Source organism: Liolophura sinensis, chromosome 10 (assembly GCF_032854445.1).
Source record: "Liolophura sinensis isolate JHLJ2023 chromosome 10, CUHK_Ljap_v2, whole genome shotgun sequence".
Classification (NCBI taxonomy): Eukaryota; Metazoa; Mollusca; class Polyplacophora; order Chitonida; family Chitonidae; genus Liolophura; species Liolophura sinensis.
Genome location: NC_088304.1, coordinates 29,746,340 through 30,034,697, shown reverse-complemented (window position 1 = coordinate 30,034,697; position 288,358 = coordinate 29,746,340). Strand labels below are relative to the sequence as shown.

General features: G+C 39.6%; 9 protein-coding genes and 1 non-coding gene across 13 annotated transcripts; 3 read left to right on the top strand and 7 right to left on the bottom strand.

The window, feature by feature from the left end:
* Positions 1 to 568: 568 nt before the first annotated feature.
* LOC135477294 (U1 spliceosomal RNA) lies at positions 569 to 730 on the bottom strand. The gene has a single exon (XR_010445181.1). It is a non-coding gene; the product is annotated as a U1 spliceosomal RNA (small nuclear RNA).
* Positions 731 to 1,172: 442 nt separating this feature from the next.
* Positions 1,173 to 20,692, bottom strand: LOC135476149 (acyl-CoA dehydrogenase family member 11-like). 2 transcript variants are annotated; one of them, XM_064756070.1, is made up of 13 exons: positions 20,277 to 20,692; positions 18,937 to 19,169; positions 17,003 to 17,102; positions 16,186 to 16,303; positions 14,610 to 14,752; positions 13,937 to 14,086; positions 9,259 to 9,353; positions 8,975 to 9,074; positions 6,843 to 6,983; positions 6,140 to 6,232; positions 4,846 to 5,113; positions 3,571 to 3,637; positions 1,173 to 3,212 (listed from the first exon to the last, which is right to left on the bottom strand). In XM_064756070.1, exons 1-13 carry the CDS (start codon positions 20,613 to 20,615, stop codon positions 3,089 to 3,091), a joined length of 1,971 nt encoding a protein of 656 aa, XP_064612140.1. In that variant the 5' UTR covers positions 20,616 to 20,692; the 3' UTR covers positions 1,173 to 3,088. The 2 variants fall into 2 exon arrangements, with proteins under 2 accessions (XP_064612140.1, XP_064612141.1); XM_064756071.1 differs by lacking the exon at positions 3,571 to 3,637.
* Positions 20,693 to 20,798: 106 nt separating this feature from the next.
* On the top strand, positions 20,799 to 63,414 carry LOC135476121 (transcription elongation factor SPT6-like). Its single transcript, XM_064756027.1, has 38 exons — positions 20,799 to 20,855; positions 23,247 to 23,457; positions 24,077 to 24,255; positions 25,325 to 25,532; positions 26,401 to 26,485; positions 26,693 to 26,801; positions 27,455 to 27,547; positions 28,250 to 28,336; positions 29,070 to 29,171; positions 29,596 to 29,715; positions 31,690 to 31,779; positions 32,325 to 32,464; positions 32,911 to 33,131; positions 34,397 to 34,526; positions 35,026 to 35,176; positions 36,452 to 36,547; positions 37,164 to 37,262; positions 38,018 to 38,161; positions 38,653 to 38,783; positions 39,671 to 39,791; positions 42,729 to 42,805; positions 44,973 to 45,108; positions 47,074 to 47,211; positions 47,867 to 48,034; positions 48,437 to 48,564; positions 48,755 to 48,962; positions 51,477 to 51,624; positions 53,205 to 53,353; positions 53,757 to 53,897; positions 55,001 to 55,107; positions 56,129 to 56,217; positions 56,491 to 56,606; positions 57,808 to 57,930; positions 58,675 to 58,835; positions 60,539 to 60,729; positions 61,253 to 61,414; positions 61,795 to 61,943; positions 62,590 to 63,414. Exons 2-38 carry the CDS (start codon positions 23,295 to 23,297, stop codon positions 62,944 to 62,946), a joined length of 5,217 nt encoding a protein of 1,738 aa, XP_064612097.1. The 5' UTR covers positions 20,799 to 20,855; positions 23,247 to 23,294; the 3' UTR covers positions 62,947 to 63,414.
* A 7,451-nt stretch (positions 63,415 to 70,865) lies between these two features.
* LOC135477090 (ubiquitin carboxyl-terminal hydrolase 32-like) lies at positions 70,866 to 126,241 on the bottom strand. Its single transcript, XM_064757244.1, has 34 exons — positions 126,094 to 126,241; positions 119,843 to 119,970; positions 117,460 to 117,565; positions 105,611 to 105,729; positions 104,929 to 105,088; positions 103,442 to 103,573; positions 102,722 to 102,829; positions 101,973 to 102,088; positions 101,286 to 101,360; positions 100,463 to 100,546; positions 99,658 to 99,719; positions 98,705 to 98,810; positions 97,923 to 98,318; positions 97,572 to 97,712; positions 96,962 to 97,112; positions 96,086 to 96,243; positions 95,669 to 95,750; positions 94,930 to 95,007; positions 94,498 to 94,636; positions 93,407 to 93,512; positions 92,320 to 92,423; positions 91,963 to 92,032; positions 91,333 to 91,507; positions 90,615 to 90,766; positions 82,316 to 82,490; positions 81,762 to 82,039; positions 81,228 to 81,418; positions 80,466 to 80,552; positions 79,887 to 80,007; positions 75,885 to 76,076; positions 75,258 to 75,501; positions 74,675 to 74,820; positions 73,509 to 73,601; positions 70,866 to 72,615 (listed from the first exon to the last, which is right to left on the bottom strand). The coding sequence occupies exons 1-34, from the start codon at positions 126,149 to 126,151 to the stop codon at positions 72,445 to 72,447; spliced, it is 4,704 nt and encodes a 1,567-aa protein (XP_064613314.1). The 5' UTR covers positions 126,152 to 126,241; the 3' UTR covers positions 70,866 to 72,444.
* Positions 126,242 to 135,350: 9,109 nt separating this feature from the next.
* On the bottom strand, positions 135,351 to 144,968 carry LOC135476515 (coiled-coil domain-containing protein 92-like). Its single transcript, XM_064756557.1, has 4 exons — positions 144,799 to 144,968; positions 139,031 to 139,265; positions 138,548 to 138,592; positions 135,351 to 137,414 (listed from the first exon to the last, which is right to left on the bottom strand). The coding sequence occupies exons 2-4, from the start codon at positions 139,155 to 139,157 to the stop codon at positions 136,657 to 136,659; spliced, it is 930 nt and encodes a 309-aa protein (XP_064612627.1). The 5' UTR covers positions 139,158 to 139,265; positions 144,799 to 144,968; the 3' UTR covers positions 135,351 to 136,656.
* Positions 144,969 to 145,209: 241 nt separating this feature from the next.
* Positions 145,210 to 165,351, top strand: LOC135476185 (E3 ubiquitin-protein ligase DTX1-like). The gene is given in 10 exon segments (XM_064756118.1): positions 145,210 to 145,431; positions 146,620 to 146,720; positions 146,722 to 147,314; positions 155,202 to 155,266; positions 156,033 to 156,224; positions 159,146 to 159,210; positions 162,043 to 162,186; positions 163,009 to 163,170; positions 163,597 to 163,688; positions 164,478 to 165,351. Coding segments are annotated over 10 exon segments (1,800 nt in total). The 5' UTR covers positions 145,210 to 145,268; the 3' UTR covers positions 164,701 to 165,351.
* Positions 165,352 to 172,153: 6,802 nt separating this feature from the next.
* LOC135476366 (peroxisomal sarcosine oxidase-like) lies at positions 172,154 to 186,292 on the top strand. The gene is made up of 8 exons (XM_064756365.1): positions 172,154 to 172,532; positions 173,554 to 173,702; positions 174,421 to 174,634; positions 178,466 to 178,648; positions 180,526 to 180,684; positions 182,130 to 182,282; positions 182,590 to 182,665; positions 185,399 to 186,292. Exons 1-8 carry the CDS (start codon positions 172,425 to 172,427, stop codon positions 185,524 to 185,526), a joined length of 1,170 nt encoding a protein of 389 aa, XP_064612435.1. The 5' UTR covers positions 172,154 to 172,424; the 3' UTR covers positions 185,527 to 186,292.
* A 2,207-nt stretch (positions 186,293 to 188,499) lies between these two features.
* LOC135476632 (orexin receptor type 2-like) lies at positions 188,500 to 208,157 on the bottom strand. Its single transcript, XM_064756721.1, has 2 exons — positions 207,834 to 208,157; positions 188,500 to 191,035 (listed from the first exon to the last, which is right to left on the bottom strand). Exon 2 carries the CDS (start codon positions 190,181 to 190,183, stop codon positions 188,999 to 189,001), a length of 1,185 nt encoding a protein of 394 aa, XP_064612791.1. The 5' UTR covers positions 190,184 to 191,035; positions 207,834 to 208,157; the 3' UTR covers positions 188,500 to 188,998.
* Positions 208,158 to 218,738: 10,581 nt separating this feature from the next.
* Positions 218,739 to 237,662, bottom strand: LOC135476383 (orexin receptor type 2-like). 3 transcript variants are annotated; one of them, XM_064756387.1, is made up of 2 exons: positions 237,489 to 237,662; positions 218,739 to 222,018 (listed from the first exon to the last, which is right to left on the bottom strand). In XM_064756387.1, exon 2 carries the CDS (start codon positions 221,687 to 221,689, stop codon positions 220,559 to 220,561), a length of 1,131 nt encoding a protein of 376 aa, XP_064612457.1. In that variant the 5' UTR covers positions 221,690 to 222,018; positions 237,489 to 237,662; the 3' UTR covers positions 218,739 to 220,558. The 3 variants fall into 3 exon arrangements, 2 of the variants coding, with proteins under 2 accessions (XP_064612457.1, XP_064612458.1); XM_064756388.1 differs by lacking the exon at positions 237,489 to 237,662 and adding an exon at positions 233,432 to 233,771; XR_010445115.1 differs by lacking the exon at positions 218,739 to 222,018 and adding an exon at positions 236,312 to 236,778.
* A 13,613-nt stretch (positions 237,663 to 251,275) lies between these two features.
* LOC135476610 (apelin receptor A-like) lies at positions 251,276 to 269,500 on the bottom strand. Its single transcript, XM_064756692.1, has 2 exons — positions 269,325 to 269,500; positions 251,276 to 253,610 (listed from the first exon to the last, which is right to left on the bottom strand). The coding sequence occupies exon 2, from the start codon at positions 253,475 to 253,477 to the stop codon at positions 252,206 to 252,208; it is 1,272 nt and encodes a 423-aa protein (XP_064612762.1). The 5' UTR covers positions 253,478 to 253,610; positions 269,325 to 269,500; the 3' UTR covers positions 251,276 to 252,205.
* Positions 269,501 to 288,358: the final 18,858 nt, after the last annotated feature.

Sequence of the window (288,358 nt, the reverse complement as noted above, 5' to 3'; positions counted from 1 at the left end):
GTTTCTCAAATTTGTTTCATTGTTAAGCAAAACACGTGCATTTATAACTTTTCAAACATCCTGAGATGTTTAAGTTAAAATTTGTATTTTTTAAAAACCTAATTAAAGTCCGAAACCAACCCTTTGGTTGGCTTATCTCGTTTATGTGTTGGTGTAAAGTAAATGTCCGAAGTCACCACCTCCTGTGGGGGGGGGGGAATTCGGACAACTTTCAAACAAAAAAAAATCGCAGACTCTTATACATTTAAGACTTGTACTAATGCTGGCTGAACCCATATATTAAATGCAAACTGATAAGAAGAAAAAGTCCTTATTATATCAGATATTCTGAAGCACAGAAAGAAAAGACTACAAAAATCGTCCCAATTCACCCCAGCTTACGGTACGTGCAGAAAACTTGCCTTGGATGCCGCTGTCACATGCATGCCAAACGTCTGCGACCAACCCTACACGAAGTGCGCACGTGCCTGTACACAGCAGTGCAGTGGTGGCTGTCTAATCCAGATGCGCATCTCCGACTAAGGACAAGTGTTGATGTTTGTATTCTGTTTTTCACTTAGGTTCATGAAAGGGGATAGCGCGAACGCAGTCCCCCTGAGTAAAAATTACGCACCCGAGTCGCCCACATTTGGGGCGATCGCAGGGGTCAGCCCACCGAAGTGCAATGGGAAGGCCTCGCCCTGGGGGCACCGCCTGATTGATCACGGTAGCCCCTGTGCCAAGTAAGTATGATTTAATCTGCCTCACCACTCAAACTGGTGTAAGACGGCCCGTGTCCGGCTTGGGCGAACTGCAAATGGCTGGCCACCTACGCATTGTATACAATGGCGCAAAGCATTCTGGGTAATCGCATTGAATTTGGCGTGACCTTTTAGCGCGCAATGATCCGTTTAGTATTTTATGATAAATACTAAGTCCAAGGATTGGTCAAAATATTTACATCCTCGGACTGAAACGTGAATGTAGGATAGATAGAGGAATGTACAAACTTATTTTGGTCAATGTACGATTGCAGTAAAGGCGGAGAAGCCTACATTCCCGCGGCTTAGCTCCGCAGGCTTTATGATGCTCAGCGATTCGGCAATAGTACAGAAATACCCGACTTTTTGGACTTAGTACTGTACCCTTAATGTAGAAAGAAGCGAAGGCCACATGTAAAAAAATCTGTGGTGTTTATACTTTCTTTTTACTCGTGAACTCGTTACTCTTTCGTGAATATATAATTACCAATAACATAAAGAAGACATAGGGCTGTATCGAGATGTGGGTTTCCGCTGGGCTGTGTTATGCACGTAGCTGAAACTGCGCACGCTTCGGTAGAGCGGCAAGACATGCCTGGATTTGAGACTCTCAGAGACACAAGACTAATTTTACAAGCATATTTTCATCATTGTGCGACATTAGGCTGTACATACGCCCTACATCTGATCCTGTATCTTTTTTAAAAATAGAGTTCACGCATAGACCCTGAATACGTGTACAATTTACTCTTGGAAAAAACCTAGGCCAATACACATATCATACTACAGCGGAACATGCTTGATCACAGTTAGTACAAGGTAAGCTGTTTATAACAGATTGATGAGATTTATGTAACAAAACCTAATTTTTTTCAATTATGATCATGCAACTTACTAGTTCTGAAGTTCTATTTTGACAATATACATTGAAGAGCTTATCAAGCAGAAGTTTGTTTTCTGAAACTGGGGCCCGCTCTGCAGACCTGCTCAAGACAAATTTACCCTGACCATAAATGTCATCCATGACTAAGCAGCCCATTTTATCCTGTTTCTGAGAATTTTGATTTCAGAAAGGTGTTTTGGGGTTTGCTTGTAACAAGAGATGGTATTCTACTGGGAAATTGTAGCTTTCAGCACCAGAAGTATTCTTTTGTGACATTTATTTGCCTGTAAAAATGTACTTTTTGGGCGAAATTTTAGGTCGTTAAGGGTAATTTGAGTTGAGCTGATCTTGTCATCGGGGTATACAGCACGAGTGATCAATCACAATGACAAAGCAAAAGGGCATGGTAACCATGATAACGAACCTAGGTCTGTTGTACCCATCAGCACTACGGTCACCTTGGTATAAATGCATTTAACATGACATTACGACAGCTTTGTCAACTGAATCCTTTATATACATATATATGTGAGAACCAATGCTGCTTTCAGAATATAAGATTATCATGATGTTTTCCATCATCAGGACAGAGCACAACATTGCATTATCTTTATTTTGTTTTTATCAAGGTAAAACTTACACAAATACGCACAGTATAGATGTGAACACACTTATTAAAAAAAGCCGTTCATTCTTAATCAGGCAACTATACATCAAAAATACAATGATTTTTTTTTACCTCAAATTAAGATGTAATGACATACATGCTCCTTCACGGTATGAATCCTATATATACATAACACAGACAATAAACCAAATTCTTCTAATTTTTGGGACACCTGATCTTTTTACCCAACATATATGCAATTGTAGGGCAATTATTTAGTTTCATTTTTTTTTCACAAGGTCTGTCAGTCTAATAAAGAACATATTCGTATCTTTACTTCTCACAAAAACTAAGACAAATGTAATTCTTTGCTTTCAGCACTACTAATATCCCTAATCTGCCCCAAAAATGAGAAGAATTAGGGCACATTCATACCTGAAGTTAAAGTGGTTATCCCTGAGCAAATGTTGATTATCAGATTTACAGGTGTAACCAACATGTTCTTTTTCACGTCAAAGCCATAAAAACACCTGCTTTATTTACATTAGTACATGAATACCTAGATATATTTATTAATTGTCAACAGCATGTAGCACTGAGCTGTACACCATGTCATTACCAACTACAGTAAAACACCACCAGCAAAATGTACCAGTCATTTGTACAAATGGTACGCAGACCGTTCCCAAGTACATTTGCAGATGACTAAACAAGTGATAAGTCACTTTGTAAGTATAAACACTATATCCATCAATCAATCTGTTGATCTTTAGCCCCTTAATCCATACTTTAATCCATGTGTTCATATTTGGTACTATACTCCTGTATATTACTCCACTGTAATCTGCTGAGGAAAGATCAAAGTCTGCTCGGTTGGTGGTAACCATCAAAGACAAGAGCCAAGTTAGCTTGTGCAGTAGCCTCGCTGTAGTTATCTCCCCTTACTCCAGTTAGGACAGGAGCCAAGTCCTGCTGGCACCATCTGCAGAAGGGAAACACCATGTGATCATGAACAGGTTACATACTTTGTTTAGTCCACACTAAACGTTTCTCATGATTCTGAGTTCTTTTTATCTTAGAAAGGTGTTTTGGCTTTTTCTTTTTTCCTAAATAGTCCAATCATATACTCCTGGCAAAAAATTTTCTACAAAAAGTAATATATTATTATTACTTAGAGCAAATACATAATTATACTTGTATTCAACTTGAATTCACATTTTTCGCAGTAGTTTACTGAGTTTTGTTTCTGTATTTCTGGTCATTTTGACATCTAAAGGACTGCCTCACCTAAACACCACACTGAAGCCACCAATAATGAAACAAATACACATAAGACTCACTGCTTGGCCGTGAAGACATCCTGAGGGGTAGCTCCGTACCAACTGGCATGCTCTATCAGTAAAGCACCTGCGAGTACAGTATGTGTGCATGCAAATTTGTAGACCAGTGACTATAAACATGTCATTTTTTTTAAATACATTACATGAATAAGTCACTCCAGAATACCATGACTGGATATCAGTGAGTTTGAAACCCACGTTACAATGCTGCTGTCTTCATAATTAAGAATAAATCTTTGTATGTGGCTCAATTCAACAAAGAGAAATGCCAATAAGTCCATGTCTGCCCATGAATCATCATCCTAACACAATGGAATCAAATCTGTATTAAAAATTTGATACATGTAAGTAAGAAACAAAATGTATGTTAAGACCCATTCTGTTTCTTTTGTCTGACATGGTTGTGGATGTTTACAGATGCACAGTCCATGAGCTTATTCTATGAGCCAATTCTTATAAGAAAATTCATTTCAATTATGATGTTGAACTCAGATGTGTGGCAAGCTGAAATTCTGAACATTGATCTGAACATTATGCTTTGTAGCAGTTCTTTATCTTAATTTCCTGGGGTTCACCTTACCATACAATCACAACAAATGTCTGGCATAGCATCCATGGCTACGTATAGTGAAGAGATATGTCACCATCGTAAATGCAATAAGCTGAGTTGGCATATCAGGAGTCCTGTGAGTTCACACAGATATGGGCGAGACAGGGTGGGGTCTCTGACAAACTAACACAGCTATAAGGCCAGATTTCATGGTACTTGCTAGATTGAATATACATCTCGCACAGCTGGTTCTCAGCCCGGTGACACAGTTGGCAGCTACTGTAAAATCCTGCCTTTTATCCGTGTTAGTTTGTGCGAGCCTCCACCTTGTCTTGTCTAAACCTGCGTGAACTTTCCAGATTCCTGAAATGCCGACTCGGCCTATTGAAGCAGCATTGCAACAGCCTTGTAAAACGAGCCCCTGGATTTTAAATTACATTTTTAGGCCAGTCAACAATGCTTTCGTGGAACTGACGCCAGTAAAGTGAAAGAAAACTAGATACTAACACGTGCTAGCTTCCAATGAATGTCGTTCTGATACCTACTATACCACTGGCTGTATCTCTCCTGTAGACGAATGAGTGAGCCTCTAATAAATTGTGAGCTGTGTACAACAATGCTATGGCATCAAATCTAATCAGCAAATGATACAATGCTATTTTCATATTTTTAGATGGTATTGCTACATAAGGGTATACATTTAGGTATTGTTCATTTTGACCTACCCATATAAGTCCTTGAGAGACTATAGGCAAAGTCTCTGGCAGCCATTTCCATGCTGTCCTGTTGAGTCTGGGCAAACTTCAGAATGTCTCCGGAGGCCTGCTTGATACGAGCACTACTATCTGCCAGGTCCTGATTTCCTCCAGACCCTGCCAGTTTATGGTCTATGCTGATTCCGAACTGTTGTAATGTGTCTCCTCCTGACTTCATGATGGCTCTGAGCACATCCAGAGACAAGATGTTTGTAGTTCCCTCCCAAATAGACAGCACCTACAGGCAGTCAATGATTAAGGAGTAATGCAGACATCTCATATAGACAGTGACTACAGGCTGTCAAAGAATTGAGAGCAACATAAGACGTCACAGATAGACACCCACAGGCAGCCAAACATGTTGAGATTAACATACATGTCACAGACAGACGAACTGAGAGCAATACAGACGTCACAGATAGACAACACCTACAGGCTGTCAACGAACTGAGAGTTATATAGACGTCACAGAGAGACAGCACCTACAGGCAGTCAATGAATTGATTTTTTTTTTTTTTTTGATTGGTGTTTTACGCCGTACTCAAGAATATTTCACTTATACGACGGCGGCCAGCATTATGGTGGGTGGAAACCGGGCACAGCCCGGGGGAAAACCACGACCATCCGCAGGTTGCTGGCAGACCTTCCCACATACGGCCGGAGAGGAAGCCAGCATGAGCTGGACTTGAACTCACAGCGACCGCATTGGTGAGAGGCTCCTGGGTCATTACGCTGCGCTAGCGCGCTAACCGACTGAGCCACGGAGGCCCCTCAATGAATTGAGAGTAATATACATGTCACAGCTAGACAGCACCTATGGGCAGTCAACGAACTGAGAGTAATATAGACGTTACAGAGAAGTCATTAGGTATATTGCACGGTGAGTCCTTGCCACCAAAATGCTCCCACCACTGAAGTATCATGCAAAGAACACCAGACATCACACCACAACCTGTCACATTATAATGACACTGGGCCAAGCAGTCCTGTTTCCTCAAACCTCTCTGCGCTAAGTGCCAAGCGAGGCAGCAACTAGTTTGATCTGTGGCCTAACCATTAAGCCACGGATGCGGTCACTGTAAAATAATATATTGTCTTGTCATTGTAACAGCAGTGTTCTAGCGCTTATAATATCAGTAGATAGCAGCAACTTCCCTTTAGCTCAGATGGTTATGAGCTGGATTTTGAAGGTGGAGATCAAAGTTCAAATCCTGGTATGACCCCACAGAGAAAATTTCAACTTGTGTATAATTAATTTACATACCTGGCCATCTCTCAGTAAAACAGGTAAACCTGTGTCCTCGATGTATCCTTGACCTCCGAAAGACTCCAACCCTTCTGACAACACAGACATGGCCTGCAGAGTTGAACAAAGATGAGGAGTTAACAGTAATATATATGCCTCTCTAAAGATTAATAAAATAAATAAATGTAATACTGTTCTATCACTTTTGTATATATATGTCAACTTGTTAATGCTTTTCGTGGGTTAGGCCACATCACTTTAAATTATTGTTGTGTAAAGCTATATGTAAGGATATAACAACTACAAAATAAAAATCCTCTAATATACGGGAAATGTGAATTTTTAAACTGTAAAATGATCGAAAACCTTTGAAAAACAAGTAAATCATACAAATTTCAAGGTCAGACAAAATAAAATGGTAAATTTTCAGACTTAACTTTTATTCTATTTTTGGACTACAGTATCAGCTTGCCCGTTAAACAGAGAATAAAAGTGGTGTCCTCTCAATGCTTTCTTTGTCATTTTACATGTAGCAATTTCGTCTTGCACGTATCATTTTACCTATCAATATCGTCTTCCCTATAAGCCTGTCGTATGAACTGTTAAGAAGATAGGAAACCAACAGTTTGATTAACCAGCAGACCATCCCCAGAGAGTTATTAGAGCTGCATTTTCATGGTTATAAATCTTTATCTATCCATGCCCAATTTTACCGACGAACCTGTTTCCCTGTGTACAGTTTGACTAAGGGTGTCAGCAGACGTAACATCGTCTTCTCGTGATCTGTGGCCACGTTCATGTCCTCACGACCGAGAAGTCGAGATACCTCCAGAACAAACAGAGTTGCGGCCCTTGTTTCTACCTGGAATAAATAGTCATTTTTCATAATACAGATGAACACACACTATGTTTGTTGATATATTTGTCCTGTATTGTAATTATCACTTCTCCTACTGCCACCACTGCTAATAATTATATAATTACAAAGATTGTTTATATATTTGAGTGCAAATATGCTAAAGTGTTATTTTATACTGATGTCTCTTTGTTTTATTATATGTGGGATCCACCTGTTTTCTGATTCAGTGGCTAGTTTAACACGTAAAGGTATAACATGTACATTTGGATGCAATCCTTCACTTTTAAATATTAAAAAATGTGTTATATATGTTCAGAACTTCTATCTTCACAAAGGGATTTTGTAACATGCCAGGTGTCACCATTTACAATGGTCTGTATTTATTTTAAATAAATTTGAAGAGAGATCTATTCACTGTAAGTCCTAAGTAAAGAGAATAAATGAATAAATAAAAGGGGCATTAAAATCCTCTAGATATAAAAACACATGTACTTTGAAGTTTACCTTTGCATATGTTAATCTGTCTGTCAAAAACAAGGTTAACCTTCACACAATTTCTTTATTTTTCATGCAAGCCAGCAGAGATCCAGTATCATCATTTCATTTTGGAAGCAGGCTTATTCAAACTGTAAACTCAATTTGTAAGTGGCATTGATTCGTAACGAATTTATTATCATTTCAAAAGAAGCCTTAAAGTGTCTATCAAAATATATGGTACTTAAGACAGCAGTCTTTTTATATCTCCTGTGCTCCGAGGGCAAAGCTTCATTTATGAATTTCATGATAACTGATTGATCTTTTCCGTTAAATTCTATGAAAGGTATGTATTCTTGCTATTACTTTGTCAGTTTCATACAAAAATAAAAGAGTTGAACAACTGACATATGTGTTACATATTTATAATACATAAGCTTATTTTCAGTCATTTCAAAAATTCATCTGCTTCATGATAATCATTTTTGTTGATTCTCGTTCTCGCCAGAGATCTGAAAATAGCTTAATATACCAAATGTCTATTTCAGGACACCTATGTTCATGTTCTTCCCATTCAAAATGGAAGAAATTCTTCCTATGCCTATTACCAATAACAACTACTATAATTCTTCAACGCTTTTGCTTGATTGCAAGGTGTTTATTCAAGCAAACTGGCCAATCCAACCAATGTATTTATTTATTTATTTAATTGGTGTTTTACACCGTACCCAAGAATATTTCACTTACATGACCACGACCAGCATTATGGTGGGACGAAACCGGGCAGAGCCCGAGGGAAACCCACAACCATCCGCAGGTTGCTGACTGACTTCCCACGTACGTACAGAGAGGAAGCCAGCATGAGCTGGATTTGAACTTACAGTGACAGCATTGGTGAGAGGCTCCTGTGTCATTACGCTGTGCTAGCATGTTAACCAATTGAGCCACGGAGGCCCCTCCAACCAATGTAGTTTTGTCTCAAAAATTAAATTAAAAATATGCATAAACTGCACTGAAATCTGCTCTCTCATGTGCGAAAATGTTGAGGAATTGGGATATTGTTCATGCAGTTTTTCTTACAGTTGCTTTATTACACATGCGCATATTCATGTATATTAAAATGTCTTTAAAACAAAAACTAGGGACCAGACTGATTTAACAGAGTGTATACTTACATCTTGGCATTTTCTCCATTAAATATTTAGATACATATAAGTTTTGAGGTTTTCTCTTTTGAAATCATTGTCCTTTGACCCCAAATCTGCATTAAAAAGGGCATTTTTCAAACAAAGTAAAGGTCGTATAGTTTTACGTCTTGTACTGATACCTACATTGATGACGCAGGATATCATGCTATTTTCCAAAAACCAATACAGTACGGTAGGTCATATATCATTATATCTGACTGCACAGTTAACAGGAATGCCCATGTGTCCAACTGTACAACATGAGCAATGACAATCAAAAAGGTTGTGAAATTTCACAAAACTGTGACCTTCAGGCCTGAGACAGTACTTTACCTCCATTCTGGCCAGGTTCTGAACATGTAAAGGGTAGTCTTTAATAATTTTCCCAAATGCCTGTCTCCTTGTGGCGTAATCCCTGGAGAAGTTCACCATTCTGAAAAATAAGGTACAGTAACATGTAACATATCCACTTCTTTCCCTCTGTCCCTCACACCCCCTCCCGCCAACAAAAACACTTTTTCACTTGTCTGCAAATGTGGATTTTGACAACACAATAAGTGCTTAGCCAAATTTTGCACAACAAAAATTTTGTGCATCTGCTTGGCAATCAAACATACCTTCTCATGGAGGCAGCAGCACAGAGACTGTTGTGTATTCTTGTGAGCGTCAGCATGTTGGCAATCCCTGCCACTCCACGACCATGCTCTGACACCTACAAAACAACATCATTGTCACAATGGATCCCTGCGCATTTATTTGATTGCTGTTTTTACACCGTAATTAAGAAGTTTTCTGTTCCATGATGGCGATCAGTTTTAGGGGTGAGACAAACTGGAGTGGCCACAGTAATTTCCTGGGGCCAGTTTCGTGAAGCTCACTTAGCTAAGCAAGCCCCTAACTACCATGACAACATATGTTGTAGAGATATTAAGTGCACTTATGTGCAACTTAGCACTAAGTAAGCTTTATGAAACCAACCCCCGACCTTTAGTAAATTACTGACCGACCTTGCCAAGTGTGAGTATAAAGGTGATATCCGTGGGACATGTAGACATATGGATTAAGCAATTGTTAGCCAGACCAAACGAACATATGAGTGTCGTCAATTGCTTATTGTTCATCACGCCCCGCCTGATTTTAAGAGTATGTATTTATCTGCTTGGTGTTTTATGCTGTACTCAAGAATATTTCACTTAAACGACGGCTGCCAGCATTATGGTGGGAAGAAACCGGGCACAGGGGGGGCAAACCCACGACTATCAGCAGGTTGCTGGCAGCCCTTCCCACGTACGGCCGGAGAGGAAGCCAGCATGGATTGTGAGATTTGGGGAATCCCCTGTAAAATGCTGAGACTGATCCCACATCCATAGCAACTGAAAGATTGGCATTTTCACCATGAAGCACTTTCTTGTGTATGCAAACCATCAAAATGATAAAGATGGTCAAATTAGATACTGGTCAGGATTAATCCATCGAAACGATAGCGATGGTCTCATTAGATACTGGTCAGGCTAGCTCCATCAAAATGATAATGATGGTCCCATTAGATACTGGTCAGGTTAGCTCCATCAAAATGATAATAATGCTCCCATTAGATACTGGTCAGGTTAGCTCCATCAAAATGATAATGATGGTCCCATTAGATACTGCTCAGGTTAGCTCCATCAAAATGATAACGATGGTCCCATTGGATACTGGTCAGGTTAGCTCCATCAAAATGATAACGATGGTCCCATTAGATACTGGTCAGGATAGCTCCATCAAAATGATAATGATGGTCCCATTAGACACTGGTCAGGTTAGCTCCACCAAAATGATAACGATGGTCCCATTAGATACTGGTCAGGTTAGCTCCATCAAAATGATAATGATGGTCCCATTAGATACTGGTCAGGTTAGCTCCATCAAAATGATAATGATGGTCCCATTAGATACTGGTCAGGATTAATCCATCAAAATGATAATGATAGTCCCATTAGATACTGGTCAGGTTAGCTCCATCAAAATGATAATGATGCTCCCATTGGATACTGGTCAGGTTAGCTCCATCAAAATGATAATGATGGTCCCATTAGATACTTGTCAGGATTAATCCATCGAAACGATAGCGATGGTCCCATTAGATACTGGTCAGGTTGGCTCCATCAAAATGATAATGATGGTCCCATTAGATACTGGTCAGGATTAATCCATCAAAATGACAACGATGGTCCCACTAGATACTGGTCAGGTTAGCTCCATCAAAATGATAACGATGGTCCGATTAGATACTGGTCAGGTTAGCTCCATCAAAATGATAATGATGGTCCCATTACATACTGGTCAGGATTAATCCATCAAAATGATAATGATGGTCCCATTAGATACTGGTCAGGATTAATCCATCAAAACGATAGCAATGGTTCCATTAGATACTGGTCAGGCTAGCTCCATCAAAATGATAATGATGGTCCCATTAGACATTGGTCAGGTTAGCTCCATCAAAATGATAATGATGGTCCCATTAGATACTGGTCAGTTTAGCTCCATCAAAATGATAACAATGGTCCCATTAGATACTGGTCAGGTTAGCTTCATCGAAATGATAATGATGGTCCCATTAGATACTGGTCAGGATTAATCATTCAAAATGATAACGATGGTCCCATTAGACACTGGTCAGGTTAGCTTCATCAAAATGATAGCGATGGTCCCATTAGATACTGGTCCGGTTAGCTCCATCAAAATGATAATGATGGTCCCATTAGATACTGGTCAGGTTAGCTCCATCAAAATGATAGCGATGGTCCCATTAGATACTGGTCAGGTTAGCTTCATCGAAATGATAATGATGGTCCCATTAGATACTGGTCAGGATTAATCATTCAAAATGATAACGATGGTCCCATTAGACACTGGTCAGGTTAGCTCCATCAAAATGATAATGATGGTCCCATTAGATACTGGTCAGGTTAGCTCCATCAAAATGACAACGATGGTCCCATTAGATACTGATCAGGATTAATCAATCAAAATGATAACGATGGTCCCATTAGATACTGGTCAGGTTAGCTCCATCAAAATGACAACGATGGTCCCATTAGATACTGGTCAGGTTAGCTCCACCAAAATGATAACGATGGTCCCATTAGATACTGTCAGGTTAGCTCCATCAAAATGATAATGATGGTCACATTACATACTGGTCAGGATTAATCCATCAAAACGATAGCGATGGTTTCATTAGATACTGGTCAGGTTAGCTCCATCAAAATGATAATGATGGTCCCATTAGACATTGGTCAGGCTAGCTCCATCAAAATGATAATGATGGTCCCATTAGATACTGGTCAGTTTAGCTCCATCAAAATGATAACGATGGTCCCATTAGATACTGGTCAGGTTAGCTCCACCAAAATGATAACAATGGTCCCATTAGATACTGGTCAGGTTAGCTCCATCAAAATGATAACGATGGTCCCATTAGATACTGGTCAGGTTAGCTCCATCAAAATGATAATGATGGTCCCATTAGATACTGGTCAGGATTAATCCATGAAAATGATAATGATGGTCCCATTAGATACTGGTCAGGAATAATCCATCAAAATGATAACAATGGTCCCATTAGATACTGGTCAGGTTAGCTCCATCAAAAGGATAACGATGGTCCCATTAGATACTGTTCAGGCTAGCTCCATCAAAATGATAATGATGGTCCCATTAGATACTGGTCAGGATTAATCCATCAATATGATAACGATGGTCCCATTAGATACTGGTCAGGTTAGCTCCATCAAAATGATAATGATGGTCCCATTAGATACTGGTCAGGTTAGCTCCATCAAAATGATAATGATGGTCCCATTAGATACTGGTCAGGATTAATCCATCAAAATGACAACGATGGTCCCATTAGATACTGGTCAGGTTAGCTCCATCAAAATGATAACGATGGTCCCATTAGATACTGGTCAGGATTAATCCATCAAAATGATAATGATAGTCCCATTAGATACTGGTCAGGTTAGCTTCATCAAAATGATAGCGATGGTCCCATTAGATACTGGTCCGGTTAGCTCCATCAAAATGATAATGATGGTCCCATTAGATATTGGTCAGGATTAATCCATCAAAATGATAATGATAGTCCCATTAGATACTGGTCAGGATTAATCCATCAACATGATAATGATGCTCCCATTGAATACTGGTCAGGTTAGCTCCATCAAAATGATAATGATGGTCCACATCAGATACTGGTCAGGATTAATCCATCGAAACGATAGCGATGGTCCCATTAGATACTGGTCAGGATTAATCCATCAAAATGACAACGATGGTCCCATTAGATACTGGTCAGGTTAGCTCCATCAAAATGATAACGATGGTCCCATTAGATACTGGTCAGGATTAATCCATCAAAATGATAATGATAGTCCCATTAGATACTGGTCAGGTTAGCTTCATCAAAATGATAGCGATGGTCCCATTAGATACTGGTCCGGTTAGCTCCATCAAAATGATAATGATGGTTCCCATTAGATATTGGTCAGGATTAATCCATCAAAATGATAATGATAGTCCCATTAGATACTGGTCAGGATTAATCCATCAACATGATAATGATGCTCCCATTGAATACTGGTCAGGTTAGCTCCATCAAAATGATAATGATGGTCACATCAGATACTGGTCAGGATTAATCCATCGAAACGATAGCGATGGTCCCATTAGATACTGGTCAGGATTAATCCATCATGAGGCTCTGCATAGGTTTCGATATCCACACTGAAAACCTGCCCATTTTATGGTGTAAGTAACATTACCTTCAGCACTTGAGTTTCATTTAAACAAAGAATTCATTTCAGGCAGACATTCTTTTGCACAAAACAAAGAACACGCACAAATTCACAATACACAAGAAGTTCATGTGTTTCTGTTGAGTTTGTCTTTCCTTATAAAGTGAATGGCCAAAGTTATAAGGTTAGGATGTCAAAATTTTGGCCTGCAGTACTGACAGGTACAATGTACAAATGCAGACAGGGAAAATATTCTCAAGAATATTTCACTTATGCTGATGACGGTCAGCATTATGGTGGGGAACCATCCGCAGGTTGCTGGCAGACTTTCCCAAGTATGCCTGGAGAGGAAGCCAGCATGAGCTGGACTTGAACTCACACTAACCGCATTGGTGAGAGGCTCCTGGGTCATTGTGCCGCGCTGGCTTGCTAACCCCCTCGGCAACAAGAAGTTATAGACATACAGAGCAGCCAAAATCATTACACAAAGCCAGAGGCACGTCATTTCACTCACCTTATGAGCAACTACACCATCCAGTAAGAGCTCTGCAGTTGGCACTTGTCTCGTTCCCAGCTTGTTCTTCAGTTTCTGTACGCGGATGTTGTTCAGTTTGCCATCTGCCAATCGGGTCTCCAAATAAAACAGGGACAAACCACCTGTGCCCTGAAACAGTCACAAATTGTACACATGCTATTGCAAGTGCAAAGTTACACATGCTATAGTAAGTGCAATGTAAACTAATTTAAGGGAATGGCACATCATATAAAGTGACGACTTACAAAAGTGTAAAACTGCACAATTTTTAGATCTGACATGATAAAGTTTGTCTGGGGTTTTTGGAGGCCTGCACAAGTATCACATACAACATCAAACAAACACAATAAACAAACACATATACATGTATATCTGGCATCACAAGTTTTATCTCACGTTTTCAGGCAAGCAAATTATAACCAATCAAAAAATGAAATGAAACTGAAAATCCAACTTTTTATTTTCCTGTTTTTCTAGTCTTTCTGATATTGTAAATATATCTTCAACAGGAAATACTGACAGGATAATAAACATTGTCCATAAATTAGATGACTTTTATATATTTTTTATACCCTCCTCCAACGTTGAAAAAATGTTTATTCTAAAACAGGAATTAAAACTGATGTGCGTTTTTGACAATTAATCATGTTACCTGTGTGACCTGTCCATCTGCGTCCATGACCCTTGCCAAGGTGAAGGTCATGTCAGAATCTGTGGCTGAGGAGAACCACTTGTAGCCGTATAGTTTGAACGTGCCGTCTGGCTGAGGCTGGGCTAATGTCTCTGTCCCACGGGCTGAAAGAAATATATGTGGAAGTGAAACGACAATGTGTGAAAACAATACATATGGCACACACTGTGATGTGTAAAGTAGAGGAATAGAATGGCTGAATGCAGAAACATCTGACACACTGTTTAGACTACTAACTGTCACATTTCATTTAATGAGAAATTTACTGGTGTTAAGACATACTACTCTCAGTTTCATAGTTGGAGGAAACCAGAGTACACCGAGTAAGTCAACAGTCTTTGGTTAACAGACGAGCTTTCCCACACCGAGTGCACAGATTTTCTCCCATAGTGCGAGTTCAACATCTACATGTACACCAAGTTCAACATCTACACATACAACAAGTTCAACATCTACATGTACACCAAGTTCAACATCTACATGTACACCAAGTTCAACATTTACATGTACACCAAGTTCAACATCTACATGTACACCAAGCTCAACATCTACACATACAACAAGTTCAACATCTACATGTACACCAAGTTCAACATCTACATGTACACCAAGCTCAACATCTACATGTACACCAAGTTCAACATCTACATCTACACCAAGCTCAACATTTACATGTACACCAAGCTCAACATTTACATGTACACCAAGCTCAACATCTACATGTACACCAAGCTCAACATTTACATGTACACCAAGCTCAACATCTACATGTACACCAAGTTCAACATCTACATGTACACCAAGCTCAACATTTACATGTACACCAAGCTCAACATCTACATGTACACCAAGCTCAACATTTACATGTACACCAAGCTCAACATTTACATGTACACCAAGTTCAACATCTACATGTACACCAAGCTCAACTTCTACATGTACACCAAGTTCAACATCTACATGCACACCAAGCTCAACATTTACCTGTACACCAAGCTCAACATCTACATGTACACCAAGCTCAACATCTCCATGTACACCACGCTCAACATTTATGTGTACACCAAGCTCAACATTTACATGTACACCAAGCTCAACATCTAAATGTACACCAAGCTCAACATTTACATGTACACCATATTGAAGTCCAGCTCATCTGGGTTCCTCTCTGTTCCTATGTGGGCAGGTTTGTCAGCTGTCTGCGGATGGTAGCTAGATTCCCCAGACCACCATACTGCCAGCCACCTTTATGTAAGTGAAATGTCTGACATGAAAGGCCTTTTAACACTCTTCAGGACAAAACACATTCATCAATCTATACATGCATTTTTGAATGAGGAAATCTAGCAATCTACATATGTTAGATCACTGGTCTCAATATGGTCAGAAAAGGCCACTGCAGAATCAGAAGCATTCAGTTTAAAAAGATTCTAGCAAAAAAAAAAATTGTCCAGACAGTGTTTATTGGTCTTTCATCTGACATATTCTTCACCTTCGTGTTTTCTTTGCCTTTAAACAAGTCACTGTGTTGACTCACCGACATCAGAACCTCCACGTCTCTCTGTCATCCACTGACCCGATGTCCAAAATTCCCTGGGGTTGCGAGAGGTCAGCCGACGATAAGCCACCTCAAGCTCTGATGGTCGACCCAAGCTCTACAAGCAGGAAATTCAAAGTTACTGTTTATTCTCCATTGTCTATCACACTATCAGAGACATTCTTGCCTTTGTATTCTCCGTTGTCCTGCTATCATACCCTGTCAGTTACATTCTTTCCTGTGTATTCTCCATTGTCCTGATATCACACCTAGTCAGTTACATTCTTGCCTGTGTATTCTCCATTGTCCTGATATCACACCTAGTCACTTACATTCTTGCCTGTGTACTCTCCATTATCACATCCTGTCAATTACAGTCTTGCCTGTGTATTCTCAACTGCCAAGCTATCACACCTTGTCAGCAAAATTCTTGCCTGTGTATTCTCCACTGTCCACCTATCAAACCCTCTCAGTTACATTCTTTCTTGTGTATTCTCCAATGTCCAGCTATCACATCCTGTCAGTTATCATCTTTCTATTTCTCCTTCAATGTCTATAACCCAATGTCCATTGTCTTGTATGGTTGTATGGCTTGAAATACAGTGTGGCACACAATCTTACACACCCTTTACCATTTCTGCCGAAGTTTACAATTTTCAACAGAGGCATCAGAAAATTGATAAACTGTGAATTCATAAGCTGTGGTTATCCTGTTTTTAACAGCGTATTTAGATTTTGTTTTTGGCTAGTTAAAGGGGATGTGGGCAGTGCTCCTCTGTCAGGTTGATGGGTTACTATGTGTTATAAAAGCTCTCACTTCTATGATTTTGGCAGCTCCATCTGTCATGGCCAAAGGGCAGCTGTAGAGACCCGAGGATGGTAAATACAGATAAAACTTCACAGCAGCATACAGTCGACTGTAAACAGACAAACAGACCAGAGGATGGTAAATACTGGTACAACATCACTGCAGCATACAGTCGACTGTAAACAGACAAACAGACCAGAGGATGGTAAATACTGGTACAACGTCACTGCAGCATACAGTCGACTGTAAACAGACTTACACACCAGAGGATGGTAAATACTGGTACGTCACTGCTGCACACAACTGACTGTAAACAGGCATACAGACCAGAGAAAGGTAAATACTGGTACAACGTCACTGCAGCATACAGTCGACTGTAAACAGACATACAGACCAGAGAAAGGTAAATACTGGTACAACATCACTGCAGCATACAGTCGACTGTAAACAGACTTACAGACCAGAGAAAGGTAAATACTGGTATGTCACTGCTGCACACAACTGACTGTAAACAGACATACAGACCAGAGGATGGTAAACACTGGTACAACGTCACTGCTGCACACAACTGACTGTAAACAGACATACAGACCAGAGAAAGGTAAATACTGGTACAACGTCACTGCAGCATACAGTCGACTGTAATCAGACATACAGACCAGAGGATGGTAAACACTGGTGCAACATCACTGCAGCAAACAGTCGACTGTTAACAGACATACAGACCAGAGGGCGGTAAACACTGGTGCAACGTCACTGCAGCATACAGTCGACTGTAAAGAGACTTACAGACTAGAGGATGGTAAACACTGGTACAACATCACTGCAGCATACAGTTGACTGTAAACAGACTTACAGACCATAGGATGGTAAATACTGGTACAACATCACTGCAGCATACAGTCGACTGTAATCAGACATACAGACCAGAGGATGGTAAATACTGGTACAATGTCACTGTGGCATACAGTCGACTGTAATCAGACATACAGACCAGAGTATGGTAAATACTGGTACAACGTCACTGCAGCATACAGTCGACTGCAAACAGACATACACACCAGAGGATGGTAAATACTGGTACAATGTCACTGCAGCATACAGTTGACTGTAAAGAGACATACAGACCAGAGGATGGTAAACATTGGTACAACGTCACTGCAGCATACAGTCGACTGTAATCAGACATACAGACCAGAGGATGGTAAACACTGGTACAACGTCACTGCAGCATACAGTCGACTGTAATCAGACATACAGACCAGAGGATGGTAAACACTGGTACAACATCACTGCAGCATACAGTCGACTGTAATCAGACATACAGACCAGAGGATGGTAAACACTGGTGCAACATCACTGCAGCAAACAGTCGACTTTTAACAGACATACAGACCAGAGGGCGGTAAACACAGGTGCAACAGCATACAGTCGACTGTAATCAGACCTACAGACCAGGGGACGGTAAACACTGGTACAACGTCACTGCAGCATACAGTTGATTGTAAACAGACTTACAGACCAGAGGATGGTAAACACTGGTACAACGTCACTGCAGCATACAGTCGACTGTAAACAGACATACAGACCAGAGGATGGTAAACACTGGTACAACATCACTGCAGCATACAGTCGACTGTAAACAGACATACAGACCAGAGGATGGTAAACACTGGTACAACATCACTGCAGCATACAGTCGACTGTAAACAGACATACAGACCAGAGGATGGTAAATACTGGTACAACGTCACTGCAGCATACAGTCGACTGTAAACAGACATTTCAATGTTCAAGTCAACTGACGTCAAAACAAGTCATAATAAATAACACAACTGCCAAACGAAGCTATGTGCCTATCACGAGCTCTTGGATGTCATTCAGTCATTGAAAAAGAAAAAAATAATTCTGACACATGGCAATGTTGCTTGTTGTGAACACACCTCCACTCTGCCTGGTTTCTCTCGTAGGGTATGGCCACTAGCCCCTCCTCTGCTGCGATGTCGTGCATCATCTTCCAGCCTGTACACGTGATTATCCTATCTACCCTGTTCCCCCAGGCATCGGTCCTCTCTAGTCTCGGCAGGTCGCGGTCACACTCAAGGTGGTACTGATAAATGTCTTCCGTCACACGCTGACCAAACCTTTTCAGGTCAGAATCTATGGTGGACAAAATCTGCACAGGTACAAGAACAGATAGATACTGAGTGACAAACAGAAATGGTGCCTAAATTGATTGTTTTGGCTGGTTATACTCAATAATGTTTCACTTATATGACGGCTGTCTGGTTTATGAGTGGAGGAAACTGGACAGCCCTTAATTTAGTAAACCAACACCCTTCTTCAGGTACCTGACGAATTTCCTGACATAACCTCGCTGTAAAACCAGCAAGAACTATATGCTCTGAACGGCCAGCATTTTACTGACCCAGAAATGGTGAGGAGTTACTGCCTTCAAGACAGCAAAGCTAACATGTTACACAGCCTTCATGTTTCCTTAAGGAAGTCTACAATTCATAGGATATCACTGTTATTCGATCTCCTTAGAGAAGCTCTGATTCCTATGGGCTTTTTTGTTATTTTTTTTTTTTTGCGGTATGCAATGACAGGTGACATCAGTCTCATTCCATGTGATATCAGTTTCATTCCATATTTGTCATGGACTGGTTCATAGATTGTTGTGTAGGGTCTCATTCCATCTGATATGACTGTCATTCAATATTTGTAATGAACTGGCTCATAGAGTGTTGTGTTGGGTCTCATTCCATCAGATATCAGTCTCATTCAATATTTGTCATGGACTGGTTCATAGAGAGTTGTGTAGGGTGGAATGACAGGTGATATCAGTCTTGTTCCATCTGATATCAGTCCCATTCCACATTCATAATGGACTGGTTCATAGAGTGTTGTATAGGGTGGAACGATAGGTGATATCAGTGTAATTCTTAGTTTTGCAGTGATTATAATAGCTGCTCTTGGTCAATCACCAGCACTCGTTTGTCTGTTGGCTGTTAAATCCACTCCCAAACTGTGGTGCATGTTCTCCAAAGTGCCTTACAGAATGAACCTATCATGTTTCTCAATTCAACGATTAAACGTTGAGGCAGGCAAATACCAGAAATTATGGAAAATAGATGTTTATTTTAATTGAACTATATATAAATACAGTGTTGTCATTCATATAAATTATGCTTTCATCTTTCATTCGGATTTTGGACTCTCATGATTAATGCGATGCATATACATATCACAATATGGAAATCAGCTAATAAATGTTCTGTACCTCTGGTGGGACATGGCGCTTCAGATATGCCTGAATTGTGACATCTTCTAGATACTGGTTACCCAAAATGGGTTGTGCTTGGAAAAAACTCCCAATTTTCTCAGTGGCAAACGGGAAAGATGCGCTCCCTGGTATATTTAACTCTTGAAAGTCACTTTGTGAAAAGTTCTGCATAGTTGGCTGCGTGCTTTCATAACGTCGATCTATCACAGATTTTGGACTCTGAGTGATGCCCGCGGCGGTAGTCGAATTTGAAGCACTCGTAATGCAACGGGCCAAAAAGTTTTTGGACCTTGGGTGTACTGTCCTGGAGCATCCGCTAAGCAGAAACCTCTGCATCTTATCGAGTCAATCTTTCAGCCCGTCACTTGCGACATAAATCTAGGATACTTGAAGTTGCTACCCCTATCCTTCGCTGTCAGCGAGAAGTTAGGTGGCCTTGACATTCCTTAAATAGGTCACAAGGGAGAGAAACGATTTTCAACCAATGAAAAACGTGGAAATAATTTGGACCTGAACATTACATGACTGCCGGAAGCAGCGAGACCAAAATAATATTCCGCTTGTTTGAAAGAATTGGTAAGTTGTAACGCTTGTTTTGCGTCTATTTTGTATGGTTGTACTTAGTTTTGATTTTTAAGTATCATTAGTTCACCTATGTGGGTATACACAGAGATAAAATTTACCAAAGACCTGAAACTACACTGTAACAGAATCAACACTGTTGGATGTTGTTTACAACTCCGTTCTTCATAAGGTCAGTGTTACAACATCAGCGACATAAGTGATACAACAATTTATCAATTTTGTAGGAAGGATTTGGCAGTGTTCTATTGCCCATATAAGACATATTGTCTGACTTTATGAGAATCTCTTAAAGCTTTGCGTATGGATCTTGTTTCTTCAATTTTTACAAGACCTATAATCATAGGCCTATGGCTCGATCACGCTGCTCCTACAGTAGTCAATCAAAATGGACTCTGTGTGCTATTTTAATATTCAGACATTCATCGTAACACGAAACCCATCACATGTTTTCAAGCAAATTGCCGGACATCTGCACACTCCAGCTCATTGGAAGGATTTCAGTGAAGTTGGTGCTCACGGTACTTAAACTTACCTAATGTGAATGAAGTGAAGGATACCCTATGGAACAGATCTAATGCCACAGTTAAAAATATTTATGGTGAATAACTCTATTTAACCCTTAGAAATGATAAGTAGTAAAAAAAACAAAATCGTCATCAGTTTCCGTAACATTTTCCTATTGTGACGTAACAGTATTCCTCATGTGACTATGAACCAAGCAGATATGACGTCAAGTAAGGCAGTAATGTTGGAATGACATCATATGGATTTGAAAGTGTGACATTTTCACGATGGGTGATGCCAAGTGTCACACCATGACATCACCCCAGGCAAAACTGGAATTGACAGAGCACTATTGTTATGGCATTTTTTTCCGAAACTGCCAACAGTGGTTTTAATATATGGGCCTATGAACATTTAGTAAAGCAGTTTAGACCATCTCGATTGTTATCATTTAACCCTGCATCAGAGACATTGAGTCCTTGACACTGAAGTAGCTCTTCATGAAATTAGGCCTGCTATTCAATCTAAATTGAAACATAGATGATGTAAAGAAAACTTTTTTTTCTGTGCTGCCAGTTTTATAGTTAACAGTGATCATGAATGAACAGATAATAAAGGTAAAACAAAAGTAATGTTTATATACTATGATTGTCTTATTCTGAGATAGCTCAGACTTTGAAATTTGCATAAGCCACTTTCACATTTCTGACAGCCGCCATTTTTTCAACAGAAATGTCACAAGATCTTGCAATACATGGGAGCTGAAAGCTAATTTTCACTCAACACCCTATGCTTTAACCAGGCAGCGGCATACTTACTACATTAAATATCTGTTTCATTTAAATTCGGCATTGAAAACTGGGCCCCCATGCACGTTAACTTATGGTAAAAATGTCAAAAGACCTGTCTGGTGGCCTACTGTGGGGCAATGCAATTTGACTTTCAGGGTGACTGACCATGTCCTAGAAACATGCTGAATGTGGCCTATGCGCTGCCTATTCAATATGACTAAGTGTTTTAAATTCCTGGTCTTTTGCAATTGCGCTAAAACTACCTACCTCTCAGCAATGACTGCCCATGCCCAAGATATCACCCAGACCACCAAAAATTTGGTGCACAGTACAAATAAATAACTGAATTATAATCACATGCCTAGGGCATCGGTCCCTGTGAGTAAAAATTCAACCCAGTGTTTTGATACAGCCAACTCTGCGATGGAACATTTATACATTTCATTCATTGTGGTACAAGATGACTATAGTATCATACGAGGGGACTATGACACAAGGAAATTGATTAAATTTCCAGACTTTACATTTCAAATACGTCACATGCAAGTGGGTAAGATGGTCAAATGTCCACTACATACATGGTGCAGAGTTTCAGCGAAATCAAGTATTGGATCGCAGTTAACCTGGACCAAGGAGGAAAAACTATTGAGATAACATCCTTGTATTCCTACGTCAAAAAAGTCCGGTTCAAGGAAGTGAAAGGAAATATTAAAACCATGTTACATTACTCTTTGTGTTTCTTTTGTTTTTGATTTTTATTCCTGACATGCCCGGTGAAGAGTTTGCAGATGGAGAGAAATACAAGGCATCTCTTTTTTGTAACTCTGTGTCATTAGCGTGTGAGCTTAAGACTCAGGTAGCTTATAAATGATGTCCAATCCAACAGTTTAACTTATAGTGTATTAACTTACAATGTATCAAATGAACAGTAACAGATTTTCTTTAAAATGTTCTGGACAATCAGGATATTTAAACAACTCCTCAGAAATGAAATTCTGGCAGTTACAATTACGGTTCAATTAGGGATAACTCGATTGCTACAAATGTTGTGTGAATGATCTGGGTATTTTGTTCATAATTTCCTCAGGGCAGTGTTAGAAGCTGGTAGTGTGCCTAGCCATCCTTTAAACTGAGGATGGATTTCATGGAGGATGAGGCTGAGGTCTCTTCTGGAGGAGACATCTCAGACATGGATGAGGACGATGAAATGAATGTGAAGAAGTCCAAGAAAGAGAAAAAGAAGAAGAAGCACAGGATAAGTGATGATGATGATGATGATGACGAGGAAGAGGAGGATGGTAGGTGGAATCTTTGATGTCTTAGGTTGAAGGGTAAAAATGTTTGCTCATTTTTAAGAGCTCAAAATAATAATGATGACCTCAGATTGAGCCGTGGTCATCAATTAATGATGTATCACGCAGATATAATTTCCGAAACGTAAATGACTGTTGTTTGACAATCATGTAAATGGAATCTAACTCATTTAGAACCTTTAACTCATATTGGTTGACCTAGATTTTTATCTAGGTCATAACTCTGAAGAGCTCAAAGTTTTGAACATTTTGACCCTTCGGATTGGGAATAGGGGTGAGGGCATCTACCCAGGGGAAAGTAAAGCTATTAATGGTGTCACAGCATCTTGGCTCAGAGAGGCCTTGTCTTAATGGTGTTACATCATGTAATACTTTGTGATATATTTTTGTATTGAAGAGGCTATTATGAAAATTTTTGGAAAAAAAAATTATACAAAAAGTATAAAAAGAGAAGACAAAGTGTACCAGCACATTAGTTGAATTAAAGAATTTTCAGTCAGACTGGTACTAAATATGACTATGCTAGGCAGAGTAAAGCTGTTTAGCTGTTTAGTGTTGGGTTTGCCCCCATTTTGTCGGTCGTGTTCTGTTTATTTCCGACCAGATGAAGAGTTGCTGCGAGAGGAGATGAAGGACTTGATCAATGACGATGTGGAGGAGGAAGAAGAAGAAGAGGAGGAGGATAACAAACGAAAACACGAGTCAGATGAGGAAGACGATGTCATGGACGATGAGGACTATGACCTGATTGAGGAGAATCTCGGTATCAAAGTACAGAGGAAGGTGAGAGAAGATTTGCAGTCAGATAGCTTTTGTAAGGCCATAGAAATTGATTTTGTTGTGAACCGTACACACTTGAAGTGCAGGCTATTGTCATACACGAGCGTCTGCACCAAGGTCCAATAACAGGCAAAGCAATGTTAAAGTAAATGTTAGGCATGGTATCTTCACAAGCTCTTCACAAGGTTTTGCATACAAGCAAAGCATAATGGCACAAAGGGGGAAGGGGGAACCATTGTTGATGCACTTCGTAAATATTAGTCACAGTACATGACAAAATTCATATGCTCTTTGTGCATGTTATTTGTCATATAAGTTGCCAAACGTTATGTGTAGGGCTGTTTGGCATGTTTGGTGGCCTTGCTACCAAAACTAAGTGGGTTAGTACAGGTGCTAATGGTAAAACTGATTAAAGGTACTTGCTTTATAAAGATTGAACATGTAACAACTTTATGGGAAGTGGGTCCAGATCTGTGTAATTGAGCAGGTTTCTTGTAAAGTTAACAGCAAGATGTAGGTTCTAACTCTTGTTTTGTTTCACAAAGTTTGACACACAGTTATACACTAAAGATAAATCATTTGTGGTTGTCTGGTTTTGGTGAGGAAAGAAGCACAAATTGTAAGCTTTATAACATCTGGAAAAGTTTCACTCAGATACAGTTGATGGAATCGTGATTAATGTGTGGACAACGATATAAACCTCACAGTCAGCACAAAACACCTCTGCAGGAATTTCAGCCAATTGGAAGTTCTCTCTTTTTGCTGCTGTGCTGTTTAAAGTAGCATCTCTTGTACTTTTTCGCTGTCTTCTGGAGGCAATGGGTAGGAAAGAGTAAGGTTTCATTTACAGTGTATTCTCAAGTTGACCAGTTGTTTGTAAATTATGTCAAGGAATCTGGAATATGGAGCACATTCTTTGTTTAGCATGCCTCACAATTGTCTTTTATTGTGGAAAAATTATAAAGGACAATAATTATGATAGTAAGAAATTGACCATGAGAATGGTGTATCACTGTGTATGTTTCCCAGCACACACTAATCATTTTTGTAAATTACCAAATTTATTTTCCAGGAGAAGAAAAGAAAGAGAATTAAGAAGATCATAGCATCTGACGATGAAGACAGTGATAAGGAAGGAGGTCAACACTCGCCCACTGATGACCGTGATGTGATTGCTAACGAGCTGTTTGATGACGAGGAGGAGGCTCAGGAGAGGCCACAACCGAAAGAGGACGATGAGACACATGACCTTGACCTTGAAGCTTCAGAGGAAGAGTCTGGTAAGATGGGTTGAGCTGTCTGCCCTTTAAGTATTGATTCTACAAGAGATAAATTTGTGCGCATTCATGCCAAATTTTCATTTTTTTAAAATGATTATTAGTGGAATGCTTTGATTCAGGTGCTAATTCTTAATATTTTCACGTGTGTATATGGGGTCAGATGAATTTATATCTTCAGATAGGCAGTTATAATGCATTTGATAAGGCCAGTATAGTTTTTTAAATCTAATGTGTAAGATTGTGCCCAAGGCACGGCTATGAAAGGCACTGTATTGCATTGAAATAAGGGTTAACCAGTGGATGATCGTGACTTTTCCCCCAGGCTCTGCCATGTTCCTTCTCACCATACCACTGGCCTCCAACATATTATCAGTAAAATATTCGTGAAATATTCAGCGATCACCGGTCAAATAAATAAGTTAGGGCACCAAAAAGTCATTTTTTTTTATAAAGAATTTATTTGTTGTGTGTAACGTACACTGTGAATCCACTTTGTCAGTTACATGCATCAGTGTACTGGTTTTTACACATTAAACTTTCAGTCCTGGGTCAAGTCACACCTAAGACTATTAAAAGAGGAAGTTGTGACTTCCTCGCTTGGCGTTCAGCATAATCAGTATAATGGCTAGGGAGGTGCAGCTTACTTGTCTTCGGTAAGTCGTCTCAGTGAAGCAGCACTAGGTAAAAGAGCAGTGGAAATCCGTCCTGAAACAAGGAGGTACATTACATACACCTTAAGGATTCCTTCATCGTCATTTGACTGAAAAATTGTTGAGCACAACGTTAAACCCCAAGTACTCACTTACTCACATGTTAAAATTGGAAGGGTATGAATCTAGAAACATTGCAATATTTTGTTTCTTCTCAGATGTAGATGATTTTATTGTGGATGAGGAAGGTCAACCAATCAGCAAGAAGGCAAAGAAAAAGAAACACATCATACACAGTGATTCGTAAGTCGTTAATTCATTAAGATAAATATTCAGCGTTGATCTCTGATTAAATTATGTGAATTCCTTCTAATGTGTTGTCTTTTATTTCATCTTTGATTATTTGTAGTCCTTGTCAGCTGTTCACATTTTGACGTGAGTTAAGATGACTGGATATTTGCTGATTATTGATAACTTTGCTTAATTCTGTTTTGCTTTTCACCTTTGTAGTGCACTGCAGGAAGCTCAGGATATTTTTGGAGTTGACTTTGACTTTGATGAATTTGCCACATATGGAGAGGAAGAAGGGGAGGAAGAGGAAGAGGACTATGAGGATGAGGTAAGTATGGGACGTCAGTGGGGACATGGGATTGAGGTAAAGGGAGGTGTTACCTGACTAAATATCTGTATTATGAATATTAGCTATGTATATTCTGATCATGTTTCACTTAACCCATTGTCAGTAAAGGACATGGTCTACTCGTCTCTATATTTTGCTTTTTAAATTTTTGAAAGATAATTACTTGTATAAGAATAAGACTTATGTTCATTATTTAATTGTTTGGAATAGATTTATGTTTTCCATGTGCTTCGTTTCCCACACTGAATGATTGCAACCAGTATTTAAAATCACATTTGTACATCTTCTCTGACCTGGTAACTGAATAATGTGTGATTGGGAGAATTTGTGATTGAGGAAATGTGTACGTGGGTGTTAATACCAGGAAATCTGCCAATGAAGATGGAGTGTTGTAAATAACGCAAAATTTTAAAGGTAAATAAATGTCATAAAATGTTACTTTTGGTGCTAAAACTTACATAATTCCAGTAGGACATAACTTAACCTTCCAAACAAACTTCAAAACTTCTGTTTGAGACAAGCAAAACTCTTAGTCAAGCAAAATGTACATCTTAGTCATAGGTGATTCGTTTAACGTAGTGTTTTGAAAAGAGAATGGTCAGTTAATGGATTGTCACCTCTTATTTCTTCAGTACATAGATGAAGAGGCTGAAGGGGAAGGAGCCGTTTCAAGACGAAAGTCGAAGAAATCTCACAAGAAACAGACCAAGAAAAGTATATTTGATGTAAGTAGTCTGTTATCTGGTCTGGAATTTGCTGGAGACCATATGGGATTCTGATCTGGGCTGTGGCTGGATGCTTTATAAGATTCTTGTCTTTTCAACTGCTAGGACAGACAAAATGCATGTTCAGTCCTGACTTTAGACATTTCTCTATGTTCCCTTGATCTCGTTGTTTGTGAGTCTTTAGCGATAATGATCAGCGCGCAGCACACTTGTGGTCAATTCACTGTCTTACATTTTGTTGAAGAATCGTCTTCCACCAATATGAAGTGTAAATCTGTATGGGGAAAGTTTGTCAGTAACTTTTCAAAGGTCTTCTCATCTTTAGATTCCTTTTCCTAAAGAAAATTCTTGAAGAGCTTTAAACAAATCAAATGATTGTAGACTAAAGAATGAATACGATGTGCTGAGTTATTTCATAAAACTAAGCCATATGACTTCAAAATGGAACAGCAGTGGGGAAAAATGAAGGAATTTAAAAGTCAAGATACCATTGAAAAAAAATGTTTTCCTTCATGTTGAGGCTGGTGATTTTGGCCAAGTAGTTATTGTATAAGCGCAGAAAGTTGACTCAGGAGCCTCTAACCAGTGTGGTTGCTAGCAGTTCGAGTCCAGCTAATGCTGAAATGAAATAAATAAGTAAAACCCTGATCGGGTTTGCATATTATTGTCACACTTGAACGTGTACATTTTACTGGTATGTAGGTGTTTGAGCCTAGCGAGCTGGAGAGAGGTCACCTGACTGATGTGGATAATGAGATTCGTATAGCAGACATGCCAGAGAGGTTCCAGGTAAGTCATTCAACTAAACGAACACACAGCTCCACCAATATGATGTACATATTGAGCTCATTTTGCAGGTGGATATTTGTGCATCACGTGTGGAAATATTTGACAGTTGACAGGCTGCTGGTTTATTTTAAGCATTCTTGTTGCCTTCACTTCATAAAACTGATTGCCAGGCCTTTCCTCAGTTCAATAAACCCCAATCGAATAGACAACATAAATAAATTGCTCATGCTATGTCAGCTTTTAAGGGCATTAAGAATATATCCAAAACTTGTTGCTTCTGAAATGTGCTACATTTTTCAGTTAATTTTTAATCTCAGTTGACATGTTTAATATCCACAAGCTATCAAAAAAATTTGGATTAGTCGCATTCTTTAACTAACATTTACAGGAGATATCTACCGTCTGACTTGCTGTATTTTTAAAGCAGCAGCCTTGGTTTTGTTTGTGGTTATATGTACATGGTATATTTTACCTAAAGTTCAGCATTTTTAAAATGACTAATTTTCCTTGATTCTGAATGATTCTTCTACATAATAGTGTGAGTTCTTTGTGATGTTTGATTAATCTCAGAAAGTGTATCTTTACATTCCTAACTTTAGGTGAGACATAGTAATAAAACAATCCAGAAGAATTCTCACCTTGGTACATGTCACTGAATTGCTTCTGATCACATGACTGCTTGGATAGGCTGGTTAAACAGAACACTTTAGACGTGTACGGTTTGTGTGTTTAGCTGCGGTCCACTCCAGTTCAACCTACAGAAGAAGGAGAGTTAGAGAAGGAAGCTGAGTGGATTTACAAACAAGCTTTCATGACCATGCCTACTTCCAGACAGGTAAGTGTAGGGAGATGAACTCTTGGGGACCTCAGTGAGAGTAGAGATCTCAGTGAGATTAGGGATGAGGTGTTGATGAAACTGATTCGCCTGATAAAGTGCCTGTGCTTCATTGGGGATTTCATGTCCTGAAACTTTTCTGGAAGTATCTGAGCTACAGTGCTTTGATTTCTTCACAAAAATACCTGACTATCATCAAATATTATAACTAATATTGAGAATGTGATGAAAAGCAAATAAAATATTTGTATAATTGAAAAACTGTAGCTTTATAAGCCCAGTTTGTGGCAAAAGGCACAATCTGAAACCATGTACGTGAAATTCAGGTAAAAAAATGGATGTTTCATGGGGGAATTGGCAGTACATGCACGTGCGTTTGAAATACTTTGGTGTGATCCATTTGTCCATGGCTGTTCTGTTGCAGAACACGTTTGACCAGATTGATGCTCATGGGGCACAGTACAACTATTACAAGAGGAAGGGACCCAATACTGTCAACAAGATCAAAGATGCCATCAACTTCATGAGGAACCAGCAGTTTGAGGTGCAGACCGTCACAAGTTTGTTTACTCAACAAATCCCCAAAATCACAAAGTTTCTGTACTCCAAAAATAAATTATATTTCTCTCAGTATTAAATATAATGTCAACTCAAAAATTAGGGTAAGTATTCATTATCAGTTGTGGCTTCAATTTCCACGAGATTTTCACATTTTAGGGCAATTATCCAGGAGCTATGGCAGTGTGAACACAGTAGTTGATTACCACAGTTTACAACACTCAGTATTAGCGAATTTTTAAAAACCCAGTGTTATGACCAGTTCATCTCTGTCGACTTGGAGGTATATTTTGGTAGCATATGAGACCAATATTTACCTCGGGTATTTGGAGACACCACTACAGAAGTATGGATTTACTTTCAATTCTCCAATCTTTTATTCAATGCTGTTATTGTATTTATAACACCAAATACATTCCCCGTCTGTATTATTCCAGAATAACTCTTGGAGGAAAACTCAGTCTTATGACTTATTTCAGTGAATCAGCAAGGACAGCGTAATAGACGATGAGAAGATTTGTTTTCAGTTTGAACACTAAACTGTGCAAGCCAGTTGTTCACATATATACAGTCATATCATCAAATATTCCATCAGAATCAGCAATTCCGTTTGTGAGAGAGAGAGAGAGAGTTTCAGGGGGAATAACTCTGGCCGGCCCGTTGACATGACTGTAGACGGTGAACAGTCTTTAGCAATGTAAAAATATTACAGCAGGTATATGTGCTAGAATTTCTACCTAAATGTAATCTTCCGGTACAGTTTAATACAAGAGAAGTAACTCTTTAACTCATATAATCACATTCCCTTCAGTACAACACTAAATCCTTCCTGCATAATATACTGGAGATTGCTGATCTCCTGCCAGATAGGGCAAATCTCTCGCAGGACCTAATACACTAGCTCTGCCCGCTGTTCAGATCGGCTCATCTTGGAAGATCCACAATCACATACCTTTCTCAAAATAACCCCATGAAGCTCTTCTTATATATGTTAACAAGAAAATGTTAGACATGCATAAGACATGTAGGAAGACTCGCGGTTTATTGTCCAAAAAGAGTCTCTAGGTGTAATGTTTGATAATGGTGATAGCTTGTCTCAGACTCGAACAGCCGATACGAAAGTTACTTTCAATGTCCACTCAGTAATAGCAGTGTTATAGAATGACATTTATTTACTAATATTTTGCGCCATTTTTGTATTGTCGCTGTTGTAAGGATCTGCTCTTGTACAGATTATGTATTTCATGTAAAATACTCAGTACATTCCAGTAATCACAACTACACTTCCATTGTAATATCAGACAACCAGATTACTTTCGGGTAACACCAGTCAGTCTGACATGAATATGAAATCCACGAGCTTTCATTACAGGGTCCAGTGTGTTCACTGTTAACATCATGAAGAGGGTGAACTTTGATCAGCGACCACTCTATTTCACATTGCCTTAGCTCCCAGGTTATAGCCCTAATATGTGAAAATCAGGTGGAAATTGAAGCCACAATTGATAATGAATACTTACCCTAGTTAATGAGTTAACACGTTATTTAATACTGAGAGAAAACAATAAAATTGCTGTGTGCTTTTTTTTTTTTTTTTTTTAGCATAGAAGCTTTGTGTTGTTCGGATTTTTGCCTTATATCTGAGTCAGAAATACAATCAGTTATGCTTTTTTGTCTTTGTGTTAATAATATAGTTGAGAATGGATTTCTAAGTCGTATTCATGGAGTTTGTGAAAATTTGAACTATTCAGATTTCGGAGTACAGTTCAGGTAATGTGGAGTCCGGTTATTCAGTGTGAATTTAGTTCAATGTGATAAGAGTGAGAGATGGACTTGAGTCTATCTGATATCCCACAAAGCTTGCTAAAGCATGTTTTGGACTTACATGTGTTCTATGCCCTGATTGGATAGTCCTCCTCTGTGAGTGTGTCACCTTGGGGCATTGGTTGTGGTGTTTCAGGTGCCATTTATAGCGTTCTACAGGAAGGAGTATGTAGAGCCTGAGCTGACAATCAATGACCTATGGAAGGTCTGGTACTGGGATGAGAAGGTCAGTATCACACTCAGAGAAATGCATTGAAAACAAAAATAGAAGTGCAGAACAGCAAAACCTATTTTACCAGAAACATTGGGGGAACTCGTAAAACTCCTTCCCGTCTGTATCAAGATGCTCCAGATGTGAATTCGTTTGTTATTTCCTTTACTACGTCACAATCATTGGTATATGTATGCTCATAAAACGTGTATGAATTACACCTGGACTGCAACGTCTCAGAAGAAAATGATGTGATCTACTGTCATTTGGACCTTCTGTGTAGCTCGTTCTCGAATCTCCCATTCTGTGAAGAAATTTAAAAAAAAAAACAATTAAACTTTCTAGCCTTGTTGATTTCTTTCTCGTTGTGACATAGTACGATTATGCCTAAAATCACCCATAGTTCCATCAGATTTTTCACCTACTGCCTTCTTGCTGTACTTGGTGAGAAATCCTGTGATGTTTGGTGAGCCCTAGTAATTTGTAAATAATGGTCACTGTCTCATGTTTTCGCTGGATGTAACTTGTAAATGATTGGTTTGCTGTCTGGTGTTTCTTAGTGGACACAGCTGGAGACCAGGAAGAAGAATATGGTGCGTCTGTTTGAAAAAATGCAGAACTACCAGTTTGACCAGAACTCTGATCCAGAGAAAGTCCTGGAGACAAACTTCAGAGCTTTGACGGAAGATGATATCGACAGGTATGATAGCATAACGCAGTGGCATCAAACCGAAAACAGATGAACCAATTTGGACATGGGGCATTCAGTATTCAAATCAAGTGGGTTTGACCTTAGTGCCGAAATCAGGAACCTGTTGATTTGACCAATAGTTCAGAAGATTGGAAATGGAAACATTAAAAGTGACCAAAAATAAGACATCAACCAAGACACCTGTCTTGTATACATCTACATGTTCATAGCCATATTTCAAATTGCCACAATATGGCTGAAATATTGCTGACATGGCGTTAAGCCACAATCATTCATTATTTCTAAAGCTGGTTTTTTGCCTTTATTGCTCGTCATATGGACACCCTGTTTTGTACGACATAAAATGTTTTTTTTTTTTTGTACATACTCAAAATCCTGGAGGTGCCTTTTCCTTTAATGTCCCCTAAAGTCCTTATCAATGATTGACACTTCAGAGTGAAGGGTATCCAGACCCAGGAGGAACTGAGGGATGTCTATCAGCACTTCCTGCTCTACTATGGAGCAGACATAGCCAACATGCACAATGCCGAGAAACTCAAACAAAGGCAGACGGTCGAGGAAAGGGGAGAGAACTCTGAACAAGCACCTGAGCAGGAAATCATCAAACAGCCCGCCAGGAAAAGTGGATATACCATCTGTGCCGAGGCCAAGCTAGGTACCTGTGTGCTTCTATTTATGGATCAACAGGATTTCTGCACACTTCTGTTTTCTTTTTTTTTAGCAACATAAAATCACAATTTTGAATGCAACATTTGGATTAGTATTGTTTTAATGTTGACATAAATGCCTTTCTTTTTTGCAGCTTTGTAATTTATAGTTATGTGCATGCAATTACAGTTAATATGGGTGTGACCAGTGTAATTGTGCTACATGAAGATCCTCACGCATTGTATGTGGGAAATAACTTGTGGATAGTCATGGGAAGGTCTGACAGCAACCTGCGGATGGTTGTGGGTTTCCCCCCAGACTCTGCCCATTTTCCTCCCACCATAATGTGACCAACGTCATATAAGTAAAATACTCTTGAGTACAGCATAAAGTACCATTCGAATAAATAGTAAAGTAAATAAATACATTATGATTTTAGGAGTGAAGCCATAAAGGCAAGACATTTTGATATTTCCTAATTTTTATGCACATTTAAAACAATTTATACGACTGTTTATTGGCAGATTTTGAAATGTGGCGCTGTGTACGCTGTAGCCACTGTGTATTGTAAGAATGCATGCACTGTGCATTCTGAGAATATGAAGGCTTATGATGCCAGTGGGAGTGTCTAGTTAAACCTTTAGTTCTTGCTGTCTTGTCGGCCATAGGCATAGTTACATGTATGCCAAAAAGTGAATCAAAAGCTCGTTTCACAAAGCAGGAAATTCAATTGTTTATAAATGAATCTTGGACTGATTGTATAGCTCGTTGATTTGATTATAAACAAATCTTGGGCTGATTGCGTAGCTCATTGATTTGATTATAAATGAATCTTGGGCTGATTGCATAACTGAGTGATTTGATTATAAACGAATCTTGGGCTGATTTGCATAGCTCAGCGATTTGGGACTTCACATACATTACCATGACAACCATTTGACATACTTGTCTTTCGGTCGCTGTGAGTTCAAGTCCAGCACATGCTGGCTTCCTCTCCGGCCGTAAGTGGGAAGGTCTGCCAGCAACCTGCGGATGGTCGTGGGTTTCCCCCGGGCTGTGCCCGGTTTCCACCCACCATAATGCTGGCCGCCGTCGTATAAGTGAAATATTCTTGAGTACGGTGTAAAACACCAATCAAATAAATAAATCAAATAAATAAATACTTGTCTTTCAAGTTAGTACATTTTTGCTGGCATAAAATACGTTGGTTAAGCAAGCATATGAATCAATGAGTAAATAAGTAAGTTCATGGATATGTTTTCCAACCTTCAGGTGATATAGCAGAAAAGTTTGGTCTGAAGCCGGAGCAGTTTGGGGAGAACCTGAGAGACAACTACACTCGTCACGACATAGAACAGTGTCCCATAGAGCCCCTAGAGCTGGCCAAGGACTATGTCTGCAGGTAAAGCCATGTTGGGGAAGGATGTTTTTACTCGCCCTTTCAAATCCGAACGGGACATGTTGATATGCACTTGTCCATGAACATGATATCATGAACACACCAGAACAAAATGGAAATCATTCTTGACAAGAATAACACCAAGTAAGGAGTTCCTACCTTCTATGACCACTGATTTGGGTGTGTGCTATCTACCTGTGTATGCCATCTCTACCTGTGTATGCCATCTCTACCTATATATGCCATCTCTACCTGTATATGCCATCTCTACCTGTGTATGCCATCTCTACCTTGTAGCCTATGGGATGAGACTCTTTATTTTGATTATGCTGTTCTATACTTAGACATATTGTTTAAATACAAATAGGTTTGAAAACAAATGTGGTTAAATGTACTATAAAATCTGGCTCTAGGCCTGACTAGCCTGCCTTAGGGTTGGTAATTTTGCTGATCAGTGGAAAGATTTATTGATTTTTTTTCACTAATTTGTCTTGTGTTTCAGTCAATTCCCGACAGCAGACGACGTATTGAAAGGAGCACGTCACATGGTGGCTATGCAGATTGCCCATGAGCCCCTCGTCAGACAGTGTCTCAGGGAGACTTACTATGAGCGGGCCAAGCTCAAGGTCACACCCACTAAGAAGGGCATTAAGGTGAGTGGTTACAGAAAACTAATGTAGAACTAGTGACGAATGAGTGAACCACAGCAGAGGTACCAAAGCATCTAGTGTGTTCATCTGAAGCATGGGTTGGGTTTAAATACAATTGGGTCTTTCTTGTCTATACCTTTCTGCTATTTAGTGTTTTCAAATATTAGTTTATTTTGTTATTCATTTCATTGGGGTTTAATTCTGAAGTAAGCTTTTTTACTTACACGACGCCGTGTTAGTTTATGCGTGGAGGGAACTATATGACCATCCCATAGCCTTGCTAGTGAAAGGTGGATGTGAGTCTGCAACTTCATTGTTTGAGAAATCAGCATGGACAAAAAGAATGCTTTTAAATCGTCCAGTGGGTCTGCAATGACCTCTGTCCTCCAACTGTTATCACCAGCCTGGATAGCACAGTTGGTAGAGCGTCCGCTTCGGGACCGGTAGATCCAGGATCAATCCTTGATCGAGTCACACCTAAGACTTTAAAAGAGGAAGTTGTAACTTCCTCTTTTCTTCAGCATGAAGGGGATAATGCAACGACTGGTTGACCCGTATCAGTATAATGGCTCGGGCGGGGCAACTTACTTGCCTTCGGTAAGTCGTCTCAGTGAAGCAGCACTAAATAAAAGAGCGGTGGAAATCCGTCCTGCAACAAGGAGGCACATTACACGTACATGCACCCTAATGATTCCTTCATCGTCATATGACTGAAAAATTGTTGAGTACGACGTTAAACCCCAAGCACTCACTCACTCCAACTGCTATCAACTGTGACTCAACATTGAATATCGAGGTTCACTTGCAAGAACCCGTTAATGTTAAGAGCTTGTAACTACCATGGCAGCCAACATTACTTTGCCGTGATAGTTACGTGCTCTTTAAGAAGGTTTCATGCAAGTGGGCCCTGGCCTGAAAATCTTCTAAGCTGTCTTTGACTTAGACAACTTTTAGTCTGGAAAAAAGATTTCCTCGGTTAAGTCTTTTTTGTGATTATGGGACCAGGTTAACAAATATGTATGGCATGACCTGTAAGACTACAACAATTGTTAATCAGTGCAAAGAACAACAGAAAAAAAGTTGGGCTTTTTAGTTACTGGTACAGTACAAAGTCGCCTTTGTCCTGAGTTTTATATATCTATTATCATTCAACTTATCTCTGTCTATAAAATGTACCTTGCTCTTGCCGTTTGTACGAGAATGGTTAAGTAGACTAAGCTAAAGCTAAAAGATGTGTATAACATGTGTGATTGATGTTTTGTTTTTTGTTGTTGACAGGAAATTGATGAGAACCATGGGTGTTACGGGATGAAGTACTTGAAAAACAAACCAGTAAAAGATCTAAAGGATGATGATTTCCTCAAACTCTCCATGGTTGGTCCTCTCTTTTATTTTTGCACACATTTTGTACATTAATCCCCATTGTACTTTGTAAAGCGTTATTTTAGAGACTAAATTGCTCCTTGGAAAAGGTCAGTCAGTGAATCAATCAGTTAGCGTCTGAACTGTTCGTACCATGGAATTTCAGAGTGTTTCCGGCCGTACGTGAGAAGGTCTGACAGCAACCTGCGGATGGTTGTGGGTTTCCCCCGGGCTCTACCCGGTTTCCACCCACCATAATGCTGGCTGCCGTTGTATAAGTGAAATATTCTTGAGTACGGCGTAAAACACCAGTCAAATGAAATTTCAGAGTGTTTAGCATGGGAGCACTTTTATGAAGTCTAAGGACTGATGCAACAGTGTTAAGAGCTTTGAGTTTACTATAGATACATGTATTTTGGCAACAGGTACATGTTCACTGAGCCTGCCTAATAAATACAATTGTAACTTTGTTAATAATGCGAATAGCGGGAAGATGTCCTGCACCGGAATTTAAAAATGATTATTAGGCTTGTACATGTGCTCTCTACCACTCCCTTGTCGTTGTTTTGCCTTGGCTTGTTGTCTGCGTTCGCTACTCTGAACCGATTGTTATGCTGTGTTTTATTAGGCAGAAGATGACCACCTGCTAACACTGACACTGATGATAGACGGAGAGGACATGGGAACTCAGTCTTACTTTGAGGAGATCAAACAGCTGTATTATAGAGTAAGGAGTCCAAACCTCTTTCTAAGATGAAGGACTTCCTTGCCTTGCTTCACAGTGGTTACATGGGCTACGTTCTTCCCTGTTCTAACCACTGTGCTTAATAGGAATGCAGGCTGGGATCAAACCTGTCTTCACTTACTTGATGATGGACAAATTTGGCCAGTGATGGCAGCTCTTATGACAAGGTTGTCAACATTTGAACAGATCGGGTACAAAAGTTGGTGGGATGTAACTTTTTAGAATGTGAAGAAAAGTTTTTAAGACTGTTTATATGTAGGCAGAATCAGAAGTCAATTGAAAGTACATGTATTAGTATCAATATGGTAAGCTTGATTTCACCTGTACCAACCACACAACACTTTGCCATGAAGCACTGTTGGTTGAGCATGAAAATGGACTCCATTGATCAATTTTTGCAATCAGTCTAATGTCTGAAAGTCAGAACAAATTCTCTTTTGCTTTTGAGCGGTAAATAAATTCTTACGGCAATTTTAGAATGTTCAAGGGATTTTTCTATGTTTGTGGTTTTCCACCCACCACAACACTGGCCTTTGTCGTATAAGTGAAATATTCTTGAGTACAGTGTAAAACAACAGTAAAATAAATAAATAAATACAAGAAAAATGTAAGTTTGATCACCAAAAGTAATATTTTATGACATTTATGTAGTTCTGAAAATGCACAGATTGGGACAGTTTTAGATCATTTACCTTATCTCACAGTGCTGATAACTGACTGTTCCTTTCTTCGTGTAGGATGAATTCAGTCACCTAGTAGAGCAGTGGAATGAGCAGAGAACTCAGGCTCTGGAGCGAGCCCTCAAGCAGATTCTGTACCCACAGATGCAGAAGGAGATCCGTGCCCGGCTCTTACAGGAGGCGAAGGAGGGCGTTGTTAAGGTCAGGACATACCCATTTTCAATGCAGTTGATGCACATATTTAATTTGATTTCGGAAACAAAACTACATTGGTTGGAATGGCCAATTTGAGGGCTTCACAGAAATTGTAATTTTGTCACTGTATACACAATGATGTCTTCAGAACAAAATTAGATCAGCATTTTGCAAACCTGAGAAAAGATCGTAGAATTACACTAGTATGATATCTCCAGAATAGTTTATCCAAAGCTCACCAAACGTACACCAGATATGTACTTTGTCATGAGGAAGAACTCCTGAGGCAGCATTGTAAATATGTTTGGAAATGGCCTACTTCAAAGAAGTGCAATGTGACTGATATGATAAAAGCAATGTTAAACTCCAAGCAAACATACAGATAACTGCATGTGCAGATGATTTAGCCATTAACCTGTATCACCCTGACCAACGTATGTTTTCGAACACTCATACATATATAAATACTAACGTCTGTCTGTGGATGTGCTTGTCAGGCATGTTGTCGTAAGCTGTACAACTGGCTAAAGGTGGCTCCGTACCAGGTTGACCAACAGCTGGACGATGATGATGACGAAGATAGTAGTCGTGGACTGAGGGTCATGGGACTGGCATTTGTACAACAGAGGTACACCACTGGACTGGAACTTCAGTACCTTCACCCTGATTGTTTAATATAGTTCTGTATCTTTTAGGGACACGTCTTAGTAAGTAGTTACTACAATGTTACATCATGCACAGTTGCTATTGTGACATCTGCCTTCAGTATATGTTGGCATGGAAATCACACCAGGCGCATGCTACTACAGCTTTGTAAAACGGGCCCTAAGACATTGTTCCACTGGCGCACGCTACTGCAGCTTTGTAAAACGGGCCCTGGGACATTACGCCAAGGGCACGGTACTACAGCTTTGTAAAATGGGCTCTAGAACATTACACCAGGGTATGCTTCAGCAGCTTTGCAAAACGGGCCCTAGGACATTACTCAACAGGTGCATTCTACTACAGCTTTGTAAAACAAGCCCTAGGGCATTACACCAGGGACTATTACACCAGGCGCACACTACTACGGCTTTGTAAAACGGGCCCTAAGACATTACACCAGGGGCTACTACAACTTTGTAAAACAAGTCCTGGGGGATAACATGAGGGCATGCTACTACAGTTTGCAAAAAGAGCCCAATTACATTAAATTTGATTTCTCCAAAATGATTACCCACATTTACATAAAATTGTCATATTCAAAGTATGACTGTTGATTTATTAATGTTTTGGCTTCTTGGTGATGAAAATAAAAACAGATATCCATTGTGATCTAAAATTGCATTAATACTGTATTTTACATTTACATATGGGACAGAAGGAAACCTTGCATTGATTACTGGTCTGTTAATGCATAGCTAAGTTTACTGGCAATGGAAATTAATTTAGGTTTTTACCTTATGTATAAGAATTACACAAATAGATCAAGCCATAGATGATTTAGATTGTTGTATGCTGTGCTTTTCTTCACAGGGACACAGCTGCGTTCTGCGCTATGATAGACGGTGATGGAGAGGTGACAGATTACCTGCGCCTGGAGTACATGCTAACGCGCCGTAATGCCTGGGGTCGGGAACTGGACATCAAGGGCAAGGTACATGTACATGTAATACAGTCATGGAGTAACTATCAGTTGTATAATGTATAAAAGGTCCACGGCCAGGTGTTTAAGGTACTTGTTTCACAATCACCTGGCAATGGTCTCACGAGAAGTGGTCTCATTCATGTTGTAGAAGAGGGAAGTAACCTTCTTGATTCTCCTTATTTCATTGTTGTTGGGTCATTTTAGCAATAAGCAGTGGATGGTGCTATCTTGTGTTGTCTTACATGAAGCTGTGTCCGCACTATTCTCCTTCCACCAATATGGAAGGTACATGAAGCTGTCTGAACACTATTCTCCTTCCACCAATATGGAAGGTACATGAAGCTGTCTGAACACTCTTCTCCTTCCAACATTATGGAAGGTACATGAAGCTGTCTGAACACTTTTCTCCTTCCACCAATATGGAAGGTACATGAAGCAGTCTGAACACTCTTCTCCTTCCACCAATATGGAAGGTACATGAAGCTGTCTGAACACTCTTCTCCTTCCACCAATATGGATGGTACATGAAGCTGTCTGAACACTCTTCTCCTTCCACCAATACGGATGGTACATGAAGCTGTCTGAACATTATTCTCCTTCCACCAATATGGATGATACATGAAGCTGTCTGAACACTCTTCTCCTTCCACCAATATGGAAGGTACATGAAGCTGTCTGAACACTATTCTCCTTCCACCAATATGGAAGGTACATGAAGCAGTCTGAACACTATTCTCCTTCCACCAATATGGAAGGTACATGAAGCAGTCTGAACACTATTCTCCTTCCACCAATATGGATGATACATGAAGCTGTCTGAACACTCTTCTCCTTCCACCAATATGGAAGGTACATGAAGCTGTCTGAACACTATTCTCCTTCCACCAATATGGATGGTACATGAAGCTGTCTGAACACTCTTCTCCTTCCAACATTATGGAAGGTACATGAAGCTGTCTGAACATTATTCTCCTTCCACCAATATGAAAGGTTCATGAAGCTGTCTGAACACTCTTCTCCTTCCACCAATATGGATGGTACATGAAGCTGTCTGAACACTTTTCTCCTTCCACCAATATGGAAGGTACATGAAGCAGTCTGAACACTATTCTCCTTCCACCAATATGGAAGGTACATGAAGCTGTCTGAACACTCTCCTCCTTCCACCAATATGGATGGTACATGAAGCTGTCTGAACACTCTTCTCCTTCCAACATTATGGAAGGTACATGAAGCTGTCTGAACATTATTCTCCTTCCACCAATATGAAAGGTTCATGAAGCTGTCTGAACACTCTTCTCCTTCCACCAATATGGATGGTACATGAAGCTGTCTGAACACTTTTCTCCTTCCACCAATATGGAAGGTACATGAAGCAGTCTGAACACTATTCTCCTTCCACCAATATGGAAGGTACATGAAGCTGTCTGAACACTCTCCTCCTTCCACCAATATGGATGGTACATGAAGCTGTCTGAACACTCTTCTCCTTCCACCAATATGGATGGTACATGAAGCTGTCTGAACACTCTTCTCCTTCCAACATTATGGAAGGTACATGAAGCAGTCTGAACACTATTCTCCTTCCACCAATATGAAAGGTTCATGAAGCTGTCTGAACACTCTTCTCCTTCCACCAATATGGAAGGTACATGAAGCTGTCTGAACACTATTCTCCTTCCACCAATATGGAAGGTACATGAAGCAGTCTGAACACTCTTCTCCTTCCACCAATATGGATGGTACATGAAGCTGTCTGAACACTCTTCTCCTTCCACCAATATGGATGGTACATGAAGCTGTCTGAACACTCTTCTCCTTCCAACATTATGGAAGGTACATGAAGCTGTCTGAACATTATTCTCCTTCCACCAATATGAAAGGTTCATGAAGCTGTCTGAGCACTCTTCTCCTTCCACCAATATGGAAGGTACATGAAGCTGTCTGAACACTTTTCTCCTTCCACCAATATGGAAGGTACATGAAGCAGTCTGAACACTCTTCTCCTTCCACCAATATGGATGGTACATGAAGCTGTCTGAACACTCTTCTCCTTCCACCAATATGGATGGTACATGAAGCTGTCTGAACACTCTTCTCCTTCCAACATTATGGAAGGTACATGAAGCTGTCTGAACATTATTCTCCTTCCACCAATATGAAAGGTTCATGAAGCTGTCTGAACACTCTTCTCCTTCCACCAATATGGATGGTACATGAAGCTGTCTGAACACTTTTCTCCTTCCACCAATATGGAAGGTACATGAAGCAGTCTGAACACTATTCTCCTTCCACCAATATGGAAGGTACATGAAGCTGTCTGAACACTCTCCTCCTTCCACCAATACGGATGGTACATGAAGCTGTCTGAACATTATTCTCCTTCCACCAATATGGATGGTACATGAAGCTGTCTGAACACTCTTCTCCTTCCACCAATATGGATGGTACATGAAGCTGTCTGAACACTATTCTCCTTCCACCAATATGGATGGTACATGAAGCTGTCTGAACACTCTTCTCCTTCCAGCAATATGGATGGTACATGAAGCTGTCTGAACACTATTCTCCTTCCACCAATACGGATGGTACATGAAGCTGTCTGAACACTCTTCTCCTTCCACCAATATGGATGGTACATGAAGCTGTCTGAACACTATTCTCCTTCCACCAATATGGAAGGTACATGAAGCAGTCTGAACACTATTCTCCTTCCACCAATATGGATGGTACATGAAGCTGTCTGAACACTGACTCAAATAGGTGCTATCTCAAAGCTCTCCTTAGGATATCATGGTAAATATTGATGTGTCTACACTGTATGTGTTACTAAGTAGTGTAGCACTCAGGGGAACTTCTTCATGTTTTTTTACTGTGTGCCCAGTCATTGTTATACATATACCTTGTACTAAATCCACATCCACCTGTATTTGTCTATTCATTCAGAAACGTGACTTAGAGAAGTTAAAAGAGTTCATTGCTTCTAAGAAACCTCATGTTGTTGCTGTCACCGCAGAATCCAGGTGAGTAGCTGTTTACAAAGGATTTCATATGACTGAAAAATTTTACTTCATTATAATGCTGATTGCCAGTGTATAAATGAAATATTCTAGAATGCGGTGTAAAACGTCTAGCAAAGAAATGCATTACCTGTCAAGGTTTATGAACTTTGTCTTCCCTGCTCCAGGGGTGGGGGATGAAGATATCAATTTTCTTAGCCAGCAGTAAATGACCTAAAGTTTCGCCCTGGGACTTGGAAAGTGTATCCCATGATTCATTACGTTGATTGTCGTTTTTATCAACTGGGCACCGCAGGAGAGCATCGGGGGTGGTCAGCGGGTTATACTGACAGTTCAAGAATCTTATAAACAAGCTCACTCTTTGCTGAGCAGTTAGTCTATGTTCCTACCACCAATAGTTCTTCTCTCCCTCAGTTTTAATCAAAACAATTTTAGTTATCGTTATTTTGTGATAAATGGGAATTTAGGAGAAAACTCTGTGGAGATTAAGCATGACTACCGAGTATCTTTATGCATGTGGAGTGTGATGTCAAATGTCTGTTTTTGAACTCCAGGGCTCTCTGAATACAAAGCTGTCAGAGAATTTAGCACACTGTGAATCCATACTTGCAAACTATAGGTCTTCCAGCAGACAAGATGAAGATGTTAAAATTGCGATTAAAGCGACATCTACACACGTACGTTTGCACCGCTGCAGCTAAACATCTCTTGTTCATTCTGGCATAATTTGAAAGACTGTCAACTTTCACCCATATTTCATAAACATGAATACTTAAAATACTTAATATTTAATAGAACCTCCTCGGATGAAATTTTAGTCATAAAGATTTTTTTGATCTATAAGTGGATACAAGCCACTTACAATCACCGGACTAGAAATTTCCATGTGTGTCCCCATCAATCGCGTGATTTTTGCTTGCGAAAGGCAAAGCAATACTGTTATCTGTTGTTGGTGACACGTAAACCACGTCTGGACAAAACTGTATGCAGGAAATCATAACACATTTTGTTTATAAAGCCAGTGAAGGTGTTGTTCAAACTCCTAATGTGATAACAACTCAAACAAATCCAGTCTCCTGATATGCCAGACTTGCACACAGTGCTACCGAAAAGGTGTTAAAGTGAATTGTGGTAGTTTTCAAAATCCTCGTGTCGAGTATGTGTTCTTTGTTGAAGGGAGGTTTCCGATGTAAAAACACGGGATGAGGAACTTTTCTGCAATAGGAGGACAGTTCTAAACTGTTAAGAAACAAAATGTGCGTTTAAACCGATGTACTAAATTGGAATTGCATGGACACGGGAAGCTGATGACAGATATTTCTCAGTGAAATTCGTTTCTAGCTAAAAGACAGTTGTAGGCATTCGTTGCATAATGAGGACTCTCAGCAGACCACCGTTCAGCAGGTAGCGGTGTGAGGTGACTTCCAAGTAGGCCTAACCCGAATAATCTCTTCGTCTGCAGGGTAAATTGTGCATGTACAGTCCTTGTTTGGGGTGGTCATGCTTTCAGACAGTGTTTGAAAGTTAAAGGTTTGTAATAGACATCGTCTGTCTTAATACTTTCTTGGATTCCATTCGTGGGTATATTTAGAGATGTTCATGGAGGCCTCCTAGTCAGGAGACCTGCACACCTCACTATTAGTGATTTGATCCCATGTGGCGAAGATTACATGTAGCAACCTGAGCGGCTAAGTGCCATGCAGGGTGATGAAACAGGGAGGGGGTGCGGGGGTGCTAATCACTCTCTTCTGTCGTCTTGTCGCCATTTCAGATTGTGGGAAAGTAAACGACAGTAACTCACATGCGAAACTTTAGGTCATTTGCCGTGTTCACTCTAAAACAGGATGAACGTATGAAACCGAATCAGCTAAGTCATAGTCCATATTAAAGTTTTTGTATGTTTCCAATTTGACAATTCCGGATGTCAGACTTGCATAGGCATAGCCCAAATACAATAGTTGCCATTCATCCAAGCAAAAACAGCATATTTCATTCTGCTGGAGCTGTTTTCATTCGATGATGTTCTTTTGGTATTCTAAAAAACATCTGAGTGGCACTTTAATTCCATAATTCACCATTAAGGTACGAAATAACACAGATTTTTAATTAATAGGGGCTATTCTGTGAAAACGTTCTGTACAGCATTTGCTCTGTGACTTGTGTATTACAGAGATGCGACAATGATCATGGAGGATGTGAAGGAGGTGATAGCTGAGTTAGAGCAGGAGGATCAGATGTCCCCGATCAGTGTGGAGTTAGTGGACAACGAGGTGGCCCAGGTGTTCCAGGCCTCCAACAGGGCAGAGGTCAGTCTCCAGCTGAGGTTAAGCGAATCAGGACGCTTTCCTCATTAACCTGTCCTCAGTTGTGTACTGTCATTATTATGCTCTAAAACAACGGTGCTTGTGTACTCGTCCTGCGTTTCTCACGGGATCACAGACAGGGGGAAACATGTATTTTCAGAATTTTTAGTGAGGTCGTAAGGTCGGTAGATTTCTGATGGTGAAATCTGTGATGTTTTAGCTAGAGTTTGGATAAGAAAGTCCGGTAAAAGTGCCAGTAAAAGTGAAAGAAAAGTAGATAAAAACATGTTCTGGTTTCTAGTGAATGTCACTATGGTACAGGCTATCCCGCTGGCTGTGTCTCTCCTATGGACCAGTGAGTGAGCTTCAAACAAATTGTCTGAAATGCCACCTGTTTACAACAAGGCAGTGGCCGTTTGGCAGGTACAGTAGTGGTAGCAGTTCTGACCATCTAGAGAGGACAATTAAAACGGAAACATGTCTAAAACAAATCGGAAGATTGCAATGAATTGAACATGGAGCTATGAAAAGGGGTGAACACATTTTTGTAAAAATATTTCGTTTGCTATTAAGGAGCGATGAAACACCAGAAGGGACGGGAATCGAAACGACTTTGAACAGTTTGCTTTTACATTTGTTTGCATCTACACTGGAGTTTTGGAACTAAAGGAAAGATTTTATTGTGACATGCTTCTGTCAAATGTCACAGCAATGTAGCAAATCCATTACAAATGTCAGCAACTGAGACAGATACAGCTGACTTCTGAAGCTGAAAGCTTTGGTTTAAGTATGGTTTATATTTTACTAATAGGGCCTGTGTGAAGATTGCTGGCCCCTCAACATCTAACCCAGTACTAAAAGTTTACAGCAGATTTCTTGGTGTCAAACCTCTAGCACCTGAACTTCTTTAAAAAAACATTGTTCATGTGATCAGTAACCATTGATCAACATTGTTCATGTGATCAGTAACCATTGATCAACATTGTTCATGTGATCAGTAACCATTGATCAACATTGTTCATGTGATCAGTAACCATTGATCATGTAATTCTTTGAACAAAGATAATAATACACAATATACATTAGAATGACCCACAATATTAAACTTTATTGGCGTGGTGCTTTATTTATGTCATGAAAGCATGGCCTTTATCAAATTGGGCAAGGGCCTATTGATTTCCAAGTCAACTGGCCCTGCTGGCCTTTTGATTTGTGGGACTTATTTCTACCCCTGTATAGTGATATTTATGTCACCCAGAATGTGATTTTACATTACCATGTATTAAAACTTTGAGTAATAGCATACTTTGTGGTACTAGATTTGACCTAGATTCTGATGGATTCCTGCAAAGCAGACCTATGGGAATCCATTTAGATTCTGGTGAAGAATTCCGAAAATAAAGGCCTGGGGATATGCTGACAGGAAAGTATGAAAGAGTACACACCTTGTACTAAGACATTTAGGAGTTTTATGTATGGGTGTGTACTTCATTGCAGGAACATTTGCTCAATTTTTTGTGACAAAAAGCCAGTAGAAACAATGGTTTGTTCCATTCATAGATATTCTGATGATTACAGATGGTAAACTTTATAGGTGAATTGGTACTTAAAAAAAAGAAATTCACATCTTGATGTAACACATTGAAAACTTGATGCTAAAATATCATGTTTCATTGACACCCATACATGTTACGCAACAGAAGGAAGATGCTATACCGAAATGTCAAACTTTTTTATTTGAGTTATTCTGATTGTTGTACATTTGATTTTTTGTAATAGACCTTGTATTGAACACTGACAGTTTGTTCCTTTGTACCAGCTGTGAATAACATGCAACCAGGGCAACTAAAATCACGGATTTGAAATGTAAGCGAAAATGTCAAATATTGAAACAATTATTGCATATGAAATATTATGTGTCTCGTATAGTTATACATCTGCTTTCTCTCTGCTTGTCGCTGCCCACAGGCTGATTTCCGGGAGTACCCGCCTGTTCTCCGTCATGCTGTGTCAATAGCCCGCAGGTTACAGGACCCCCTGATAGAGTTTGCCCAGCTGTGTAACCCTGATGAGGATATTCTCTGTCTCCGTTATCACTCACTGCAGGTACAGTTTTCATTTCACTGAAAGTACTTTCACCGTCGAGCGCACCCGGAGACTGGAGGCAAGTTAGCTTCTTAAAGGCGAGCATCATGAAGTGTATGTCAGATGTTAGCATTAACCATTAAGAGATAGAAAACGATAACAAGCGATAACAAATATTCAAAGCGTCAATGACACAGGAGCCATACAGATACATAGTGCGGTCGCTGTGAGTTCAAGTCCAGCTCATGCTGGCTTCCTCTCCGTCTAGACGTGGGAAGGGCTGCCAGCTTCCTGTGGATGGTCATGGGTTTCCCCTGGGCTCTGCCCAGTTTCCTCCCACCATAATGCTGGCCGCTTTAAAAAAAGTGAAATATTCTTGAATTCAGGGTAAAACACCAATCAAATAAATAAATAAATAGAATAAATAAATGTTGAAAAAAAAATAGTGTTTTATAAAATTTCCTCTTTTTGTTATTTATCACTGAGAAGAATGACTTTGTATTTCTTATACATGAATGTGTATTTTGTAGCCAAGGTGATAGTCAGATGTTGTTTGATTATGGTAGTACGGTTATCTTGTCACATTCATCTGCTCCTCAGCATTTACTGCAACTGTTGAATAAATTGGTAGCCGGAACAACACTGAAGCTCACCAGAGTATCTGTGTCTTTTCCAGGATCATGTGAGCAAAGAAGAACTGATCAACGGTCTCTACCTTGAGTTTGTGAACCGTGTGAACGAGGTGGGGGTTGACGTTAATAGAGCTATAGAACACCCCCACATGGCCCCGCTGGTGCAGTTTATCTGTGGTCTGGGGCCCAGGAAAGGCTCACACATGGTCAAGGTGAGGACATGTGTCTTGACGTAAATGTCCTAATTACGCTGACTGATAAATCTGACTGACAACCTTGTATCAGTCATATCAGTGTATAGGTTTCAAAGGCATCTTTGATACAATGAATGTTGAGATAAAGAAGAAAAAAGCATTTCATGTAAGCCTGAAACTATTAGTGGTCTTTTTCTTTTGATTTAGCAGGGTAAATTTTTAACCTTGATTGGCATAACAAGGCAATGAGCCCTGATGGTGTTTAAATGAGTTCAACATTCCTGGTCCCTGTCCGTGAATGTCACTGTATTACATCACATGAGTTGCCTGTCCCAGCCAGCTCAACAGCCACTCATTGTCAGTCAGTTCCCAATTGCATGAGAATCAGGGTTTGTATTGTCTACTTCTGCTACGTTTCAGATCCTGAAGCAGGGTAACACCCTCCTGGAGAACCGATCTCAGCTGGTCACCACCTGCCACATGGGGCCAAAGGTCTTCCTCAACTGTGCAGGCTTCATCAAGATAGACACAAACTCATTAGGCAACAGGTGAGCTGGTCATCAGGTACACAAGACATCGCAAATTGTTGTCGTAAGTTAAGATTACCATAAATATCATGCTTATACAGCAGGCTTCATGAAGATAGATTTAAATTTGTGATGATCATCACGACTATTAGACATAACATACATGTAGGTGGAGAATGTGTCATTCTTGTGTTGTTGTTGTTGTGATCAGCACGGAGGTGTATGTGGAGGTGCTGGATGGGTCCAGGGTCCACCCGGAGACATACGAATGGGCGCGGAAGATGGCTGTGGATGCCCTGGAGTATGATGACACGGCTGAAGATGCTAATCCTGCGGGAGCACTGGAGGAAATCCTGGAGAGTCCTGAGAGGCTGAAGGATCTGGATCTGGATGCTTTTGCTGAGGAGTTAGAGAGACAGGTATGGAGTTAGAGAGACAGGTATGGGTTGGAGAGAAAGGTATGGAGTGAGAGAGACAGGTATGGAGTTAGAGTGACTGGTATGGGTTGGAGAGAAAGGTATGGAGTGAGAGAGACAGGTATGGAGTTAGAGATACAGGTATGGGTTGGAGAGACAGGTATGGAGTTATAGTGACATTTATCGTACACAGGGGGCCAATGGCGGTTAGCACTGTGCTATGACCCAGGGCCTCCCACCAAAGGGATCGCTGTGAGTTCAAGTCTGCGGTCAACCTGCGTATGGTCACGGGTTTTGCTAGTTTCCTCCCCCAAAATGCTGGCCACCATCATATAAGTGAAATATCCTTGAGTACGGTGTAAAACACCAATCAAATAAATAAATCATGCATGGCTGCACACATGTGTACCTTTACATGTTGACCTAATGAACGTCTGTCAACAAGCTGTGTAGAAAACACCAATCTCAGCTGTTACACTGCAGCACCTATGGACTATCTCTTTGCCTCACCAGCACAACTATACAGAAGCATTAACTTGCTAATACAGAAAAGTGCAACAGAGGGCACAGCTTGGATCAACTTGTCCTGGGCAGGCAGTGCTTACTATTCAGGAATTTGCTCTTATTTGGTGACTTCAAGTTTAAACTTGGTCTGGCCGCGATATGACTACAATATTGCTGAGGTGCTGAGGTTAAGTCATAATGATTCAATTTTTTTTTTTTTTCAATTTTTTATTTTTAGCAAACTGATATTGCTTGTGCTTTGTGAATTTTCTGGTTTTTAATTCTGCATCTTAAAATGAAAGAGGACGGCGTAAAACACCAATCAAATAAATAAATAAATAAAATGAAAGACAACAACACCTGGATAATGGTTACGCCCACTGAAAGACTACCATTCAAAGTATCTTAAACAAGCATTAAATATTTTTTGAGATTTTTTTGGACCAAGTAAAATTCAGTGAAACTTCGCCTTGATACATCTTCAGCACGTGTTCATTATCAAGAGCAAGGTGACGTCACGTTTACTCTAGCTCTCTGACATCGAGGGTATTTTCCGTATAATAATCTAAGCAGTAGACTGTGGCAGACAAAAGTTGTGGACTTAATGATGAAGGCCCAAGTGATAAATAACTTTCTTGGAAATGGTACATACCGTATCTTAAGATATTTCTTCCACTGCTTGAACTGTTAATACAGTAGGCCTATCATATCATTTACAAGGAACTTCAGCGACCCTGTTTAAATAGCCCGGTATTCGTGGTTCGGGTCGTAGCCTCTGGAGGGGTTAGCTGGGGAATTTGGGCCCTATTAAATGTTTACAAAACTACATGTACAATAAGATTGCTGTACAACCACATTCATGATCTGTTCTGAAACAAATGGAAATAATTCTAAGTACTACTGAGGATGTATGATCTAGGCATTTGACTGTCGTTGGATTGTATGCTTCAGTTTTGTAGTGGTGGCTTCTAAGATGAGAGCAGTGCTGACCTAGTTACCGGGGGCGACAGAGATAGCACCTCGGCTTGAGTTTCAATAATTCTATTGTATTTTATAAAAGAAAATATCTGTTGTATGCGAGAAAGACAGAGGAATAAAATTTACATTCTTCAGAGAAAAAAAAAATATAAGGTTTGATTAATCTTTAGCGTTGTCAGGTGAGGTATCATCGTCTTTTCCCCACAAACTTTCGGCATACCTGATGGATTTAGCAGTGTCTCTGATTTTTGTTATTTAGAAACTGTTGACTGTATGCCAAAAGGAAAGACAAAAAATGTATTTGTATAATTTGAACAGCATGACTAAGTAGGCCAAGGGTCTACTGGAGAGATGAATGTAGTTTGGGCCGAGACGGTATGCTAGTGCCTGACATTATTTGTGATATTGTAGTTGAATATTACATGGCTTGTATATCAACTGATTTTATGTCTTTTGTGGTCCGTAAATGATACAGACCTGTCCCACAATTATCACTTTGAGGAATGACCCTTCGACTACACATAACTAAATCGTTGCAAAATTATCTCTTATGCAGTTATCATATGTCACTTGAATGAGGGAATGGGTAAAGGCTACGTCACAGCTTAGGCCACACAATCTGATAGCAACGCGTTTGATTGGATAAAATTCTCAAGATGTCTGCTGCAGTTCACATTGGCCATTTGTGCCGTATTGCCATTTTGTTCTACATGTTATTCGGTGAAATCTCATTGAAATAGTTAAATAAAGCATGATACTTTTTAGGAAGCTTCAGTAGCCTGTTTTCGTTTGAAATATGAAAATAGCCAAGTACTGTCTTGTCCTCTAACGTACATGTGACAGTTAGCTCAGGGTCAACTGAATAAAACTGGTTTGAAAACATAAACAAGTAACAAAAAAGTTCTGGAAGACTTAAGCTCTCATGACGGTGAGATTTCAAGCATGTGCAGTGGCTTTAATAAAATGCTGAAAGATGTAAAATTCAGGTGAATGGATTTTAATGGATGCTCTCTCTTTCTCTTTCATTTTCCACAGGGCTATGGAAATCGGCACATCACACTCTACGATATCCGTGCAGAACTGAATCACCGTTACAAAGACCTGCGAACTCCTTACAGATCACCGACAAATGAAGAGAAGTTCCACATGTTGACAAAAGAAACCCCTCAAACGTTCTACATAGGTGAGTGTTAGTTCCACGTGTTGACATAAGAAACCCCTCAAACGTTCTACATAGTTGAGTGTTAGTTCCACGTGTTGACATAAGAAACCCCTCAAACGTTCTACATAGGTGAGTGTTAGTTCCACGTGTTGACATAAGAAACCCCTCAAACGTTCTACATAGGTGAGTGTTAGTTCCACGTGTTGACATAAGAAACCCCTCAAATGTTCTACATAGGTGAGTGTTAGTTCCACGTGTTGACATAAGAAACCCCTCAAATGTTCTACATAGGTGAGTGTTAGTTCCACGTGTTGACAAAAGAAACCCCTCAAATGTTCTACATAGGTGAGTTTTTGTTCCCCGTGTTAACAGAAGAAACCCCTCAAACCTTCTACATAGTTGAGTGTTAGTTCCACGTGTTGACATAAGAAACCCCTCAAACATTCTACATAGGTGAGTGTTAGTTCCACATGTTGACAGAAGAAACCCCTCAAACCTTCTACATAGGTGAGTGTTAGTTCCACATGTTGACAGAAGAAACCCCCCAAACGTTCTACATACATGTAGGTGAGTGTTAGTTCCACGTGTTGACAGAAGAACCCCCCAAACGTTCTACATACATGTAGGTGAGTGTTAGTTCCACATGTTGACAGAAGAACCCCCCAAACGTTCTACATACATGTAGGTGAGTGTTAGTTCCACATGTTGACAGAAGAAACCCCCCAAACGTTCTACATACATGTAGGTGAGTGTTAGTTCCACATGTTGACAGAAGAAACCCCCCAAACGTTCTACATACATGTAGGTGAGTGTTAGTTCCACATGTTGACAGAAGAACCCCCCAAACGTTCTACATACATGTAGGTGAGTGTTAGTTCCACATGTTGACAGAAGAACCCCCCAAACGTTCTACATACATGTAGGTGAGTGTTAGTTCCCCATGTTGACAGAAGAACCCCCCAAACGTTCTACATACATGTAGGTGAGTGTTAGTTCCACATGTTGACAGAAGAACCCCCCAAACGTTCTACATAGGTGAGTGTTAGTTCCACATGTTGACAGAAGAAACCCCCCAAACGTTCTACATACATGTAGGTGAGTGTTAGTTCCACATGTTGACAGAAGAAACCCCCCAAATGTTCTACATACATGTAGGTGAGTGTTAGTTCCACATGTTAACAGAAGATACCCCCCAAACGTTCTACATACATGTAGGTGAGTGTTAGTTCCACGTGTTGACAAAAGATACATACATAACTCTAACCCTCAGTCAGCCATCTCAGTGTTTAGGTGTATTAATGACCACAGGAACATTTATTTGTATGACACAAGCTTTAGGGTAGATTTTGCTCACACACTAGCACTCCTTCACTCCGTTACAAAAGTTAGGTGTGAGAAGCTGATCAGCTGATTTGAGGTGATAATGGGCCATGATCTAATCGTTTTATTAGTGGAGCTCAGCCAGTGGAAGAAATATCAGCTGATTTTGATGCAAAAGATTTTCTTCCCTGAGTTCTGATAGAAGAAATATTTTGAGCATGTGACAATTAGATATTACACACGTGAAATATTACAACGTTTAACCTGGTCTTTGTTTGCAGGTAAGCTGGTGCTGGGCCGAGTGGTGGGGATTGCCCACAAACGCCCCCAGGGGGATCAGTTGGACAGGGCAGACCCTGTTAGGGATGAGGACACAGGACTGTGGCAGTGCCCCTTCTGTAGGAGAAATGACCTGCCAGAACTCAGTGATGTAAGTTTGTACCATACCAAAGTGGCTTTATGAAAACTGACTGATAAAAGCTTAGTGATATGTTACTTACTAACATCCTTCATTTAAGTGAAAAATTATAATGTATGATTTTAAACAATAGTTACATAAACATAAGTAAATAAACAGGAGGTGTAACTGTAATGTGTAATTTTTGATATTCTTTGGAAGGGTAATTTGGAACTTCAGTCAGATTTGACTGAGAAAATTTCTTTGATCTTCCTTGCAGTGTTAACACTGTGAACAATTGTTGAATGCTGCTGAGGCTCTAATGTTTCATTACTTGTATTTGAAGGAAGGGAGGTACCCCTGTTGGTGGTGAACATTGTGATGGACAAATCAAAATTTGGTTTAACTGTCTTAACTTTAACAGTTATGGTTGTAGGTATGGAGTCACTTTGACTCTGGCAGCTGTCCAGGATCGGCCATCGGAGTCCGTGTACGGCTGGATAATGGCATCTCTGGATTCCTGCATGTCAAAAAGATCAGTGATAAACATGTCGCCAATCCCGAGGAAAGGGTTAAGGTCAGTCTTAGCAGTGGGATTTTGCACCAGTCCTAACTCTACACTTGGTATGCATGTAATTTTGCCACCTAGTCAAATGTTGATGTCATACGTGTATGTGTGTGCTTTTAGGAGTACTGTAAAGCCTTGGTTTTTGTCAGTTTATTACAGTGGAAATTCTTTAAAACGACAGTACCGCGGGCTTGACAGGAATGATGGTTTTAGACAGATTGTCGGCTTATTAACACGATAGGTCAATGTGATGGTTTATGTACAACAACAATAACAATGACATAAAAGTGCATTGCATGTTAATACAGTGTTTAATTATGCTTGTAGAACAGCTCAGTGAAAAAAATAACACGTGAAATGTCTTGTAAGCTTAAATATAAACTTAAACATGATGTGTGATTGCGACAGTCAAATGTTGGTTGAAGACTACTGCCTTGATCTGTCAGATGTGAAAAAGTTCATCAGTAAATTTTCAAATGATCTGTCAGACAAGATTCTTCCTCCCAGAAAGACTCTCTGCCTGCTTTTTAAGTATGTAAATAAATCATCACGTTATGTAACAGATAAGGAGCCATATTTTTTTCCCTTTTCCCGTAAAATATGAGTCTGATATATTGTGTAAAATTAAATTTAAATCACAAACAAGAGCTACTCTAATTCCTAAACTTTTCAGGTATTAACGAGCAACTTTCAGTGGTTGTTACATTGGTTGGATTGTCCAGTTTCAGGGCTTCACAAAAAGTGTAATTTTGACAGTCTACACAGAATAATAACTTCAGAATATGCTTGAATAAACCCCTTGAAAACATGCGAAAAGGTTGAAAAATTACAGTAGCTATCTTCATGACTTATTGTTTCATCCAATCAAAGTACATATGGACATAATGTAACCTTGACCTGAACAAAACCCACACCTCCAACTACGCTGTAGTCTGATAAAAAGTGCTATAAAACCCCCAAAGAATCAACAACCTAGCTTTATAGATGAGTTTTACAAAGCTTAATATAAAGGTGATACCAGAGAAAGGTAAAAAAAACTGAACAAGCCAGCATGTCCTTCACTATTTGAAATGGAGCATGTTTTATATAGCACTGTTGTCGTTGTTTCACAGGTGGGTCAGACGCTACACTGCCGTATTACAAAGATTGACACAGATCGTTTCAGTGTGGATTTGACCTCCAGGAGCTCTGACCTCATTGACAAAGAATTACAGTGGAAGTAAGTCTGATCCTCTCACTGATTAGTCAAAATTATGAACATATTCACTGTTTCATGTAGACATGTTCCATACAATACTTGAAATTATTCTTTTCATTTCAGGAAGTTACAAAATATATTTAGAACTGTACAGTTTTGGTTTACCAAGACTGTATCTGGTTTTTCCATCCATAAAGCTGATGGGTGCAAATATATTTTTCTTCCATACATAATAATAATGAGAGTGGAAATAACATGTTCGTGAACATTTGCTGGTTGATCTGACCAACTGACCTGATAATTATTAAACAAATGTTGTTGCACAGCAATACAGTTGGAAAAGGGTTACCTTTTCAGATCTTTTCATTAACAGATGCAGTTTCTTTCTCGACTAGATTTATAGTTTGACATATATCACACTTCAGAGGTCTCGATGGTAGTTCCTGTCAATGTTTTAATGGGACCATTTTCTCATTTTATCTCCATGATATAGTGCCAGCATTAAATCCCATTAATCTATTCTGTTCCATTTTAATCACAATTTTTGTGGTCTTGTACAGTCACCTAAAATGATTTAATAACGTGTTGTGAAGAACAGAGCAAGGCATTGTATATTTGTTGTGTTGCATCAGATTGCCATGTTGGGTATATGAACAATCATAATCAAAGCGCAACTGAGATATTTTCATAATCAACAGCCTATAATCCAGCATGTTACATGCCCATGCTTTGGATACTAATTTTATTCATTCACCTAGACATCCCTTGCATCTTCTCAGCATCATTACAAACTGTTGACTGCTTCTCTGTATGAATTCGTCTTGATTTTGTACTTTATATACCTTGGTGGTTTGTGTCGAACATTGTTTTGTTATTTGGACTTGGGATTATTGAGCTGGAACCTCCATTGTGGGTGACGGTTGGCTGACAAATGTCTGGTTTGATGCCTAGTTTTATAATTTTTAACTGTTTCTCGCATTTTCGGACATTTGTGGGACACATCCGCTGGTTGTAACACACGTGTTGTTGTTGTTGATTTCAGGCCTCCCAGAGATGATTACTATGACGCAGATCTGGAGATGAGTCAGATTCAGCATGAAGAGGAGAAGAAGAAACAACAGGCCAGACAGAGTGAGTGCTGTTCATTAGATATGGGAATGGTAGTGCGGGTCTGTTTCTAAACTAGAAGTACATATAATTACATGTACTCCTGCCTTTACATATACAGGCATTTGTGAAGGAAGTCCAAGATCATAACCCTTCTACAACAATATCTCCTGTTTATTCAACGTGAGCCATTAATGAAAGCAGCAGGGTGTATTTGAAGACAATAGTTCACCCGTCCCTCTGGTGACACTTATTAGCTAATGTGCTATGAGTGACATGGTATGTTTCCTGTTACAGCGTACGTGAAGAGAGTGATAGCTCACCCCTCATTTCACAACATAGCGTACAAGGACTGTGAGAAGCTAATGGCCGACATGGAGCAGGGGGATGTGATCATCAGGCCTAGCAGCAAGGTACACACAGCACTGGAGCCTAAACTGTTCATGCTTTCATTTTCACTGGGCAAACATGGTAACTTGTGAAGTATGACCATTATGGTAACTTGTGAAGTATGACCATTATGGCAGCTTGTGAAGTATGACCATTATGGCAGCTTGTGAAGTATGACCGTTATGGGAGCTTGTGAAGTATGACCATTATGGCAGCTTGTGAAGTATGACCATTATGGTAACTTGTGAAGTATGACCATTATGGCAGCTTGTGAAGTATGACCATTATGGCAGCTTGTGAAGTACGACCATTATGGTAACTTGTGAAGTATGACCATTATGGTAACTTGTGAAGTACGACCATTATAGTAACTTGTGAAGTATGACCATTATGGTAACTTGTGAAGTATGACCATTATGGTAACTTGTGAAGTATGACCATTATGGCAACATGCGTAAAATTTTGGCACCAAAGACTGCTTTGTTAGAGGGAGAAAAGGTCATAAAATATTATTTTTTGTGCAATTTAAATATACTCAACAAAAAGATAAACACACTAAGCAAGTTTATATTGTTTTCTTTAAGTATTAAATCAAGTGTTAACTCAACAATTAGCGTAAGTATTCATTATCACTTGTGGCTTAAATATTCACAAGATTTTCACATTTTAGGACAATAATCCAGGAGCTATGGCAGCATGAAAACAGAGTGGTCAGTAATTCATAGTTAGAATTCTAACTTCCAAAGAAAACTCTCAGATTGCTGCAAAATGTGGAGGCATGGGCAAGATTTTAGGTCATAATACCATAATTGCATACACTAAGGATCACAATTTTTTTCGTTTGAAATGTAATTTCTAGAGTGCATCACTTCAACATTTTCGAATATTTTAAATATTACATTTCACCAAAATTTTATCCTGTGAAAATACACTTTCAAAAACACATAAAGATCTTGATACTTTTGAAGCTAACACTTAAGTTTTTGTGATAAGAAATTAATCAAATTTAACCAAAATACTGTTACGAGGTCCTAAAAGGTGGATGAATGAGGACGGATGTATCACTTGAAAAATGATGATTGTTAGGTAGAATACAGTGTATCTACCTGTATACACACTTTGGTTGTAAATATTCATTGGCCCTATACATTGATGGTTTCATGGAGTGCCCAGGACAATGGATGACAGTCTTTGTTGATAATTTTATGACTATGCATGTTCCAGGGCTCTGATCATCTGACAGTCACATGGAAGGTCACAGACAACGTATTACAGCACATAGATGTGAAAGAAGAGAAAAAGGAGAATGCCTTCAGTCTTGGCCAGTCCCTGTGGATTAATAAAGAGGTGAGAGAGTCATGTTTTCTATGCCCATAAGACTGACCTCCATTATGCAATTGAAAGTGTTAAAACTCAATGAAGAAGAAAAAAACCCAAAAATTAGAAAATGCATATTCAAGTCCAAAAGAAAAAGGGGAGGGAGGGGGAAATGACTTAAACTGGACTTCATTTTTGTGCTCCTCTTGAACTTCAAATCTGTATATGGACTCAGACTATACTCATCACCTGAATGATTCTATCAAGCACGGATTATAGATCCCATGTAGAAGGTTTTGTTGCTATTTCTGTGTGAATACCTCACTCTTCTTGTAAGGTCTGTACGAATACCTCACTATTTTTGTGAGGTCTGTGTGAGTACCTCATTATTTTTGTGAGGTCTGTGTGAATACCTCACGATTTTTGTGCGGCCTGTGTGAATACTTCACTATTCTTGTAATGTCTGTGAATACCTCACTATTTTTGTGAGGTCTGTGTGAGTACCTCACGATTTTTGTGCGGTCTGTGTGAATACTTCACTATTCTTGTAATGTCTGTGTGAATACCTCACGATTTTTGTGAGGTCTGTGTGAATACCTCATTATTTTTGTGAGGTCTGTGTGAATACCTCACTATTTTTGTGAGGTCTGTGTGAATACCTCACTATTTTTACTTCTGTCTAGCATGCAGTGTGTGCATGAAGCACATATGTATTAATTTATGTGTGTCCAGATAGCACATTTCCAAATTTTGCACTTATTTATTGTTTTACAGGAGTTTGAGGATCTTGACGAGATCATAGCTCGTCACATCCAGCCCATGGCTGCCTTTGCCAGGGATATCCTCTATTTCAAGTACTTCAAGGACTCTGAAGGCGGAAAGAGGGAAATCCTCGATAAAGTTCTCATTGACGAGAAGAAAAAGGCTCCTTCAAGGTGTGTCATCAAGGATGCTTTGTGTGTCTGAGAATTATTGTTTCACTGTTTGCTTTATTGCATCACTAAATGATAGTGACAGTGCAGAGATTTAGTGTACCCACCACACCATCTGTCTCTAAAGACATAACTTAAATCCTCAAGAAATTCCACAAGTAAAGTATATTTCAAAATTGCTATTATGGAAACACGATTCATTTGGAAGACTGTAAAGATTTTAAGGACTAAAACACATTGTTCAGGTAGAGCCACATATGGAATTCACAGAAGTGATAAAATAACATGTCTAGTTGAGATATCATTTGTATATGATATGGCATGACGTTTGTGTTTGAGGAGGAATTTGTCCAATTGATATATCATGCGTATATGATATGGCACGACATGTCTTTGTCTGAGGTTAAATTTGTCCATTTGAGATAACATTCATATATGATATGGCATGACATGTCTGTGTCTGAGGAAGAATTTCTCAGTATGATATGGCATGACATGTCTATGTCTGAGGGAGAATTTCTCAGTATGATATGGCATGACATGTCTGTGTCTGAGGGAGAATTTCTCAGTATGATATGGCATGACATGTCTGTGTCTGAGGGAGAATTTCTCGGTATGATATGGCATGACATGTCTGTGTCTGAGGGAGAATTTCTCAGTATGATATGGCATGACATGTCTGTGTCTGAGGGAGAATTTCTCAGTATGATATGGCATGACATGTCTGTGTCTGAGGAAGAATTTCTCAGTATGATATGGCATGACATGTCTGTGTCTGAGGGAGAATTTCTCAGTATGATATGGCATGACATGTCTATGTCTGAGGAAGAATTTCTCAGTATGATATGGCATGACATGTCTGTGTCTGAGGGAGAATTTCTCAGTATGATATGGCATGACATGTCTATGTCTGAGGGAGAATTTCTCAGTATGATATGGCATGACATGTCTGTGTCTGAGGGAGAATTTCTCAGTATGATATGGCATGACGTGTCTATGTCTGAGGGAGAATTTCTCAGTATGATATGGCATGACATGTCTGTGTCTGAGGGAGAATTTCTCAGTATGATATGGCATGACGTGTCTGTGTCTGAGGAAGAATTTCTCAGTATGATATGGCATGACGTGTCTGTGTCTGAGGAAGAATCTGTCAGGGATTTTAGGGTACTGATGTTAGTCGTAGATTGCTAACTGTTGTCTAGTTTGATGGTTAAAAATGTAATGGACATGGTGAAACGGTAAGTTCTCTCATAACCACCGTTTGTCTGTCCAAAGTTAGCATCACGATAAGTGCGATCTGTCTTGACAGTTATTACCGATGACTGTTTTCCCGCATAGCTCCTTGAGTATTGCCCTAAAATATGAAAATCTGGTGGAATTTGAAACCACAATTGATAATGAATACTTACGTGTTTATTGTTGATTAATCATGTTATTTAATACTGAGAGTTAACAATATAAAATTGCTTCGTGTGCTTATATTTTTGTTGAGTTTAATTTGAGTTCATTCTGACCCAGGGCCAGGTTTCAGAAAATCCCCGCAAGTTTAGAAAAGTCCTAATTTGTTTACGATTTGTCAAGATTTTTGCTTTCAACCAAGCTCTGCTGTTGAAATCGTCAATATTCACAAAGTGATATTAGGTAAACTTTGCTGTGTTTCCACATGCCACTGCCTCACTAACAGTTTGCATCTCTTGTTTTGTCAGGATACCATATGTGTTCAGCAGTTGTAAGCAATTTCCTGGAAAGTTTTTGTTGGGTTACCTGCCACGTAAGAAGCCCCACTACGAGTACGTCACAGTCAACCCCGAGGGGATCAGATACAGAAGCCAGAACTTCCACTCTATAGGCTCCCTCATTCGCTGGTTTAAAGAGCATTTCAGGGACCCTGTGCCAAGTAAGTTTCATGATTCAGGTGATGGCACACTGTACATGTATATTGTTGATTGTTCAATGGATGTTGCAAACCAAGGTACTGAAAGAGTGTTTTCATGTCTTTTGAAAGTGATGACTATACTTCTTCAGTTGCAATCATCGTCTGGGAATACATCAAATAGATATGATTTCAAACTGTTTCAGTCAAGATTAGCGTAAGTTATACTGCCTGGGAAGAAATTCAAACTCCTGACTCAGTGTACCTACCTCATTACCAACTGAACTACATGTATCAACGTTTTCATGCAGTGTATGTGACAGATGATTCATTGTTTTGAAAGCCAGTTGCAGTTGTCATGGAGTGTGGTATATTGGATAGTGCGTTTTGAATATGTTAAAGTTTCAGTCTCGTAACATTCAGTGACTTGAGACTCCTGCAGGGTTTTGCATGAGATGGTTTGAAAAATCCTAAATGGGAGTGAAACTTAGTGTTTTAATTCAAGTACATTTATGGAATTATTTCACCATGTTTTTGTTGTTTTTAGTGAGCGGAACTCCTTCCAGAACTCCAATGATGGGTAGAACACCTGGGGCCCGCACCCCCAACCCAAGAACACCCATGCCTGGAACTGGCCGCACACCGGGCACATCCAGAACACCCATGACAAGCGGGAGAACTCCTCAAGTAGGGGGGATAAATCTGCAGAGTAAGTCATCCTGTCTTGTTAAGTTTCAGGAAATGTCTGCATTTGTGGAGCGGGAAAGTGAAACTACTGCTTTGTAATATACAATGACACAATGTAGCTGGGGAGTAATCTACGGAGTATTTAGTAAATGTACTTGTTTTTCTGTGATGCCTTATTCACAGCAAAGGTTTTGTGATGTCATTTTAAGTCTCTTGAATGGTCAAGAATATGAAGGAAAGGGGCTTAGACTTAACTCTCCTGGCCCTAAACTGCTCAATAGTATCTGTTTCAAATTAACAGGCCATGTCTTTAACTGTATCATTATGTTTCTAACATATTTTATAACATGTTTGTGTATGTGGGAGTTTTAAGTGTATAACTCGTAACCTTTGACCTTTCAGCTGTTGACCCAGCAACCATTCAGCGAGCTGCAGCAGGTCTCCCTAGCAACATTTACAACACGTTAGCACAAGTGGCTGGAGCGACGCCTCAGCAGTTCGGCAACTCCTCGAACTTCGCAGGCGGTTACAGCGGTGGTTACAGCTATAGGGTAAGAGTATATAGGGTGGCAAGACTACCTGTGTTACTTCTGTTGTTGGCTCATTCATGCTGGCCTACAAGGGTCTCTTCTGAGAAAATAGAAAGATACATGTATTGTTTGCACCGTATGTTTAAACTGTTCAGAGAAGTTTTGTTTACATTGGAACTGTGTATGTTCATTCATGATCATTACAGCTGGAAATTGCCATTAATATGTGGAGCCCCCATTGACCAAAATTATGGATACACTTTTTAATCATTTATTTGCTTGGTGTTGAAATGCAAGAATCCAGATGTTTTCCTTTAGGTGTTGATGGTAAGACTTTTAGGTGGAGAAATTCAGACAGAGGCTGAGAGAAACCACTGCCCTTCGACAAGCACATAACAATATTCCTGATGTAACACCATAGTTGAGCTGGGTTTGAACACACACCACTTCATTAATCAAGAGATAATTAATCCTAGCCAGTCGACGAACTTACATTAGGTTCTGGCTGCCGAGGGCTAGTGTTCAAATCCATGTATGGCTGGCTCAAGCATGGGTTTTGGATTCAGATATGTGTCAGGTTTATTAGGATCGCTTTCCGAATCCAAGTAAATGGTCTGGGAAATATGTATAGAAGTATAAGCTATCGTACCATGTTGTGTGTTTACAGCCCGCCTCCACTCCTATGATGACACCCTTGATGACCCCGTCTTACCACACCAGTCAGAATGTGCAAGGCACTCCCGCCCACCAGATGGCCGCCACGCCTTCCTACCAGCCCACCCCTCGCTCTGGCTGGCCTGGGGCAACACCCAGGACACCAGCGGCCCAGACCCCACGCCAGCACCCAAGCCAGCAGACCTCCACTGCTGGCACCGACTGGGCAAAGGCAGCTGCTCAATGGGCCAAACATCGTGCCAGGAAACCTGCCACCCCTCGGTCTGGACAGAGTCCACGTGCTCACCCTTCTGCCAGCCCAATGGACTCGCCCAGAGGGGATGCGACCCCACTGATTGATGAGCGGTGAGGGATATCACTCAGAACAGAATTACCTCCCATCCCTTTGTTTGTGTACAGCCAACTGCTGTCTTTCGTGGCCTTAGCTGCCTGAATACATGTAAAAGATCATGTAATATCAGGCCTAATCATAAAGGCTCAAAAAACTGGAAAAACCTGTACATGTGATATCATTCTCTAATGATTATTCATAGATGAGATTGGAAATCACCATCAGCTGTGAAGTATGTCGATCTTTATGTCATATTACGTGTTTTGTTCATAACAAATTAGCTCCGCGTACTATGACATGCTTTTTCCAGCTCCACAATCATGACCTGGCATTTTGGCAGAAGCACGCGAGTTCTGTGTGGGACAGTTAAACACAAGTGAATATATTGGCAGGTGCTAAATTTTAGTTTTTGAAAGAGGCCTTGATTCTTTATGGATGTCAAAACTTCAACAGAGCCGACTTAAATATATGGTATCAGAAAGCATGACTGCTTGACTGCTGCATTGTGAATGTTCACGTAAAGATTCTGATACGTCATATTGTTACCGAACAGTAGTCACATACATGTACACGAATCTGCATGGTAATACGCTGAAGGAAATCCTTTGTACCTTTGTCATCCTCTGTTTCGTACGAGAACTCGACCAGTGTCTGTGCGTTCCTCCGAGTTGATTAATTCTCTCATTAAAACTACAACTCCAAAACTTTTTTATATATAAGTACACGTATGCGATTCTTAAGTTATTTTCAATTTATGAAGAAGAAAAAAAAATGTGTAATGTACATTTCTCCTGAATTTGAAGAGGTTCTCTTCGTCAAAGGTTTTGGAAAAGCTACCATACAGTTTAAGTGGTTGATTGTGGCTGCAAATGTAAGTGCAGTGTATCTGGCATTTGTTGTCAAGGAAATAGCAATGTTTCATGGCAGTTCTTACACCCTGGGAGCTGTCGGTTCATGGAAGGCTTAAAGAATGTATAGAGTTGCATTCTCATCGATCATGCTGTTCAAATATTTTTTTTTGTAAATGTGACTGTAAATATCAAAATGCCAATAAACTGTTGGTGAAAATCGTCTTCGTGATTCCCTGAAGTTTCTGTCATGTCTTTCCATCTCCTGTATGACCTTCGGGACCGGTAGATCCAGGATCAATCCTTGATCGAGTCACACCTAAGACTTTAAAAGAGGAAGTTGTAACTTCCTCGCTTGGCGTTCAGCATGAAGGGGATAGTGCAACGACTAGTTGACCCATATCAGTATAATGGCTCGGGCGGAGCGGGCTTACTTGCCATCAGTAAGGCGTCCCAGTGAAGCAGCACTAAATAAAAGAGCGGTGGAAATCCGTCCTGCAACAAGGAGGCACATTACAAGTACATGCACCCTAAAGATTCCTTCGTTGTCATATGACTGAAAAATTGTTGAGTACGAGGTTAAACCCCCAAGCACTTAATCGCTCACTCTTGTATGCACTCCAAATGTAAATCACCGACATCCTTAAATAAGCCATCATGTAAGAAAAATGTTGCTGTAAATGGCCTGAAACATCAGTTAAACCTTACTTTCAACATTATTTCATTCTCATGTATGTGTTTTTCATGTAACACTCAATGGCATGGTGTAGTGCAGTACAAACACATGGAAGACTTCAGACACAAAGCAGCGTCAATGGCATGGTGTAGTGCACTAAAAATGCTCGGAAGACTTCAGTCACAAAGCAGCGTACATCATTTTTTTTTATCGTACGTTGTTGTACAATATTTTGTACAATTGCTCCATACCATTGTCCTATATGTGTGATTATCATACACGTAGGACATCTTTGTCAGACTGGGACCTGGCTGACGGACCTGACCGCCTGCCCAGGCACCTGGCTAACAGTATAGTAATGATAAAAAGACAGTACATGTAAAATGCTTTTAAGATTTATCATTCCTGAAAAACACTGGTATTTTCCTGCAAGAACATGTAACAGGACAGTCTAATTGTGAAGTTACATGGATTTAGTGTGTTGTGTTGCCTCACTGGAATACCCTGTTAGGTACATCAATGCACGACTGAGTCACAGCATATACATGTATATCATTAAGAGTTTCACAGCACCTGGGTATAGCCCAGAGGGTTGCTGTATTGGCCTCAATGCCAAATAATAATTGACTGTGAAGGTTATCAAGAACATCAGGAACATAAGAATGGCTACATTTATGCTAGGCTACATCTTAACAACTCGCTCCGGAGATGCCAAATCGTCTAGGCCAACACCACTCTGGTGACCAATCAATTAACGATGTTTAAAGTACAGTCATGATTGCTGGTTTCAATTAATAATCATCAAATTATATAAACATGTACAACAGGACAGTTATATTCAAATTCTTAGAAAATTTATTGGATTTATTTGGAGTTTCAGATTAGCCTTCGTTACTGTCATGTTACCAACAATGTAAACATGTGCCAAACTGACGCACAAGTGACACGTACTTTCAATTCAATCATGCAGTTAACTGTACATACAACAACCACAACACTGTTTCTGGTTACAGAACACACAAGCCTACCGGTGCACATAGCTGGATTAGAGTACTGTACGAGTGGGAGGGTGATCAAGATTAAATGTCAAGGGAACAGGGGAGGATGAGGTGGATGTCTTATTAGGGCAGGTGGTTACTTTTAAACGGACACGGGTAACTATAAGGCTGACTAGCCTATAGCTAACAGCTACAGCGTCATCTATAACAGAATGGCAACTTACTGACATGTTAATAACGTACATGTAGAGTGGACTTTCTGTTTCCAAATCCAGTTTTAATCACACATCATAAAAAAGGAGGAGTTTTTACAGACTATATTTGTCTTTAAGACCCGCATTCGTGGTCCATGAAGTCTAAGGCATGCTGTATAAGAGATATACTGACACATGTATTAGTGTCAGTCCAGACACATCACCTGCACATACACACTATACTTTGTACACAATTCAAAAAAAAAAGTATACATCCTCAACATCATCTTAATTTTATTTCAACGTTGTACCAAACTGGGGGAATGTTTGAGAGGCAGCCAACGAAAATCTGAGTACAGTACACAATATTTATATCCTTTGCAGAAGCATTCTAAAGTCAGGTGCTATAGCTGTTGTACTCTACTGATGTGCAGTATGTTGTAACTTTTACTTATTCTGTATATCTAATGAACTTTCAATCTACAAGCTTTTTCAAACAATCATGGTGGTCTACCAGTTTCTGACACTGCATGGGTAAGAGAACTATATTTATCCCATAATTTCCCATGTCAATGATACAACAGTAATGTACATTTTCAACATTCCACACGTTATGTAAATAAAGCGTAATTTTGATTGGTCACCTTTCACTGACAAGCTTATCCAGGGAAAAAAAACTGCATACTGGACTACTTCTATTGTCTGATGCCATGAAAAAAAAAAGCCAGGGTACTGATCACTTATTGTCCTGACACGCGTTTTCGTAGTACTCTACTCTATAGCACATGTATGTTGCGCAATAATTTTTTCTATGAAACGTGTCGCTTCTCATGCTGGAAGTCTTAATGCCATGAAAACCCATTAACCGATGCTTCTACACCGTGACACAGGATTCTTTGTACCAAACACCTCACTTTTTTGGACACTGGATAGGCATAAAATTCATGAAATGTGAACAATAGCAAAGATAGCAATTTTGGAGCCAAATGTTTTGACAAATAAGCTGTTATTAATACTGATATTTTCAAAAAAAATGCAAGCTTGTCATCTTATCGAAACTGATGGGATGTGATATGTCTTCTAAACACAGAAATCACAGATTTCTTCAATGTTTTCGAAAACTATATTCAGTGAAATGTGTGAAGCGCTTTCAGACATTTCACATGTATTCATATCAGCATGCATCTCATTTACATACTTGTCAAAACAAACAGACATTGTCTACACTATTAACCACCTACGTTCGTTCAAAATAAATTGTGGGATAAATAGGATATATACAATTTGTGACCCAGTACATCAAATTCATTAATTTGGCAAGGAACAAATGAAAATTACACCACTCGTTTAATTGATGTAGTGGGTGCCTGCGCACAGACACATGAATCACCCCATCAACAGACTTTGCTCTCGATAATTATATAATTATCATCAAGGCAGCCACATTACCTCTTCAGACCTTTACAGTATGTCCTGGTGTGTTAGTCTGACGTCACATGCAACAACATAACAATCTTTGCAAAGTTATGTCTGGCCATGATAGCATAATAGCCTTTTGCATTTACAGGACTTCACGCCACAGTATTTCAAACGTCACAAATTATAACATTATAATCACAGAATGTACATCAAGGGCCCATTTTCGAGTCGTATTTTGTGCCTGATGCTGCATCTTGCATCACCTTGGTAAATAGTCATGACCTAACCTAATGACATTCTACAAGATTTCACATCAAGTTCCTGTGTGTGAAGCACTGTCATGACCTGCACGGTTCTACACAAAACAGATGATTCAAGTTACTTTTGATGCAACGGTACAGAAAACTGTACACGGTAAATTCTTTCAAAGGGATTCTTAATTACTGATTATATAGTACTTGCAGTATGAAGTTGTCAGCTTTAGTCTACAGTAACCAGCTGTACTTCCAACATCTGCTATAGAGAGCATTACTTGACCTCCAGCTGTATGGACCCACTTTTAAACCATATCTGTTTTGCCATATTGACTCTAGAGGAAGATTTGCTTGGTGGTGAACGCTTTTCCCTTACTACATCAATCATGTTTATGGGTTGAGCAAGACAGCTGATTGGGGCAATGTTTCCAGCAGTTTACATGCTGCATAAATTTCTCTCATTAGTGTAGATGTTGCAGCTTCCATCGACACCCAATTCAACCAGAACATTACTTATGCTCAACCGCACAAAATAACAATCCACAGTTGCTGCGGATCATTGCTAGAAATTTATAAGTGTGCAGTTATCTCCCTTTAAATGTAATCAGTTTACAGAATGATGCCCATTGCCTGGGCAGGTTCATGGCAAATGATAAATTATGGACAAGATAAAAAAACACAAATGACTTAAAAAAAAATCATACACACAAAACAAGAACTACACGGAAAGTATAAAACCAAATGATATTGATACTGATTTACCTGACTGAACTATACACATATGTACAAAAATACCTCAAAACTGTTTTTAACTGCACAAAATGTAATAATACAAAAAGAAAAAAGAAATGTCTATACAAAGGAAACACTGATAGAGAAAATGAAGAAAACTTAGATGACCACGGCAAAATCTTCTGAAATTGGGAGTCCTCGGCACTCTTGAATAATAGCACATCACTGATATTATGTCAAATGTATTAGGTCAAACTGTTACATGAATCTTTAGATCTAATTTCCAGGAGACGGCTAAACCTATAATACGACGTCTAGCGGCACTAGTGATAAAACTTTAATTAAGTTACGATATGTCCAAGTTCGGTTAAAAGCATATGGGGGAGCCAAAACAACATCAGGATTGGATACCGAATTACATGTAACAATGACAGCGACATCGTGCCTATAAACTACATTGTCCAACAATGGTCAAGAATTGTGTACTGTCCCGTGCTAGAGGATGTCAATTCATTGAAGAGATTACTTTTCACTAGCTATGAACATCTTACTAGCAGCACTAGACACAGCACCCGATTCTTCATTTTTCCCTTTCTTAAAGGCAAAGAAAACACTGAAATAAAGTATATATCAGACGAAAGACCATTAAACACAATCCAGGAAAATAGATTTTTTAAAATTTTTTTTTCTAACCGACTAAAATGCACTTAAAACATAGGATTCTATGGTGGTCTGTTGGGACCCAGAGGGTATCAGTGACAAAACACAGGATTCTATGGTGGTCTGTTGGGACCCAGAGGGTATCAGTGACAAAACACAGGATTATATGGTGGTCTGTTGGGACCCAGAGGGTATCAGTGACAAAACACAGGATTATATGGTGGTCTGTTGGGACCCAGAGGGTATTAGTGACAAAACACAGGATTCTATGGTGGTCTGTTGGGACCCAGAGGGTATCAGTGACAAAACACAGGATTCTATGGTGGTCTGTTGGGACCCAGAGGGTATCAGTGACAAAACACAGGATTCTATGGTGGTCTGTTGGGACCCAGAGGGTATCAGTGACAAAACACAGGATTCTATGGTGGTCTGTTGGGACCCAGAGGGTATCAGTGACAAAACATAGGATTCTATGGTGGTCTGTTGGGACCCAGAGGGTATCAGTGACAAAACACAGGATTCTATGGTGGTCTGTTGGGACCCAGAGGGTATCAGTGACAAAACACAGGATTCTATGGTGGTCTGTTGGGACCCAGAGGGTATCAGTGACAAAACACAGGATTCTATGGTGGTCTGTTGGAACCCAGAGGGCATTGGTGATGTCACAGCAATGTGTTTGGCTTGAAATAGTTTGTTTTAAGGTACATTGGTTGAATGCGTTCATAGCTCTAAATGATGATGAATTTTGAATGATGAAATATAGCAGTCTATGTGTGTCAAGTGGCAAAACATGAAGTGACATCACTGGTCCCAATATGGCAAGAAAAGGCCACAGTAGAATCCAAAATTGTAAATGTATTTTACCAGGTCAAAAAATATTCTAAAAAGAAATAAATCAAACTATTTTCCTGGACAATATTTCATGGTCCATCTGACATGTACTTCATGCTAGTGTGTTCTTTGCTTTTAATGTCAAATCTTGCCAAGACACATGGCAACACTGTGCACAATTGACAATTTACCCACCAGTGTGCCAGACTTCAGGCTTGCCTAGAACTGAGGACTGTTAAAGGAAGCATAAGGCCTACAAAACTTTGTAAGCAACAGCATGACCGTTCATCCTCAAGACCTCCGGCCCCTGGATCATGACCTTTCATTCGCAAAACCTCCAGCCCCAGGATGATGACCATTCATCCTTAAGACCTCCGGCCCCTGGATCATGACCTTTCATCCTCAAGACCTCAAGCCCCAGGATCATGACCGTTCATCCTCAAGACCTCCAGCCCCAGGATCATGACCATTCATCCTCAAGACCTCAAGCCCCAGAATCATGATCATTCATTCTCAAGACCTCCAGCCCCAGAATCATGACCTTTCATCCTCAAGACCTCAAGCCCCAGGATCATGACCGTTCATTCTCAAGACCTCCAGCCCCAGGATTATGACCGTTCAGGATCATGACCGTTCATCCTCAAGATCTCAAGCCCCAGGATCATGACCCTTTCATCCTCAAGACCTCCAGCCCCAAGACCATGACCGTTCATCCTCAAGACCTCCAGCCCCAGGATCATGACCGTTCAGGATCATGGTCGTTCATCCTCAAGACCTCCAGCCCCAAGATCATGACCGTTCATCCTCAAGTTCTCCAGCCCCAGGATCATGACCATTCAGGATCATGACTGTTCATCCTCAAGACCTCCAGCCTCAGGATCATGACCGTTCATCCTCAAGACCTCCAGCCCCAGGATCATGACCGTTCATCCTCAAGTCCTCCAGCCCCAGGATCATGACCATTCATCTTATGACCTCCAGCTGTCTTAAGATTTTACTACACTTCGCTCTTAGCTTCACAGCAGTTTACTGCGCTTAAACTGGGAATTTACCATAGACATTTTCACTACAATACTGAGAATTACCTTAGCTCTTCAGGACAAAATTGAAAATAATCGTTTAAGTACAAGACTAAGTTCAGGAATATCCTGCAAGTCTGAGACAACTTCTTGATCCTGGGCCCGTCTTAACGTCATTAGCCAAAAATTCAACCACAGCTGCAATGAAAATGTTTTGCTCTAGGAAGTTTAAACTTTGTACACCAATTCTTTACTGCATAGCAAGGCACCATACACTTCTTTCCTGTTCTGAGTTTGACTTTTTAAACACTTTAAGCTTGACAAATAGGACCCCTGGAGTCTGGAGTGGATGAAGTGGCTTTTGCTCAAAACACGGGATTATATTATTTCATAGACTCAAGTTAATACATGAAAGTAAGATATGTGACAGATATGTAGGCCAGACACATGTATCTGTACTGCTAACCTAAATATAACATAAGAAGAACTTCATTTTCCATGATTCTGCGAGTTCTGCTGATTTTAGAAAGGTGCTTTAAACTTTGTTTGGAAGGTAGGATAATATGTCACTAGGAAAATGTAGGTTTCAGCATTAAAGATGACATTCACCTGCCTTTGAAAATGTACATTTGTGGATGAAATTTTAGAACCATTTGGGTAGGTCAGATATTTGTACACAGTTCACATATCGTGTATGTATCTGGCAGATACAGGTCAGATATTTGTACACAGTTCACATATCGTGTATGTATCTGGCAGATACAGGTCAGATATTTGTACACAGTTCACATATCGTGTATGTATCTGGCAGATACAAGTCAGATATTTGTACACAGTTCACATATCGTGTATGTATCTGGCAGATACAAGTCAGATATTTGTACACAGTTCACATATCGTGGATGTATCTGGCAGATACAAGTCAGATATTTGTACACAGTTCACATATCGTGGATGTATCTGGCAGATACAAGTCAGATATTTGTACACAGTTCACATACGGTGGGTGTGTCTAGCAGATATGTGTACATGTAAGTCTGATACAAGCACCACGCTAATACATGTACAATTTACCTCAAACCTAGAAAGACAGAGAGCATCTAGTTACTGAGATGCCTGTAAACCCTTCACACACTCTCTCCCCACAGGTGGAAATTCTGCCTCATGTCAAATTCCCCCTAAGGAATTGGCCCATGACAAGAATGCCTCAAACAAAAGATAGAATGCACAGCTCTCATACACGTAAGTGTACTGTAAGAGTGAAACTGTTGGTCTCTTGCCAATCTTGTCAACCTGCTAAACATGTGAAATGCCTTATACATTTATAAAAGGGGTGTATAAACTGAGTATGCAGGGCACAATTTTAATTTTCACTCAACACCGATTATTTAACTCTTGACCTACAAGGATATTTACCTGTAAATACACATCTATCACTGGCTAAAACTGACAGCTCTTAAACCTGATACCACACTACATGTAGGTAGAGATTAAAATGTCACACTACATAACGGTATAAAATAAGAATACCTTAACTCTGTACAGTCCAACCTGGTTAGTATAGAAGTAACAAAAAGACATCAACAGTCTGCAGTCTCATGAGAACAAGGTGCAGTTATCACAGAATGTACATATGGGAATAGTGTAAACTGTCTGGTTATCTCCCCTGGTACTGATCACAACACACTACATATAAACATGTATGTGCATGTCACATTCTTCAATATCATCCTTCGGCAAATATGTACCAGCCAATCACAGGTAAATAAAATCATACATGAGCACAGACTTTTCACGGCTAGCTATACAAATGTACAACAACAACAACAAGTTTACACTTCCATAATTACACAGATTTCTACACAAGTTCGAGGGAGTGCTCCCCTCATTGTATCACGCACATCTTCTTGAATTCTGTCTCAAATTCATCGTCTATTTCCTGCATGTCAGGCTCCTTCCCACGAATATCTGGGTAAAATTTATTGTAGTTCATGTCAGCACGTTCGTAAAACAGGATGTAGGCGGCATTCATGTCCATCTGGTCCACAGCAACTTCCTGCAAAGAAGAGAAGCAAAAACACATATACAAAGGGAGACAACTGGTGACAATCTTCATTATTCCTCTTGTGGATACATTTTCGCCCATTTACATCTCTCTTTTTCTTTGCCATTTATGTTCAACCAGTATTATTTGTTTAATACTTTCACAGAAAATCTGGGTCATGAGTTTCAGCAGTAAACCCAAAATTGTTGGGGAAAAACAAGATAGAGTTCTACATGTCACCGTTCTGTTAAAAATATTTTCAACCTAAAATTCTTAAAATGTCAAAAAAAGGTTTGGAACCATTAAGGTTTGAAGTAGTGCTTACACTTTAATATGCACTGTACATTTATCAGCAGATATGTGTACATGTAGGTAACGCCAAGCTGATACAGGTACACTTGTGGTACTGGAGCAACATGAAAGCTGACCACAAAACACATGCAGTCTATGTACTCAACTTGTATTCCTTAAAGAATGTGTCTACAAACCAAATCATTCATATAATGGCAATGGTCATTTGACTGTTGTTTAAACCAATACTCAAGAATTTTTCACTTCTAAGTCAGCAACCAGTTGATCTTTGATCATTGATCTTTGACGAGTTACTGGCAAACTTTCCCACGTGGGAAACAGCAAACTTTATGCAAGACCACATGAAGTTACACTGCCGACTGCTTATTGCCACCAATGCCCCGAGAACAAATGAAGAAAAAGAATTCCGCATTCCTTGGAAGTTACCTGTCCGAGAATGGGTCTAAACCCATGTCTTTGGTGACCTGGCGATTGAAAGGAAAGCCTCTTTAACCACTCAGCCACGGGCCTGATGCTAGATAGTAACAGAAGTTTTTTTTGTTTTTTTGATGAGTATATCGCAAAGTGCATACATGCAGCTGTTATCTCCTTACCTTGCAGGAACTGTCGTTATAGCAGTACCATTTATCGTTGGGATTTTTAGCATAGGCCACATAATGACCTCCTCCCAGAATACCTGTGTGACACTGAAAATACAACAACATAAGTAGCCTTGATTATAGTTTTATGTTTTCATCTGGTAGTCATTAGCGGCTTTATGAAAGAGACAATTCTGAATTGAGACGAATGGTTGCAAATACAAGTTAAGAACAGAGAAGAAAAACTTTGCTTATCCACAATTTTGTGCTTCAACACTATTCTGTGCTTCTACACACCTGTGTGCCTCCACACAATTCTGTGCTTCCACACAACTGTGTGCCTCCATAGGCCTACTATTCTGTGCTTCCACACAACTCTGTGCCTCCACACTATTCTGTGATTCCACACAACTGCGTGCCTTCACACTATTCTGTGCTTCCACACAACTATGTGCCTCCTCACTATTCTGTGATTCCACACAACTATGTGCCTCCACACTATTATGAGTTCCACACTATTCTGTGCCTCCACAATGCTGTGTGCCTACACACACAACACTCCCATTACAAAACCTGCTGTATTATTTGATCTACAGACTAATAATTCATATAATGTAATTCTTGTGATAGTCAACAATGTCAACATAAGACGACGGTGAAAAGTGCTGTATTTTTTTCTTTGCCAAAATACCATGTGAGGATGTGAGGATGTAAGGACAAACAAGATGTTACACTTGTGAATGTAACCTAGAAAGTGGTTTAAGTCACAGTATTTTCTTTATCTGGGACACACAGCTAATGGTAGTACCAAATAAGCTAATTGTATATCATGAATGAATGCTTGGGGTTTAATGTCCTTTCGTTCAAGGAATCCATGCCACCAAAGTGATGCCGCTACTGAAATATCAGGCAGACACCAGACACTCAGACACATTATACTGACACTGGGCCAACCAGTCCTGTTTCCTTGCTGTGACCTCTCACTGCTGAGCACCAAGTCAGGCTGCAAGAACTAACATTTTTTGAGGTCTTTGTTAAGACCCATTCCAGGTTTGATTCTGGGTCTCCTGACTTAGAGGTGGACCCTCCAACTATTAAGCCACCAAAGCGATCTGTTAATATTGAAAGACTCCTCAAAGAGTTCAGTGAGTACATGCACATGTATTCTCTGCAGAACTTACTGATAAGGCGTAGAGGTTATAGCGGACCCCGTTGTAGTCTCCACTCTCAGAATGAGGTCGTCCAGTCCTCATGGAGATGCCCACAGGATCTGGACATGGTTTACTCGATACTTTAGTTTTGCTGGAGTCGTCTCCCCTAGCAGCTTCTAAAAGAATCAAAATAGAAAATTACAACAAGGCAGCATAAGAAAATTATGAATGCAGAGAGGCTGTATACCTCCTAACAAATGACAACATGCATGAAAAAAGGAATCTGCTCCAGAAGAATCGGAAATTGAACTACGGCAAATTCTTCAACATTTTCATTTTCATGTTTGCAAGATGTTTTATTCAAGCATATTCTGAGAGCACTGTTTTGTCCAGGCAGATGAAGTCATTTAGGTGAAGCCTTGAAATTGGCCCACCAGGACTGATGCACTCATATGGCACATTCCTGGCTCATAATAATCATCTTTAGCAGACTTCAAAAGTTAGATCATCTTTTTCATCTCTCTTCCTAAATAATTCGAGGTATCTTATTTACCATCTTTTCTTTGAAGGAAATCCCAGGACCCCATCTCTCTCACTATCCACACACACTCACCTTTACTCATGTTACTTGCTCGCTTGTCAGCTACCTGAGATGATGTGGCTGAGTTTTGATTAGATTGCATACAGCTCCCATTCATGTCATGTGACTCAGGGTAGCCATTGGATAGTTTGCCTTCAGCAGGGCAGCGGGGTGCCAGGTACTGGGTGGGGTCAAAGTCCTCGGTGGGGAACTTGACGATCTTGTGAGACTTGACCCAGCGGCCTGCCACAAACTGGAATCTCTTCAGGTTGATGATCTACAACAGGGAAACAAAACACTGTAACACTTAGAAAGTCCAGACATTAAAAACTGACATGCAATGCAACACTGTAACACTTAGAAAGTCCAAAGACTAAAAAGCACTATATTAAAAGTAAAATGACACAAAATGCAAAACTTTAAGACTTAAAAAGTTCAGAAATGTACAAAGTATCACATGTATAGCTTTCACCTGATTTTCAATCAAACTATTCACTCTTCTGAATTACTCTTGGTGAAAAAATTCCATGAAATTTTCGATTTACTGCTTATCACATATAATTTTACGTGCTTTTTTACAAACCTATTTACAGCAATTTGATCAATTAGTGAAAAACTCAAAGAAAGCTGAAATCTGAGGTTATACTTATGAAGTCTGACCAGTATGGGTGGGAGTCTCCAGATGTCAAGTTTCTTTGCGGCACGGCAGTGTTTCTTACACTTGGAGCAGTAGTACAGCTCTTCTTCCTCTAGCTCCTCTTCCTTGGTGAATGCGTGCAGACAAGTGTCCAGGTCAATCGGCTCTGACTGTAACCGTCGACTCTCTTCAACACTGCCGTGCTCCTCAAAAAACTGACAGAGGAAAGGTTTAAGTTAAATAGGATCTCAACAACAGGACTGAATCGGAAACAGCCTAACACAAGTCAGTCCTGGCTGTTTAATCTTTCGCTCATTCCCTAGTTGATGTTTTCTGTTCTGACACTGTTTTTGTATAGCTGTTTTCATAAAATAAAGAGGCAGTTCAACAGCATTGTGGGATACCAGGAGAGAATTTTTGCACAAATCGAAACAACTTAAATGTAAAGGCAGACAATTTTCCTCACTGTTTAGCTATTGGATCATGTTCATTGGAAAACTTATTATGCATGCTAGGCCTTCAATTACACAGAGTCATACAAGTTAGATTCTCAGATGAACTAAAAATCTGCATTTAGGACTGTGGGGATGGTAAAACATTCAGTCAACACCAATTCAGACCAAGCCCAGTGGCTGCATGTGTAGCCCAACTTCATATACATGTACACGTGCACTGGAATGTCCATGCTTGCGGGAGGTGGTTCGGGAGTTTATTCTTAGGAATTACGGAGTCGTGAATGATCTTTTAAATAAAGCACTATATTCATTGGGGGTCATTTAATGATCTGCCAAACCATGGAAATTTAAATCAATGCCTGAGTTTTTTGCCTCACAGAAGACATTGACTGCCTGGAGCACTTTTCTGGGATAAATGTTTCCAAGATGAAGATAGGGCTGATTTGCAGCAGAACACTTGGCTACTGACCCTTATCAGGGCTAAATCTTTGTTATATAACACAAGGGTCAAGGGTAGGGACTGGTTATGTACTGAGGTAGTCCCTCGTTTTCAGTCTGGGGCTTCAAATCTATGTACAAAGCTATGTAGGTCAAAGCAACTGTCTGACAGTCCGGCTAGGCTATATGTTGGAGGCTTACATCCTCTAATATAGGTAGATTCAAGAAATAATTTATATTAAGTGTTTCCTATTTTTCATCATGTCGATCTATCTCTACTGTCCTTTAGAGTTTATGTTTAGGCTTTAATGTGAGTTTGTGTCATCCCAGAAGACCAGGCAAATTTCTTGCCTATTCACAGCAATGCAGAAATAAAAAAATGCATGATAAAATTAATGAATATGAAAGTATTTTAACAGTTACTTAAGTGCTCACAAAGACTGGATTTTACCATTTATTTTGTAGTTATTGTTAACAAAAACAGATGTACACTGTAATGTAGAGAAAAAAGTAATAATTCGGAACCATCCACTGATGTGATGTTGGACAATTAATCAGTACATGGAAAAAATAAATACATAAAGCCACAAAATCCTTCACAACTGACCAATATAAAAAAGCAGAAGTATCAAACTTTATCAAATCCTCAATGCTATAGACATGTACACTCAGACATGCCGTGTTCTCAGCAGCTGTGTGCAGGCCACTGTACTGGGTATGAAGATACATCTTTTGGGGGTACTGGAGGGGTGTTTGGGAGTGGCGAGGAGTGCCTTACAAACCATCATGGTATTTCCACATGGCCGGTAATGAACGGCAATGTTTGTAGTTTGGACACACTAACTTGTCTAAAGGCTTCTTCACGCTCACCAGTCATGGCCTACATATATACTTGAAATTATCATTTAAATTTCAAGGACGCGGTGTTGGCCCCTGTAGCAGATTTGAGTTTTAACCATAAGGGACTGATCTGTTTTGGTCTCCAATCGATGTCATGGTCACAGGAAACTTCATACATAAAGGATGTGTTTATATATGGATTTGTGTGGGTTCCTAGCAGTTTTAGCCAAGCAAATTAGCTGATCACTCTCATTTCTGTATTACACAGTCCTCTCTTCTTTCAAGAACTATGTCAAAAAACCTGTGAACATGTGTACTGAATTATGTTCCCCTATTTAAGCCCCACTGGGCCCCATGCAGAGTAACTGATTCATTTTTTTGGCTACTTCTTGTTTTCCTTTGAAGGCAGAACAGATTCGGCATCATTTCTGGACTTCTCTTTTCGGTCAAAATTGATGACACGTGCACTCTGTAAATTTCATTTGTTTATACAGCCCTATGCCCTGCTCAGATTATACAGCCCTACGCCCTGCTCAGATTATACAGCCCTACGCCCTGCTCAGAATATACAGCCCTACGCCTTGCTCAGATTATACAGCCCTATGCCCTGTTCAGATTATACAGCCCTATGCCCTGCTCAGATTATACAGCCCTACGCCCTGCTCAGATTATACAGCCCTATGCCCTGCTCAGATTATACAGTCCTATGCCCTGCTCAGATTATACAGCCTTATGCCCTGCTCAGATTATACAACCCTATGCCCTGCTCAGATTATACAGCCCTATGCCCTGCTCAGATTATACAGCCTTATGCCCTGCTCAGATTATACAGCCTTATGCCCTGCTCAGATTATACAGCCCTACGCCCCGCTCAGATTATACAGCCCTATGCCCTGCTCAGATTATACAGTCCTATGCCCTGCTCAGATTATACAGCCCTATGCCCTGCTCAGATTATACAGCCCTATGCCCTGCTCAGATTATACAGTCCTATGCCCTGCTCAGATTATACAGCCCTATTCCCTGCTCAGATTATACAGCCCTATGCCCTGCTCAGATTATACGGCCCTATTCCCTGCTCAGATTATACGGCCCTATGCCCTGCTCAGATTATACGGCCCTATGCCCTGCTCAGATTATACGGCCCTATGCCCTGCTCAGATTATACGGCCCTATGCCCTGCTCAGATTATACGGCCCTATGCCCTGCTCAGATTATACGGCCCTATGCCCTGCTCAGATTATACAGCCCTATGTCCTGCTCAGATTGTATCGAAGAAGACTAAACAATTTTATGAACACTGCTCCTAATCCGATATCTGTGACATGTGTACTACCAAATTAATGTAAATTCTGAGGATGTTTTGGAGCAAACGCAGTTAGAATATGAATAGAATATTCAGCATATGAATGAAACAGGCAGTGGGTCTATGGCTTGACTGACATACACCTGGCTGGGAGAATCAGACCTCATCTGTATCATTTCTGTAGTAGGCCTACAAACCAAGGATTCGTGTACACCGATGTCTGTCTAAAGTAACGTAGGAATTTATAATATGAAATCCTTGAAACCGAGGGATTAAAGCAGATTTAACACTCGAACAAATGAATGCTATCATTTCTGTCAGGATTTAAAAAGCTCATGATTGAGAGGCACTCTTGTAAATGTGTGCCAGTCGCCACCTTCTTAAAGCCTCGGGTCTGAGCTGTGAAAATAACGGTCTACATTCTGTAGAGCTGTTAAATGGTGATCATTACATCGACAAGCATTACAATTTTAAACTTTACCGTAAGTTCTTCACTGGCAAGCTATTTTACTACTTTCACCCTTGCTTCTTTTATGACTCCTTTACAAGTGCTGTCACGTCATGGCATACACAGTGAAAGTTGACATTTTCGATCAATATTCTCTTCCGTAATACCAATTTTTCAATTATTTTCCGCTAGATTCATGTGTATAGTTCAAATATATCCCTGTAATTCTTATGGCATCTTGTGTGACTGCTGATCCTGTGATCCTACATGAAGGATCACACTTGAATGCATGAACTTTCATACAGTCCTCTTGTCTCACAGCAATCTTGACTGGCAAGACTTCAGGAACTCGCCAGCTATCCGGGTCCTGCCATTAAGCGCTCCAAACTTGCTCCCTTACTTTGCAGTCTTATCAACATCCCATTCACATCAACGCAATCAAACAACTTGAAGTACCAGCAAAATATTGTTTTGCCTTTCACAAAAATCCTACACATCCTCTGTCTCTCAGTTGTTACAACCCAGCTTCCTGTCTTACCCTCTCATGTGAGGTCTGGTAACGCAGATGGAGTGCTGTGGGTTCCCAGTCTATGGCCAGGAAGGAGCTTCCAAACTGAAATGGGGTGTTGTTACAGTCTATTTTACATCCTCTGCAAAATCTGAAACACAAAGTGAAATTTAAAGAATGCAGGGTAAGATTTCAGCATGTTCTATTTTAACTGACATACAGAAAGTGTTATCCAATGACTTACAAAAATTTTCTGGTACACAGAGTAAAGTTCATCTGACCCTTGTGTTTTTTTGTTTTTGTTCTTTTTTTGCCTTAAGGCATGGAAAGGGAATGAATGGACATTTAAAACTCACTCCTTAATGAAGAACAAAATGCTTGTCACCAGCATTGGTCATTTACCATTCACAATATCTACACATTTCAAACCGAAATACATGTTTACTTATTTAATCAAAATTACTTCTCAAAATACACTGCAGGCATAAATTGCCGCTTAACCATCTCCTTGGCTATAAAATAAATCAGCATCACACAACTAAATGAAAGTACAAGTTATACATACGATGTAGAGGAAAAGTTACACACACGATGTAGAAGAGAACTTACTTATACCAGGGGCACCAGGCACATGTGTAGCCATCCTTCTGTACCACTTTCAGCGTGAACGGGTACTCATAACCCAGGCTGTCATCGCTGTATAAGCACAAACATTAAAGTCATATCACCTGCTTTCACACTAACCAGACATAGCTATAGATACAGAATATCTCACACATAGTTGCATCCCATATTATTAACAGATCTAGAGTGGCTTTAGAACTTCTGGCACTTTCTCCGTAAGCCTGTCATATATTCTACAAAAAGCAACCTTTAACAATTTCAGCTGGGAACAAACAAATAAATAAAATGTAAATATTAATATATGGTTTCATTTCACTGCAGAAGCAAAGTACAAACAATATAGATAAGCTTCTTCACAATCTGTAGTTTTACCCAAAACACCAAATCACTTATTTAATATCTTCTTATCATAGTCGTGAATTTTTTTATTTATTTATTCATTGGATTGGTGTTTTACACCGTGCTCAAGAATATTTCACCTATACGATGACGGCCAGCATAATGGTGGGAGGAAACCGGGCAGGCCTGGAGGAAACCCATAATCATTCAGCAGGTTGCTGAATTTAAATCCCATAAATCCCACTCCGGCAGTACAACATTTATAATAATATCAAGGCAAGTGAAGTCGTGGAAAACATAAATTTCTGAACCGAGGAACAAGCTCCTGTGAAAACCACCATTTTGTCAAGCCTTTTAGCTGCCATATTACATGTACGGTGAGAGCAAATCTTAAAGCCTGCGACATACCAGTCCTGGGCATGGTTGGTGGTCTTACTCTCTGATGGGGGAAGGGGGCTGACTAGTCTAGCAACCTGTGTCCACACAAACTGATACAGGTCCTGATTGGATGTCTTGTCGTGACACGGCAGGATGATTGGTGTCCCGAACAGGCTGGGTCGAGACTTCTGGGAGGACAGGAAGTAGACGTCCAGGTGTATCTGAGGACGAGGAACTTGAGTGTACTATAAAGGACAGCTATAAAGGTGATCAGAATAACACAGGAGAGAACTGCACAAAGGGAGGTACATCCTTTGTACACCTGAGTATTCAAATGAAGTGAATAAACGGATAAAAGTGATAAAATTTACCTCTAGGTGAAAGCATTAACTCATTAAAGATTAAAGATTTGTCAGTGTACACAATCCACTGTTCACATATTCAATCAAAATTACTTCTTGCACTTAGTCCAGACAAAGTTTCCATTTCATTGCGTTCAATGTGACAAGCACAATGAATAATAAAACATCCATTTCTTTGCAATTTCGCCCTTTTACCACGTACCATCTTGCGATGCACCCCTATGACAAATCCATTAAAGATGTCTCCGACAGTGCGGGGGAGGCTTTCTGTGGAGGCACCGTTGGTGCTGGCCGAGCTGGGGTTGCGGCTGTGCCCTGGGCTGGTGGGTATGGAGGAGCCATTAACAGGGCTATTTGTTAAGGATAGTAAGGTGCCCATGGTCTGTGCAGGGTCTAGCTGATGTGGATGGCCGTTAAGCTGATCCCCTGGGCCCTCACCATTCACCAGCTCAGCTCCACAGGGAGTACAACTGGCCTTTTCTGAAGACATAACAGTTATGGTAGAATAATGCACAAAGCTTCTCTTCAGCAAGTCAATTTGACGTTTTATTGCTGAAACCTAAAATACACTATTAACATTAGTCAGTTAACTCTGAAAACTGAAAAAGACAGACACTGGTTTTCTTTTTTTTTCTACAACTTTCAACAAAGCCTAAGAAAGCTATATACCTAGCAATTTATATCTGGAACACTGTCCACAAACACGTAATGATTTTCATCAGTATAACAAAGATCAGGCAGTGTAAATGTACATACTGCAGCAGGTGTGTTTTCCCCTCTGAATCTCATTAAGCCCCACACTCTCTGCAACTGTCCCAGCCTTCTCTTCCTCCTCAGTCATGGGGTCAATGTCAGGGGGTGGGGGCAGCTCGTATGCATACAGAGTTCCCCCTAACAGAGTACGGATCTTCTGGTTGTCCTGGGGTAATGTCTGCAACATATAAATGGACAAAGTTAGGAGATTTAATGGTCAGACCATTTTTCTTTTCATTCTTTCCTCAACACTAAATGTCTGTAATGGGTAATTCTGGTACATGAAAAGGTAATACTTCATGTCACAGGGGGGCCTCCGTGGCTCAGTCGGTCAGCGCGCTAGCGCAGCGCAATAACCCTGGAGTCTCTCACCAATGTGGTCGCTTTGAGTTCAAGTCCAGCTCATGCTGGCTTCCTCTCCGGCCGTACATGGGAAGGTCTGCCAGCAATCTGCGGATGGTTGTGGGTTTCCCCCGGGCTGTGCCCGGTTTCCACCCACCATAATGCTGGCCCCCGTCATATAAGTGAAATATTCTTGAGTACGGCGTAAAACACCAATCAAATAAATAAATAAATAAATCATGTCACAGGTTTTGAAAAGTTTGTTACATGAAATGAAATATTTTTTATGTTCGCTCGTTTTTTTTCCTTTATTCATTTTACCCTCAGAAATCAAACTACATGTACATACTGTTCTAGGAAAACTGACTGTAAATCTTCAACCTTTTCAACCAGTAGAGCACCTTTTTCAGTGGAAATTATACATACAATTATGGTGAAAATGATGATAAAAATAATTCATAAAACCGTGCAAATTATTTCTGTACACCACATAGTTCTGTCAGAATGTTTCAAAATATTGGTTGCAGTGGTGATTGAAAAGGTTGAAGAATTGGGGTAAGCCTAGATACAGATGACATTCTTTCCTGAAACGTTGGAACGTGACCCTATATATCTGGAGCTTTATTATTGTGTTGCTCCTGTAAGTTACAGATTACAAGTGTACAACAGCATTCATATGATGTACCTGTAACAGCTGAGAACAATTCCGATAGGTATTAAGCTGCAGGTCACAAGCAGCATAGTAATCTTGATGTTCACCGATCTTCCCCCATTATACGTAATCAATACTTTGAAATTTATTTATTTATTTATTTATTTATTTGATTGGCGTTTTACGCCGTACTCAAGAATATTTCACTTATACGACGGCGGCCAGCATTATGGTGGGAGGAAACCGGGCACAGCCCGGGAGAAACCCACAACCATCTGCAGGTTGTTGGCAGACCTTCCCACGTACGGCCAGAGAGGAAGTCCAGGTGCTGGACTTGAACTCACAACGACCGCATTGGGTGTTTCTTGTTAAGATTTAGTCAGTGGACAAGTCTGTTTGGCAAGGGGCTTTTTAATATTGAATAGATTGGATTTTATGGAGATTAGAAAGTGTATTAAATACTTCAGCATGTGTCTAGCTTTAGCAAGTTGTGCCTGAGTTGGAGACTTAACACAAAAAGAAATGCTTTTTCTTCTTTTACAAGGAAGTATGAAAAAACATCAAAGCAGTTAGCTACACTGTACATGCCAAAAATTGAGCTATAAACATAAAATGGCCATAAAACTAGGAGTGTCTATCAACAAAATAACAAGGAAATATGAAACACCGGACGACCTTGAATATACCTCATGACCTTGAATGCTGCTGCCAGATGTAAAAAGAGCTGCACCATGGGTACTTTAATAAAGACTGCGTGTGTAATCAATAGATCCAAGTACAAACAGGAAACACTTGTCAGAATAGTCAACACAAAACCCAGCTCGTCATCAGCCTGGGAAAAACACAACAAAAGCTCAGGGCCTGCCATAAAACACCCCATAGTTTTACTGCTGGGAAGACAAACATGTCTGGTAGCCATAAAACAAACTGTCCTCTTTGGAATTAACCATTAATTCTAAATTACAGATTCTGTAAAGTGGAATGTCAACAAAAGTCCAACATGGAGAATATGATCACTTGAATAGTTTAAATAAATTCGCATATGAGACGTGATGTGCAGGAAATCCCTCTACAGTTCTGCGCCATATGGCGAATATCTGAGGCACCAGCCAACTTTAGCACAGACGTCATGAGATCGTGTGGAGGGGGTGGGCGGTGGGGACAATTGTCAGAACCACCAAGGAGCAATTAAGTCCTCAAAATGCAGCTCTCAGTGCTAGATCTAGATTTATTAGGCAACAAAAATATTTGCACTTTCATTAGAGGTACTATTTATGCTGTCACTTGTGACACAGTTCTTTTTTAGCCAATCGGGTGAGATGACAAACTGTCGGTAGGAAATCCATTTTCCGCCCATGACAGTGAGTCTCCCCAGAAGCTTTACAGGTGCCGTTACAATAAGTAAGAGAGAGTATAATACTTCCACAGCTATTCAGGTAAGTACAAAAATAAGTTTATGGGCCCTTCCTGGTTCAGATATGTAAAGTACTGGCTTGCTGTGACTATCAGGTCATTGATAATGCAATGAAGTTGCATGTTCGAATCCAGCTCTCCTCAATATTAGAGTATAAAGTACTGTAGAATGGCAGCACCAGGCTCTGTGAAGTGTATATGTGTTTTAAGGTAGTAAATTTAAGACATTTAATGGTTAATTTATTAACCATTATTTCTACATGTACAACAAAACTGTCAGCACTGCTACACATTTTCAGGAGTCACAATGAAATGAGTCAGTCCCTGCTGATGTATTGGGGTGTGGTGTTCCTGGCACGTATCAAAACAGTGTCTCTCCTGATGTATTTGGATATGGTATTATTTTCTGGCCCATATCAAAACAGTGTCTCTCCTGATGTACTGGGGTTTTCTGGCCTGTATGAAAACAGTGTCCCTCCTGATGTACTGGGATATGGCATTTTCTGGCCCATGTCAAACAGTCTTTCCTGATGTAATGGGGAGTGGTGTTTCTGGCCCATATAAAAACAGTGTCTCTCCTGATGTACTTGGGTGTGGTGTTTCTGGCACGTATCAAAACAGTGTCTCTCCTGATGTATTTGCATATGGTATTTTCTAGCCCATATCAAAACGGTGTATCTCCTGATGTACTGGGGTTTTCTGGCCTGTATGAAAACAGTGTCCCTCCTGATGTCATGGGATATGGTATTTTCTGGCCCATGTCAAAACAGTGTCTCTCCTGATGTACTGGGGTCTGGTGTTTCTGGCTCATATCAAAACAGTGTCTATCCTGATGTACTGGGATATGGTATTTTCTGGCCCACATCAAAACAGAGTCTTTCCTGATGTACTGGGGAGTGGTGTTTCTGGCCCATATCAAAACAGTGTCTCTCCTGATGTACTGGTGTGTGGTTTTTACTGGCCCATATCAAAACAGTGTCTCTCCTGATGTATTGGGGTGTGGTGTTTCTGGCCCACATCAAAACAGTGTCCCTCCTGATGTATTGGGATATGGTATTTTCTGGCCCATAACAAAACAGTGTCCCTCCTGATGTATTGGGGTGAGGTGTTTCTGGCCTAAATCAAAACACTGTCTCTCCTGATGTACTGGGGTGTGGAGTTTCTGGCCATATCAAAAAGAGTGGCTCTTCTGATGTACTGGGATGTGGTGTTTCTGGCCCACATCAAAGCACTGTCCCTCCTGATGTATTGGGGTATGGAGTTTCTGGCATATATCAAAACAGTGTCTCTCCTGATGGAGTGTGGTGTTTCCGGCCCATATCAAAACTGTCTTCTGATGTATTAAGATGTGGTGTCTTCTGATGTATTAAGATGTGGTGTCTTCTGATGTATTAAAATGTGGTGCTTTCTGATGTATTAAAATGTGGTGTCTTCTGGTGTATTAAGATAAGGTGCCTTCTGATGTATTAAAATGCAGTGCCTTCTGATGTATTAAGATGTGGTGCCTACTGGTGTATTAAGATGTGGTGCCTTCTGATGTATTAAGATGTGGTGCCTTCTGATGTATTCTGATGCTTCCCCTAACAATTTACATGTAACTGTACATGTACAATTTACTGTTGCAGGGTTTTACACTGGCAGGCTTTAAAGCACATTCACCAATATCAGCATAGGATGTCTTTTTACCCTGTGAATATTTCCTATGCCAACCCTGGCAACTACTGCAGGGATGGTGGCTGCGACTTCAACATGAACAGCGTCTACGACAGGCTTCGAGAGGATGACTTTCAGAACATACTAATCATCACCATTTTGCTTGGGATCCTGAGCTGTGTGGGTTCTCTTGGGAACCTCTGCGTCCTGATTGTGTTTTCACTGAGGTTCCAGCAAAGAACCTCGACCTACTTCATCCTCAGTCTGGCCACCATTGACTTCATCATCTGTGTGTTCGTCATCCCCGGACTCATCGTGAAGACCTGGTATCACCAGTTTTATTTTGATTGGCTGTGCAAGCTGTGGGAAATGTTCAGAATGTACTCTCTGCCCACCTCGGCATTCCTCCTTGTCGCCATTGCCAGCGACCGATACTTCCTGATCTGTATGGCTACAAACAAAATCATGACAAAGAGACGAGCAAAGCTTATCATTTTCACCATAGCAATCCTGGGTGTGGGGCTAAGTATCCCACCCTTACTGGCTGTTGGAGTGTATGAAATCGATGATGATGGCTCGCAGATGTACCGCGGAATCTGCATTGAGAACTACTGGCTGATAAGTGTCCAAGGGCTTCACAGCTACTGGATATTTGTCACCACGCTGTTCTGTATCATGATGCTGCTCATCGCTGTCCTCTACACAAAGATTTTCATGACCGTCTACAGACAGGACCACAGATGGCGACGACGAAATCAGCGCAACAAAGTTTTTCCTCCCAGCCAAAACAGGGGAGACACCACAGATCAAACTCAGACGGCTGAATTTCAGAAAACAGAGATGGATTCCGTTAGTTTTCCAGCAGGTACAAGGAGGCTGCAAACTAACGATACCTCTGTAACAGGAGTGCACGTAGATCGAGTGATTCACACAGACATTTCAAAGATCCCTTGTGCTGACATCCATGTCACAGGTGACAGAGCAGTGCACTTCACAGACAAGACAAAACCAAACCACACCAAAAGGAACAACTGGATGACTGACAAGAAGCAGTCTAGTACCAAGCTGTTTAAGTGCAACAACTCACGTGGTTTCCAACCGCAAAATATGGATGACACAATACAGAATGTAATACCAGATCCTACCAAAGACTACAAACAGCTGTTAGTGACAGCAAGCCAAGGCCTGCAGTCAAATGAAGATTTCAGAGCAGATAGTTCTGCTTCCAGCCAATGTGAAGAAAATGATCAGAACGTCACAAACAGGCCGTCTCCTTCGGGTAGCCTTCTGACTATGGGGCCTTCATCTTTACCAGAAACACCTCAATCAACCTCTGCAGCCAATGGGAAGATCAGCTCTCCATGTTTCCCAGCTGCCTTAACACCTGGTCTCACCTGTGACTCCTGTCACACCAGCCCTATCCTACCTTGTGTCGCAGACCAAGGCTCTACGGACTCTCCAACACGTCAAAGTGGATCTCTTTCAACTGGTCCCACAACTAAAACTACAATACCTACGGATGGCTTACAAAGTTCCATAAGGCAATCAGAAGACAGATGTCCTCAAAACCTGCAAAATGACCACAATGGTTACATGTTATCATATCATCAGTGCACCTGTCCCATTCAATTGTATGGATCTACAGAAAACAAGCTGCAAGTTCCCGAAGTCTCCTCTATGTCATGTTTCCGACTTGAATGGCATCTCAAAAACTCATGTTCAGTTTGCAATGACCTTGATGAGCAGAGGAGCTATTTGCCAGGCTCAATCATGTCCAATGAGTTGACGTGTTCATGCATTCCACCTAGGGTTTTTTTCAGACCTTACCGACAGGCAGGTTCTTCCACATCTTCAACACAAATCAGCGAAGACCCTTTGCCAAAGGCCTCTGTGAATGAACAGGGATACAACTGTGAAGCAATTACCACCTTATCTGTGGAGAATTTAACTGATCTATCTGATCGACGTGCTGGATTAGTGAAATACCCCGATACTGATCAGGGTACGCCTGAGCATGTGCAGGCTAAACCATCCCATGCTTCTGTTAGTCACAGTGCTACAAACAAACCAAATAGTGCCCGGTCCCCGTCCCAGCATAACGCTCACATCAAGATGGCTAGGGTTGTATTCATGGTGACTCTGGTCTATGTTGTGTCATTCTTACCCACGTTTCTCGTTTCTTATCAGGTCATTGAAAACGAAGCCATCTTTTACGTGTACTTTATCAACAATGCGGCAAATCCTATCATATATTCCTTCATGAACAGAAAGTTTCGTGCAGAGGTCAAAGGACTGTTGAAAGGATTCTTCTCCAAATTCAAAAATCACTGTTCGTGGAAAAATTAAATCTGTACACATTGGGAATGCTGAGAGTGTGAGGAAGTGGCCATGTTCACATGTTCTATATTGCTTAGTGTCGAGTCGAGTCATACCTATCTGCTCACATATATAAAAACATTTGTGTGTCCTTAATATGAGAAACCTTAATATGACAAATAATAAACAGGAGCCAAAAATGGCAAAGTTGTTTGTCTATAACAGCCAAATTACTTCCTTATTACCTTTTTATACCTGTTCACCTCATCATTCTTATCAACATTTAACTGTTTAACTGATTTAGGCATAAAATTGTTCTTCGATTAGCCAAACCATCGAGAATCACAACTGAAGCAAATTTCCTGGTTCAAACATTTATACTACATGTACTTTTATAGTGAGTGTTTCTGCCATTCTGGCATGAGAGGTGTACAAAATAAAGCCATGTTTCCATCAATTGCTGACTAAAACGAAACCAGGGACAGGTTTCCATCAAGTGCTGACTACAATGAAACCAGGGACAGGTTTCCATCAAGTGCTGACTAAAATAAAACCAGGCACATGTTTCCATCAAGTGCTGACCTAAAATGAAACCAGGAACATGTTTCTATCAAGTGCTGACCTAAAATGAAACCACAGACAGGTTTCCATCATGTGCTGACTAAAATGAAGCCAGGCGCATGTTTCCATCAAGTGCTGATTAAAATGAAACCAGGGACATGTTTAAATCAAGTGCTGACTAAAATGACACGAGGGAAATGTTTTCCATCAAGTGCTGACTAAAATGAAACCAGGGACATGTTTCCATCAAGTGCTGACTAAAATAAAACCAGGGACACGTTTCCATCAAGTGCTGACCTAAAATGAAACCAGGCACATGTTTCCATCAAGTGCTGACCTAAAATGAAACCAGGAACATGTTTCTATCAAGTGCTGAGTAAAATGAAACCACGGACAGGTTTCCATCATGTGCTGACTACAATGAAACCCGGGACAGGTTTCCATCAAGTACTGACTAAAATGAAACCATGGACATGTTTCCATCAAGTGCAGACTAAAATGTAACCAGGGACATGTTTCCATCAAGTTCTGATCTAAAATGAAACCAGGCACATGTTTCCATCAAGTGCTAACTAAAATGAAACCAGCGTCATGTTTCCAACAAGTGCTGATCTAAAATGAAACCAGGGACATGTTTCCATAAAGCGTTGACTAAAATGAAACCACAGAATTGTTTCCCTCAAGTGCTGACTAAAATGAAACCAGGCACATGTTTCCATCAAGTGCTGAGTAAAATGAAACCAGGCACATGTTTCCATCAAGTGCTGAATAAAATGACATGATGGACATGTTTTCCTCAAGTGCTGACTAAAATGAAACCAGGAACATGTTTCCATCAAGTTCTGATCTAAATGAAACCAGGGACATGTTTCCATCAAGTGCTGATCTAAAATGAAACCAGGGACATGTTTCCATCAAGTGCTGATCTAAAATGAAACCAGGGACATGTTTCCATCAAGTGCTGACTACAATGAAACCAAGGACATGTTTCCATCAAGTGCTGATCTAAAATGAAACCAGGGACATGTTTCCATCAAGTGCTGACTAAAATGAAACCAGGAACAGGTTTCCATCATGTGCTGATTAAATTTAACCAGAATTACACCAGAGTCATGGTTCAATGTGTTAAAAGAATTGGCCCACGCTGGCTGTACGTGGAAGGTATATCAGCAACCTGTAGACGGCCCTGTGCTTCCCTCTGGCTCTACCTGGATTCCCCTCACCACAATGCCAGCCGTCATCGTATAAGTTAAATATTCTTGAGTACAGTGTAAAACACCAATGAAATAAATAAATAATACATGTTTTCTCTGGATACAGTAACATTCATACTTCATTATCCATTCACCAGAAGCAGACACTGACCTTGACGATAGGTCCTAAGACCTCCACGAGGAGCAACTGATTGGCTGGAATGGCAGACAGACTGGAGAGCTCCTTCTTCAGGGTGCGATATTTCTCATCCATGTTTAACCTCATGCCGTACCGCAAGGGAACACTCCCATCTGACCTTATTACTGCGAACAACATAAACAAACTTAGCATTACATATAAAACATAAAACCTCAGAAAGAAGTTTATTAAGATGGAGATTTACAAGTTTACTATACATGTATTTAGCAGGTCTACATGGCCTAGTGGTTAGCAAGCCAGCGTCGGAAAATGAGCTGGAAGCCTCTCTCAATGCCAGCTTATGCTTCCTTCCTGTCCGGTCATACTTCAGAAGGTCTTCCAGCAACCTGCAGATGGTCATGGTTTTCCAATAAGCTCTGTCCGCTTTCCTCCCACCATAACCCCTTAAAACATAACGTAATATTGGTGTTGCCTAAAGATATATTTAAAATGTGACAGGACAATGCTATGTGACAGGACAATGCTGTGTGACAGGACAATGCTATGTGTGCTGCCCAAAGCAAAACAACATCCCATGCCATGTACATGATAAATCTTTCAACTCAAAGTTGTTGAATTGAAATTCGAACATAAAGTACGATTTCAGTGGTTAAGGGTCAGATGTAGTGGTCCCTTATTTTAACAGCTGAACCAATGATTGTACCTGAATGAACCTGATGAGCTAACTGACCTGTAATCTCCAGATGTATACAGCTGTCCATGGGCAGGGGGAGGGACAGGTAGTTGAAGGGGTCAAATCGCACGCTCACTGCCCCACACTCTTTACAGCTGACCTGAGACTTGAGCTGACCATGAAATAGGTCCACGATGATCGACTGGTTCCTCAGCAGGTGGTTGTCCCAGGCCTAACATCAACAACAACATGTACGACACATAACTTTTACATGTAGTGGACACCATTTAGGGCTTTAAAAAGACACATAACAAGTGTGGTTTATATTTCTTAATATTCAGTTTCAATGGCATTTGTCTTCTTGTAGAAAAGTACAATAAAGCATCGCAGTATTGTTCTTGAGGCTAAAAATGGTTTAAAATTACAGTCCTATAAAGGCTGCAGCAGTCAGCCCAGAAATAATGCAGCGTGCAGTCAAGCATGTAAAAATGCCAATGAAGACAGCTGTCTGAACTATTCTGTGGGTACAAGAGTGGGACTGGTAGAGCATTTAATTAATTGGTCTGTGATCAGAGTAAGCTTACTGTTTATGTCTCTGCCGAAGATATCGGACCAATAGTCCTTAGTTCCCACATAAACATAAATCTTTTAATATTTAATCACTTATAGGCTTTGTACAAGACCTACCTCCTTAGCGACTTCTGCGTCAGGTCTGCCATCACTGTCCTTCAGCTCTACATATGGCTTGTCATGAACTCTGTAAATGGATCAAAAGAATGCAGTCAAAACTGCTGTATTTATATAATTTTTTACGTGTATAAAGAAGAACTGGCTTCATGACAATATACATATAGGAATGCATTCAGTGATCTCCTTGCATATTTTAATGTTCTATATATCAAGACATTTTTGTACTTTACAAATTAGAAAAGAGCTTAACACAGATGCATGATGGTCTCTCATATGTTGAGTGTTCAAAAACTGATCATCTGTCTATTGCATAAGAAAAAGCTGTAGAAGACGGGAGATAGCTGTGGCAGTCACCTGTTGAGATCTTCATGCAAGCCATCCAGCAGGAAGCTGAGAAGCTCCTGTGAGTCATGTTGCTGGAAGCCATTGAAACGTGGAGCGTACTTCCCTATGGTCCACTGAAAACAACAACAGCCAGTTTCATTTTCTCCAATATACTGTATCAATGAAACAAAAGTCTGTGCACATGTATACCAGTACAGAATTCTTAAAAGTAAAAAGTTATCCACTGTACAGACTCAAAAACCTCTTCAGTACCCGTATACAGATTCAAAATCCTGTTTCTTCAAAATTTTTGAACAAAATAGTAGACAGACCCTTCTTGTAAAACCAACTCACCATCAACTGACTGTGATATTGTGTGATGTGTGGTAAAGCCAAGGTCAGTACTTCACACGTTCACTAGTCACGATATATCTGTGATATTACTGATGTAGAGTTCAGTAATGATTCAATCACATAAATACCTTACCAGTGTATTTATTTATCTTTTTGATTAGTGTGTTATGCCGTACTCAAGAATATTTTACTTATACGACGGCGGCCAGCATTACGGTGAGGGGGGTGGGGTCGTGGTGGGATGCAGAGCCGTCAAGAAACCCATGACCATCCACAGATGGCTGGCAGATACCAGTATATGGCAACACCACACTAACATGTATGTCCATGTCTACCGGTGAAATTATATTTACATGTATACTCACATTCAAACACAAACATATAAATATAACGCTGTACTCAAGAATATTTCACTTATATGACGGCTGCAAATGTCATGATGAGAGAAAAATCAGGCACAGCCCTGGGGGAAACCCACAAAAATCTACAGGTTACTGGGATCCTTTCCCACATATGACCAGAGAGGGAGCCAGCATCAACTGGACTTGAACTCACAGCAGCTGGACTGTCGCAAGGTTCCCGGGTCATTCTACTGCTCTGGAATGAGAATCCCCTCGGCCACGGAGGAAACCCAAATACAAACATAACCAAATTTATTGCAAAGCACAGTTTGCACTCCCTCTGAGCTTCAGAGCGGTCAACACACCTCAGGTCATATTGTTACAGAAGACCATATTTATTGAAGGACCAGGTCAGTACTCACTCTGAGCTTGAGAGGAGCTATAGTCTTGGTGGTTCCACTCCAGATGTCCTTGACCAGGTCACCATACCTCTGAGCTATGTGACCCTTCATGCCCAATGGATTGGTTCTGAAATTCCACAGATGAAACGTATAAGTACCACAATGAACAGCATGCAATAAATGCACATTTTCAATGTTTCAATGTACACATGTTAAATGCGACAACACCACACCATTTTGAGCCCCTCAACACCACTGGCAACTAATACTTGCAATTAATATCACTGCATTTTCTTTTCACATAACTGTGTTTAAACCGGAGTGCTAGCGAGCATGTAAATTTGCTACTATTTAATCAATTACATATAAACCAGTTAGAATAAAACCCAAACTGAGGTAAACTGACATGAGGCACTATTTCCCCGGTTATGTGTGACTAGTCGTTGCTCCCCTACTCCATGACACCAAAGTGCTGCCACCACTCAGCCTTCTTGGGTTCATATGGGCAATTTAAGGGTATCTAAATTTTTCCCTGTTAAAGTCATTTATCCCCAGGATAATCAAGCTAAGATAAGTTCTTGCTTGTTTGTTTGCATCTTTAAATTAGATGGGTCATTGAATTTATTGAGTATCTGGCACAGAACGGTGGTTTACATGTACTTCTGCCATTCCTAGTTCCTCCACCTGTGAAGACAATCACACTTTGTAGTAAGACTTATCTGGCTATGTGACACCTAGGTGGAGCTCTTCCCATCTAGATTTCCAGTAGCTAGCTTACTGGCTTCAACAGTAGGGCTTGTTACCCTAAGTCATGGGTTCAAATCGCACCCAAGGCAATACGTTTACTGTAAATTTTCATCCTTTTCAGACACTAAACCACTTTTACATTGGTATGAATGCGTAAAATTATTGAAAACTGATTTGCTTGTGTCATTAAAGATACAAGCTTCATGAAACCGTGCAACTTACTTATCTCCCTCAGATAGATTGAAAATATTGCCTAGCCAGTTGAAAAATTAGGGTACTTGTCTTCAGGTATTAGTATCTAAACAGTGTCACCCTACGGGGCCCTCGTTAAATGTTACTGTTATGGTAACAACACTATGACTGACCTGTTCAGCTCGTAGAGGTGAAGCCCCCCTGTAAAGTACTGCGTGAGAGGCCATGTGTTTGACACACACTGGACAGCCGCATTCATAAAACACGTGTTTCCTAAGTTACTCAAGCCTGTGGCACCTTTGTCTGTCGGAGCTGAAAAAGAACACATCATTACTCGTTAAATGTCCCCTCATTTTACAGCTGCAAAAATTTGTTATACATGTACAGTAGGGTCACATGGAATTGAAAACATCACTTTAAAATGTTTCAAAAGTTGAAATTTATCAATATATCCATGCTTTCAGTTTTAAGAGAATCAAATATCTGGAATTCTAGATACTAAACAAACCATCTGTTACACTTTTTTTACCAGGTATATATAATCACTGGTTAATCATGCATGAAGAAAATTCCACACCACCGGAAAACTTCAAGATTTTACATACTTTGATCTTTCTTGTTTAAATTTTTGTTTTTCGCCAACTGTGACATCTCTTCAGGCCAAGTGAGATCTTTGTTCCGAACTGAAACAAGTAGAAATCAATCATATATTCTTCAAAGCTCATACATTTTAACAAAAAAAAACAAAAGGTAAAACTATATGTAATGTTCATTTATTTAATTGCTTGGTGATTATGGTCAAAATGTAAACTTTTTCACCTACTCTAAATGACCATAAATTTGGTTCATAACTTGCTTTTTTTTCCTGATTTTGAGACTTTTTGTTTTAAGAAAGGTTTGCTTGAAACATGGGATAATATTCTACTGGAAAATTGAAGATTTCAACACCAACAATAATAATTTGTGACATTTATTTTCCTCTAAAAATGCACTTTTGTGGGTGAAATTTTAAGTCATTTAGGGTATATTTTGGCAATCAGGCTTATGGGTGGAGAGAACAAACGCAAGCAGAGTACAGTATTTCACCTAAAGATTGGCATTTTTCGAGTGACACATTTTGCTTGATTCTGATTGATTTATTCACCTTATGGGGTCACTTAAGAGTCTTTTGTAGAGTTTGATTAATTTCTCATCAGAAAAACTTGACTTCTGAAAGTGTACTTTTACACACTGAGCTTAGGTGAAACAAAGTAAACTACTGCCTTCAGCCTGGTCCCTGAATAGGGCATATGGGTGAGGGACAGAACAGCCTTGTAACCAGTGAAGGCTCCCACTCGGTTTTACCCTCTATTATGAGTTGTGTGTTCTCCTCTATTCCTACATCCTCCACTGTTAGCCCTTCATCATCCAACAATGTCATATTATGCTGGAACAGAACAAAACAAAACTTTTATTTATTTACTGATTGATTTATTTGGTGTTTTACACCATAAATATTTCATTTATATTACTGCAGCCAGCATTATGGTCAGAAGAAACACCATGTACAGGTTTTTAACCTGACTGTGCTGATGCATGTTGAGATATCTTTAATATCTAAATGAAACTGATTATAAGCACAGGTAGCTAGGGGATATACAAACACGTTGCTCTATATACTACATATGTATGAGTACATGTAGTTCAAAAGGCCATTCAGATATCAAGAATTTATCTCATTATGCCACACCACCGATCACAACCATTTGTAGCATCCCTTACCTCATCTTTAAATTTCCACAAGCGAATATCCTCTCGGCAGAACCGCAACCGAGAACACAGGAAGTCATAGATTTGTTGCAACGTGTGACGTCGACTGAATGCAGCAGTGTAAGCTAAGTAGCGCCGAGGGGTGCTGGACGAGACAAAGTTGGGACCATCTGAAACAGACAAGAACAGGTGAGACGAATCAAACAGGCGATATAGGTGTGGCATTTGCTTCACGCATGTTCGAGTAACAACAAACACACTCACTCGATTTCTGATCATCCCAGCATCTGCCAGCAAAGCATCCACATTTAAGAACTTGTATTGTTTTTTCAAAACAAATCTTTTGACCTTTATAAATAGAAAAGTTGAAAAATTGCGCGCACTGGATACAACTGGCCATTAATATTCAACTTAACACATTGAACAGGCTATACTCATAGCCTGAGAATTTCTTGGCTGCAGCCAACTGTTTCTTTTTGCACCAGTCCTTACTCGTATCCCATCTAATGTTTGTATGCCAGGAGTGTCATGTCGTACTGAACAATATTTCATATACTGTGTCTTCTTGTGGCAGGGCAAGTCCATGCCACCAACCCAGTTACATTATACTGACGCCGAACCAACCAGTCCTGTTTTCTGGCTCTTACCTTCAAGTACTAAGCACCAAATGAGGCAACATCTATTTTTAAAGTCTTTGATGTGACCTGAGTTTTGGACACTCTAACCATTAGGCCACCGAAATTCACGAGAGATTATCAGGGTTAGCCCTTTGCTGACTGGTACACACTAATATTGATGAGGGAGGTCAGTGAATATGGTGACTGCTCAAATAAAACCTTATTTTGATCCAAGAGCGAATGGTTAAATAACACCTCCTGGGAAACTTACTGAAGGAGATGCCTCCTATTCCGGCCATCATACCAGTGAATGTGGTGGCAGGGGCTGGCCGCTGGACTGGAGCCTGGTGTCGCAGCAGACGCACATTGATTGGATACAGTTCTAACTCTGGGGGACAGTCACCACTGCCAGGGGAGATAACCTATAATCAAACCACACCGTTAGGATCATATTAATTTCTAGCAGTCAGTGTAAACAGCACGGCTCTAGTTTGTGTGGTATTCATTCCACAGTTAAGGGAAGTTTGCATTATTAGAGAAACATTTCTGATATTCTTGCCTAGTTTGCATCTTTTCCATTCCAACTTCCTAATTTTTCAAATTCATAAATACAATTTTTTGAATACATCACGAAAGTGAGAAATCGAACGGATGAACGGTCATGGAGAAAAGCGACTGACACACAGAATTTCTTCCTTTATAGTTAGATTAGGATTTACAACTGTCAAAACATCTGTGCATCATCTTAATTTATAGTTTAACTGATTCCACATATTTAAATGATTACCACATACCAGTGATTTCCAGTTTTAAATATTTTCAAAGTTAACAATGCATACTGTTCTATATTTCAATGGACAGTGAGAGAGAAGCAGGCTTACATTCCTAGGTAGAGCTGGAGATCCACCATACCAGCCAGACAATGCTCTCCACACTGGCTCTGGGACTAATTCAAAGTCACGACCACTGGCCAGAGTTGTGTCTCTTTTCAGTTTCCCACCTTCATTTGTTAATGTAGGTTGCTGCAAGGTAGAATAAAAAAAATATGAAACCTTCAAAATATTACACGTGTATGTGTGATTTATGGTTTTTTGAATTCGGAGAGAAAATTTATTTATTTTTCTTAAATTCCTCTGAATTTCTTGCTAAGAAATATGCTTCTTTTCCCTTAGGATTCTGGAAGACTTGTGTATTACATTGCTAGGTAGGAGGCAAGCACAAAGTCAGCTTACCTTCTGACTACTCTGCACAATCAGTGGAGTGTTATCAATAGCTCCTGGTTTCTGAGGTACAGATGAGGTAAGAGTTTTCTTCTTCATCTTCGGTGAGGGGCTGGGGCTATGAGGTGAGTAACCCACCAGTCCGTCCGTATGTCCGGCCGTTAAACTGTTCCTCATCGTGCTGCCTGATGAACTACTATTAAAGTTTCTATCCTGATTGACAGGTGTGCCCGCCAATCGGCTTTCGCCAGTGGGAGTTACTTTTGTGACCACAACAAAGGCGTCGTCCTCCGTAGGGACTGGTTGTGCCCCTTTGACCTTGGCAATCTTTGCTCTGCTGGGGGACTGGTTAAGACCTTTAGCAGCGTCTTCTCCCAAGGCTATGTGGCCGTTAACTACAACTTCCACCTGATCAGAGAGATCAAAGGAAAAGATTGATAAGTGCAATTACCAACTGATTTTGGGATTAAGAGGACAGAAAGCAGGAAACAATATGGGACAACTTTCACAAACCAAACACACCCGAACAAAGGGTGATAACCCAATCAACAGACACACTGATTGCAGAATACGGGGGAATACACTCCCTAACATGATAGTTGCTGCGCAATGAAAATGAGAGAATTTTGTCTAATGCCGCATAAAATAAAAAACAAGTTTGCAGAACTGTTCCCCTCCCCTCGTGACATTATAACATTTTAACATCTCTAACATGAAACAGTGCAAGCATGGTGAACTTATACCCCCACTGTGTCTGTAAACAGCTGTAGATATAAAGCAGAGATGTAACTCACATCATGATTGACATAATCTCTCCAGGCATTCCACCACTGTATGGCTACCAGGTACCAGGCCTGGCCCACCTGTAAGGGTTTACGGGATTCCCGATCCAACCAGCCCCTGCACAAGACGAGACACGCAATACTTTAATGCCTGGTGACAACTCGTCAATGCAATAGGCAAGGTAACCATATTCCATCATAATAATAATAACAATAATAACAACCTTTATTTACTTAGGGTTATACACACCCTTCCTATGACTATGACTCTCTCACTCACACATTTACCCCTCTCCCTGATAATACATCAATAGTTCTCTTTCTACATATAAGCAGTTTCTATACAAATTGTAAAAAAAGTACAAGTATGTATGTGTGTCATGATACATAAGAACATTCTATGAAAGAGCAAGATTTTATTTCAATCATCTGACACTTGTCAAGTCTGGCAGAAAAAAACAGGCTTGTGAACAGCAAGTAGTGTCTTCTATAGAATCATAGAACACAATATCCCTGTTGGGTATTTTATAATTTACCTCTTTTATCCTTCACAATACAATCTTTGATGCTGTACATTAGACATGTATAACGGTGATATTGGGGTGAGTGGTTTCTACTATGATCCTATAGACAACGAAGGCAGGAAGGTAATGAGTTCCACTACTATGAGATACACATCTGCCTACATGTACACGTGCATCTGCTGTAGATGCAAGGATATGTGCATCAAAAGGGCTATCACAGTCTGAGTAGTCTCTACCGTGACCTTGAACCATTTAGTCAAGTGTTAGGTACACAGGCTTTCTGCATGTACCACAACACAAAGTCTCTACCATGACCTTAAAAGATTTAGCCAAGAAGCATATTCTACGATGATACATTGTACCGTGCTTTACTTTAATAATTTTGATTTCCCAGGTCTCAATTTTTGGTCTTGACACCTTTGACAGTATTGTATTACTCACTGCACAATTTTTCTCTCCTCATCTTTGGTTTGTGGGCGTAAGCCCAGCACTATATGACATATCTGTGGAGTAAAGGCAGAAAAATGTGATCAATGCAACAACGTGAGTGGCCTCCATTATTAAAACACCTACTGAGGAATGGTGGAGAATTCTGATGGTCATAGCTGACCCTAAGTCATCACAAAAAATTTGATTCATTTTCAGAAAGTATATACAAGTATCAAAGCAAACAAAAACATAGCATTCTTACATAAAAATAAATGAAATGAAATGCCCAACATTCTGGAATACTACAAATATCCATGGACGTATTGCCACTTTTAAAGACAACCAGAGAAGTTCATAAAATTTACATACATGCATGCTCTACACGTACATCACTATTCTTTGAACCACTGAAGATGGACCATGAAGAAAATGCACGGATATACCCTAATTCCTCAACCTTCTCGCATATGAAAGAGCAACTTTCAGTGCAATTTATGCACATTTTTAATTTGATTTTGGAGACAAAACTACATTGGTTCACTAAATCACAAAAAGTATAATTTATCAGTCAACACAGAATAATGTCTTCAGGATACATCTGAATAAACACCTTGCAAACATCTGAAAAGGTTGAAGAACTACAGTATTTACCCCACAAACTTTCCACACAACAGGTAAAACATCACCTATAGATTATTTCTGAGGTAATTTATTTCTCGTGAGTGTCGTCTCGCTATGGCTGAAAATATTCTCAATATCACATTAAGTCTCAAAAATTCACTCAACTATTTGTTCTCTCAGGCTTGATGGTGCATACCTGACTTAGAAGGTTAAGGAAGTCCTCAGAGAGTGTGTTATTCACTGTCCATACCAAATACTCCTCCATGGTGATGCAGCCATCCTGATACAGACAGGAAATATTAAAATACAGAATAAAGGGAGATAGCTATTTATTTATATGTTTCATTGGTGTTTCGTGCTGTGAAAATATTTCACTTTAATATATGACTGTGGCCAGTATTATTGTGGAAGGGAACTGAGCAGGAGTAGTATGACTGTGGCCAGCATTATGGTGGAAGGGAACTGAGCAGGAGCCATATGACTGTGGCCAGCATAATGGTGGAAGGGAACTGAGCAGGAGCCATATGACTGTGGCCAGCATTATGGTGGAAGGGAACTGAGCAGGAGTCATATGACTGTGGCCAGCATTATGGTTGAAGGGAACTGAGCAGGAGTCGTATGACTGTGGCCAGCATTATGGTGGAAGGGAACTGAGCAGGAGTCATATGATTGCGGCCAGCATTATGGTGGAAGGGAACAAGCCTTTAATTGAATTGCCTTGATAGCAATTCTCCTCCTAACACAGAAGACTTCAGGGCTAGTTCTTAGGCAAAATGGTGTTGCCCATGGGGGATTTTGGCACTGACTTTATTTACAATTTATCAACTTGAGGTACATAACAGAATTTTTTTATGGCATGCACCTGCAAGGAAATGCACACTCTTTCCAATGGTATTTGATTGATATTTAAATTTTCTTCTCCTTCAAGTTACATCTGGCCTAATTTATATGGTGCCAATTAACAACATCCCCGTCACATTACACATGGATGTATTGTCTGTCCATCTGTGAACACATACCTTGTCTGAATCATGCGAGGAGAGAATCTCATTAGTAACAGTTTCTGCGTCTAACTTGTGGAAGATGTCACTTTCCTGGAAGAGACAGACAAACACACCTTAAAGTCGTGTAAGGAATAAAATTGTTCTCTAGAACAATTATAAAGGTCACGGCAAAAATACAAGCCCCTCCCCCCCCCCCTCATTTTTATCAGTTTATTTATCAAACATACTTCAGTCAAAAAATTTCACTATATATAGGATGATGATCAATCAGAGGGGTTGTGGAAATAGAACAAAAAAATGGGGTGCAGAAGGGAGGATAAGACATAAACATTCCCTAAATGCCTATAAACCAAGGATGAGCGATTGTACTGTACATGTAGCTTAAAACACAAAACCTTATCAGCCACAGCCGGTCAAATAGTTATGCAGACAATTTCCATGACCCACTCAACCAGTGATGAATGTGAAGTAGAAGAAACCTTTTAGCCCTAAGATCACAAAGGTGTCTGACAAACTTTATAGTCTTAAATTGAGATATTATTCATGAACTTTCAGGCTTGAATATGTTTTGCCATGAAAGTCTAAGAAAACTCTCAGTATTAAAATAAGTCATAAATTTGGCACAGTAAACTGGTTCGAAGCTAAGATCAAACCTGAAACCTGAAAGTTATGTGATCCCGCAGCCTGACCATGCTGGCTTACCAGTTCCTGAGGGGGTTTGTTCTCTTTCCGTACCAACATGAGACTCTCCAACATGCACTTCAGCTCACTGTGATCCAACTTCCCGTCATGGTTAGAGTCAAATACTTTGAAACAGACTGCAATGAGAAGCAAGAAACCACCAACACATTAGTCAGTAGAATTCTATACTTTCTTCACAATACAAGGCATCAAGATCCAAAAGGGCGTTTATTCTTTTTAGGCCACACCAGTTTTAATTTTTGTTTTATAAGCAAACGAAATCTTCTGTCAATGCCAGAGGAGAAGATATAAAAAAGTAAATAAAACTGGAATAACATGTATTATCTTAAAAATGTGGACCATCTTTGGTAATTTTTCCTGACCATGACATGCTTACAAGATCTGAAGCATAAAACCTTGGGAAGCATAAAAATCATAAAAACGTCAAAATAAAAAGGAAGATTTTCATTTTTTGACATTTTAGTGTTGTCTCACCCGTGAAAGCTAAAATAACTGCCTATTCTGGCAGCTTAATTGACTCCTTTCTTGTTCTCACAAAGACACTCAACTTGGCAATTTTAACACAACAAGAAAACTCATACAACAAACTTCTTTGAGAATGGGTGAAAAATTCGTGGCAGTCTGTAGTTTGAAAACGGAGAGTTGTAAGGTTCAGCCCTCGCGCTCTCACTGCCCAAGGAGCTGGAAACCTGGCCACCCATGTCATCTGGATCATGCACAGCTGCTGATAACAAAGACATTTCCCTCACACTTTTGCCTTTCTGTGACAGGGCCACGACAGCAGGCTGATATCCCACAAGCCATTTCTTTGAAGTCAATATGGTTGTCTCGGTTCTCATCAAAGGCGGCAAATAAACCTGAAACAGAATGATAAGCATGTGGTAATACAAATAACATCTGAAACAGATTAACAAAAGAATATAATATAATAACTACATTTTTCAAAGGTGCTAAAGCATGGTCCACATATCACTGATCTTTGCTGAAGCACTACACATCAAAGAAAAACTGACAATTACACTACATATATAGAGCATTAACACCTAATCAACACTCCTCAAAGTCACAAATTGGCCGTTTTTAATCCAAGTAATCATTGTGCGCAATTTGCAACTTTGTTGTTATTTAGTCTGTGCAATCTGCAGACAAGGAGTGGCCATCAATTTAATTCTGTTCCAAATAAAAATTTGACCCTTTGCATATTGGCTGAGGGCTAGCCTAGAAAGACTTGGCAAATTTCATGACAATGACAGAATGGCTTTCTAACTGAAACGTCACCACATATGTAAATAAATCCATGTATCCACATGCACCTACATGTAGGTCTCGTAGCTCCAAGAGCTATTTTAAAACAACCAACCACACCAGACCACACTCGGTCTGTCAAATTCCTATGGTCGAGCCTTATGCCTTTGTACACAATAGCAGCCAATCCAAACCTACACACGTTCACATCTTCAGATAGTTACCTTCAGACAGCACCTCTGGCACAGGTGGGCAGATCAATGGTTTGAAAGTCTCAAAGTCAAACCTGCCTGAGCGTGACTGCGCCTTTAGCACCCAGTACCTCTTCTCCAGCTCGTTGATATCTGTCTCCTCCACTGGTCAAACCAAATACAACATATTCATTTAACTCTGATGCTTTTGAATACACAGAAAAAGAAACCTCAGCTAACACATTTATGGTCTGGAGTGAAGCCGGTATATACTTGTTCAAACCAGTGAACAGAAAGTACTGTATTTCACCTACAGGTTAGCATTCCTCAAATGACACCCTTTGTTTGATCCTGATCAATACGTCCACCTTATAGAGACACATAAAACTACTTTTTGATGTTTGATTAAATTGCTTCAGTGAGCAACAAAGTATTATACTAAGGCATTTATGTGCTTCTGAAAGAGAATATTTAAAAAATATCAAAAAATGTACTTCTTAAATTATTTATTTAATCATTTACTTGATTGGTGTTTTATGCCCTAATAAAGAATTTATCACTTATAAGCTGGTGGCCAGCATTATGGTGGGAGGAAACTGGCAGAGCCTTGGAGAAACCCAAGACAATCCTCATTATGTATTTATTTGACTGGTGCTTTACATGTACTCAAGAATATTTTGCCTGTATGATGGCAGCCAGCATTATGGTGGAGGGAAGCCGGACTGAACCGGGAAACCCAAGATCTGGGCTTGAACTCACGGCGACTGCATTGCTGAGAGGCTACTGGGTCATAGTGCTGCGCTGGGTCATTGTGCTGCGCTGGCACGTTAACTGCCTTAGCTACAGAGCCCCCCTTCCCATTATGTAGGCTCACTACATGAATGTGTTCACGCTGTACAGTAGTGAATTAATGAAGCCTCTCTGTCTGAACTGGAGTATACCCTGACTACAGAACACAGATGAACTATCCTTAATCCTCATCAAATTCCACAAGTGAAATATAAAAGATGTGATTTAAAACCAATAATTCCTAAGATTTTGATAACTAATATGTATTGTTCAGGTACAGTGTATATGAACTTCAAACACTTCTCTGATATGCCAAAACATACTCTATGTCTCCGGTCAACTTGAAATGGGGTTCTACAGCCATCCACAAAGGGAAGTAAATCTTGTAACTTACAAAGCAGCAATGCCCTCACCTACAAGAATAAGACTGCCGCCTATAACCACTTGCTGTGTGTTGATATAGAAATCACTGCTATTGTTATTTATATAGGTTGCATGTGCTGTTGTTTCATGAGTTGTAAGATTTGCTTCCCTTTGCATAGGGCAAGAGAAGCCACATTTGTTTGGGATTTAGTGTAGGTAACTAAAACTTACTCATCAACCATCTAAAATCTCTGCTGCTATACCAGGTATACTTCAAAAAAATGTTACAGTGTAGTTTCTAGCCAGGCTTTCACTTTACACTAAACTTGACTCTGAGCTATGTTAAGTGCTTGAAGAGTGCTGCTCACAGTGTGTCACGCCGGCCAGGGTCTGGTAAAAGGTGGGCGTCTCTGTCTCGTTGGATAGGGACAGACTGGAAGGTTCTGCCAACAGCCATTTAGAGACAATCGTGGCCTCCGAATGGCGTAACACCCATGCCTTAAAATGTTCATAGTCCACCTGATCATTCTGAAAAGCAAATGGAATAAATTAGATTTGGTAGAAAAGCTCACCTGTAGGAGATAACTGAATAAAACAACGTTATGAGTTTTATAATTTACAGTACTGTAATTAACATGCAGATGGTGCATCAACTATGGAACACTCCTCTTGTATGATTCTGCTCTACATGTACATGTGTGCAAAACCTGACCTCATTACATGCTGTACTTTTTAATGTACCACCCTGAACATTTACTTTAACATTTCTTTCCCTCTGTATGGAGGCTGACGCTCAGAGTATGACAGACATGTCAGCTACATGTGCACCTGTACGAGCTAACAAAATGACACGCAAACAGATGAGCATATATGTACCAACAGACCAACGCAATCTGATAACCAATCTGTAAATAGTGTCCATTTTTCACCCCAATATGGCTGCAATGTGGGCATTTAACTATGATCTTTCATTCAAAGCTGAACACTGGATATCACTAAAGTTAAACCTACACATTCAAACAGTGTAGTACACATGTATAAATATCTGACCTCTCTAAAAAGGGCTGACAGGGCATGGGACACCTGACCCTCCGTCTCCAGCACCCGCCGGTCCATCTCCTCCTTCTGAACATAGCTGTATGTGTCGTCAGCATACATCCCAAATATAACTGCAGCACAAAACAGTAGAGACATCAACATCAACTGTTTCCTCTGATTCTACCCACCCAAAAACTGACTGCATAAGGCATTAAACCACTACCAAATAAAATTATCAAGTGCCATGTTGAGCTTTAATTAAATTACAAAATATATGTTCATATCAAAGGAAGTTTTCAAAGAATACATGTAATTCCAAAATACGGTCAGTTCTAGCTTTGTAACCAAACAAATCTCATCACAGTGCAGAAGCATACATACATGTACATATTTATGTATGCAATGGTGCAAAGGAAATAGTTATATAGTGCATCTCTTGCCATGTCTAATGCCATATATGTGTACGTTGACAAATACAGCAGCAAAGACACATCGCAAAGTTATCTCTTTTGATATGCTTGCACAATCTGGAAACTTGCATCTTACATGTACATGTTACTATAGCTTGATCAATGTTATGACGTACAGGAACGTTTATTAAAGTCAAATGTGGGAAAGGTTTGCCAGCAACCTGCAGATGGTTGTGGGTTTCTCTTGGGCTCTGCTCGGCTTCCTCCAGCCATAAAGTGAAATATTCTTCAGTATGGCATAAAACACCAAACAAATTAACAAATAAATAAATAAATAAAGCCAAATGATTTGAAGAATCAAGGTAGCAGTAATGCTATAAACCACTCAAAAGCAGATGGCCTCTCCAGAGCTGAAAATCTAGAATGTGTCAGTTCAGATGACCAAAGATGAAATACAGCGCCTGGCGTTTGGTTTGCTACACAAATCTGGGTTTAGTGAAACAAAACAAAATTCTTTAACCAGTAACTTACATGTAACTCTGAAATATATTGACAATGGCGGTACAGCAAAATCAATAAATCAAACAAATACACTAACATGAATTTCAGAAAAATATTAATCAAATGTAAATTGGCAAAGGCTCATTTCCACATACTTTGTTTTAAAAACAAATGACATGTACAATAAAACTCCAAGGCCCTATATTGTAAAGAGAATGATAACCATATTGACGCGCTTTACACGTGGGTGTATCACTACTGGAATGCTAGGATATTTATTTCTGGATGTAAGGTCAATGAAAATCAATAAAATGTTGGAAATGTTGATGTAAATATAGGCTCCCATCCTCCCACAGCATAACACCAGGACACATGCCACAAATCAGACAATGAAATTGGTTACTTCAATACAACAATTTTACCACTTCATTATTGTGTCTTCACAAATTCAAAAGAAAATTCTACATGTACACATCCCTCAAAGAGTCCTTGAAATATTCCTGGCTATGATGTAAAACATCAATCAAATAAATAAATAGAATTATTCAACATGACCACAAATTTAGTCCGTGACTAACTGGCCTATACTTCCTAATTCTGAGAGCTCTATAGATTGTAGAAAGGTCTTTTGAGGTTTGCTTGGAACATACATGTAGGGTGACATTCTACTCGAAAACTGTATGCTTCAGCACCCAAAATAATATTTTGTGACAATTATTGCCTCTAAAAATGCACTTTTGTGGGCGAAATTTTAGGTTTTTTTTAGGGTAAATGTGCATACATGTAAAGATGTGACTGTGTCCACTGACTGATTTTATTATCTTCATGTAACTATCCCTCTTGAAATTCTTCATCAAGAGTAACATAACTAGAACTTCAGCTTGAGGCTATCTGCAGTCAAATGACAATTGGTCCCATATAACCTGACCAACAACCATGCATGCACATTCACATGTTTCAAACATCAACGAAATCTGTCCTCAAACATGAACTACTGAAACCAGAAGCTATCAAGGTAAATATTTATTTATATACACGTACAGTGTATTTGATCAGTGTTTCAAGCTATATTCAATAATATTTCAGCTATGTGACCGCATTCAGCGTTATAGTGGGAGGAATTCCTCAAAGTTTTCGCATATGAAACAGCAACTTTCAGTATAATTTGTGCACATTTTTAATTTTGATTGCTGAGCCCAAACTACATTGTTTGGATTAGCCAATTTCAGGTCTTCACAAAAAGTTATAATTTTATCTAATATTAGTCTACAATGAATATTACCTTCAGAATATGCTTGAATGAACGTCTTGCAAACGTGCGAAAAGGTTCAAGAATTACAGTAACTGCATTTATAGTAAGTGTCTCCACAAATCTGTATATTTTATATTACTTTGATCTTACTGTGGATGCCCTACATGTACATGTAAGTGTCAAGGTTGAGGAAAACAAGCCAAACATGTACACGTACGTGCCCACAGTTAGGTTAATGAGGACCAGTTTAAGGACAGCAGGTCAGCAAGCCATACATGTACACATACCTGCCCACAGTTGGGTTAATGAGGACCAGGTGCCTGGGGGGAAGTGATTTTATCAGCCATACACATGTACTACCTGTCTGTGTACAAACAGATAAGTGAAGCAGAACCAATCTGACTTTCACACCCCGTACTCACAAGAGAGGTATAGGTGTATAATCTGAGGACATCAGCATACATGTACTTTCTACAGCTCTGCATGTGCACAGACAAATTTATTGAAGTCAACCTGGACAGAGATCTCAGAGATGCACCAGTGCATGCCCACACACTGGGTTCAGAGGTCATTCATGAGTCAAACTCAAAACATACCTACCCTATTACTTATACACTGGGGTTCATCAAAGTTTTACATCATTGTTCATGGTTCATGACTAACAATAACATTAAAAGCTTCGGTCATGTCAGTACATTATGCGTTAAATATTGTCTACTGTAAACAGCCTACATGTATATGGAAATTTTTACTAACTAATGAGCCTGCTGATTGGTTCGTGAAAAATTTTGTAAAGTTATATGCACGTATGCCATTTACATGCACTGTTTAATAAGCACACAAAATTTCAAGGGAATGTATTCTTACCTGTATAAGCATTATGATTTAACGCCCAATTAACTACCTAACCAAAAGATGATAGGTTTTAATCCAGCTGTAACTGGCACGCATGTACGATCATGATTATACACATGCAGTAAAAACTGCTTTACAGTACACCAGGAAAACAAATCAGAACATCTATTTTTAAGGTAATAAAATGGCATCTACTAAAGCGATAAGCACTTGGGCATACAAAGTAATAAGTGGAGATAGGAAGCTCTCTGTGGCTTGTTGACAAGCCAACTGCCACCCACTTCCACCACCCCCTACCCCTTCCTCCGATGTAATCAGAGAAAATCATACATGTACTGGATCTGACCAAGACACATATACATACATGTGTATTTCATCAGAATATCCCCCCATTTATTGTCTTTTGAAGGAGTTCAGAAGATACATGTATTACATGCATGCACAGCAGATATGTCATATATGCGAGACACGCACTGTACTTGTCAGTACAAGTAGAACATTCATGTCACTTTGACCCGTTTCTCTCTCATCCATCATTTTAATAAAACAAACAAATTTACATGCACATGCCAGAAAATACATACATGTATATTATGTGGACTGCTGTTTTGGATGTGGAATGCAGCTATGGATGTGAAGTGTTGTTTTGGATGTGGACTGTTGGCTTGAGTGTGTGGACTGTTGGCTTGACTGTGGACTGTTGGTTTAGATGTGGACTTTTGGTTTGGATGTGAACTTACGCTTTAGATGTGGACTGTTGGGTTGTGAGTGGACTGTTGGCTTGACTATGGAGTGTTGGTTTGGATGTAGACTTTTGGTTGGGATGTAGACTTTTGGCTTGGTTGTGGACTGTTGGCTTGACTGTGGACTGTTGGCTTGACTGTGGACTGTTGGCTTGACTATGGAGTGTTGGTTTGGATGTGGACTTTTGGCTTGGTTGTGGACTGTTGGCTTGACTGTGGACTTTTGGTTTGGATGTGGACTTTTGGCTTGGGTGTGGACTGTTGGCTTGGGTTTGGACTTTTGCCTTGGGTGTGAGCTGTTGCCTTGGATGTGGATTGTTGGTCTGTTGGCTTGGGTCTGGGCTGTTTGTTTGGCTTCAGGTTGTTGCCTGGGGAGTGGACTGTTGGTTTTTATCTGGACTGCTGATAAGGATATTTGTGGACTGTTGGTTTAGATTTGGACTACTGGTTTAGCTGTGGACTGTTGGTTTGGTTGAGTGAACTACTGGTTTAGATGTGGACTGCTGGTTTGGATATGTGTGGACTTGGTTTGGATGTGTGTGGACTGCTGGTTTGCATGTGGACTACTGGTTTGGATGTGAGTAGACTACTGGTTTGGATGTGTGTGGAATGCTGGGTTGGATGTGGATGACTGGTTTGGATGTGTGTGGATATGGTTTGGATGTGTGTGGACTGTCTGGAACAAACCTATCCTGTCACTACCATGTCTACTGAGAAATACGAGTAGGCGCCAATTCAACAATTCATGAATCCAGTCAGAAATAAGGACAACAGAGGAAGGAACACATGCATGTGCATAGACTGTGCAGCAGAAGAGCTCTTAAGTTTGTGGTGCCCATCAATCATTGTCCAGGTCCAGGCTTTGAAGAATGCTGAGCACTAAGTCATCTCAACTCTAAAGACATATGTGCAGATCATGAGGCTTACAGGTTTAGAAAAATCATACTGTAAACTACAGGTAGAGCTATCAAGTGAAAGTGAGCTTTCTCTCATGGGCTAGTGTACACAACAAATCAGCAATACCTGGGTTTCAACTCAGGATAACAAAAAACAGGCAGTACTGCTTGAACTATACATGCACTGGCTCTAACAAACCTAGGTCTGCATGTCAGATGTAATTCTTAAAAATCAAAACAAAACAACAGGCATCAAGAGTACTGGATAACAAGAATCAGATATCTGGAAAACACGTTTTCAATAGCTTTCATTTTGGTTTGATGCAGGTCCAATCACATGATTTAATGTGTTGTTTTATTCACAAATGCTGCCTGCTGAGCTTTACAGAGATGTCAGTGAATTAGAAAGATTCCAGTAAATCCCATGCTGTGTACAGAGATTGCGACTTGCAGAATATTGTGTTCTGTATGCGCTGACACAATCATAGTTAATACTGCTGCAATTATGCAGATCAGGCTAGAAATCATCCCTCCCTGAAACATCCAATTAACCAGTAAAATATTTATGAAATATCCCACAGCATTTGTGAATTTAAGATATGGATCTTATTCAATTTGTTCCACAAATATCATAAAAACCACATCTTTACAACAAAATAATTTATAAGGCTATCATCACTAAACATGTCAAGAATGGAGAGAGCTTGTTCATTTTTCCATATTTCTTTATGATTGCATGTGTTGCTTGACGCAAATATAACGTTTTCAATGTCTCTAGGGGCTATTACTGCTGGGTTATCACAAAACCCAGGCCTGAAATTTACGGCCACTGACATAATGTTTCTTTCAGAACCTCTCTTCAAACTTCCAGGTTACCTTTGCTCCCTTCACATTGCATGTACTTTTACGATAGGGAAAGTCCTTACTACATGATTAAGGTAAAAAAGCCCGACATATACTGTCAAATTTGCAGACATGATACACATGTCATCCCAGAATTTGTTTGATCTTAGAATCAGTATAAGATACCAAATGCACACCCCTGCAGTACACATGAGTTACACTTAAGAACATATATTTTTTGAAAATAATGACTTCTCTAAAATGTTTATTCAAAATGCTGCCTGCTTGCTGACTTCCAGATCACTGCCTGGGCCATTTTACAGTTTATAGTACTGAATACACTGTGAATGTTAATCTGATTTAAGAGATTACATGTCCTTGTACTTCATACTTGCCTGATTCTTTAAACCATGGCAAAGTAAATGTCACCTTATACATGTCTATGTCCGTGTCCATTTCTGTGTCCAGGTCCATGAAGCTACATGAACAAGTCCATGTCCATGAAGCTACATGACCAAATCTATGCCCGTGTCCGTGAAGCTAGGTGTCCATGTCTGTGTCCATGTCCGTGCCCGTGCCCCTGTCCATGTGCGAGCCCATGTCCATGTCCGAGTAGCTACATGACCAGATCTGTGTCCATGTTGGAGTCTGTGTCTATGTACGTGTCCATGAAGCTACATAACCAAGTCCGTGTCCATGAAGCTACATGACCAAATCTATGCCCGTGTCCGTGAAGCTAGGTGTCCATGTCTGTGTCCATGTCCGTGCCCCTGTCCATGTCCGAGCCCATGTCCATGTAGCTACATGACCAGATCTGTGTCCATGTTAGAGTCTGTGTCCATGTCTGTGTCCGTGTACCTACATGACCAAATCCGTGTCCATGTCCGAGTCTGTGTAGCTACGTGACCAAATCTGTGTCCATGTCCATGTCCGTGAAGTAACATGACCAAATCCATGTCCATGTCCATGCAGTGTCCACATCTGTGTAGCTACATGACCAAATCCGTGTCCACGTCCATGTCCGTGAAGTTACATGACCAAATCGATGCCCATGTCTGTGTCCATGTCCCTGCAGCTACATGACCAAACCCGTGTCCGTGTTCATGTCTGCATTCGTGTCAATGTCCGTGTACCTACATGACCGAACCCGTGTCTGTGTTCATGTCCCTGTACGTGTCCATGTCCTTGTAGCTACATGACCAAACCCGTGTCTGTGTTCATGTCCATGCAGTGACATGACAAAAGGCAGGTTAATACACCCACATGGATTAAGCTGGACACATATGCTGATCAATTCATTTGGGTTTAGGAAAGTACTGTATAAAGTACAGGGGAAGTCTCAGCCAACAGTACGAGATGAGGCATCAAGAAAACAATCATTAAAGTGTTTTAACAAACTGTGAACGTTAAATGCGATTTTGCAATATTACCCGAGCTACACATGACGAATGAGTGTATGACCAAACATTTTGACATCTGTCTGATGTCATTGGAGAAAATATTTATCAGTTTCACATAATGATAATGAATAATAATGAATAATGTGGGTTTCCCCTGCGCTCTGCCCGGTTTCCTCCCACCATAATGCTGGCCGTCGTCGTATAAGTGAAATATTCTTGAGTACGGTGTAAAACACCAATCAAATAAATAAATAAATAAATAATGAATAATACAAAGGAGATGATTTTTACATCAGCATCATGTGAATGAGGAGAGATTCATACATTTAATGTGTCTATGTGTTTGTGTGCATGGCTGAACTGATTCATTTTATTTATTTTTGATTGTGATTGTGATCCTGATTGTGGCGTTTTACACCTTACTCCAGATCATTTCATCCGTAATTTTTATGTCTGGTACATGAAGTGTACATGATGATTGAGACATAAAGTAATATGTACACAGACATACAGTCCTGTTACATCTCACATGTCACACCAGCCCAACACAACCATAATACAGTCAGAAATTGGCACAGCATCAAACAGTAGCTAATCCCAATGAAATAAATTCTATAAATCATCAACCGGAACCAATTTTGTTATCAGGGTGGGTCTTCCAAAAGCATCTCTCCAGCTATATAAGCTGATGAAGTAAAGAGGCTTACATACATGTTCAGTTTGACCATACTAATGAGCTGGGTTCTATGCGTAAATGTGCATGTAATATTCAGCTCTTGACCTGTAGGTCACTGATACATGTATAAAGCCTGTACTACATGTATACCTGTCAATATAACAATAACACATGTACAAGTCATATATCACTGCCTGACAGCCAGACAATTCCCTACTCAATGTACCCTGTATGTAGTACATAGGTAGGATACTCTCCATTCAGGTACCAAATACAAGTACCTGTATACATTATGTACTGTAGGTTCATATTGCCTGCTGAGGGTAGTAAACAATACAAAGTGGGGCTTCCAAGGGCGAAATGCAAACGTACATGTAAACAAGTTTTTCAAAACAACCCAAATAAATCAATTGTACGTTCAGTAATAACGTTCTTCATGTTCCTTTTCTCTACTACAGCGTAATATTTATTCATTTTTCCATATTCCTACATGTACATGCATATTTCAGTCAAATTGCAAAATGTTTCTGATCCTCTCTTTTGCCCTCTCAAAGCAGTCCTCAGACATTTTTGGCACATGTAAAAGCTACTAATCCAGTCCTCTTGGATTTTCATGGACAAACTTATCACTGAACACTGATATGAACTTATCTCTACGTGTTTATAACTGTATAAAATGTAAGGATATGGAAATCACTGTATTATAAGAGTGTCAGGGTCAAATTATGGGACAAATATGTGAGAATATTTACATGTAAATAATTATACAGGCTAGCTGGTCACCATACTGACAGCTACAGGCACATTACATGTACATGTACACAACTGTACAGGCGAGCTGGTCACCATACTGACAGCTACAGGCATATTACACGTACATAAGTGTACAGGCGAGCTGGTCACCATACTGACAGTTACAGGCATATTACATGTAAATAAGTGTACAGGCGAGCTGGTCACCATACTGACAGCTACAGGCATATTACACGTACATATGTGTACAGGCGAGCTGGTCACCATACTGACAGCTACAGGCATATTACACGTACATAAGTGTACAGGCGAGCTGGTCACCATACTGACAGCTACAGGCATATTACACGTACATAAGTGTACAGGCGAGCTGGTCACCATACTGAAAGTTACAGGCATATTACATGTAAATGTACATAATTGTACAGGCAAGCTGGTCACCATACTGACAGCTATAGGCATATTACATGCAACTCATCCACTATGCAGAAGACAAGAACTTGTGCACATAATCTATCAATTCATCAAAACTGAAAACAGCTTTATTATATTTGATAATAAAAACCAAGAGAGATAACACTTTTGACTCTTTTGCAGAGTTCACGTACATGCATGTGATTTTGGCTATACGTGTATATGTGCAAATGTATGGATGGATTTTGGTCATAAACATTTAATCTAATAAACCAGAAAATCCCCTGTTGCTGTCAAGTTCAAAAGTACTCTGTTCTCTGTTCAAGTGAATGCTGCATTCATGTATCTCACAAACTTTGTTTTAAATTTATCACAAATTACTTTTCAACAGGTACATGTTAAAATATGAATCTAATCAAGATCCTGCTTGGGACAAGACAAACTATCCGACAGGTAGTTGGTAACAGTACATGTACATCTCTCCTCCTAACTGTATGCACTCATACATATTTCTGAATGCACTCATACATATTTCTGAATGCACTCATACATATTTCTGTATGCATTAATACATATTTCAGTATGCATTAATACATATTTCTGTATGCACTAATACATATTTCAGTTCACAATACTTTTCAAGCCTGGAAACAATTTTTCACTTGGGCCGGACACATACCATAGAACTGGCAAATTTTCTAGCTACATGTACATGTACATTTTTTGAAAAAATGTTGAATGTATTTATTTATTTATTTATTTGATTGGTGTTTTACACCATACTCAAGAATATTTCACTTATACGAGGGCAGTCAGTATTATGGTGGGAGGAAATCGGGCGAAGCGCGGAGGAAACCCACAACTATCTGCAGGTTGCTGACAGACCTTCCCACTTACGGCCGGAAAGGAAGACGTTCAATGTAGTTTACAGGTACATGTACATGGTAGTTTTGTTCTCTACCAAGCAGTTGGCCTATGTAAAATTACAACTGGTAGCAAGACAATGTCTTTGTCCTGCAGCTTTGCATTTCCAGGATTACATGTACATGTAACTGCATATTTATACTCAGGCCCTCTATTAGGATAGATCTGCAAAGTCTACATGTATACATGTACACAGAATAAGCATTGTACACTACAGAATTTTGACTTTCACTGCACACCAGTTGCTGCATGAAGGCAGCATACAGGACCTGAGTCATGGTCAAACTTTCAGCTAGCTTGATCACTAAATGGGTCAATACTGACCAGACAGCCAGGACTGCTGTGCAAGCCAAGCCCAAGCTGTCATGGCTGTGGGGTAATCCGGCCATATGACAGATGTCGGCCTACTGTACTTAATGGTAGTAACCACTAATTTGGCTCCTAATATGCATCACAGTTTACATGATGATGCGTACATGTACACAAGTGTAAAATCAAATGTCTACAGTATTGCAAATGCAGAAGTAAATACATTCAAGTAAATACTACATGTAACAGTGTATGAGTGCTTGGGGTTTAACGTCATGCTTGACTACTACATGTAACAGTGAGTGCTTGGGGTTTAACGTCGCTTGGGGCTTTAACGTCGCTTGGGGTTGCTTGGGGTTTAATGTTGCTTGGGGTTGCTTGGGGTTTAACGTCGTACTTGACTACTACATGTAACAATGAGTGAGTGCTTGGGGGTTTAACATCGCTTGGGGTTGCTTGAGGTTTAACGTCGCACTTGACTACTGCATGTAACAGTGAGTGAGTGCTTGGGGTTTAACGTCGTGCTTGACTACTACATGTAACAGTGAGTGAGTGCATGGGGTTTAGCGTCGTACTTGACTACTACATGTAACTGAGTGAGTGCTTGGGGTTTAACGTCGTACTTAACTACTACATGTACATGTAACAGTGGGTGAGTGCTTGGGGTTTAATGTTGTGCTTGACTACTATATGTAACAGTGAGTGAGTGCTTGGGGTTTAACGTCGTGCTTGACTACTACATGTAACAGTTAGTGAGTGCTTGGTGTTTAACGTCGTACTTGACTACTATATTGACAGGGATATCTGAGACTTACTTTCAATGGAATATGTGTCTTTTAAATTATACAACAAAATAATGCAATAACAAAAAATACTGAAAGATACTTGTCATTATGCATGTCCAGCGTATCTTAAGGCATACTTAAAAACCAGCTCTCCCGACTTTTTATGTTTTTAACAATTACATGTAGTTGTATCAAATGACAATAATGTGTTGAATCTGAGAATAAACTGATGAATGGATGACTTTTAGCTTTAAAAAAATGGGTAGAGGGACAACTGGATAACAAACATGAGAAATGTTACAATGGACAACTGGATGATACACTTGAGAAATGTTACAACAGAAAACTGATGATAAACTGGGGGAATGAGAATGCAAAACTGGTTGATCCACTTGAGGGGTAAACAACTGGGTGATAAACATGAGAAATGAAGTTAGCCAGCCATTCAAGTATATAAAATTAATCTCAGAGCCATCATTAAAAAAAAAAAACTGCCTTTCTGGAGTCTTAAGATGGTAGAACACATTTCCCATACTAGAGTAGTCCACATCTCTATATTACTGGTTATACACTTCCGAGATGTTGATCAGCTTATCTTTATTACATCTTTGAGAACAAAACCATCTTGAAACTTCTTGGCTGGACTGCCAATGTCTCATGGGGATATTTTATTCCCAAGACCACCATGAAGAGTATTAAAATCAAGTTAAATTTCATGCCATTTCTCACAGATCAGGTGATTGCCTTGCTCTATGAACTGAGGTACAGGTGAGTGATTACTTGAAGAAAAACCTGTAACAGAAGGCTGACCAAATTCCCTGAAATTTATACATGTAGGTGATTTACTGTAAAACGTCTGTTAAGGGTACCCATGAACGCATCATCTTGGTGAAATAAAGCACCTATTAAGTTCCCAATGCCTGCCTTGATGGCCAGGTATATAAGGGCAGGTAATGCACATGTACAGGTGTGCAGAAAGCCACCCAGGTACAGAATCCCTAATTAGGCACCTGAGCCTTGTGGATGAGTTGACTCCTGATACTTAATCAATAGGCCTATCTGTGTGACAAGTACGGGGACAGCTAGCACAAGCCACTTACACTTGATCTTCTCCTCCAGCCTGCCTTGTGTGAGCACCACCATTCCACACAACAGGTCTTTGAATGTCAACCCCTTCTGACTGCCACCAAACGCCTGGTAGATTAGCTGTGGTCAAAGTGAAGAAGAGAGTATATTATCAGTTCAGCATGTTATCGTGGTGTCACAAGATAGGAAATCAATGTGGCATGGTCAGGATATTAAAAGTTACATCCAATGTATGGTTTTTACTTCTTAATACATAGTACATGATGTGGCCTAACAAATAAAACTAGAACAAACCTCATCTGTTGTATAAAATGGATTTAAACTAGTTTTAATATAGCTGTCATGACAACTTTGTTGGGAGACTATAGGGGAATTATTAGGAAAAATAAGATCTGCCTCAAAGATGAAATTTCTCATTTTATTTTGCACATCTTTTTTCATGTCATAAAACAATATTCTTTGTTATGTAATACATGTGCCTTTTCATGTATCCTTTACATGCAATACAGGCGTAAGAATCAAATCATATTGCAACCTAACATCTGATAAACAGTGACAGTATTTTAATAGTCATTCATGTTCATGTATTAATTCATGACTGTTGTTTACAGCTACAGTTCAGAAGTCATGCAAGTTAACGTCTTATGTAACAATTTTTCAGTCATAAGACGAAGAAGTCCTCCTTATGTGCATGTAATGTGCCTCCTTGTTGCAGGACGGATTTCCACCGCTCTTTTATCTAGTGCTGCTTCACTGAGATGATTTACCGAAGGCAAGTAAGATGGCCCGAGCCATCACTCTGATACGGGTCAACCAGTCGGTGCACTATCCCCTTCAGGCTAAACACCAAGCGAGGAAGTTACAACTTCCTCCTTTCTTAAGGTGTTAAGTGTGACCCGACCCAGTATTGACCCTGGATCTACGCCCCCCTACCCCCCCACCCCCACCCAAGCAAACGCTCTACCAACTCTGCTATCTGGAGTGAACAACCACACCACCAGGTACACGTACATGACAAACCTCCTGACTACAAGCCATAAAAAGCAGGCTGGCCTGGATATAAGCATGCAGCCTTGTTGGTCAAGGGCCAGATAGTCACAGAAAGCCAGCACTTTTGCTGTCTGGGATAGCACTTTTGCTGTCTGGGATAGCTTTTTTGTTGTCTGGGACAGCATAGCCCATTCTAGGTCATGTAAAATGTTAGTGAAACTAAATGGCTGTATTATAATGCAGATTATTGCAATGTCAGGGTCATAAAAAACGCTCAACAAATAAACACAAATCATAAATAATATATATATATATATATATATATATATATATATATATATATATATAAATCTAAAATATTTTTAGTGTATACAGTGGTAATTCTTCTTTGAATCAAACTCACTTAAAACCTGACATTAAAACTGTCACTACTGTGTAGTGCACATCATATAGTACACTACAGCATTCGATATACGTAATTCCAACAGAAATTTACTGATGAATAATGCATTTATGTATTAATTTAACACAATTTTTATCAAATAGCACAACATTATGTCTCCGGTCAACACTGTACATACATGTACAAATGTTCTCTCCCCTTCTGTCAACACTTCATGTACAAAGTTTGTCCCTCCTGTCAACACTACATGCACCAAGTTTGTCCCTCCTGTCAACACCTCATGTGCAAAGTTTGTCCCTTCTGTCAACACTACATATACAAAGTTTGTCCCCCTGTCAACACTACATGCACAAAGTTTTCTTGTCAACATTTCAAGTTTGTCCCTCCTATCAACAGTACATGCACAATGTTTGTCCCTCCTATCAACACTACATGCACAATGTTTGTCCCTCCTGTCAACACCACTTGCACAAAGTTTGTCCCTCCTGCCAACACTACGTGCACAAAGTTTTTCCCTCCTGTCAACATTACATGCCCCACGTTTGTCCCTCTGTCCCTCTTGTCAACATTACATGCATAAAGACTGCGTCTCATTTCAACACTACATGTACAAAGATTGCGCCTCCTTTCAACACTATATGCTCATGTATGTCTGTCCCTCCTGTCAACAGTACATGCACAAAGTTTGCCCTTCTTGTCAACATTACATGTATCATGTTTGTTCCTCCTGTCAACACTACTTGCACAAAGTTTGTCCCTCCTGTCAACAACACATGCACAAAGTACCAAGTTTGTCCCTCCTGTCAACAATACGTGCACCAAGTTTGTCCATCCTGTCAACACTACATGCACCAAGTTTGTCCCTCCTGTTAACAATACATACCCTGTACGTTTGTACATGAAGTTGTTCCTATATAATGTTTGTCCCTCCCTGTCAGCATTATATGCACGGCATTTTGTCCCCCCTAAAACACTATACTTCCATGTAACAAGATCATTCACACCTGTGCTAGCTTGGCAGGTACTCCATCCCACAACACCTCCCTCACAAACTGGTTCTCTGTCATCAAGCCATTCAGAGTGGACGCTCGCTTGAAAGCCTCTTTCAACCGCTTGAACTCTGCCTCCGTCACTGAAACACAAGAACAAATGGTTAGCTATACTGTTTACTGTTTATATACACCCTGCTTGGGTCCAGTTTATTACTTTTTTTTTACTGTTATTAAATGCCATACACCATACTTGTGTCAGTGAAGGAAACCACATTGCATGCAGTAAACCACCAACGTTTTACAAGTTAATGGTGAACTGTGAGATTTTGGGGGTTTATGGCCAGAGGTCTGCAGCTGACGACCATCTCAGACAACACAAGAGAGCAGTGTCAATCACTTAAAAAAAAGGAAATCCGATCATTTTGGGAAGAGCAGCGTAGTTCACCACACATGCAGCAATACAGTCACATGATTTAAAAATGGCAGTTTGTACAAAGTTCAGATGCTGTTCAAAAGTGCATGTGTCGATTAAATAAATTTACATTATTTGTGACCACATTATTATTATTCACAGGTAACAAGGTGCTCCATCAGCTCAAGTTAAGCGGAGGCTGGCCTGGCCACCAGGTGTCGCCTGTCTCTATAGTTTAGGGGAATCTCCGCAGTTGCCATGAGTTATTAAATCAAAAAGCAATTTGCCTAACCCGCCGTCAGTTTGCCACCACAGCACCAGGAATAATACATGAGCATACCTCTTTCGTTGTGATTGTCATTTCAGTGAAACAACAACATCCAAAGTTCACAACATTGCATACTTAGGCTAAATGTACGCAGAATATACATGTAGGATCAAATGGATTTGCGAAATTATTTTTAGTTGATGGAACATGGTAAATTCATACAGCGAACATACAAAAGTATGGCACACGTACATAACCCAGCAGCAGCCATTTAGCGAAGTGTGTATCATTCAATGGGAGTAACTCGTCTATTTAATTGTTATAACAAACAGAACCATGGGTCTATTTTCTTTCAATTTTGCTGAGCAGAATCTGACATAATTATGCCTTCAGCTTTTGCATACCACTAGAGAACTGTTTAAATATTATGAAATGATCAGTTGATAATGGGAATAATCAAGGATATAATAACTATGGAAATTTCAAAACCAACGATTTCAAAATTTTCTAAAATTTCTAAATTAATTAAATTTTTAGGAATGCAAACAGGATTCTATTTTCTGTCGACACATCAAACGAGAAGACTCACAGAAGTTCTCTTCTGCGTGGATATATTTCTGATAGGCTAATTTCCACCATCTTGTGTACATTTGTGAAAATACAAAATGCAGAAAAATTAAAGATAGTCTTGGTTACCATGGCAACCGTCAATGTGAACAAAGCGTGCTGGTCAGGCTTATCTCATATCACTACTACTAACTTTTTACTACAGGTACACAAATACATGTACATGTATATGTACTTGCACATTTCTTTTACAAATTTCTGCGTTAAAAGATCTTATCAGGGGGCGGGCATCTGTAAAACAATGATCCAGTACAAAATTGTATGGGTGAATGTGGATGTACAGGTAACATTTATAAGACCCAAAGATTAAAAAAACAGAATTGGAAATCAGGCCATATCTTTTCCAATTTTCCCTATCTCTGCTATATCACTTAATATATTTGTCAGAATAGGGCGTCTCAAAAACAATGACACACTTTCCTATCTAAATGTATTTGAGAAACCATTTCTTGATTAACCATGGACAAAGCAGAGGTAATTCTTTGTCAGAACAGTTCGTGATTATTAAAGCATAGTCACATTTTAGCTTCTGTAACTGAGTGACAAATTCTACATTTTGTGAAAACATGAACCTCATCAATCATAACTTTACTGAACCTGTTCCCATGCCCACAATCAAATTGGTTCAATTAGTATGCAGTATATTTTGTTTAAACACGTCAATTCTGCCTCATATATTATGTTGTCAATCACCTCCCTTGAGGATCAGTGTTGTAACAAAGTTAACCTGTATGTACGTACATTTTAATAGCCGATAACATGCAGTATGCCACAGAAATGTGTATCCTGAGACACCCACGCAGTTCTGAAAATGTATCTGATGACATCAACTGGGAGGCAGATGAATAGCTCATTCATTCAACATTCCCATTGTCATTCAACTACTTGTAAGTGAAGTTTATTTCGTTTGCATATCAACTTTACTGAGGTACTATACACAGTAATACCGTTGATTATATTTCTTTAATTTCCTCAACAAAGGATGCCTGTTGTCTGAATCAATAAAGACTGCATGTTTAGAAATATTTCCGAAAAAAATTGTCATCTGCTATCATGCCTTTGTAACACCTCTTCTTTTGACATGCTCAAAAATACTGTCCTAAAATTGGTACATATATACATGTTCTATACCGGTACTGTAATTGGCAAAACATCTACATAAGCTCATATCAGAGTATTTTCAAACTGGCGGCAAAAATAACAGCTACACTTTGCAAAATTTTTGTCCTCCCTCGTTTGATACTTAGTGACACAACGACACCTTGCCTGGGAGCATCCACTGCTGAGGAATCACATTAAAGCAGAACCCCAGCGTTTGGCCTTTCAAACTGCAAATAGATGCTTTCACGCTCCCTGAATTGATTCTGATCGTTTTGAACGTGGGACATGGAACAAAAACAGTAGAACTTAGTGATCCAACGGCCAGAAGATCAACTCCACTACAATCCAGCCACCGCTGACCTTGTGACCTCACAGCGGTACATTTCTGAGGCGTCTCTGTGTACAACACAGGGTGCTTGAGACAATCGCTACACTTTTGCAATTAATTTCAAGATTTTCATGCCCAAGTGTGGCTTTACGACTGCAGTAACTGAGCGCAGTGTACTGTAAAGTGCATACATGAACTAAAAATGCCACAGATTGAGAAAATATGGACCAGATCACATCAAAAACACTCTTTAATTATGAAAGGACTCGATCACAGTCGTATGAGACTTGCTAATTCAGCCATGCTTCCTAAAATAAAAGGTTGATGTGTACATCTCCTCCCCCCACCTCCCCCCACAAAAAAAAGCCAAATGGAAAAGAAAAGAAGTCCAGATTTTCCCTCCTGGAATGCAGAAGATGTTTAAATACTAGCTTGCTTGAAACCGCAGGCTGTGACATGAACTGTAGGGAGCATCCAGCCTTTGCTCCACAACAGCCATGAGGATAAAGGGGAGCCAACCTCAAGTACAGACCACTGTGCGCACGTGATAGGCTACATCCCAGCATGCCATACCTTGAAGCCCATAATGGGAACGCAGACAAAATTTTAATTGGCATTTCTACGTGTACCTATTGCTGTTTCCATTCAATATAATTCAAGCCTTATTTATTTTGGACGGTGATACTTTTTTAAACCATAACAGATTAGCTTGATTGTTACTTTCACTGGTGTGGAACGTCAGACCGTTCTCGTCGCTGCAACTCTCAATCAGCTGGCCCAACTGCCATGTGTCGCAGCTGGTAGTCACACGATAACTTCGGGAAAAACACACAGTGGGTAGGCCTAATGCATGGACTTGTCAATGCTTTGCAGGGCTTTTCAATAAATAATCACGGCAGGCCTTTACGGCATGATGTCAGCCAAGCAGGGCTCTGTGGCTGATAAGATAGGCAGACAGTTCAACTTTCATGGGGTATTTAAAGTGCAACGAGTTAAAAAAATATTTTTTTAAATGCAGTTTACATGTGAAAATAGCAAAAATATTGTGTCAAGGGAACATTTAGTATGAAACCAAAGATGCTGGGGTTCTCCTTTAAAGTCATACTAGAATGTCTATATAAATTTCAGCTTTGGTAACATTTTTAAACCTTAATTACATTGGAAAATGAAGACATTTCCTACCTTGTCAAATCATGCAAGAACAAGGAATGAAACAACAGTTTATATCAACATGTAAAAAATTTAAACTTTTGCTTTAACGGTAGATAAAATATTTTCCAGTGTCAGTGAAGGAGATAAAATGCTTCTGTTTGTGAGATCTGCATCCGTTTAGAAATCAATGATTAATTTTCACCAACTCAGTTTAAATCAAAAATGACTTGATCCTAATCAACACAATCTAAAAGTAATGCAGTGTAGGTTTATTTATAGAATCTTATATTTTATAACTTTGGAGTGTTAAGGTAAGGTACATGTATGTCTTCAAGTGTAGGTTTATCCATAGGATCTTATGTTTTATAACTTTGGAGTGTTAAGGTAAGGTACATGTATGTCTTCAAGTGTAGGTTTATCTACAGATTCTTATGTTTTATAACTTTGGAGTGTTAAGGTAAGTTACATGTATGTCTTCAAGTGTAGGTTTATCTACAGATTCTTATGTTTTATAACTTTGGAGTGTTAAGGTAAGTTACATGTATGTCTTCAAGTGTAGGTTTATCTACAGATTCTTATGTTTTATAACTTTGGAGTGTTAAGGTAAGTTACATGTATGTCTTCAAGCATGGGTTTATCTATAGAATCTTATGTTTTATAACTTTGGAGTGTTGAGTTAAGGTACATGTGTGTCTTCAAGTGTAGGTTTATCTATAGAATCTTATGTTTATAACTTTGGCGCTTTAAGATAAGGTACATGTATGTCTTCAAGTGTAGGTTTATCTATAGAATCTTATATTTTATAACTTTGGCGTGTTAAGGTAAGGTACATGTAGGTCTTCAAGTGTAGGTTTATTTGCCAAACATTCATGTGAAGTAATAATTAAAACGTTTGATGCAACTGGTCCCAAAAAACTTTAAATACTTCAGAGAATGAACACGTTTTTAGTTAATTTATTTGTTTGATTGTTGCTTTAAGCCGTCTCGAGAATATTTCACTTATACAACGGCGGCCAGCATTATTGTGGGAGGGAACCGGGCAGAGCCCACGACCATCCAGAGGCTGCTGGCAGACCTTCTCCTTGTACAGCCAGAGAGGAAACCAGCCATGGCATGATTCGTACATTGCTCCCACAAAGGGAAGGTAGTATTGGAAACCTTCATGTGTACACACTCACAGTTTAACTTAAGAGGGCATGGTTTCCGGATCCAGGCTGGTATGGCATTGACGTAAATTATTGGAAAGATCAACTTACCACAAGAGGAAAATGGTGCAAGAACAAAATACAAAATAAGACAGACGTGATGAAAAAATCGATCCCTTTATTGTCAAGGACATGTAGGCCATTCCTGTTTTACGGCGGCCAGACAGTGGCTGTGGGTTAGGCACCATTTTCAGGGGCATTACGGTCATGTCACAGGGCAGCGGTGGCAATGGCCGTCATGGCCGCCATTAAATTTGAAGCCTTATATACGCAGCTGTGAAGTATCCAGGTCAACCTCACAGGCCTACGCTTGCTGTTGATTGGTGTAAAATGCAGGACTTCTGCAGAGGGAGTCCAGCTATGAAACAAGGTTCAGCAATATTGGGTTACACAAGGCTACTGGGTGTTAAACCCTTCAACCTATCACACCCATCCAGCCACTCCATTACAAGGCTTAGGGTCGTAGGGCACCTGACTGTTAAAATCCTGAGATGTCAGTCATCCCAAAGGTAAATATCCACCCATATTTATATAAGTCCCCTCTCCTCTGACTGTTTTCCAAAATTTTACAATTCACCCTTTATCACTGAAGGGGACTGATCCATGACTATGCGAGCCCCTGCAAGCGTATAGTCATCCATGGCTATTACAAGGCTAACCCTAGAATTGTGCTAACTGTACTGTAGAATATGTGTAGCTGTGCATGACATACATATTGTGCAGACATAAAGAAGGTCTGAGAAAATTAACAACAAACTTATACCGATAAAACTGAATAAGCCCATAATCAAAAGTCATTACTGGGTCTTTGCTATTTGTTTCTAACACATTCTTCATACTTTACATCTGCTGTCAATGTATTTCGATACATGTACGTCAAAATGTGCGGTTGATGAGTAAATACGACGCTTGACAGAATGGCCATACAAGAGTGTTTTGTGGAGCGATCACTTACACGGGATCTAATTCTCATTTCGATAGCTATCATCAGAGATAAAGCCACATATATTTCGTTCCAGGAAGGTACTGTCCTTAGAATTATAGAACTGTCAAACAGAAGAGTTGTTAGACAGTGACAGTTTGCAATGAAGAGTTACTGAAATGACAGCCCGACTTCATTTCGCAATACCTTTTAATTCCACTCCTTAACATCGCAGTTTTTAGACTTACCTCTCTTCGTCGCCTCTTCGTAAGTTATACATGCTAATTTTGAATCCTTTCCACCCATTTCTATGCAATATATCAGCTTCTGAAGTTATAATACAACATATTTTAACCCTAAATAGGATCAAATGAGTCCACTGGGTCCTCCATATTAGATCACGCGATGAACGGTCAAATCTCGTGAGAATACACGTTATCAGCGGAGAAAAACTCAGATTTAATCACAAGGTATACTACTGCTCGTTCTTTCTGTGTGTCATTGGAAATACTGGGGTAAGGAATGGCCGTACACGTTTCAGTACAATAATATCACGTCAAACGTGAAAGAACATGCCAAATTTCTTGCGACGGAGATGTGAATTTTTCTGTAACATGCAAGGGTAATAACTTATACACATCGGTAAATTTTGATTTCCAATAGAGTTGTCTCCCTGGAATATTGTGACACGTATGTTTCGTGTTTATGGGATATTAGATTGTATAATGCATGTATTTATTTTCTGTAGGACATTTTCTTCTCGTTCATGTTGAAAATTGTTTTTTTTTTTTTGAGTAGTGTATCCTGCTCTCATGTCAGAGTTTTAGGCAATGATCTGTATATACAGCTGCGTATGGCGTAATGGCTAAACATATATGTAGATAGATATACTGTATGATTTTTTTGCCTATAAAATGAGGGATTGGTTTCAAATCGATATAAACTGACTCGTTCTCTTACTGATCATAGTTGGAAGTTAAAGCAGCGTGTTTAACTTTTGTTTTCATTCAAAAACATCTTACCTTTTAATGTCCATCCCATGTTTATTATCCAAGACAATGTATATATATATTCAAGAGATTTGTCTTAGAGCTCTATTGCCAAAGTTTTAATAGTCTATGTTTCTAGTTATATCGCTTCCTGGTTATAATGATATGGAGGGCCTAGGGAGGGAAGCTAAGGAGGCCGACTGGTTCTCTCCTTAATTATAAATTAAGCCTAGACCTGTTTCAACGTTTACATGTACCTGAATAACTGTACTTGGCGCAGCGTTCGAATCCATATTTGGCTTGTTCGAAATCGGCTTCGGGAGGTTTGTCGGGTTCCTTTTTGTTAACACGTAAAAAATACCAATCAAAAAAGGAAATAAATTGAATCTTTACAAAAAAAGTCAAATGCTACCTCCAGTGCGACTTCTATAAGGTGTTGTCGGGTATGGTGTTGTAAGCATGGTTTAAGTCATGTGTACCAATAGAAATAGGCATGGTGCTTTACCCCGAAGGTAGGTACGTGGGAATGTCCTTTAGTAACCTGCCAATGGTCGTGGTTTCCCCCGGGCTCTGCCCGGTTTCCTCCCATATACTGCTGGCCGCTGTCGTATATAAGCGAAATACTCTTGAGTACGGCGTAAAACACAAGGTAATAAACAAATAACTACCCACTGGTAGTGCACATATATGGGTGGTCATAGTTTATTGTACCAGCATCTGTGGAGTTACACATGTTGTTCTGTTTCCATGCAGAGATAGCTGGACAGTTTGTGTTCATGTGCACAAGGCCATGCAATGTCCAGAACAAAGTTCAACACAAACCTCTAGGATCAAAGAATGTAGGCCTATCTAAAGTGAGAATTATAAATTAGAACCCATTCATGCTAGGAGCAACTTAAGCACTTATTTTAACATGTGCAGTTTTCAATGATTCTGGAACGGTGCATGGGTACAAGGAATGTTCTATAGGCGCATAAGTTTGATCAGTATATGTAAAACAATATATATATATATATATATATATATATATATATATATATATATATATATATATATATATATATATATATATATATATAACTGTACCGCAGTTGCACTGTACTTTTATTGCAACTGTTCAAATATCAAACGTTGGGATTTTATTCAACACGATGAATACAGACCTCTAGCCCCTGGTCGTAAGTGGAATTAAACACCAACATAACAGATATACGTTGTATTAGGCACTGGTTTCCCCGAATTTTACACTGGTGAGAAATTCAAACAACAAACAACAAAACCACCCCACGAATAAATGAACTCTTGTTTCTGCAGCAGAATCGAAGATCGCTTGGTTACCCTCGACTTCATAGGTGACCAGTTTTCAGTAAACATCGAAACATTTAGTGATGAAGTTTTGTCAGTTAAATCTCTGTGCCGAATAGTCAGAGTATATAGAAAGCAAAACAATCCAAATCAGATGTATTTGAGCGTCTGTATATTTCAGTGACATGTTCTGAGTTCGTATGGATCCATTCACGTACAGTTAACACTTAAATCTTCATATAGCTGCATTTTTTCTCCTCTGTGTAACTGCCCTAATTCTGCAACCTTTTCGCACATGAAAACAAAACTTCTGTGCAGTTTCAGGACGCTTTTAATTCATTTTGGAGACAAAACTACATTGGTTGGATTGGCCAGTGTCAGAGCTTCACAAAAAGTATGGTTTTATGATTCAACTTAGAATATGGTTAAATAAACACCTTGCAAACATGCGAAAAGGTTGAAGAATTACAGTATACATTTTGAGTGTCTTTGTTAAGTAGAATAGATGATGATACCCCATTCTTAATCCCGTAATAAAGTCAGCTTTGTATGGGGATTCATATACTTTTGGAATCCAGTAATCTGGTGGTATGTAGATGTCACGGAAAGGCACAAGCTCTGAAGTTTTGTTTTTTCCCTTGGCTGCTTTCGCAGCGCAAGTCGAGGAGGAATGGCTGACGTTGTGGCCGTTGGAGCCGTGTTTTGCTCCACGACAAGATCTAAACATTCTTACTTTCAAATATTATAGAACATACGGCTGGAAGTTATAGTTTGATTGAATTGTTGCACATACACCCATCTGAAAATAAAATATGTAAATGCTGTTCGCATGATAAATGATATGGCTTTGACCTTCAAATGTTTTATTATTTACTCGATGATCTCATTGCATACATACACTCAAAAAATTAATCTGTTAATTTTAAAAGAAAGTCTGTTGCCTGAGTAATGCAAGGATATATTCTGTTATTACAACACAATATTTTTTCATATTCAGCATAATGCCCCCTTAGTCTAAAAGAATCTTTATGTTGAATTAATAGAATATGTGTTACATTTACCAAAACAATTTGTTGCAATAAAAGAATTCATTCTAGCATGACTCAGACAACACATTTTCCATTAAAATTAACAGATTAATTTTTTGAATGTAATGTGGAGCGTAGTATATTTTGTTGCGTTACCTGTATATATGACATATTACAGGAATAAAAAAATAGACGGAGGAGATGTAAATATGATATAGCATCTATATAGATTGAACAGTACGATTTGTATTTTGACATCTTCTGAAAGGAGTACATGTACGATACCTTTATTTATATTTAGATTTAATATTATCGGTCATAAGCATTACAAGAATGTATGATGATTGAAGTAGTTTTTCCATTCAATCAGTTTTGCTCAAAATCCAATATGGCCGCAAAATTATGATGGACAAAGAACAAAACCCTAAAGCACAACAACCACAAGAAATTTTGCTAACAAGTTTAGAGCAGCTGCGACTTGCAGTTTTATAAAAACAAAAAAGACAATACAAAAAGAATAATATTAAAATCCCCAGCAAGAACAGTAGGTTTCCATCACTCAGCTTGGAAGCATGATAAACATTTAGGCATGCAGAGCAATAACATATTCAGGGCAGTAATACATGCATGAAAATAAAGTGTGCGGGCCAAAAAGGCATGCAGGGCAATAAGTCATGCAGGACAATAAGGCATGCATGGCAATAAGACAGGCAGAGCAATAGGACATGCATTACAATAAGGCATGCAGGACAATAAGACATTCAGGGCAATACTACATGCATGGCAATAAGGCATGCAGAGCAATAAGGCATGCATGGCAATAAAGCATGCGGGCATAAAGATTGCGGGGCAGTAATACATGCATGGCAATAAGGTATGCAGAGCAATAAAGGATGCATGATAAGGCAGGCAGAGCAAGAAGGTATTCAGGGTAATAATACATGCAGGGCAATAAGGCATCGGGGTAATAATACATGCATGGCAATATGGCAAGCAGAGCAACAAGACATGTACGGCAATAAGGCGTGCAGAACAATAACGCATTAAGGCCAATAATACATGCATGGGAATAAGGCATGCAGGGCAATAAGGCTTGTGGGGCAAAAAGGCATGCGGGGAAATAAGGCATGCAGGGCAATAACTCATGCGGGGCAATAAGGCATGTAGACAATACGGCATGGAAGACAATTAGTCACGCAGGGCACAATGCGTGCAGGGCAATAAGGCATGCATGACAATAAGGCATGCGGGGCAATATGGCATGTGGGGTAATAAGGCACGCAAGATAATAAGGAGAATACACACAGCTGTGACAATTTCTTTGAGTTCTGTTTTACTCCTCGTTTACTGTTACATGATAAGCAAGTGGAGCGAGTCTATATTCGCGTCAGCGATATACAAGTTTTATATGGAAATAAGTAATCTACTCCATTCAAACTGAATTCATTTGTCTGTATTAGACATTACAGAGTGGGGAAAATGACTGTAGCACAAATGTGACTTTCTGAAAACTTCTTTAACATGGCCTTAAACACCAATAAAATAAATAAATATATAAAAAATCATAACTTTCAACCTTATAATTCTGCTAGGCATTGGACATAACATGACAAGACGAGAACATGTACTCTCAAGCAAGATTCACGTATCATTTCCACATAGTTGGTAATGTTAAATTCAAGATCGCGTACATATTTACTCACACAAAAGTATATTTCCAAATTAAGGCAAAAAATAAACATCTAGGATTCGAACCGTTCTCCAAGAAGACTTACAGTGTAGTTTACTGTAGGGGAGATCAGAAATATTCAAACGAAGTATTTGTAAGTGGCATTTATCAATGCATGCACAGGACATATATATGTTAAAGTTAACATGAATAGCTTCATATCAGATGCATAATAAAAAATGTTGACTTTGTGAATCAACTTTATCCATACCGTGTGGTAAGTTGAGCCGCCACATAAAGCAGCAAGTATGTTTTTTTTCTATTTATTAAATAAGCTCTTTTATTTAAGCATTGTTACATTTACTAAACTGCAGGTCGTTCTGTTAGGTCCAAGGTCAGATTAAACTGGCATTGTAATGCAAAGCCTTCGTTGTTGTCAAAATGACAGATAAGTAATAATTAAAAAGGAAATACCTTGAAGAGCATAAACGAAAATCAGATTTCTAAGCACAGGTCTTACAGAGATTGGATCACGCGCATGCAATTAAACATGTCTAGTTTATATCGTAGTTTTGTAAGCACCACGGGAATTTGAGCAGAGTAGATCTTTGGGCAAATCTCTCACGTGTGGTAGGCTCACGGAGACTTTGAACAATGTTGTCATTTATGAAACAGATTTCCTGTTGACACAGAAAACCATGTTCATTCGGTCAGTTGCTTCCGATAGAGTACACATTCATAAGCACGTTTTCCATTTGCTTATCTTACACTTATACTAACTAAGGTTGATCTGAAATCTACCTCTTCAAGCTAAACTCAAGGAATAACTTACTAGGATATTTGTAGGCATATATGACTGACAACATGTGAAATGTGCGACTGGAGAAGATGAAAAGATGAAGCTTTATGAACATATTCCACAAATAACTGAGATATCAACATCTGCATGTCACCAATAACCTATGGAACGACTTGGTCCGTTGTTCATCTTACCCCCATAAGGTATTTGGTGTGAAATTAGTTCCAAGCTAACCATTATTTGCCTATTTACCAGAATAAAACATCCTTGTTTCAACAGTATTCACTTTTTGTGAGAAAAAAAAAACTGATTTTGTTGTTTATTTTCTGTGATGTTGGCGGAGGCCACTATGTAAATTGGTGAAAAACGTCAGTTTTGGACAATATGTATGATGCCTTTGTTTTACATTGTACATCTTGATGCTTTTTGAATGGGGTGGCTAATCTTACCATCGGCTCAACTTACCCCGTCTCCTTTACTACCACGTCTGCCTTAACGACTATGGAAGAAGAAAAAAACGGATTTTAAGTTAGCCAAAACAGGACTGATCACTGTAGTAGGTCCTTTACTACAAGATCGCCAACGTGGTCTTCCCATTTACTTTCGACTATTAATTGTGAACAGCCCAGCTAGACCTTTGAGAACAGCCTAGCCATTCATACAGTGTTGTGAGCATTGCGCCTACACCTAGCGTGAATTTTTTCGATATGAATAGGCCTGTATATATCTTAATCTGTATATTTTGTGTACAACCTGCAACCGATCCAGGCAACATTTTTCTTTGTCTTTGAGTTTCTTCCAGAATTTGAGGTGTACACCTAATGTTGTATACAACCATTTTATAACTATATACTGCTTTACATTCACAGTCGTACGTATAGGTTAAATGAGGCCGTAAGTGGAAAGGTCTGCCAACCGTCCTGCGGATGGACGTGGGTTTCCCTTTCGCTCTGCCCGGTTTCCTCCCACCATAATGCCGGCCGCCGTTGTATAGGTGAAATATCCTTCAGCACGGCGCAGAACATGGATCAAGTAAATAAATAAATAAATTGCTTTTAAACGGAGGCTATGGAACGCACATGTACGGGTATCCGCAAACAGGGGACAACGGACGTACATATTTTTGACTAACGAAAAGTAACAATTGTTTTATTATTTCTGCCACTTATGTTTCGAATGATGCGCGCATGGTGTCGAAAACAAGCTTATGGAGTTAAACATTATGAAATAGGAAAACGTATTTTTACTGCATTTTCCTTGCAGTAATCTCCGGAAAAGTCGTAAATATCAATGTGTAGGTCTTGTAGTCTTACGTGTCACTGATTAAAGGTAATTTTCGTAGCAAGTATGCTTGCTTTCAGAGATAGCTGGATATAGGCGATAAATTACAACAAAAAACGTAGAAAGTAAAAGAAAAGTGTTTGGGAGTAGGTGTGGTGGGTTAGGGTAGGGTAGGAGGGTTATAATCCCAAACAATGAAGCGAAGGTATAGTGGCCGCAAAGGGTCCAAGGGCCACCAAGGCCCCGGAAGCTCTAGGATCCTATCGTTTGAGCGTGTTTTAAGAGAAAAAATACGCATCCATAAGGTTGCGATTAAGTATACCGCACAAATTTAGTTATGGGATCACTTCCATATTTTACAGGTATGTACTTATTTTACGTCGAAATACGTGCTATGTGAGTTGTAAAATATTTACTCAAGTAGTGCATGCAGATAAGCTGAACAATGTTAATTATATGCAATGACCAGGGCAGTGCAATGGGTCATGCAATGGGGTCAAGCGGAACGACTATCCTAGTCATCAGCGAGGGTCCAGGGGGTACCCATGCATCGGAAACTCTGAGCTCTAAACGCCTTTTCGACGACGTAAGTAAATGCAAACAGATGTACGGAGCCTTACCTTGAAAAATATTGAAAATTTGTGTGCTAAAATGGAGCTCATCTGAACGGAGAGCCAGGGGCATCCACAAGATCGCAAAAGGGAATTCCTGTCCAGCACTATGATAAAAAAAACCTCTACATCAACTCGATATGGAATTCTAACGTTCTTTGTGATAGAAAACATGCAACTATGGCTTCAGAAAACTTTAGTTTAGTAAGTGATTTTGAATGTTACCAACACCATGGTCAAACAGCACTCATTTTTTCAGACTACCTGCAAAGTAAAAAAAAAAAAGAATGAAGAAACTCAAACAAGAACCAGTTCATACTCCTGGGAGCTCTGCACATTTGCAATACAGGGCAGATCTGGTGTCATTTTCCCTTGATCAGACAGATAGACATCTAGACAAGACAGATTCTTCATCACCAGTTGTTACCTGATGGGTGCGTTACCTGATTCATGGACTTCTATGACACACTTGTTTAACTGTCCATCGAAACCTTGACTTCTCTGGAACGTCATACACATAGCAATGTGCTTAAGAAGCTTCCACTTACCGCAAGCCTGACAAGTAACAGGTCCACAATAACGTTGATCAGATCCTTCAGTTTAGACACAGGCTGGTTTAGTATCTCTGTAGTCTCAGTAGAATGTTTGATTATGGCTTAACGCCACATGCTCCATATTTCAGCTATATCTTGGCGAGTATGATGAAGAGAACACAGATACCAAAGTTGTTCTGTATACTAAGGATGTATAAATGTTTCCCTATTCCAAGTCTTGGCACCGTCGTTTTCTTCACACTTTTCTGCTAGGCTTGTAGTATGAACGTTCTGTTTGACACAAGAAACAAGTGCGATTGATAGAGGTTCTTCTGAAGAATGCTTGATAGAGAATGCCGGATTTCAGGAGCTATTCCGTCAACTTATCCCATCGTAGAACTTTACAGATGACTTATTCGTTGTGGTGTAGTGTATGCAATCAACGCTGTGGATGAGCTACGATTCCTGAAGTGTGGAATAAAAACGCAGAATAAACCGAACCCCTAAACGGGGTCTGCCCGGTTTCCTCCTGCCATACTGCTGGCCATCATCGTATAATTGAAATATTCTTGAGTACAGAGTAAAACACTAACAAGACAAATAAATATTTAAATAGCTGTTAAATCTTCAAAAATACACTGAAACAGAAAATGATTGATAATAACAGTCGGAATACAAAATCGCATACATGGATACAAATGTATTCCGAAACAGGCATGAGAATAATAGTAGGCCTATTATTCCTATGCCTGTTTCGGAATACACAATTAGAGCAGCTGTTTCGGAGATGTTCAGGAATCGTGATGGAAACTATGACCTGTAACGGTATAAGAAATGTGACGGAAACTTAATACTGGAAACTGTAGCATCATGTACTAATCTCTATGACGACGGAATCTTTTTCCGGAAATTAAGGCTTCCGTTCTGGACACAAAGCGGACAGGACTTGGGAGTTCATGTGGTCCTAACTTGTTTCCGACCCATTTCAGTTTTCGTAAACGTTATCATTTCGCACAGTGAAACTTGCATCAATCACATCGGGAATTAGTATATAATTGTCGTTTTGCGTCTACACGAAGAACAACGGTGGACACCTACACAGGCGGATAAGAAACATCTGCAATAAATGAATCGGGCGGTAGCTACATGTATTTTAGGTAAAGGTTGATCAAAGGTTAAATCACTCCTGGGTACATACACCAACCTGAAATCTCTGACGAGCTTTGTGACTGAATTATTGCCACAATTATAGCACTCTAACTACAAAACATGTTGAACAACAACGGATCAGCAATTGAATTTCCACATTTGTGTGGTTGTGTTTTCTTTATATATCAAAGCGTGACAAATCCATTAGGCAAATGACGATATCATGACAATAAAAATACACCAAGGCAAGTCTTCTCAACTGGAGCAGATTCTTCAGTATTAACAAACCTGTCATGCCTGTCTGTATATAAGGTACTGTAATCTAAAATTCCTAGTATTACACCTCAAGTGAGATGATAGATTGTAAATGTTGGATTTAGTTACCAAATCTGGGCAAATGTCTGAGCATGGGCACAGTGATCCCTTACCTGACAACGTGAACATCACATCCAAAATCGAAGTAGCAAATATTTCAACCACGCTACAAAAGTGCTGGTAAAATATGACGCCTCCTTAATTGCACTAAGTAATGTTCCGTTCTTCTGAACAACATAATTATATGTTACATTTTTCTGATACATATGACATAAGTACACAAAATCAAAAGTTGGCTCACGTTTTACTTTTACAACCACTTTGTTTTGTTCCAAAAATGCATATGAAATTAAACCACAAGAGATTCTTATTTTCCATAAAAAATTTACGAAAGACCAGCATAGAAATTCCTATAAATTGTGCCTTAAAAAAACAACAGATAAATAACGCAACAAAATCGAGTAACAATCCGGTCATCTAAAACCAGATCAAGCAGTCTGTGACAAAATGGCTAGCAGCATTTCACAGGTGTTGGGGGTTAAATTAGGATGGGAGATCAGTCTTTGTTACAACATCCAGCAGTAGATACCATAGTAAGTCATCAGCCAATCAGAATGATCACAATATGGCTAATGAAGTCCACAACTTCTTTTTATCACATTAAATTCACTGTCAATCACAATCAAAGTCAATCTGAGACACAACAAGAAAGGTTAGAGACTAGTAAGTCTTGATGACAAATGTATAGAAAGATATAAAACTCAACCCCTCTTCAGTTCACATGTTACCTACCAGAGTACATGGTCATTACCTAAATGTACCAGTAATCTAGGAAGTTTAAATTCAAGTTAAGTAACAAAAATTGTCTACATAGTGATTGTGTCAAAAAATTTGTGATACTTTAGGGTACAAATTGTTTTTTAAAAAGTTACAAATGTAACTGAGGAAAAAATTTCATAAACAGTGTAAAAAAAAAAAACCTTTCTGTGTCAGTCTCAGTTTGGCTGGTCCACTTGTACAGGGTAAAATATTAAATAATAAAAAGAATATATTAATTATAAAAGCTGTCTAGAAAAAACATCACAGCCAAATGCATTAAATTAAGTAGTACATGAACAGGGCTGTAAGAAAATCAGTTATACTCAGAGCTCCGCGACTCGTGAGCTCTTCCCCATTTCCCTGTTGTGCCTGGAACCTGGTCTACTGCTAAGGTTTCCACCTCCGGTGAAGAGCTGGCCGGGGCTCTAACAGGACCCCCTCCTCGCCCATCATGGCGAGCTGAACGAAACAAAACGTGACCAGTGCTCTGTCTGGCGCCATGGATGACCGGAGCTGCTATTGGTGGTAAAGGTGGTGGGGCAGGCTTTATCCTCACTTCTTTCCTCTCTGCTGAGTTTTTCACCAGGAAAGGGGCAGGGTCTGGGATTTCTACAGGAGAGTCTGACCGAGCAGACTTGCTAGAGCTTCCTCGCATATGACGCCTTACCATCACAGTTGGCTGTGTACTCATTCCAAGCGCCTCCCCTTTCTTGTACAATGAGCGCCTGACACGTGGTACCCCGTCCCTGGGAGGAATGGGGATAACTGTTGGAGAGTTCATATTTTCTGACAGATTTTCTTCTTCTGCACCCACCCTCTTTTTCATTCTGTGCATCTCTGTTGTGAGGAAGGCTATATTGTTTGACTTGGAATCTAGTTCCCGTTTTAATGTGTTAATTGTCAGATTCTTAGCCTTTAGATTGTCCTGAAATTTCTTTTCCTGAGCTTTCAGTTTTTGCTCTAACATCTTCATTCGCTTGTCTTTCTTGTCAGAGTCCTGTTTCAGGTTATCTTGCTGTTTTCTACTTTCCTCCAGGTCTGCTTCCAGCCGCTTGACTTTTTCTGCATCGTCTAAGGAAACATGAAATATTGAATTAAATTAAGCATGTGCAAGACATAAAATGTCTTTCAAAAACATCTCCCACCTTGGCCACAGCATCTTCCTTGCGTGAGAAAGTAATTCATGACATAAAATCTGCAATCTGTAAGTTTTCATGTCAGATCAATGGTATAATGGGAATTAAACTTTCCACTTGAGACCTTAGCAACCTTTTACCAGGCATGCCATGGGGGATAACATCAGTACAATCAAAGGGGATCTGAAGGCCACAAATACAGTCTATTGCCAAAGCAACCATGAAAGTGAGTGCTCACTGTAATCTACTGCCATTCTCCATATAACTTACAAGTCTCCTTATTTATCAAAGCAGCAGCCAAACATGCAAGAGCTGGATTTGAGCCCTTAACCTATTTGGCAGGAGGTCAAACAGATGCAGGGAGAGCAATGATTTGGCCACGTAAAGCCAATGAGGGCCCCATTCACTGATTTGAACACCACATTGGGGGCTGTTTCAGGACAGAAGCTTCATGTTTCAATTAAAAAAAAACAGACATGTTATGCATGTACACATATCTACAGCACTCTCATGTAATATAAATAAATATCCCTTGCATTTGTGAACAGCAGAATCCAAATAATACACTTCTACGAGCTATCTAAATTGCACACTCCTACAATATATACCATCATCAAAACTGTGTTTTCAGGCAAGATGACCAAATATGTTCTTATTTAAAAAAAAAACAACATGCATAAATAATATTATTTATTTATTTGATTTAATATTTGAGTTTTTAATGTATTCTAAAACAGTCAGTTCTACAGGCAGAGGAAACCTGAGAGTCCAGATGAAACCACCAAGCTTTGGCTAATGACTGACAAATTTTTCCAAGAGTGACACATAGCTTCCACCAGCACCGTGAGCTTAAGGCGTAGGTGGCATGCATACTGGTGGAAGGTGTAAACTGATCTCCAATATACTTCATGTAACACGTGGATTAAGTAATGGGCTTTGCATGGGGTCAACTTCTTTTTGTCATTGCTCGTCAAACAGCGATGGAACAGACTCCCTGTCTGAGGCTGGGTGAACCACATTCTGTATGTCCTTGACAGATATTTATGGATACATTGTAGGATATAGTACCTGTGTCTGTATCTGGGGTCACCATAGCCAGCTCAAATGTCAGCTCTGTGAACAAAAAACAACACATTAATAAGAAGCCACAAATGACATCACTAAACACAACAACATGCATGAACAGAAAACCTGGCAGAAGACAGAACACAGTGAAACCCAGGACTAATGCAAATGTTTCTAATGTCACTTCTGTGGATGTGTACATGTACACCTGCCACCTTCAACTGAATACTGTACAATATTGTCATGCCTGATACCCCAATTCCTCAACCTTTTCGCATATGAAGAGCAACTTAGAGTGAATTTAGGCATGTTATAATTTTATTTTGGAGCCAAAACTACATTGACTGGACTGGCCAATTTCAAGGCTTCACAAAAAGTCTGATCTTATTAGTACACACAGAATAATACCTTCAGAAAATGTTCTACATTAGTTTTGATCTGATGGATAACCAACTTGAACTAAAGGTTTTGGTGTCTTAAATATACCTGAGCACTTTTTCTGTAGTTTAGCGATTTCCTGGTGGAGTGCCTTGAGTGTGGTGGAGTGCTCCTGCTGCAAGAAGAGCAGGTTACACTCCAAGTTCCTCTGGTGGCTCACGGCCTCACTCGTCATCCTGATGTCTGATTTCACAGGCTACTGATCAGTCACACTCATGACCACAACACCCACTGCATCATCCACGCGCGAGACAAAGGACTGGCACTTGTTCCACTGTTACACCTGCATGAAAAAAGAAATGAGATTGCATGTATATTATCTGTAAGAACTTACAGTTTAGTACATGTAAAAGGCCCTAAGCCTTTGCGAAATGTACACTACACATGTACCAGTTCATCTGAAGCAGGAGCTGTACAGGCTAAAGTCATTCCACAGAAGTACCTTGTTCCCACAGACTATGACAGCACATCATTTTCTTTTATACATATAACTTTGCTGTTTTCAGCCTTAGTTTAAAAAATCATTTTCAGGCAGATATGGCACTTTAAAAAAAATTATGATAAAACCTACCAATACATGTATGTTCCTGTCAAAGCAATAGTATGCCCAAGCACATAGCTGGATATTAAAACATCAGCCCTATTTACAATTTACTTGTACATGTAAACAGAGCCCTATAAATTTCTTAATGTACAATAACATATACATAAACATGTACAAATATGTCTGCCAGCAGGTACATGTAGATTACAGCTACGGTCTCCAAGGCTTAGTGATGCATGAAAATGTTGGAAATCCTTGTTGACATACATATACCACACAACAATTGTACAGAACAAAAATGGAACCATGACAACACGAAAAACATTATGTGACAAACACATGTCCAGTATGTATGTCACACACACACACACACACACACACATATATATATATATATATATATATATATATATATGTATATATATATACACATACATAAATTAGCAGATTAGGCTTAACAAGTACACTGAATTACATAAATCACGCATACTACGCCCACATGTACATAAATGACTAAAGCTATACCCACCAACATGTACGACTGCAGAATGAAACTCAGCCCATCATATCCAGTCCACTCCTATTTATATGTGAAGGTGTACACACTGTACATGTATTCATACTAATGTCCACATACATGTACAATTAAAATATACTTCCTTACATACACAGTACATGTATTAAAGTTTCTTAGAAGTGCTGTGTCTATCATAGGTTTATCTGCTTTTACTGACAAAGCTTATCTTTTTATAGCCTGCACACATCAAAGGTTAAAAGTAAAAAGACATTAGATTCATTAAAAAAGGTGTGGAAACCCGACGAAAATGAGACACAGTTAACCTTGTGGCAGAAGAAAGAGGGAGAATTAATGTGTCTGAGATGCGTGTAGATGTACATGTACCTGCTAAAAAGAAAATAACCATGGATCCAAAAAAAGCATGTACACTGTCATATGTCCACAAAGAATCATGCAGTGAAATGGCACACATATTGTACATGCTGTGTCAGGTCAATGTTTTTTTCCTAGTAAATATAAAAAGCTATTAATCCAAAGGTAAAGACATTGGAAAGAAGCCAAATCACACATCAGCTCATGAAAACATAAATACATGTATATATATATATATGTACCATGAAAAAAGTTCAGGCAATGGTGAAGAACTTCTATCTCCTCCAAAATTCTCATTGCATCTTTATCTGTTATTTAAAGCAGAAGTGTTAATGGCACCATGCATCCTCCAAAGATAAGATTATTAATAAATGCATGTTTTAATTTATTATTAAAAGCATACAAGAATTTTTAGCACCTTGAAAGAGTCAGTCACACAGTTTAATCTATTACAAGAACATCTTTTGATAGTGTGTGTATATATATATATATATATATATATACACACACTATCAAAAGATGTTCTTGTAATAGATTAAACTGTAATATATATATATATATATATATATATATATATATATATATATATATATATATATATATAATGCGTTTAACCCACATCAGACAAAATGCTCCGCTTTTCATTGGACAACAACTGTTAACAGTCACACGAGGGATGTGTATATTTCCGCATCCTGCAGATGACGTGAAAAACAACAGGCACATCCAGACATTTCTGAAGCCTTTCACCTATACATCAGTCTTCTGAACTAATTTGATGGGTTGTTTGCAGGATAAATTTGTTACTCAGCCATAGGATACGGAAATATATGGAGTCATATTCATATTGGGCTCAGCAACAAATGAGGATTACTGACACAAATATTTCCATGTCCTATCACTGAGTAATCATAATCATGTAACTAATAGTATATGTGAATATTACAAACAATTATGTTTGCTACTGCATGAGCCTTCTCATAATACACTTGTACATAGATCTAGTACATTTACATGGTATCTTCTGGAACACAAGTTACCGGAAATTGGCGAGATCATTAATAAAACATTCCGTTTTCTTCTTCGAGTTAAACATTTTAGGCTTTATTGGCAACCAACATTAAGAATGTCTAGTTTGAACTAAGTGCAAGTATGCAGATGCACCATTTCCGTCAAATTTACATGTTCGCATGTACTTCAAGTTTTACATGCAAAAGGTGCCATGGTGAAGAATTCAATATAACAAAGAGCCTATACAAACTACAGTCGGATCAGAATAAATTTAGGGGCACTTCCAAAGATGAAAGGCGGTCATTATCAAGTGAAGCAGACCGGCATAAAGCCAAACCAATCAGGCATGCATCTTGCAAGCATGCGTTAATAAATACAATATAAGGTCAATCCATCAGAATGAAGCCCAGCACATACATGCATAAAGCACTGGCGCAGAAGAACCTTGTAATGCTTGTGAAATTGGTGTAACTGTAAATACATCTCATCTGTGAAACCTTCATACAGACTACATGTAGGTCCATATCTATACCAATTTAGTTCTAAAAAACATTTGGGCTCCAAATCTGTTGGGCATCCAAACTAATCAGCTGTATTAAAGCTAAGAAGTAAATTAATCAAAAACATTATGCTATACCAATAAAAAGTTAAGTTTTCAACCAAATTTATTTCATTTACCCACTCTCAAAAACAAACTCTCATTTAATAACCCCTTAAAAAGCATCATTTCAAGTTCCAAATTACAATGGACCAGTGCAAAATTTTTTCCCCATCAAAACGTACTATGAATTAAGCCTTAAAGCTGTTTGCTTACATATGTAGATATATAAAGTCTTCAATCCACCAATTACATCAAATAGCTGATTTGATGATACATTTACAACAGTCCTTCACATTATGGCAAGCTGTTTTGGAATTTATTCTCTAATGGTACATGTTAAATCCGTTTACATCTGCACCAAAAATTAGATGTATGATAATGTGCAAAATTAGATAAAAGTTTATTGCATGTAGAATTCTTTTCTACAAAATTATGTAAAATTTTTGTACAAATTTACAAAATGCACTGGACTCAGGTTACACAGAAAATTGACATTTGCATAGTTCTTTTGCACATATGTATATAATTTGAGAATAAATACCAAACTCATTTGCCCTACCATACACAATCAAAATTATAAGAACATGTATGTGAAGCAGAAAAATAAGATGAGTGCAACACTCACAGCTAGTCCATGGTAATCCAGTATTGACATGATCTAGCTTTAAGGCACTTTTCTCACTATGCTTTAGCTACTCTGCATACAGTGAATGCACCAGATGTTATTGTTCATTATTTATGTTAACTGTGCATGTTAGCCACATACTGCATACTGGTAGCCACAATAGCACGAACACTGGCATACTGTCTCAGTCTAGTTGTGGATGAAACCAAAGTCAATAATACATGTACATGCTAATACATTTACACTTTCAATTTGTTTTAATATCACTGTATTGTACATGTATGCCTAATTAATGTAACTGCACAGGACTGACAAGCCCCTTTATAATACAGCCTAGGGGTCATGTCATTTTTACAGTCTTACATGTATCTTCTTTGTTGCAATAATATTGCAGCATGTGTGAAATATTCTTGACAATGCAAATTATTAAACAGCCATACCTTAATTAAATGTCAAAGTGTTTGGACAAGTTTTCACAATAAACTTGAATTTCACCAAAAAGAAAAATCATTCAAATCATACATGTAAGTAATTTCTGTTGAACTGAACATACATTTTTAGCACAGTCGATCATATACTAAATGGAAAGCCCCTAAACAATGTTAATTTTGTATTGTGAGAATGAACATGCAAGTCACACTTAAAGTTCCGGCATATGTATCTGTATTTTGTCATAGTGAAGACAGAAAGACAAGTTTTAATTCATTGATGATTATAATGTGTTCAGAAAAAAAAATCTGGATAACCGATCTCCAATTGTGGTAAAAAAAGAGCAGAACATGAAACTCCTTGTGATCGCATGCAATGCATGTATGTTATTGGCTAATCAGTCAGGCGTCTGATATCTTAAGCACTACGTTGAATCGTGCAACATGTATGTTTTAACAAACAAATATTATGCCACTTGATCAATAATAGTAATAATGAAATTTGCACTGACAGAAAAACAAGTGCAAATTCCCCATAACTATGACAACCTTCAAAAGTCGATGTTGTCCTGCATTCAGCTTCTCTTCCCTTCGTAACTCAAGTTAAGATATCAAAGATTTGACTATGACAAGCAAACAAACTCACCTAGGTTACTGATATACATAAAAACTTGTAGTTCGAGGCTATATCCTCTCACGTTAGGTTTGGCAAAATTGTGCGCGGCCGAGCATGATGGCTCCAAACTATAGATCAGAGTGTGTTCCATTTAAGAAGACTTATGTTGTTACTTGCCCGAGTCAAATATGTCAAGGCTGGATGTACATCAAGTCCCTTGGTTGCATCACCAAAGAATCTTGGGACCATGAGGTCTTTGAAATAACATGAGTGACTGCAAATTGAAGATTGTGGACATATATTTAAGAGGTAATTTTTGTCGCAATCTCTGTGGCAACTGCACCATGCATGATTTAAAATCGAGCACGCTCTGACGGCGTCGATGCCATCCAATAAAAGTTTCCCAAATCTTATGCCTGAGCAACCTCGGACTATGAACACTTGTTGACTTTTAGGGTGCTTATGATTATGGTGAAACGCTGGTGCTGCCAGCCTAACCCAGCCAATGGGATGCCGACAGAGGTCCGAAGTGGGACATATTAAGTCATTTCTGTAACACTGGACATTCTATTACAGGGTCACAACAGGGCAACGTCACAGTGGGTAGACCAAATACACTGTACGTCACAGATGAAATCGCAGCATGCAACATGTTTCGCGCCGCCCAAAGAAAGACTGGTGATGTACAAGTTCCATGTCACACTAGCGTCAGCTTTTGTGAGAGGAAAATCTGTTGGTACCCCCACTGTGTGACGTTACTTGCCGTTATAGTTACGTGACTGAACATTCCGCGCTGGCGGCACTGGTGTTTCCACATAATCGTAAGCGCCCGAAGAGTCAGAGCTGCTTGTGGCAGCTAAAATATTTCATGAATGCTTTTCTCCATGATTTCTAAACATTTGTGAAGCTTCCATACATATGTAGCTCTTCCCTCTACAGAGCAGTGAAATTCCAGTACATTTATTTTACATTTGCAAAGAAGATATCAATTCAAATGTAAAGCCATATACATGTAGTTCTGTTTTCTATCAATAATTTTTTTGCTTGTCAGTCTCACTGCAGTGTCAAACCATCGTTCCAACTTTGCCAACAACATACTTACCAAACAGATATATCGCTCGTTAATCTGTATCAGTAGATTTCAAACAGATTACAGAAAAGGCACGAAAGATGATTCTAATAAAATATCAGACACTGGGGGAATCAATATGTTTTTCGATCATTGTTCTGTCAGATTATCAACCCAGCTGACGGCATCATCACCTTCACAACCAATGCCTAAACTATTTTGCGCAGTGCATTTTGGGAAATCTCTGTTCGCTTCAGAGATCTTCTATTTGAAATACAACAATCTTTTTCAATTGCAATACATCAAAATAAATCACACCTTAATATTTGTCTACTATTTATGCTCTTTGTACTTTTACGATAAAACTGGGCATGTAAGGAAAATCTCGTTTCCGCGTTACTTAAATGTCAACAACATCCACAATATGGCGGCCTCCGTATACCAGGGAATAACATCGTCCGCTAACACATCAGTGGGCGGTGTCGCGGTTTGGGAATGGCTGAATGAGTTTTTCCCGGTGGCGTCCGTATGAACCACACGTAGCTACATACATTGAGAAATGTTTCACTGGGAATACTGGGCATGTGTACCTGGGCCACGCAGATGCAACCTTGACACATTACATTCTGGACTTCAGGTCTATGTCCCAAATACGACAAGGAACAGGTAAGGCTAAGGCATTGGTATGAGATCAGGGATGCCAGTTAATTCATCGTCTGTTTTTCATTGGAAAGAGATTTATATGTGGCAGTATATATTTTCTCAGTATGTATAGTTCTGCGCGATCTAATTGTGGTTTAAGATAATTGAAAGTTTTGACTTCAGAAAGACTCATAACACAGAATAGTCCCACATACAGACGCTAAGACGAAATTTTTTTTTTTGAGTTGTAAAGACTGGGGTAATATTTACGTGTTGATGTCCACGTGCATTCTGACGTCATTTTCCCCCCCTATGGTCACGTGCTTTTACTGATTTTTAAGTGGGGAGATGTTCAATTTGCATACAGATAAAAAAAACATCGTAAATAAGACGTTTATCCTTCTAGTTTCTGTCATGTGTCATTGTTACCTTTTTTACGTTGTATTATTCATGGTTCATACGTTTTTAGAAGGATTTCTGCACTTTATTGTGAAATACTGTGGATTAGAACTTCCATCAGACAGCATGTGAGTTCCGTCACCAGTTGCTTATACCACTACACCACTCGAGTTGATGGGCTAGAACAAGGTGTTTAGTCATATCTAAGACAGGTGAACAGTTGTACATTGATCAATCCTTATCATGCGAAGTTTTATGAAGCCGGTTACGTACCATGGCATCAGTAACATTGAGCACAGTCAGAGATCAAGTGGTTACTTAACTTTATTGAAAGAGAAATCTCCATCAATGTGACAGGTTGTGTTTAAGTGAGATAAGATTGTGTTTTGATTGTTTGTTCTTTTTTGATTCTTTTAAAGAAAAAGAAAGTGGGTCTACAGATCTTGTTTTCAAGTGCTAATGACAACCCTTCAATCCCATCCCACGAAAGAGTCATCTTAGTGTCTATATATCGGATTAATCGCAAAATATAGGATAGCTCTTGAAGAGCCTGCCTGTATATGTCAGACTTATACCCCAGTGGTTGTGATAGCTGGTGAAGGAGGCAAAACTGTCCTAACAGCCTTTTTTGAGGCCGCATGTATTTTGTTTGAGTATCCAGATTTCCTGGGTTTTTTTTTTTTAATTTCCCCATTGTGTTAAAAGTGCTGAAAACAGCCAGTCCAAACAGCACTAGTGTGGACAAGTGGATATGATTAAGTTGACATTTAAATGAATATGTATATATTCATATTTGTATTCCCATGGTTACAGGTACCAGTAGATCAGTCCGACGTTCATTGTACAACAGGACAAGTCCAGCAGGACAAGGTGTGATGTGGCAGTGGGAAGGTGACAATCCTGGCACATGGCATACTTAACGACATGGACATCAGCGGGTTGCTGGAAAATGCCTTCTCACAGCGACAGACAATGGTTGATTTAAGTGCTTTGCCGTTCTGTCTACCATACAAAATCTGCCTGAGTACCATGTCTCAGATCAGACTAGAGACGAAACGGAGGCGAATGATCCGCAGAGAACTACTGCCCATGCCGTATCCACCAGACAACGGGAAAATGCAGACATCCAGCGGACTTCCTGGAGCACTGCAGAACAACACACTAGTGAGCCGTTCACAGCGCTCAGGGGGTTCTACTGGACCTGTGGCAGTTCCGTTCAAAAAGAGGGCCATCTCAGATCTCACAGGGTCGTCCTCACCCTACTCTCTCAGGAAGAAACACCATACCCAGCCTGCGGCTTCCATGCCCAGCCTGAGTAAGGCGATGTCAGCGTTACCTGGTGGCTTGTCCAGTCATGTTGGTGTGATCTCTCAGGGACACGCCCCTCTCACAAATTCCATATCTCAGGGACAGCCTCCTCTGGCTTTGAACTCACACTTTACCTCTCTCCAAGGATATCCTCCTGCAGCGTCACACAACCATTTGCCTTCTGTTCTGTTGCAAAGCAGGTGAGTTTTGACACAAAATAATTTGATTGAAAACAATAGCTGTGCTTGAAGCATATGTACACTAAATTTTGCCCATGATGAAGTTGCTCATTTTTCCAGATTCTGGGAGTTCTATTGATTTTAGAAAGGCGCTTTGAGAGGTGTTTGGAAGGTAGGATCATATTCTGATGGGGAAATGTAAATATGAGCACCAGAAGTAATATCTCATGACATTTTTTGCCTTGAGAAATGCTCTTTAATGGTCGAATGTTTAGGCCATTTAGGATATATGTGCTAATGTACATCTAATGCCTGAAAGCCTTAAGCTTTATTCTTAAAATGAACATTTGCAAGACAACATGCATACATGTACATGCTGAGGTAAAATACATGTACATGTACATGCTGAGGTAAAATACATGTACATGTTCACGCTGAGGTAAAATACATGTACATGTACATGCTGAGGTAAAAGACATGTACATGTACATGTTGAGGTTAAATACAAGTACATGCTGAGGTAAAATACATGTATATGTTCATGCTGAGGTAAAATACATGTACATGTTCATGCTGAGGTAAAATACATGTACATGTTCATGCTGAGGTAAAATACATGTACATGTTCATGCTGAGGTAAAATACATGTACATGTGGGTATGGTACCAATTTTAGTAACTTTAATACATGTAGTAGAAATGTGTCAGAATGCGTAGCTGCACGTACACAAGTGAAACTGATAAATGTATTTGTTACCCAAATTTTCAAGAGCTTCTTGAACAAAAATACTAATATATATCACCTGTATATCATCATGTATATATGTATACAATTATTATTTATATTTGATTGAAACGTCAAGGTATCTTTCATTGTTAAAGGTGTTTTTTTTTACATGTTAAAAAGGCAGCTGCAAAAACTTTCTCAGGAAATAACTAGTATATTTGAAATTCTGGTATTCCAGGCATCCAAAGATGCACTTTGTGGGCCAATATACGTACATGCATGTAGATGTACATATACAGGTGAACAGAGCGTAATACTGTGCTTCTCTTTTTACTCAAGTCATATCATGATTGACCATTTACATACATGTACATGTAAACTTTGTCATGTTCTGCTCTTTTAATATATTGTTTTTCTTTCCACAATCATTAGGAATTTTTTAGATGATTATTTGAAATCTGTGAATCAAGCTTAGTAGCACTTTATACCTGTGCATAAATGCATGTCCAGTTATCCTCCATGCACAACTCAGATCGCCATCATACATGTATATTGAAAATTTCTTGAGCGTAGCATTAAACAGCTATGATAAAAGTAAAAAAAATATAACTAGAGCTAGCTTTACATCTTTCAAGCAGTCTGCAGATATGAATTTCAGCCTCTACATCAGCAATACAAAGCAATTTGCGACATGTCAATGTTTGTAACAGTCATTCACCAACACAATGTTGGTAAATAAAGGTACACAGCCTGATTTCACAAATGAGCTACAGTACACTTCAGGTACAATGTACATGTAAGTCGTTGTATGCAAAACTATTGTAGTTGTAGCTCAAATACATGTACAGATGTATGTTCAGAGTTCAGATGCCCCAGGGAGCGCATATAATTTGGTACAAATTACATACATATGTAGTATCTGTAGCTCGCACCGTTTTCAATTTCCAGACCATTGAAATTACATAACTTGAAAACACCCAAATTAGTGTTTTGACTGCATTTCAAAGCATCAGCCGTTCAGAATACACTGAAATATGTCAAAGTTATATCAGAATTCAAAAGTTTTTATGACGTCATGTATTCGACCAATGGCAAGTTTCTGAAGTTTTCAACACATTTTAATGTGTTTTTTTTTCCACAAGTCGAGTACCTACATGTACATGAAATGTAGGATCTTTCCGTTTCACAACATGGAATAGAAACAGTAGACATTCTTGGAAAAGGATTGTGATTTCCGTCATGCCCATAGATGCACACATGTATGCGATACACCACTGATTGTGATTTCCTTCTTGCCCATAGATGTACACATATAAGCGATACACCACTGATTGTGATTTCCGTCATGCCCGTAGATGTACACATGTACGCGATACACCACTGATTGTGATTTCCTTCTTGCCCATAGATGTACTGCACACATGTATGCGATACACCACTGATTGTGATTTCCATCATGCCCATAGATGTACACATGTATGCGATACACCACTGAGTGTGATTTCCATCATTCCCATAGATGTACACATGTATGCGATACACCACTGATTGTGATTTCCATCATGCCCATAGATGTACTGCACACATGTACGCAATACACCACTGATTGTGATTTCCGTCATGCCCATAGATGTACACATGTATGCGATACACCACTGATTGTGATTTCCGTCATGCCCATAGATGTACACATGTATGCGATACACCACTGATTGTGATTTCCATCATTCCCATAGATGTACACATGTACGCGGTACACCACTGATTGTGATTTCCATCATGCCCATAGATGTACTGCACACATGTACGCAATACACCACTGAGTGTGATTTCCGTCATGCCCATAGATGCACACATGTATGCGATACACCACTGATTATGATTTCCTTCTTGCCCATAGATGTACACATATAAGCGATACACCACTGATTGTGATTTCCGTCATGCCCGTAGATGTACACATGTACGCGATACACCACTGATTGTGATTTCCTTCTTGCCCATAGATGTACTGCACACATGTATGCGATACACCACTGATTGTGATTTCCATCATGCCCATAGATGTACACATGTATGCGATACACCACTGAGTGTGATTTCCATCATTCCCATAGATGTACACATGTATGCGATACACCACTGATTGTGATTTCCATCATGCCCATAGATGTACTGCACACATGTACGCAATACACCACTGATTGTGATTTCCGTCATGCCCATAGATGTACACATGTATGCGATACACCACTGATTGTGATTTCCGTCATGCCCATAGATGTACACATGTATGCGATACACCACTGAGTGTGATTTCCATCATTCCCATAGATGTACACATGTATGCGATACACCACTGATTGTGATTTCCATCATGCCCATAGATGTACTGCACACATGTACGCAATACACCACTGATTGTGATTTCCGTCATGCCCATAGATGTACACATGTATGCGATACACCACTGAGTGTGATTTCCATCATGCCCATAGATGTACTGCACACAAGTGCGCGGTACACCACTGATTGTGATTTTCCATCATGCCCATAGACGTACTGCACACATGTACGCAATACACCACTGAGTGTGATTTCCGTCATGCCCATACATGTACACATGTACGCGGTACACCACTAATACATGTATATAAAATGTCATACATACATGTATGTACATGTAACTAAATAACGTAAACTAGTGTATGCATATCCTTAGTTTATACTAAAGTGCTCTTGTTTCAGGTAGGGTTTTCAAATTTTGTAGATAAACTTTAACACTTGGCTAAACTACATGTACATGTATAGGTCCCGATGTAAAATAGATTCATTTGATTAAAAATTGTTGCGTCCATAGCAACATTTCTGTAATAAAACTGATGTTGAAACTGGTACATGTATGTGTATATCTACATGAACTTAACGAAGATTTGGATCAACAAGATACATGTCTTGAGTGCGGGATTTTAGATTTGTTATGTGGCTTAATGTGTTTCTACATAATATGGGGTCACTGCAGTGAATTTTTTTCACCCCTTGACAGGGGCCTTTATGGCCGAGGTAGTTAAAATGCGAGAGCGACGCAGTGACCTAGGAGCCTCTCTTGCGGTCACTGTGAGTTCAAGTCCAGTTCATGCTGGCTTCCTCTCTGGCCGTATGTGGGAAGGTGTGCAGATGGTTAGGGGTTTCCCATGGGCTCTGCCTGGTTTCCTCTCACCATAATGCTGGCTGCTTTTGTAGAAGTGAAATACTCCTGAGTACATGCTTGTGTGTCAGTAAACGAAGCCTGTCATTGCTGTATAAGTAAAATATTTGTGAGTATGGCGTAAAACTCCAATCAAATAAAGTCAACGAGGACCTTCCAGATGCCCGACAGCAGTAAAATTATGTCAAATGATCCTTTGATCCCAGTTCCCAGATCCCAGTTCATGATGATATCACACTAAAGACAGTACGAAGTTCCATGTTCAGTAGGAGCTGATACATTGTAACATTGCCAGCGTTGTGCTACAATCCATGTTTGACCTAATAATTGCTACAGATCCTGCTTTACACTAGTGCCACTAATTGCTGCCTCCCCTTTGGGTCGGAATCAGTTAATAAAAAGTGTGCATCAAAAATGTTTTGAAAATCGTTTCCATTAATACTTGCATGCTTTTATTTTTCCTTCCACAAATTTCCTGTAGGTGTATTGGAGAATATTCCATGAGGCCAGCCATAAAAAAATCCCCCCTGGGGTTAACATTACCCTGTCAGAAAGAATTTGGTATGTCTGTGGTGAAATGTCTTTTTATTCTGTCTAATGAAAAGAGCTGGGATTTTAAAGAACATGACATTGAGGGAGAAGTTATTAAAAATAAAAAGAAAGAAATCCATTATAGACCAATAAGAACTTTAGAGTATGGCCATTTTTTGAAGGAATATCTGAGTAACAGGGTTATACCCAAGCAACATATTTTTAATGAAAGCCAAAGGGCACCAAAGCTGGGTTTATAAGGGTATGTATATACACATATATATTACACAAATTTTTGAAAACTGTCTTGGAAGAGATCTTGTCCTGATTAAAAGTGTGCAATTATATAGCAATCAATTATGTCATAATACATATCAAAATATTGTCTATTGATTGGTTCTTTTGAGAAAGTGCACATGTGGTTATAAGTGCCTTTGTGTCCAGCCTGTTCTACTGATACCATTGTACTGTTAGATCAGTCTGACATAATGCTCTAATTAGCTGTGGGCGAAAAAAAAAATCCTGATATTGTGGGTAATTCCGATGGATATTGACTTTTCTCCCCACTAGAGGGAGGTAGGGTAGAGAGCAGAGGAAGCTTGAGTTGTCTAATGCTGCGTGCTGCATCAGACAGTATCATTTAGGCTGGAGCCATTTACCGATTGATTGCTTATGGTGATTTCTTACATTTCCATGATAAGCGATAAGACCTATTGCTGACTGGCACTACCAGCATGTGAATGTGTAACCCCAGAGGCGGTGGGAAGCTGCTCTAACCTTGGACAGTGTGCCTAGTATAATGGCTGATTTACAGCAAACCTTAAATATTCCCATGCTGTACTGTGTAGTTGAAGTTACAGTACACACAAGTACACATCTAATCCATTGGCATGATGGAGCTTAAAGCTAGGTTTTTGGGGTTAAAGCTGAGAGTAATCTTTCTGTGTGCTGGCATAACTATGTAAATCAGTATTGCAGTATTGTGTGACTTGTCTGTCACAAGCTACATATACAGTGATGTGGCTACTCCCAGGGGTGATTAAGTAATTCAGATTCATCTGTCTCTCTATGGGGGGCAGCTGTGAAGCCTGCCAGGGTGTGTTGTGATGTCTTCCACAGCCACAGTCTCCGTGATCCTTTAGCTGAGGATGTCCAGCTCAACCTACAGAATCGTCTTCCTCATGCGAACTCCATGGCTGCTGCACTGTGCACTGCAGGACAAAATCCATATTTGTAAGCTTGAGCTCATCGCCTTGTGTGATTGAATCTGACTATTTCAAGGCAGGAGGTTATAAAGCAAGTTACGGCGAGCATGACTAGTTGTGATCATGAACCAGAAGTAAAAGGGAGACCAATGGTGACGACGGGAAACCAATTGCAATGAAGGGTGACCATTAGTGATGAATGGAGACAAATGATGATAAAGGGTGACCAGTGGTGACAAATTGTTAACAGCCAGTTTCAATATACATGCCCTTCACAGATATTCTATAGTACTTCATTGTCATGTATTTTTGACGCTGGTGTTGGCTACAGTGTTGTTCTAGCCCTGTGATATTGGAGCTGGAATTCATAATGTTGATTCCTGTAAATATGAATCACACAAATGTTACACTCCTGGATGCCCACAGAACTATAACTCTGGGTTTTGTTTATCTTAGTGCCATTCTCAATCTCAAATAGGTGCACACGGGACAGTGTTGAAAAAAAAAGAAAGTGATAAAGATAAGTAAATAAATATTTGATGTCCCTGGTTTATTGCAGCATTAATGCCAGGGCTACTAAGCAGAAATTCCAATTCCCTTGATGTGATACATGCATATGTACACTGGTCATATTTTCACATTATTGGCTGTGTTAATCACATTATTGACCTTGGTAATAGATTTAAAACACTCTGAAACTCAACAAAAATGTGCAGTGTACATACAAGTACGTGTCCATAATACGTGTCCATGTTAAGTGTTGGAATGTAACAAAATGAAGAACAGTTACATATAGGTGCTTTTCATGTACAACAGCAAACAAGGACATATTTGACCATACGAGCATTGCAGTTTCAGCAGATGTTCTGTGCTATTCTGTGAAGTACTCTTTGGTACAGACTGATCAAGGATTTATCACTCAGTGATCAAATCTCAAACAGAACTCTTCGTGGTGGCTCCTTGTGAACATTAAAATCATGGATAATCGCGGACATCGGACAAAGCGAAAGTTTACTTTGATTGGCATATTGTAAGTGTGGAAATTATATTTTGTTATTTTGCATGAAAATGTACTTAACTTCAGTATAAATCTGTTTTGTGTAACTTACGTGCATTTTGTATGTTTGATACTCAAGTCTGCATCTATGGGTGTACGTGGTGTACCATATGTGTCATGTTCATGTTCAGGCCTGCACTAGTATTGTAACTCCGATAAATGAGTTACACCACATGTGCATCAGTTAAACAAAGTTTTGTGAAATACATAGTTAAATATTTCTCATGATGTATTCATGATGGATTTATGTCAGTTGTAATGCACTTTTCTTTGATATGGCAACTGTTTGTGGCCTAAAAAGAGCAGATTATAAGATGCCCTCAAAGCTAGGCAACTCACAGTATATGGCTGTTGTAGTATTACAGCTCAGTGTACATATATATCTTTTCTTATCACCTGATCCACATACAACCCAAAGGCCTTATCCAACAGACGAAAGGTCAAAGGTCACTTGACAGCCTAATTTTAATATCCAACATCACAAGCTGTATGATCCAACAAACATAACAAGTGTGCAGGAATTTCAATTTATGTGTACATGTACATGGGGAAATCGATGTTAATATTCAATAACATGTTTACCGTAATTCTTCTGAAGTTTGGGACAGATATTGCTAGTGTTGAATAATGGAATATTACATTTCTCTGCCAGCCTTTTGGAAAAGTAAAGATATGAGTATGTTGTTCATTAGATGGTCTAACCATGTGAGTAAAAAGAAACTCAATATTCCTGCTAGAATTACATATATATTGGCTAAAATGAGCAGACCTGGTGCCCCAAATTTCAGAAACATGGTATTTCTATAATAATATGAAAATATATGTACACATATATACTGAAAAAAATGGTTAAGTACGATGTTAAACCCTCAGCATTAACTCACTCCCGTACATGTATATATGTTGGTTTCTTTGAGTGAGTGATTGATGTTACATGTAAATGTTGCAGTTATACATGTATGTAGCATTATTATCACAACAGTGATTCCCAGAACTGTTTTAAGATAAGTGCATGGGTCCTGTTAAGGTACAGTATCACGAGGCACACCCAGTCCTAGCTGCCTTGATTTGAATATAAAACCCATGTCTCATGCTTTTAATTTTTTAAACGCTTTAAATGCCCAACCATCACACTTGTTTTTCTTCATGTATATTTGTTTGTTGCTATTTTTTTTTTGCAGCTCATCTGTGCCAGGAAATCTGAATGCTGCTGCCTACACCTCGGGCCTGCAGCCAGCGATGAGCAGTAAGCATTTATCCTAGTTCATATGGCGCTCGGACTCTGCCAGGGCTTCCATCCCAATCGAATCATACACACTTTAATATCGGTAATCTTGCCGCTACCTGATTTGGTGCTCAGCGTAACAGGAATGGACAAAGTACTAGTTGGCTCAGTGTCAGTATAATTGGACTCAGGGTTGTGCCTAGTGTCTGTGGCATGACATTCCTGTGAGGCAGCACTGTAAATATCCATACATATATGAAGGCAGGTGTAAAAGAGACACCTGCATGATGTGACAGAAGTAATGTTGAAAGCGGCGGTAAACCCCAAATGTGTGATATAGTGTTGTAATTCATCAACCGTTTGTGTGGTGTTTTTGCCCCACCTGTGCAAAGTACATGAATATTTAATTGGAGGGATGTATTAGGAGAACCTTAATAACTGATTAGATTTTTATTCCTGTTAGATGTTTTTGTTTTTTAACAAATTCTGATTGGCTATTTCTTGTCAGTAGCAGATGTCACCTAAACAACTTGACCAGATTTAATAATTAAATTCTTTCAGCTTTCGTATGATAACCTTTAATAGGGTTATTGAGAGATTGGGTGGAGGGGGTCGGGGCACTTGTTTGGGATATAAAACCTTCTACATATAGGTTATGTATCTCTTTGATAGTAAATTCCCTACTCAACATTTGTTTACAGGTACATGTATGTAACTTTTATTTCAGGTAATGATTTGGGTTAATCTAAAAATAAGCTGTTATTAAGTTTCTACATTTACGTGACAGGTGTGACAAATATCCTGGTGTCACCGGCAGTGCCCACAATGCAGCAGGTGGCTAATTGGTGCTCACTGCCCACGTCCCGTTCCGTCCCAGCTCTGCGGTCATCCAACCTCAGCTGGTCAAGGCACGATAACTTAGGCCAGCTTAAGGGACCAGTCAAAATAAAGAATGATGTTGATGTGTCTAGCAGAGCAAGTAAGTTTTGGCATTAATTAGGATTTAGATAATAGTTTTACATGTATGTGTTTTGGGTTATGATTTGATGATTGGCTGTGCTAGCTGTAGCATTTTTTTTTCCCTTTTCAGCCATTGTGGCTAACCTGGCCAGAATTTTCTTAGCCATTTGACAATTATATAGTCATAACAAAATTCAAAACTAAAAGCAAAGCAGTGAATCAATCAAAAAACAATCATGCATGACTCACTCACCAGTGTGGTTGAGCTCAACCTGAGTTCCTCAAGCTCAAACCGCCTCCCTCTGCTGAGGTATGCCTGCAGATGGCCGTAGATTTCCCTCACCATAATGCTGGTCATGCAAGTGAGTGCAGCGCAAAACACCAGTCAAACAAATAAATAATGAAATGTGAAGTTAATATTTATAGCCCCTGTCTCTCCTATCCCCTTGAAAAGAGTTCGCCACTTCAAGACAATTTTTCCCGCCTGAGGACTACACGTGGTGTCGCAGGTGTAAAGGATGCTTTTCCGAGGTTATTTCCCTTGAATATGAAGCACATGAGTTAACAAAGAGACTGAATTTCCTTAAAGGACAAGACAACACCGGGCTAAAACATACTTCAGTCGAAAGCAGGATGCTCAAGCTTTCTAAAAAGTATGATTCTTTATTATTTTAATAAGATTTCACCAAATAACGTGTAGAACAAATGTCAGTACTGCACAAAGGGCTGGCGTGAATCGAGGCAGCCATCTTGAGAACTTTATCCAATCAAACATGTTACTATCAGACATGTCAGATTGCATGGCCTAAGCTGTGATGTGGCCAGTCTCACCTTGAAGTGACATATGGTAACAGAGACCTGCAACATATGAGATTGTTTACAACGATGGACATGTACATGTAGTTAGGTGTAGCTGAAGGGCTGATCACACAGTGTAATCTGTATCATTCACAGACCACCACAGACGTAAAATCATTTGATTTACGAGTCGTGTAATATTCAATGACGCCAAATTATGTCAGACTCTAGCTTACCGTCTTGGCCCAAAACACATTCATCTCCCAGGTATAGCCTAAAGAACTACTTACATTTTTGTCGTTCATTTTACCATTTAGTCTACAGTTTTTAAATAACAAAATTCATTAGGGATGCCAAAGGTTTATGGGAATGAGAAGATGGCATCTCACCGGACAACACTTAAAGTTAACTAAATCTTGTGATAAAATAAATCAAATCTTAATGATATTACTTATTTATTTTTTTGAACTGAATTTCTTACAACTCAAGAATTTAAATTTTACTTCATCATCTTTCTCGCATATAAGAGATGGTTTTTTTTTTTGTTTTCTTTTATGAAATACAGCAAAATTATTAAAACGCCGAGGTGCTTTCTCCAAAGTCTGCAATAACTAGGTCGATCAACGCTACTCTCATTTTGGAAGCCACCAGTTCAAAATTGAAACATAAAATCGTGACATTCGAATGCCTAGATCAGCCTCAGTGGTACTTATGTGTAGATTTCAGAGTTGAGCATGAATCTAGTTGTACAACAATTCTGTTGTAATCTAATGTCAAAATCACCAGAACAACCTCGCGGGAGGTAACCCCAGGTGTGCATATGCATTCAATTAAAACAGTATTGCTGGAGTTCCTTGTAAATGATATAGTAGTCCTACTGTATCAAAACAGTTCAAGCAGTGGAAGAAATATTTTTCCAGTATCTCCAATTCCCGAGAAAGCTATTTATCACTTGGCCTTCATGGCCTAAGTCCACAACTTTTATCTGCCATACGCTACCGGAAAATACATTTGATGTTAAAGAGATAGAGTAAATGTGACTTTACCTTTCTCTCTATATGGAAACATGCTGAAGCTGTGTCAAGAGGAAGTTTCACTGAACTTTTACTGAGTCAAAAAAGATCTAAAAGAAACATTATTTCTGGTTTAAGATACCTTGAATCAGTCAGGAGCTGTCTTTCACTTTAAGTTCGGTTTGATGATGGACAGTCCAAAATGCGTTGAAAACCAAATATTCTTGTAACATGGTAGGATGATACTGCTTCTCCAAGGTGGCGATGTTATCAGAAAATAATTTCGCAAAACTGAAATTAGGTTTGCAAAATGTGCACATGGTGATAGGTAGCGGCTGCACAGATAGGCAACTAAGCACAGTATGAACAAGGTCGCAAGAGGGGGTCTTCATCAACCTGACAGTTCTTGAGTACAGCGTAAAACACCAATGAAATAAGTAAGTAAATAAATCATCCCCCTGACAGAACAATTGCCAGTCAGTCATATTGGAGTCCTATTGGCTCCAGTATGGTTGCCAGAAGTAGGTGGTGCAACTCCTATATACTGCGGACACTGATTTTCATATGAACACTGCCTGCATGTCCCCATGTACATGTATGCATGTTCCTCTGATAAACCAGACATGTTAAGGGGCAAAATATTGGATATTTGGAGATCTGTGGAATGATATACTCTACATAAACTGAGGTCATCCAATATGATTCAAGGGTGACAAATGTGTTAAAATTCCATTTAAAGACAGTGAATAACATAAAGCACAACAGTCATATATGTATCTGAAATTATGAATATTTGCATGATTCATAGTCATCTTTGTGGTGACCTGGGCTCAATTTGTGTTCATCATTTTTGTTTGAAGGTCTTAAAAACGAGTAAATGACCAAACAGTTTGACTCCTGCATATGAGAGTGCATGCCATTAATCCATACAGTGTGAAGTCAGTTCTCACACACTATCAAGTGATAGATCATAGGCATATACAAGGGTAAAATGGAATAGAAGTAAAAGTAAGATACCAGTACTTGATATTGCACAAGTTGCACCCATGTGTAAACATATATTGATGGTCTCAAAGGAGTGAAAGATTTTCAAGTACTTTCAACATGTGAATTGTATTTATATTTGCAGAAAATACAGCAGAGGAAGTGCTCACCAAATTTGTAACTGTAATCACAGATCCTCCCAAAGATGAGGTATGTACACGTGCGCAAAGTGTGACTCATTAGTGATATCAGTTAGTGTTTAGCTCCATTTTGTATGTCAAGTTTGTACTTTCTGATAAACACTTTTTATTCAGAAGTTTTGGGTACCATTTTTTTTTTTGACAGAACTGTCGACTTTTGTCCTGGAAGTCCTTGGTCATATTGCAGTGTTTGTATGTGGCCACGAAAAGATTTGAAATGGGGACTACAGAATCAACGCGTTTACTATGTACAATAGGCTTACCTTCTTGGAGAAATGTATTTTCTTTAAAACTTGTTAGTGCGCTGCTGCATATATGTGCGTTCAGTTAATGTCAGTGTGCATTGTTTTAAGAATATTTATTCCAATTAGCCTGGACGATGTGAATTTTGTGCCTGGACGAAGTTAAATATGGTTGGTTCATAGGCAGAGGTGAGATTAGGCATTTATTAGTAGATCACTCCAGGACCTCTTTTTGTTGTGATTGTTCCAATGTACAAATGTTGTCTTTGCTGTGATTTTGATTTTCAAGCACAATATAAACGTCATGTCAGACATTCAGATAGCATTCGTAGTCCTAAAGGGGGGTTCCAAGTTGATAATCTCAAGATCCATTTCCAAAACAACGTTTAACACTAGCTTCCAAAGACAAAGGTATGTAAGAAATTATACAAATAGGAAATAAAGCTGGTAACACACAAGAGAGAAGCGGTCATCAGTTTTCAATGATGCCGGGCAGACAATGAATATTCCAGGCATGAATTCCATATCAAAGTTCAAATTCGTAGTCCATGAATGAATTCCAGGTCAAATAACAATTAAACAATTATCTCAGTCACGCTTTGATTGCAACTGTTCATAAAGGCATCATGCAAACGTAATGAGCATGGCTACCTTTACGACCCCTAGCCCCAAGTTAAGTGGTATTAGATACAGTTCGAAAATGACGAGCGTTACAGACCTTAACCGAACAGATTGTGATTTAAAAGTAACGGACGATTAGGTCTTTCCCGTTAATATGTAAGGATCTCATACTACAAGAGGCGCCATCTGTGATGTTACACATGACTTGCTGGGCTGTATAAAAGTTGTCTACAAGATAAGCGGTTACGCTGGGCAGACAGCGCCATCTATGTTGTAAAAATACCATGTACGTGATAGATATGTACATAGTGATAACAGCGCCGTCTATGTGGTTGATCAACAAGAGTGTTATACTCATTGTAAAATTTGAGAAACTTAGAATGAAGGCGTTTGATGGAGTATCCTTGACAAACTAGTTTTTGAACTAGCAACTTGTGACACAGATTAAAGTCATCACAATTAACACAAGATCAGACAAATGCTACATGGCGAGATATGTATATGCCAACTGCAGGACCCTTTGGTATATTGCTATCCAAATAAGGATAATTTACAAAAAAAATTGAAATTATCCCTTTTGTCGTAAAGGCGGCGTGAAAGGATACCTTGTTCGTCTTTGTACAGATATAGATCCAAATAAGATGTACCATCAGGACTATCTGTTGTCTCCTTTAAATCCAATGAAGGCGGATAGGTTTCCTTCACTGCTTCAGCAATATGGGGGTTATTTAACGCCAGTAGATCATCAGTATACCGCTTGGTAAATGAAAAGGATCAAGCTTTAAAGATATTACTTTTAAGTAATTTCCTCATATAGCAACAGCCCTACATATACAAGACTATTGTATATGTACAAGCTCTGATTTTGATTGTTCTGGCAAAGGACTGTGTATAGTGTGTGCTTTGGTTTTGATGTTTAATACACAGGACTGCATGTATTGTACAAGCTTTGGTTTTCGTGGCTCTTACACAGGACTGTTGTATATGTACAAGCTTTGGTTTTCAGGGCTCTCACACAGGACTGTTGTATATATACAAGCTTTAGTTTTCATTGCTCTTACAGAGAGCTGTTGTATATGTACAAGATTTGGTTTTCATTGGTCTTACAGAGAGCTGTTGTATATGTACAAGCTTTGGTTTTCATTGCTCTTACGCAGGGCTGTGTTATATGTACAAGCTTTGGTTTTCATTGCTCTTACACAGGGCTGTTATATATATACAAGCTTTGGTTTTCATTGGTCTTACAGAGAGCTGTTGTATATGTACAAGCTTTGGTTTTCATTGGTCTTACACAGGGCTGTTGTATATGTACAAGCTTTGGTTTTCATTGGTCTTACGCAGGGCTGTGTTATATGTACAAGCTTTGTTTTCATTGCTCATAGGGCTGTTGTATATGTACAAGCTTTGGTTTTCCTTTTTCTTACAGAGTCCTTTTGTATATGTACAGCTTTGGTTTTCATTGCTCTTACACAGGACTGTTGTATATGTACAAGCTTTGGTTTTCATTGCTCTTACACAGGACTGTTGTATATGTACAAGCTTTGGTTTTCATTGCTCTTACAGAGAGCTGTTGTATATGTACAAGCTTTGGTTTTCATTGCTCTGACACAGGAATGGTGTATATGTACAAAATTTGGTTTTCATTGCTCTTACACTACAGAGAGCTGTTGTATATGTACAAGCTTTGGTTTTCCTCTTTCTTACAGAGAGCTGTTGTATATGTACAAGCTTTGGTTTTCATTGCTCTTACACAGGACTGTTGTATATGTACAAGCTTTGGTTTTCATTGCTCTTACACAGGACTGTTGTATATGTACAAGATTTGGTTTTCATTGCTCTTACAGAGACCTGTTGTATATGTACAAGCTTTGGTTTTCATTGCTCTCACACAGGGATACTGCATACAGGACTGTTTTTGTTATCACATAGGACTGTTGTATTTGTTCTCACAGAGGACTGTTGTATTTGTTCTCACACAGGACTGTTGTATATGCTGTGAGAAGTTGAGCCAAGCTTCGGGCTACTGTAGCAATGGCAATGATTGTGTTGTGTACAGACTGGAGAGATGTTCTCATATGTTCCACAAGCTCTGTCTCCATGAAATGTATGAGTGTGGACAGAAGGTAAGTTCATTGTGAAAAGGTTAGGTGAAACAATTGACACACCGCCAAACATAGATCAGACCGTCTCATTTTCAATTTTCATCGTATTTCGCTCTCTCTCTTCCATGTTTATTTCGTCAAAATAGCGTGTCTTATAGACACTGAGACCCCCCCCCCCTCGATGAAACCTGTGTCACCAAACAATGTAGTATAAAAAACAATATAGATGTAAACACATAAGCTTATTTCATGATATTTCAATCACCCTATTTTACTGAATTAATCAGAAAGAGTGGCGAAATTCATACAGAATAGAACAGAAGAGTTTGTTCCTATATCATCCATGATTCTCAATTGCTATTGGTATTAAAATGTTGGCATACACTTGTCAGAGCTGAAGGCCATGCCTACAGACAGTATATGAAATTTAAGCAGATTGGCGGCATTTTTATTTTGTGGTGCTAAATTTATACCCTGCGCAGCTAAGTTACTGTGCAGACTAATGTAATTTTTCTTTGTAACACTGCATTTTATGGCACGTCATTGTGATGTTATGCCACTATACCATTGCTTTCTGCAGTCGACATAAATAGCATGATTTTTCTTAGCTCAGTTTTACATATTCTCGAGACTGGCTTTCTATTTAATAAATATTATAGGGACAAAACAATAATATGCGCGTATTGAGAAGAGTATATGAGGAAATTCCTGTATACCCTTCTCAACACGCAAAGAGCTTATAAAACTCCTTGGCTTGACTTGTTTTATTACTAAAGGAGGCAATGTTCCTCATTTCTTCAGAATTAGATCTAACATTCTTTTGTGGTACTTGCCTCTTTCCAGGACGGGAGTGTACAGTGTCCAAGCTGTAAGACGATCTATGGGGAGAAGTGCGGGAACTGTCCAAAGGGGGAGATGGAGTATGACATACTGCCAAACCATCTGCCCACATTCCCCAACTGTGGCACTATACAGATCAAGTATGACATTCGACCAGGCACTCAGGTATGCGTCTGTTTTGGGAAAGTTTCTCAGTTACTTGCCAAATACTAGTGGTTTAATCCTGGTACTCCGAATCCATGGTTAGTGTGCCATTTCGGCGCAGTGACCCAGGAGCCTCTCACCAGTGCGGTCGCTGTGGGTTCATGCTGGCTCGCCTGTAACTATCAGCACTCAAATTTTACATATCGTTGAAATCGTATTGTTATTTTAGATCATTTATTAAGCCTAGTGGCTTGATTTTAGATCATTTATTAAGCCTAGTGGTTTGACTTTAGATCATTATTAAGCCTAGTGGCTTGATTTGAGATCATTATTAAAGCCTAATGGCATTATTTTAGATTATTATTAAGCCTAGTGGCCTGATTTGATTTATTAAGCCTACATGTACCTGTGGGTTTACTTGCAGTGGATTGTGTGTCTGTGTTTTAGGGTCCCGAGCATCCTCATCCAGGAAAGCGGTTTACAGCGCGGGGATTCCCCAGATACGGATTCTTGCCCGATAATGAGGATGGAAGAAAGGTAAGGTGCATCTGAAATGCAAATGTGTTAGATTATGGTAAACTTCTTGTGATAATACATGTACTATGTCTTCTGTTGATGTCATCGTTAAGAACTGTCAGAGTATCAACAATCTCTGTACCAATTTCTGTACCACATCTACTCTTGTTTCTCTTTGCAGGTCTTCGTCTAAGAACAGTGGTATCTTTCTGTACCACATCTGCCCTTGTTTATCATGTTGAAGGCCTTTGTGTAAGAACAGTGACATCTTTCTGTACCACATCTACCCTTGTTTCTCATGTTGCAGGTCTTTGTGTAAGAACAGTGGTATCTTTCTGTATCACATCTACCCTTGTTTCTCATGTTGCAGGTCTTTGTGTAAGAACAGTGGTATCTTTCTGTACAACATCTACTTTTGTTTCTCATGTTGCAGGTCTTTGTGTAAGAACAGTGGTATCTTTCTGTACCACATCTACCCTTGTTTCTCATGTTACAGGTCTTCGTGTAAGAACAGTGGTTTCTATCTGTACCACGTCTACCCTTGTTTCTCATGTTGCAGGTCTTTGTGTAAGAACAGTGGTATCTTTCTGTACCACATCTCCCCTTGTTTCTCTTGTTGCGGTTGTTTGTGTAAGAACAGTGGTATCTTTCTGTACAACATCTCCCCTTGTTTCTCTTGTTGCCGTTCTTCGTGTAAGAACAGTGGTATCTTTCTGTACCACATCTACCTTTGTTTCTCATGTTGCATTTCTTCGTGTAAGAACAGTGGTATCTTTCTGTACCATATCTACCCATGTTTCTCATGTTCCAGGTTTACAGCTTCTCATCATTGCCTGGAAACGTCGACTGACATTCACAATAGGCCAATCCACGACGACCGGTGAGAGTGACACAGTGACATGGAATGAGATCCATCACAAGACAGAGCTGGGTTCTAACTCCACCGGGCATGGCTACCCTGACCCCAAGTACATAGACAATGTCCTGATGGAATTAGCAGTGCAGGGGGTCACAGAGTCTGACCTGGATACTTAACCTGGGGAATGTCAAGTGAATACTTAAGCTGTGAAGGTTGTGTGGATAAGTAACCTTGTGAGGTACTGTGGATATGTAACCTTGGGAGGTTGTGTGGACAGGTAACCTTGGGAGGTTGTGTGGACAGGTAACCTTGGGAGGTTGTGTGGACAGGTAACCTTGGGAGGTTGTGTGGATTCTTAACTTTGGAACCTCATCTTCCCACTTTTTTAATCACCTGTGGACCCGTGACAGACAGACTAGTGTCGTGCCCTGAGCCATAGTTGAGGCAGTACACAAGACGAACTGTCCAATGTGCCGGGGGGAACTTTTCTGATTGATGTGATTAGAATTTAATCCTGTGAAGACAGTCCTGCTCATTGTGGCCAGAGTTCAGGGAGATGTGTGCATCTGTAATGATGGCTTCTGTTGATGTCTGTTAAATATGTAATAAGGTTATGGCATCTTCCCAGCCCTGTACATTAAAGGAGAAGAAAATTTAAATATCAATCAAATACCATTGAAAAGAGTATGCATTTCCTCGCAGGTGCATGCCATAAAAAAATTCTAATATGTACCTCAAGTTGATAATTTATAAATAAAGTCAGCACCAAAATCCGCTGTGGGCGACTCTATTTTGCCTAAGAACTAGTCCTGGAATCTTCTGTGTTCGAAAAACCGACGAAGTGCAGTTCGTACATTTCCGGTAGAACTCTTCTTCCCAGAAGATAGCAAACAGTACAGTTTGTACTTGATGATCGCTTGACGATAAGGAAACCGGAATGTTGGACGTAGGTTCCGAGTTTACACGAACATGCCGGCAGTTTTAACAACTCTCATTGGCTAAGAGGCAACACACCCCTAGCATAAATTACAGGGTGTCAAAGATGAAGGACGCGATGGACACAGCAATCTATGCCAGCTTTGCCATTTTCAGGCTTTACGTGTATGGTGAGGAAAAATGACAAAGTATGCAGTAGACACCACCAGATAGAAAAAAATGTGCTCTTTTCAGCCTATGGTGTCATTTTATGAAGTTTTCTTCTCCATTAAGACTTGCCAGCCCTTCCCCCAGTACCCACAGCTTTATGCTTTATTTGTGATGCATGTCTGGTCACTTAAGGTTACCCCACCTTCCCAGCCATGTACATTAGGACTCGCCAGCCCTTCCCCCAGTACACACTGCTTTATGCTTTATTTGTGATGCATGTCTGGTCACATAAAGTTACCCCACCTTCCCAGCCATGTACATTAGGACTCGCCAGCCCTTCCCCCAGTACACACTGCTTTATGCTTTATTTGTGATGCATGTCTGGTCACATAAAGTTACCCCACCTTCCCAGCCATGTACATTAGGACTTACCAGCCCTTCCCCCAGTACACACTGCTTTATGCTTTATTTGTGATGCATGTCTGGTCACATAAAGTTACTGGACATCAATTTCAAACGTGTTATAAAATAGAAACGAATAACTGAGGATAACGTCCAGTGTACATGGACTATTTAACTGTTACATGTATGCTGCCTGTAACATGTGAGAGAGATGGTCCTTGTGAAAATGGGCACATATGTTATATTGCTGGCTGCAGTGTTTTTGGATTTTAGCAAGCAGTTATACTCTTATAACAAATGGTTAAATGGTTGTTCTATTTTGTTTTTGTTTTTGAATTTTTTTAAAATGAAATATCCTGACTGGTGTTGCAAGATGTTTTATTACCAAATTCTTAATAAATATATGGTTAAGAAAATGTTAATGTTTTCTGTTAAATTTCACAGAAGAATCAAAAATTGAATTGGATACATTAAAGCAATGTAGAGAGCAAAAAAACATGCAAACAGAAATACTGGTAAAATATTATTAACTTACATCTGCTATGCAAGTGTTCTGCTGAAGTGCAAACATGACGATAATCTTGGACCAGTCGTAATGATTCTCTAAGGTATTCTTCATCATTTACAATGCTGGTTAAGACTTTAGTCAAGAAGGCAGAGTTTCTGTGCCAGTTGCTCTAGACTTCAGTACATGTCATTTATCTCAACTCCCTCTTATTCTACATTCGGGTGAGATTGCTCTGTTTGAGTACATTACATTCATTCAAATTGTTAAACAGGAACTGTCGAAAGCCTCTGCTTGATAGGATCTTCTGACAAAGTAGTGTTTAGGACTTGTTGTAAAGTGTTGAAAGTACTGTTTTCGGCGTTGATCATATGTAAAAATAATAAAAAAACACAAATCTGTTTGTTTTGCATTACCCGAAAGGATTTTTTTTGTCAGTATGATTTTTCATTTCAAGGTAAATTGCACTGGAAATGAAAAGTTTTTTCTGAAGAAAACGCTGAATTAGAACATTTGACCAGTTCCTTTTTTGATTGGGTAGGTTTACATGAAACCAACATGTTTAAAGACAGCCTTGTACATCGGGGATTACTTTGTACTGTTACCATGGTTTACTTGATGAACTTATTGATGAGTGAAACTGCAGCATGAAATATTTAACAAGCAGTCATACAGAGTTTAACCCTGGTTTGCTTTGTAATCCGATGAACTGTTTTTGATATTTGGCTTTTAAGAATTGATGAATGGGACTTTCGTGTTCAATTCGTGTTAAATGTTGACACCTAATGAAACCATTTACATGTGATTCAAAGATCACAATGATGTCATTTCTGTGCAAAAAACTTTGTGATTGAACATCAGAAAGCTTTTTTTGATTTTTTGTTTTGTTTGAAAATAAGACAGAACTGATCAAAATTATTGAATTCTGGGGGCATTCCATTACTTTTGTATAGTTTAAGTGATGAATTCTTGACAGAACAATTGAGTGCTAGCCTGCTAGGCTTACAGTGTGCAAATGCTTAAGGTAAGTAATATTTGGATCATGATGTAAAAAGATTCGCGTGATGGTGGCATTGGGCCACTATCTGGGCTGTAATGGCGCCTACAGGCTTGAGTGAGTAGACTCCTTCTGGAGATTTCAATATTTTTGCTTCTGATCTACAAGGGCTTTGCTCATAAAGCTATGATCTTAATAGAATCGTTTTGGGGGTAACTGTCTACAAATTAATGCAGGATTCTGTTCAGCGGAATCTTGTACATTCGGCACAGACATGTCTGACATAAGTCAACACTTGAGCTTATTTTAAGCCCTACAAGTTAGGCTGTGCTCTGAGGAAAACTGTAGTTTAAAGCCATTTTTAAGCCCCAAGGAGGCGGACATGGGTGTACGCCTTAATTCTATATATTTAGTACTTTGACCTATCATCACACATCCTGACCAGCATATGACAAAAATAAAAAGCAAACGTTTTATGCACCCTATTATAAGTAAGAAATAAGTATTGACGCATATGTTAGATGTATTACGTGTCAAATGTGCAATGCTCGTTGGACACGTTTTCAACAAACAATAGGAAGTAAAAAGTATTTTATCAAATATGTAAGGCTCTAGTAGGCTACCATTTTGCACGTCTAGCCGCATGTACATGTACGGACATGTTATAATGGAGCAAGCTACACTATTGTAAGTTTTGTCCTCTTCTCTGGAAGTCTTTGAGAGACTGAGTCGAGAACAGAATCTTTACCTGACAAAAATGGAACTGCTGTCCCTTCACAGTTTTATTGAAACAAGTACGAAAATATCTTTAACGGTGATGTGTTGTATACTTGCGTTGTTTACACATGGACATGTTAATTTAACTGAACAGTTTCTGGGGGATCATCTCGCATGGCACTTTGTCATTGTCTCTTTAAGTTCTTGCTTCTGTGGATGTTTTCTGGCGTTATAAGGATACATGTACTAAATGAATGGCCGATGACCAAGTCCAGTATAATCTAACCGAATTCAAAGTTTTGACATGTTACCGAACTGGACTTGCTCCATCGTTGACAGTTATGATAATATGAATGTACACGATCCGTTTACAGCATGCATGGCTTCAGCTTTAAAGAACGTCTGTTTGATGCGAATATCTGAGAAAATTTTATCGCCTGTTATTACCCATGGTGCAATGTTACAGAAACGTGCCAGGTTCACAGAGCGATTTGACCGCTAAATATGATTATCTTGTTCTGAACAAGGGTCGATACCGGTATCTGTATAACGTGTGTGCTGCTTAAAATAGGAAATATTATGGTGATTTTTGTCATTGAACAGGATCTTTTCTTAGATACCATCTGGTGCATGTGGGATTTATAAGTCAAGTACTATGATGCACGATTTCGGACATGGCTGTTGATTGCATTTCGTGATCGATGGTCCCAACATACAGCATGTCTCTCTGTCGTTTTGCGGCATTTTAACTGTGTTCATGTGTTTAAGACAAGTGTATATGGTCAGAATTGTAGAAAATGGTGTTTTAAGCCAAATAAAAACTGCTCACTATTCTAGACTGTGTTTTGTGTTATTGTCATCGGATTTCTCAGTTCGCTTTGAAAAGCTGGCACCATATCTGCCATCTTGCTCCTGGAATTACAAAGTAAACTAACAATATAATTAAGGACATTGAAAGTAGCGACGACAGTGTGACTGCTGGCAATTGGTCACAGGCAACCCGTGAAATTTAATCTCTTGTCAATTAACCTCAGTCTGGGTTTTATTCTAGTTGTTCAGGCAGTAGCAAATTACACTCCCCTAACAACATGGCTTAAGCAGAAACATGCAAGGATGTTAATTGCAATATATTAGACGCCACTGGTCCAGAATTGCTCGAAATGCTGATTGTTATGACATTTAACATACATACATTCCTATCAGACTAAGTGTATTTTCGTCCATTTGTAAAAGGTTCTGCGAGATTTTCTTAATGCAAACAGTTCCTTAGCTCCCAGTCTGCACAAATCTGTAACCCACGCTCAGTCCAATAAGTGTACGGTCATACTTGGCAGTTTGGTCTTCAGTTGCCTAAACGCCAATGCCCAACACGCTAACCACTAGTCCACGGAAGCTTCTGTTCAACACCAAAAAGCCGTGTGCAAAGGAAGGAGACGGGATTTCTATCAAACAGTTATCAGTTTCTCTTCAAAGCTCTAGTTTTTCTTTCCATGGCGATGTCTTTTGCAAATCATAGCATCATTCCGTTCTCCCTTCAAGGACATGCGCCATACCTGGCGCTATCAGATACATGCCACATTGTAACCGTATTTACACTTTGTATACACGAATAAATTTTCACAATTATTGATTTCATTGTTGTTAGGTAATTCTTCAAAACACGGTCAGACATAAATGTACATTAAAATTAATCCGTTACATAATTGTTAAGGCCCGTAATGTAATAAAACCCAGTACTGTAACAATTATTGCACGGTGGGCAGCACGTGATACTCATAATGTAACATTATTACATTACGGGTAGCAAGTGCTGCGTATTGTGTAGTCAGAATGTACAGCATTACATCATGGGCATTTAAAATGTGTACCCATTTTATACCCATGATGGATCAAAATTTATTCTCTTCTATACTAATATATTTCTGTAATTTGAAGTCAGTTCACATATGAGTAGGGATGGGCGAGCTTTCGCTGGTTCAGTGGTCTGAAGTGTTAATCTTCGATTTGTTTATTTATTTGATTGGTGTTTTACGCTGTGCTCAACAATATTTCATGACAGCGGCCAGTATTATGGTGGGACGAAACTGGGCAGAACCACGATCATACGTAGGTTACTGACAGGCCTTCCCTCGTACGACCGGGGAGGAAGACAGCACGAGACGGACTTGCTCATCTTCGGATCTTGATGTGGATCCAAGACTCTGGACCAGGGACCGGTTTCACGAAGCGTACTTAGTGTTAAGTATCCCTTAGCTAAGTGCACTTTATATCTCGACAATATATGTTGTCATGGTATAGTTAAGGGCTTACTTAACTTAACTAAGTGCTTTTCACTGGAACCGGCCCCAGTGAGCTATCATGCTCACATCCAACTTAATTCCACTGATTTCCAGTATCAGTTTGCCAGCTACCTGGCCAAGTGGTATGGTTTCCTTCGGGATCTGTGCAGTCTCTCCAAGTTTTACACAGCAATAATAGAACATTGATGTATTTTACTATAGGTGTCTCTGAGCCTGAGGTCTTGAAATCGAAAACTGCTCAAAAGTAAACAGGTTTGAGCAGTCCAGGGTGTTTTATTTTGAAAAACTTTTGTCTTTTGAAAAAATTTGAAAAAAAAAAATTCAGTTGTTTGTAGTAAAAGAAAGTGCTTTCAAAACATTACATCCCTAGTATTATCTAGATAAATAACTTGATTTGACTATATTTATTTCATTAATATTTTATGCGGAAAACAAATGTGAGAATACATTCTGATTGAATGCAAGTGTGTTACATTATGGTCATCTCGACACAATGCTCACAAACATGCATGTCAGGCCTACCCATATAATGTAACACGTATTACGTAAGGTGCAGAATGCACTCTATGAAGATTACCCATATAATGTAACACGTACTACTTAAGGTGCAGAATGCACTCTATGAAGATTACCCATATAATGTAACACGTACTACTTAAGGTGCAGAATGCACTCTCTGAAGATTACCCATATAACGTAATACGTACTACGTAAGGTGCAGAATGCACTCTGTGAAGGTTACCCATGTAATGTAACACGTACTCCTTGAGGTGCAGAATTTACTCTGTGATGTTACCCATATAACGTAACACGTACTACGTAAGGTGCAGGATGCACACTGTGAAGGTTACCCATATAATGTAACACGTACTCATTGAGGTGCAGAATGCACGCTGTGAAGGTTACCCATATAATGTAACACGTATTCCTTGAGGTGCAGAATGCACTCTGTGAAGGTTACCCATATAATGTAACACGTACTCTTTGAGGTACAGAATGCCCTCTGTGATGGTTACTCATATAATGTAACACGTACTCCTCGAAGTGCAGAATGCACGCTGTGAAGGTTACCCATATAATGTAACACGTATTCCTTGAGGTGCAGAATGCACTCTGTGAAGGTTACCCATATAATGTAACACGTACTCTTTGAGGTACAGAATGCCCTCTGTGAAGGTTACCCATATAATGTAACACGTACTACTTAATTTATTTATTTATTTGATTGGTGTTTTACGGCGTACTCAAGAATATTTCACTTATGCGACGGAGGCAGAACCCGGGGGGGAACCCACGACCATCCGCAGGTTGCTGGAAGACCTTCCCACGTAGGCCTACGGCCGGAGAGGAAGCTAGCATGAGCTGGACTTCGTACTACTTAAGGTGCAGAATGTACTGTCTGAAGGTTACCCATAATATGATGAGTATTACTCTATGGGTAGCACCTGCCACCTGTAATATAATAATGTTACTCTAGGGTCACCACTTAATTGCTACCAATAATGTAATAATGTTACATTATGAGTGGCAAGGGCCATGCATGCTGTAATAATTATTACACTGTATGTATCGCCCGGGATTTTATCATACTACGGTCGTCTACGGGCATACATTATCACATTCGGGACCAAGTTTAGCTCTGTATACATGAACGCGTCCATGCAGAGACCTACTTTTCGTGAAAAATACCTACACGTTATAAACAGCTACTAAATAGAAATTAACATTATAAGCCATGCTGCATAAGTAAATCACGACCAAGCCATGCGGAGCTATAACCAAACCATGCTGCCGTACGACTCCGTCAGGTCAGGATAGGGGAACGTGTCAGATTAACCCAGTCTGACCGGGTTTTTAGGGAGCTCCAGCTTTCACCTGGTTTTTTGTGACAGAATGGATACCGATGTGTTTGACGTTGTTGTGGTCGGTGCTGGAATAATGGGATCGTCCACGGCCTACTATCTCGTGAACCAGGGACGCAAAGTCTTGTTGCTTGAACAGGTATATATGTAACGCTTTAGTTGTCGACAGATTCGGATAATGCGTCTGTCGGTTGTCAGTATATCACGATATCGTATTCAGCCAGTCGGTGTATGACACTATTCCCGCCTATACACTTGTTAGTAGGTTAATCCAAGTTGTCTTTAAGCACATCATTGCCGGCTGTTGCGCGAGTGAACTACCCATTTGCTGTGCTATCACAAGTCAATAGCAGAGCTCACACAGCCGATACACTATCGTTTGCTGCAACTGTCATGCAGACCATCGACCATGTAATGAGTCTGAGGCTTTAAAGTATATGGCGCAGGTCTGAAGCTTACTCACGGCACCTGCATGGTTTCTTCCGCCTATGTAAAACTGACCGTCGTCATAAAAGTACCCTACAGTAAATGCTTGATCACAGTGTTAAATTAAATAAACGTTAAGGAAGTGCTTGCTCATCATGCCCTGTGAGTCCTTTGCCCTCAGATCAAATCAACGTTCTCCAAACCCACTATAAAAGTTTGTTACCCCGAGTCCTATTTACAGCAATAGCTGGCTGATGTTTTTCAGCATTATAGTGTACCCTCTCGCCTGTATGTGTGGGTATGAATATAGTATGGAAGCCGGTAAGGCCACCATCGTACCATCATCGTACCATCGTACTGTCGTTCCAACGATGGTACTAAACGATGGAACGATACAGTGTGCAACGATTATGATAGTGCACAGCATTTTAACGATAGTGCGAAGCAATGGCACGATATTGTGAAGCGATGGAAGGACGCTAGCATCGTTCGTTCGATCCGCGGCAGCACCGTGTCGTCGCCTCGTTCCATCGTCCGCACAGTGTCGTTCAATCACGCCGATTATCGATTGTTTTTGTTTACCGTCTTCTGTATGTCCTCTTTAAAGCTTGTATACCAATTTTCTTGTCTTGTTAGCCTGTCTTTTTTTATTTTAACAAAATGAAGATGAAGCTTTCTAAAAATTCTGCAGCTTTACGTGCCCATCATGTATGTATATTTTTTCATTCTGGCAGTTTCGTTTGCCGCACACCAGGGGGAGCTCGCACGGACAGTCCCGTGGATTCAGAAAGGCCTACCCGCAGAAGTTTTATGCCAACATGACGGATGAGGCTCTTGAGGCATGGAACCGTCTAGAAAGGGAGAGTGGGACCTCCCTCTACAGGTAAAAGAAATTGACGTGAACTATAGCGGCTGTATAAAAGCTACAAAATTAAGCTTGAATCTGTGGTTGGTGTTGATGTCGTTTGGTGCTCAATGTAAAAGAATGCCATTCAAACTGCTATTCTCCTGCTCTCACTGTTTCATGTGGTTTTGGTGACAGAAAAGATGGTCGGCGCTCGTTTGCGAAGTGTTACCACATGACCTCCACCAGTATGGCATATAAGTTGATGGGTGCCTTCTGAGAAAATTTGTCAGTAACTTGTCGGTTGGTTTACCGGCGCGCAATCGGGTTTCCTCCATCCTTATGAATGACTGTCATTGTACAGGTGAAAACTTCTTTTGTACGGCATTAAACACCAACAATAACTATGTATGTATGCCTGGGTTTAACGTCGTACTTAACAGGGGTTTTTTTTTCAGTCATATGACGACGAGAAGTCATTAAGTGTGTGTACATACAAACAATAAATCCACAACTTCAAAATGTATTTCGGACAAAAGTTAGAGGTATATTGCTATGTTTTACTGACACAAACTGTCACCAATACGCAGATGTTGACTCAAATGACCTTTAATAAAGGGTACATGTGGATATACTGACCTATATAAGATCGCTGGTTGGAAACTAAATAATTGCGTAAGGGTGGACAAGCAGGAACAAGCCAATAATGGATGAGAATTTTTAAAAACCCTTTTACGTACTTTATTTACAACTCTAGACGGACAGGACTGCTTGTCGTTGGGAAGAAGGGTAGCCAGTGTCTGGAGGAGACTGACGTCACTCTGAAGCAGACGAACTGCTCGCACGAAAGACTGTCTCACGCGCAGATGACCAAACGCTACCCACAATTCTCGTATCCGGACAACTACGAAGGGGTGTTGGACCACACGGCGGGAATCTTGTGGGCCAGCGCTGCTGTATTGGCCTATCAGGTGGGTCCCCATCTCTAGATCTTCAGGGACCTGTGTGGCCGAGTGGTTAGCATGCCAGCACGGCACAGTTACTCAGAAACCTCTCAGGGCTCTGCCCGGTTTTTCACCATGATGTTGGCCGTATCATCGTATGAGTGTAAAACACCAATCAAATAAATAAATAAATCTCTAAGTCGTGCTGAGTTAAGACTCAGAAAACACCGGCATATCACACCAAAACAGTAAATCCTTCCAGGTGTACTCAGTGTGCTATTGTAATATTCTGACATTCATCCTAACACTGAGTCCATCGCCACCTCTCGAACAAGTCGCCGCACACCTGCACTCCAACTCGATGGGGCCGATTTCAATGAAGTCCGCGCTGACAGCACACAAAATTACCAGCACTGAAATTACAGTGCGTTGGTATACTATTTACATATGTACATGAGTCAATTACTGGAATTAATCCTTTTTATAGTAGTATGTATGTAGCTTATTGTATAGGTTCAAATGCTGCCATGGTTATTTAACAGAAAGGGGATATTTACGTCATCTTGACATTAGAAATACATAGATCAACATTACAGAATTACACTGAGTTGCCTACACAGAAATTTACCCAGACAGAAAACAACAGTAGTGCTTTTATTTATTGGATAACAGTTTTATTCTCTTGCTGGTGCTCCCGCCACTTATGCCAGACGCCATCCAGGAAAAATCAGCGTACTGGAAGCCTGTGCCTCTAACAGGGTATCGCCTCTTTTCACTGATTGTTAATTGCAACTAATTCACTGATATAGACGAAGAGGTCGTTGGGTAATTTATAGTTTTTAACTATGTTTAGCTCTGGTATTGCGAATGATGATCTACTGTGACCCTGCACATTATTGGATCCGTCAGTATGAACATTGGATGAACGTTGTAGTGCTTGTGGAAGTATTCTAGGGCTTGAGCTTTGATATGTACTGGATTATTGAGTTTTGAAATTTGGTCGTGGAGTGCAGTGTCTATTTGGGGTTTATGCAATAACAACGGGCTTGTTGATATGCGTTTTCTTGTTGCTTTGGCAAGGCAATGACATATTTGCAAAGTAGTCTGTTGATATCATAGCCTTTGGGGCTGAGGGTTTTGTTCATTTTTCCCCCAGATATTCATATTCAGAATATGGGAGAGTTAGATTGTAACATGGATGTGTATCACCGTAAGCGCTTATTTTTCCTGCATATTTGAGGGTTAGTTTTTCTCTTCTGAGGTGAAGGGGTTTTTCAAGTGTTTCTACTTGGAGACTGCACAGCGAAGTGCCTTTGAAAGCTCCTGTTTTGCACGCGGATTGATAGACTATTGCACCGTAGTCTATTTTTTCAGCTAATTAGACACTGGTACATTTTTATGAGTGTGGTTTTGTTGGCTCCCCAGCCTGAAATGCGCCTCATTAGATTGAGATCGCGTTGGCATCTGATTGTGAGGTCATCAGTATGATCTTTCCATCTGCTATCAAGAATCATGCCCAGGTATTTCACTTTGTCTTTGAATTCAGTTTTCTTTTTACCTTAGAAAAGTTCAATATTCACTTTTCTTCTGTTTGTAAAGACAATACCTGTTGTTTTAGTGGGTGAAAATTTAAATCCCAAGTGGTTGGCCCAGTTCGAGATGGTGTTTAGTGTTTTCTGTATAGCATTTTTTATTTTCTTTATAGATTTGCCTGTTTTCCATATTGCTGCATCGTCAGCAAATAGTGACTGCTCTATTTTTGGATGGTTACCATCTATTGCATTTGCTAAACTTGCATTTGCTAAATCGAATTGGGGTATATTGTAGTACTCCATCCTGCCAAACGAGGACGAAGGCTTTTTCAGTATCGTATGTATGTACGTACTACGTCCTTTTCTAACTCCATTTTGTGTTTCATGTAGTATTTTATTTTTGGCGTGCTGAAATTCTAGTCTGTTTTGACCATAGTTTCCATAAGCTTAAATAGGCATGAGGTGAGTGATATTGGGCGATAGGAGGAAAAATCTGATGGGTTTTTGGACGTGAATAACAATGGACGATTTCCGTCTTTGTGGCAGCTGTTTTTTTTCTCCAACTTGTCTTTATGAGTTCCAGTATTGTATTTTGTGTTTTTAGCCGTAAGTGTTTTAGGATTTTGTAGCCTAATTTTTCTTCGCCTGGTGAGGTTTCTTTTTTTATAGTGAATGGCTTTGTGATATTCCTGTTGGGAGAAATCTTTGTTAAGATAATGTTCAACGTGATCGTCGGGCTCTAGCTGTAGAAATGTGTTATCCTTGATTAGTTTAAAAGATGGATTATGGTTTTGATCGCTGCTATTTTCTGCGAAGGTTTTTGCGAGGCATTCTGCTTTTTCGTTGATTTTGTGTTTGCGATCCAAAGTTGGGATTTGATTGATGGTTTTGCCTTGTATAAGTTTAAGTTTGTTTCATACCTGCTTTGAATTTGTTTTTGTATCAAGTGTTTCACAGTAGTCCTCCCAGTATTTGGCTTTGGCAGGAGAGACAGCTTCAGTTTTTAGGTGTTTGTATTTTTCTTGGTCTCTATGTAATCTGGTTCTGTTAAATTTACGCAGTGCTCTTTTTTGGTTTCTTATATTTGCAGCGCATTCACTGTTTCGCCATGGAACAGGATTTGCAGGTCTTCTATGCTGGGAGGAAATAGGAGTGTGTTGTTCTGCAATCCTGAGTAAATCATCAATAAGATTTTGGTAGAATAGGTCTATATCGGAGAGGCAGTCACCATCATTGAATATATTTTGACAAACTTTCTTAAAATTTTCCCAGTTTGCTTTGTGGAACAGAAATTTGGAGTTGTTGAGATTTAATTCAAGATTTAGGTGACATACCAAGTTTTGTCATGATAATGAAATGGCCACTCCCGAGTGCATCTGGTATAACATTCCAGCCTGCTTTAGGGGCGAGATCAGGTGTGGTAATAGTGAGATCTATTGCTGAGGTGTTGCCTGTGCCGAAGTTCATTCTTGTTCTTTCGCCGTTGCTTAAGTAGACTAGGTTGTGTTCCTCTAACCATACTTGTACTGTGTTACCACGATTGTCGCTATGTTTACACTTTGCATCCCATAAAGGGTTATGGCTATTGAAATCGCCGCAGATAATAGCACTAGGGCTGAACATGAAAATAATATTGTCGAGCTAATATTGGATATTTTCCTCCTACTTCCGGGAGAGTATAGGTTTATAATGTGAACTGGTTTTATTGTCGTGGTATATTAGAATAGCTTGCCATTCAAGCAAGTCAATTTACCTTATTAGAGCCCATGTACGGGTGTACAATGTTTTCCTTGACAATGATAAGATTTCCACCCAATCTATCTTGTAATCTGTCACATCTGTATGCTTTATTGCCGGGGATATTGATTTTGTTGTTGGGGTTATTTCCTGGTTTGAGGAAGGTTTCCTGGTCACAGATAACCTCTGGGTTAGTTTCAGAGGTATGAACGTACAGAGATACAAGTCAACATATATACAGTAAGAGAGTGAGTGGTGTCAAGAACTGGCAACAATTGCAGAATTGCAGAGCACAAGGCCTCAGTAAAAGGATTAGATGGAAAATCAGCCCAATGTGATCACATCAGAGTCCCATCCAGAACACCAACTCCAATGGAACGCAGCTCATACCTTACAGAACAACCAGTCAGACTAGAAAAGAAGGAGCATTGTAATGAACTGGGATATCGCACTGAAGCTTAGCTGTAAGAAACTGAAGCTTTTATTCAAAACCATTTACGCAATAGATGACAATGCCAATGACTAAATCTGTTGACAAACTTGCAGACCACATAGCCGATAAAATGTTATGTCATTGCATGTGTTTCAGACTGTATTCAGGTGCCGAGGTGGCGTGTTAAACGATGGAGATAAAGTATTACGAATAATTCCGGCCGATATTTCCGAGGTTGTGACGTCCAGGGCCAGATACAAAACCCGGAGTGTCATCATTACGGCTGGTCCATGGACTAACAAGATACTGAAGGATCTTGGACTCTCCTTACCATTGAAGGTGAGAGGGAAAGAGGTGAACGTGGTAAGAATCACAGTTAGAAGTCATCTTCACCATGCAGGTATGCTTAAAAGAAAGAAAAAGACTTATTTTGTCAGATAAGCATGAAGAGTAAGCCAAATCCACAGGCGCTCGAATGCAGTCGTAAACCCTTTGTATGCCTCCTGTAATATATCCTTCTTATATATGTAAATTTTATTTATTTATTTATTTGATTGGTGTTTTACGCCGTACTCAAGAATATTTCACTTATATGACGGCGGTCAGCATTATGGTGGGTGGAAACCGGGCAGAGCCCGGAGGAAACCCACGATTATCCGCAGGTTGCTGACGGAGCTTCCCATGTACGGCCGGGAGAGGAAGCCAGCATGAGCTGGACTTGATCTGTATGTAAATGGCTGGGATGTGACATATATGGTGAACTGGTAAAATATAAACTTAATTTGATGTATAATATAGTAACGCAGCCCTAAGTCAGACGGTTTGTTAGCTGCCTGACGAAGAGCAGTTTTTACTCAGGGCAAACCTGTTTCCTCTAATCACCATCGTCATCTGGTTCAGCGCCCATGCTGGTGGAACCATTCAAGAAAACATTATTCCTTTCTCAGAAGAAAGGAGTTGATCTGTACCTTCGTGTCACAACGATATACTAGCACCACAACCTTATACTGGATTTCAAAAAGGCATAAATCCCCATATATAGGAATAATTTGTACCACCACACTTGTATCAACTCTCATACTGAAAGCACTACAAGAAATACAGTCATTTTGGAAAAAGTATTGTTGTGTAATTGGAAGAAAGGCGTCAACTGTATATACATGCAAGTCATTTTGATTCTTAAATCTCCTTAAAAGTCTTAGTGAAGAACTGAACGCTCCAGTGTAGGCCTACTTGCCTACATCTGACATCTGACATTGACATCTCTACCGTCTGTACTTCTATTCCTCAGAAAGACTTCATTGATAGATTTATTTATTTGGTTGGTGAAGTATCCAAGAATATTTCACTTATATTCGACCAGCATTATGATGAGAGGAAACCGAACAGAGCTCGGCGGAAACCCACGACGATCCGCAGGTTGCTGACAGAGTTTCCCACGTCCGACTGAATGGGAAACCAGCATAAGCTGGACTTGAACTAACAGCGATGGTCATTGATAGAATTTCATCATTATTTGTTTCGGGATTTAATAAAACCGGTTACTACTAGATTAAGGTACAAGACAACAAAGAGCTCTTCATTTCCACTACATACACCTGGATTAGTTTCCAAGAAGTTACACTGAATTACGAAGAGTTGTACACGTGCAGGCCTCATCGGCCATCAATGTGAATTAAAATGCGGTTGGAAATGACTGAAGAAATTTCCTGGTGAAATTGCAGCTGTACGTCAAAAAACATTTCAGCATTTCATTCAGTGGGGCTATATAGGAATATATATGCAGTTCTTCACGTCTTGTTTGTTTCGGCTTCAGCTGGTTTGGTATAGTGAAAATCTCAACTGCTGAATCTCGCAAACAACGCAAATTACATTCCATGTAGAAAGCACATGTAACATGTATGTAATACTGTTTCGTTCAGTATTTAACGGGACATGTAGACCCCAATGCCAGATTCATTCATATTATTGTCAGCAGACTCAGACCAGAAATAAACCAGGTGTTGACGAAATGAACGCGAGCGAGTAATTTTGAGTAATTGCATTTTATTAGTAGGCATGTTATGTATCTGTCCCTACTAAGGGGTTAAAGAACAACTCAAACGATGCGGATGAGGTTGTTCCTTCTATTCCTTCTATTCCAGTCATAAGCTGTTTTGAATATTTTCATAGGTAAATGTTATGAGACAGCTGTCGCCGAATTTTCTTTTCTACAGACTTTGCGGACTTATCTGCCGTATTGGCGTGTGGCGCCGAATGGCGGGATGAGTATCGAGGACAAATCGGCGCCGTGCATGTCGGAAAAGATTGGCCCTGACGCGGACGAAAACTACGTGTACCATTCCCCGTCAGCCGAGTACCCGGGTCACGTTAAGGTTAAGTGTACATGTACTATATTATACTGTAACTATATATACTTTTCATTGGATGGTTGCAAATTGTATGGATGGAAAAAACGGGACGCCCTTTGTTATATTATTTATCTGATTTGTATTTTACGCCATACTCAGGAATGTTTCATTTATACAACGGCTGCCAGCATTATGGTAGGAGGAAACGGAGTCCGGGGAAAGACAAGACCATTCGCAGATTGCTGGCGGGCCTTCCCATGTACGACCGAAGGGGAAGCCGGCATGAGCTGGATTTGAACGCAGAGCGATTACATTGAGAGGCTCTTGGAACATTGTGCTGCGCTCGCACGCTAACCACTTGATCGACCTTGTTAGCGAACTCTCTCTTTTACACATCTTTTGGGCCTATTAGTGGAAGCGAACTTCATCCAAAACACAGGGGATCACCGACGAATTTCTACTATCACCTAAGTCCCTGGTATCAGGGTATCTTGGGAAAAATCTCCTCCAAAGATGGGATCGAACCTATGTCTCTTGTCACCTAGCGTTTCAAAACTTAATAAAACTTAAAACTCGGTCCCAAATCGGCCATTGCCCGTTCTCTTGATTCTGTATTAATATTGTATTTTACCTATACACTACAACCCCTATACTGTAACAAGAGCCTCCGTGGCCGAGTGGTGAGCGTGCCAGCGCGGTGCAATGACTCAGAAGCCTCTCACCGACGTGGTCGTTGTGAGTTAAGTCCAGTTCATGGTGGTTTCCTCTCTGGTTGGACGTGGGGAGGTCTTCCAGAACCCTGCGGATGGTAGTGGGTTTCCCCTGGGATTTCCCTCTGCCCACTTTCCTCTCACCATAATGCTGGCCGCCATCGTATCAGTGAAATATTCTTGAGTGCGACGTAAAATATCAATCAATCAAATAAATAAATATAGTACAACTCCATATTTTCAACTTCTTTATTATACTGTGCTACCAACACTCGTTTATCCGGCTTCCTTTCGATGTGTGGGTGCACAAATATTATTTCGAAATTTTTGTCTATTACCTCAATCTACGCACAATCTATATTGTATTAAGAATAATACATTACACATAATACAAGTATTGCCATCTGGCGATCATTTAACATTATCTGTGTAGAAGCCATTCATTAGTAATGCAATGTAGAACGCACGTAAACATATTATTAATCAGGTAAAAATTCCGATGTTTTTAGTCTAATGTTTTAGCTATTTTCTGGGTTGTCTAACATCCAAGAAACAACACGACACTAAGCTCAATATGCCTAAATAGGAATATGTATCGTTCTATAATTTTGCTAATCAATTTTTGCTAACGAATCAATAAACATTATTAAATATTGTTTATAACGTATAGGTGGGCAAATTTTATTCCAGGCAGCTAATTATACATTCCCCATATAACGTATACTTGAACCATGTAAAAAAAATTTCAACTCTCTGCAGATCGCTTTACATGATGGACCGGAAGCCGATCCGGAAAATCCAGACGAGACCAGCCAAGATGACGTCATCGGAAAGCTAGCTGACTATATCCGGTCACATTTGCCTTTTGTTCACGCTAAAAAACCAAGCATTGTAGAGCCTTGTATGTACACGGTAAGAATTTTAAAGAAATTTTATAGCTACATCAAGCGCATAAATTCGAGGGAGATTACTCGGTCAGCACTGTTAGTGGGGGAAAAACTTCTGGCCCATTGAGGATAAATTTTTGAAAAACATTCGATTGTTAGGTAGTAATCGAACCAAGAGGGTTGTCGGATTGGAACAAGCCAACTCATCTCCCAGGGTTTAGTAAAAAAGAGGCATCTTATACTGTTCTGTCCTCAAGACTCATATTGCGATCCTAGACAAAAGGCCTTACACTGTACCTAGGCAATAATACCACGTTGTTTGATATCCCCAGATGACGCCGGATCACCATTTTGTCCTGGATCGCCATCCCAGGTATAGAAACATCATCATAGGAGCCGGGTTCTCAGGTAAAGTAATACACGTTACATTATACGCTCGGTAAGCTAACCCCTGCCTGTAGAAAGATCGCCATAGGAGCCGTGTTTTTAGGTAAAGTAACACACATTATACACTGGGTAATCTAAGCCCCGCCTACAGAAACACTGTCATAGGAGCTGGGTTCTCCGGTAAAGGAACACGTATTTTACACTGGGTAAGCTAAGCCCCGCCTGTAGAAACACCGTCATAGGAGCCGGGTTCTCAAGTAAAGTAACATACATTATACACTCGGTAAGCTAAACCCCGCCTGTAGAAACATCGTCATAGGAGCTGGGTTCTCAGGTAAAGGAACACATATTTTACACTGGGTAAGCTAAGTCCCGCCTGTAGAAACATCGCCATAGGAGCCGGGTTCTCAGGTAAAGGAACACACATTATACACTCGGTAAGCTAAACCCCGCCTGTAGAAACATCGCCATAGGAGCCCTGTTCTTAGGTAAAGTAACACACATTATACACTCGGTAGGCTTAGCCCCGCCAGTAGAAACATCGCCACAGGAGCCGGGTTCTCAGGTGAAGTAACACACATTATACACTCGGTAAGCTAAGCCCCGCCTGTAAAACATCGCCATAGGAGTCGGGTTCTCAGGTGAAGCTAAGTCCCTCATGTAGAAACATTGTCATTGGAGTCGGGTTGTCAGGTAAAGTAACACACATTATACACTCGGTAGGCTAAGCCCCGCCTGTAGAAACACCGTCCTAGGAGCCCTGTTCTCAGGTAAAGTGACATACATTATACACTCGGTAAGTTAAGCCCCGCTTGCAGAAACATCCTCATAGGAGTCGGGTTCTCGGGTAAAGTAACACACATTATACACTGGGTAAGATAAACCCCGACTGTAGAAACATCGCCATAGGAGCCAGGTTCTTACGTAAAGTAATACACATTATACACTGGGTAAGCTAAGCCCCGCCAGTAGAAACATCGTCACAGGAGCCGGGTTCTCAGGTGAAGTAACACACATTATACACTCGGTAAGCTAAGCCCCGCCTGTAAAACATCGCCATAGGAGGCGGGTTCTCAGGTGAAGCTAAGTCCCTCATGTAGAAACATTGTCATTGGAGTCGGGTTGTCAGGTAAAGTAACACACATTATACACTCGGTAAGCTAAGCACGGCCTGTAGAAACATCGCCATAGGAGCTCGGTTCTCAGGTAAAGGAACACATATTATACACTCGGTAAGCTAAGCCCGGCCAGTAGAAACATTGCCATAAGAGCCGAGTTCTCAGGTGAAGTAACACACATTTTACACTGGGTAAGCTAAGCCCTGCCTGTAGAAACATCGCCATAGGAGGCGGGTTCTCAGGTGAAGCTAAGTCCCGCATGCAAAAACATCGTCATTGGAGTCGGGTTGTCAGGTGAAGTAACACTCATTATACACTCGTTGAGCTATGGAGATTGATTATATATTTGTTCGTCTGATTGTTCTTTAACGCCCTACCGTACTCAAAAATTGTTTTACTTATAGGATGTCCGTCAATTTAATGTGTAGAGAAAACTGGAGTATCAGGAATAAACCACCGGCCATTGGGAAACACTGACGAACTTTATCACGTGTGATGTACAGATATACACTCAGTATTTTAACTCTATTTGTTAACATTGATCTGATTTAGTGAAGTTTCAAATGTTTGACGGTACTTAAAGTAAAAGAAAGCTAAAATATGAAGTTTTTCATACAGACAGCTTTAAAGTATGCGTAAAAATACTTTCATTTATTTTTTCAGATTGTTTTAAAAGAGTGTTGAAAGGCGTTAAAATATTTCAAAACTTTGGTGGGCTTTATGAACCATACTGACGGTATCTAGGAACTCTTACGTCATATCACCATCTTTCGTGATGTTAACCAGAAGGAAGGAATTTTTGGAAACATTATTTCAGTAATCTTTCACTCATGGGTAGAAAGAGTTATTCCAAAATTCAGTGTCATAATTAGAGGTGGACGTCAGCTTTCTTGACCTCTGATAGTATGGTCCACATTAATGAAAGTATATTTATGAATGGTTGTAAGTGATGCCTACTTCGATTTTTAGGGACCTTTTGCTATGAAAATGTTAATGGTGAAGAAACTTTGTTCATTTTATTAAAGACTGAATGAATGAATGCCTGGGGTTTAACAGTTAACAATAGGGAACAATTTTTCAGTCAGATAACGACCAGGAATCATTAGGTGTGTCTGCTTTTGGCAGGGCGAGGCCATCTCACCAAAGTCTTGCCTTCACTGAAGTATCATGCCGAAGACACCAGACATGACACCCAACCCAGTCACATTATAGTGACACTGGAGCAACCAGTTCTGTTTCTTTGTTCTAGCCCCTTTACGCTGAGAGCCTAGCGAGACAGCAACAAGTGTCATAGTTAAAGTCTTTGGTATGACTCGAAATGCGGGTTTGATCCCGGGCCTCCCGATTTCGAGGCGGACGCTCTAACCATTAGGCCACTGGAGCAATTAGAATAAACCCTAACTGTGGTAAATTGACAAGAGACCGTATTTCGCCGGTTACGTGTGTCCATTTGCCAGCTATCACACTGCCAGCTGCACTGGTTTTACTCTCTACGCTATACGTGTATCACACTGTCGTCGCTGCTCTGGTTTTACTCTCTATGATGTACGTCTATCACACTGTCGTCGCTGCTCTGGTTTTAATCTCCTACGCTGTATGTCTTTAATTATATTGTGTCTTCTTGTTTATTCAATAGGTCATGGATTTAAGATGGCCCCGGTGGTCGGCAAAGTTTTAGGTCAGCTTTCTCTGGGACAGTCTCCATCTTACGATCTCACACCGTTCAGGATAAGCCGATTCCCTGGAGTAAAGTCACACTTGTAAAAACAAATGCCATTGGTTCCAGACAGGCTGTTTTTTTAACCCTACAAAAAAAAACCCCATTGGTTACCGCTAACAGACGCATACCATTTTGACTAATTTCTCCAAATTCCGGCTTGAGCCGGAAAACATATAGGTGGTATGGAGGGATTCGCACCCTTGTTCGGTTTGGTCAGAAGACAATGTATCTCACAACAAATTAAAGATCTGTATTACCGATGGATACTGACTCAGCTTCGGCGACTGCCTGCAATTTCTAGTTTCGCTAAACCCAGGGCTTGCGGGAGTATATTCATCGTTTTGAATAAGATCCCCAGGTTGTATATATGAATAGTTGCAATTAAAAAGCCAAAAGAGATACATATTTTGATTATCGACAAGTTATAAAATAGCATGGTACACGATATACATACTGATTTCATTAGCCTAGAATATTCCATGCGTCTTTCCATCATCATCGAAAACTGTTGATAGCTTCTTCTTGCATGATTCTTTCTTAATTTCGTAGGTTTTATACTTTCGTAGTTCTTTGTGGTAAAAGTCGTAAAAAAAAACGATTATTGACCCGTAACGTCCATTTTGGTTGACGGCTGATTTAAGAATGTATAGACGCATAGATCCAGTATGACTAGAATCATATACTTGTGGTGTTTCTGTAGAAAATCACGGTCTATTATATATGCCAGCAAGACCTGATACTAAATAGGAATTCTTCAAAAGAATGGTACATGGGACGAAACATTCAAAATCTTTTTTAAATAAAACCCGTGAGATCATGATGGCCTTGAAGGCTGTTTTTACTGGCTTAATTTAAATAGGGCAGTTTTATTTGTTTTGTCTACACACACCGCCATCCCCGACGTCACTCATAAAGTTGTATACCACAGTTATCATCAACAAATATGTGTACCCCCACCCCCCATCCCCACCCCCACTCTTGCACAGCAGTTAGTAAATGGAGCAAGCATGAGCGAACAAAGCAAGTCAACATGACTGGTTGGCCCGGTGTCCGTATAATATGTAATGTCTTGTGTCTTTGGCATGATACAGAATAGACAATTTAGGAATTCCGGAATTAACTTCATTAAGTTTTTAATAATTGATGCAGATAGTCCATTCGTTTGCTAAGACTTGAATAAAGGCTAGTTCGCCGCAATGATCGTCAACTTTGTATCGACTGAGCTGTATATTTTTAGTGCACCTTTAGTGTACCGGACCACTTCAATAGAACAACTATTCTCATTGTACCTTTCAGCGAACAACTGAAATTATAGATAACTATTATAGATAACTGATTGCAACTATAGTTTTCAGATATTAGCTCTCAGCTATGGTTGCTGGAAATGAAATCCCAGCAACCTTCATGGGGGTGGGTAGTATCACTGGGCAAAAAGTTTTCGGTTTATCCGAAACAGACAAAATTCTGATATATTTTAACTTCCGTTAGTTCTCACAATCGCTTATTTGTAGGATAGGCGTTCAGGTTTAGTGTGCGATTATGTCGTTTCATATCATCCAGCAAGTCATCATATACGTCACACATGCGCAATTCGTGCAATTGGGTCAAAGATTTGCCTCTTAGCTGAAAAGGGAAGGAGCACTGATTAGATAATGGTGCCATACAGAGATTTTAGGTTGTTAATGCACTACAAATGTCTGCACTGCTAATTTGCACTGAGTTAAAACATATCAGAATTTTTGTCTGTTTTGGAGAGAACTAAAACCGTTTTGCCCAGTGTTACTACCAACCCCGATGGAGGTTGCCATGGTGACAAAATGCCAGGACATCATTTCCAGCAACCACAGGTGAGAAAAATCGTGGTCGTGCTTGGATGATTTTTTCATATGCTGTGGAGAAAGGTGCAAGATACAGGTGGAGGTACATGTACCACGCAAAATTTAGGGGATGTATATTTTTGACGTTGAATTTGACAAATTTACTACATAAGCAGTAAGGCAGTTTCAATGCGCTCGTGTAACTTTTAGCTGAGCGACAATCAAAGCTTGTGTTAAAACTGGTTTCCTTGTGTGAGGGTTATCTCCCCTGTGTTGTTCGTTCAGCTCTATCCACTGATGATCACGTTTTGTGTGAGTAGCAGACGTACGACTAGATTCTGGCAGAAGTTTTGAGCAGATTCAAAGTCAACACAATCAGTGACAAGGCGGTGTGAAATCGATTGATTCAGTCCGTCAGGTTTTAAATTATTTGGGTGTTTTGGGCTGGCTAAGGTAGACTACCGAAGCATCGCATGTCTACTGAAGACAGCTGATTGATCAGTCCGACCTTCGCACAATACTGACACTTTCAGTTTGCTTCAGTATGTGACTCTAACCCGCTTAAACTTTGCTATCAACGTTGTTCAAATTAATGGCGGTACATGTACCCATGAAGTGTGATTTTGATCAAATAATATCTGGCGTGCCATTGCAACCATACCCGTCGCATTCACGGTGGGCGTTCTTAGCCTGTCACACCGTAGCACAAAATTCCGTTGCAAAGTATAAATATATTAATACACCCACGGCTATCAATATTTAGCAAGAGTATAGTTTAACTCTGTAGACCAACAAATGTTGATTTATATGATTGGTATTCCATTAAGGAAGAAGGAAACCGACAGAGCCCGCCGGAAACCCACGACCATCCGCAGGCTGCTGGGAGACCTATGAACGTTCGACGGGAGGAGAAGCCAGCATGAGCAGGACTTTAACTCACAGCTGCCGCATTTGGTGAGAGGCTCCTGAGTCATTGTGCCTCGCTGCCGCGCTAACCGCTCGGCCACGGAAGCCCCCCCCCCCCCCCCCCCCCCCCACCATCCCCTAACTTAAAGCCGCTGTCGGGACAACGTGAGCTGATATTAGGCTCGGGGATCTATTTGGTCAGTGGGACATGGCTTTAACCATCTGAGCCAGAGAAGCCTCAAAATCATCATTAACGTTACATTTTAACGGCAACGACAAACAACGCTATGGTTAGCATGAATACTTTATCACAGAGAGGCACTGATACAACATATAAGATACCGAATATATAATTTGATTTGATTCTTGGGAGACAATCAATTTGTCATGTACATGCACGCTAATAACTATCACAAATTGGTGCAGGTCACCAGCATGTCTGTAGTTCGACGGAAACCACATCTCCATATTTTATCAGACCGAGATCCGCAAATCTGATTCATTAACGGAAGTTGCCATAGAATCTGTATGAATTGTAATTTAGATATATGCACAATTATTTCGTCGCAATTTGCATACAGCTTGTGCGTCTTTCAACGGTTTTAAAAGAGTTAGATTGATTGACCTTAAAGCACATTACATCCGCACTGAAATACTGTCGAAGCACAATACACAAATATAAACATTATAACTCTCGGGTATGGAATACTCTGTCCATTCGTCAGCCTGCATGTTTCGCTGATATCTACAATACTGTGTACATTATTCTTTTCATCGGGTAATCGCAATCATCTTACGTCGCGCTGTTCGTCATAGATCCGTTTTTAACATAGCGAATCATTTTATTCACACTATGATTTGAGGTTTCGGTGTCATTTTCAGACTCTCTGCAGAGACAACTTCTGAACACTTTAAGGCACTCTTTTCTGAACTGTTGGTTAAGAAAGCCGTAGATTATTGGGTTGACGCAATTATTAATAAAATATGTCCGTAGGAAGAGGCTAAATACGACGTACTGTCCGTGTGAAAGAGTCTCGGTGAACGATGTTGAAATCGTGCTCATGGTCATCAGGGCCAAGCTTGGAAGAAAACTCATCACGAACACCACGCTGATGGTACAGAATATCGCGCTGGTTCGCGAAACATTGTACCTGTTATCGCGCTTTCGCTTCTTCTTTTTGATGGAATCTTGTAGTGAGTCCCGAGGCACGGCGCTCGCCTTCACGCCACTAGAGTTCAGACGGACAATCATGGCCGCCTTGCTGTCGTATGCGGACAAATCTTCACCAATGGGACGACGATTCCTCCGGTACAGCTTTCGGCCTATGATGACATACAGCAGTATGAGAACAGTCGCACCCGTAAGGAACGCTGTGCCCAGAATAATGAAGTACACCGTCGGGTACACGGTGTGTATGAGTTTGTCATCAATACTGCAGTCCACGCCATAAATACGTGGATATTGTTTGGGTGCCCGCATTTTTTTGCGCCCGAAGATTACTAGCGAAGGCCAGGCCAAAAGAAGGCCAACGCAAAGGGAGAGGAAAATGACTAGTCTACAACGGCGTATAGGCGACACCCTGAGAGGGTGACAAATCTTAAAATACCTGTCCATGGCTATGAATACCAAAGTAGCCACAGAGGTCATGACGCCAAGATAAATGACGAAGCGCATCACCTTACACAGAGCGGGGTTGTCGAAAGTGTAGCTGCGAGTGATGTCCAGCAGTTCCATGGGCATGCCTACTAAGCACGTGAACAGATCCAGAGTCGCTAACCACAGGATGAAGTTGTTCGCCGTGGAACGCTGAATCTTCTTTCCGTGAACGTAACACACTAGAGCGTTTCCAAGGAGACCAGCGATCATGAGAAACACGATCCAGCCAATCACAGGACCGAGAAACTTAAGCCTTTCCGCGTCCAGAGCCTCAAGAAGCGTCTGATTGTGAGACACATTACGAAAGGTGGGCTTCGCCATTTTTGATGTAATCCAATCTTCCCTTCACACAACCCCTATATGTAACACTTAAGCACAGCACATGCGTAATATGTACAATTCCAGAATTTGAACATAGCCTGATGGTTAAAGTACGATATTTCGAAAAAGCTTGGTCTCTTCGGGCGCAGAATTCGTTTTCACGTGACTCATGTATATTTTCTCCTTAAACACCAAGCCCGTACATTCAGTTAAAAAAAAACATGACGTTGCATTCTCAACGCGTATTCCCCTAATAACATGTAAAAGTCTCATATACATAAAAGTCGAGAAGCATGTCAAGGCTACGGTTTAATGACACTTTTTTGTTGAGCACAGTGCGTTTTAGGCAGAAGCCACGGGGCGGTGCGCCCCGTTGTAACTTTCTGTCGGCGTAAACAATGGCCAAGAAAATTCAAGACTCACGTCGTGTGTAAATAACCAAGCATCGAGGAATGCCGAGTGCGAGCAATATCCCCTAAGGGTATATCACATCCAAATGTCTCCGTCACTTAATACAATTCCGTTGCCGGAGTTCACTGAGCTCTCCAAGTCCGGGGTATATTAGAGTGCCCGCACTTTAGGTATTCTCTCTCCTATGCGTATTGAACTTGTCGCCAGCGGCGTATATCTCAGATCGAGGAATTTCACTGATGTATGACTGGCTAATCTTTCAGGAATGTACATCATCCGTTAACCCATCGGGATGTTGACTGTATGGCATGAATGCCAGCCAAACACTTCTGTAACCTTTCTGCGTCAATCTGGTCTCCCGCGCTGTCTCCCAATATCCGTATACGTGGGCTTCGATCGTTTTCCGTCAGGACCAGTTTTCAGTTCATATTGACATGGAGTCTGGAAAAAAATAAAAATAACATCTTTAAGTAATTGCCTCGGGATGGCTTATTGCTATGTTCAGACAATGGTCAGCGTCTGCCAATTCTGTGGAGTTTTCGTGCGAGGGACACTCTATACGTGTTGAGTGGACCAGTCGTTAGCATGTACCCAGAGAGCGAAGACCCCCACATTACATCGGCAGTTGCCAAGGTAATTGTGATGGAATTTATGGACTAGAGACGAAGTGGAAGTAACATTATACAGTAAAACTGGGTCGGGTTGTTTGCTGGGAGCTGTGCCTTGTACAAAAAGACCGGTATCTGTGATAAAATGATGCTATTTAGACCTGCTTCTGGCATCAGGAAGAGAAAGTATTGAGAGAATTGAGCCGGAGGAGGAAAAAGTAAAGAATAGCAATTATAGATGACGGATGAGACTTCGTTAAAACACGATGACAGATTTGACACACGACGTATTACTGGTGGTCAAAAGTTCATACCAAAAGGATGAACTTAAATCGAAGTTTATAATCCGAACTTAGTAGAAAACATTGGACTAAAAAAAAAAACGTTATACGCAGATGCATTACAAGGTGAGGCTGCAGATTCTGGTCAACGTTTGATACAGAAGTTATATCAGTCCGTATTAAATAGACATGACAGAGGAACAGTATGCAATCCAATTTTCTTTTTTGATACGCTAGAACCAAAGGCTAGATCAGTTCACATAGGCTTCGAACATTGGAACAGCGAAATCTTGGCCTTTATACTGCTCTTCTGCATGGACTGACGAATTGCACACTGTCTATAGTGTGTCTAGACTGCGAAAGAATGAATGATCACGGGCGAACGCCGCATCGGCAATATTTCAGCCATATCGTGGTGATCTGGGCCACTATGGTCTATTAGCATAAGATAGCAATAGAGATCCATCAACAGTTAGGTAATACTAGAACTATATTCTACACAAACAGGTTTATTCTTTTCACGATTAAAGGTACGATATAAGTGCCCTTGTTCAACATTATCCACTAATAATTTAGCGAAATTGGGCAAATCCAGTCGAATCGAATATGATTCTGGCTCTTTGTCAATAAAACGGGTTTCAGTTAGAGAGGGGCGTACAAGTTTATCTCGTGTGGGGCCGAAATATTGATAGTATATGGAAGCTGTGGTGAAAAAACATTACCTTCAAAGGGGGTTAAAGACGAGGTTTCACTCTTATTTTCTTTCTGTGATGTTTAGCCAAGGTTCCGTGTCTAACTATAAACTGATCAGTTTGCCGCCATATTTCACCAGCTCCCGCTTCGTGGGCACGTGGTGTGATCCACAGTACTGCACCCATGTGAACATAACCCTTCACATAGTAAAAACACGCATAATTGTCGTGTAAATTTTATTTATTTATTTTATTTGACTGGTGTTTTACGCCATATTCAAGAATAGTAAATTTTATTAAGAGAAAGATCGAACACTACAGAGCAATTTCTCCACTGTCGCAGACTTTAAATGCCCATTTAAAAAGGTTAAATTATATTTTGTCAGTATGAATTGCAGCCATAGGCCTACTAAAACGGGTATTGAATATTTTAATACGAATGAAATATGGACTAACCATGATCTCTACCACATGCTACGTTAATATAATGGCACGGTCAGTCGTTTGATTACTGTGAGTCTCGGACGTTCACATTATGGCCCAGATAGAAATGTTCTCTATACATGGTCAGTCTACTACATGTATTAGTACATGTGCTGCCTTGTAGTATTGGTACATTGTTTCTAGCCCGTGTGGCATGTTTACTTAATCCTCCGAATCTCTGGGTACCAGATCAATTAATCCTTTATCCCGTTTACCTTATCAGGACATCCTGACTGGACATTTACACGATAGTAAATAAAGGAGACCCTTGGGGATTTTGCCTACGTGAAATGACTACAGTGTATATATAGTGGTGACTTAATTGGAATTGCAGTTTCCGGGGTTAGATATCTAGGACTAAATATACCAAATAAAGTGCTAGGTTAATAGTAGTCCTGCAGCTTGTACTAGTTGCAATCTCCAGAAACCTATCAGAACGACGCCTGATTTATCTTGATTTACCCTAAATGACTATAAATTTCGTCCATGACTAACATTCCCATTTTTCCTGATTCTGAGAGTTCTACTGATTTTATAAAGTGTTTTGAAGTTTGCTTGGAACATGGGGTGATATTCTACCGGACAACTGTAAGCTTCAGCACCGAAAATAATATTTCGTGACATTCATTTGTTTCTAAAAATGCACCTTTGTGGGTGAAATATTACGTCGTTTAGTGATTTACGTTTTGTGTTGTCCGGATGCATTGCTGAATCAGCCCAAACCAATATAGTGTTGTGTTTAACTTTTCCGGATGCATTGCTGAATCAGCCCAAACCAATATAGTGTTGTGTTTAACCTTTCTGGATGCATTGCTGAATCAGTCCAAACCAATATAGTGTTGTGTTTAACCTTTCCGGATGGACTGCTTAATCAGCCCAAACTAATATAGTGTTGTGTTTAACCTTTCCGGATGCATTGCTGAATCAGCCCAAACTAACATAGTGTTATGTTTAACCTTTACGTAATATAATTACCGATGCTGCACCAGATTACCTGGAAACATGTAGCAGAAAAAAGAATAAATTTATTTCATAACTTCCTTGATACGTAAGCCCATACCACTCCATATGTATGAATTGCGCACTACACGAATAGATAAACGAATTTTCCACAACTAAAACACTCCCTAAATGGCTACACTACTACTTGAATGTATACCAATATAGGTATAGAAAACAGTACAGTACAAATGATGTAGAACATACAACACATCACAACAAAACCACAAAATAACGATGCTACCACTACATATATCTAGTATATACTACATATATACCAGAAAATCTTTTATATAGTACAACGATGACAACAGCTGTACAAAACATATAGACAATTTGGTTAAAAACTGAAATGAAACCAGATAACGTCGTGCTTTAAACAGTAAGGTACTGATACAAAGATTTGTAAAGCGGTGAAAACAAATGAAATGTATTTTACATGTACATAAAAACATCTCCTAGCCGCTATAAAACGACAAATGTACAAACTATACGGTTTTATGTACAGCATGAATAGACTGTTGGTTGTACATGTATTAACAGTGATACATAGGGCTCATTCCGTTCTCAGTCCACGGATTCGGCTATTCACAGAGGGTTTAAAAAAGTTAATTGTTCTACTCAAGGAGCAAAAACCTAAAGCACGGATGGAATTTCCAAACTTCCCCGTAATTGCTGTAGACCAGTACCTATTTGCTCGCTATCAACGGTACGTGGATCGTACCTCTCTACCACTAGGCAGTCGTAAAAGCAACCCGATGCGTCAATGTCAGCAACGATATAAAACACACAAAAATAGCTCGAGGACGGTGCTGTACCTCATGGCTAGCAGTATTTTACTCGTTTGGTGACAAGATATTGCAACAAAACCTACAGCAACGGTCCTCGGTAAATGATGATTAGACTTTCTTCAACCCAGGCGGAAAAACATCAAGCCTTTGTATTCTTACAAGTGTTGTTTACCTTACTTGACCCATACTTCTTACAGCGCAAGATCCCCTCTGCGCTCTTTCACATCTCTGCCACCACTAGCAAAGGTTGGTACAGAAATCGTGAACATTGCTAAGGTCAATGGGATCACGATAATGGGACAGGAGACAATTATCATTACAATCTATCTTAATCGGGCTGTTTCATTTACTAGCATGGTATTTATTCGAGGAAAACTCTACTCCGTGTACGACTGTCTAGTGTACGGTGCTGAGGCATGGGTGATACTGAGGATAAGGGAAACCGATTTGATTCGGTTAGAAACACATGGGACATGATGAGCAGACAGGAAAACGCCTTTCTTTGGAGAGAAACACGTGTTGTACGTTTAGCGCAAATAGGAAACAGGTTTTCTGCGGAATGAAACACGTCATGTGTATTCAATGGACATAGAAAACCGGTTTATCAGCAATATATGCTTCTTGGGTAGAGGAAATCGGTTTGTTTCGAAAAGAAAGATAAGATATACTTTCCGCAGATAGAGGGATCCGGTATGCACGGGGACACGCATGCAAAATTCGCTTAATGGAAAGAGGAAAACAGTTTAAATTACAAAGAAAAAAGGTCGCGCCTGCGTGATGAATGTCAATAGCATATAGACATTTTCCCCATCTATTTCAACAGACATTCACCTAAGACTTTTTGAAAGTTTCATCTGAGCTATTTTTGATCAAAGGAAAATACAAAGGCACCGGCAGCAAATAGAGAATACATTTACAGCCACTACATGCTTATCGTCTAAATCTGTCTTAACACTGTCAACAGTCTGAAGCATGACGAAATATTATAACCGCGCATATTTCGTCATTTAGCGAAAACAGTCTGCAAGGGAAGAAGTCGTGAAGAGAGTGACGATCGTGTTGAAAGTCAAGGACTTTTATTTATCAATTTAGTCTTTTCAGCGAAATGCTTATTTCCATAGAGTTTCGGGTCTATAATATTTATTTATTTGTTTGTTTTCACTTATATGACGTCGGCCGTGATAGGAAACCGGGCAGAACCCTAGGGAAACTCACGATCATCTGCAGGTTACTCGCAGTCCTTACCTCGTACGAACACATGAGCTGGACTTGAGCTCACAGCCATCGCACTGGTGAGGAGGTTGTGGGTCATTGAACCATTAGGGTACGGAGCATCCCCTCCTCTCCTCATCCCAGGTCAGTAATAGCCATAATATTCAACAGAGCGGTCAGAACTCGGCCTCTATTCATAGATTCTGATAAATCCTTTCTAGTTAGCTTCCGCCATCCTGAACTTCGGACTTCGTTCGTTTTCCCCCTAATACGATTCTTAAAACTGGCAGCAACAATCCAATTGGAGGAGTACAGAACCGCCGGCTAGATGAATGGGTGGGAAAGAAATGCGAACTGATATCTGCGTAAAGGTCAAACCATCAATTACTAGTAACAGCACGAGTAAGCGTTCTCAAACGGCGTTTTCTGCCAATTGCTCATCTATTATGGTGATCGTATACAGGAGCCGGAGAGATAGTCTCGGCAATATGACCAGCTCAACTTGCAGGAAATAAGTGCAGATTGATCTTTTTTTTAACATGCCATGCATGATACACACCAAAACAAATTTCAGATCAAGTTCAAGGAAATATGAATGGCAGTTTTATGGCCATATATAGTTAAACACAAAGTAGATACAATAAAGATAAAGTGAAAGTGGTTCATCGTCTTCACCAAAAGAACATAAAGCTTGAAGTAAATCGTTTTAAAATTTTTATCTTAGAGCTGAAAATTGGTTAGTTCTGCGGGTAGTATTTTTTAGATAAAAAAGAATATTTCTTTCGTTACAACTGATGTAAACAAACCCATGGCAATAAATGTTATAAATGTCTTTAGGTCTCCATGATAAATCAGCTCAAAAACACCACTGGAAGGGATGAGCTTTACGAGTAATGGACAAGACGATAATTTCCGTTTATCAAAAATTTACTAGATGTTCATACACTTGTATCAACGTACAACACTTTACTCTAGGTGTAGAATCCTACCAACTGTACACAACAGTGTTATCGGGGTTGAGGGTTAAGCACACAAACATATTTGTCATGAGAACAACTCTCATATGAGATAGACACCACTGTTGTCAGGGGCCATTATCAACGAACCAACTGTAAAACTGAACATTTAGTTCCAGTGTCTGTTCCTTCAAGTGAACTTCTAGCCATCGTTCACTGGTGGATAGATATAAGACAACAACACACAGACTAAAGCCTGAGACTACAGTGTGAGAGTTGGCATATGGTCACACGTAACCGGTGAAATACGGCTACAGCATAGAGAGTCAAACCAGAGCAACGACGACAGTGTGATAGCTGGCAAATGGTCACACGTAACTGGTGAAATACGGCTACAGCATAGAGAGTAAAACCAGAGCTGCGACGACAATGTGATAGCTGGCAAGTGGTCACACGTAACTGGTGAAATACGGCTACAGCATAGAGAGTAAAACCAGAACAGCGACGACGACAGTGTGATAGCTAAATGGTCACACGTAACAGGTGAAATACGGCTACAGCATAGACAGTAAAACAAGAGCAGTGATGACAGTGTGATAGCTGGCAAATGGTCACACGTAACTGGTGAAATACGGCTACAGCATAGAGAATAAAACCAGAGCTGCCACGACAGTGTGATAGCTGGCAAATGGTCACACGTAACAGGTGAAATACGGCTACAGCATAGAGAGTCAAACCACAGCAGCAATGACAGTGTGATAGCTGGCAAATGGTCACACGTAACCGGTGAAATACGGCTACAGCATGTAGAGTAAAACCAGAGCAGCGACGACATATGGTCACACGTAACCGCGGTGATATCGGGTCTCCTGTCAATTCTCACAGTTAGAGTTTCGTATGCGCCCTCTCAGCTAAATGACGTGGTCAAAATTAGGTAAACAAATGCGGTGATGTTAACAGCAATTTCTTAGACACCATTGATCTAGAATTACTAAAAATGCTGTGTTGTCGAAACATTAACATATAATAACATGAAAGTTGACACTCGCAGTGTTGGGATAACTATGGTTTCTGTCCACCGACAGGAAAAACGTCTGCATAACGTGCTCAGTCTATTCGTGAATTGTTTGAAACTATACTACGTATACATGTCCAGGAAACACTTTGAACAGACGTATGAAAATAGTGATTTGATCGGAATGACTCTTTATTTGACAGTTTATCAGTTTATAATAAATGGCTATGATTCCCAAGCAGTCCCTGTCATTGCAGCCATGCACTGTAAATTCATGGAATATAGTTTTTATGCAGAGTTAGAATGTCTTGTATGCGTGGTTACTGAATGCCAATAAACAATGCTCGTCCAGGGGGTCGATTTAACAATACCATGCATTTCTGCCCTGAGTCATAACTTAAAAATCAGTCAAAGTGCTTACTTTTTGATACAGGAAGTTGAAACTTGAAACTGATCTGATAAATACCGTTACTGTTGGAAAAGCTGAACAACATTAAAACAATATAACATAATCCTTTGTAACAGCGTAATATTTTGTAGCAATGGCACAATCAATTCTGCCATCACTCAGAAAACATATATGTAGTATTATGTAAATTTAAACAGATTAAGGTTTCAAGTTTTAAGGTTCCAAGCATAACTTTTTAAAATGGACGGATGGTTTTGTGGCATCAATAATTTGTGTACACGTATAGGTCACGTCGGACAACAGCTTCTTACACACATACAAAGTAATAAAACAAGCCCGTAATTACATTTGTCTTAGCGTTCCCTATTTATAATTGACCTAGACTGTGAGCTGTCATGGCGTCAACCAACGACCAATACAATCATGCCCGGCAGACATCTAAATGTAGAATGGGTGTCAAGCGGACGAATGTGAGTGTCTTAAGGATAGCAGTCCAAATCGACGATATAACATGGTGCTAGGGGGTTTGCAGGTGGCTACATGTACTATTGAAACATTTACATAAAGAGCTGGAATAAATAAAACCATAAAAGGCAAAATGCCTTTTTGTTATAGTTTTTTTTTTGTTATAACAGTTTGTTATAACCAGCACGTACCTGGGAAGATCTGCCAGCAACCTGCTAATGCCCAGTTTCCTCCCAACATCGTATAAGTGAAATATTCATGAGTACGGCGTAAAACGCCAATCAAATAAATACAACCAGCACAATACCCCTTTGCGCAACATGTCTGGACTATATTAAGCAATACACTATAGCAATACCATGATCTATTCTGCCATCACTCAGAAAACACATACTGAATTCCATAAACTTAACACATTCGTATTCGGAATGTACATGGTTAAGTTGACCCCTCCGGATACAGATGGCCCACGCACCAAGGCATGCTGACCTCGTATAGACAAACACTTTGTACAGGCCGAGCTCCATTTCTACTTGTATATGTATGTCAGAACATTGTCTGCAGTTCCCAAAGCACACTGTAAAAAACTGGACTAATGATCCAGTTAGAAATCAGACAAATGTGTTCCCAAGACATACCACTGACAATGATCGATATACTGCGACAACCCATTCATTTTTCATCTGTACGATCCCTTGTGAATCACCACATATAAGTATACCACATATAAGTTCACTAAAATTCACACGGAATATTTACTTATTTATTTTACTATTTGTTTTACCTATACGACGAGAGCCAGCATTGTTTCGGGATGAAAACGGACAGGGCCTAGGGTAATTCAATATCGAATTAGAACTAACTCTATAAGGCCACCCACGATTGTACCATGGATATATATATATATATATATATATATATATATATATATATATATATATGGTTGTACATAGGCCTATACAACCCTCTGTTATATAGAGATATTTCTCAAGCCCTATATATATGGACCACAAAGTATTACGCAATTTGCTATACTCTTTTTTCTGTTTTTATCTTATAAACCTTTCTGGTGTAAATACATGTGATAGTCTTCAATCGTAAACTGAACTGAAACCAGATGAGATAAGTAGCAAACGTGTTTATTTTAGATATGTATCTATATACCTACGACGATTTTTCTTTCGCTCCATATGGGGCGTATAGGGCCTACGTTCGTTGCAACAGAATATCTACTTTAAACATATCATGATCAATTTTTCAAAGTTGGGTTATATTCATATACATGCCCTAGTGGACAAATCACCACGTCCCGAAGTACTATGTCTCCAATATTCAACAGCTATCACACGAAATATATAGGAACACGTGCTTACAGTAGCACAGAGTAAAAGTAAAGTTGGGTTAAATATGCCACAATATGGAAAAGCTCTCATGAAAGTATCATATGTCCTCAATATACCAAACACTGATCACACGACATAACAACACGTACTTACAAATCAGTCATTTTTATATACGTCCTTTTATGGACAGGCTGGCCGGCTCTAAGTATCATGTCCCCAAATATACTCAACAAGGATCACGCGATATAAGAACAGTTACTTACAGTAGCTGAAGTGGGCCAAACCGTACCAGTGCTGACAGCCACATGTGTCTCAAATACGAGTTGGTCAGCGCGCCATTGTCATGCATGTGAGGCTCTACATCTAAAATAACCCAGGGTGCCGACAGGTCTAAGGACATGTATATAGATTCTCCGCCCAGTATATCTACTGTATATAGCGCCGTGTCAGTAGATGCATTTGATTTTAAGTAGAACTAAAAATCCCCTATAATATCAGCCCTGCAGCACCCGCTGTTAAGAACATGTCGCTTCTCACGTGGGGGTGGGGGTGGGGGGGGGGGGTGGCCACGCCCCTCTTTCTGCCACTTACATGTGTTTCGAAACACAGCACGAGACAAACAGCCCTGTAGTATTCCGACCCAATTAAGCACTTAATCCCTGAGTGGATTTGGCTCCGAAAATACACACGCATTAATTCCATAATTCCTAAACAGGAAATGCCCACGGTGTATCACAAATGGATTAAGTGTCAGCAGATTGACTTAATTTCGGTGTAGACCTTCATTCCACTCTGCATGTCTTAAATTTCCTGCTTCCTTATAACATAACCGTTCTGCATAGCACAGCTGGTAGAACATCCGCTTCGGAAGCGGTAGATCCAGGATCAATCCTGGGGCAAGTCACACCTAAGACTTTAAAAAAGGAAGTTGTAACTTCCTCGCTTGGCGTTCAGCATGAAGGGGATAGTGCAACGACTGGTTGACCCGTATCAGTATAATGGATCGGGTGAGGCAGCTTACTTACCTTCGGCAAGTCATCTCAGTGAAGCAGCACTAGATGAAAGAGCGGTGGAAATCCGTCCTGCAACAAGGAGGTTCTTTACATACACCCTAAAGATTCCTTCGTCGTCATATGACTGAAAAATTGTTGAGCACTCACTTCTTACAACATTAATTCTGACTTTGTTGACACCGTTATATCATGAAGCCCTACTGGAGGTCAACACGGGTGGCAAGGAATCCAGACAAGGCCGCCCGGGTAAGGGGTCTCTGAAGGTTGGTGTGAGGTGTACTCGGAGAAGAGGTCACAGTGGGTGAGAGGCTTGATTAGTATTTGGCTACATGGGATATGTTGGTACATGACATTAATGGTACAAACAAGTCTGTTTAGACAAATAATAATAACCACAGCGGACAACGTCTATTAACTGTGATGATTAATTACAAGCTCTACTGTCATCTCCACTTAAATGCTTCACAAAATAAAGTTCTCCAACTCTGGCAACTCCTCCAAATAACACACGGCTATACATAATTCAACGTTCGGAATTTAAAACTGGCATATTGTACATGTATCTTGATAGTGATAATTCATGTTAAATGCTATAAAATAGGAGTGTTAACCTTGTAATGTTAGATTAAAGTTTTATAAAATGTCAATTAGAATTTCAACACTTTACGAAATGATTAATTAGGAAAGTTTACGATCTCATGTAAACTCGACACTTTTCAGTGTTACGCCCCGCACTATAAATTTCAAAAATATTGTAAACTAATATTAGGTTACAGCCTGCAAACATTTGATTCGTGTTTTACGCGATACTCAAGAATATTTCACTTATAAGACGGCGGCCAGCATTATGGTGGGAAGAAATGTGGCGTGATATTTTAACACTATTTTAACATGAAACAAATGGCGACATTTTAACATTTGCGTTTAACCACATTTTCCCGTGCATATTAGTCCTGTTATATCCATTCCTGTGCATATTAGCCCGGTTGTATCTATTCCTGTCCATATTAGTCCTGTTATACCTATTACTGTGCATATTAGTCTGGTTGTATCTATTTCTGTGCATATTAGTCCTGTTGTATCTATCCCTGTGCATATTAGTCCTTTTGTATTTATCCCTGTGTATATTAGTCCTGTTCTATTTATCCCTGTGTATATTAGTCCTGTTGTATTTACCCCTGTGTATATTAGTCTTGTTGTATCTATCCCTGTGTATATTAGTCCTGTTGTATCTATCCCTGTGTATATTAGTCATGTTGTGTCTATCTCTGTGTATATTAGTGTTGTTGTATTTATCCCTGTGTATATTAGTCCTGTTGTATTTATCCCTGTGCATATTAGTCCTGTTGTATTTATCCCTGTGTATATTAGTCCGGTTGTATTTATCCCTGAGTGTATTAGTCCCGTTGTATTTATCCCTGTGCATATTAGTCCTGCTGTATAATAAAATATACAGATCATGGCATCTCATCTATTGATCATGACATAAAGTATCGTAGACATGGTGTAGCAATTTTTCATAATCATCGGCATGATTTACTGCAATATATCCTAGCCATAGTTTATTAAAGTATTCTAAATCACGATTTAGTATAAATAAAGTATCCCAGCTTTGATTTAACAAAGTATCGTAATCCTTCTTTTATTACGACCGTTCAGATTAAGACGCGTGTGATATAGAACAAAAACCCTGATTGTACCGCCTCCAGGTACGGATGAACGTATTATTATTATTACCTTTCTATGGTTTTTAATCGCGACAGTATGGGAATCAAAAGTGGATTACGTGTTTAACTTCACTGGCACACTTTCTGCGAAGACAACTAGCTTTTTAAGAGTGCTTGGTGTGTACACTTTGAAAATTGTTCACACAACTTGAACGGCATCAAAGGCAATGGAATCTTCCTGACTTTCAGGCTGGTGTCGGAATGGTGTGCTGGCCATTATTTGGGACGGCAAAATTGTCGCACACTATTTGTTGTCTTGAACTTTTTTACATTGTTTTTGCCTGTCTCTACCTACCTGCCGGCCGCAACGTAATAGTTGCAAGGGGGTAAGCTTGATTTGTCCACGGGCGTAGGTATAATTTTGTACCGTGTTAAATCGCTCTCAACCTTCATAGTTGTGGTGTACTAAAAACATAAAATGTCTGTCTTGGTGTCACGTGATTGTACATTTGGAGAGTCCCGCGTGGGGCATGTGTAGGCAGACTCTACAGGAGTGTAGTTTAACAATTGTGTGTTTGATCGCTTACAGGATGAGTTAAATCATGACAGATTGTTACCTACAATGTACATAGGCAGGTGTTATCACGTATTGACATTCCATAAGATATGATAACAGGACTCGCTGCTACTCTGAATCAGTCAGCTCCTAATACAAAAATGTACGATCTACTACAACCCGCGCATGTGTACACATGTGAGTCAGAGCTGTCTAACCGAACAAACACCGTCAGTGTTTATCAACTTTGAATACACAATGATGAATATCTATAAGTATCACAGGGATTGCTCTTGTTAGTTAGGTCATGATCATATAAACCGTGTACAAATCACTGTCTAGTTTGACGAACTGTTCCCAACAATGTAGGCCTGTATGCATTCGGTTTCCGTACCGATTTTTGAAATGATTTTTATTTGAATTTTGGTGTTTCTTTTTTATCACAATACAGCATGAAGGTCCAACCACACTGCTCTGGGTGCCTGTATCATAGGCCCGCTCATTAACCGACAAGGCCATTGTGATGAGAAGTCACTCACTCTAAACGTATAATTTAAACTATATATACGCAAACTCGCTGTTGATCTACGTGTTACAGTCCAAGTTACACTTCTTCTAAGTTAGACTCTATTTAACTTAGACTTTATGTATGGTTTACGTTTAACTCTTCGTTGTTCCAAAGCTTTATTTTCAGAATCTGCTAACGATGTAACATTAAAGAATGAGTACTAAATGAAATCCGAGCATGAAAGTGGGCACACCGAGACACATCTGAATATATCCATGCATACCAAGTTCCAATCACTACGCTAAAATGCTCACGGACCAAAAAAGTTAAAAAAATGTTTTGAAAGTTTTAAAAATAGTAGGGTCTACTGACTAAACTGATATCTATAGTCCTGTATATAATTTAAACAAACTGAAAAAGTAAAATAATAAAAGCGAACCTTAGATAATAACGTCTTTTCCAGTTAAAGGCTGGCCATCCTAAGATTGGTCTAACCTGCAAGATAGGAAATCCTTAAAGATGTGTAGTTTTGGTTTTTGCGAGATCAGTGCATGGACTATATAATGTTGTAAACTGCACTTACAAAATATTATATCTCGCAAGTCGTTTTTCTTCGAAACGCTTGCTTTAACTACGTGCGTGACAAAATACAGGTCACCACAAACCCTGACATGTTGATAAGGCCTGCCAAATCGCAAATGTCCGGGGGTTTTGCGTACCTGATTATGACTGGAGTAAACATATACGTGATCTCGCGGAAACGGGCATGTCAGTGTGGACGGGTGCGAGATGAACGTCTGGTCACCTGTGTGCGTGCTCTCCTATAACATAACAAGCCTATAGGCGTCGTCGCTGACATTACTGCACGACACTTTGTCACTTTGCTGTAGATGCCTTCAAGTTTGGAAGGCAATAGAGGACTTCAAGTCACCTCACTACCTCAAACTGTTAAATACGTGGCGAGGTAGCAAGGTAGAGGAGGGAGGCAACCAGGTAACGAGGCAGCGAAATAGCTTTAATAGCGAGGTAACTTGCTTACAATGCGATATATATATATATATATATATATATATATATATATATATATATATATATATATATATATATATATATATATATATATATATATATATATATATATATATTTATATATATCCGCTTAATTTGACTACCGCTGTTCGTTACCTCCCTGTCTAACAAAGGTTGAGGCAGCGAGGTAGCTAAAGAGTTTTATCTTCGCGTCCATACTCCAGGGACATGTACCAGCTGGAAAGAGTTAAATAACAAACTACAGTGGGAAAATGACAAGGGCCTAAGAGACATTCAGATGTACTATACCTTCCAGTTACAAGTAACGTCGATGAAATACAACCGTAAGGCAGTATAAAACAACATAAAGATGGGGATTCGGAACACAATCGTCTTCCTTCCTCTTCGCGTGAATGGGCTATATTATTGCGAATTTCGTATTTTGAGTCAGACTCACTTGCTATGGTTACGAGGATGACAACTGACCACGGAGAGCATGCACCGGTATGCATTCTCTACGCCCACGAGTAGACTCGTCACTATAACAAAGTGTTGTTCAAAGCGAAGTGTTATCCTGTTGATTTGTCGTATGTCACTCATGAGTTTTAAGGATACCGATGTGTAAGCTTATATTTACACAAGGCAACCGCAAATACATAAAGGTTCGGATTGTGTGTGGATGTCGCCTGAAGGTACGGGCTTGTCGGCAGGGGATTCCCCTTGTCAGTGATATAAGAACCGTACTCGGGTCTCTCAATGTAGCCAGGGTTACACGAATTGCCCTGTAATTTGTCAGCGCATGACAGGCTTCACTACTAACCAGCTGGTACCATCTAGCATAGTGTATAGACTCATATAAGATTAAATAGAAATGACATTTAAAACAACATCGAGTGTGTCACGCAACACTCAGCCCTGTACATTTACCTCCTCGAGTACTGATTTCAGAATGTTTATGTCTACAAATAATAGAATTTGAGTTTTTTTACTTGTTAGATTTGCTTTAGTGATTTATATAAAGGTGAACTATCAGAATTTCCTTCAGTGATAATAGTGATATTTTGCACAGTTTATAAATATCGCTTCTGTTTTTACATTTTTGATAGTTAACACCCAGACACCATGACGTGAAAAAAAGAAATATTTGTGTCATTTTCTGAGCTCAGCAGCATGACGTCATAATACATGTATATTGTATGTCACTCAACTGCGAGACATGACCTCATACACGCGCTTGGGAATATCAAGGTCAACTGCAATGGAATAAGTTTGCCGTTGATTGGTCTAAAATGTATGACCTCTGTATTACCGCGGTGTTAAACCCTTAAATATTATAATAAATGCTTCCAATCCTCCACCACTGCCAAAATGTTGGATTTACCATTATGGAAGTATATATTATGGAAGTGTGTATATATATAGGCCCTATATATATATATATATATATATATATATATATATATATATATATATATATATATATAAACTGAAACACGACGGCGGCCAGCATTATGGCGGGAGGAAACCGGGCAGAGCCCGGGGGAAACCCACGACCATCCGCAGGTTGCTGAAGGACTTTCCGACTTTCGATCGAAGAGGAAGCCAACATGAGCTGGACTTGAACTCACAGCGACCGCATTGGTGAGAGACTCCTGGGTCATTACGCTGCGCTAGCGCGCTAACCAACTGAGCCACGGAGGACCCGCCAACCGACAAAAACTGTCGTTCGCTCTCCAAGATGAATGGCAATGAATGGCAACGAATCCCACGTCATCTTATCAGACGACTGACTTTTCCTATGAGTCGGAGAGTTTTTGCATGCATTGCAGCAAGGGGTGGCCACACGCGATATTGATTGGTTTTGACACTGACTGATTTTAAAAATAATCAACTTTTTGTATACTGTGCCAGTTGTTAACCAAGATGTGATGACTATTTTTCTACCCCTGCCCTGTTTGTTCACTTGTAAAATAATTTGAGGGCTACTTTGTCCGTTCTTACTCAAGACTTTCAATATCTTTCAGCTGGGGAACAATTTATTAGTGTTATTGTTGCGGAAATTCAGTTTATGTCGATTGCGTAATTCTCGACAAGATTCTGTGAAATGATAATCTCTGGAACAGCCAACCCACTTGTGTTTTATTTCCTAAATGTCACTCGTAACAAATGTCAAGCGCTATCATAATATTAAGCTTTCCAGACCATTTATATAAAATAGTCCTAGCAGGAAGTTTGCCCATCTCGGGCAAAGTGCAACGGGATTGCTTTTCAGTAAAAGTGTCAATTTTTAAGCATAGACCTAAACTGATCGCCTCTATCACACAACAGGAATGCAAAAGACAAGTAATAACGTATCATGACTAACATAGCTGTACGTTTAACCATGCCTACTGACATGAGCACATGTTAAAAGGTGCAGTGTGTTGATTTGACATACTTGTATTGTTTAAACAGTTAAACAATTAAAAACAACTATACATCGATGTATACATACACACATTTGATTCCGGTTAACGCCATACTGAGGAATATTTCACTATCAGCAAAGGTGCCCAACCTCATGGAGTTTAGGAATCGCTTAGTGTTACATGTATGTCGTAAATACGACTAGGAAAGTAAAAAAATGTTTGAAATTAAGAAAACATTATGACAAAATGTGATGGAGAAATAAATTCAAATGAACTTTCGTCCAATATATGGAGCTACGTTTTGGAAATCATAAATTATTCATCGTTATAAAATCACCAGCATTTATTTTTTTCCCTACCTGTCACGCTAGAGGGTTCATACACGATGCATCAGATTATTCCAAAATATACAGAAGAAGCTCATGTTTTGGCCTGAATAAAAGTTAATTATAGGCTGATAGCTATAACTGTTACTGTGAATAAGCTTCACGGCATGTCTCATCTAGGCCGACATCAAAACTAACGTACAGATTTTACTGGTGGTGTCACCGCCTGGAGGTCAACATGTAGTTTTAACTTTAACTATGTAAGACCACCACAACAAAGAATGCATTAGAATTACGACTGCCTTGAGCTATATACTTATGCAGCTATATTTATACACAGGTCTGTTGCGTTCTGTATTAGCGATGGGACATTTGTCTGGCACATTGCCTGCAGGTGTACGCAAATCTCAAATATAGGACAACGACATGTTAAACATAATATTGAAGAGAAAGTTAAGTGTGTGATAAAGAAACTTACCTCGTACGACTTTCACATAATGTGAATCCGTGAAATTAGGGTCCTGTATGAAACCACCACTTCAGGAATGTAACAGAATACCGGTATCTATCACGGCATACAGTCTGACACACACTGTTGTCAGTTTAAGGCTGTAGTAACAGCGGCGGGCTTGTGTCATGGTTTGTGGAGATCGCCTGCACACAAGCTGCAGCCTTCCACAAGTTCGCTGACACAAAAGTTCGTAGTTGCTCTTCGTCTGAGTCACCTTATATATTTACCTTTATCGGTTGACAACCCACCTGCTCTTACATAGGCTTGTATATCTATACATGAATATCTAGATCCACTTATCTATACATCTGTGCGACAAAGCTCGACCACTCCACCTCGGCGGCGTAAGCCTGCACCATAAGCTGTAGAACAGTTGATATCGAAATAGGTCAGAGCTGCTTAAGAATGCGACACCGTTCATTTTCCCCCCTTTTCTTTTTAGCATATCCGTACACATAGTGTCGGCCAGCGTGCACATCTATGTGACCGGGTTAATTGTCTCAGAGAATACCGTCACTCTGTTATTTTGTCTATTATTTTTGATTTGTCATCTTTTTTGGTGATATTTGGAGGCCAGGTTTCAGGTCGAAAAAGTATAGGGGTATTCTGTATGTGTATCTCAAACGATATATATCAGAGTGAACTGACTGCACTACTTCTTCGGATACGAAACAGTGGCTTATAACCTCTATAGAAAGCTTGAAGACGGCCTTACCAGTCCCTGTCCAGGCGCTGTTGGGAGTATGAGACGTCTAACGGTTTGTGCAAATCAGCAACAGCCAGAATCCAGTCCTATGCGTCAATTGAGCACTCCTGACAAATGGTCTTATTTTACATCTTAAAGATTTCATAAAAGTCGTTTCATTTGGTAACGACTTCCCAAATGATTTCATCATAGAACGAACATCGAAGTATTCGAAGATAAATTAATTTTATTCGGGAAATTTGAAAAAAGGCCAAGACTGGAAGAATTTCAGGAACTTTCTTTCTTTCTTAGCTTTTTTTAATTCTTACGTTTCAGGAAAGTTACTGTTAAAGTATAGTTTCTGAAATTTAAAAGAAAAGACAACCTTGTATCAAATATATATACATATATATGCATCAATAAAGCAAAAGCTTAAAGAGAATACGTTTTTGTTTTTGCGATGTGGTACAACCGGCATTTCGGAGTTCAAAGTAAGCAAAATCACGCACATTAACACAATCAAAAGCGCCGCCATGATATCAGTTTTAAGAAATCAGGACGCAGATGTTTCCGCATACGTCTTTCAAACCCCGTTTTGCATTCATACATGTGCATGTGGTACGATTGAGGCGACATCGCTTGCTTTAACATGGCGCATCGCATGCCTTCATAAGAATTGCTTATTATAAACTTATTTACAGAGCTACCAAGCACGTCAGAAATTAAGTTCTCTGACCATTCCGTCAGTGAATTTATGGTAACTCTTCTTCAGATTTCCGCTATATTTCTAGAAAGTAAACATTAATTTTTTATGCCACACACAGAAAAACTGTTTGATAAAGTAGTTTTTTCTTATTATAAAATGTTGCCTTTGTCATTATGTATACAATGGGCTCTTGTAAGGCAAACTGTCTTATGCGGGTTTTTATGGTGCATCTATATATCTCGGATGAATACGTCCCAACTTTATCCACCTAAGATTCTTATGATATTATATCTATTTAAGCTATTGTTGTGAGTTTAAGTCCAGCTCATGCTGGCTTCCCCTCCGTCCGTGCGTGGGAAGGTCTGCTAGCAACCTGCGTATGGTCGTGGGTTTCCCCCGAGATGTGCCCGGTTTTCTCCTACCATAATGCTGGCCGCCGTCGTATAAGTGAAATATTCTTGACTACGGCGTAAAACACCAATCAACTAAATAAATAAATAAAATCACCTCTATGACTAGACAGACATAAAAATGTTCATCACCTTCTAGTCATTTCACACTGGCAAGTTTGATGGGATATTTCATTGCTTACTGAACGGTTGAAAATCAGTTTTTGAGTATTTTGATGACATATTCTTATCTATCATATTGGTAAACGTTGTACAGTTAATGTTATACATATCGAAAGGCACCAGTCTACACCAAGCAAGAATTCCAGTTGTTGTTAAGTGCACCAGCCAACGGCGGAACGAAACACGACAAAACATCATTTATACCTAATACTTTACATAATTAGACAGACCCGTACGTATTGTTAATTTGAGTTTAAAAAAAATAGTAAGAATGGTATATTAATTTTAGCTATTCGACATTTAAAACCACTAGATAATGACGCTGATTTTATGCATTTTTCCCGCCAACACTCCGTCGTATCCACCGAATTACCGAATTAAATTTTTAGAAAATGCTCTAAAACTGAACTGACTCCTGGTTCACGTGCAAGATAGCAAATCGCTGTACAGTGACACGGATGTACACACCGTATTTACACTGTACACTACTATATATGCTCAGAGTATTCGAAATACCAGCTATAACAGTTATTATAGCAGTTAGTCATGGAATTAGAAACTCCCAGGGAAATAAATGATTCTTGGCTGTGAAGCAGCCAGAGGCAAATTATACTAAAATATATATTACATTTTATGATCAACGCACGAAATTTAACACACTACAAAGCTATATACATACTCATGTTCCTGATACGTCCGTATTACAAATAGGGCAATATGGAAATGCCCGAACGAAGTTAAATTCATCGTCTGAAAACTCAGAACTCAGAACCTGACGTCTGGTCAGAGATGTCAGTATCATAGATCCAACCTGCAACACCATCCATCAAATTTTGACCAGTTGTACAATGTTCTATTAAAACAAATGTGTTAAATTGCATGTCCAGCACCAAAAACTTAGCACTTGTGATGAGGTTTGAGTTTTTGGCTTGGATGAGAAATGGCCAGGTCATTTTATGCACAACAGGGCCAGGAAAGAGTAGGCTCATTGGTTTTAGTCTGTGATCTCATGGTTAAAGTCCGCATTGGTCTTATCCCATGCTCTTGCCGTTTACTTTTGTTCGTCGTTGATTTTGACCAGCATAAAGGATAAGCTTTATTCCATTAGCTTTGTTCACTGAGTGGGAATTGTTGAAATCTGCAAATCGCATTTATGAAATAGCGTTAGTCATCGTAATTTTATTTGCCTAATTGGACTGGTTTCAACACGGCTTTACCTAGACTCAGTGAGTACGCTGTTTCCGACAGTCGATTTTGCTTCGCATTCTGCACAGCGCAGGTTATCCTAACAAATGACAAATTCTGCTGCTTGTAGAGTTTTGCACGAGGCATACTCTAATTGCAGGGTTAGTCATTACATTACTGTGGTGTTATGCACCTGGTTTGATTCAATAAAACCATGTTTGATAATTAATTATACAAATCGGAAAGTGGTTTAAAAGCTTCCAATACTTTTGATAGGAGAGTCTAAAGATGCCAGCAGAAAAAAAATCTGCAAAGGACTGAACTCACCGAGGTTGAAGTGTCCACACAAACTGCGTAGAGATGCATTTAGCTCTCCATTATTATGTTCAAATGTCATCTAAAACTTGCAGACATTTTGATCGTTTCCTGTCGGGTAAATAATTTTGAGTCGTGGTGATCGGGGCCGGCTGAACGTGATTGGTGTGCTGCTATATGGAGTGTTGAACTAAACTGTGAACATCAATATAACATCAGATGTGTGGTGGCTACGTTTTCTTGACTTAAACGTAGGTCTTGCTATTTTTATTTTCAAACATTTCGTTTATTTATTTATTTATTTATTTGATTGGTGCTTTACGACGTTTTCAAAAATATCAAACTGTTCATCCTGAACCGAAGTTCTAGAATGTAGGCTTATATGATCGTATAAAAAATTAAAAGGTATCAAATCTTGGGAAATAAAACTATAAAAATATGTAACGTTTTGCGTATTTCGAACACATGAAAAAAAAAAAATTCCCCGTCCGGTTGGCTTTCCGGTAAAAGTGGTTATGTTGTCATTTGATGTGGATGTTTCTTAATACAGTCTGTTTCTTTTAACTTGTCGCGTATATTCAGCTCTATGTAAAATGTCGTGGGCATCCACATCATGCATTGGAAGGGAAAATGCAGTTAGAGTACTTTTTTATATTTATAATGTTAAACCCTCATAAGCTTGTTTTTGATACCAAGAACTCTTTGCCTCGGATGACGTCATAATTATGACGCGTTTATACTGGATAATGGGCGTTTCCCAGTATGTTCACATGGAGCGATACCAAGTACATAAACGTTATTTATTTTAAACATTGTTTCTGGCAGTGCCATATGTGGAATTGTTTTCATGTTTTAATTTAATATAAGCTTAATAAATGAAATGTTTTTGATTTCTTCCAGCTACATCATCTCACGACATTCTGTCAGAATTCGATGGTACGACATTTGGGGTGCAGCCATAATGGTTGAAAAACAAATGTAGTTCTAGGAACATTGCCGAGCATAGGGCATGTGTTTGAAATTCTATAACGTCACTAGAGACAATGAAGTATTCTCGGAAAAACGGTTTATGGAGTTTAACATTAAGAAGAAAAAGTATTCTAACTGCTTTGTATTTGCAATGATATGTATGTCCTACATATCAATGTGTAGAGCATGTGTTGTTACGTGTCACTTACAATTTAGGTTGCCAGTGTGGCGGATTTTACACGTATAACTGAATATAGGTGATAAGTTAAGAGAAGCAGACTATAGTCAGCATGCAGTGTGTTAGCATGAAGTTATTATGCAAATAACACATGTAAATACAAGTAACTTGGGCAAAGTATAGATGTTGGCCATATAGGATTCCCAAGACCTTGACCTTTCTGCGACGACAGGCTGTCACCTATTAAACCTTGTGTTTTCCTTTCCCTCAGGCCACACCAGTTTAATTGTTTTTTATGGGACAGAATAAATCTTTTTAAATATCGGAGGAGATTATGAAAATATAGAAAAAGCTTTGTGGAAAATGTAGACTATTTGGTAGTTTTGCCTTCTGACGACAAAATTTACCAGATCAAACAGGATTGAAAAAAACAACAACAAAAATCATACAAACACCAAGATCGGACAAAATAAAATGTTGGATGTTCAGTCTTATCTCATTTTCCATTTTTGGAATTTTAAGCGTCAACTCGCCCGTAAGGCGCACAATAAAACTGGTGTCGCTTAAAAAATCTCTACACTGGTACAAAGTTTGGGCGAAAGTGTTACCGTACTGGTCGGTTTATTGATCTCATTCATTCGAGATATATAACGTTTTGGGCTAAGCTGCTATGAGTATGGTGGTAGGGGGCAATAAGTACAGCCCCTAAAGGACGGAGAAGACCCTATGCCTGTCGGTGATTAGAACGCCCTGGCGGTGTTCGGCGCCATATTACGCGAGTCGAGCGTGGTGTCATAAACCATGGACAAACAGAGCTTCTATAGCGCGTGTACAGGAAATTGTTCATCCAGCATGAGGTGCTGATCCTTGGTTGATATTCAAATTTCCGGCCCCTGTCCCCGGACGGTGTTATATGTACCACTGCTGAAAGCACCGTACTTTGTGCCTGAAAAGTTCAGACTCTTTGAAAGCCTTTGTTGTCCTCCGTTAGATAATTTGTGATAGTCTGTGTTAAAGGTCTCCGGGTATCAGATATCTGCAAATTTGTGTTCGACCTTATATTGCTCTATGCTAAACACACAACACCAATAAAGAGCTCAGAATAATCCTAATGAAACATATATGTTCTTTTTCTGTGTCACAGTCAGGGCTGTTACTAAAATGTGAGTAGGGTGCACAATAGGGCTACACAGGGCTTGTTTTGTGTCACAGTCAGGGCTGTGACTAAAATGTGAGTAGGGTGCACAAGAGGACTACTCAAGACTTGTTTTGTGTCACAGTCAGAGCTATTACTAAAATGTGAGTAGCGTGCACAATAGGGCTACAAAGGCTTGTTTTGTGTCACAGTCAGGGCTGTTACTAAAATGTGAGTAGGGTGCACAAGAGGACTACTCAAGACTTGTTTTGTGTCACAGTCTGGGCTGTGACTAAAATGTGAGTAGGGTGCACAAGAGGACTACACAAGGCTTGTTTTGTGTCACAGTCAGGGCTGTTACTAAAATGTGAGTAGGGTGCACAAGAGGACTACACAAGACTTGTTTTGTGTCACAGTCTAGGCTGTGACTAAAATGTGAGTAGGGTGCACAAGAGGACTACACAAGGCTTGTTTTGTGTCACAGTCTGGGCTGGGACTAAAATGTGAGTAGGGTGCACAAGAGGACTACACAAGGCTTGTTTTGTGTCACAGTCAGGGCTGTTACTAAAATGTGAGTAGGGTGCACAAGAGGACTACACAAGACTTGTTTTGTGTCACAGTCAGGGCTGTGACTAAAATGTGAGTAGGGTGCACAAGAGGACTACACAAGGCTTGTTTTGTGTCACAGTCACAGCTATTGTAAAACTGTGAGTAGGGTGCACAATTGGGCTACACAAGACTTGTTTTGTGTCACAGTCAGGGCTGTTACTAAAATGTGAGTAGGGTGCACAAGAGGACTACTCAAGACTTGTTTTGTGTCACAGTCAGGGCTGTTACTAAAATGTGAGTAGCCTTCATAATAGGGCTACACAAGACTTGTTTTGTGTCACAGTCAGGGCTGTTACTAAAATATGAGTAGGGTGCACAATAGGGCTACACAGGGCTTGTTTTGTGTCACAGTCAGGGCTATTACTAAAATGTGAGTAGCCTTCATAATAGGGCTACACAAGACTTGCTTTGTGTCACAGTCAGGGCTATTACTAAAATGTGAGTAGCGTGCACAATAGGGCTACACAAGACTTGCTTTGTGTCACAGTCAGGGCTGTTACTAAAATGTGAGTAGGGTGTAAAAGAGGACTACACAATGCTTGTTTGTGTCACAGTCAGGGCTATTACAAAACTGTAAGCAACGTGCACAAGAGGACTACACAAGGTATGTTTTGTGTCACAGTCATGGCTATTGTAAAAACTGTGAGTAGGGTGCACAAGAAGGCTACACAAGGCTTGTTTTGTGTCACAGTCAGGGCTGTTACTAAAATGTGAGTAGGGTGTACAAGAGGATTACACAAGGCTTGTTTTGTGTCACAGTCTGGGCTGTGACTAAAATGTGAGTAGGCTGCACAAGAGGACTACACAAGGCTTGTTTTGTGTCACAGTCAGGGCTGTTACTAACATGTGAGTAGCGTGCGCAAGAGGACTACACAATGCTTGTTTTGTGTCACAGTCAGGGCTATTACAAAACTGTAAGCAACGTGCACAATAGGACTACACAAGGTATGTTTTGTGTCACAGTCATGGCTATTGTAAAACTGTGAGTAGCGTGCACAAGAGGACTACACAAGGCTTGTTTTGTGTCACAGTCAGGGCTGTTACTAAAATGTGAGTAGGGTGCACAAGAGGACTACACAATGCTTGTTTTGTTTCACAGTCAGGGCTAGTACAAAACTGTAAGCAGCGTGCACAAGAGGACTACACAAGGCTTGTTTTGCGTCATAGTCAGGGCTATTGTAAAACTGTGAGTAGCGTGCACAAGAGGACTACACAAGGCTTGTTTTGTGTCACAGTCAGGGCTGTTACTAAAATGTGAGTAGGGTGCACAAGAGGACTACACAATGCTTGTTTTGTGTCACAGTCAGGGCTATTACAAAACTGTAAGCAGCGTGCACAAGAGGACTACACAAGGCTTGTTTTGTGTCACAGTCAGGGCTATTACAAAACTGTAAGCAGCGTGCACAAGAGGGATACACAAGGCTTGTTTTGTGTCACAGTCAGAGCTGAAAACTTCTGCGTGTTGTGAGCCATATCATTGTGTTTCAACATAATACCAATCATGTAATAGAATTTCATCAGTGCATAGTCTTGATAGGGTCTGTATATTCTATGTATTTTGAGGCTTATTTGAGGGAATTGGATGTTGTGCGGTGTGGAATACGGATAAGGAAAGAGTGAAATATATTTAAATATAGTCTCATTTTCTTACAAATGTCACACCAGAAGACCCTTAAAGTTCAGTATATGACATCCATTAATCACCAGACCACATTGCTCGATGAAGCCAGACACCAGCCTGAGTGAGGCCAGACGATTTGCCTACGGTCTAAACCAAACGTCTGTATACATGTATGATTAGTTTATACCAAATTTCACTTAGATGATTCCGTGGGTGTAAAAAGCAATCAATCAGTGGAATTCTGGTTGCTTATAATAGCTTGGTTTTCAGGACTAAGAGAAATACTAAGAGGAAGGAGTCTGTGTATGGATGAATTATATTGGCATGTAGTCTATGTTGGTGTTAAGCCCATGTAGGTATATTCAAGACATGTGGACGAGGAAATGCCTCCGTATAGACAAAGTTCTATCTTGACCTTTACACATAAGTAAGAGGGTGATAATCTTTGACAAAAACGGGGTTGAAAAGCGGGAATTCAGTTGTTACAGCATTCACTTATATCCATTTCGGCATCTCGAACTGTTTGTTTTCTAACGGCCATGAGCGTCTGTGCATATGAGTATTACCACTAGAGTGGTCTCCCTTGTACTGTTATGACTGATTTCATTTTCAATGTGCAGAGTATTCCCTGTGGTCACAAAGAGATCTAGTAGTTACGTAACATGGTCGAAGTATTGCTTGACAACTTAAATTCTCAGTAAATTATTGTAAACATATTTCATCTAAAATAACAGAAAGAAACATACCAAATTTAGTGACTGAAATTTTAACTTAAGTCTAAGATCGTTTCGTGATCTCGGACGAAAAGCTTACACGTAGCTGGGTTACAAATAAATCAGTACCATCACGTATACTAAGCCTCAACGAGCTGTGTGAATGAGAGCGGATACGTCGTATAAAGTGAGAAATTGAAAGGTTCCGACAAGTGATGCTAGCATTATGCTTTAAGGTGAAAGGTTTTGCGCCCCTGTACGGCAAAGCTCAATAAATATAGCTATCTAACGAGGAATCGTAAATCGATCAACATTATCAATCTGTACAAACTTTACTACATTTTCAGAAAGGCTACAATTTGCGCTATGTCTTCTTCCTTGCAATGTATGGTATAGTCTAGCTCTTTAAAATTATTATTATATAATTGATATTTTTTTAGTATTCTTTAATAGATTTATTTACTTATTTCATTGATGTTTTATGCCGTGCTGAAGAATATTTCATTTATACGACGGCGGTCCCCAATATGATCGGAGGAAACCGGAGAGTGCCCGGGAGAACCAACGACAGTCTGCTGTTGGACCTTCTCATGGTTGACCTGAGAGGAAGCCAGCGTGAGCTGGGCTTGAACTCACAGAGACAACACTGGTAAGAGACTGCTGTGTCATTCCACTGCATTAGCACACTCACCACCTCAGCCATGGAGGCCCCCTGAAGTATTTTTTTGTTTTGTTTTGTGGCGTACATACATGTATCTTAACATACAAGCTACTGTTCCCGTTATTTAAGATATAGCTTCTGCTAGACGCCGTTGATGATTGTTGGTGATTGTTGTTACACTAAACCCAGAAACTGGTAAACTTCCTCAAACTTCCGCCTGTCATTTGAAACGGAAAAGTATTCTCACTCACAACAACTTCCATGGGAATCGCGTAACGTAAGATATTTCTGTGATGAATTAACACCTGTCGCTTTATATATTTTGTGAACAAATGACGTGTTCAATCCAAGCGTGCGGGAGCACTAATTATACCATGTGCACTGTGACATGAAAACAACTCGCATAGGTTCAATAGTGACAAATTTGCTGACGACAGCGGATACAAACAAAACGCTGTAACAAAACCTGTATCAGTCTACATTGGTATATCTATATTTATTTTGACTGGTGTTTAAAGAATGTACTCATGAATTTTGACAGTGGTGAGACCTGTGGGTAGAGGGTACTTATTCTGTCCCTGGAGATTATGCTCGTTCAATACCCGTCGAAATTGCTTCAGATAGCATCCGAGCGAACAATGAGTAATCTGTCAATCAGACTTTTGCGATGAATTGCAAATAAAAAGTTTGTAATGCATTCTCTGACTTCTGGTTTCACTTCGATACGTAGGTTTGTATGAGCTTGGATCATAAAATGTTTAACAACGATTTAATTGTTCCAGATTTTATATTTGGAATAAATATACAAAACACGATTTAAGACACTGAGTAAAAGAATTATTATACAGGAGCTTTCTTTTGTCACTTGAAACATTGTATCGGCATGGTGCGTCAAAAGGCTGTCTTCTGACAGAAGTTGACAGTCGGTATCAACGCCTCTATACTTATAGGACTGCTTCACGGGTACAGTCCGCTTACGATGAGCGCCAAGCCTAAGATTTATTGACTGACTGGTGTTTAACACCGTGATGACGAATTTCTTACTATACAATAAAGGCGAGATTTTTGGGTGGAGAAACATGTACAAAGATGGCAGATTTTAAACTTGTCTGTGTGATCATTTCAACAGAGCCTGCTTGTAGAAAAACTTGTCTTTAAGATTCGTGTAACACATGAATACTAAAGATCTGCGATGTCATCACTGAATGAATGCCGCCACTGACGTATCATGCCGAAGACACCAGGCATGACACCCCATCCAGTCAAATTATACTGACACCTGGTTAACCAGTCATGTTTTCTTGCTCTAACCTCACAATGCTGACCGCCAAGCGCAACACGTAACATGTATAAAGTCTTTGGTATGACCCGACCCAGTTTTGATCCCGGGCCTCGCGACTTCGAGGAGAACGCTCTAACCATTAGGCCACAGAATCCATCAACTAATGAGTTGGTAGTAACCCGTAGACATGTTTAAAAACACAAGTATATTTATTTTAAACAAAACATTTTCTGCTTTTTTTATTCCAAATAACAAGAAATTATTAAAATTTGGATTATAATACTTAACACGGCTGTTGTTGACACATTGTTAAATTTTACGCATTCGCAATATTGGAAAAATGATTTAAATCCATCAACATAGTGGATATATAAAGAAAATGTGAATCTATATATTTTATTGATACTTAACTCCGTACGCAAGATAATTTTCACCTTTACGAGGGAGGTCGGGTTTATGTGCAGTGGAAAGCGGAGTGCCCGGAGAATATCCACCCGCCCAAACATTCTTCGCCAGATAGTTGACAAACCTCCTGACATAAAGTAAAACAAAGCTAAAATATGAAGCAAGGTTCAGCATACAGACTACTGAAAACTATGCGCGAAAATGCTTCCATTTAGTGTTGAAAGACATTCAAATATTTTAATATTATGGTGGATTTTATGAGCCATACTGACGGTAACTAGGAACCTTTTTTCCTGATGTTCACCAAATGGAAACAAGTTTTGGGAACACTATTTCAGTAATCTTTTTTTCGTGGGTAAAAAGAGCTATTCCAAGTCAGTGTCATGATAACAGTTGGAAAAACTTCCTATGACGTCAGAGTTAAGAAATTCTGACAGTATGGTTCATAAAGCCTATCTTGGTATTCCAACGTTTGAGCACGTTTAACCATTTTCACAAAATCTAAAAAAAATATATGAAAGTGTATTTATATTTAAGTTTTAAGTTGTCTATTTAGTGATGCCTGCTTCGATTTTTAGAGTTTTTTCCCTTTACGAAGTCTGCCGCATCAATCAGCCCTGGTTGCCAGTCTACGACATGAAGGTGAATCATCTTCCGTGCAATGTTCACTTGGGTTCAAGTCAGATTAATAACTGTTTTCTTGTTATACATGACTACTACACATTACCAGTTGTCAGCAAATCGTCACAACTAAGGAGGGAATGAACAATAGACTAAATCTAATGATTCGTATTCGAATAGTTTTAGGTGGCATGTATGGAGGCCCACTTTCACTCCACTCCATACATCAGTTTTTCGTAAATGTTCTTGTAAATGACGCCGCCTTATGGCACTCTCACCTAGACAAAGTCTTGACGAAAAATATTACGAGAAATATGACTTACAAAGTTGTGTGAAAGTGGACCCAGGGGTTTTAGCCGACGGAGCCAGTGGATTGCTGGTCACTAAATAGACAGGAGAACTATGTTAACATTCACAACCATGAACATTTTACAGGTCAATTAAACCTTTGGAGATATTTCAAAAATGACGTAGCGAAAGTTCACTTGCGTAAAGAAGTAAATTTTAATAAATTTTAAGATTTTAAATATTACTATAAATATTCTGGTGATATTCATTTTCAATACTTAAAAACGAATCCTGTCTGTTAATGTTTTCAGTAGTGCTTGGGACTATATACCATGTATACCACTCTGTTGCCAATGGTGTGTTAAGGATTTCATCTCGAAAACGGTCCAAAGATTAAGTCAAACACAGGACATAGAAGTTCACGACTCGCTCTGATTTCACAGAGACGTATTTCGCAGGCTATCTATTCACCCTTAAGTCACGGACTCGTTATAGAGGTCGTCTGCTCACTCTGACGTGACAGCGACGGGTTCTGTTAGCCGTCTACTCACTTTGACATCACACAGATGGGTTGAGCACGTAGTCGAAGCACTCTGATGTCACAGAAACGGGTTGTGCAGACAGTGCACTCACTATGACGTCAAAGAAACGGGTTATGCAGTCAGTCTACTCACTCTGACGTCACAGGCAGATTGTGTAGCCCGTCTATTCACCCTAACCTAGAGGCAGATTGTGTAGCCCGTCTAATCACTCTGACGTCACAGAGACGGGTTGTGCAGGTCGTCTACTCACTCGACTCGTCATTCGCCTGAATATGTCAAAAACTTCAATCCTAAACAGCTGGTTTAGAAAACCATAAATAATAGGATTTATAGAATTATTAATAAAATATGTGCGCAAGAAAAAGCTGTACGCTACAAACTGATGATCTGTCAAAGTTTGAGCAAATTTGGTTTTGACAGTATTGAGTGTCATTAAAGCCAGACTAGGCAGAAAACTGAGGACGAAGGCTAGAGTAATGACAAAAAACACAAAACTCGTCCTCGCCACTTTGTATCGTCTGCGAGATTTCCGCGGCCGGATAGTACCGGACTGCGATATTGCGTCACTTCCTTTCCCCTTCCCCACCTTCGTCGCTCTTCGGCCGTTGTCTGAACTTTCCGGTTCCATGGGGGGCATGCTCATAGTATTGCCCAGTGGGCGCAGGTTTCTCTTATGGAGGGTATAACCTAACAGAGTGTAGAGCACAGTCAAAATGGTCGCTCCTGCTAGGAATGCTAAGGCTAACACAAACAAGTAAATCCTTGGGTACCAACTTCCTTGGAAAACTTCGTCTATTCCACAATCTACACCAGACACGTTTAAGCCAGGAACTTCCACCTTCGTACGGCCGAAGAGTACGAGCGATGGCCAGCTGAGAGTCAGCCCCATGGCTAGTGATATCATCACCGTCACTCTACTCCGGCTTAACAACGTTTTCTTCAAAGGCTTGCAGATTTTGAAGTATCGATCCAAAGCGATGAAGACGAGAGTTGCCACTGACGTCATCACCGTCAGGTAAATCGTGAAACGCAGAACTTTACAGAAAGCGGGAAGGTCGAAGTAATAATGCTGCATGATGTCGTAGATTTCCATGGGGATACCTACGATGCAGGTGGACAAGTCCAGCACGGCTAACCACACGATAAAAGTATTCACCGTGGTCTTTTTCATCCGGGTACCGTACACGTAGCAGACGAGAGAGTTCCCAACAACTCCCAAAACCATGAGGACAGCCATGAAAGCGATGACTGGCGTCAGGAGGCGAATTTCCCTTCTGTTTAACTCGTCCATCAGTTGGCTAGCATTATCCGCCCTGACAGACACGTTCCCGGCCATCTTTTGATCCCACGTGCGATGAGTTAACTAGATTGCAATTTCCCCCCTTCCGTAATGTCCCAGTCCAGAACTACAGGTGGGTTTCATGTTGTCAGGGGGCGTACAATCTGCTCATTTAGCTAACATGGCTGAGTCAATACAACAGGGCCTCGCCCCCACACGTAATTTGTCCCGAAATGACTGGAGCAGACGACAATCCTCAGTTTGACTTCTTGTTTGCTTTTTGCGTCCAAACGACAACTCTATGGCAAACCACAAACGTCAGCTTACCCTCGATTCGCCGGATAAGTTAGCGATGAAGACCAGTAGAAGTCACGGCTGTACAAAACCTATGAAATAAAACATAAGAAAGAATGAATGATTAATCCAAGGGTTAAACAGAGATTTGTAGCTCTGTATGCGTGTGTATGACACATACAACGCAAGCAGGTATATGGGACTACTGAGATCTTTATCACACACTCTACAATACATGTGACCTAGACTGGCGATAATCTACTTGCGGGAAACCAACTGTAAACACATGGGAGAAAAATCCCTTGATATCGTGATTGTCCTCAGCAAACATGTACCACATTTTAAAATAATTGTGAGAACATCAGATGATGTAACAGAGTGACAATGTCTCGCGTCATTCCTCTCGGTATCTGGCTTGAACAAAGCAATGTATAGACCTGCAAATTGCTTAGGATCATTCAGACCGTTCAAAATTTACAAATAAATGATTCATTATAAATTTTACTCCTCATTTGCTGAATTTTAGCGCTGCAACAACCTCGTTCAACTACAGTGTTGTGTGCTGATTGCGAACGCATCTGCGCCGTTTTCCTTGTCTTAAATTGCGTTGACACTGACTAATCTCCCCGTTTAGTACGAAAGGGAGGCACACTGTCGACTATATTTGTACGTTAGTTAGTTCCATGCAGTAACCTAAACACCGTCTACGGTCATATTTACCACGTCACATTTAGGCACGTTTAAAAAACATGTCACAGGTTGGCTCAAATATTGTACAGCTATGTACTGTTTGTCTTCCACAGCCAATGTTGTGTTTAAGACTTAAGCCAGCATGCACCACTTAATATTTGACTGTGTCCTAGGAAAACCTCTCGCATGCAGCACTGAGTTCACAACTATGGCTTCGGTGGCCTAATGGTTAGAGCGTCGGCTTCGAAATAAAAGCCCCCAAGCATTCATTCATTCATTCATCCCAAATGGGACTAATCTACAATCACAGAACAGTCATGCTAATGCATACCTGTTCTAGAACCAACGCACGTCTTCCTTTGATGTACTTGATAAATATTTGACTATAGTAGATACTCAGTAGATTATAGTACTGGAATACAGCTAATGTAATGTCATTATCTCTGCACTCATTTTCACAAGTTCCATGTCAGTGCTTCAAAGGAGATCAAACAGTGCGACTTATAGTAAACGATCCGCTCGCTGTTGTCAGTAGTGTTAATCTGAATGGTGCCTAGTGAAGCAGAGTCCAGGAAAGTTGTCCTGTTTGTAGACTGGGTAAACTGACTGGAATAACAGTTCCTTAGAAAAGTGGTCAGTGATGGTCAAGCAGGAATATATAACTTCTGGTGGGTGTGGAATTCATGTAAGGCGAAATCACGCTTTAGAACATTAATTATATCGATAAAACTTTAGAACTTTATGACATTGATACCCTAATATCCAGAGCTGACCTATACATTTATTCAGAAAAGTGAACATGACTCATATTGCCAACCAATGTTTCATTATGTGAGTGATCCAGAACAAACTGGATTTAAGGTGAACATGACTCATATTGCCAACCAATGTTCCATTATGTGAGTGATCCAGAACAAACTGCATTTAAGGTGAACATGACACATATTGCCAACCAATGTTCCATTATGTGAGTGATCCAGAACAACCTGGATTTAATGTGAACATGACTCATATTGCCAACCAATGTTACATTATGCGAGTGATCCAGAACAACCTGGATTTAATGTGAACATGACACGTATTGCAACCAATGATCCACAACAAGCTGTGTGATTTAAATTCACAAAAGCTCGAGATTCTGGATTCTATTGAGAAGTGTCTGTGTGGATTCGCCTGCATGGATCCTTCGCGAATGCGTTTAATAGCTGGGGATGGCCGTGATTGTGACCATTCCGTCGCCTCATTACATTTGCACTGCCGCGTAACCCATATAATAAATACATGCACACAAGATGTTTTATGCTAAATTTATACTGGAATAGATCTATAAACGGATCGTCTAAAATATCTTTCTGTTTATACTCATGTGAACCACAATTTAAGTAAGCTGAATGTTCTCTGACGCATTAGTGAGAGAAATAACTCCAGAAAATCGACTTTTCCCGGTTAATTAAGACATTGCTCTGTGGTGCAATAGGCCTACCTGTGTACCACATCAAAGACAACATGCCTGTTACAGATTTTAAGAAATGATGTTTTGTTTCGAGCAAATGTATTACGTGTATTATAATATCCGTGATATGCGGACACTGGTATAATATGACACGCATGTCCCTATCACTATATTACTTGTCTCTCTGTCAACATCATGTAGCTCAAATCCCTGCGGCATACCGAGAACAATTGCCATACAGATCCAATCACATCAGCTGTGCCAACACGCGCTTCCGGAGGCCGACAAAATGAACATCCACTCAAACGACTTCCGTATTTTGAGTTTCTAAATCGTAAATGTAGTGACAAGTACTTAAGATAGGCTACAAGTCTACAGTTAGTGGTATTCTGTTGGGCGCGCACGTGATTTATTTCGCCATTGACGCTTTGTTAACGCGCTAACATGCTGGATTTATAAGCCATCACCAACCACCTAAACACAATCCAGGAAATCCCACTGGACTGCGTGAAATAGGGAAGTGCGTGACGGTCTGTTTGTAAATATGTACGAGCCGGTCACGTGATTTGTACGCAATCCCGCGAGACGAGCATGCGAAGGTTGCTCACCTTATCTGCAAATGCTAAATTAGAAAAAAAGTCTCACGCTGCATACGGTGAAGCATGTTGTGAACACTGGTCTCGGCATATCAATTACTTCGAGGTAAACAGACGGTAAAATATACGCTAAAGTCGGGGCATCAGCGGTCTAGCGGTTAGCATGCCAGTGAAGGCCAATGACCTTGGAGCCTCTCACCAACGCGATCGCAATGCGCTCTATCTGGTTTCCTTCCACAACAATTCTAGCCACCGACGTATTAGCGAAATATTCTTGAGTACGGCATATAACAACAATCAAATAAATAAAAGAACCGTTTGATGTAATAAACATGAACGCTTATAAATCACCTTGTCTCAGGGTTAAGTGAAATTAAATAGGGCTATGAAACAGTTTTGGTTTGAAGTTTTAACTGGACATCATGCCTTGAATATGCACTGTGTTCTGTGACACTGAGTGCTTCTCTCGTACATGTCAACAGCTTTCTATACAACTTACTTACATTTTCCTTTAGAATCTAGTGATTTGTTTTGGAAACGGACATTTGCTGTTTATATGCAACTACTTACATTTTCGTTTAGAATCTAGTCATTTCGTTTGGGCATGAGTCTTACAATCATCGACTTGCAAAGCTCGCAAACACGCACTTCTGCTGACAGTTTTATAAAAACACGAGGAAAATGAACTGCAAGCTTAATAAGAGAAACCAGGAAATTTTTTTCCTATATTCGCAAATAAATGATTACCATATATGTACAATATAGAGGCAGCATTCGCCAATAATAATCGAGGACGGCGTTCCAACCAACCCATTTTACTATATAGAGGAGCCATTCGCTGATATTAATGAGGACGGCGTTCCCACCAACACATTTTACTATATAGAGGTGGCATTCGCCGATATTAATGAGGACGGTGTTCCATCCAACACATTTTACTGTATCGGCCCCAGCAAACAGAACGAAACTTAGGCCTATATTTGTAGTCAGCTATTTATAAATTGAAGTGAAAGAAAAAATTGTTTATTCAAACTGGACGGCTACTTTTATTTATGGCCTACACTAATGCTATGGTGCCATTGTTGTAATGCGTACAGATCTTGAAGTTGAGGTCATAGGTCATGACACGTATGGTTGAATTATCTATTTGGTCAAGCGTTACCGCCACTGGCTACGCCCCCCTAGTGGTTTCTCCACAATTACCCTCTCAACTTTAAAAAGGTTACCTGTCGACTTACTATTAACACTGGGGGTAAAGCTGACTTTATGTCTGACCGTCACTGGAAGATCCAGCTACCAATCCAATTTCACAATACATGAGAATCGTCAGGATCGACATAACTGAAATATGTCGTTAAATATGGCGTTCAACCCCAACGAATACTTTCAGACAAACGGAAAGTACTGATGTTCGCGAAAGAGTTGAAACAAAATCAAAATGATGAACATCTTACTGCACAGAAAAATGAAGCTATACTTGTTAGGCGTTTAGAAAGTACAAAGGATACGAGTCCATTCAGGCATAAACTTCCCGCATCATGATGTAGCGTTCTGCTATAAACTTCCTACATCATGATGTAACCATTGTCTATCATTTGACGCCTGAAGGAACGGCATATGTTGAAACCATTGTCTATCATTTGACGCCTGAAGGAACGGCATATGTTGAAACTATTGTCTACCATTTGACGCCTGAAGGAACGGCATATGTTGTAACCATTGTCTATCATTTGACGCCTGAAGGAATGGCATATGTTGTAACCATTGTCTATCATTTGACCCCTGAAGGAATGGCATATGTTGTAACCATTGTCTATCATTTGACGCCTGAAGGAATGACCTATCAAACAAAGGAAAAGAGGACAGCATTTCATCAAACCTAAAATAAAACATATTTGAACGAATACAACTTCGGTGCTCTAAAAAAGTCTGATAAATTTAGCTGAAAGTCGGTCTGAGTAATGTTAAAATGTTAAAATGTATTCTTCCATTGCAACGGATCTTTTCATCATTGCATCCGATTATTCTGTCGTTGTTACAGATTATTCTGTCGATGTAACAGATTATTCCATTAAATGCAGCATATTCAATATTAAGGTATTAGCCTAACAGGGTAACATTTTGAACACGACACAGCAGTTCGTTACAAAAACTGAATACATTCTACAGCATGACACAGACAAACAAGACTGCATGTTACATGTAACATATTATTTTTGGAGTGTGTGTACACTGCAGAAAGTGTGTGGTATTTTGCCCCGTATTATTGCAGTGTCGCCTACCTGCATCCCCCCTGGTAACTCTCATCCTGAGATACGTTGTCCATGCAGTCATAACAGCAGGTAAACAGAGCTCGGTGTAAGTCAGACTGTATAGGTACAGGTGTACTTAGTACATCGTTAAGCTTGCCAGTAAATCCTCTGTGGGACAATTGCATGTAGGGCTCATGTAGGCCTATATATATATATATACACAAGCAGCAAACATGCACGAGTCAACATACAGACTCTGTCGTTAGAGATCACCGCAGCCTTTTGCAGATATCTCCAGCTTATCTCCGGTTGTGAATCAAATGAGATAAGCTTATCAGAAGGTGAAGGTTCACGCGCAATGTGAATGTCGTCATAGAAGTCGAATGACTTAGACTACGACTACCGCATGTTATGGCAAGTGTTTTTGGTATTTAGTCTTGAATTACACATATGTGCAAATAAATTGGATATATGCCCAGTTCTGTTGCACATAAGTAAAAAAAAATCGAGTATGTGTCGAGTATGTGTAAACAACACGTGGACATCAACAATGAAGTAAGTGCACGTTTAAGCAGTTTTCTCTGTGCGGTTTCACTGGTCTGTCAAATTCCTCAAAAAATGTTTGCCTTGTCTGTCGAGCATGAGCAATTAAGCAATTACGCAAATGCATTAAGCAATTACGTTTCGCTCTCAAAATTCAGGAAATTGCAAATCACTTCTGTGTCATGTGTCTATTACTACAACGTGTATTAAAAGAATGGCATGCTTAGCATAACATGTTATGGGCTATCCGATATTTTGATCAAAATTTCTACTGAGAAATCACTCAAGCGCATTCCCAAAATCTATAACAATTTCGTCATCAGCTAAGTGTCATCCTCTTGAAGCTATATCCCCTAAATCCCCTGGAAATCGCATCATTATTTCTGTCTTCCCGGATTTGCATATTACGTCCATACCATGCATATAATCCTTTCTGCTGAGATCGTCTTTTTAAGCATGCATTTTAACGGACTAGTAGTATAAACCTCGACCCTGTTAACTAATCTCTATGACATAGTTTTGTGGAATTTTAGCACAGATTTCTACAAAATTATGATATATAATTATAATAAGGATAAACTTCAAACTGTAAATGATAAAAGAATTAACATTTATGCATTTACCGCAGGCCTTAATTTTAAAACCAATGATGTCAGCTGCATTTTTTTCCACCGAATATTGCTTAAGGCAAGGTGCTGTAGTAAACTGCTTCCAGTTTATCATTTACATGATCAGTTAGAATAAAAAGGGGGGGGGGGGAAGGGGGCCTCCGTGGCTCAGTTGGTTAGAGTGCTAGCGCAGCGTAATGACCCAAGAGCCTCTCACTGTGAGTTCAAGTCCAGGCCATGCTGGCACCCTCCCCGGCCGTATGTGGGAAGGTCTTGCAGCAACCTGCAGATGGTCGTGGGTTTCCTTCTCCCACCATAATACTGGCCGCCGTCGTATGAAAAATTCTTGAGTATGGCGTTAAACACCAATCAAATAAATAAATAAATTAGAATAAAAAGCCTATAACTGAGGTAAATTGACAAGAGACGTACCGTATTTCAACGGTTAGATGTGACTCCAGCAATTATCATAGCACACTTTCGTCGCTGCTCTGGTTTTACTCTCCATGCTGTGTTATGATATTAAGTTTATATATCAGATGTAACAACTGGCAGAGTCATTCGACGATTGAGACAAGCGTTTGTCAAACAGCCGAACCAGAAAAGGCCATCTATATCCAGCATGAAGTCTATAGCACACTGCAGTTATACTTTCGACATAATGACAAGTTTGGACTGCTCCAGAAAATACGTCATATTGTACTCCAGCTCTATCTATTGACGATCATTTATAACAAAACTCAACTTGTAAACAAACAAGTCATGATATCATGAAGGTATAATTTTCCCAACAGAATTTAAAACTGTTCAGTGCTTTTCGTAACGTTTACGTAGCCAGAATTTCCAAACGTTATACATATTTTCCTTTCTTAGTCATCAAAATGTCACCGATATTAGGTTGTTCTTGTTTCACAGTTTAACACACTCAAAAATTTAATCTGTTAAATAAAGTCTGTTGCCCGAGTGATGCTAAAACGTAATCTATTATTACAACAAAATGCTGTATTATATTCAACATAATACCCTGTTAATCTAATAAAATTTTTATGATGAATTAATAGAATATGTGTGTTATATTTAACAGAACAATCTGTTGCGATAGCAGAATACATTCAAGCATCACATAGACAACAGACATTCTGTTAAAATTAACAGATTAATTTTTTGAGTGTGCGCCCAGTTTTACATCAAATATATACTATATACAACTTTACTCTTAACTGTTTGTTTCTTTTAAATTTTCATTAACTACTGCTTTGAATGTTATTTCCTCCAACAGATTTTTATACCGCGAAGTATTTTATATCAATTACCCTGCCAGTTTTTAGTCGTTTTGCACCGAATCATGTAACCTATATGATAACAGAAAGCAGTGTATGTCCGTGGACGTATATGTATACGGATATGTACGTATTCTCTGAACTTCTATTTATGGAGCACAAGACATTATTTCCTGTTCGGAGATTTAAAGTTATTTTGAAGTTCTCAGATTTGTCCGGCCTACATATCACAGTCCTTTACATGTATAAACATTCCAATGAATAGCCTCTTGTTAAAAACTCATGATCGCCAAATTTATCTTCAATTCGTGACGTTATATACTACGTGATATTTGAACTCTAATAGAACGCAGTGTGTTGATAAGAAATAGGCCAGCCCGCACAATTTGGGCTGCATGATTTTCACGAGTTAACTGAGGAGGGATTTGTTAGAGTGATTGTGTCAACCGCCAGAGGCTAAGCTTTAGTTTGAACGCAGTCTCGTTTTTTTTATGAAGATGTAGAACTAAACGTTTTTGCCTTATTTACATGAAAATGATCCAGCATGACAAAGTGAGGGCCGCTAACCCTATGTACTACATATGTATTCTTGCGTGTGAGCAAAGGAGACTATATATATATATATATATATATATATATATATATATATATATATATATATATATATATATATATATATATATATATATATATATATATATATGTATATATATATATATACATGTTAAATTCGAGCATTAAGGCGCCACCTTCCCATGCGTTTGTGCATACGCATACAAAATACAATAATCAAATTAAAACATAATTATCAATTAAACAGCATTCATTTTCAAAGAGGGGATTCCGTGGCCAAAATGCTTTGCGTGCTACCGCAGCACAATGGTTCAAGAAAACTTTGAAACAGGCTTATTCATTTACACAATCGGGCCCCGATAGAACAGTACGTGGAGCGTCCGCTTCGGACACTCCATTCTCTGGGAAAAATCTTGCAGCTTTGGTCACACTTGAATAAATGTACCATACAGAAATTAAGTTTGGGCAAGGCATAGAAGTTATCATAGGATACAATACTACATTATTGAGGTTATCACAGGTCTAAGATTTACCGAAGGCCTTAAACAAAGGAGGAAGGTGTAGCTTCCTCGCTTGGCGTTCATTAAAGGGATAGTGTAACCGGTATCAGAATAATGGTTCGGGTGGGGCAGCCTTCGGTAAGTCGTCTCAGTGAAGCGGCACTAGATAAAAAAGCGGTGGAAATCCGTCCTGCCACAAGGCGCCACATTCCATATACTCTAAGGACATCTTCGTCATCACATGAGTGAAAAATTGTTAAGTACGACGCTAAACTCCAAGCACTCACTCACTCGCTCACTCACTCATTTACACTCCGGTCACGGCTGTGACATTTCAAGTATACGTTATTAACAAAATGCGATTTCTGTGAAATAAATAAATAAATAAATAAATAAATAAATCCTTTCCCAAGAAAAAGCCATGTGTGTTTAGGAAACCATTATCACGTCACGTCATTAAATGGATACAGAGTCGACGCTGATGAGTTTCAGAGTAGATGAGTTTCCTTGGTTAAATCTTGCAGCCTTGATCACACTTGAATAAACGTACCATACAGAAATTAAGTTTAGGCAAGGCATAGCCTGCCTGTCTCTCACACCAGCCAATCAGAATGGATTCTGTATCCCTGTAACCATAGCAATGTCCAACCGCTAGTTAATATCATCAACTTTATCCTGTATAAATCCCTTGGGTTGCTAGTATACATAAATGGAACCTTGTCACCTAGCGCAAGCATTACATGTTATGGAACATCAATAGGCTGCCCATTTCATGACGAACTGAAGAGGCTCGAAGAAACAATACTAGATTATAGGAGTTAACACAGGCCTATTGTATTACAAGAAGGAAAACCCAAGACCGTAAAAGAAAATGATAAACACCCAGCGACTGGTACACCAAAAATTCATCTGTTAAATTTATCAGAAAGTTTGTTGTCTGAGTGATGCAAGAATGTATTCTGTTATTGCAGCAGATTATCCTGTTAAATGTAACACATATATTCTATTAAATTCAACACAAATGTTCTATTAGACTAACAGGACATTATGCAGAATAATACACAACATTGTGTTATAATAACTGAATACATTCTAGCATCACTGAGGCAACTGGCTTTCTGTTAAAATTAACACATTAAATTTTCGCGTGTACAGTTAATATTTTCCCTTCTCTATAATTGTGGTCTTGGTCAGGGAATTTGTAGATTCAGCCCGCTGACCAATCATGTATCTGTTTGTTTCGGCTTCTCAACTCCTGCTTAACAATTTCTCTCTTGTATGAGGAGGAGCCATTAGGTATGTTTACATATCGTCCCGCAGACAACCGACATGACACCCCACCCAATCACACTATAATCACACCCGGACCAACCAGTCCTGTTTCCTCTCTCTCATTGCGCCAGCAACCTGCGGATGGTCGTACAAAACCCTGGGCTCTGTCCGGTTACCTCCCACCACAATGATGGCCGCCGTCGTTTAAGTGAAATATTCTTGATTAAAACACCAATCTAATAAATACAAAAATCTCTAAGTGCTGAGTACCAATCAAGGCACCAACAAGAACCATTTTTAAAGTTTTCAGTATGACCTGGATTTCATCCCAGGGTCTACCGACTTCGAGGTGGACTTTCTAGCCGTTAGGTCACCGAAGCTTTCCGTGATCAGCGCATGCCTTTGTGACAACAAATGATAAAATGTCGGAGCGTGACTGCCCAGTCTGCAGCTTACGTTTGTCAATATGGTGTGCAAATCTGTACCATAAAAGTGGCAAAAGTTCTTAAGAAACTTGCTACATGTCAATAGTTTACATCGGCATTCCGGTCTCCTCCACTCATAAAACTATGTAACTAAAAATTCTTAAGTTTAGCGTTAAACAATAATCAGACAAATATATAAAGTTGACTCCAACCATGTTGTCATATAGCAAAGCTAACACAAGCCGGTCGTTTGCCGTAAGGACCTGTGATAATATCATCATTATTGTAGTACTTCAGCTGCAACTGGTTTCAAAATTTGAACATAGCACGATTACAAATTTTGCTGCATTTTTATGCATACATGTCATTGCATTCTCAGAAGCATGCTAAGTGTCCTTCATTACACTGTACTATGTTAACTGTTTAATTCCAACATACCAGACGCACTATGTACTTAGGGTGCATGTGTCATTTAGTAAACGTTTCCAACCTTAAGCTCAGACTCCAAAACTTGTATACAGGCACATGGATATGTGCATATGACTCACACACAGGCGATCATTTCTCGGTAAAAGCCAGCATAAGAGTACGTAAAAGTAATAATATTATTCATGACCGAGTAATTAGGACAAATTACATGTGCCATCAGCGTTAAGACTTCATTAATTACCTCATTTATGTGCAGATATTCACCTTCATACTACCAGCGCCTGGCAGTGTGGTGTAAAAAGTCCGACATGGACGCTTCGCCAGGAAAATCATACATCGTGCAATAGGGGAGTTGGAGAGGGAGGGCAGCGTGAACTTGGTTATAATACATAACCTCCTACACGCTTTGTGATGTGAAGTCATAAGCTTAGCTGCCATCAAGAAGGCCTAGTTAGCTTAACCTCCGAGAGAAAGCAGGGACGCTGACAGAACTTGACAGGTCGGAAGTTGGAGATCAAGTGATTGTTTTAGTAAGGGCGAAAATTAAAAGGCCACCCAATGTTGAAATTAAGGGAATGTTTGCCATTTCGTCAGCGATCGGTAAGCTCTACAGAAATATCCAAACTACCTGGAAAGTTGAAAATTTTATATATATCCAACTAGTACACTATCGCTGAGAGATATTCAAAAATAGCCATTTTCCTGTTCTACAAGGGGGAGGGATAATTTTTTTCTTATACTCCGTCTGTCACTAAGGAGATCACGTGGTCTCTAGCTTCCAAGGATCTTACAGAATATCCATCATTTTAACAAATGTCCGTACAGAGATTTACATATTTATATGTAAATGACGTCTGCTTATGAATGAAAAAACTGCACGATACCTTTCATTACCTCTGTTCCGGTAGCTCTGTGTTTTCCACACACGTACGTCAGGGATGGTGACACTAAACGTGTTGTCATCAGTCTGCTGGCTTACTCATATCATAACTCCCGTCTTCCACCCCGTCAACCTAGTGAGTCTACTCACCAGTTTTATATAAAAATGTCATGCATGACCACTGAACCGGAACCTGGCTCCCTTCAAAAACCCTCCAACACTCATTGTGGTTGACCGTTTTTTTTATGGACGGCCCTTTGTATGACATCTGTTGTTTGTGAAAGGCTGAAGGAAGCTGTGTTTGTGAACGTATTTGTTTGTTTGATGCTTTACATGTGTGCTTGTATGTTAATTCGCTATGCATTACACAAGCATATGGAGTAGGCTAGTCCGTCAGCATTGCGATTCATACGTGCGTCGTTCTGTGATATGAGTAAAAGTATTAGACCAGGAAAAAGCCCAACCTGGAACTATATCCCAGACCAAAGACTGTATTAAATATTAAAACACACATTTTATCAGCTAACACTATACAGCCGAGGACTGTGCGGAGGTAAAACCACGACTGAACCTGAACTACATGGGGCATGTATTTATATCTTTAATTGCGTTCCGTAGCTGTACGTAAGTCACTCAACTGTCTGTCTGTATGTCTGTCAGTCGATATGTGGGTGGGTGTATGATTTGACACCAGTATCTTAACATAGGCCATTCAATATCAGCCTCATCTTCGCAAGTGTTCACGTTCGAAATTGGTAATTGATTTCCTAAAATTTATAAACTGGGTCGCATTTTAATTTTTTCAGTACAGGTGCATGCTTATGATACTTACTGAAAGGCAGGAAATTGAGCTGTTCATGGTAAATATAGAGAAAGTTTGATTTGTTTAGCGAATATGGATTCCTTTTTTGCCAAAAATCTCCGTTATAACCTCTTTAAGATTCACTCATTGCTATTACACATATATGAAACAATGCCTGTTTGCGGCATCAGATGACTGACATCATGTGCACGCACACAGGAAATCACGTCTTCCAAAACTAAACCAAGACTAACGAAATGAGTTGAATACCAGGACGCTGTTTTAGGAACTTGAAACTCGATCCGATGCAGTTATGTAAAAGTAATTTCGAGACTAAGTACTAATTTCCTTTCCAGATATCCGTCTATTTACAATCTCACGAATACTCGTAAAAATGTTAATTGTGTAGAGCGGTCAAGTTCACGACATCTTGAATAGATCTACAGAGGTTAACAGTTTGTTTTAAAATGTGACGGATTCCAGATAAGAAGAACACAGGCAAACATTTAGGCTACTTTTGTAAGTTTAACTAGCGCAGCGTAATGACCCAGGAGTCTCTCACCAATGCGGTCGCTGTGAGTTCAAGTCCAGCTCATGCTGGCTTCCTCATGCTGAATTTTTGCCAAAGTGGAAACTCGGCATAATGTTGAACTCAATGTATAATTCAGTTGTACAGACAAGTGTGGAACTGAAATGTCACCATGAACTTACAGTGCTGGTGATATATACAACTTTTGATATACTTACAGTCGTGGTGACATACACAACTTCTAATATACTTACAGTCGTGGTGACATATACAACTTTTGATATACTTACAGTTGTGGTGATATATACAACTTTTGATATACTTACAGTGGTGGTGACATACACAACTTCTGATACACTTACAGTCGTGGCGACATATACAACTTCTGATATACTTAAAGTCGTGGTGACATATACAACTTCTGACATACTTACAGTCGTGGTGATATCTACAACTTCTGATATACTTACAGTGGTGGTGACATACACAACTTCTGATATACTTACAGTCGTAATGACATACAGAACTTATGATATACTTACAGTCGTTGTGACATATACAACTTATGATATACTTACAGTCGTGGTGACATGTACAACTTCTAATATACTTACGGTCGTGGTGACATATACAACTTCTGATATACTTACAGCAAGATAAGAAGCTTAAATGTTATCGACAGTGAATTAACATTTCTGTAACCAGAGCAGCATGATTTGTGATGGAAATTTGTAACAGAAATGGTACCGTACTGTATGCTTTGTGCAGAATGAAACATATATAATGCCTAACAAACCTTTTAAGGGAAACTGCAGGTCAGAGCAATTAGGTAAAAAAATCTCTGGATAACTGGGTTGCATTATACATTGCCAGATGCATTTTGACTGACTCCAGATAACAATGCGTCACTGGACAAAACCTCAGATTTCTCGTAACTTCTTTCAGAAGTCAATGGTTTCTAGGTAAACGACAAAAAGCCATATGACTTGTGAATAACATTACGTAACACTGAATTACGATTCTTATGTAACTCTGTGTAACAAACTGGCACAATCTCCATGACAACACCCCATGAAGAGATACATCACCATGACAAAGGCGATAAACGCATCGTTGAGACAGCTTTTTAGAACGAACCCTTACAGGAGATTTCTTGATAGGAATGATATTGACAGACCGACAATGCGGTGCTCGTTGACCCAGTGATAAGAAGAACTCATATACATGCAATCCCTATACAGCTGTACAAATTCATGGAGATAAAAAAAACTGCACTGAGCTCCTACTAAATCACATAAAACCTCGTGATTTCAGGTTCGTAAGTGTATTTTAAATTACTTCAGGATGTGCACATGTAGTCTGACAAACGACAACGTGGGAGCATATGTACATGCAGACATATATTGTATGCCCTCTGTTCTCAAGTTTCAAAATATCTAATTGTGAACAGATGACATGTATTAAATACAGAGCGTTTGTGAGAGTTTGTGAGCGTTTGTAGAGCTATACACAAATGGAATACGTATATCACACAACAGTTCCTTTAGGGTCTGGTGTAGTAGTCACAAGTGTTGTAGAGACCTGATGATGATTAATATGCAGTATACGGCGTACGGAGTATATATGACTTAAAACAATGCGCGAATGGAGAATACAGGCAGACAAATATAAATCTTGCGTTTCTATATGAAGCGAATTGTTAACACATGGCATTTACAACAATAACTCTCGTCACTGGTGTTTGACATTCCAGTGCACATAACAGGTTGATAGCCTGTCAGATAGATGTTAAATACCGTTATAATGTCAGACGTAATACTATAGGATTGTATACGATATAACGAGGACTGGCAAATGGTTAAGTGCGACGATAGCATACATACATACGATGTAGGCCAAACGTGTCCCAGTCGCTCGGGTCATCCGCGTAGGCTACTACAATCCTGAAGGACGGGAACGACAGGGTTCCGTCAACATATCCCGCCACGTGAACTAAGCCTGTGGAATTCCACAGAGGGTACTGGACATGGAAAACACATTATAGGATAGGTTTTAATTGGAAACGAAAAACAAACAAATCATGTAAAAAATAATTAATCATTGTAATTTAACACGGAAGTCAGCCCATCCTAAAAATTTGTTCACCACAGAAAGAAGTGTTTTTTAAGCCAGGCGTTGGTTATTTTGAGAACGAGGTATTGTCCGAGTCAAATATATATAGCCAGCTTTTAATATTTCGCCATTTAAATTTATTTATTTGTGTTGTCCGTGTTGGATAGCGTGTTAATATCGTGTTTGTTTTGAACCCGGCTAAGGCAGGCGGTTTGTTTTAACAAACATGTCACCAAGATGAAATTTGTGCCTGGGTTATATAGATGTTTATAAATTATGTAAGCCATTATTTAAACAGACTGAACAATGTCTGTACTTCCATACAGTTTTCTTTTTCAAATTATTTTCCTCTAACAGGAAAGCTTTCCACCCATCAACAATTGCGCGTTCTTTCGTTACAATTATGGAACAAAATACATTAAACAACACAACAAGCACTAAATTGTGAAACTTTCTCGAATGGTATGTAAGTACAAAACCACCGCAGAGTTTTACAGAGATAGAGACTACTTTTAGCCATTTGTGAATGAAAAAAGCTGTGAACAAACCCAAGAACAAAGCCTACATCATGTATACAGGATGATTTTAAAAAGTGCGTTGTTTGATCTACAACCTTACCTGAGTGTCTCTTTCAATGCCCAACAGAACGACACCATCTATGTAGCGTGACTGTCTTGACTGGTGGAAGTCCCTGGTGCGTATCACAACCGTATACACTGATATACAGATGCCTGTACACCCATTACAGCCATTTGTATACATGTACAGTATCCGTAATCAAAACTCCATATCTATGTGATACCTACACTTTGATAGCAATGGACTCTGTACCCGGAGACCAATTCCCCAAGTGAACGTGGATATTTGCCCCGTGATCACACGGCTGTTCGGTTGGACATGGAGCCCCCGCGGTTAACTTGACGAAGACTGCTGGGGGCGGATGACTCTCATCAACTGTGGCAGGCTCGAACACAATGAAGCCGAGTCGACCGTGGACTCGTGACACGTTTCAGTGTGACAGACAGGATGACGAACAGACAAGACAGACAGGGAGATAGAGAAAAAACACCCCACACATTTACACTGGACATGATTTTATTTTCGCCTCTTCTAAAGAGAGATTGCACGTATACATTAAGATAAACGTCGCTTCTGCAGCTTAGGCCACTCAAGTGATTTTCAAGTTCGCGTTCATGTTTTTGTATACATGTAGAAATAAAATGGTTAGGATTTTCGCTCATTTCCGATTTTATGCTGCAAGGCATTTTTGGGCTCGAGAATAAGCAGTTGAGAACAAAAGGACGTTGGTCACCAATCTTGTTGGTTTAGAAACTCGCTCGAAGGTATTATTATTACATTATTAAAATAATCGAATTATAACATAAGGCTCGAGTAGATACCGCTTATCTCACTTTTCTATGTTTAGGGGGACGGCGTTTTTCGTGAAAGACGCGCGTTGTGAACAAGAAAATCAAGATTAGCAAAAACCACGCTAGATTAGCGCTGTAATCTGTGATATTCTAAATGATAAGTTCTCCAATTCTCGTTTCGCTTTTTCACACGGAAAATTCGAATGCAATATAGAACGTGAGACTCAGTCACGATATCACACATCGGTATCTACACTTCTGAGTATAGCTCACTGTTGTGTAAGACGTGTAAAGGTGCTCGTTCTCTGGCAACGACATGGGCTTGTTGTCACACTGTTCACTGATATTAGCAACTCTATTTACCAAAATGTAATGCTAAGGCCTTTGTCGAGTTTCGTCCCCATTTGTTTTATAACAAATGCACTTATTGTTTCAGCGAGGATATAACACTTGCATGTTAAGGTAAGATTGTCATGGATAATCCAGTGATCACTTCTCAACCTGTTTGCGCCCACAGTATAGGCAACTTTTTATGGCTTTCTCCATTTTAAAACTTCTCACTTTGAAGAATTCAGATAAAAAAACATTTTAATGAGATAACGACTTCAATACAGTTTTATCCTAAGTTTATGACATGACCTAAGCAAGAAAAAAAGCCAACAAGTTTTTTTTAAAAGAAAACCACAAATATGTAACATTCTCATAAGCTGTGCGTACAAGAATTACTTGTTTTCTTTGTTGAGTTACTCATACTGGAGAGGGCGAAGTATTATGTCATACTCAGTCATATGTGGCATAATGTAATTCCTCTCGCATTAAGAGTTACTCGTAGGCCAAGAACTGCGACCCGTTATACCTCCATACCTTGGCAACCACTTCGCCTAATGGAAACAGCGTTTGTCTGAGATCGAACCCAGGTCGGGTCATATAAAACTCTTGTTGTTGCATTGCTTGGCGTTTAGCACTGCCAGGTTAGAAAAAATATGATTGGTTGGTCCGGTGTGAGTTTAATGTTACAGAGTGGGATGTCATGTTTGGTGTCTTCGGTATGATACTTCAATGGAGGTAGATCGGCTACAAAAAGACACGGTATGTGTACACACCTGATGACTCCTTGTCGTCATATGGCTAAAAAAAACGGTTTAGTACGACGTCAAGTCCAAGCATACCGACACGTACACATACCTATGCATTGATGCTGTGGCAACCTTACAAAAGTACTTACATGTTCAAAGTTACGGATGAATGTTGTCAAATCTTTACACTGTTGAAAAATGCCAAGGTTGATAACTCTCGGGGTAAACAACTTCAACTGGTTCTGAGTTTGCCAGCTGCTGTATTAAAAATGTCACCAAGAAAGTAGAATCAGATATTCTCCTCAAAACAACAGAGTGAGGTAAACTAGAGGAGCGAAAACAGTGTGATAGTTGGCAAATGGTTACACGTAGCCAGTGATATACGACTTCTTGTCAATTTATCTCAGGCAGGGTCTTTCTCAAACCGATCATGTAAATGTTTAAACCGTAACAAATTACAAATTAGACAAACACATATATTACCTCAAACAAATCAAATATCCGCTCACCTATACTTTCAGAAAACTACTGTGCGGCCCGTATTTCCATGCCACCTAAAGCTGATAGCATTGATCACTATTACTTAAACATATCGAATTAGAATCTCCACATCGTTGCTGTTGTAAAAAAGTTTTAGAGTTATTATGGGGCATAATACCATTTAGCGTGATATTCCTATCTTTATTTCACATATTGCATAGTAACTTATGACATGAATGATGAAACTTTTCCAGCCGTAATAATGTAGTCGCTATCGTTACCGGGGATGTTTCTTTGCTCAGTGTCGTTGCACTTCAATCTTTTGAGGTCATTAACTTCACAAACTTGCCATCGATTAAACCCTGCAGACAAAAGGTCCGTTGTAAAAAAGGAACATAAAGACAAAACCCGCATTGGACAAACGACCCATGACAAGAAACCCTCGAATGGGAACGTCCCCCTGGGAAGACTTGTGAAAAAGACACTCCCTAGAGTGAACGTGATCGGCACCAGAGATACAATCCCTCAGGCATAAACTGCTCAGGGCTTGAGATTGTCAAAAAGAAGGTTAGTTTAACTATACACCGTCTAGACATTGATGCTCTACCTAAGGTTAAACAGGTTCTGAAGGATCCCACTGTGCAAGAAACACTCGCTGACCTTCATAGTAAATTTGTCATCACTGTAGCAGACAAGGCTCCTAATAATGTCATCTTTATTTGCAAGAATTATTATTATCAAATTCTTGTTCAAGAGCCATGTGCATCTACAACGACATCCACGTATTCTGCTACTACATGTACTCTGGAGGAACTATTTAACAAACACAAAATCTTTCTTAAAGAAAGGCGCATAAATATACCTACCCATCATAGAGAAATACCACAACTTTACTGGATTCCTAAAATGCATAAATCCCTATACAAGGCTCGATTTATTGCGGGTTCAAGAAGCTGTACCACCAAACTCTTGTCAACCCTACTTACGAGAGCGTTACAAGAAGTAAAGTCATTTTGGAATCAGTATTGCTGTGCCATAACAAAAAATTCAGATGTCAACTGCATGTGGATTCTTAACAACTCCAAACATCTTACAGAAGAACTTGATGCTCATATGCATATACTTTACAAAGACGTATCCACATGGGATTTCTCTACTCTCTATACTACGATTCCTTACAAAGATCTTATTGAAAGAATATCGTCGTTAATTGTCTCGGTATTTACTAAAACAGGTCACCGTTACATTAACGTCAGAAGCAATAAGGCTTTCTTTAGTTCTACTCTTTATAAAGGTTACCACTCATGGGATGTTACATTATTTATTGAATTACTTGAATTTCTCAGTAATAACATCTATGTGAAATTAGGAGATACCATTTACCAAATGTGCATAGATTTTCCAATGTGCGCCTCTTTTGGCAGACCTATACCTGTTTTCATATGAATACGACTATATGCAGAGATTACTTAAAAGTAATATCTTTAAGGATCGATCCTTTTCATTTACCAAGCGGTATATTGATGATCTACTTGCGTTATATAACCCACATATTGCTGAAGCGGTGAAGGAAATCTATCCGCCTTCATTGGGTTTAAAGGAGACAACAGATAGTCCTGATGGTACATCTTATTTGGATCTAGATTTGTACAAAGACGATCAAGGTCTACTTTCACGCCGCCTTTACGACAAAAGAGATAATTTCAATTTTGATATTGTAAATTATCCTTATTTAGATAGCAAGATACCAAAGGGTCCTGCATATGGCGTATACATATCCCGCCTTGTAGCATTTGTCAGATCTTGCGTTAATTGTGATGACTTTAATCTGCGTCACAAGTTGTTAGTTCAAAAACTAGTTTGTTAAGGATACTCCATCAAACGCCTTCATTCTAAGTTTCTCAAATTTTACAATGAGTATAACACTCTCGTTGGCAGGTGTGGACAGAGCGTTTGGAATCTCTGGGGACCTGCATTGTGATCAACCACATAGACGACGCTGTTATCACTATGTACATATCTATCACGTACATGGTATTTAGCAACATAGATGGCGCTGGCTGCCCAGCGTAACCGTCTATCTTGTATGTCATATGTAACATGACGCCTCTTGCAGCATGAGATCTTAACATATTAACGGGAAAGACGTAATCGTCCGTTACTTTTGAATCACAATCTTATCGGTTAGGGTCTGTAACGGTCGTCATTTTCAAACTGTATCTAATACCGCTTAACCTGGGGCTGGGGGCCGTAAAGGTAGCCTTGCTCATTACATCAGCATGATACCTTTATGAACAGTTGCAATTAAAGCGCCACTGAGATACTTGTTTAATTGTTATTTGACCTGGAACTCATTCACGGACTATGAATTTGAACTTTGATATGGAATTTATGCCTGGAATATTCATTGTCTGCCCGGCATCATTGAAAACTTATGACCGCTTCTCTCTTGTGTGTTACCGGCTTTATTTCTTACTTGTACAATTTCTTACATACCTTTGTCTTTGGGAGTTAGTGTTAAACGTTGTTTTGGAAATGGATCTTGCGATTGTCGACTTGGAACGCCTTTTACGGACTACGAATGGTATATGAATGTTGGAATTGACGCTTATATCCTATTCATTTTCCACAAGGGGCAATGTAAACATCCCATGGAAACTAAGCTTTCGTACCAACCTTTCCAACCGGTAAGAAGGCAATAATAAAAATCTAGACATGTGTTGACCCTCAAAATCTGGACCTTTGCCTGTCAGCAGATAGGGCATACCTGGCAATGCCAACCGACGTCACTCGGAGACTCATCACTACCTGACACCTTCTCACTTTTACCTCTGAAAAAACATATCTGCCCCAAGTTTAGAAAATTTCCATTTGTTTTCATACCATGCATTTACCTGTGCACCAAAAATGCCCGGTTTGCAGTGAAATATTACCAGGGAGTTTTAACATTGGTTTTGGTTTCCGAACTTATCGAACAAACCTCCAGTGGACGTGAAAGCCTCCAGAGACCCCCTGTGAACAACTGCATTAAGGAACAAACCTCCAGTGAACGAGGAACCCACGAAATACAGTCTGTGGACAACTGCATTAAGGAACAAACCTCCAGTGAACGAGGAACCCACGAAATACAGTCTGTGGACAACTGCATTAAGGATCAAACCTCCAGTGAACGAGGAACCCAAGAAGTACAGTCTGTGGACAACTGCATTAAGGAACAAACTTTCAGTGGATGAGGAACCCACGAAATACAGTCTGTGGACAACTGCATTAAGGGACAAACCTCCATTGAACGAGGAACCCACGAAATACAGTTTGTGGACAACTGCATTAAGGAACAAACTTTCAGTGGATGAGGAACCCACGAAATACAGTCTGTGGACAACTGCATTACGAAACAAGCCCCCAGTGCCCGTCGATGCTCTTGACTTTCTCTGTATACTGTACGTCTTTAATTATATTAAGGAACGAACTTCCAGTGGGCTAGAAACCCACCAGAGACACCTTATGGAGCACGCCTGTAGTGGCCAGAAACCCATAGCCTGCAGGCTACTTACAGCACAAACCTCCAGTGGGAATGTGGTATACTTATTATTCTTTGATGCAGGGGATACTTATATTTCACTGGCATGTGGTATACTTATTATTCTTTGACACAGGGGAAACTTATATTTCACTGGCATGTGGTATACTTATTATTCTTTGACACAGGGTATGCTTATATTTCACTGGCATGTGGTATACTTATAATTCTTTGACACAGGGTATGCTTATATTTCACTGGCATGTGGTATACTTATAATTCTTTGACACAGGGTATGCTTATATTTCACTGGCATGTGGAATACTTAAAATTCTTTGACACAGGGGATACTTATATTTCACTGGAATATGGTATACTTATAATTCTTTGACACAGGGAATACTTATATTTCACTGGCATATGAGTTATTTGCATTTCACTGGAATGTGGGATGCTTATGTTTCATTGGAATATGGTATACTTATTATTCTTTGACACAGGGGATACTTATATTCCATTACTTTGTGGGATGCTTATGTATCATTGCCATGTGCAATCGATGCGGAGATTTTATTGACATGAGGGATACAACGCTGGTAAACTATTTATGGGAGTTTTCGGTACATTTTCTGACATAACAGGAAGAAACAAATGAAATGGACGATAAGTTAACCATGGAAACCATAGTTGCATAACCGTTTAACATTTCACAATATAAAGATCTGACTGGTTCCATGTGAGTCTAGTCTATGGTTAAGGGAAATGACCGTGTCCTGTAATTACGGCAAAACCATCATGTAGTGACAAAACATGTGATGTAGCCTTCTTTTATTATCTCCGAACATTAGCCTCCGCTTGGACAGGCTACGTGAGACTTATAGACCATAGACCCACACCGTCAAGGCGGCTTCCTGTATGCAGAGAAAACCATGGGCTGAGTGAATTCTGTATCCCTCACCACTTCCGCTCGGCCTAAGCACCACATACTTCCTGTGCGGGATCCTTTGGCTTTGTTTAAAAGTATTATTCGTGACCTGTGGTTCAACGTGTATTGTCATTGCGCAATCTGGTACTAAAGAGAAACTGTAACAGTGACAATGCAGCTCTAAAATCATACCTGTTAAACTGATAGAATAGCACGTCTTCCGAATGATTGCAGGATAGGTTAAACTCCTACTGCAATCTGTTCTGTATGACATACTTTTGTTGGTGTAACGAACTAAGTGATGTGGATAACATGACTGTGTTTTGTGGTAACACATTCTAATCTAGCACCACTCATAAAACACGGTATAATGTAAACGCATTAGCATTTAGAGTGTAATACATGAGCTATATCACTCACGTTACTTGAACAAGTTGTCATGTGGAGTATTTTATTTTATTGTATCCACACTTTATTTTATATTTTATGCACATTTTATTTTATGCGCATTTTCCACGAACCTCGCTTGGTACCTCCCGAATCGGCTTCCTTAACTCTGCGTCCTGAGTAACCGGAGATAGATTCTGTCCCATGACCTCATCGGTAATGAGCCGCCCTCTGTCATTGTTTTATTTGCCAAGGAAGAAAGGAAGAGGTGATCTCTTTCGAGTCGCCGTATATATTTATGATCAGCCAACATTCATTTTCAAGAAATCTGAAGATGTTAACTAACAATAGGTAAATCAAAACTGAGATGAGATTTTCATTCATCCATAGGCACATGTACGGCTGTTGTCACAGATGTAAAAAGAACGTAGAAAATATCCTTAAGTTGGGTTAAAAACACCCAAAAAATGAATACTGTATTTTTTCATTGCATAAAAGTGCATGCAAATAAAGGGGATATTACTTTTGGTGCAGAAACTTACCTCTTTCTGTTTCGACAACTTCCGCCTTCGACATAAACCTTCATACACACATTTAACACCAATAGAATTCTCAAAATGAGTAACTTAGTCGCGGACGAAATTTACAGTCAATTAGGAAAAGCAAATCCACAACATAGCATTATGGTACTACATCATTGTAAGTTTATCTAAAATAAAGATACAGTCTACTAATGAACTGCAGATTCGCGCGGTCTTGTCAACGATGCTTAGAGAGTTATCTCCCTTGCATAAAAAAAAAGGCGCATTAAACAGTTTTGTTGCAAAACAACACTAATTTGATATCAAAATGTGCAACGTTTTCTTTTCTCACTGCACTGGACCTGATGTTTCGTTTCTAGTTTCGTGTCACGGTTTATATAAATTAATCGGATTCTGATAGTTGAAAATATCTGATCTAACTTGTGCCGAGGATGTTCCGGGAAAGTACGGTATTATTATATTTACTGCTTCACACATATCATGGCAAAAGATTTAATCAAATCATTATTACCAATTTCCATAAAACATCACATATATATGTAGTAGTTTTTATTTATTTGCATCCAGTGCCCTTCGTTGAAACCTTGACCCATCCTAAAAGCCTTCCTTGTAATGTATCATTGTTTCCTTGTGGATTTGGGCGCTTTTCTCAACCCATTTTCCGGTTAATGTGAAAGCAACGACAGGATCCAAATGTATGATGCCAGTGAGAATCCATCGAACGCCCGGCAGCAGGACTTTGACGTCATCTTATTAACATCAAATGTTCCTTTCCCAGCTAACCTTGATGAAGTCACATTAAAAGACAAAACACAAAGACAATAGTTACAATAGAAACTGATACATTGTAACGGTGTAGACATTATGCCACAATTCATTCTTGACGTAACAATGGCTGGAGGTCCTACTTCACAATGGCGCCTCCTCACGATATTAAAAAATATGTTGCCTCCCCTTTATAATAACGTCAAATTATAATGCATTAAATACCTCAGCCACGTATTCATTACAATTGTGCATTTAATACAAAGTTCACAGCGATGATATTAAAAGTACCCCTATTCCCGGATTGAGCAGAATTTGATACATAACTACACAACTCCACAGATTTTAATGCCCATAAATTAAAAAAAAATACCTTTCATATATGGCAAGTCTAAGAAACTTTAAATGGATGCGGTTAATGATAAAACGTTGACAGAAGATTTAACAACATTGCTTAATGGCCTAGGCTTAAGCTGTCGATGTTGTAGTAAGCGTCCTAGCGCACAACTAGGCCAGATAGCAAGGACTGCACAGTCAACCAAATCGAGATTAAAGTGGTCTCTCGTTTTATACCTTCTACTAATGAGTAACCCCTGGTCGTTCTTTTCATAGGTATACAAACCGAGATAAGATGTGTCACCTGAGTCTCTTTAAGTTCTGCTGATGAAAGTTATGTTGATATTTGGGCATAGCTACACAGTTAAGAGAAAAGGGTCAAAACTACCAGAAAAATTAGGGTCAGATGTGACCCTGATATTTAGGGTATAGACATGACTAACTCCAAATATTAGGGTCACTTATAACACCCTATAATTTAGGGTCACGTGACCCTAAAATTACTGTTGACCTACCCCAAAAATAAGGGTGACACAATCCTAAAATCTAGGGTTACTCGGCACTGTTGAATAGAGTGAGTGCTTGGGGTTCACTTATATGACGACGAAGGAATCCTTAGAGTGCATGTAATGTGCCTCATTGTTGCAGGGCGAATTCCCACCGCTCGACCAAGGATTGATCTTTGATCTACCGCTTCCGAAGCGGACGCTCTACCAACTGTCCTATATTTCAGGGTCAGTTTGCCTGCGACCCTGAAAAATTGGGTCGAGTTGACCCTAAAATTTTGACAATGTAGTGCACTTAAGAATAGCATGCACAATTCGGGCGATTGGGTCTGATTGGGTAATACCGTGACCTTGACGTTTTAGTTGTTGCTACAGTCTAAATGTCTGCACTGCTATTTTTCACCTTTTTGAATATATCAGAACTTGGTCTGTTTGAATACAACTGAAACTTTTTTCCCAGTCAGGTGGATTTTTGATACGTGGCAGAGAAATGTGCAAACTGCATGTGGTGGTATGGCATGGTGCCATGGTATATAGGGGATATATATTTTTGAGGTTGACGTTGACAAATTTTCTACATAAATAGTAAGGAAAATCAATGGGCTGGAGTAATCTATAGTTCTGGTGTAAATGTAAATGTTATTAATCAGAAATTCAAGAAGTACAATTAACCTGGCAACATCCCAAGAACGGTACACCGAAAAAACAAATGTTTATCATTTGAACATATTTCTGCAACTGAAAATAAACGTGCTTAGCAAATTAATGCCTTTCAGTAAATATCGGACTCGTACTTATACTATTTAGAGCGTGAAAATGATTCCAAATTTTCAAAACTTCGATCCGTTTTTGTACATTTTCAAGGCGGTTTTATTTTTCAAATACACGCGTATGTTTCATAAATAGACTGATTTATTTTATAAGTACATGCAGTATTTTATAAATACTCTATAAACATAAATGCAATAATTTATGTAGTAAATCGAATGGGTTGATTGCTAAAACGGAGTGATTAAAAGTTTTCAATGTACATGAAGCGGTTATAAAGCGGTCTTATTATCAGTTATTTAGGTATTAAACATAATATATTAAGAACGTTTATTATCTGTTGCAAAGAGATGTTTAAATGTTAAACATTTGTTTTTTCAGTGTAACGTCAGTAAGATGCTAATGAGTCTACTGAGCTCTGGCATTTTATGAAGTAATTGCCTGTCATCTTTATATTGAATTGGACCCCTGAAATCTAATCATTCGGTCAATGTCTTTGAAGGTTTAGTATCCGTACGGATTGTACATAGAACGTTTCTCGTGTAACTGAACAATGTCTTTCCCAAAATGGTTTAAATTCGTGTGAGCCTTAGTTTCCAACGTTATAGCCGGCGTATAAGAGAAATACTCTTGGCCATAGCCTTCAATATGACAATCAATAAACTAACACAGCAAGCCATTCCCAGATCTATTAGAAAGACTACTTCTAAATGGTGCAAGTTATCAAATGATCTTCCCTGCTCTGGTTTCACCCTCCATTGTGTAAGTGTTTTATTTTTGTATTCCTCCATAAACCAGGATTCTGATCAAATACAAAGGCATGGAATTTACTGCTGTTAAAGCGTATTTACAAGAACAGTTAGAATAAAACCGTGACTGAAGTCGACTGAAAAAGAGTACGTATTCATCGTTACGTGTTGCTACTTGCCATTTTTCATGCTGTTGTCGCAGCTCTGGTTTTACGCTTGATGCTGTACGACTATTATTATTGAAATACCCGACTTCGACATTCCACAAATATCTTATTTTCCACGAGTTTACTGGAGGCGGGACCAACAGTCAGTCTCTTTATCGTTACATGAACAGTTAGGATATATAATTGCACTGTAACGTAACTGATATATGTTTTGTATTCTTCCTGCTGATAATTCCTATCAGGATATTACGTATAACATCATGTGATTGACAAGTTTATTAAATGTGATGGCAACACAACATTATGAGTAGTTCTAGGCAAATGACGTCTTGTAACTTGCTATTAACTTTAGTGCATTTGTTTTCCCGGGTTGGACGGGGAGGGGCTGCATATTCATCGTCTTGAACAAGATCGCCGCGTTGGACATATGAACAGTTGCAATCAAAGAGCAAAAGAGATACATATTTTGTTATCGACAAATGACACTCTAGCATGGTCCACAGCTTGAATACTAATTTCATTCAGTCGCCTGGAACATACCTTGCGTCCTTCCAACATCATTGACGATTGTCGACTGCTTCTGTATGCATGATTCCGTCCTGTTTTCATACTTTATACACTTTCTTAGTAGTTCTTTGATGGTTTATGTTGTAAGTCGTTTTGGGAATTGGCCTTGCGATTAGCGACTGGGACCACCCTTATTGTTTGACCGCTGGTGTACGAATTTCTTTTTCGACACATAGATTCGCCTAATTTTATAAAAACCATTATGCTAGGGGTACTATGCGTTGCTGCAGTTTAAGCACTTTTTATATGTGAATAGCTACAATAAAACCTAAGGTAGACTGATAAGAAGCTGGATTGCGTGTGACAATTTGCCAGCCATCAATGTCGTTTACTACACTAGTTTTCGTTCTCTCTTCTATAAACTTTTCTGCCATAAAGGATCGTCTTGTGTACGAGATGACTACTTTGCACTGCTACAACGTATAACCTGATCACGAGTTCCTGTTTCTCACGGCTGCATTTGCTGCCTAGGAGTATGGTTTTCCGACAATTTTAAAAATAGTAAAAGCCCAATTCTGCTTAACCCAAGATGCTAGTAGAACTTGTAAGTAGCTACTGTCTGTGCGTCTGTAAGTTTAGATACATTTACAATAAAACCATAGTAAGGTAGGTAAATTGATTAGAGGGGTAATTTATCCGTTAGGCCTGACTCTTTGCTAACTATTACAAGGTTGCCGATGCTCTAGTTTTACTCAACATTCTGTAGTCTTTTGTATTATAAATGCTCATATTGTGTACTGAATGATTGCTTTGTACAGTTATACCTGTTTTTGCTCAGGCTAAAACCGAAGTTCCTGTTTCCATGCATTGGCCGATTCTGATAAAATGTGTTACTATCTCGCTACGCAGGACGATGTGAACTAAATGACAGTGGAAATAGAACATCCTGTACAGGACTCAACAATCCATATTCACGATGTTCTCAAGTGCATTCGAGGACAGGCACTCTGGGTAATTTCGAAGAATTCGCTCAGTCAGTCAAAGTTCCTATGAAAGGCGTGTGTTTAGCGAACCGGCAAATAGCAGATAAGTGTTGTGCGTTGTGATTCCTAGAAAGTTCTGGACATAAGACCGTTAAATGGTGAGAAACAGCATTTTTGTTTTGCGGAACGGTACGCGTAACTATAAACGTTGGCACTCAAATCAGGCGACGATGACGTATAAAAAGCCTTTGTGTGTAACGGACTGAAACGTGACTAAAACCCAAACGACTTATGTTGTCACATTTACATTTGTTTAAAAATATCAATGCGGGCGAGGGTTCGAATCCAGGTCATGTGACGTTTTTCGTGAAAAATCTTCCCCTGTTTCTCCCTGGTTTTCCTCACCTGTGCCAAGCAAAAGCCATCACCATTGTTATCATTTGGGGTTAGGAAACCAATATATACATTTATCAATAACTCCAACTGAAATGAAATATTCTTGAGTTTACGGCGTAAACCATCATTTATATACATGTATATCAAGTAAATAAATAAATTTTACATAGGAAACTTCTATGGTATAAGCTTGTTTCAATTGACCATTGATGATACATATTGTATTTGTCTTCTTTACTTGACTCATCATTGAGAGGTTAAAGCAAGGAAGCAGGGCCGCCTGACCTGGTGTCAGCGTAATAAGACTCGGTGGGGTGTCATGTCTGGTGTCTTCGGCATGATATCTCAGAGGCGGCAGCACTGACGGCATGGACTAGCCCTTCTACAAGACGACACAGTATATGCACACACACACACCTACTGACTCCTCCTTGTCATATAATCCTAAGCATTCATTCATTCTTATTTAAATGAGGCTGCTTAAAATAAGAAAAATTAGGTATACATACCAAGGACGCAAGCGAGGAGAAACACGCAATCCAATATGTAGAAAATATCACGGCCCAGTTGTTCAAAAATGTATTGGAAGTTAAACCCGGGTATTAACTTTAACCTTGACAAAGGTCCTGTTAGTTTTGTATTAGTGAGACTGGTATTAAGATTTAAGCCTGACTTATGACACTTTTAAACAACCGGCCCTAGTACATTAATTTTATATCCTTACTCACACTGACAACGGTTGGAAAGCCAAATTATTTTCACAGCCAATTGTAAACTCAATTGTTGGACTTACAAATGCAATTGGCTGTATTAACCGCTGAGTTTTTCACACGTATCTGTTGTATTTTATTTTATTTATTTATTTATTTATTTATTTATTTATGTGGTTGCTTAACTCGTCTTCTCATCCCTGTATCTTGAACATCCATATAGACCTCTAGTTACACAAGAAATTCACAAAAAATTCATAATAAATTGCTGGCATATCTCCTCACGCACGACCGGAGGGGAAGCCAGAATGAGCTGGACTTGAACTCATAGCAAGCTTATTGATGAGGCACGTATCTGCTGTTGACAAGAAAGAATATGAAATAACATCCACTATACAGTGTTTCACAAAGCCTACCACGTTGTCGGCACGGTCGACATTGAAACCAATGGGCCGGAATGGGGCAAGTGATCCCCCAAAAGATTATGGTGTATGAATTATGATGACGAGAGTCCGTCGCGAATCCACGAATCCACAAAAAATTGATTTGACATTTAAATGACACATGATTTTATTTCTTAATACGTGTTATATGATGTTTGTCAGCTTCCTATTTGGAACGCAAAACATGGCTTTGAATTACAATTTTTCAAATCCGTCAGGGGTGCAGTTCACAAGGTAAGTAGTCCACTGTGGTGACGTCAACGGTCATAGCTGTCAGTATGACTTTGATGGGGGGAAACCACGAATTGAGGGAGCCAATCTGGTTCCGCGTTCCTGGTATGTTTTTCAATGACGTCATTTGTGATTATTCCGACCACTGACGGAAAATATGCTTAAAATGAAAGGTTTATTAAGAAATATAAAATATGCCTCAAAAATAAATTTCGTTTTGGGGGTAAATTTTTATTCAAATTCCTTAAAACCATACCCTTTGGTCTATAGCGACTTTTCATGTTTCCTTTAAAGACGTATTTTTAGATCATGCGGGCTAACACTGGAAACACATTACAAATGTTTCACGGAGACAAATATACCAAAAGTGGATCTCCCATAGAGGGGAATAAACTCCGTATTATATCGAGATTTCAAGTATTGGCTTCGGTTAAAAAATGATCCTGCGAAATCGGCTCCAGATGTACTGGAGAGTTATTGTTTGGCACATAGCGGAGTTTCTGTGTAGAAGGTGCTCTTGGAGATGGGTGCTTTCTCCACAGCGCAGTTTTCTGGATTCGCACTGCTGGAAAGTTCGAGACTACTAAGGCTTGGGGGACGCAAATTGGCTTTACTGGTTACTGGGGGTGGCGGGGATTTCAATTCCTCTGACGGATTGCCTGTCGTGGAATGGTCAGGTCTTTCTATTCGACAACCCTCTCGGAAGCTTGTCATTAATGTCATACACTCTTCTCGAAAACGACGGTTCCAGAATCCGTACAAGATAGGATTAATACAGTTGTTGATGAAATAAGTCCGAAAACAGAACATGAAGGCGGCAAACTGCCAATCATTCAAGGTAACCTCGATGTGAGGTCGTTTGGCTTTTATCGAAAGCATAACCATGCTCGGAAGAAAACTGAGCACAAATGCCAGTGTTATCGCGAAAAACATGATACTGTTAGTTGTTACGGTGAAGCTCCGTTGTGCGGATTGACTGGAAAGTGGTCGCGATTCCGTTTTCTGACCATTCGTTGATTTTACAACGATCTTTTTGTTATGGGTCTGTCCAAAACTTCCAGTCCGTCGGCGTTGGTTTCTGCGGAAAATATGCCAGGCAATACAAGCGTACAACACGGTCAATAAAATACATGCGCCAACAAAGATGACACCTAGCACTGCAAAATATATGTTTGGATAAATCGTTCCTATGAGGTGTTGGACAATACCGCAGCCCTGGCCGTTTAGCCCCGGTATCGGTGTGGGGCGGATTTCAAGACCGTGAAGCAGTAAGACTGGCCATGACAACCCCAGCCCCATCCCTGTAGAGATAAGGATAATCCCGCGAGACTTCAAGGGAAACGTGCTGAGGGGCTTGCAGACTTTCACGTAGCGCAATATGGCAATAAATACAAGTACAGTGATTGAGCCGTACACGGAAATATTGATGAGAAATCGCGAGACTTTGCACATGATGGCGTTATCAGACGTGTAGTACACGGACAAGTCGTGAATGTCTAAAGGAATGCCGACCATACACGTCAGTATGTCATAAAACGCCAACAACAAAACACACACATTTGTCGATGAACGCTTCATTTTCGTAGACCATATGATCCCAACAAGGCTGTTCCCCACGATGCCCATAGCGATAAGAATCGCGAGATATACCGTGACTGGAAGTAGCGAATTCCAAACTTCCTCATCAAGCTTCAACAATATGGACAGATTGCCACTACGAAGTTCACTTTTGTTGTTGGCGCTCATCTTAGCAACGTCTTACGTAGGCCTATTTCTCCGTGGAATGGTTTATGACCTCATCGAGTAGCCTGGTTGCCTGTGTAACACCCTGGAGCTGGTGGCACTGGAGTCGCTGTTATCTGCATCAAAGCCGGCATTTCTGAAAACAGATGACAATTGTAAAATAAACCTCATACAAACATAAAAATACATCTGACCTGACACGTAATACATACAGATTTAAAAGTTATCGGTAGCATGATAAAACACATCTCCCTCGTATGTTCATGTCAAGGCATATAGACGGTAGAGCTGTTTTCATATCTTTTTTTATCATTGCCCCTTCTTTTTTTAATTATATAAGATATCATTTGGTTTCCTGAAAAGTTTCACGAAAACCTGCGTTGTTACACATACACGTATTTAATGTATTTCCAACATTCATGCATGTACATCTTCCACCAAAATGCTTAATCTGCGATGTTTATACGTAAAAGTTATACCTACGTTACTGTTACTGACGTAATGTTTATAGATTAACGTCGAAAGAACGTAATTCCCCAAGTATGGCTGGCAAACGTCTTGCTTGCTAGTGGAAACCAGGTTAGCTGGGTTCACGTATTTGTTTGAAACTTGTTCAACGCCATATTCAAGGTATTTCACTCATACCACCACTATGACACCGTGGGTTGAGACCGGAGCGTACGATTTTGTCATATATAACAAACATACTTTTTCAGAGGTGACGGACAGATTTCCATGACCCTCATTATAGCTGTGGGGAAAACCAGAATGCCCGGAGTAGACCATCGATCTCTGGTGAGTTACTGTCGAACTTTCTCAAGTGCACTGTCTCCAGCGGACTTCATGCAAGATTACACAAGAAAGCGCCAGGAAGATCCTCGTAAACAGCATGTGCGAGAGCATACAGGAAAATACCACTCTAGGAAGACGATTGAAACCATGTCTAATGTGACTTATCGATTGAAGGCAAGCCACGACACTACACGTTCCACCAAATGACCTTGAGCCTTATTCTAATGTGCCGTATTTATTGGTCAATGGGTCATGGGTTCGAGTCAAAGCGTAAAACCACAATGTCAGTGTGCTCACTTTACCGTGCCACGTGGGGCATGCATCTTAACGTGGACGAGAGGTACATGTCTACCCCTGCGGGTCATCTACTTTATTGCCAATCTCTTTTAATTATAAATACATGAAAATGGTGCATCCATCCGGGATACATGAAGTATCAAGTGATAACATCCACGAGGATGTCTTCAATCCAACCGATCGTAATTTAACGATACCCAAAATACTCTGCCCGGGAGTATTTCCTCAATCTGCAGATTCGGGGTATGAACGATTAAACGGACATGCGCCCAGTACACCCGGCGGCCGGCTGCTTTCGCTCGCATGTCTCATTATCGAATTACAAAGGCGGTTTTGAGAGCCTTGCGGGTCGGAATGACAGACGAGGATATTCTTACAGTATTTATAGTCCACTTGGCCGTCATGCAAGGAAAACCGGCTTCTTTATCGTACTGAAATTTGGCAGAGGTTTGCCAGGATCTGCACGCCTCACATGTCAAAGTGGTTACTGGTTCGCTTAATACACAGATGTGTATGACAAATGAACTCGTGTTTAACGAGTTCAAAGAGTTCCAGACAAAGGCACGCATATTTCTGTTTTCCTGTCTAAAGCTCTCTAATATCATCATATTTTTTCCTAAATCGATCGACAGCATTATGTGTAGAAGAACTAATATAATCAACGCAGGGTTGAAGATCAGGTCCAGGAAAATGATTAACAAAACATGCTTTTATCTAATCCCGTCTTCAACATTTTCAAGATAATTTCAATGCAGTTGTGGTGGACGGTGTGGGGGCGATGTTGCCTAGCTGAAAGAAATTTTATTTGCTTTATTTTTTTATTTTATTTGAGTATTGTTTAACGTTATCCTTAAGAATATTTCACCAATATACGCAAGCAGATTTATGGGAGGAGGACATAGTATTGCCCGGGATAAACCATCTACCATTGGCAAGTCACTGATGTACTTGTCCACGTGTAACATACAGCTAGATATGTATATGTACGGGAAAGGACGTGGTCTTTAACGAGCGATAGACTGCGTACAGGGCTACTACATCTTTGTCAATTTATTTATGTCACGAAGTTTCCGGGAAGAGGTAGGGGGGATCAATTTTTTTGTTGTCTTTATACACAGAATTAGCCACAAGAGAATCCACAGATTACCTATAGCGATTACCTCATGGCGATTGACAGACAAGCATTATAACCGTTCGATCAAGACTCGCCCCATCGCAGAATGGTTAAAGGCCTAAACGAAGACTGTTCTAAATTGTGCCTATATTGTATATATACTCACGTAGATGTTAAAATAATCACAACAGTATGTATACACAAGGATTTTTATGCTCTTTCATTTAGAGCTTGAAAATTTCTAACCTATCTGAAACCAGCCCTGTTCTCCTCAATTGGCAACAATGAAGAAATTAAAAATCAAATGCATCGCGCAGAAAAGGAAAAAAGTAAGCCATCTACGGTCAAAAGCTGCGACGCATGCGCATTTAAAAACTGCAAAAATGATATGCATATGTGCACAAAATAAACGACTTCTTTTTTGTCCATAAATTGATTAATTATAAAAACGCTTAAAATGTTTATAAAGAAATTTAAAATCTTACTTCTTGTCATTAAACTTCTATTTATAAACAAGGCACACTATATGAGTGACACACAAAGACTCGAATTTCAGCTACCTGACGGCCTAGTCTATATAAGGGTACAGAAATTACACCATGGGTGGCCACAAGGTGCAACGCAGGCGCACTTCGAAACTGCACCCTAAGATAAAGAACGCTACGGAAACCTTCCCTAAAAATGAGAACAACAACAACGCCTTTCTCCTATACAGCTTCTCGAGGCAGGTGAAGATAATAGTTTATTTATTTTTTTTGATTTATTCATTTATTTGGTTGGGTATCTACGCCGTACTAAAGAGTATTTCACTTATGCATTATAGTGAGGGGAAAACCACGACCACCCGTAGGTTGCTGCAGGACTTCTCACGTCACGACCTGAGAGAAAACCAGCCTGACAAAGATATTTCGTTTGGCCATTATGGTTATTATTTTGACCCCTTAAATGTCGTTATATAAATGACAGATATGGTGCCGATAAGATTAAGATATTTAATTGTATTTAAACAGCTATGAAGTTATTAATCAGTCATTCCATCTATGTGAACATGAATCTGCGGTTTCTTTTGGAAGGTTTATTAAATTTGTTAATATTATTACTTTTTAAGTTATATGGGATAGGCAGATATTAACACGATATGCATGAATGACGAATTTACAACCACCAAAAAAAAACTTAAGTGTGAAAAATTGTGATAAGCCTTTATTATAACAGCTAACACTCCTTCAGTCGACAATCCCAACGCCAGAGGGTTTTCAGATTTGTACAAAGGCTGTGCGTTTATCATTGTGACTGAAGTTGAGGGTGTATAGCACACCCGCTGGCAGTGGTAACACGTACATGACGTAGTTTTTAACATTTCGGCTGCGGAGTATCAGGTTTACATGCATTCGGCACAGACACTTTGTGTTCCCTTCTACGTATCCTCCTTCCTCCCCCCCCCCAACCAAAAAAAAAAAAGAGAAAACTGTTCATATCTGTGTCCATGGTAGTATGCTATTACGGCTCCTCGTATATCGCGATATACACTACACACTTTCCAAATCTCTCAAAACCATCACACAGTAGAGCTTTATACCCGACATTATACGTCTAGTGGCAGACACACTTTTGTCGGGTAGACACTTATTTAATTTCATACACGCCGACCGTAAAACATCTTAATATCCCCATTTATCACCCTTGTAATGCGGAAACTGTGACAATGTCTCAGGAAGCTTTCCCTAGAGTTGATTGTTTACGCAATCCCGGTTATTTCTACTTTTACATGTACATTCTCCCTACTGCTTATTCCGTTTTTATTTATTTATTTATTTAATTGGTGTTTTACGTCGTGCTCAAGAATATTTCACTTGTACAATGTCGGCTAGCAGGAAAAACGGGCAGAGCACGGGGGATACCCACGACCATCCGCATTCCCTAATGCTGCCGGAGAGAAAGCCAGCATTTGATGTACCCCTTGTAAAGGGTTGGGTTAAAGGACCTTTTCTACAACTGATTAGTTTGCATGCAGAATCTTGGAGGCCATTATTGGTAAATCAGAAGACAGAATGAGTGAATGGTTAGGGTTTTCATTTCCATGTAGTAGCGAGAACTAACTATAACCAGGAAACAGCGTTCAACATCAGCATGAAATCATCCAAAGTCAGAACTATAGGAAACAAGACGAAGTCAGTCAAAATGAATAAACCTCATAACACACAGTTCTTACACAATTTCAATAAAACGTGTAACTATTCAAGTGCAGCATCACCCGAAACGCTGTAAAAGCATGTGGCAAACAAGGTCGCCCGCGGTCATTGATCAGTGTGATATATGATAGCTGGTGAAATACGTCTACCTCTCTGAGTAAATTTACCATAACCAGCAACGAAAGTGAATTTTACTTCGTAAACAGTGTTGTTCCAAATGTTAAGCACAATGCTCATGTCGTAGTCATAACATATTGGCTTGTACAGAATAGAGTAAAGGCAATTTAGGTAAAATCAATTAACAAAAAGAAAATAACAAAAATAGAATAATATAAATCTGGTATAGATGTCATTTAGAAAGTGGATCTAAGTAACAGCATTATCGATAATATAAAGGATTGTACTTCTTGAGTATAGAGTATTATAAATATATAATTATGAAACAACGAAACAACGATGCTTATAACATGTATCCCCTAGCCGTCTTAACGTAGGCCTAAGTGAGAATGGCTGTGTACAGTCTCAGAAAACGTGACACATGCTGTTCCACAAGAAGGGTTCTCTAAGATGGAATCTTACCTTGATCATTGCTAACTAAATACACTCACGTCTTATCCGTAGAACTGCCTTCCTAAGGCCTCACTATCCAAGTAAAAATGTAGAACCTGACGCCCAGCACTCAAAACTAACTACTTACACATGTAGCCAAACACAATTATACTGTTATCTTCCAAGTACATGCATGCCCCAAACACAGGGTTGTGATAAGGCAATGCTACGTTGATGTCTCTATACAACTTATCATTTATCATCTACAAGAGGGGCCCCTGGCTTGCCTGCCTGCTCTTTCTCGTTAGTTACCACTTGTGTGTATGTGAAACGGGAATTGGCGTGAAATATGTTAAGTAGAATGAAGACTGAAGCATGATTACATTCCCCCTGTTTACTCTGAGTTGACTTTCCCTGTTATATGTACCTTTATTTTAATGTTGCCATCATTTCTGCTTGGCAATTGAATGAATGTCAAACCCAATGGGATGCCAAGGTTGACGAAACACAGAACTTGGGCATGAACGGATGTGACTGATGAGCATCGCCGGTGAGTCTTTTTAGTGAGCACAACTGGTGAGTCTTAATAGTATTACTCCTGAGTATTAGCGCTGAGTGTTCTTATAGTGAGTATGACTGATGGGTATCACTACTGCGTCTTATTAGCGAGTAACACTGCTGAGTATTACTGCTGAGTATTACTACTGAGTATTCTGACAACTTCTCAGTTTGCAAACGTTTCGATGCGCATTCTAACATGGTCATGAACTGAAGATACAACCAAGATATGAACACATAATACTGTACATATGGTCATGAACTGAAGATACAACCAAGATATGAACACATAATACTGTACACATGGTCATGAACTGAAGATACAACCAAGATATGAACACATAATACTGTACATATGGTCATGAACTGAAGATACAACCAAGATATGAACACATAATACTGTACACATGGTCATGAACTGAAGATACAACCAAGATATGAACACATAATACTGTACATATGGTCATGAACTGAAGATACAACCAAGATATGAACACATAATACTGTACATAAATTGATGGCTAAAGATGTAATCACAGCAGTGTAAGGCAAACAAAACACCTTCTCAAACATATAAGGTAATAACAACGAGGAGGCGGAATATTTTTTTATCCCGCTGGGTGGCGACATTGTTAAGAGACATTGTTAAGTCAAAATGGATTGTAGCGTAACGTCTACAATATTACAATGTATCAGTTTTTGTATTGTAACGTCAAACTGTTTACAATATGAGGTCATCAAGATGAGCTGGGAAAGGAACATTTGACGTCAATAAACTGAAGTCAAGGCCCTGCTGCCGGGAATTTGACAGATTCGCCTTTGCTCGGGTGATATGATAACAACGCAAACAGACAAACATGATCTAACACAACATGCCAGGATTGATGTAATACTGTATAGCGGACCACATTAAGTCATCTTAAGTTTTGGGTACTAAGAATTCTTGGGTTGTGTCAATCAGTTGTTTGGTCTTACGATACTAAGCAACATGGACTGACATACACACACGTACCCAAGACTATAATCTAACGAATTTAACAGAAAGTTTGAATGATGTTAGAATGTATTATATGCCATTGCAGCAACGGATTACTCTGTTGAGCATGGCTTGCACATTCTATTAATTTGATATAAAGATTACATATTAGACCAACAGGATAATAAAACAGAATACAGACTTTCTGTTAAAATTAACAGAATATTTTTAGTGAATTCCACGGAGCAGTAAAAGTGACATGGTGAAAAAGAATTTGGGAAGAAAAAAAAATCACATGGTCAAAAAAATTTTTTTGGGGAAGAGAAATTTGTTTTTACAAGTCGAGCTTACAAGTTGGTGCCTCACCATAATGGACTAATCATAATTAAGGGTTACACTATAATCTCATCTATAAATAGAGGGCTATTGCCTGATCATCAGTGCCATTATTCTTTTGCAAACTAAATTTCTCCTCTTGCAAATTATACTTTCTCAACCCCAAAATGTTCTTTAAGTCGACCAGAAACGCCAATACGATATATGGTATAACCTTCAACAATCTGGGATTATTATTAATAAAGTAAACATTCAACCAAATAATACGATGTTTAAGACTTATCACAGCCGTCCTCAGACATGTATGTGACATAAAGATAAGTCTTTGGTCCTGGCGTACATATAGCTTGCCTTAGTTCCACCTGGATCAAGTACATGTATTCGAATAGTGTCGCACATACAGCTGTTGCAGCTGAGATTTAGGCTATTTAAGGGCGGGGCTGCACTCTGTAATTTGTATTTTATTCATTTAGTCAATATACTAGTATCTCTTTGAACTGTGTTTATTAATAAGCCGCCTAGTTGATATAGGGAAACGCATTGCAATCCCGAAAATCGTCGGTCTAAAGCGGTGTACTCTTTTATTCTTTCAGTGCGCCACTGTTTCTGCATAGACCTAGTCGTATCCGTCAGGCAAAATCGTACATTTACATGACGTTCACAAGCACTGCAGCTTGGCAGCTGAGAATATGTGTTATTACATAGACTGGAAGTGACCTGTATAGGCGATCATGCCCATTGTAATCCTTGATCTTGAATTAAAATACAAATTATTTATCTCATGAGATGCCTCCGTGGCTCAGTTGGTTAGCGCGCTAGCGCAGGGTAATAATCTGTCACCAATACGGTCGCTATGAGTTCAAGTCCAGCTTATGCTGGCTTCCTCTCCGGCCGTACGTGGGAAGGTCTGGTACAACCTGCGGATGGTCGTGGGTTCCCCCGAGCTCTGCCCGGATTCCTCCCACCATAATGTTGGCCGCCGTCGTATAAGTGAAATATTCTTCAGAACGGCGTAAAATCCCAATCAAATAAATAAATAAATAAAATTTATCTCATGTTAAGACCATAGTCAAAACATGTAGTTATCAGTTAGAGATGCTCATCTGTGGCTGCCATATTGGCTGTGTGGTGGCAAACAACCTGAGGTTGGCCCATTAAGTCGGGCCCCGATTTTACAAGTGGGAGCTAAAAAATTTTTCTCTTCCTCCATATTTTATGGAGAGGAAATGAAGGCATTGGGAAATAAATAAAAAAAAAACAACAACAACAAAACATTCAATTCCCCGACATTCGGTCACCATACCGATTTAATGTCTTTATCTTTGCCAAACATAAATAATTGTCGCACTACATGGCCCGCCGAGGATATTTTATTGCGGCCACGATGATGAGTCCCTCTAGAGATTTTATGGCGGACATATTGCCGATTTTCTCGAGGGGGTTTTATGGTGGCCACTTCGCTCATCAGGACTCTCAATAGTTAGATCATACGATACTCCTGCCTTTCTGGTTAATTCTAATTGCAATTCCAAAGTGCGGAAATTGCAACGGAATATTCATGCGTATCTCTTCTACACTATACCCCATGCAGGCTTACCGGCTACACTCTCCCATGTAAGCGTCAGTTATACCCTGTAATCTGTTATGTAAACTTTCGTTATGTCACATGACATGTTTTCATTGCTGTAAATCCCCACCCCATCTTCATTCAATAAGCTATGTATTCCGCTTATAGTTAATTGCTTTCATGTCAGGTTATACATGTAACTATCGCTGAATCAAGTTAAATTTCCCGAGGCCAAAATGTAAGACTGTCTTCTTGTCACAGCCGGGGAAATCACTCTATGATTAAGAGATCTAGCTAACAAATACTGCCGTGCCTCAGTAAAACTTCCAGACAGACAACATATAAAGACATGCCCACTTCCCTAGAAATACTATCTTACAAGGTACAGCAGCTCAATGCTAAGACGCGGGCGGTGTCCTGTACGCTAAAATGCCAAATCCCAATCTGACGAACGTATACAATACTATAACAGATTTGCTCGTGCGCTGAGAGACAAAATTATATGAGATTGTTCTTCCGCCTTCGCCCTGTATTCAGTCACAATGCTTAGGGATTGTTCCCTTTCGGTTGAGCCCGCCCCCTTGCACAGTAACTCTTGCATACACTATTACCTTGTCCCACCCCATTTTCCTCTTAATTCCTAATTTCTGGTTGTCTTGAAACAATCTACAAAGAATACAAAAGTTGTCCCATTACGCCTCCGACTCCTCACCCTGCAAATTCAACCACAAATAGTTGCTAAGACACAGCGATTGTAGACATACTTGATTACAGGCTTTCATCTACGTCGACACTACGGTACATTTTCCCATTATTATCATCGATTACCATTGATTACAAATTTGTCGCCTAAATAGTTCTCCATTCACATCCAGATACCAAAATAAAGATACTGATTTTAGTGATATAAATATTTTCAGCTTCTTTCGGGTAATATTGGAAATTTGTAATACGTGCACAGCGGCTCAGAGACCGACAAACAAACGGACAGAGAGACAAATCTTCGAAAGAATATGTAAACTGCACACTGCCATCTAATCTGACATCTAAAATAGACATACTAATGACGAATGTTGTTCCAAACATTGCTCCTTTCCCGTATACATGCCATAACATTGCATGTCGATAGAGCTATAATGTCAAGTTTCCAGGAAATGCGCGGCGGGCGCAGGTAGTTATAGACCTCAGCATTCTTGAAGACTGAAACATTACACATATCGCTATATAATCTTAGATCAACTTGTCAGTGGTGGACCTCAGTTACCTCTTCATGGACACTTATTTTCACTGATGGATAAGGTGCGGTAAAGGTAGTCTACTTATGTTTTTTAAAATATTTGATTAGCTAAGACGGGAATCTTCCGACAGTCTAAGGGTCATTACATTGTCGCTAAGACACAAACTTTGAGCACATTCCGATGTAGCCAGACATAAAGAATTACGTATAGCGAAATCATCACAAGTGCTTTTCTGTGTACCTGTCTAGTGTTACCCGGCTGATATCTTGATGCATATGAGATGAAAATATCAGACGAATATTGATTAAAAAGAAGGAAAACTACATATTCGTGTTGTTACTATCGGATTCACAGGCTTCTAAGCAACATCCTGCCAAACGAGAACCGAGCTAAGCTAGCTATTTCACCAAGAGATTAAGTATCCCTGCACACATGCATTAATTTTACACATGCAGAGAAGTATTCCCTCACACATGCATTGGTTTTACACATGCAGAGAAGTATTCCCTCACACATGCATAGGTTTTACACATGCAGAGAAGTATTCCCTCACACATGCATAGGTTTTACACATGCAGAGAAGTATCCCCTTACGCATGCATTGAAGAAGGTCTACTCCCTCACGTTGCAAAGTATTTCCTGACGCAGGGAAACATTTCTCGACCCAATTACCCATTTCCTTACGCAGTCAGATACATGCATTCCCTGACGCAGGGAAATTTCCCTACACAATGAACCATTTCTTCACGCGGCCAGGTACATGTATTCCCTGACGCGGCGAAACATTTCCCTACACAGTGAACCATTTCTTCACGCGGCCAGGTAAATGTATTCCCTGACGCAGTGAAACATTTCCCTACACAGTGGACCATTTCTTCACTCAGCCAGGTACATGTATTCCCTGACGCAGTGAAACATTTCTCTGCACAGTGAACCATTTCTTCACGCAGTCAAATACATGTATTCCCTGACGCGGCGAAACATTTCCCTACACAGTGAATCATTTCTTCACGCAGTCAGGTACTTGTATTCCCTGACGCGGCGAAACATTTCTCTACACAATGAACCATTTCTTCACGCAGTCAGGTACATGCATTCCCTGACGCAGGGAAACATTTCCCTACACAGTGGACCATTTCTTCACAGAGCCAGGTACATGTACTCCCTGACGAAGTGAAACATTTCTCTACACAGCGAACAATTTCTTCACGCAGTCAGGTACAGGTATTCCCTGACGCGGTGAAACATTTCCCTACACAGTGTACCATTTCTTCACGCAGTCAGGTACATGTATTCCCTGACGCAGTGAAATATTCCATTATCATGTCAGCTGTCAAATTTAAGAGTCTCTTCATGGGGTCACGTGTTCGAATCCAGCAGTCGCTGATTCAGTTGCGGCTGTACGCCACGATGCTGTGGGTAGTGGCCGAGTGGTTAATATACTCCTGTACCAATTGTCAAGACAGACGAGGTGATGAGTTTTTCCCAATCTCAGCCAAAGAGGCCGGTACTTCCTCTGAGTGCAGCACTTTCCTCCACCCATAGAAGTGACCACTGTCTTACATAAGGCAGTAAAAATCCTTGACTACGGCATTAATTGCTAGATAAAAAAATGACGGACTTCTTGTAAGTCCAATATTCCTGAGTAGGACATAAAACGTCTATTTAGTTATAAATAAACAGTGAGGTGTCTGTATACTTACGTACTTGCCCATACGGTTAGTTAATGTGACGAACGTCTAGTCTAAGTTATACACACAGCTATTGATTAAAGAACGATATACAGTACATGTTGCAGTCTGAACAGCATTCCTGTACAACCACTGAGGTGTTACTGTAACGAGAAAAACCACTTAACTACTGCCTTGTTAGGGCGTCAGGTCAACTGGTAATGATTACACTGTAAAATGTTTATTGTCACATGTTCAAACAGGCCAAACCCAATTTCACCACAGCGACACGTTCTTTAATCTCACTGTTCGAAGAAATACACATAGAAAACTCTGCCCGTTGAACCCCAATCATTTATTTACAGGATAACACTAAAATCGCAAATGGTGATGCTAGAAAGGAGAAAGGTATATCTCTCTGCAAAGAACACAACAAACGACCAACATCGTTTTATTTCTTATCTTATTCTCTAGCATTTTTTTCGTCCAAATCAATATTACCTATGATATAAAAGACTACAGCTTGGAGTTCACTGTGACCGAATAGGCTATAAGTATATGGTTGTTACATAGCGTTTGGTCTGTCCGCCCTATCTTTGAACATTTCACAGGGGGTTGAGTGCAATACGATATGAACTTTTTGTTGAAAGAAAAGACATAATGTAAGGTGGGTTATTTCGGAAGACCTAGGAAACAGACCTAAACGCCCACATATATTTTTTGACGTTCTTAGTAACTCTATAAACCAATTGTCAATCAGGAATTCTGGGAAGGCCATGGGAAGCGCCATGTTAGAGCTAGCGGAAACACGATGTCGCGTCACTTGTACCCCCCCATACACATGATGAAAAGGCAAAACAGGGCTCGGGTGATGTAAGCGGAAACAGCTGCGTCCTCGGGGTCTAGAAATAACTCCAACCTGACTGGTTAAATCTGGTGACATGGCAATGCTTTCGATTTCGTCAATGTGTGCGATTTTGTTTATTTTGAGCTGCAATATCTCGTTTGAGCAGCATCACTAAAATAAAAGTTAAACTGCCTATCCAACTTTAATGTAGTCCTAAATGCAGCTTAAGCGTTATCATAGAACCTGTATGCTGATCTAAGCAAAATGTTTCATTATACTATTATTATACTCGCAATGCCAAACATAACTTACGCTATAGTCAAAGGTGATAAAAACTTTCTTTGAGCAGCATACATAAAATGCGGTATAACTTATATCTTTCAATAACTTATAAGCTTTCAACTGGGCAGTATACATAATGTAGTATAACTTTTAGTTTAAGTAGGCGGAACTTTCATTTGGACTCCGTTCATAGTGCGGTATAACTTACGTTCCTAATTTAAGGAGATAAATGTTTCCTCTGAACAGCATCTTTAATGCAGAATAACTTACGCTTTCAGTTTAAGGCAATAAATCTTCCAGCTGGGGACATAAATGCTAAGGTACAGGCCTTTATAATATGCTTAGGTGATAAAGTCATCATTTGAATATCCTACATTTGATGGCCATGGGTTTTCCTCGTGCTCACTCCGGTTTCCTCCCACCATAATGCTGGCCGCCGTCGTATAAGTGAAATACTCGTGCATGAGTTCAGCGTTATAGTCCAATCAAATAAAAAAAATTATAAATCTGGGTCCAGTTGCTAGAAAGTGTATTGGCTAATATCGGTATTAAGTCATATTTTATATCAAAACATCAACAGTTTAAGTTCGTATTTTATATAATGTTACGCAATTTTTTTAGATTATGTACAAAACTGAAGCCTTGAGTTAAACTTAAATCTGGTATTAAGCGTTAAACCAGTTTTGGACAGCCGGACCCTGATTCGGTATAACGTACGCTTGTGGTTCGTAGACAGAGTACTGTTTTAAAACTGAAAAGTTATATTTAACTTTAATAATGGCAAATTCAACATTCTGCCAGTGCAGCAGGGGGAAACGTATTAACGTGACGTTCTCTCTTTCCAAAGTCTTAGAAATTTATTTATTTGATTGATGTTTAACGCCATGCTCAAGAATATTTCACTAATACGACGGCGACTAAAATGTTTGCAATTGACAATTTACCAAAATATTTAGAAAATGTCATAATCTAACAATACCATACCAATATGAGTTTGCTCAGCATTATAAATGTTGAGAATCGTGTAATTTGTTAAATTTTGTAACAACTTGCAAACAGTCATTACGCGTGGTAACATTTTACTCACATTTTACAACATTTAGCATGTTGTGTCTGTGTAACACATACGATATGTTGACATTTTAACATTTAACATGTTGTGTCTGTATCACACATACGATACTACGTTGACATTTTAACATTTAACATGTTGTGTCTGTATCACACACACGATATGTTGACATTTTAACATTTCGCATGTTCTGACTGTAACACATACGATATGTTGACATTTTAACATTTAACACGTTGTGACTGAAACACATACGATACGTTGACATTTTAACATTTAACACGTTGTAACTGTGTAATACATACGATATGTTGACATTTTAACATTTAAGACGTTGTGATTTTGTAACACATACGATATGTTGACATTTTAACATTTAACATAGACGTTTTAAGCCGGAGAGTACATGCACCTAATCCGGTAAATTTATATATACTCACATCGCCGCGGCCGGAAGGTCTAAGGATTTGTCAAGGGGGTCGGGGGGTGGGTGGACGAAATCAGGTCAATATAATCCAATAAACCACATCAGCAACGAATAACCTGTTATAAAGGGCCTAGCTGATGTAGGTGTGACACGTGTACAGCAATAATGCAGAGCATATGTCTGTCCAGACAAGAACTACGGAAAATGCCCCCCTGACTAATAAAGTCACACATATTGACGCATACTAACTAGTTCTAGCGACCTGACAAGATGTTGTGAGGTCTGTGTAGAGGGTAGGACGATATCCATCTTGAAAAGTGTAGGTTTCATCCCTAGAAGTAATATTTACGGACAATTATTCGCTTCTGGATATGCAATTTTTCGCACAATTTTGGGACATTTACCGTATGTGTATACACGCACATGTCACAGTAGTACTCTCTAACACATCTGATACAATTACACGATAGCAGCATACATATGGCGATATATCAGCACTTGGATTTTGTTTATTATATGGTTATTGATAGTCTAGTGACAGATCCAAAGTAGCTGTAATTTATATACATGAGGGAAGTATTAACTGTGGAAAGCGAAAACTGTAAGGAAGATAAAGTGTAAGGGTAGACAGCTTTGTAGATCGAAAGTGCTTTGACAATTTTATTTTGAGAACAATTTCTCCACATAAAACTACGGTTCTAGAAATCTGGCTTCATAGAGATTCAATATGCCAGTCCAGTTCCAGCTGGAACGTTCGAGTCTGAACTCAGTATGGTCAATAAGGCCTTTTATACGGATATTTTAGTGGCGGATGACGAATTATCGCTATTAACGATTTTGGACCTATTCTAATTTTGGGGAAATAGATATATAGAACGACATTAAAATTATTATTGCTACCAAACATATTTATTTATTTATTTATTTATTTGATTTGTGTTTTACACCGTTTTCAAGAATATTTCGGTGATTGGTATTTTACGCCATACTCAACAATATTTCACTTATACGACGAGGGTCAGCATTATGGCGCATGCGAGGAAACGGGGGATAGCCTGGGAGAAACACACGACCATCCTCAGGTTGCTGGAGACATATTAAAGGCTCAATGTTGGAATGGGAAGAGCAGACGTCTAAACATGACATTCTTACAAGAACGATTTGCTGCAATTAAAATGCATCTGAGATGTCACTGCAGTTAATGAAGATTTTCACCCTTAATTTCACGGGGTTGTCCTTAAGACGACATTAGAGTAGGGATAGTTTTTGAAAATGGACCGCGTGCAGAAACAAGCAGTAAGACTTGTCAAGTCGAACGTGGGAAGTTACACCTGGGGGGTTTTGACCACATTTTTACGATGGCATTAGATGATGCGCAGCATTAGAGCCAGTAATCCTGAACAAGAGAGCACTCTAGAGTGTGGTCTCTAAACGTCTCTTAGGCTTGTTTTCCGACATACCCAGATCATGTGCACGGCCATAGATACAAGGTTGTATGCATTGTGTCGTGGAATGGATACAAAACCTCATCTGGCCTTTTCGGGTTACCATTGAACTGTTCTGGAGTTATTTTTGAGCACAGGGAGTAAATACAGTCCAGAATCAGCTTTGCACCGGCATTCGTATGATTGGTGCACCGGACAACTCATGAGATCAACCAATAAAGGTATGTATATTCTGAATACACACCAACGAAAATGACGAAAATTATCTAACACGTCAGTGAAATTTTAAAGTAAAATAGGTCAAAAGAATCGGAGTGAAAAAGACAGCCCTTTTAATGCTGGCAGGTTTCTGGGTTACATGTATATACACAAGTTCTGTGTGTAACCGTAAGGCTATAGCTACTGTGGTAATGTTAGTACAGCAGCCTTTGATATAAAAAGCCCAGATAAATGCATGTTAAGATGACGGGATGAAAGAAATGACTTACCTGCAGTGAGTTTAGAAAAGATGATGTATGCCTATATGGTTAAGGAGACCAGATACCCGTGTATGTAGCGATGGAGCAATTACATGGTGTCCAAGCAAATCTTAACTGATTCCTCAAGTGAAATACCTGTGGTCATACCGTGGACTAACTCTATCGCATTCCATTAACAAACCACGGATTTCCCACTCCCGCTCAAGTACAAATGCGTTGCTCATATGGTTTGTGTCATGGAGGCTCACGAAGGACTCAGTCGGCTGGCGAGAGAGACGGTGTCTCGCATACCAAACACATAGCATTCGTTCCGTGCCAAGAGCAGTTCACAGAAATTCTAACCGGTTCCTAAACGATAGAATGGTGCGCTGCCAGGCATGTCTGAAAGTGCGCCAGTCAAGCAAGGAATCGATTTGATCCTTGCGCTGGTTCCTTCTAGCGCCCCACCACAATGATAAATGCGTTAGTCACTGAGACTGAAAACGACCACAGGGCGAGGGATTGTTCTCTCACATCCGGGTTACTAGAGCCAGAGGGCGTCTATGTTGTATGCAGATTTGAGGCAGATTGCTACACTGGTATTTTTTCCCATCTGAATGTAGGGCTATTTGTTTTCTCGCGTGCTTGTGAGAGCGCCTGACGCAATGAAATCATCTCCTGACAATGGACACACATGGACACGTGTGCTACACTTCAAAAGCATTCCTGTGTTACATAACCAGTCACTGATAATAAACTTCAGGACGCTACATACAATAAACAAAAAGTGCACCAGAGTAGAAGCACGAAGGGTGTATAGTCACAAGAGTCCGGTACGGTAAGGCCGAGAATCAGTCCCGGAGAGGTACGATTTGAGCAAATGTCAAAGTACAAGCACAGTTGTGTAAATTTCCGAATCAGAAGTATAAAACTTGGACAAAGGACCCATAACATTCATATGATGGTCATAAAAGAGATGGAAAATGCACTGTCGATCAAAAACGCGAAGTTTTCGTATAACAATTGCCACCGTTGCGTAAGTGAAATATTCTTGAGTACGGCGTAAAACTTGAATCAAGTAAATAAATAAATAAATGAATAAATAAATAAAAGATACATTAATCTAATACAATCTTGGTATGAAATTACTAGAATATGTGTGCTATATTTAACAAAGTAATAAAATGAAATAGCAGAATACATTCTAGCATGACTCAAACAACATACTTTCTGTTAAATTTAACACATCTTTTGAGAGTGAACATTCTTGATACAGATATAATACTTCATATGTTTTTACAAATTCTTCATGTAATCACTAAGTCGAAGATTGTAGCGTTGCCCTTGGAGGAGAATCTTCAGTTGGAAACGTCTCAGTGATAAGGATGTGTGCCCCCAACTCCGACAAGGAGCGAGTTCAATGCCGGCCGTGGACATGAGATTTTCACACATAAATCTTCGTCGATGTTCTTCAGTATAGCCTTAAACAAAAACGAGACAAATTTGATTTGTTTTTTATTACACCATGCTCAAGAATATTGCACTTATTCGACGATGGTCATATTATGGTGGGAGGAAACCGGGCGATTTGTGTTTCAGTTATACGAACCCAGTCTACAGACGGAATCCGAAATTCACCACCAGTCTCCATGTACCCGATAAGCCTCTTTTCATAGTCTTTGCGAAAGAGCTTGAGCTAGATTCAAGCCTCCGACTTTAATGGCGATCTGCAGCGTCGAGGCCAATGTTTAAGTTGAATGACCTATCAATGAATGAAATAAAGGCATTAGTCATCCTCGTGGGTAAATGTAAATAAGGTAAATCAACTAAATTTTACCCTCAAAATGTGCGGCTTTTGAGACAAGTTAATATCATAAAATATCTCCTTTTGAGTTGTAGTTACATGCTGCAGTCATTTGCTTTCTTAGAGGTATTATTTTGCACAATGTCTTTGTCTTATTAAATGTCTTGTGTAGACGTTATTCAATATTGGCTGGCTTTAGAGCCAGTACTTATATAATGGCAAAACATGTTATCCGTCATACTACAAAATTACTCATACTCTTCCGGAATTACTTGTACGTGCCCAATGTCACTCTACTGTATATATTCTTTCTCCCATACAAATTACTTTGATATGTACTCATTATTCAGATTCAATTCCTTAATTTCTGTTTGTCACATTCCTGGAAGGTAATAACACAATGGAAGAGATTGTCTGAGATCGATAATTGCCCAGAGCATTCAACGCAAGTCTGGTTACATGAATTCTATTCTGATACCGTACAACCAGCTCTGGGTGGTTTCTTGTATGATATCAAGCAAATCTTTACCAAGTTCCATTGTTGTCCTTTAACGTGTAATGTGGCAGAGAAGGATATTTTGTTATCAACTGCGGCAAAGCAAACGCTTGAAGAGTATCTGATGGTAACTTCAGTATACAGATTCCTCAGGCTATATGCACTGTTAAGCCGCAATATACAGATTCCCCAGACTACATGCACGGTTAAGCCGCAATCAATGAGATCATTTGACTGTTCTATATCTGCACATCTGTCTGTGAAAATAAAATCGCAGAATCATTTCCAATTTGTGCATACCATCGTATAAATTCAAATATTTGAATGCCAGATTGTTTCCAGATGATATGTTGGCTTTGGGGAGTGTTGGCGTGTACAAACAGCGGCCGAATAACAGCTAGGAAGCCCACGTTTCATGATTTAACAATGTAAAAGCACATTGTCAAGCGGACACAAGTGGGTTTCTCTGTGAAGCCTTAAACTAACCGCGTTCATAAACATTTCCGGAGCAAAAAGATGACAACGTCGTATTCAAACAGGGTGCTCAATGTGCAACTTTACAATGTGTGGTTCCACAACATCGAAGCTAAACGAGCATTTAAGTTATGATAAAAGTTAGCGTACATACAGTCTGAGCACACATATATAATAAAGATTATTTGCAGCTTCTAGTTGTATCATATCATATTTCTATGTGGCTAAGCTTACTTAGAGTGAATCTAGCAGTTCAGGAGTCTACATATGCTTCTAATATACTGTCAATGTTTCCTCCATTCGGGGTGCCTTTTTGGTGTGTTAAAACCGTTTGATGGAAGTAACTACATGTACATACTAAAACGAAAAAACATTTTGTTTAAAAGTATAAGTTAAATGAAAACATCTTTTTTTATTTAACATTCTCATTTTCCATCGGGATGTGTGTGTTCATGTCGTTCAAGAATATGCGATTTCCTCTCTAAAAACCACTGCATCGGAATTTGCTCATACAAAATGGCATGTGTATTAGTGGTACACAAATTGTGTACTTGTAACGCTGAACATTACCCAGTGAGTAATTATATGAATGTGCATTTTTGTCACAATTCTGTTGACCACTTATACACAACAGGTTTTCATTCCTCTGTTCATATATCTTCACACATACACCACTCACTTAGCTGAGTCGATCAGAAATTATTACTTGACTGGTGTTTTTAAGCCATACTCAAGAATGTTTCACTTAATATACGACGGCGGCTAACATTATGGTGGGAGTAAACGGGGACATCCCATAAGAAACCCACAACCAATCGCCGGTTGCTGGAAGACCTTACCACATACAACTAGAGAGGAAATCAACCAAATTACCAACTAGAATTCATCTCTGTCATTTTACTATGTCGTGCATGTCATGAACATTCCTTCAGACATTTATTGAACGGTGACCTCAAGAAAATTGACAAAAAATGAATATAGAACGGTCAAGTGGGAATAAGGTAATATTAACGAATGTAAACTAATCTGAAGACAATTCTGGCACACGTGCGTGTATGTATGCTTGTCAAGTAGAATAATGGTATATGGTCACATTAGGGCCTGTGATTCCCCATGAGTGACGTTGTATAAGGCAGAGGCACGTCAATACATTTGGCCATCGACGGACGGGTCCAGCAGACCTCTTCGGCAGACCTGTTGGGCAAATCAGTTTTCGGCAGAACTGCACGGCAATACACACACCAGATGCACTCGACAGACATGTGCAGCATGTTATGACATATGTATTTGGCAGATTTATTCGAGGCATGGTCGGCAATTCTTTTACGCAGGCTGTGTTGGCAGAGGTATTCGACAGGCGTGTTCTGCAGAGCGGGCAGATCTTCGGAAAATCATGTTTCTCACCAGAATTCGACAGACTTATTCGGCAGATTTATTCGGCAAATTTATTCGGCAAATCTGTCGAGCTCACATGCTTCTTCTGACCATTCTCACTGACACATATTCGCTAGACGTATTCAACACACTTATAAGCCAATAATAGGCTGTTTCGGTGATCTATTGGTTAAAGTGTCTGCCTGAAAAAAAGGGGAGATCCGAGACGGGTCATACCAAAGACTTTAATAATGGTACTTGCTGCTGCATCGCTTGGAGCTCAGCACAGAGAGGTTAAAGCAAGGAAAGAGGACCGGCTGACCCGGTTTTAGTATTATGTGACTGGGTGAGGTGTCGCGTCATGTGTCTTCGGCATAATACTTCAGTGCAGCATGGACCCACCGTACCACAGGAAGACAGAGTATATGTACACACCTAATGACTCCTCGTCGTTATACGACCAAAGAATTGTCAAGAATAACGTTAAACCCTAAGCATTCATTCAGCGAATAACACAAAAATGTTTGTACTACCTACTTTACGAGCTAATCCATGGTATTCTACCCAAAAGTTGGTCATGTTTTACGTTCTAGCCTTTAGAGAATTACTATGCATCACATTTTCATTGATGATTGTTGGCAAATCACAACACAGAGTTGTGTCGACGCTCAGGTCGGCCTCTGTATACTGTATAATCACATGAGTTGATGCAGCAATCATGCCAGGGGGCGTGGGATGTCATATCCCTCGCCAATGTCTGCTGTTGTAACAGCCCGCGTTTAGCCTCTGAGCCCTTGCCAAAACTGATCTCTCAGTCTCATAAATAAAACAACTATTGCCATAAAACTGACTTGGCTTATTTCCTAAAACACCGTGCTTCCTGGCCGTCTTTCCAGCTACAGCTATATTAGCCACCATATGATGAATTTCTTCTGTTGAAGTAAACCAGAAACGCACAGTGCTTTGGATAGAAATCAAATTTTAGAGTCCATGTCAACCTCTTCCAAGGCCTGAAAGAAGGCATCTCAGACAGTAAGTAAGTCTGGCTCGACAGGGATTTTTGAAATGTAGGCTGCCAAAGTAAAAACAATGTGATACCATCAAATCATTGAATGAATGAATTAGAAAACGGATAATGTTGTAATACTTCAGTGACTGACATTTCATATCAGACTGTCGATCAACAGCAATCGTTCCTCTTAGACGCAGGAATAAAATACAATCTTAATTCTGTGTTAGCATAGGACACAAGTATAATGTTACCTGCACACCTTCAATAGCAAGTTCAGATTTAGTACGCTGTAACATTCGCACATTCAACCGCCCCTCCCCCCCCCGTCCCGCAACCCGAAGGCAAAAGAAAAAAAAGTTATCAGCTGTTTTATACGTACGTTGTTGTTGAACTACTCGTCATGTACAATCAATGAACAAGCGAGTAGTTCAAGAATCTGTCTAAAGGTATTACCTCTAGTTTTACACCCAGGAGTGACGAAAGAAATATGTAAAAGACATGTGATACGGAGAGTACAACCAGAACAGTGACGACAGTTTTATTTTTGGCAAATGGACACCTGTAACCTGTGAAATACCACCTCTTTTTAGTTTACCTTAAGTTACCTCACTTTGCCTCAGGTTACCTCAGTTTACCTCAGGTTACCTCAGTTCATCAACGCCTCTCTGTCAATGATTTTTCACAATCATGATAACTGCAGAATTCAGAAAGGTCAACAGTTTACACATCTGAAATATTCACAGACTTTATTGTTAAGTACAGTTTCAGCATTGTACTTGTACTTGTGAAGGATCGCATAACCACCGCAGATTTGACAGTCACACCACAGAAAAGCTCAGACAGAAACACGGCTCATAGAAAAAAATCAATCTCACACTTCCTGGGATGACATGTAGTATTTTAATATTTAACGACTCTTTGTCAACTTCCTGTCATTTTCACATGATAACATTGAAAATGAAAGTATTGAAGAGCTGGCTGACAATCATGTGAATCCACTTTCATATCGCCTCAACTATATCATTTTCATAGGTTTTCCGATAAATCATGTCAAACTCTGGAGGTATATGTATCCGTATTTTCCCATTGATTTTTCCATTGATCATGTCAAACTCTGGAGTTATATGTACTGGTATTTCATAGGTTTTCCCATTGATCATGTCAAACTCTGGAGTTATATGTACCGGTATTTCATAGGTTTTCCCATTGATCTTGTCAAACTCTGGAGTTATATGTACTGGTATTTCATGGGTTTTCCCATTGATCATGTCAAACTCTGGAGTTATATGTACTGGTATTTCATAGGTTTTCCCATTGATCATGTCAAACTCTGGAGTTATATGTACTGGTATTTCATAGGTTTTCCCATTGATCATGTCAAACTCTGGAGTTATATGTACTGGTATTTCATAGGTTTTCCCATTGATCATGTCAAACTCTGGAGTTATATGTACCGGTATTTCATAGGTTTTCCCATTGATCATGTCAAACTCTGGAGTTATATGTATCGGTATTTCATAGGTTTTCCCACTGATCATGTCAAACTCTGGAGATATATGTACTGGTATTTCATAGGTTTTCCCATTGATCATGTCAAACTCTGGAGTTATATGTATCGGTATTTCATAGGTTTTCCCATTGATCATGTCAAACTCTGGAGTTATATGTATCGGTATTTCATGGGTTTTCCCATTGATCATGTCAAACTCTGGAGTTATATGTACTGGTATTTCATGGGTTTTCCAATTGATCATGTCAAACTCTGGAGTTATATGTACTGGTATTTCATAGGTTTTCCCATTGATCATGTCAAACTCTGGAGTTATATGTACTGGTATTTCATGGGTTTTCCCATTGATCATGTCAAACTCTGGAGTTATATGTACCCGTATTTCATGGGTTTTCCTATTGATCATGTCAAACTCTGGAGATATATGTACTGGTATTTCATGGGTTTTCCCATTGATCAGGTCAAACTCTGGAGTTATATGTACCGGTATTTCATGGGTTTTCCCACTGATCGTGTCAAACTCTGGAGTTATATGTACCCGTATTCCATGGGTTTTCCATTGATCATGTCAAACTCTGGAGATATATGTACTGGTATTTCATGGGGTTTCCCATGAATTATGTCAAACTCTGGAGTTATATGTTCCGGTATTTCATGGGTTTTCACATTGATCATGTCAAACTCTGGAGATATATGTACCCGTATTTCATGGGTTTTCCATTGATCATGTCAAACTCTGGAGATATATGTACTGGTATTTCATGGGTTTTCCCATTGATCAGGTCAAACTCTGGAGTTATATGTATCGGTATTTCATGGGTTTTCCCATGAATTATGTCAAACTCTGGAGTTATATGTACCGGTATTTCATGGGTTTTCCCATTGATCATGTCAAACTCTGGAGTTATATGTACTGGTATTTCATGGGTTTTCCCATTTATCATGTCAAACTCTGGAGTTATATGTACCGGTATTTCATGGGTTTTCCCATTCATCATGTCAAACTCTGGAGATATATGTACCCGTATTTCATACGTTTTCCCATGAATCGTGTCAAACTCTGGAGTTATACGTGCTGTTGTTTCATACTTTTTTCCATTGATCATATCAAACTCTGGAGTTATATGTACCGTTATTTTTATAGGTTTTCCCATTGATCATGTCAAACTCTGGAGATATATGTACGGGTATTTTTATAGGTTTTCCCATTGATCATGTCAAACTCTGGAGATATATGTAACGTTATTTTATAGGTTTTCCCATGAATCATGTCAAACTCTGGAATTATATGTACCGGTATTTCATAGGTTTTCCAATTGATCATGCCAAGCTCGGGAGATATATGTACCGGTATTTCATAGGTTTTTCCATGGACCATGACAAACTCTGGAGATATATGTACCGGTATTTTTATAGGTTTTTCCATCGATCATGTCAAACTCTGTAGATATTTGTACCAGTATTTTATGGGTTTTCCCATTGATCATGTCAAACTCTGAAGATATATGTACTAGTATTTCATACGTTTTCCCTTGAATCGTGTCAAACTCTGGAGTTATATGCACCGGTATTTCATAGGTTTTTCCATGAATAATGTAAAACTCTGGAGTTATATTTGCGGGTATTTTATGGGTTTCCCCATGAATTGTGTCAAACTCTGGAGTATATGTACAAGTATTTCATAGGTTTTCCCATGAATCATGTCAAACTCTGGAGATATATATATCGGTATTTCGTACGTTTTCCCATTGATCATATCAAACTGGAGATATATGTACCGGTATTTCATAGGTTTTTCCATGAATCATGTCAAACTCTGGAGTAAAATATACTCCATAGGCATTGTTGCCTAACGCCATACTTAAGAATTTTGTACTGATTCGACGGCGTTATTTCTCAAGAGTGACGTACTGACATGCATATCATATTGCTGGAAGACAAAACATCTTCAACGATTGTTAGACTGCACAGATTACCACGCCAGCTTTTCCACCACTTATAACAACAAGGCCTCCACAAACAATCACATTGGAAATATACACATCTTTGAAGCAGATCTCGAAAATCTATTTACTTCAATTTTGTCTTCCAAGAGCAAAAGTCGGCTAATATTTCATCATTAGTTTTAGCCTACACTGCAATACTTTGGCAAACACGCAATCTTATAACACAAAAGCCAAGATCCCAAAAGTGACTGCTTTTCACAAAGCTTCTTGCAATGGGTTATGTTGACCTTCCAGTTTGTCCATTTACAGATAAAGCTCCACTGACGCATGCATATGCCGTAAATCTATATTTTAGCTTCGCTATATAATGCTGTAGGTATCTATTTTTAACAACGTTGATTGCGTTTCTATTAGGGCCTATAATCAATCATCGTAAACTTCAATCCTTACAGGTCTCTGTGAAGATTTTTGTTCAACCTGCACAGCATCGAGAGCCAACTGGTTCCTTCTGGATAAAATCTCAACGGACCAAATCTCACCAATGTGGCCGCTGTGAGTTCAAGTCCAGCTCATGATGGCTTCCCGTCCGGTCGTAGTGGGAAGATCTGGCAAAAACCTGCGGATGCTTGTGGGTTTCCTGAAGGTTCTGCCCGATTTTCTCCCACCATAATGCTGGCCGCCGTCGTACAAGTAAAATATTCTTGAGTAGATAAAAAGGAAATAAATAAATTTGTGATATAGATATGTACAAAATGTTAGCGGGTGGCCTTCGTTCTACTTTTTCTCCATGCTCTGAAAAACATAACTTCAAGAATTTTTCTTTGAGGTTACTGGCAGAGTACGCCTGACATGTTTTATAATGGCCATACACAAAAACAAGTGCTTTTGGAGCAGATGAAGTGAGTGAGTGAGTGAGTGCTTGGGGTTTAACGTCATGCTCAACAATTTTTCAGTCATATGACGACGAAGGAATCCTTAGGGTGTGTGTGACGTACCTCCTTGTTGCAGGGCGGATTCCCACCGCTCTTTTATCTAGTGTTGCTTCACTGAAACGACTTACCGAAGATAAGTAAGTCGCCCCGCCTGAGCCATTATAATGATACGGGTCAACCAGTCGTTTCAATATCCCCTTCATGCTGAACGCCAAGCGAGGAAATTACAACTTCCTCTTTTAAAGTCTTAGGTGTGACTCGACCCATCTACCGGTCCCGAAGCGGACGCTCTACCAACTTTGAGCAGATGGAAGGTAGTTTCGAATCCAAAGAGACGCGGCTGATATTTTTTTTAAGCATTGCTGCTTAGATATTTACAGTGAGAAGCATATCATAATATATGATTTGGGTCAAATAATTTAATTATACGAGAAGTAATTAAGATTTTTTTCACGAAACCTACTGTAGCGAGAAGCTCATGAGAAAACAGAACACAAATAAAGTAAATAAATAAACAAATCATAGTGTAATGTATAATCTCTCATTTCGCTGGTTGGGGCCTCCGTAACTCAGTTGGTTAGCGCGCTAGCGCAACGTGAGGACCCAGCAGTCTCTCACCAATGCGGTCGCTGTGAGTTCAAGTCCAGCCTCATGCTGGTTTCCTCCCCGGACGTACGTGGGAAGGTCTGTCAGCAACCTACGGATGGTCGTGGGTTTCTCCCGGCTCTGCGTAAAACGGCGTAAAACACCAACAAAATAAAGTAAATGAATAAATACATTTCGCTGGCTACATCAAAATAAATATGGATACAGTGCGAGTACAATGCTTGAAAAATACATTTCGCTGGCTACATCAAAATAAATATGGATGCAGTACGAGTACAATGTTTGGAGAGGTAATAAGGCGTTTAAATTTTTATTGATCACCAGAATTGAAATGAGTAGATATTGTATTATTAAGACTGTAAATAACTGTGAGTCTTAAATGTTTTCTAAACTGCCTTGTACATGTACGTATCCAATTATTTCATTGTTCAAAGTATTACTCTTGCTCCTTTGGCGCTCACTGTTTTTCAACTCATATTTATGGACAGAAAACCTACATCTGATAATGTATTATATTATTAGTATTACATTAGTAGTGTTGTGAATGTCGATTCCATCTTATTTTATTCCACAGTCTATAACGTTGAGACGATTAATACATGGGAATTTTACTTGCCTTGGTGAGGGTTTCTGAAAGAGCGATTATCTGTCTACCGTATATAATTGCTATCGACGTACAGTTCACCAACATTATCGCATAGTAGACCAAATTCTCTCCAAACCGTTCCAGGTCCTTTGAACACAAATTTTACGACTTGAACATCGATTTTGTCTGCATGGCCATTCCTTTTGTAGAGTGTAAACTGTCAAATTTCTGACTTAATTGCTGAATTTTTTTCAATTCCTAGAAGACCTGTGTCAAATTGTATCGTAGAAATGTTTCTTTGAGACTCTCCTTGCATGGGCGTGCGTTCCCCATATGTCTATTGGTATACGCGAATCTGTTATATATAGGAGGACTGCAGATTAACTTCCAATCCAACGAGCTGTAAAAACCCTGTCGAGGGTTGGTCTAATCGATTGTATGTGTTTGGGCACCCACGGCTCCCGGAAGCTAGCCTAATTGACCAGGCGAACCCAACAGGGAAGTTGATATGGGTTATTTACCTTTCGCTCACCCTCGCATCAATTCCCAAAGAGTCTGCCCGGTGCGAAAAGCTTGTATTCGCTCTTAGCAGTTTACATTGCACCATCCGGTGTAGGGTTGAGGCGTTGGTTGGACATACATCCAACACCAAATTCGATTACACTAACTCTGGTATCTGGGCGTGGTGATATTTGACAAACACTCCTTAATGATTGTCATTTGAATGTAACAAAGCTGAAATGATAGTGCCAGAGCATATAATGGAAACATTGCCCATACGTCCCTTTGTGAAGACTAATTTAATATAAAAGCGGATCAGAGGATTCGGATAGAATGTATCATAAAAGCGGGGACATATTATATGGGCGCCTATGTACATTTATTACTATTTTGCTATATATATATATATATATATATATATATATATATATATATATATATATATATATATGGTACTTGGAGGATAATAAGAATAATTTCATCAATCAGAAAATTCTATGACGAAGTATTATTTCGGGAAAGTACAGTCAATCTAAAAACAGCGACAAGAGATCTCCAGCGAGCGTCATGTAAGCCATCCTATTAGAACGGTATATGGACCGATTATTGCCACCGGCTGTTGGAGGCAGCGATTGCACAAGCATTTCTTTTGTCCGAGCGGAAAAAAAAAACATTCAAGCATGTGAACCGCGCAACCAAATTCACTACTGCAATCAACATATCACGGAAGCTTCGTGTCGTGGCACATACAGAAGGGCTACTGTCTAAACATAGGTCACGAAAGCTTCGTGCTGTGGTACATACATAAGGGCTGCGGACCTAAATATACGTGTAATGACTTTTTGCGTGATTTGTTTGACATTTTCACGTGTGAAATTTTTATACCGTAATAGTGTAATCTTTAATTATAATGTCTATCTTTTTCTTAATAGAAATATGATTGAATATTCTTACAATAACATGTATTATTTAGGGTGAAATTTTGGTTTCATGTAATCATTTGCAGTTAACATCACCGCATTTTTTAAAACTTAATTCTGCTTAAGCCATGGTAGTAAAGGTCGTACACTTTGCTACCATTTAAGTATTAACAAGATCAGTGTAAATAAAACTATAACTGATGTAAAGACCGTATTTCACCGGTTACGTGTGACCATTTGCCAGATATCACACGGCCATCAGTGCTCTCTATGCTGCACGTCTTTAATTATATTCAATAACTTAACAGTTTAAGAAAAAAGAAACAAAGTATTTTGAACATACTCTTTTCCATTTGATGGAATTTGCTACAAGTTTGGTTTCCTTAATGTGTACTGTTGGACGGGAGATTTGCGAATTTCCTTTTTCTCACTGATTGTGTAACTTTCCAGACTGTAACTTGCTAATGTCCAGTGATGAGGCACGGGAAACCCGATTTGTCCCATCCATCAAAATGACCGCTATAGAATAAGTGGAAAAGTCTTGACCATGGAAATAAAACAGTTGTATCTACATGAGATTCTCACTTACGGTTTCACTCTACCTTTTCCTGTACAGGAGATTCTCACTTACGGTTCTACTCTATCTTTTCATGTACAGGAGATTCTCACTTACGGTTCTACTCTACCTTTTCCTGTACAGGAGATTCTCACTTACGGTTCTACTCTATCTTTTCATGTACAGGAGATTCTCACTTACGGTTCCACTCTACCTTTTCCTGTACAGGAGATTCTCACTTACGGTTCCACTCTACCTTTTCCTGTACAGGAGATTTTCACTTACGGTTCTACTCTATCTTTTCATTTACAGGAGATTTTCACTTACGGTTCTACTCTATCTTTTCCTGTACAGGAGATTCTCACTTACGGTTCTACTCTACCTTTTCATGTACAGGAGATTCTCACTTACGGTTCTACTCTACCTTTTCCTGTACAGGAGATTCTCACTTACGGTTCTACTCTACCTTTTCCTGTACAGGAGATTTTCACTTACGGTTCTACTCTACCTTTTCATGTACCCTATTTCGTCTCATTTTTGGGACACCTGGTTTGCTCTTTTTGTCGCAGGAATATAGAGTTTCTGATTTCTCACATGGTTAGACCATCTCATGAACAACATTCTCATATTTTTACTTTTCCAAAAAGCTGGGAAAAAACATAATATTCTGCTTTCAGCACCACGAATATCAGTCCCCAAAATTGGAAGAATTAGAGTAAACGCTTAAAAATCAGCAACTTTTACCCCTCCTAGGCTGAACCTTGTCACAGTACAACAGGCACCGTTCTGGCAACCCGTATCAAATCTGATAAGCCTGTGGTGTTCCTATTCCATTCGGCGCGGACTCATGAAATGCAGTGATTCAGTTGCCCCTAAAGACAGACCGGATAGTTTCGTTCAATTCACGGAAGTTCTGGTCATTGGTGTACGGTATTGGAAATTTGTCAAGTTGGATTACCTTAAAGATGATGGTATAGGCGAGCCTGCCACGCAGAGCACTGTAACTGGCTTCTTGATTGGTCAGTGTACCAACAATCTATTGCCATGGGAGCCAACAATCTAGTTTTGAAAATCCACTCATCTAGGAGAATGCAAATAGGAAAATGGCGGACAGAAAGCGGTGAAAAATATCGGATCATTCCGGGATTTCTAGCAAGTTTTATAGGAAAACTAATTCCTAAGGCATCTTTGGAAAGTGTGATTTCTCGAAGTTCATGGTTTCATTTCACAAACCATCACTTTCCACGACTAGACACTTTGAGAAGATCAGTTTTGAAGCTAGGCCAAAACCCATTGGGTCATTTAGAATATCGTAATTGCGCATGCAGAATTTCAAATTCTTTTCGGTGACGTGAGTATTGCTCGTCACGGATGATATCGCGATGTGCATGAATGGGGTACAGTAAACTTAGCCCATCGTATTGTTTCCGGTCGGCTTTTGACTTTGTTATGCTGAAGTGTTTTCCGCAAGTGATACTGGTCATATTCCAATTGCCGATATTACCACGAAGCGTTTTTGTGTACACTCATTAGTTGGTTTAGCAAAATGATATATTCTAAGTAACACTCGACTCAGGCCTTGGGTGGCGATGTACATTTTCTTGCGCGTAACTTTAACCACTACTTTAACATATTCAGATGTATTAGTCTGAAGTAGGCGGGCATGGTTTATGATATGGGCTCTGGGAAAGAAATGTTCTAAAACATCCTATTTTTTCTGCGTTTGATGCTGATGTTTTGTACGATGTAATTTTACGACATGGTATATGTATGTATGTAGGCCTGGGGTTTTACGTCGTACATAAAACAGTCAGTCTTATGACAGCAAGGAGCCATGTGTGTACACATATTGTGTCTTAAAGTCGCAGAGCGAGTCCATGCCGCCAAAGTGCTGTCGACACTGGAGTATCATGCAGAAGACAACATACATGATTCCCAACCATGCAATCACATTTTACTGAGACCGGGATATTTAGTCTTGTTGTCTTGCCTCTAATCTCTCTGTGCTGAGCGCCAAACGAGGCAGCAACAAGTACAATTTTAAAGTCTTTGGTATGTCCGGATCTCCTGACTTCGAGGCGGATTTTGCGACATGAAGAAGATGACTGTACCAACAAAAGTACCTGTACCTGCTGTAAGGCTGCAGTGTTGAGTTATCATACTTAATTTCCGGCGGTACGTGGGAAGATCTTCTAGCAAACTGCATATGCTCGTTGGGTTTTCACCCGGGCTCTGTTTCCTCCCATCATAATGCAGTTCGCCGTTGTATTCTTGAGTGCGGCGTGAAACACCAATCAAATATATAAATGAATATCCGCATTTCAACTGTAACTTTACATCGCCTTGGTGTACATTTTATTGGTGCCTTTACAACGCATTGGCTGCGGCAGAATGATACATGGACAGCTGTACACCACGTCACTTGCATAACTAGGCAATTTGCGCTAAATTTGCAGCCAGAAGAGCGCTTTATATTTACTAAACAGGACACACTATCTCAAACTGCCAGGCAATTTTACTGTAAAAATACACAATTTGTTTACATTGCGAATCTGTGTTGCTTTCGAGCTATGCACACCGCCTTTTCTCCCTGCCTTCCCTGAGCAGGTTGCGCCAGGATGAGTAATTTTTCCTTTACAGTCAAATTGTGTGGCCCATTTTATGTATACTGCCTTTGTTGTGTTCTTTTTATTCTGTCAGTCTTTTCTTTATTATCTTTCGAGGTGATTCGATTACATTTCGTTGTCTATCCACTGTATACTCTTTTCCTCGTAAATACACGAGTATTGTAACCCCGAAAAACGAAAGAAATGAGTTCAGTTCTCCTCATACTGGCAAAATAAAGTGCCTATATATTGAGTCAAAATGAACTTGTCGATTTCGGAGTTACACATCTCGTGTATTACGGTAAACTAATCAGTGGAACAACAAGATTTATTGGTTAACCTGCGGATGGTCGTCAGCAACCTGCGGATGGTCGTCAGCAACCTGCGGATGATCGTGGCTTTCCCCCGGGCTCTGCCCCATGTCCTACCATGCACCATGGCCGTAGTATGAGTAATATACTCATCAATATGGTGTAAAACACCAGTGAAATAAATAAATAAATAAATAAATAAATACATAAATAAATACATAAATAAATACACAAATAAATACATAAATCAATAAATAAATATAAAGGCAGAGAAAACACTAAATATGAAGTGTGAAATGAGATGAAATGAAATACCAGTAAAGAGTCTCTTGGTAAGTAGTTAGATTTATTTTTAAAAATTTTAGTAGGTTGAAAAAAATCTAAAAAAGAAATAAATTGAACTGTTTTTAATAACAGTATTGAATGGACTTTTATTTGTAGATCCAGGGTCAGTCCTGGGTCTGGTCCTTCCTAAGACCTTAAACGATGAAACTGTAGCGTTCAGCGTTAAAGGGGTATTGCAACGACTGGTTGACCCGCATCAGTATAATGCCTCGGGTGGGGCGACTTACTTGCCTTCGGTGTGTAGTGTCAATCAAGCAGCACTAGGTAAAAGAGCGATGAAAATCCGTCCTGCAACAAGGAGACACATTACATGTACATCCACTCTTAGAACTCCTTCGTGGTTATATAACTGAAAAAAATGTAAAGTACGACGTGAAACCCCCAGCACTCACTCACTCATTCACTCAATCACCCACTCGGCATGGGCTGTGTTTACACTACACATAAACCACTACTGCTCTAGTTGCTATAGATACAAGTGCCATATTTCATGTAAACGTGCCTTTAAATAATCTTGTGACACTTGGTTTTTGAGATCACAGCGTGCTGATTTTGATATCTTTTTGTTTATAATTTGGGGAACTCGTTCAATTTTTATTTCGTTCAGTATTTGTAGCTTTACTTGCCTGTCAAACGATGGTTAGCAGCCAATGCGAAATTCATTTTATTCTAATTCGTTTATAGTTAAGGGATCTTCTAAAGCAAAATCGTCTATCTTCATGCCTGGGAGATATGTAAACTACATGTTCAGACATATTGTAGCCAACACAGTAGGTCAAGAATTTTCTCAGTGTGCTGATTCGCCCAATTGTATGGCATCACTCCCTAATGTGTTCAGTAAGTGCTACTACATGGCTTTTACAACCTCGGCCAATTAGAATAATGATGTGTGACAAGCAATTTTCAGGATTACATAATTGGCTTATAAAGGGAGATTGTTGAGGTGCCTGAAGAGACGCACATGTTGTGTAAGTTTTTATGAAGCGTGTATGTTTTTCACTGCATGTTAACTTTTGATAGTCTGTGATTCGTTATAAATCATTAATAAAGCAGTATGCACATATTGATTTTCATAGTAGTAGTCTCCAGTTATTCGTGTTCCGTGGGAGGAAGAATGCCCTTGTTGATGGGAGACAAAGTGCATTGAATGAGGTGTGCTTTTTCTGTAGTCTCGGCGTTCGTTTTGTTTCTCGCTGAAAAAATATTTACATATACATTTATTATGTATTTTTAACATATCCGATATTATAGTCTATTTCTTTTAGCCAGTCAACTATATTCAGGTTTCTGTAACAACAGTCACAATCACTTCCAACAAGCCAGTGTCTGTAACATCAGTCATACTCGCTGCCAACAAGCCATTGTCTGTAACCTCAGTCATAATGGCTACCAACAACCCAGTGTCTGTAACATCAGTCATTATCGCTACCAACAAGCCAGTGTCTGTAACCTCAGTCATAATCGCTACCAGCAACCCAGTGTCTGTAACATCGGTCATACTCGCTACAAACAAGCCAGTGTCTGTAACATCAGTCATAATCGCTACAAACAAGCCAGTGTCTGTAACATCAGTCATAATCGCTACCAACAAGCCAGTGTCTGTAACATCAGTCATAATCTCTACCAACAAGCCAGTGTCTGTAACATCAGTCATAATTGCTACCAACAAGCCAGTGTCTGTAACATCAGTCATAATCGCTACCAACAAGCCAGTGTCTGTAACATCAGTCATAATCTCTACCAACAAACCAGTGTCTGTAACATCAGTCATAATCGCTACCAACAAGCCAGTGTCTGTAACCTCACTCACAATCGCTACCAACAACCCAGTGTCTGTAACATCAGTCATAATCGCTACCAACAAGCCAGTGTCTGTAACATCAGTCATAATCGCTACAAACAAGCCAGTGTCTGTAACATCAGTCATAATCGCTACCAACAACCCAGTGTCTGTAACATCAGTCACAATCGCTACCAACAAGCCAGTGTCTGTAACCTCGGTCATACTCGCTACAAACAAGCCAGTGCCTGTAACTTCAGTCATAATCGCTACCAACAACCCAGTGTCTGTAACCTCAGTCATAATCTCTACCAACAAGCCAGTGTCTGTAACCTCAGTCATAATCGCTACCAACAAGCCAGTGTCTGTAACCTCAGTCATAATCACTACCAACAAGGCAGTGTCTGTAACCTCAGTCATAATCGCTACAAACAAGCCAGTGTCTGTAACATCGGTCATACTCGCTACAAACAAACCAGTGTCTGTAACATCAGTCATAATCGCTACAAACAAGTCAGTATCTGTAACCTCACTCATAATCGCTACTAACTAGCCAGTGTCTGTAACCTCGGCCATAATCACTACCAACAAGCCAGTGTCTGTAACATCAGTCATAATCGCTACAAACAAGCCAGTGTCTGTAACCTCAGTCATAATCGCTACCAACAAGCCAGTGTCTGTAACCTCAGTCATAATCGCTACCAACAAGCTAGTCAGTTACCTGTAAACTCCTATGAATCTAAACCCTGTTTCTACCATTGGTATACTTGACACTGATGGCAGGCTTTGGCATAATATAACCTATATAAACTAATTATATTTTATCCTTTGTAGTATATGATCTCACGGCGGCATGGTTTTACAGTTGGATGCTAAGATATTCTGTTATGACTGAGTGACTGAGTTCGTCCTAACCACATGTTGGTGCAGCTATTGTAAAACAAATTCCTCTCCACGCCGGTCAATTCCTCTCCACGCCGAGCTCAAAATAGGCGACTGACTAAGAGAAATAGATTATAAAAGGAGGCTATGTTTAGCCAGGGTTTCTGTCCACAACAATTCAGCAAAAACACCAATCAAATAAAATAAACGTTGAAAAAGCTTATTTGATGTTTTCGGACCAACCTACATTCCTACACTTTTCCATTTCAGATGGTAATCAGGTGTATTTGTGGGAAACCTTCCGGGTGAACCGTGAGGAAACGACCGCAGATACCTTAATGTATGATCGACAGACCCCCTGACGTATGAACAGATATCTGCATTTGAATTTGAAAAGTAAATTGTTAAAAACACCAATGTCTG

What these genes read in the sequence shown, in the direction of transcription:
- LOC135476149 (XM_064756070.1), bottom strand. Translation starts at nt 20,615, where the DNA reads ATGCAGAGGTTTCTGCTTAGCGGATGCTCCAGGACAGTACACCCAAGG. An exon ending in AGCGCCATGTCCCACCAGAG is followed by an intron (nt 19,170 to 20,276) that starts GTACAGAACATT and finishes GTACCTGTGCAG; the next exon opens with ATTTTGTCCACCATAGATTC. An exon ending in TTTTACTGAGAGATGGCCAG is followed by an intron (nt 5,114 to 6,139) that starts GTATGTAAATTA and finishes GACTGCCTGTAG; the next exon opens with GTGCTGTCTATTTGGGAGGG.
- LOC135476121 (XM_064756027.1), top strand. Translation starts at nt 23,295, where the DNA reads ATGGATTTCATGGAGGATGAGGCTGAGGTCTCTTCTGGAGGAGACATC. An exon ending in GAAACAACAGGCCAGACAGA is followed by an intron (nt 56,218 to 56,490) that starts GTGAGTGCTGTT and finishes TTCCTGTTACAG; the next exon opens with CGTACGTGAAGAGAGTGATA. An exon ending in AGGGGGGATAAATCTGCAGA is followed by an intron (nt 61,415 to 61,794) that starts GTAAGTCATCCT and finishes TTGACCTTTCAG; the next exon opens with CTGTTGACCCAGCAACCATT.
- LOC135477090 (XM_064757244.1), bottom strand. Translation starts at nt 126,151, where the DNA reads ATGGGTGGAAAGGATTCAAAATTAGCATGTATAACTTACGAAGAGGCG. An exon ending in CCTCGCATGATTCAGACAAG is followed by an intron (nt 100,547 to 101,285) that starts GTATGTGTTCAC and finishes TGTCTGTATCAG; the next exon opens with GATGGCTGCATCACCATGGA. An exon ending in AGCAAGTAACATGAGTAAAG is followed by an intron (nt 74,821 to 75,257) that starts GTGAGTGTGTGT and finishes TGATTCTTTTAG; the next exon opens with AAGCTGCTAGGGGAGACGAC.
- LOC135476515 (XM_064756557.1), bottom strand. Translation starts at nt 139,157, where the DNA reads ATGACGAGTGAGGCCGTGAGCCACCAGAGGAACTTGGAGTGTAACCTG. An exon ending in ACTACAGAAAAAGTGCTCAG is followed by an intron (nt 138,593 to 139,030) that starts GTATATTTAAGA and finishes TTTTGTTCACAG; the next exon opens with AGCTGACATTTGAGCTGGCT. An exon ending in GACCCCAGATACAGACACAG is followed by an intron (nt 137,415 to 138,547) that starts GTACTATATCCT and finishes ATGTTTCCTTAG; the next exon opens with ACGATGCAGAAAAAGTCAAG.
- LOC135476366 (XM_064756365.1), top strand. Translation starts at nt 172,425, where the DNA reads ATGGATACCGATGTGTTTGACGTTGTTGTGGTCGGTGCTGGAATAATG. An exon ending in AAGTCTTGTTGCTTGAACAG is followed by an intron (nt 172,533 to 173,553) that starts GTATATATGTAA and finishes TCATTCTGGCAG; the next exon opens with TTTCGTTTGCCGCACACCAG. An exon ending in AGTACCCGGGTCACGTTAAG is followed by an intron (nt 180,685 to 182,129) that starts GTTAAGTGTACA and finishes AACTCTCTGCAG; the next exon opens with ATCGCTTTACATGATGGACC.
- LOC135476632 (XM_064756721.1), bottom strand. Translation starts at nt 190,183, where the DNA reads ATGGCGAAGCCCACCTTTCGTAATGTGTCTCACAATCAGACGCTTCTT.
- LOC135476383 (XM_064756387.1), bottom strand. Translation starts at nt 221,689, where the DNA reads ATGGCCGGGAACGTGTCTGTCAGGGCGGATAATGCTAGCCAACTGATG.
- LOC135476610 (XM_064756692.1), bottom strand. Translation starts at nt 253,477, where the DNA reads ATGAGCGCCAACAACAAAAGTGAACTTCGTAGTGGCAATCTGTCCATA.